Source organism: Podarcis pityusensis (assembly GCF_964106645.2).
Source record: "Podarcis pityusensis genome assembly, chromosome: 6".
Classification (NCBI taxonomy): Eukaryota; Metazoa; Chordata; class Lepidosauria; order Squamata; family Lacertidae; genus Podarcis; species Podarcis pityusensis.
The window spans coordinates 89,985,795-90,274,152 of record NC_138030.1 but is presented as its reverse complement, the minus strand read 5'-3'; the positions used below and the strand labels follow the sequence as shown (position 1 = coordinate 90,274,152).

At 42.0% G+C, this 288,358-nt stretch overlaps 5 protein-coding genes and 1 long non-coding RNA gene across 8 annotated transcripts; 4 read left to right on the top strand and 2 right to left on the bottom strand.

Annotated features, from left to right (window-relative positions):
• Positions 1–105,542: 105,542 nt before the first annotated feature.
• Positions 105,543–218,125, bottom strand: CDC73 (cell division cycle 73). The gene is made up of 17 exons (XM_081012230.1): positions 217,746–218,125; positions 210,872–210,977; positions 207,098–207,167; positions 206,306–206,368; positions 206,166–206,218; positions 204,207–204,295; positions 200,159–200,375; positions 187,669–187,767; positions 184,966–185,044; positions 171,686–171,750; positions 120,862–120,919; positions 117,714–117,749; positions 117,426–117,513; positions 114,000–114,161; positions 112,377–112,477; positions 108,313–108,454; positions 105,543–107,039 (listed from the first exon to the last, which is right to left on the bottom strand). The coding sequence occupies exons 1-17, from the start codon at positions 217,874–217,876 to the stop codon at positions 107,003–107,005; spliced, it is 1,596 nt and encodes a 531-aa protein (XP_080868356.1). The 5' UTR covers positions 217,877–218,125; the 3' UTR covers positions 105,543–107,002.
• On the top strand, positions 135,160–137,984 carry LOC308480689. Its single transcript, XR_013988232.1, has 2 exons — positions 135,160–137,593; positions 137,729–137,984. It is a non-coding gene; the product is annotated as an uncharacterized lncRNA (long non-coding RNA).
• B3GALT2 (beta-1,3-galactosyltransferase 2) lies at positions 145,118–151,871 on the top strand. The gene is made up of 2 exons (XM_081012271.1): positions 145,118–145,862; positions 150,430–151,871. Exon 2 carries the CDS (start codon positions 150,551–150,553, stop codon positions 151,817–151,819), a length of 1,269 nt encoding a protein of 422 aa, XP_080868397.1. The 5' UTR covers positions 145,118–145,862; positions 150,430–150,550; the 3' UTR covers positions 151,820–151,871.
• A 217-nt stretch (positions 218,126–218,342) lies between the features above and the next one.
• On the top strand, positions 218,343–229,497 carry GLRX2 (glutaredoxin 2). Its single transcript, XM_081012370.1, has 4 exons — positions 218,343–218,496; positions 222,459–222,522; positions 224,004–224,180; positions 225,973–229,497. Exons 1-4 carry the CDS (start codon positions 218,447–218,449, stop codon positions 226,117–226,119), a joined length of 438 nt encoding a protein of 145 aa, XP_080868496.1. The 5' UTR covers positions 218,343–218,446; the 3' UTR covers positions 226,120–229,497.
• A 3,671-nt stretch (positions 229,498–233,168) lies between these two features.
• On the bottom strand, positions 233,169–252,725 carry RO60 (Ro60, Y RNA binding protein). 2 transcript variants are annotated; one of them, XM_081012211.1, is made up of 9 exons: positions 252,605–252,725; positions 248,707–249,309; positions 247,881–248,101; positions 247,589–247,735; positions 246,069–246,206; positions 245,033–245,149; positions 244,183–244,296; positions 243,041–243,187; positions 233,169–242,368 (listed from the first exon to the last, which is right to left on the bottom strand). In XM_081012211.1, exons 2-9 carry the CDS (start codon positions 249,284–249,286, stop codon positions 242,216–242,218), a joined length of 1,617 nt encoding a protein of 538 aa, XP_080868337.1. In that variant the 5' UTR covers positions 249,287–249,309; positions 252,605–252,725; the 3' UTR covers positions 233,169–242,215. The 2 variants fall into 2 exon arrangements, with proteins under 2 accessions (XP_080868337.1, XP_080868336.1); XM_081012210.1 differs by lacking the exon at positions 252,605–252,725 and adding an exon at positions 251,622–251,839.
• Positions 252,726–252,775: 50 nt separating this feature from the next.
• On the top strand, positions 252,776–270,971 carry UCHL5 (ubiquitin C-terminal hydrolase L5). Of its 2 annotated transcripts, XM_081012292.1 has the most exons (12): positions 252,776–252,918; positions 256,059–256,122; positions 256,920–257,025; positions 261,768–261,893; positions 261,988–262,049; positions 262,137–262,267; positions 263,568–263,631; positions 263,986–264,088; positions 264,777–264,890; positions 266,269–266,298; positions 269,122–269,220; positions 269,974–270,971. In XM_081012292.1, exons 1-12 carry the CDS (start codon positions 252,837–252,839, stop codon positions 270,016–270,018), a joined length of 1,026 nt encoding a protein of 341 aa, XP_080868418.1. In that variant the 5' UTR covers positions 252,776–252,836; the 3' UTR covers positions 270,019–270,971. The 2 variants fall into 2 exon arrangements, with proteins under 2 accessions (XP_080868418.1, XP_080868419.1); XM_081012293.1 differs by lacking the exon at positions 266,269–266,298.
• Positions 270,972–288,358: the final 17,387 nt, after the last annotated feature.

Here is a 288,358-nt window from a genome sequence, read left to right as displayed (position 1 = left end):
ACCTGAGACTTGGTTTGATGATGATGATGATGGTTTATTATTTATACCCCGCCCACATCTGGCTGGGTTTCCCCAGCCACTCTGGGCGGCTTCCAACAGAATATTAAAAACAATACAGCATCAAACATTAAAAACTTCCCTAAACAGGGCTGCCTTCAGTTGTCTTTTAAAAGTAGAATACCAGAAGGAAGTACAAACCAGAAGGAAGAACATTTCTTATGGAAGAGACCCATAAGGACTGAGGACCCCATTGTGGTCAATTCTGTGATGCTACTGAATCTCAGAAAGAAACATTAATTTCTTTTGTTATATTCTTAGAATTGGATTGAATTGGATTGGATTGGATTGTAGGTTGGCTGATATATTTTTCATAGCCAATGATAAATTTATTGAAACTTATGCTGAATATAGTATCACCATTTATTCATTACATCTGTATTCTATCTTTCTTCCAAAGAGCTCATACATGGTATGTGTAGAAATGTAATATTTCCAGCCTCTTAAAATCACAAGGGGAGAGAATTGTGTTTTTTATTTAATGGAATATTTCTTAACATAGGAAGTTGCAACCTAATGAGTCAGAATAAGGTCGATCTAGTTCAGTGTTTTCTGTTTGTTTATTATTATTTTCATTAGATTTTTCAAAGGTTTAAACAAATTTACTTCACATACAATATATCAGGCATCCCCAAACTTGGCCCTCCAGATGTTTTGGGACTACAACTCCCATCATCCCTAGCTAACAGGACCAGTGGTCAGAGATGATGGGAATTGTAGTCCCAAAACATCTGGATGGCCAAGTTTGGGGGTGCCTGCAAAGTATCGTTTATTTTTATTGAATTTTTATTTTTGACTTCCCACCCCTCCCATCATGTTTTCATTCTTATCCTTAACTGCTGCATTCTACTTGTTGCTAAACCCCTAACTCCATCTTGTCATATTTTAAAAATACGCCACTTATATCAGTATTTTCTGTTTGTTTATTATATTCATGAGTCACTTTTTTCAGCAAAACAAAGATGGGAGTCTTGATGCCAAAAAGATTATAAAGTGGGTGGCAGGTATAATGTCTGAGCAGATCCTTGATCCAGCTCAGTCCACCCCAGGACCTCTGGGAATTTTGGGAGCAAGAACTCTGCTCCATATGTAACTATGATGTGAGCAAAGGAAGGACTCTGCTATAAAGCTCTTCATTTAGCAAACACAGTGTTCTATGTCCCAGGCCTCTACGCTAAACACGTGGTGCACCTCCCTGGGGACAGAATTCCCCAAATGGGAAGCCACAAGGATGTCTCTTGTCACCAGGGAGGCCTGTCCCATTTCACCATCTGAGGTGAAACATCAAGGTGCCACCCTGCACATCACCACATGCCCACCTTGCTGCCCCCGCCAAAGCCTCGCTTACCGGTGTCGTGAAACTGCAGCTTCCTGGTTGCAGTGGCTGGTCCATGAGGCTTCCACACAGAGGCTTCCACACAATTTTGGGGGGCTCTCGTGATATCTCATTGGAAGCCAGAAGCCTCTGCAGATGCTTTTCCTCTCTTTTCTGGTGGTGGTGGCCATGGAGGTGCCCCATGAATGCTCAGAGTTCCCCAAACTTGGGTCTCTAGCTGGTTTTGGACTACAATTCCCACCATCCCTGACCACTGGTCCTGCCAGCTGGGTATGATGGGAGTTTTGGTCCAAAACAGCTGGAAACCCTCGTTTGGGGAACTCTGGCCTACTTCATGGATGGATCAGCTCTGCTTGTCACCACCATGTGAATTTCAGTAGTAGTAGGCACTCTGAGCACGGCCTTCAGTGATTACCTTATGGTCTGAGGAAGTTCATATGAAGGAAAGGCATTCCTTCAGATGCTGGTGTCCCAAGCTGCACAAACCTCTATAAGTTCAAAACCAGAACCCCGAACTAGGCCTGGCATCACACTGGCAACCCACTCAGTACCAGCATAAACATATATAGGATTGTGCTGTAAATAGTGATTTGCTCCCCTTTTGAGACATCCTGAAACGGCTACCTCAGTCTGCCCAGCAATAGGGCCAGTCCATACCCCTGCTTTTCCTCAGGAAAAAATAGTGGCAGCAAGGCTATTTTTCCCCTCCTAGAACAGATTCCAAGCAGCTCTGAGTAACAAGATTTTTTTTTTAAATGTCAACACACATCTCCCTCCTGAATGAACCCTCCCACGAAACATTCATTTCTGCACCAGTCAACCAATATTTTATGGGGGAACTGGCCCGAGGCCTTAAATTTAAAGAGTGAAGAGAAACTTCCAGGCAATAAAAGTTCTCAATATTAAAATAAAATAAATTCCAACAATAAATAACTCATGGCATGAATAACAGATGGCAGATATATATGCAATGATGGGTTTTAAAAATGGATAGAATAAAAAAAAAAAATACAAGTTGGGTTCTTAAAAATAATAATCTAAAGAGTAGTTGGTTCAGAAAGCAGAATTTCTATTTTGAGTCAACCATATGGGTTTAGACAAATCAACATAAAAATAGTTTATTTACAGCCCAATCTCAAACATCTTTACTCAGAGCTCCATGAATTCAAAAGGACTTACTTTCATGTAATTATGTTTATGATTGCAATGTTATTTTTTTTTTAATGATATTTATTAAAGTTTCACAAAAATACAGAAAACAAAGAAAAAAGTATAAATTACAGCAAAAAAGTAAAAAGTAAGAAAAAACATACAAAATAAAACAGTTAAGAACACAATAATGTTCCATAACCTATCTTTCTTACTCTTATTTCCCCAGACCTCCTCATACCTCCCTTCTTTGTATTCCAATTCAATTTGTTGGTTCAGCAAATCCTTACCATTAATCTTTTACCCAATTGTTAACCTTTTTTTTCCATGTCTCTTAAAGCATTACAGCTAAAAACCTCTTAGTTTCTATCCAACATCCTTCTAAAGTTCCTTAATTTTACAATATTTCTGTAAATAGTCCTTAAATTTTTTCCAGTCTTCTTTCACCGACTCTTCTCCCTGGTCTCGGATTCTGCCAGTCATTTCCGCCAATTCCATGTAGTCAATCACCTTCATCTGCCATTCTTCCAAAGTGGGTAGATCTTGTGTCTTCCAATACTTTGCGATAAGTATTCTTGCTGCTGTTGTAGCATACATGAAAAAGGTTCTGTCCTTCTTTGGCACCAGTTGGCCGACAATGCCCAAGAGAAAGGCCTCTGGTTTCTTCAGAAAGGTATATTTAAATACCTTTTTCAGTTCATTATATATCATTTCCCAGAAAGCCTTAATCTTTGGGCACGTCCACCAAAGGTGAAAGAATGTACCTTCAGTTTCTTTACATTTCCAACATTTATTATCGGGCAAATGATAAATTTTTGCAAGCTTGACTGGGGTCATGTACCACCTGTATATCATTTTCATAATATTCTCTCTTAAGGCATTACATGCCGTAAACTTCATACCTGTGGTCCATAACTGTTCCCAGTCAGCGAACATAATATGGGTCCAACATCTTGTGCCCATTTAATCATAGCAGATTTCACCGTTTCATCCTGAGTATTCCATTTCAACAGCAAGTTATACATTCTTGACAAATTTTTAGTTTTGGGTTCTAACAATTCTGTTTCTAATTTTGACTTTTCCACTTGGAAGCCTATTTTCTTTATGATTGCAATGTTAACCCTTAAGTCTTAATATATAATTTCAGTCTATATTTTTTGTCAATTAAAAAATGACACTAAACTGCAGTCCTGTGCATGTTTACTCATAGAGACGGAAGGATCTGTCTATTTCAGTCCCCCGCATTTCTCATTTTTCCATTCTTCAATTCAGTTCTCAACATTTCTGTTGCAAAGTTTTAAAGAAAAATCCTCATGAAGATTCATCAGCATTTTGGAACAAATTTCTCCAATTAAACACATTTTCATATGCAGTTTTGACTAATGTACACATTTTTGCAAGCAATTTTTTCCTACTATAATGCATTTTGGTATGTTATTTTCACTACTATACTCATTTCATCCACACTTTACCCTCATATATGCATTTTTGTAAATATTGGTTGCTTGGAGAACTGAATCACAAAATTCAGATAAGTGTGAATTCCGAATGACGGCTGTATTGCAATTTTCATATTGTTCCAGAAAAGTGTGAATAGGATATATTTCCATTTAAATAAAAACTAAATTGAATTTCTTCCTGCTCAGATGTAATAACCATTGTGTGTAGCTGGGTTTATTAAAACAAACAAACAAACAAAAAGTTTAAATAGATTATAGTGGAAGACTCTGCATTCTTATTCCATTGTAAATAATTATTTACTTATTTTACTTTTGTCAGGGCTGGAGTCAGATGCAGGTCTCCATTGTCAGTGAAGTTAACTCTTTATTCAATGAAACGGCATCCAACTCAGCAACACTTCCCAGCAAGTCTTGCCCTTACGGAGCAGTTGCCAGCACTGAAGGTCCCTGCCTTCCACACTTTCCAAGACTCCTTGTCTCCCATATGTTTCCCAAGCAGTCTCAGACTGTTCCTGTGCACCTCTGTTTCTGTTCTGCTCTCCTCATTATTCTGCATGCTATTGGAGGCTGGGAGTGAGATGTTTGTCACAGCAGGAGAGGGAGATGCCATGGATTCTTCCAGAGCCTCTTGAGCCCCTTCCTCTGCTTCAGCCTCAGTCTAAACTTCTCCCTGTCACCGGCTCTTCCTGCTCACTAAACCCTGTTGCCCCTTCAGCATCCAGCCCCTCCTCCCAAGACTTCTCCTTCTGACCTCTCTTCAGTGTCCCACCACCAATCCCTGGGTTCTGAGCCTTCCTCATCTGGGGGTTCCCTTGGGGGGTTCCCCAACTAGTGCCTCCCACTACTTCTCTTCACCCAGCCATATCCTGACATTCTTATATTTCTTTTCTCTCCTTTACCAAACTGTCCTGGGGTGGGTTATAACAATCAAACATGCAATTATAAAACAAATAAACAGCAACAAGAAACAAGGAAAGTGTAAAAGCAATGTAAAAAAGCCGCTCTGAGCCCGGCCTTGGCTGGGGAGGGGGGGGTATAAATTAAAAATTATTATTATTATTATTATTATTATTATTATTATTACAATTATATATTGTTTTATTATTATTATTCTACTGGTTTTCAGTCTCTCTTGGCAAACAACATTTGTTCAATATGTTCACAATATGTTGGGAATTTGGGAGCCAGCTTGGAATCAATGGATAATATCCAGCATTTAGTTACACTTAAATAAATGGATTTACAGTGGTACCTTGGGTTACAGACACTTCAGGTTACAGACGCTTTAGGTTACAGACTCCGCTAACCCAGAAATAGTACCTCGGGTTAAGAACTTTGCTTCAAGATGAGAACAGAAATCGTGCAGTGGCAGCGGGAGGCCCCATTAGCTAAAGTGATACCTCAGGTTAAGAGCAGTTTCAGGTTAAGAATGGACCTACAGAATGAATTAAGTTCTTAACCTGAGGTACCACTGTTCCATTTCAATGGGTCTAGTCTAGGATTTAGTTAGATAACACCCATAGCAGGAATCCCTGACAGAGGCTTACATACGAAACCTTTAAAGCACATTTGAAGCGTATATTTCCCCTCAAAGGATTGCTGGGAATTGTAACTCTGTGAGGGGTAAAGTACAGAGCCCAGAATTCTTTGAGTGGAACAATTTGCTTTAAATGTGCTTTAAAGTTAATAGCATGTACACACCTCTATGCTACTTAAATACCTGCATAGGAGAACAGCTCTCGAGGTTCTCTGTTCCACTTCTGAAAGAATGTTATCATTCACTTAATGTTTAACTGAAATCTGATGCCCTGCAATACCCACCCATTTTGATTCTATTCCTGCTTTATGGAGCAACAGAAAACAAGTATTCTCCATTTTCTGAGTGGCAATCCTTCAGATATTCCTAGACCACTATCATGTTCCTCCTGAATCTTCTCCATGTCCAACTTGCAACCCTTCCTCATAAGACTCTTACCATCCTGATCCTCTGCCACCTTACATTTTACACACATAAGAGGTTGTCTTACAAGCATTACATTTTGATCATCCAGAAGTGATCATCTGTTCTAGCTCCTTCATACCTCCCTTGTCCTGCAAACAGATTTGGTTTCCATAGCTAAAATTCAGCTTGTGAAAGAAGCTCCAAATATACAGATAATGGATGCACTCAGCAGACAATCCAACATGCTAGCTTCTAAAAAGAGGGTGAGTTGTTTAGTTTATTGTTTATCCAGTGAAGAGTAAATTGGAAACCGTTCAACCCTCTGTAAATAGAGTTATAATTTCTAAGAAATTACTAAGTAATCAGTAATGGTTAATGACTTGTTTGATGGTTAAATGTCAAGAGGAAAAGGCCACTGAATTTCATTAATGTGCTAACAAATATGTTGCTAACTACATTAGCAACAGTGGTGTTTTTTTCCTGTTGAAAACTATAATTAACAGCATATTAGTAAGTATTAGGCTGCTTTGCAAAGGAAGGGTTGCAGCAGAACTGGTTGAACGAGCTAGTGCGTTTTGCTCTGCACATCAATTAGAGAGCAAAGAGAGAATGTTACTTTGGCATTTTGCCTGGCATGCAGTACCGTTCTTCTTCCCGCCACAACTGATAAGGATTTTTAAAAGCCTGGGCTTCCCATTATGGTGCTAGAGAAAATGTAATATACTGGCACCTCAGTCTTTAAACACACTTGTCCATATCCTGGAAGGGAAGGTGGCTTCCAGACACAGCTACTTTGATATAATGAGCTTGAATGCAGAAACGTTTCGGTGGGGGAACGATTTAATTTTGACATCCAGCAGCTGCCCCTTGTCCTATCAGGGATGTACTCTGAATGGTTGCATGTCAAGACCCCACAACCACCCCCTCATAAGACACCAGGACACAGATATTATGTTAATGTTATTGGGCAAATTTTGGCCACAACTTTATTGATTCCATAGATCATATTTTGTTACATTGTGCGAAGTATGAGCAGGCCAGGGCTGAACTGATACTACCCTTGCTGGTGCCTTTCCCGGGAAAGTCAGAGGCTCACTATGTCAGGTTCCTACTGGAAGACCGGACAAAAGCTAGAACGTTGGCAGTGGCAAAGTTTTTATCGGTGGTTGCAAGAACAAACGAGCCCTATATTCCAAACAAAGTGCTTGATTAACCTGGAGGTAGACTGTATGAACTCTGTATTAATTTGTAATGTTTTGTTGGGTCTCTGGACCGTAATAAAGATTGATGATGATGATTACAGACTGTGAGCAGTATTGGCTTAGGCATTGAATGGACCCGACTGTATCTGACTCCTGCCCATTGTGCAGGAAGTCCGATAAGGGTAAACCACCAGAATGGGGAGCCCCGTCGATGCAGACCAACTCGAGCTCCCCCAGATGTTCCCGTTGGGGTTGTCATAGCCCTAGCCCTGACCTGGGCTTTGGACAAGATCCACACCCCCAGATTCCTTTCAAGATTTTAAGCCACAGCTTAAAATGGTCCCGGCCACACACCCCAGCCACCAGATTGGCCGGCTGGCGATGACGTGGCCAGGATCCCCCAGGCAATGCGGGACTTCGTTCCCCGCCTCCGGAGGAGAGGGGGTGGCCATGGGGTCCACCGCAACTCCTCCCCACAGGGAAGTGGAGCGGACTTCTCAACCTTTGGACGGTTTGGGAATATTCTGCACCACTGCTAGCCTTCCAAGGCTGGGGATGGGCAGTCCCTGATGATGAGTGGAAGAGTACCTCACGGGAATCATGCACAGATCATACATGCATTAAATACATGCATTTAATCCACATTGGATGTGAGCCACCCACATGGATCCTCACTGAGCATGGATATACAGTGGTACCTCAGGTTACATATGCTTCAGGTTACATACGCTTCAGGTTACAGATTCTGCTAACCCAGAACTAGTACCTTGGGTTAAGAACTTTGCTTCAAGATGAGAACAGAAATCGTGCTCCAGCAGCTTGGCAGCAGCAGGAGGCCCCATTAGCTAAAGTGGTGCTTCAGGTTAAGAACAGTTTCAGGTTAAGAACGGGCCTCCGGAACGAATTAAATACTTAACCCGAGGTACCATTGTATATAACCACCTCATTACGCTGATAGTATGATGGACATTACCATCCATTGTCTCTGGTTACTAGCGCCTTGTGGCACACCAGTTAAATACGGATCAGGGCCATTTATTTTTCAGCACAATCTTTTTCTTCTTCTTCTTTTACTTTTTAGAAGACATGCAGAAAATTACATTCCTCCCCAAGCCTTTCTGCTGAAAAGGGAGTTCATAAAAGTCAACAGTCATTGCAAATGTTTGCCATTTTGTTATATGTACATTATATTAATTCTGACATTTGCATTGTTATTTTTTAATTGCTTGCTTTTGAATGAAGAGTGTATTTTATATTTTTAAAAAGAGAATGGGTGGCCCTTCTTAGGCAGGAAACAAACCATATAAATTGAATAAATATAAATTCCAAAAGCCTCTCTTCGTCTTTGGTACAATCCTACTCTCACTGGATTCAGTGGAACCTAGCATAGTTCTTGGTCCTTCTGATATATATATATATATATATATATATATATATATATATATATAGTGTGTGTGTGGATTACTTTATATAGCACAAATACTAAGTACGAGTTCATCATAGCATTCCTCTTTCACGGTCTCCCTCCTGTACAACAGACAAAGTAAATCGGAAGGAAAAAACACAACCCTTCCTTTCTTCTCTCACGAGCTGTTAAGGTGAGGAGACTTTTTATCGAGGTGTGCAAATTATAATTGTAGCTCAGAGCCATTACAAAATGAGGGTGTTTCGACGTGGCAAGACTGCCCAAGATAAAATGGCAGATATCTCCCAGATAAATTTCACAGAAATCTTAATAATATGGAATAAATGTCATTTGTTCTGAACATCACCTGCAGTGATTCCATCTAATTCTCAAGTTATTAAAGTCTAAAGCAGCAGTGAAATTCTATTCACATTTGCAGCTTTTTCTTCTTCCTTTTTTTCTTTTTGCTACCAAAAGGCAGAATCCCCTTTTTGCTTGTACATGCAATTTCTCTTTCAGGAGGTTACATGCTAAGCATAACAATCGAATGTCATTCCGCTGGTCTTTATTCATTTAATCTGCTTTATGCACCAAGATCATCAATATATAAAGCAGCAAGACAGCTAAGTACCAGCTCTTCTCTCAGCCCTATATTATCAATGCTTCTATTGAGCAAAGGAGTGCATCTTTCTACTCACAATGTTGGTCCTCTCTTTTCAAGAGGTAGTAGTCTGCTAATATTAATTTTGAGTACTGAATGTGCATCCAATAAATTTTATTGAAAAAATGAATTGTGCCCAAAGTATCCACATCCCTATGAAATTTGCTTCTTTATCAATGTGTAAAGAGGAACAAGAGGAAGGTGGGGGAGCCAAATTAGGGATCATGCTATACAGTTATACTTAAAGTGAGCCCTACTGAGTTTAAGTGACTTTTTTTCAAGTGTGCATACGATTGCATATTTTGCTTGCCTGTGAGTTAGCGCCACTGAATTCATAGAAAAACATGATTGCCTTTGGGGGGGGGGACTGTCCTCTGGACTTTAAATCAGACCCCCTTTTCATGTATTTGAGCTCATCCTCATCCTAAAAACTGTGTGGGTAGAGGGTGGGTCTGGTGGAAGGAGGATAGTGAGAGCCTGAGCAGGAGTTTGTGCGGGCAGAGGGTGGGTCCATGAAGGGGGGAAGATGAGGGGGGTACGCAGGTTGAGACCCTACCTGCCCGTGGACTGCCTTGTCAGAGTGGTGCATGCTCTAGTTATCTCTCGCTTGGACTACTGCAATGCGCTCTACGTGGGGCTACCTTTGAAGGTGACCCGTAAACTACAACTAATCCAGAATGCGGCAGCTAGACTGGTGACTGGGAGCGGCCACCAAGACCACATAACACCAGTCTTGAAAGACCTACACTGGCTCCCAGTACGTTTCTGAGCACAATTCAAAGTGTTGGTGCTGACCTTTAAAGCCCTAAATGGCCTCGGTCCAGTATACCTGAAGGTATACCCCCATCTTTCTGCCCGGACACTGAGGTCCAGTGCTAAGGGCCTTCTGGTGGTTTCCCCACTACAAGAAGCCAAGTTACAGGGAACCAGGCAGAGAGCCTTCTCGGTGGCGGCACCCGCCCTGTGGAATGCCCTCCCACCAGATGTCAGGGAAATAAACAACTACCAGACTTTTATAAGACATCTGAAGGCAGCCCTGTTTAGGGAAGCTTTTAAATGTTTAATAGGTTATTGCATTTTAATATTCTGTTGGAAGCTGCCCAGAGTGGCTGGGTATAAATTATAAATTATTATATTATATTATTATTATGAGAGCAAGAATGAGTGTTATCGCAGGATGTGTGCTGGGGGGGTGGAGCCAGGAGGAGGAGCTTGAGAGAGAGAGAAAGTTTTTGTGTGGGCAAAGGGTGGGTTGTGGAGAGCAAGAGAAGGGATTTGCATGGCCCTGGTGGAGAGGGAGAGGGAGAGGGAGAGGGAGAGGGAGAGGGAGAGGGAGTTTTTGTGCAGGCAGAGACAGGTGGGTCAGAGATGAAGACTTGGAGTCAGAGACTGAGAGAAAGTAATGGATTGTTTTGAAGTCATTTCTGCACCAGGTAAAGTACTTTTCAGCCCACCTAATTCCTCCCTGATCTGTCCCATATTTTGCCTGACCAAACATGGCAACCCTATGCAAACCCCAAGGTCATGACACAGAGATCTGCTCCACTGGCCCAGAAAAAGAGAGGGACTCCAGGTTATTTATTGCATCGTGCACAATGTCTTCAAAGGATGGTGCAGATATAAAAGTTCCATTGGCATAATACTCAGGGTATATCCCTTCTCAGTGGGGAGGATATCACTGCCCTCCCCCCAGCAACTATAACCCCTTTGAAAGAAAGCACATGGTGACCTTTTCCGGAAGGCTTGCCAACAAGAAACTGTGAAAAGTTTCCCTAAGTTCCTAGAAGTACCTAGAACTTGCTTCCTTTTGGCACCGTGATCTTGATCATTATCCGCTAATTGGAATTTTTTTTGCTATAACTTATTCTTCCTTGACAGTCTCTCATTATTTCAGGCAATTAGTTGCAACACCTGGTAAAAGCCATCCCACCTTTAAAGAAAAACAGATTTCTTTCATGAATTTTTCGTTTCTTATCTCCAAGAAGGCCAAAACTTTGTAAAGGCTTGGCTGGCAAGCAGGCCGACAGTGACTAACGAAACAGAAAGATGGGTGGAGAAAGGCAGATGAGAAGCTATACTTTTAGAAGCAGACTTGATAAGCCATGGCTGGCGTCACTACTGACGTGGTGCAGGGTCTGTTCCCCTTGAGTCTGATAGAGCATCTGTTTTGCCCTCTCCCATTTAAGTGGAAGGTTGAATTCACTTACGAGATGCAAACATTTAAAAACTGATTGAATACATCGTTGCATTCAGTTGTAATCAAGAAAACCTGTCTTTTGCCCCTCATATCATATGACCTGGACTACGTCACCAACGGCAATAGTGTGAGGATGGAGAAGGTTGAAAGTGTGTGTGTGTGTGTGTGTGTGTGTGTGTGTACATACACATGACAATAAACACATATGCACAGTGGTTATTTCAATAAATAAGCCGTCCCCAGTGCCAGATTTAGGGTGGTGCAAGGTGATTCCTTGGCAAAATTAAGAAGATCCATTTGTGGGTGCCAAATTTTGACCTGGCACAAGGTGCCATATTACAGAAGATTACCAAATTCCACTGCTACCCTCCCTTCCAACACACCCTATCATTATGAAGGACCTTCAGATGTCTTCTAAAAGTCAGATAGTTGTTTATTTCCTTGACATCTGATGGGAGGGCGTTCCACAGGGCAGGCACCACTACTAAGAAGACCCTCTGTCTGGTTCCCTGTAACTTTGTGACTCACACTGAGGGAACCGCCAGAAGGCCCTCGGAGCTGGACCTCAGTGTCCGGGCGAAACAATTTTGCTACTGACAAAGATAATAAACTATGCATACACAAGTTACGTTATCATTCTTTGCTCCCCAGAGGGGGGGTGGGGAGTGGCACAAGAGAATGTGTGTCACACAATTGTCAATTTTCTGCATTCTTCTATGGAGGCAATGTATGAAGGAAAACGTTAACAGCATGACAAGCTGCAGTGGCATATTCAGCGTCGAGACCTTTCAGCAGAGCTTCCTGTGTTATGGGTGCTCCTGACTGGCACCCATGGTGAAAGGCTCTGACAGGGAGGTCAGCTTCTCTGCCAAGGATGGGAAGGCATGTAATTAGAACTACATTTACACTGGCAGCCTCTGCCTTGCGGACTCTTCAGCTCATACTCATTTAAATCATTTCAAAACATGAGAAGCCATTATCAGGTGTACGTCTTCTTTCTGCTCACCTTAACGACAGACAAACGCCGGGAAACTTTAATCAAAGGATGCTTTATTAAACTGCTGGCCTGCGCCTGCTTGGGTTGTGAGAATGGAAACATAGACGCCATCAGCCCAAAAAGAAAAAGAACAAAAAAGCATGGTTTTAATTTCTCCAGTCTTTTTTAACCACAGCTAAATCTGAATTTGCTGAATTTAATAGCAGAGGATGGATGAGGAAATTCTCTCTCATATACACACATAGTGTTGCAAAAACAAAAGAATCTAAACCTTGGGTTGTCACTTTTTGTTGCCTCCATCGCCACCTACCAACCACACTTGTAATAATAATAATAATTAGTAGTAGTAGTAGTAATTATTTATTATTTATACCCCTCCCCAGCCACTCTGGGCGGCTTCCCACAAAATAATAAAATACAGTAATGCATCAAACCTTAAAAACGTCTTTAAACAGGGCTGCCTTCAGATGTCTTCTAAATGTCAGGTAGTTGTTTATCTCTTTGACATCTGAAGGGAGGGCATTCCACAGTGCGGGCACCACTACTGAGAAGGCCCTCTGCCTGGTTGCCTGTAGCTTTGCTTCTCGCAGTGAGGGAACCGCCAGAAGGCCCTCAGCACTAGACCTCAGTGTCCGGGTAGAACAATGGGGGTGGAGACGCTCCTTCAGATATACTGGACCAAGGCCGTTTAGGGCTTTAAAGGTCAGCACCAACACTTTGAATTGTGCTCGGAAACATACTGAGAGCCAATGTAGGTCTTTCTGGACCAGTGTTATGTTGTCTCGGTGACCACTCCCAGTCACCATTCTAGCTGCCGCATTCTAGATTTGTTGTCGTTTCTGAGTCACCTTCAAAGGTAGCCCCACATAGAGTCTATTGCAGTAGTCCAAGCGAGAGATAACTAGAGCATGCACCACTCTGGCGAGACAGTTAGTTGGCAAGTAGGGTCTCAGCCTGCATACCAGATGGAGCTGGTAAACAGCTGCCCTGGACACAGAATTAACCTGCGCCTCCATGGACAGCTGTGAGTCCAAAATGACTCCCAGGCTACACACCTGGTCCTTCAGGGGCACAATTACCCCATTCAGGACCAGGGAGTCCTCCACACCAGCCCTCCTCCTGTCTCCCCAAAACAGTACTTCTGTCTTGTCAGGATTCAACCTCAATCTGTTAGCCACCATCCATCCTCCAACCACCTCCAGACACTCACACAGGACCTTCACCGCCTTCATGGATTCAGGACCCAAACAGGGCACATCAGTGGTGATGTCTCATCTGACTTCCCACCTATACCCTATGGGCTGCCCTTGCTGAGCAGCAGCAGCAAGCAGCTTGGAAATTGCATTTTTTGAGCTGCTCCATTAAAGTATTCTGGGTATTAGCAGGTGGCTTGCAGCTTCCCAGTGCAGACTGTAGTACTGCTGCCACAGGTAAGCTTGCTGTAGGTGGGTGAATGCTGGTGATGGTGTTAGATGAGACTTCTCCTCTGGAGCAAGCCCTGAATGAAACATCCAAGGAATTTCAAGGGGAACAAAAAGAATTTTGCTAAGATTAGAGAAGGTTTGGTCAATGTTAGTGTTGGTGGACAACTGCCTGCAGCCACAGCCATCACAGCCAATGGACAAGGTGATCAGATCAGTACTTCACCAACATTTGGAAAGCATCATGTTGGCTGAAGCAGCTTCAAAATATTTCCTCACGACATCTCTGAATCCTGCACCAACATGAGATTGACAGCTTTTCTCCTGGCAGTGATTCTGTACCATTAATAATTATGCCCCCATTAATGTATTGGCTCCTCTAGGAAGTAAATCCAGGGGGTCCCTGTGGAAGGCTGCCCTTCACTAGAGATGGGGAGAAATTCAGTGCAAATCACTTTTAAAGGTGAACCTACCCAATTCACCCTTCCTGAAACAATATGCAAACTGAATTATACCCATCCTTCAAAATTCACACTTTCCTGAATTTTGTGATACAGTTCTCTAGCCACGCTATGTGTACAAAAATGCACATACTGGGATAGTGTGCAAATAAATGCATATATTAGGTTGGGGTGTTTTTTTTAAGAAGACAAAAATGCATATTTGGGAAATTGCTTTGAAAAAATTGCATATAGTCACATGTATAAGGATAAATTCTTGGTAAAATGCTGCTGAATTTTCAGGAGGACTTTGAAAAACTGATGTGGAAATGTGGAGAGCTGAAGAATGGGGAAACCGGAAGAAAACAAAATAGTCAAATATGCAAATCCCTACCTTTCCCCCATGTCTTTCTAACAAACCACCTGAACTTATGAAAGAACCACTACAAATGATCTTAAAATAGACTTTCCTTTTCTTGACGTTCAGCTTTTAAAATCTCCTGGAGCTGGTCCTGGACCACGGATGTGACTCTCCTAACTCCACCATAATTTGAAATGGCACTCTTGCATGGCTCCTGCTGGGTGATGCCACCAGTCATCAGAGTGAAGACTACCCGCTTTTCTGCTCACTCTCACGCCACCTGCCCCGCCGCTGCCACATTCTCTCATCTCTCAAGTTGCCTACCTTGAAAATGCTATCTGTCCCCCTTCCTTCTCTAGGCTATTTATCTCCACGGTCTGCTACAGTGGGTTGCAGAATTCAAGCAGCAGGCCTCCATCCACCCTGCTGTTTCCCAGCCCTTGAAGAAAGCAGACGACAAAAGCCTGGACAACCCCAAAATGAATAAATCTCCTCCCAGACATCGTTGCTATATGTTTGACATTCATTCTTGTTGGAAGTGGTGTGTAACCGGGTCCAAAGGAAATCAGGCATTTTTGTCGTTACTCCTCTGCCTTTAACAATAGCTCGACAAACAAAAACTTAGCAGGTGAATCTTTTTGCCAATGTTTCTCTCCACACCAGGAACTACTGGGTGGGCCAGGTTCCTTCATATCATACTGATGTTCCAGGTAAAGAAATATGCTGATTTGGGGGGGGGGGGTTAAGGAAATATTTTTATTGACGTTTTCACAATACAATTAAAAGAACTAATCAAAAGAAATAAAGAAGAGAAAGAAACTGAAGAAAGAAGAAACGGAAAAAGAAACTACAAAATCTTCCCTCACCACTATATTTTAACTTTCATCCCCTACAGAGGATTTTGGGGGTTTTAAAGTGGAAAATAAAGACTAGGGACGTTGGATAATTCTGATGAAAATGGACATGGGATGGAAATTCCTGTTGTTTGCTTATAAATTCCATGTCTAGAGAAGAAATAAACCCAGTGAATGCAATCAGCCTTTGCTGCTGCTGTTGCTTTCAATCTGCAAACAATATGTCTGATTTCCCCACAACTTCATAAATACCTAGGGTGCACAGGGCAATTCTATAACTCCTTGCTACTCTCAGATACCAATCCTGCTACAACATACAATGTTGCTAGATTCTGCACAGCAGCACTCAAAATTCGTCAGAGGATGACCTGTGCCACAGACCAGATTTAATGAACATATCAGAGTGCTCTGTAGATTGATAAAGTCTTTTATATATCAACCGCTTATGCTCTTCCACACCCGCCCAGTGCTCCTATCCCTTATTTCAGATTCTTTTAGCTCCTTTTAAATTCTTATATACTTTTATATTCACCTTCTGTTTTAATCCCTTTTAGCTTTCCAAACTGCTTTTCAGATTTTTAATGACTGTACCCCACCCTTTTATGCTGGGCTATGACTGTCATAAAGATTTGTATTGTATAACTAATGTCTGAACCTAGACAAACTCTGGTTATTCGAGTATGATTTACAGAAGGTACAGAAGCAAACAATGTAGAATTGATTATATTCTCCCCCAACCCCACCCTGCAAAATATATATATATTATTTGTTGTGTTTCCTTTGCATTGAAATGAATGGAGTGAAAGAACTGGTTGCATCAGTTAACATACGTTTCATTGTATGTTCACAACTTAAGTTGTGAAATTTTGCCATGGTGGCTAGGAAGACAATTGATGTGGTTTCTGGTGGAAGACAAGCTGCAAGAGAATAGAAACAAAACTACATGCGACAAATGCAGGATGGAATGGTAACCCTCCTACAGATACAGTAGTACCTCAGGTTACAGACGCTTCAGGTTACAGACACTTCAGGTTACAGACTCCACTAACCCAGAAATAGTACCTCAGGGTAAGAACTTTGCTTCAGGATGAGAACAGAAATCACGCGGTGGTGGCGGCGCAGCAGCAGTGGGAGGCCCCATTAGCTAAAGTGGTACCTCAGGTTAAGAACAGTTTCAGGTTAAGAACAGACCTCTGGAATGAATTAAGTTCTTAACCCGAGGTACCACTGTAGTGTTATTGCTCCTCTGGTGAGGGCATAAGAAGAAGAAGGAATTCCAGCAGTTACAATATATATTAAATTGTTCCATAGTAAAGCTGCATCTGCCACAATTCCTTCTTCTACTCACCTTATTTATTTGGAGTATTTATACCCTGTCTGCTTGCCTAAGTTCTCAGGGCATCTAACAACATATTAAATGCACAGTAAAATAGGCAAGAGTAGGCAAACAAATAGGCAAAGAGCATAGGTGTTAATAAGCTGGGCCAGCCCTACTGTTAGGCAAAAAGAGACAGCCGCCTCAGGCAAGGACAAGAAATTGTTATTTGTTTAATGCACTGGTTTATTTTTACTACCAGGAAGGGGAGAGGCACTATTTGCTGGGTACTATTTACCTTGGCCTGGGGAGAAGGGCACCATTTGCTGTCCCATCTCTGGCGGTAAAATGTTTTACCAACCCTAAGTCTCTCCTACTGAAATGCTGCTGAAATTCTGGACCAAAGGAAGTCTTGGAGGATATAACCCCAGCCCAGAAATGGCTGCAAAATCAGGTCAGCCCCTTATAGGTGAGGGTATCCTCAGTGGGCTGCTACTGTTGTCTTTCAAAGCTTTCCGTTTCCGGTGGTAGATTCAAGAGGCACTGGAGGAAATTCGCGAGGTGGCGGCATAAAAATGTGCCTCTAAGCTGACCCCACTCAGACCTCAGATGTTCCAAGATGAGCATCCCTTAGAGCAGGTGTGGGAAGCCTCTAGACCAGCCTTTCTCAACCTGTGGGTCCCCAGATGTTGTTGAACTACAACTCCCATCACCCCTAGCTAGCAAGGCCAGAGCTCAGGGATGATGGGAGTTGTAGTCTAACAACATCTGGGGACCCACAGGTTGAGAACCGCTGCTCTAGACATTGCTGAACTACAACTCCCATCATCCCTGACCACTGCTTATGCTGGCTGGGGCTGTTGGGAGTTGGAATCCAACCACAACCTTTGGAGAGCCAGTCTTCCCCACCTTCCTAAGAGGTGCACAAATCCTATCCTCATGTGCATGTTGTGAATTTCCTAGTAACTATATTATTACATTCAGTGGCAGGGGTGCCATCCTGAATGAAATATTGGGGCAGATAAGCCCCACCTGGCATAATCGATCACATGATGCAGCACTCTCACACCATTTTAATGGCAATAACCATCAATTGGGGGGGGGCTTCAAATATTTTGTTGGGGGGGTGAAGGGACCTCAGCCCCTAAGAGTTGGCTCCTATGTTCAGTGGAGTAAGGTCAAATCTTTATTCTGAACCAGAAGCTAGCTATTGTGTTTTATTCCAGTTCAGACTCAACAGAGGGTTTTAAATCATGGTCCATATTCTGTTCTGGTTTGAGGAGAGGGGGTTAAATCCTGGTTTTTTAGTTTGTTAAGTCTATGAAGGGTAAATTTTGTAAGGTGAATGAGATGGGGGGTATAGTGTCCATCACCATGGTTACCAAATTCAGTAAGGTAATTAAAGAATGCGTTCTGTCTCAAATGTCATTTTTCCCCATTTTTTGTTTTTACCAAAGTTAACAGAGAGAGACCAACCTGTTCCTGGCATTCTTAAAGTGTAAGCAGCTAAGGAAACATCAAGGACAGCTACATTTCTCTCTCATCTCTAAAGGAAAGCACAAGTTCAAAAAACTGTTTTTATTTTTCTAAAATCCCTTTTAATTAGGTGCCATTTTTTATGTCAACTACATGAGAGAGAGACAACTGCCATGCCGCAGCTAGGATGACACTCTCTCTCTCTCTCTCTCTCTCTCTCTATATATATATATATATATACACACACACAAACACAGACACACACACAAACCCAGACATCTGAAAAACAAATGCTACCTGCTAAACTTCATAGTAGTTACCTCACAGTGATTGCAGATGGCGCAGAAAGGAAAGCATCCAGAAAGTTGCAGCTAGATAATATACATACAGATACAGATAATATAGATACAGATATACCCAAACACAATTTACTTTTACACTGCAGAGTTTTTATGAGCTTTTTTTTTTTCTAGCAAGGTTTATGTTTGTGAATATGGAATCAGCCCTCCATACCTAAGGTCACTTAACAGCTTTACAACCTAATCACACACTCATTTACTTGGAAGTAAGCCCTAATGGGTTGTATGTCATCGTGATGTCATGTGACTGACAAGTGGTCACCTCTCAAATTTGACTCATGAGGCACATCCTGATAAGGATCAGGCCTGTGGTGCCAAAAAGTTTCCCCACTCCTGATTTGTAGTCAGAGAAGGAGGGGGGGAAAGCCATGTTGTCTTTTGCCATACTGGTTCTCACTTCCAGAAGTGTCTCCAGCTATTGAGTTTCTATGGTGGTACATTGCCTCTCACAAACATAATACACAAGATTCTTAACAGAACTGGTCAGATTTATTTACCAAATGGGGGGGGGGGCGGGTCTGGTTTTGCCATTTTAGTAGTCCTCCTCTCCAGATTCCAGACTCACAAGTACAGAATCACAGGGTTGGAAGAGGATACGAGCCCTACATCAAAAAGTATATAGAGAATGGATATTGTTCAAGGAGTATATAAGATCACATTGTAAAAAGGAAACTGTCCTGGCAGAATTGAATGATACTTGTGTATAATAAATTATTGGAAAAATATCTTAGAAAAATATGCAGAAAAAGCTATAAAATAAACTGTGCGATAAAATCATGATATTAGAAAAAGTACAACGATAATGGTTGGAAGTTTTTGTTCTAGAAGACTTTATTGGTCAAGAAATGATAATACAACCGATATTCTTTTATTTTAATGTTAATTCTTCTTTGTTTTTTATTTTTATTTTTGTTATTCCTTTTTCATTTTCGTGTGAAATTCTGTTGTAACTATTTGTAATGTATTTGTATGATAGTATTTTAAATCAATAAAGATATATTCTAAAAAGAGAGAGAGAAAAAAAATATCTAACACAACTATTACACTGCAGTATGTGATATTACCTTCTCTACATTGATTTACTGAACTCTTGAGCACAAGCTTTTCAAATATGCAATACATGAAAATGTCATCTAAATCCAATTGTATATATTCCCTAGGGAACCCTGCCTGAAGCTTTTCCATTTTCTGCTTTGAACTTATGTAACCACAGAAGATGCAACTCAGTTCCAGCGAGTCATTTTTTTAAATAATTCACTAATGGAGGTGTAATTATCTCTATGGTTCTTATTATAAAAGACAATAATAATCTGGCACTGTTTCTCTTTGCCCCCCCCCCCGCCCTCTCCACCATCTTCACTCCTCCTTGCTTTTAACAAAAGACTTGACCTTGCATAACATTGACCAACCCAATAAATGAAATGAGAATTAAATGAAATATAGTTTAGCAGACTGAAGCCAAATTAATGGGCTATTGATTGACAACTGTGTTAGAAGCTCATCATCTTGATTTGAGGATTAAGACAAGGGAGAGCCGCTGGAATCATATTTTGCTCAAAGACTGATAATAAATGCTGAGATCATGGGTTGGAACAGTGAAGTCTTCTGTTGAAATTAGCAGGATTTCCATTCAAGCCAAGGTCCTCTCTTGGTTGTTTAGGTTATACAGTGGTACCTCAGGTTAAGTACTTAATTCGTTCCGGAGGTCCGTTCTTAACCTGAAACTGTTCTTAACCTGAAGCACCACTTTAGCTAATGGGGCCTCCTGCTGCCGCCGCGCCGTTGGAGCACAATTTCTGTTCTCATCCTGAAGCAAAGTTCTTAACCTGAAGCACTATTTCTGGGTTAGCGGAGTCTGTAACCTGAAGCGTATGTAACCCGAAGTACTACTATAAACATGTGCCTCATGCTTTCTGAGTAAAGAATAGATTATTCACATTACGCTTTCCATCAGAAAGTTCTTTTTCTTTATACATAAAGTAATGGATAGATAAAGTACAGTGAGGTTAAATGGAAGTCAGTTTTAAATTTCTTCTCTATAAAATTTATAATTGTGTTCAGTATCAGGAGTATATATGATGATAACTATATTAATCTTCTTGTATCTTATAGTGTGGTGGTTTTCTGTTATTTGTTTGTTTGATTGTATGTTTGTATACTTGTATGTACGTCTATTTTCTCATAAATGTATTTTACATCTATCTATCTATCTATCTATCATCTATCTATCTATCTATATCTATATGTTGTTTTTCACATCTTTCTAGTTGTAGGATTCTAGGGTTGATTCACATAAGATAGGTTTGACCAACACAAAACCTCCTAGTCACTTCCCCTTTCTTTTCTATAATCTAGCTCCTAGGAGGAAGAGAATGAACTGCAGAAGGAACAATGGTCTTAAATAATTTGACGCCTGAAATGTCATGGGCAGATCACTTCCTCTTGAGATTTAGGCTTTCAACAACTATTCCCCTCTGCAGTGGTGGGGAACCTATTAGGGTAGTCCTGGAGCCTTCCTTACATATATTTAGGTGCCATAATGTTTCTCTTTAACCAAGCCTTTGGCTGATTAACATTCTATGTATTATAAAATGTGTTTGTGGGAGGGAAGTATTGGTTTGTTCTTGTTTTTATTCTGTATTTTGTGTTCTCATTTTGTATTTTCCGGTTGTGAACCACCCCGATCTTTGGATAAAGGATAGCATACAAATTTAATTGATGATGACGATGATTCAGAAAATATGCATGTGTGTGCTCACACACATTTTAAAAGCAATTGCTATTACTCAGGCACTTACACTATGACTACATACAATAACGCTACCAATAAGTACATTTTCAGCCTTATTACAGAGCCGTCAAAGAGAGCATAGCATTTTAAAAGAGTGTTATATGAGTTAGCCGAGGCATAATTCAGTTTGGGAACAGCACATAAAAATTTGTTGCATCATAAATAAGGCCAGGTTCGGAGTACACAAATTGACAGTATTACTCTTCTTATACATCTCAAAAGCAAAATGGGTGAAAGCTACAGTCTCAGTAACTCTCGGCTCATAATTATGGGAGCAAATTTTTTAATGGGTTTCTGACTACCTACCTGAGCTTGAAAAGGTATTGGCTTTGGTTTGGTCTAGACCACAACCTTTTAATGAGGGTGAAAGAGGAGAGCACAAAATATGGTTTGAAGCTCAACATAAAAAAACCGAAGATCATGGCCCCTGGTCCCATCACCTCCTGGCAAATAGAAGGGGAAGAAATGGAGGCAGTGAGAGATTTTACTTTCTTGAGCTTCATGATCATTGCAGATGGTGACAGCAGCCACGAAATTAAAAGACGCCTGCTTCTTGGGAGAAAAGCAATGACAAACCTAGACAGCATCTTAAAAAGCAGAGACATCACCTTGCCAACAAAGGTCCGTATAGTTAAAGCTATGGTTTTCCCAGTAGTGATGTATGGAAGTGAGAGCTGGACCATAAAGGAGGCTGATCGCCGAAGAATTGATACTTTTGAATTATGGTGCTGGAGGAGACTCTTGAGAGTCCCATGGACTGCAAGAAGATCAAACCTGTCCATTCTTAAGGAAATCAGCCCTGAGTGCTCACTGGAAGGACAGATCCTGAAGCTAAGACTCCAATATTTTGGCCACCTCATGAGAAGAGACAACTCCCTGGAAAAGACCCTGATGTTGGGGAAGATGGAGGGCACAAGGAGAAGGGGACGACAGAGGACGAGATGGGTGGATAGTGTTCTCGAAGCTACCAGCATGAGTTTGACCAAACTGCGGGAGGCAGTGGAAGACAGGAGTGCCTGTCGTGCTCTGGTCCATGAGGTCACGAAGAGTCGGACACGACTAAACAACAACAACAGACCACAATCGTTGTCAGTATAAGGGCAGATTCAGACAAACTTCATGGCACATACAGATCACATATTTCCCACTCACTCATCAAACATGCCTGTCATGGTTTTGTGTGTGCAATGTTTCTGAACTGTGATTCCCATTAGCTCCAGGCAACATGGCCAATGGTCAAGAGTAGGGGGAGTTGAAGTCCAGCAATACCAGAACACCAGGCTAAACACCCCAATCAAGTAGTTGGAACAGGCCTGCCCCAACTGGATTTTACAGAGATAGATATACGGCTCCATGTTTGAAGGTCTCCCTGGCAAAATCATTGCAGGTGGGCCTTCATGGGCCTGAGGCAGGCTAAGACGTGCTACAACCAGCACCAGGAATCTGAGACTAGCTGCATGTTAATTTTCCACAGTTCTCCAGAGTTGTAATGTCATGTCAGTTGGCAATTAATATGGCAGCTAGACCCAGCACTACTCAGTAACCCTGTCTGGGATTCTTTTAATTGAGTGGCCCAAGGTAAGCATCATCAGAAGACTCTGCTGGGGCTCCAACAGCTACCCAAGGGCGCTATGTTCTGTCACTGGTCCTACATAGGTTCTACACACTGTGAAGTTCATCTCACTTGGCTTTGGATACAACTAAAATCAAATACACTGATCTAACAAGGACTCTTTTTGAAAAAGACAAGCATGCTGCAAATGGCCATTGAGCTTTGCTTTTCTTTATCATAAAAACACTGGTGAACCACCAGTGTCATGCTACGAATTTATGCAGTTGTTAGGCTGCACACATGTGAAGCTCCAGAGGCTAAATTTCAGTATTTGTAGCATCATGTACCTGCATAGGCAGCACGGGGGTGTGTGTGTCAAGAACCCCCAAATTAAGGAGCTTACCCGCACTTGCCCTTGCAATTTCTGCATTAACATATGCTGCCATTTTTTTCCTCATCCACCCAAAAATATGCTTTGTCCCTTCTGTGCCCCCTCCCCAGAATTTTTTTCCTGGTGCTACCACTGTGCTCCTGCCCCAGAGCCACAGGGGCATATGGCATTTTCCACAATCTGTCCTTCTCATGCCTTAATCATGGCCTGGCTTAGTATCCATCCCCATTCCGTAACACAGGGCATCAACTTTGGTTTCAGTAAAAGCTGAATTCTGCAAGCCAAAAAAACCAGCAACATTTCTTCAGCTTTTTGCTGTGTTGCACCAGTTGTTCTCCTTTGGCAGACAGCAGTCGCCTCCAGACTGTCAGCATTTTGTAGGAGGAACTGAATCACATACTAGAAATATAGGTTTGTACAAATAAAGTGGATTGAAGTGCTCTGACACACACACAAAATCAACTAAAAGAGAAACTTTTTAGTGGTTAAGACTGTGACATCAAAATGCACTAAAAAGTGTTCAATAAGCAATTGATGGGAAGATATATAAATCCCATGCAAGCAAATTATGATGATGAAATAAACAACAACAACGGCATCCATCTGACTGCCTTCCCCCAGCCACTCTGGGCAGCTCCTGATAAATCCTCAGTGTTATATAAACTCCCTGTGGACAAATCAGAATGTATTTTCAATAATAGTGGACATCATATACAAGCCACATAGGCTTTGTGGAAGCAAATCAGGTTGAATACTCAATTAAAAGGTTATCTGGAGGAACCCAGAGACAAGACCACATTGCTTCCCTAAGGAAAACTTCCCATTTCTATAATTACTATTTAGATTTTCCTTCACCCGAGAAAGAAAGAAAAAGGAGAGCAATCAAACAAGAAGAGGAATCTTGTATAAATGTTCCAACAGTGCTGTATTCGTTGACTTTGTATATGTGTTAATGAAAGACAGAGAATAAAGAAAAACAGAACGTAGAAAAACCTTTTGATTCTTAATGATTAGAACTGACTTCAGAAAAGAGTCTGTTATGTGTGGAACATAGTAGTTGGGAAATGATGCTTGGTGACTTGCACAATGGTTAGGGAAAGAGACGGAGAATAAGAGGCTGGGAAATGAAAATCATGTTAATGATCTACCTGAAAAGAGGTTTTTTAATAACACAAAATTGGAACTTTTATAGAGAAATAATGGAATATTGCTTTTTGATAAGTCGCTTCAGAGCAGGGATCGGAGTGCAAATTACTGTTATTTGCTGTAAGTGGTTTTCCATTAAGATGGCATTAATATGAAACATTCTCTTTTCCTTTTCATCAAGACATTTCACAGTATTTCTACCATTTTAAGACACAGTATATTAATTTAATAAAATTATATATAATCTCACATGCTTTTTATGCACTTCATTAGCTTCTCCCCTCCCCTGCCTGCTACTGTCAAGTTCATTGTATTGCCAGCACCCCATATTTATACATGTCAACTAATAAATCTTTCTTCCAGAACAGGATGCAGATCAAAAGATGGCATAATTAAAACATCCTATTTATTTATTCGTCATTAAACAATCACACAAAGCAATGTGTTCACGGGAAAAGTAGAAGCTGCATTACATCAAGTAAAACTATTGTCTACTCTAGAGGCAGGACTGGTTCATTTTATTTTTTATTTTGCTTTTTTAATATTTTGTGTTCTCATTTTGTATGTTTATGCTCTGAACCACCCTGTGATCTTCGGGTGAAGGGTCGTATACAAATTTAAATAACAGCAGCAACAACAACAACCACCTCTGCCCTCAAGGACCTAATTGGGATCCCTCAGAATGGTCCTCAAGGCCATTTTAGGTAAATAATCCCCAACTGTTCTACAAAGCGTGTTCTCCCTCATGGAGAGCATGTGTTGCGGTGGGAGATGACAAGACACCTCACTGTTGTTGGGCAAAAGAGTTTGGCCATCTTTAAGCAGGGGCGGGCTGTTACTGGGGAGATTTATATGTTGCCATTTATTGATTGACAGCCCTGTTTGTTAAATACACTGCACGCAGTGACGAGCTTCCTCTTTCGCTGCATGCTTCAGATCACCCTCCCTCCCTAATGTTAGGCTGATTGCTTGACCTTGCTATTCCTGTCATGGGGTTGTCTACTTTGGGGCAGGGGCCTGGTAGGAATTTTGTCCATTTGGCTGATTGGCTGGGGCCATTTGGTTTTTGCCTACTGCATAGCAAATCGTCACAACTTGTAAGGTTGCAGTTAGGCATTGGTTTGGGAATTGATTGGTGGAGGGGTATGGATTTGGCTGTGCCTGCCCCTCCAAAATGCTGCTGCTGCTTCAAGGGTTTTCTGTTGAAGGAGCCCAGCGGCTCGCCATGCTTTTGTCCGAAACCCCCTGGCAAGGGGCTAGGGCCATGCAAGAGCCCCTGGGAGCATTCTGTGGAGAGGTGAGGCATGGTTCCCAGTCCCGTCTCTCTCCCCAGGTGTCTTACCCTTTTCTGACTTCGCGGGGGGTGCGAATGTCAGAGCTGTCCCCGTGCGGGGTCAGTTAGTCGCTACCAATGCCTAAGCAACCACTCACATTGCTGTATTTTTAATAAAGTTGTGGCCAAAATTATGCCAAAAACCTTAAACAAAAATCAAGTGTCATTGTGTTCTTATTTGGGGTGTCTTGGGGACCTCGACGCGCAACTGAAACATGGCTTGGGTTTTGAAGGCCATCCACAGAGTTGTGTGTGGTACTTTGAATCAGATGGTCATCACTGCTTGCATAACATCTGGTGGTTAGGGTTTAAAAGAGGCTGCACACAGTATACTTGCACCCACACAATTCAGTCTCAATGTGCAAGGGGAAAAAGCTGGTCGCTTGATGTCCTTGTGACAAGTGGCCCATGGAAAGTGTGGGAGAGAGTGGACCACTGCCTGGACCCAGTTCCTCACCTCTGGTCTACTGTGTCAGCAGCTCTTCAGGGTCTCTAATAGGGAAGGGTCTTTAACATCCCCTGTTCCTGATCCATTTTTCTTCTTTTAATTGAGGCTGTTAGTGATTGGACTTAAGAACTTCTGCTTGCAAAGCATGCAGCCTACCATTGAACTATGGGCATTTCCTCAAAGGAAAGGAAAGGAAAGGAAAGGAAAGGAAAGGAAAGGAAAGGAAAGGAAAGGAAAGGAAAGGACAGGAAAGGAAAGGAAAGGAAAGGAAAGGCCTTTCTGCTGAACCCATAATCCTCTTTTGTCTCTCGCACACACATTTACACTATCTGCCATTTGGGAGGTGTTTGAGAATAAAGCATGATTTTCTCTAATCAAGCAAAAGTTTTCAAAACAACAAGGCTTTCTCCTTCCACCTGAAACATGGCCCTAAGTCAGCAAGTATTTTTCAGCAAGGAAACATGCCAAAAAGTAGAGGCAGAGAAGGTCAGTTATCCGTAATGAAAGAAAGAGCCACAGACATGTCTTTATGTGTAATTATCTAATCACGGGCCCAGATGCAGTGAACCCGTGCCTGGTAGGGCCCATGATTGTAGGAAGACACACAGGACAAACATCTTGGGTTCAAACAGGCCACAGCTTTATTGATTGCAGATGCAAGTAGGTTTTGACATAGGAATTGGGCACGTATCTCAAATCAACCAGCTGGTTGATTATTTTGCAGGGTCATAGAAATGTAAGGTGCCAAATGTAATCATTGTCCAGTGCAAGAAAGGCTGAGATCATATAATCACTTATTTGGTAAAGGTAAAGGTAAAGGGACCCCTGACCATTAGGTCCAGTCCTGGACGACTCTGGGATTGCGGCGCTCATCTCGCTTTACTGGCCGAGGGAGCCGACATTTGTCCGCAGACAGTTTTTCCGGGTCATGTGGCCAGCATGACTAAGCCGCTTCTGGCGAAACCAGAGCAGTGCATGGAAACGCCATTTACCTTCCCACCGGAGCGGTACCTATTTGTCTACTTGCACTCTGACGTACTTTCAAACTGCTAGGTTGGCAGGAGCTGGGATCGAGCAATGGCAGCTCCTCCGACCTTCTTATTGGCAAGCCCTAGGCTCTGTGGCTTAGACCACAGCGCCACCAGCGTCTCCTTTGGCAGAGTAAAACCCATTAAACTCAGTGTGGCTTATATCTGAGCAGTCACGTGTGGAATTGCATTGTCAGAGGCACTTACTTCCTTTACTTAAACTTGCTCCACCTGGTAATTTTATCCACAAAGGAGGATGGATCTAACCTACAGCATTGAGGCTTCCTAACCTCATTGCTGATCTTGTGGTTTTAAGTAATTGAGGCCTCCCAGGAGTCACTCTAGGTGTTGCAGTACCTCAGCAATTTGCTTTTTGTTTGTCTCTCATTGCTACTCATTAGGCTGCTTCTAATAATGATAATTGTACATAAGTATTCCTTTCATTTGGCATTCCTCTGTGCAAATTTCACTTATAATGAGAGATAAGCAAATTCATTCCAATTATCTCCATCAGATTAACCACGGGGAGATGCCCTCAGATGCTGGGATCCAGGATAAATTCTGGAGTATCTAATTGCCTACACTAATCTACCTGGGACTGGGAAAAGGGGAGAGAAAGGGATGTAATGAAGCCAGATATCCAGATTGGTTGGCGGTTAGCAATTCCTAGAGAACAACTGGCTTCATTGTTCACTGGAATGTTCACTGGAACATTAAAAAGTATATTTATTCAAGGTTTCATGACAAACATCAGGCAAGGAATTAAGCAGAAATACAGAAATAAACAGCTAGGTTTTCTTTCTCTCTCCCACTTTCCATCTCTTCCTAACTCAGCTGATTGTCAGGGCATGTGCAGGTGGGGTGTGGGACAGGGCACAAAACTCCAGGATGGGATAAGATGTTGAAAGAGATTCAACCTGCCTCTTCCCAACAATCCAAAGCTGGGTGAGTTGAACGTCCTCTGACAAACAGCTCTGGCAAAGAACCATAAGATTTATGCTTAAGTAAAATTTATGCTTAAGCGGGCGGTGCTGTTGTCTAAACCACTGAGCCTTGGGCTTGCTGATAAGAAGGTTGGTGGTTCAAATCCCTGCGATGGGGTGAGCTCCCGTTGTTCGGTCCCAGCTCCTGCCAACCTAGCAGTTCAAAAGCACGTCAAAGTGCAAGTAAATAAATAGGTACCACTCCGGCGGGAAGGTAAGCAGCATTTCCATGTGCTGCTCTGGTTTCGCCAGAAGTGGCTTAGTCATGCTGGCCACATGACCTAAAAAAACTGTCTGCAGAGTGGACAAACGCTGGCTCCCTCGGCCTGTAAAGCGATATGAACGCCGCAACCCCAGAGTCATCCGCAACTGGACTTAACGGTCAGGGGTCCCTTTACCTTTAAACTACTATTAATTACCATATTTTTCACTCTATAGGACGCACTTTTTCCCCTCCAAAAATTGAGGGGAAATGTGTGTGCGTCCTATGGAGCGAATGCAGGCTCCTTGGCTTCAGCGATAGCAACGCGAAGCCTCCGAAGTGCAGAGGGAGCGCTCTCTCCGCGCTCCGGAGGCTTCACATTGCTTTCGCTGAAGCCTGGAGAGTGAGAGGCATCGGTGTGCACCGACCCCTCTCGCTCTCCATGCTTCAGGGATAGCCGTGTACAGCCCCTCCGGTAGGGAGAGGCTGCATGTGGCTATGGCTTCTTTAGCCCCACGCAGCCTCTCCCGGCAGGAGAGAGGAGGTGGGGCTAAAGAGGAAGCCAAAACAGTGAGCAGGATCCAACCCGCTTGCTGCCTTGGCTTGTGCCATAGCCCCGCGCAACTCCTCCGGAAGGGAGAGGTTGCACAGCCTGTATGCTGCTCTTTGGGGCTGGGGGGGGGGGAATAAGATTTTTTTTCTTGATTCCCCCCCCCTAAAAACTAGGTGCACCCTATGGTCCGGTGCGCCCTATGGAGCGAAAAATACGGTACTCTTTTGCATCAAGTGTTTTTCTTGGAATGCATGCCGCTGCAAAGGTCTGCTACTCTGCTAAACAATCATCGAGTTGGAGGTACCCCAGGACTTGGGGCTCAAATCTCGACAGTAGACATCACACACAAGACTTTGAAGTGGTGCATGCTCTGGTTATCTCCCTCTTGGGCTACTGCAATGTGCTCTACGTGGGGCTACCTTTGAAGTTGGCCCTGGAAACCACAACTAATCCAGAATGCGGCAGCTGGACTGGTGACTGGGAATGGCTGCCAAGACCACATAACACCGGTCCTGAAGGACCTACATTGGCTCCCAGTACATTTCCGGGCACAATTCAAAGTGTTGGTGCTGACCTTTAAAGCCCTAAACAGCCTCGGCCCAGCATACCTAAAAGAGCACCTCCACCCCCATCGTTCTGCCCAGACACTGAGATCCAGCACAGAGGGCCTTCTGGTGGTTCCCTCACTGCAAGAAGCCAAGTTACAGGGAACCAGGCAGAGGGCCTTCTCAGTAGTGGCACCCTCTCACCCTCCCACCAGATGTCAAAGAGAACAACAACTACCGGGCTTTTAGAAGACATCTGAAGACAGCCCTGTTTAGGGAAGCTTTTAATGTTTGATGGATTACTGTATTTTAATATGTTGTTGAAAACCCAGCCGGATGGGCGGGGTATAATAATATGTTGTTGTTGTTGTTGTTGTTGTTGTTACTCTTTACTTGCAACTATTAAAAGAAGTATTACTTATTCATATCAAGTCCAAAACAATGCATTTCTCTCCCTTGAGCCCAAGAGAGGGTCTTCTTCTTTCTAAAACTCCTTTGTAGCAGTCCATAAATTATAGTTTATCTGTCCTCACCAACTCCTTTGGCATACTCAGCAAAACAACCAGTCAAGCTCCAACTCCCATGTGTCCTATCACTAACTAAGACGCACACATGCTCCCTTTTAAAGGGAGTTAACAAATTGACAAGGCAATGATTCAGCACTTCTGTGACCTTAATTGGAGTCACAAGATTTTGCAGCTGTTACATTACATTACAAAGGTGTGTCCCCCCCAAATACAATTCATTCTTTGTAAAATACATTTCCCAACAAATACAGTACAAACACTAACATCATCTAATACTGCAGACTAGAATGTGGAATATACATCTTGTCTTTCCTTTTCTAAACATAAGTGGGAACTGGTTGCAGTGGCAAGCTGATGACCAGTGTCTCATTTAGTTCCTCCCCAATGCTGAAATATCAGTGGTTGACGGTAGCAGATATCTCACTGCACGCCTACACTAGTTGCTCAGGATCAATCAGAGTCAAATTGAGGAATCTCTAACGCTTATTGCTCACGCTGACTGAATTGCAACCTGCAGAGTTAGCTATGTCAACACAGAGCAACTAGTGCTGGCAGGGTGTAACTAAGGTTTAAAACTGAACCAATTTGGTGAGGCACAAATTGCACTTGCTGCAGCTTACCAGAGTGAGATGTTATATTTGTAAAATCACAGGAGCCATTCCAGTTCTTTACGAACATATAGTGAAATTTCAGTTGATAGAAGAGTATGATTCACCATAGATGCACAGAGCTTGGAAGCTTGGATACCACGGATGCTCGAGTCTGAACAAGCAAAGCTCCTGCATTTTTAGGATGTTGGAATAAGGTCCTGGCTACACTCACCCTGCCTCAGATTTGGTACAGTGTTTCTTCACATCACTTACATTTGGAGCACATCCACCTTGGCAACTTCCCACACAATGAGTTCAGTACTTTCATTCTGTAGCTTTCTAAGCCTCCTACAGTGTATGACAGAAATGGGATTTAAGGGTTTTCATGACAAGTATGATACAGAAGGGAAGAATGTTTTGGAAGTCAGGGTTTGATTCCCTTTATAAGGTAATGTAGGGACGCAGGTGGCGCTGTGGTCTAAACCAATGAGCCTCTTGGGCTTGCTGATCAGAAGGTTGGCGGTTCGAATCCCCACGATGGGATGAGCTCCCGTTGCTCGGTCCCTGCTCCTGCCCACCTAGCAGTTCGAAAGCACGCCAAAGTACAAGTAGATAAATAAGTACAGCTCCGGTGGGAAGGTAAACGGTGTTTCCGTGTGCTGCTCTGGTTTTGGTGTTCCGTTGCGCCAGAAGTGGCTTAGTCATGCTGACCACATGACCGGGAAAAACTGTCTGCGGACAAACGCCGGCTCCCTCAGCCTATAAAGCGACATGAGCGCCGCAACCCCAGAGTCGGCCGCGACTGGACCTAACAGTCAGGGGTCCCTTTACCTCTACCTTTTTTATAAGGTAATGTAACACAATGGAGGCCAGAAGTGGACTAGACTGAAATATTCGTTTATTCATACTAATGAGAAAGAGTGTGTGGTAAAAAATAGCTAACTGGTTTTTCTGTAAGGTTATTCACAGTTGTTACTTTTGCGGTTTAAGAGCCAATTCTAAGATTCAGGAAGGCACTTGGTATAATCTGCATGATACTATACCACGGGGTGGGGTAGGGTGGGGACTGCTCTTGAGGTAGTAGCCCTACTTCAAAATCTCCTTGCATGCGGACAATATATATAGCAAAGACTTTCTCCAGTAATTTTAAATTTCCACATAGGACTGGCTCCAGATTTGAGGAAGCCCTGGGAAAATGTCCTTTGGTGGTCCTCTTCTGCTGCTGGTGGGCTCTGACAGACAAACCTGAAGGCAGTTATAGTGGGCAGTAACACTGTTCCAAGGTGTGCTATTTTAATTTCCCACAATGTCCCAGAGTGGTGCTATCTTGGGAGCACTTCGTGGCATTAAAATAGACTCTAGACCTTCGGGGGGGGGGCACATGAAAGTGATGTGGGGGGAGATAGAGGCAAAAGCGAGCAGAACAATGGATGTGGTTCTTACTTTTGTACAGTAGACATTCCAGTCAGAGGATTCTATGCACAGCACACTTCTCCACCCTTCACCCTGGAAGTAAACAGCATTACCATAGTTCAAGACACACTCCATTCAGGCCAAACCACCTGAGAAGGACATGGAGAAGGGCTGGTGTGGCTTGGGGTGAGACAGTCCTGAGAAGTCTGGAGGGCTGGATTCAGCACTCAAGTTTCCCATCTCTGTTGTTGTTGCTGATGACGACAACAACAACAACAACAACAACAACAACAACAACAACTCCTAAAGGACAATGAAAAACAAAAACATATGTTAAATAGTTAGGGTGCCTCCCTATGATCACTGTTTTGCAAGAGGAATCCAGACGCATACCAAAACTTTGGGTTTGCAACAGTTTAAGTGGTTTGAAGTGCATTGTGGCACTAGCACAAGGAATCCACTTTGGAAACTGAACTTTTTGCAGCTTGGAAAGTGAGGAGGAAATGCATAAAAAAAGCGTGGGATGAAAGAATAACTAATAGGACAAGCAAATCAGCATAAATGAAGGATTAATTCTCGTTGTCATAGAACCACTGGTGGAGGAAGATCCCGGGGGGTGTCCCCCCCCCGAGCTGGGCACCACGCCCCTGCAGGCAGCGCACCACGCCCTCAGGACACACACCAGACACACCCCCGCCTGCTCTCCACCCCCGGTGCCGGAACATGAAGCTCCGTCACTGCATAGAACAGTGCCACATACAAATTGAAATGAATGCTCAATAAAGATTGGCTATAATCTAACCTCCACATGAGCTTTGTGCCAGCAAATCAGGATGAATGCTCAAAAAACTAGCTGTCTGGAGAAATATTTAAAATTATGTATTTATATCTAATCTTTGCAGAACACATGTACTGAGAAATTCTGTACCAACTATGCCATTTCTTTGTATGTGAGAGGAAAGTTTGGTTCCATCATCCTTTTAGTTCTCACCCTTTTTTAAAAAAAAGCATTACTTTTATTTTCTATTATTTTTAATCTTTTATAATAAGTACAAAGAGAAAGAAACACACAGAACTTACAAGCCAATAAAATGTTTTAAGTAACATGGTTTGAATAAGCTAACAGATGTGAACTTCATCTCATCCCTTTGAGTTCCCTGTAAAGATCACCAGGATTGATTTTTCACCGCTGCAAAGCTTATAAATAAAGTCAACAAAACCTGAACCCAAAACTTAGCCCTCTAAATGAGATAGAATGGGTCAGGAGGCCTGGTGGACTGTTCAGCATTTTCCGGTGAGCAGAGAAAGGTCTCTAAAACTTAGCCCAGCAACAGTGTTAGGTCCAATGCTCATCTTTTCAAATACCCATAATCATGGAGTCATAGAATTGTAGAGTTGGAAGGGATCCTAAGGATCATCTAGTCCTACCCCCTGCAACGCAGGAATCTCAACTAGATCATGCATGACAGATGGCCATCCAACCTGTTTAAAAACCTCTATGGATGGAGAGTCCACTACTTCTCAAGGGAGTATTCAGAAGCTCTTTTTACTCATTGAACTAAATTTATCAACAGTATATGAATCAAATCTTGGTTTCTGGAATATGGTTCAATGTATATCAATCAAATCTGGGACTTTGAAGCTCCCCTCCTCCATCTTTATAATATATATTAAAAAACTTACCCTCCTCCTTGATGGCCGATTTACACTGCCATTATTTTAGACAAGAGGGTTTTAACAAACCAGGATTTCAAAAATGGCCATCTTTTGGATAAGGAAACACAGAAAATAATGGCACGTCCTCATTTGTTCCTCTGCAAATGGACTGTTGGCCAAATATTGAAATGCATTTGTTGACAGGAGCAGAAAGTCTTCCCCCCCCCCCCGCCATAATATTGGCAGGATGCCAGTAACAGATCTGTAGTCACACACCTCAGTTAGACATGTACTCTGTTCCATGACCATTTTCACATTTCTCCCAATAACAAATTGTTTCTTTTCCTTCCCTCGAGACAGGAATAGATCTATGAAGGTAAGTTAAATGTTTTATAATTGGGTGCAATGGGTTAGATTTACTTGAATGCAATAATTGTTCAATTAGTGCCTTGGCTTACTTGATTGGGTGTTTGAACCAAGCTCACAAATGATGAATAGGGAAAGATGAATGGCTGAGAAAGAGCAACATGCAACAGGTGCGAGCATTTCCGCCATATGCCAGATTCGCACATGCATACCCCAACATCTTTCTATGGTTACAGACCACAGATCAGCTTCAGTGCAAGGCTCTACTTCTAGCAGGTCAAGTCAGGCTTCAATTGTTTGTAACCAAAAGCCTTTGCAAAAATTCAAACAGGCCCACAAGTATACACCAATTTGCAATTGCAAACCCAGATACTGAAAATACTATGGATTGTATCCATACTTGTCCGTCTTACTCAGATTAAGCTCATTGAAAACAATGTACATGACTAACTGAGGACCACTAATTCCCCTGGGTCTACTCTAAACAGAACTAAGTTGGATACAACCCTCTGATTTGTCTGTCTTCTTGGCAGTTGTAAGTTGCTTTGGGTTGCCCTGGGCAAGTGACTAACAAATTTAGTAAGACAGAATAATGCTGATGATAATTTGAGCCATCATACAGTGAGTTTCCCCATCTTCTGCCCCATTCCACATCACCAGCAAGTGGCAGAGATTGGGCAGTTCATCAACAAAGACTGGATTCACAAGGTGAACTTTGCTAAAGGTTAAACCTGGAAGAGAAAACCTTTGAACAATGGTGCAGACTAGGCCAGGGATTGCCAACCTAAGGCCCACGGGCCGCCCCCGAACCGAGCCGCTTGCTCGGTGAGTCCCCATGCACTGCATTAAACCAGCACAGTGTGGTGTGAGGACTTGCTTCTGTGGCGCCGGAAATCGCGTCTGTGCAGACGCCAGAAATCGCGGGTGCACGCACGATCTGGCCCACAGAGGGATCTCTGCTGGAGTGAACCAGCCCAGGCCTGGACTAGGCCAAACCAGTTTCAGTTGCTGTGTGGCAGGTTTGTGCAATTCAAGTTGCATCCCTGATGCTTTGAACAAAGACTGCCCATTGGTGTCCATTGTTTCTCCATCATTAAAGCCTAAGCGCAGAGTCACTTTGCATAACAAGTCTACATCCCTCAGGCAGATTTGTGGGGCAGGTCATTTTTGCATCTACAATCACTAGTTCTGCGCCCAGTTATCATGACCGGCAGAAATTTTTATTCCTTTCCTCTCCACCTTGTTACTGTCAGGAGAGGAGTGTACCTTCCAGACACAACTAACTAATCACGGCCAGTGCTCACACATCTGTGGTTAGAGGGCAAGGTGTCCCACTGAGAGACAGGCTTGTCAACTCTCATTTTACAAATCAAGCGTTGATAGAGACTCGCTTCAACAAAGAGGAGATTTCATAAATTTTGCAGTTATAAAGGGGGGGGAAACAATTCCCCAAACATTTACAGCTCTGAAATTCTGCAGTAGCTGAAATTTGGCTATAATGTGCCACTTAACACCATCACCTTCGCATCTCCTTTCTTGCTTTAATCTTGTATCTGAGCGCACAACGGCACATCTTCCAATTTTCCATCAGATTCACAAAGCAGTACCCTGTGAAGTCCATCTATCAGAGTCACAAAGTAGAAAATACAGACATGAACTAACTCAGTTTATAATAATACAGCACCCTTTCCTTTTGATGTAGCTTTGTTTTGCAGGTCAAGAAAAAATTGCCTTATTATTTGGCAGTCAAGGGAAAATAAAATGAGTTCCCACAACTGAAGTGTTTCTCCAGTTAAAATACTATTGAAGGAACAAATAACCTCGCATTTCTCTACATTCAAGTGCGCTAGCAGAGTAGCAAAGAATGCCCTCTTTACATACCCATATTGGCTCACTTAGCGAAATATTATGAGCAGCTTTGGAGGTGATTAAGGGCCCCTGAAGAATCTTGAAGGAAGCGATCCCAATCCACAGAGACACCTAGAGAAACTGCAGAGCCCAGCTAATTTTCACTTCTCAGCACAGCAACATGGGATACAGCATAATAATAATAATAATAATAATAATAATAATAATAAATTTTATTTATATCCCGCCCTCCCCAGCCGAAGCCGGGCTCAGGGCGCCTAACAACAATAAAACAGTACAAAAGTACAGCATAAACAACATTCTAAAATCATTCATTATAAAATTAATTGATTCAAGCCACTGGCAAGCATTGGGCCAGAGCTCCGCGAAGATTGCCAATGAGGGAGTCAGGCTGTGCCCTGGCCAAAGGCCTGGTGGAACAGCTCTGTCTTGCAGGCCCTGCGGAAAGTTGTCAAGTCCCGCAGGGCCCTGGTCTCTTGTGACAGAGTGTTCCACCAGATCGGAGCCACAGCCGAAAAAACCCTGGCTCTAGTTGAGGCCAGCCTAACTTCTCTGTGGCCTGGGACCTTCAAGATGTTTTTATTTGAAGACCGTAAGTTTCTCTGTGGGGCATACCAGGAGAGGCGGTCCCGTAGGTGAGTTTCCCTGCTCTCAACACCAACAACCATTGGTAAAGAGCAGCTGGGGCACAGGTACAGTACTATGAATAAACTAGGCAATCAGGGAAGTAATTCAACAGCAACTGCTATGATCAAAGTGACTTAAGTGAGGTATCCTGCTGTGGTCTGTATAATAATTGCCTGGTTCATTTCACCAGAGCGCAAAACTATTCATTGGGACAGAGTGGAGAGAGAAATATTGTGGGAACAATATGAGAACCTAACTCTGGAAAGCTTACAAGTCCGAAGAATTACTGACGAAAGAAGAATGGCGGATGAAATTGATGGACTATGCAGAACTGGATAAATTAACAGGAAGGATTCAAAACCTGCGGGACCATAGATTCTTAGAAGACTGGAGTAAATATACGAACTATTTGAAAAGTAATAGTAATGAACAGATTACACTAGTAGGACTGCAAGAAGTTTTGTAAGGAGGACTATTTGAAATATTACAAGAAAGACTATGAGGAGAACTATTAGTTAATGATAATTAAGAGTAATAGAGAAATTAAGAAATGCAACATAAGTGATAAAGAACGGAAAATCATCAGAGGTGTTGACGGAAGTCTAAAACATTGTATAAATTAAGAAGTTGTTGGAAGTGATATGTTTTAAAAAAACACAATAAAAATGTATATATATAAAAAAGGAAAGCTTACAAGTCCATACCCTCCAACATTTCTCCAATGAAAATACGGACATTCTACAATACCCTCCAACATTTCTCCAGTGAAAATAGGAACATCCTAAGGGGAAGCAGGGCATTTTGTGATCAAATCAGAAACTGGGATGGCTTCTGTAAATCCAGGTCTGTTCCTGGAAAACAGGGACACATTGAGGGTATGGATTTCAATCAAATGATGCAAAACTCTGGGTGGGTATACTTATACTGGTTGAATGTGGTGATTCAAATGTCTTGCACAGTATTTTCTGGGGGGTTTTTTGAAGGAAATCCTAATTTATCCAAGGGTACTTCCCATGTAAGCAGCTCAGGCTGACCCAGGTGGCAACACATTTACGAAAGCAAGCTGTGCTGTTATGCCCTACAGAAGGCATCCCCAAACTCGGCCCTCCAGATGTTTTGGGACTACAACTCCCATCATCCCTGACCACTGACCCTGTTAGCTAGGGATGATGGGAGTTGTAGTCCCAAAACATATAGAGGGCTGAGTTTGGGAATGCCTGCCTTACAGCATCAGCAGACCCAGGCCAAGGGCTTCATGACGCGAGTTATGCACAGGGAGGGGCATGAAATGTTGAGATAGGAAAGTGGGGTGTCAGTTAAAGGGAGACTGTTGGACCAGGGACTGCAACAAAACAAAGCCTTAGAGAGGAGAGGAGGGAAGCAGCAGAGTGAGGATGCTGAAGAGAGGGACCCAGGGAAGGAGGGAAAGAAGTGAAGGGAAGGTGATGTGAATTTTGATCATAACTATGGCGTCCAACTTAGATGGCTTCTAAAGGGGCTTAGAAAGATTTGTGGAGGATAAGATGGGCAGTGGCACAGGCTGCTGGTCATTATGGCTTTATTAGCTCCGGGATCAGAGAGGCCTGTGACTGCCACCTGCCAGGAATGAGAAGCAGAAGAGTTCTCATAGGCATCTGATTGGACATTGTTGAAATAGATAGGTTGTTGGTCTGATTCATAAGGGGGTAGGGGTCTCTTGCATTCTTAATGCTGATTTCTTACTGCTTCCCTCTTCTAACCAAAGATGAGAAGATTTAAATGGGAGGAAGGGGCCTTCCAAAGAAGAATGTATTTTCTTGTAGCACAGATGATAAAGATCTGGAAACCAACCCTTATGAAGAATGGTTGAGGGATTTGGGTATGTTTAACCTGGAAAGGGGATGCAGGTAGCGCTGTGGTCTAAACCACAGAGCCTAGGACTTGCCGATCAGAAGGTCGGCGGTTCGAATCCCAGTGACGGGGTGAGCTCCCATTGCTCGGTCCCTGCTCCTGCCAACCTAGCAGTTCAAAAGCATGTCAAAAGTGCAAGTAGATGAACAGGTACCGCTCCGGCGGGAAGGTAAACGGTGTTTCCGTGCGCTGCTCTGGTTCGCCAGAAGCGACTTAGTCATGCTGGCAACATGACCCGGAAGCTGTACGCCGGCTCCCTCAGCCAATAAAGCGAGATGAGCACCGCAACCCCAGCGTCGGCCACAACTGGACCTAATGGTCAGGAGTCCCTTTACCTTTACCTTTAACCTGGAAAAGGGACACGGGTGGCGCTGTAGTCTAAACCACAGAGCCTAGGGCTTTCCGATCGGAAGGTCGGCGGTTCGAATTCCCATGACGGGGTGAGCTCCCGTTGCTCGGTCCCTGCTCCTGCCCACCTAGCAGTTCGAAAGCACACCAAAGTACAAGTTCTGGTTCGCCAGAAGCGTCTTAGTCATGCTGGCCACATGACCCAGAAGCTGTATGCTGGCTCCCTCGGCCAATAAAGCGAGATGAGTGCAACAACCCCAGAGTCGTCTGCGACTGGACCTAATGGTCGGGGGTCCCTTTACCTTTACTTTAACCTGGAAAAGAGGAGACAGAGGTGATAGCCATCTTCAAAAGGGTTAATAGCAACAGGTGTTGGGTTGTTTTTTTAAGGTATCATGTTTTTCTCAGAAAGGGTAAATCCCAATGAAAGGGAGTAAAATAGTGACTGGCATTTTAATGCCATCAATTTCATGTGGGTGCCACACACAAAATATATGCACACATGAGAAGCACTGGTTCCACAATAAAACCTGTCTAGAAGCATGCTTAGATTCTAGCCAAACCAAATGACAAAAGCTGAAATATAAACAGTTAACAAGTACTTAGGCACTCACCTCCCAGAACAGGTACATTTAGCATCTTGTCTAGAGGCCTCAAAACACTGCATTAATATTAAAGACCTAATTTCAGCATCAATTAAATTTTCGAGTGGGAAAAAGACATATGAGATCCACCAATATCATTTTAATTACAGTTGCAAACACAAGATGACTGCATTACAACTACAATGCAATTAAAAGTGAGCAGAAGCAAAATGTAATAATGAGAATAATTTAATGGGGCGTTCTTAGGTGGTTACAGTGGTCTATAAACCTTGCAGCCTTAGAGTGCTCTCAAAGGGAACTGGAAAAAATTAAAATAACACCCAAGTAAAGACTGCAGGATGAAAACTATAGACCATGGGTGTAGCCAGGATTTAGGGGTGAGCAGGATTTATGGGGGTCAGAACCAAGCTGTCTGCAATGTGATCAGTCAGATAGCGAAATATTTTTATTTATTTACTTGATTTAGTGGTGGAAGCTGCATCCCCCAGCCCCCTCTGGATTTGTCCATGACAGTACCCAGTGCTTTTTTCGGGGGGGGGCGCAGGGGTACACCCCCCCTAAACATTTTGTGAATCTAACGGGAGAAGAAACTACCGTATTTTTTGCACCATAACACTCACTTTTTCCTCCTAAAAAATAAGGGGAAATGTCTGTGCGTGTTATGGAGGGAATGCCTACGGGTGGCATGCCTACAGATTTTCCTCCTCTAAAAACTACGTGCGTGTTATGGTCGGGTGCATGTTATAGAGCGAAAAATACGGTAATTTTTTTAAAAAATTGTTTTTTCTCTAGCACGGTGAATGTAATATGAGATAATGCATGTTCTTTGTACTTTTGTCCATTTACTGTATTTCTTTTTCCCGATTTGTACCCCTAAACATTTTTTTTTGGGGGGGGGGAGCACTGACAGTACCCATTTTGTTTGTACAGTGGTACCTCAGGTTACATAAGCTTCAGGTTACAGACTCCGCTAACCCAGAAATAGTACCACGGGTTAAGAACTTTGCTTCAGGATGAGAACAGAAATCGTGCTCCGGTGGCACGGCGGCAGCAGGAGGCCCCATTAGCTAAAGTGGTGCTTCAGGTTAAGAACAGTTTCAGGTTAAGAACAGACCTCCAGAACAAATTATGTTCTTAACCCGAGGTACCACTGTATATGTTCTTAACATATAATGTTTACAAATGGCTGAAATGACCCCATGGAAAATAGCCAAATAGATTTCTCAACTAAATAACTTGTGGAGGCACCTGAACCTGTGATATTTAAAATTAATATGTCTGAAATGTGTGTGTATGCCTCCATTTTGTTATCTCTGGGTGAGTGCTTGATAATTATGTATTTTTGTTGTTTGAACTACTATCAGCTGCCTGGGATAATTTAAGGGGCCAATAATGGCATTGACTGAGAGTGCCATTCCAGCTTCAATTGGTGTGTTGTTTCCTGGAGGGGGGGAGGCCTGGCCACAATTGGGCATAATCATTCATTTACAATCAATCCTTCTCACTTTTCAGGTTCACATCTAGAACTGGAACAAGAGAAGTTTTTAGGATTTTGGAAAACCTAAAGCTAGGATAACGGAAACAGTCAGAATTTAACAGCCATGCCCATCTCTCTCGCCAAATCAATGCAAATGCATCCCCTATACCAGAATTACTTGCATATTATTTCAGACATTCACTGAAAAGGTGAGTGTGTGAAAGCCAAGGTAAGATACTGGCAATTATAGCCTCATATAGACAATGTCAGCTCCTGCCTATTATACTTCACTCTTTTCCATTAGAAAAAAACAAGCAGTGGGAAAATAGGGAAGGGGAATAAAGATTAGAAAGTAAACTAATAGAAAGGATTTAGCTATACAAGATCTAGGTTTCAAACAGAAGTGATTGAAGGGAAAGTGAAATTACTGAAGGCCGCATGCAGCATACTATTAGAATGGGAGGCGAAAGATGAAGAGGTAAAATCAGTTATGATTAAATGGGCACAAGATGTAGGTCACAACATTATGATGGAAGATTGGGGGAAATTATGGAAAACTGATATAAAATTTACAGATTGTTCCCTATTGAAGGAGAATTACATGAAGATGATGTATAGATGGTACACAACACCAGTGCAGTTACGGAAAATGTACAAAACTAGTTCAAATATATGTTGGAAGTGTAAGGAAAAGGAGGGGACATTTTATCATATGTGGTGGGATTGTAAGGTAATTAAAAAAAAATTGGGGAATGATATACAACGAATTGAAGAAAATGTTCCATTTAACATTTGTTAAAAAACCAGAAGCATTTTTATTAGGGATTGTAGGCAAAGATTTGCCAAAAAGCTGAAAAACATCTTCATGTATGCGACAACGGTTGCGAGAGTTTTAATAGCACAAGGATGGAAGTCTGAAGAAACCCCAACTAAAGAATCATGGCAAGAAAAATTGATGGACTATGCAGAACTGGCAAAACTGACATACAAGCTACGGGACAAGGATAACTGTGACTTTAAAGATGAATGGGAACCCTTTACAAAGTATTTGAAGACACAACAAAGCAAACTGGACTCACTGGCTGGTTTTGAATAAACATTCTCAAACTTTTCATTGATAATAATCAGCTAAATAGTTTGCGGATCTATACAACTGTGTAACATGCAGAAAACAGCATTTTTAGAGAAATCAAAGACTGGAACTGAGGGAAGTCGGGGGGTGGGAGGTTCTGTGGGGGGAGGGAAGGGGAGGGAGGAAAAATGGGGGGAATGACCGCTCCCCGCTTATAACGGGGGGCGCCCTTTGCGTGGACGCGCGCAGCCCTAGATCTGGAGTGGCCCCATCAGCATAGGCTTGGCTTTGCCTTCCCTGTTTCTGGATAATACGTTTTGTTTTAATTTTGAATTTAAAAAAAGAAAGTAAACTAGTAAAGTTTAGAAATTATTCTTACCAAATTTTGGCTTTTAAATAGCATTTTTCTTAAATTCTCAAAGCACTTCATATTATTGCAGTAACCCTTACAAAAACTCTGCACAGTAGTTTACTATATTATTGTTGTGCTGCGGGACATGAGAAGCATAGGAACAGTGGCTTGACTAAGATTGAAGGATAAATTCATGCAACGTCAAGCATTTATACCAGAGACTTATAGCTTAGGCTCTTAGCAACAATAGACTGCTGATTACCAGGGGTTGGAGACACATTTAGGTTGCAATTCTACAGCCAATTCCCCGGGTGCAAGCCCAATGGAACTCAATGGGACGTACTTTCACACAGAAATGTTTAAGATTGCAGGCTAAGTTAGTTGAATTTAGGCTGCAATCTGGTACATTTCTACACAAAAGTACGTCTCATTGAGTTAGGTGAACATAGGTCCTATTGAAATCAATCAGGCAAAATAATAATGACTTAAGTCTCATGGATATCAATAGGAATAGAGTGGTACTGACAGGCTGGATGCAACCCAAAATTGCCGTGTCCTTGGATTGTGAGATTTCCATATGAATTTTTCCTTCCTTTTAGAACTGCACCAAACTGAATTGCAACTACTGTACTTCTAATTACGTTTCAAAAGGTTTAAAAACCCTGCTTTATATTTATGAGTTTCTGTTCCCCAACTTTATGATTTTGATAAGAATGCCTATCACATTTAACAATTATTATTTTTTTATGTTAGCCGTATGTTTTGTAAAAAGAAAAGAAAAAACATTATACAGTTCAGTTTATTAGTCCTGAATGGATGGAGAAAAGAAAGATATTTTTTTTAAGCGCACTTTCATTTTAACTTGTTTCCCAGGATACTGGTTTGCTTGGAGTTAGCCTTGCACTTACAAGGAAAAATGTCTTTTAGAACACATAAAGTTGAAAGACTGAGAGTAAAGTTGGTTTTGACCAGTCTACGTTTTGAAATAATAAAAAAATCAAAACATATCATTCTCTCAGAAGGTCATATATTGCTTGAAGGCCAGCCAGCTCACAAACATAACATCAGAACTGCTTTTGTTTTACAAATCTGTGCTTCGTTCCCACCCACCCTGTAAAAAGAAGGAAGGAAGGGAGGAAAGGTATGCCATTGTTATGTTTAGATTAAAAGGCAGGTCAATATTGAAACTCTTATCTGTAAACAAAACAGCATTCGACCATTATTCTCCTGTACTAGTACTGCAAAGGGGCAGAACTGTGTTCACTCAGAAAAGCACTACAAAATAGCAAACTTTTATACCGTGTACACATCATAAGAATTCTGAGCACTGTAGTTTTTTAAGAGTTGATGTGAGGTTTAACTCTTGTTAGGGGTAAACAGCAGTGCCCATAATTTTTGGGTAGAAAAAAAATGGGATTCAAATGGCTTTGGATGTATTGTGCATATACAGCCTTATTCCCATCACAGCACATGGCAGGCAGCACAATAATATTGTGTTTTAGAGGCTAGGCAGGTGAAGTGGTCTCCTCAGACATTTCTCCCGTACCCTTCAGCCATTTCACCTTGTGTTGAAAGGGAGAGAGACGTTGAGCGCCACAAAGCCTAATCCCCTAAAACACCCCTTCCGTTCTCAGACAGAAACCACAGTCCCCTTGTCAATGCTGCAGTAAGATTCAGCAGTCAGCCCAGCATGAAGAGAGGGTACCATCTTGCCCTTTGCCTCAAGAACTAAAATGTCTTGGGATGGCCTTGCAATGTGTCCCAAGCCTGCTATACAAGGCCTCCTGGATGTATAACCATAGGGTAATCATTCCCTTCGTCCCACTTTTTATACAAGTTCAGATATATGTGCTTTTTTCATTTTTATATTCCAGTGTCCATGGCACTCCCTGCCACCATAACGCAAGTGATTCTTCATGTGACTGGCAGCCATTCCCTTGGAATACTTTTAAAAATCTTCTTTTAGCTTAGACATGAGATAGATGCCAACACTGGAGACAGAATAAACTATTAACTAAGATTGTTTATTAAAGGGACATTTTGTACATAAGTGAATACTGGTAATGATTTTTGGGTCTTCATTTTTTCCCTAAAAACTCAGGAGATGTTTCAGCTGCTGCTAAAAGGCTTTTACCTCAGTCCAAATTTTCCAAATTTCCACCCCAGCCACATTCCTTCACAATCGACCTTAAATTGTGCTATCAGTCAGTATGTCAGTATGTGATTGAATCCCACCCCCAAATAAAGAAAGTCTCGAAGTGCCCCCACCATTATATGTGCTTAATAATAATAATAATAATAATAATAATTTGTTATTTATATCCCACCCATCTGGCTGGGCTTCCCCAGCCACTCTGGGTGGCTTCCAACAAAATATTAAAATACAGTAATGCATGAAACATTAAAAGCTTCCCTAAACAGGGCTGCCTTCAGATGTCTTCTAAAAGTCTGGTAGTTGTTGTTCTCTTTGACATCTGGTGGGAGGGCACAATTTAATGTCGATTTGGCATTGTGCAACAAACCCACTTCCAGAAATGTTCCCAGGCAATTTTGCAATAAGGAAAAATGTCAAGGAATGCAATGGAGAGTGCAGGCCAGCAATTATTTGATGTGATGCTATGTAAACTCTCCACAAAGAAATCAGTGTGAATGCTCAGCAGATAGCCCAACAAACTTTGTGCAACAAAATCAAGGTGAACGCTTAACAAATAGGTCATCTGGAAGCAACCCGGTTCTCTATTAACCTCTGTTAGGAGAGTGGGACAGAGATGCAGGACAGAAGATGCCGGTGAATTTTCCCTTCTGTTGTGTGGGCAGGGTGGTTCCTTCCCCTTACCTGGCCGATCCCCTGGCAACGCTTCCCCAGGCAGGATTGGGCAATTGGCTGAGGTAGGCGGAGACCTCCAGGTATCCAGCCTGGGGAGGGCGGAGCCAGCCCGTACTACCGGGAGCTGCACTGGGATCCGGGGGGCTGCGCGTGACCACACAAAAGGTGCCCCCCATTTGATGTGGGGAGTGGTCATTCTGAAGGGAAGGTGCTTGCGAAGAAGTGCCACACAAGACTGACACTCCCTCTTGGTTGGAGAGGAAGTGATGCAACATCTCCCTGCTTCTAACCATACATCTAATTAGGTGTTTTTTTTTAAAAAAAAAATCCTGTAAAGTCCCATCTGAAGTCTGCAGATATGTGTAAATAACACTTTATACCACACAAACTCCACCTTTGTTCTAAGGAAGCCATTCCCAAGATACTTGCCGGGAACTGCAGGTACCTCTCACGCTTAAGAAATTTGTGGTGTACCTAAAGATGTTTTCAAGAAACGTAGCAGTTTTTCTTTGGTTTTAGTAAATTCTAGAGGGTTTTTTTAAAATGTGGGAAAAGGAAGACATTTCAGAAGAAGAAAAATAAGAGAGAGATCTTTAGCCAAATATGCTTTCTAGCAGTTTGAACTAGCAGTTTAAAGCAGGATGTTCTGGGAATGGAATGACCTTAAAAATCAATTTTACTTAAGTAAGCCAGCATTAGCTAGGGGCTAATTTTTCTATTCAGGTTAGCATGAAGGCCAGACCTTAGACTGACAAAAATTAAACCCCAGGTGAGATAATCGAAACCTCAAGGACCAGTCTTTATAGGTCAGCTAAGGATAATATTGGAATGCCAACAAAATGCTGTTTACATTAAGATGAGAACAAAGTTATCAGGATGTCAGAAGTAGCCCACTGAGATTATTAACTCTTGTTCTGATGAATTAAGGAGATGTTGCCAATGGAAAGTAAGTACATATTCAAGGAAATGGTTGGCTGCAAGGTACTATTGCTCTGACTGTGACAAATATTCTGCCCACATTATCATGAACTAGTCTGAGTCAGTGAAACAAATGAGCAGGGTTAAGAAGGGAAATTACATATGAGCCTCCTGTGCAATTTGGTTCTCCTGGAACAATTCCACTGCCTGGGCTATTATCAAAGATGCATACATTGTTCATTAATTGTTCACTAATGAATTATGAACCTGCTTGGCTCAACAAGGATGCTGGATTTTCACACTCAAATCTGTTGCACGTTGTTCATGGATAAATTGGGTATGGGAATAAACTTCATGGACAAATCAAGAAATAATACATCTTTCCTTTCTTCCTAGAAAAATGATGAGAGCAAAGATGATCATTTTCATAGGGAGAGAGCAAATATTATCATTTTTCTTGATTTGCCCGTGAACAATATTATCTGACATGATCTGCCCATGAACAATATGTGACAGCTTTGAGAGTAGAGACAGTAAACTTTTTGAGCTAAGCAGGTCTGGGTTTAGTCCAGGGGTCAGCAAACTTTTTCAGCAGGGGGCCGGTCCACTATCCCTCAGACCTTGGGGGGGGGGAGCCGGGCTATATTTTTTTTGGGGGGGGGGAATGAATGGATTCCTATGCCCCACAAATAACCCAGAGATGCATTTTAAATAAAAGGACACATTCTACTCATGTAAAAACACACTGATTCTCGGACTGTCCACAGGCCGGATTTAGAGGGAGATTGGGCCGGATCCATGGGCCTTAGTTTGCCTACCCATGGTTTAGTCAATGCTGGGATGAGACATCACCTTGGAACCTTGTGTCCGGTGCCTTTCCCATGGGAAAAAAGATGGGGTATAAAACAAATAAATAAGAGAAATAGCTTGGAGAAGATGAATGTCTAGGACAGAATCTGTAGGATAAAGTTCTGTTCACAAAAAACTGTCTCAATCTGACCCCTTAATCATAGAATCAAGCCATATTCATGTGTTCGGTACCTGGGAAAACTAATGGTAAGCTGTGCCCTGATTTCATTGGCCCCGCTGGCTGGAACTGATGGGATCTGGACTCCATTGTCATCAGGAATGCCACAGGTTCCCAATCTCTGCCTTAGGGCACAGCCAAGAGCATGAGAAGCAGTAGCAGGGCAATGGTACCACTTTTATTTATTTTTTATAAATAATTTTTATTAAGTTTTCCATTTAACAATCCAATCATGTCACATTAATTAATCCAAATTATACCAATACGTATCATAAAATCCAAACATTTTTCCGATTTTTTAAAAAAAATTGTTGGGGGTACCCATGCTTCGAGCTCCGTAAGTGTCCAATCATCTCATATTTCTGCTGCTTTGATGTTCACAAGTCCCATCTTCCAATCTTCTTGTTGTTATCATTTTTCTTGTTAATAACCTCTGAGTTGTTTCCACAAGCGAGTTGAAGCAAACATTATTATATTCCTGTGTGGATTTTCATGCTGATCCAAAAGTCCTATTCGGGCGGCAGGCGCCATTTCGGCAGTTCCGATGAAATACAGTCTAAGCGTCTGCTCATTAATTTTCCCAGACCAGTTGCTCCATAAATCAGCCTTTCCACTGGAGTTCTTGCCAGATCAAATGTAGAATTCAGACATGATAACAGAACAGTGGCTCTCCTCCCCCTTTGACTGTAAATCTCGCAACAAAGTCTGTCTCATAATGGCGGATCCTGATTAGAACTGCGTCACCCAAAAGCCTTTCATTTCCTTTCCAGATCTTCCGCAAAACAAAGCCTTTAGTTAATATTTTTATTTCCACACAGTTTATTTTACAGTCTCACTTGCTATCAATCATGTGGCGATTCTTCTAGGGGAGGGGTTGTTAGGTAAATCATATTGAAGAAGAGAAAAGTCCCCCCCCCCCCGGGCAATGGTACCACTTATAAGGATAAGGTGATCTTTTTCCCACATAGTCCCCACCGCCCTCAGCCCTCCGCAGTTTCCCAGTTGCGCCACATAGAATATGGGAGAGAATGAGTGAAAGGTCAAAATGGATTGCAAGGATCAGGTGCCCAGTGTGGGAAGACAGCCATAGAAGCATAGAATTGCAGAGTTGAAAAGGGTCATCTGGTCTAACCAAAGCATCCATGACAGATGGCCATCCGACCTGTGCTTAAGAACCTCCAAGGAGCGAGAGTCCACAACCTCCCACATCACTGTTATACAGCTCTTACTGTCAGAAAGTCCTTCCTTATCTCCTTTCTTGTTGATTTGGTTTGTTACTGTAACTTTCTATAAAGCTGAAATTTAAAGGTCTTCAGAGTTAAAGGGGAAAGAGATTTAATCAGCTGCCACACAGAGGCACCTATTGCAAAACTGGATGTGGGGTAAACACGGCAGGAATTGGGGAAACAGGTGTTTCTCAAAAAGAGAAAATGCAGCTTTCTGTAGTCAAACAGACAATAGAGAAATTCCAGGTGCAAAGATCCAGGACTCCCCATGAGGATTCATGACTAGGGAACTTGTAAAAGGACCTTCTCCATAGCAGGACCTCAATTCTGGAACAAACCTACCCTTCCTTGTTGGAATTTTGACATCAGCTAAAGGATTTGTGGATTGGATTGCTGTTATTTTATGAATATTTAAATTCTGTATTTGTTTTCATCATCAATGTAATTTTGTTGCCTATCATTTGCCGTGCATTGTCCTGGGCTCTGTGGCAGGGTGAGTGATTTATAATTATTAATTATTATTACTGGGAGAAGGAGAAAAATCATATTGTGGGTTTGCTTCATTAAAAGGGACACTTTATAAAGGCCCCAGAGAAACATATGGCGTTCTCAATTACTCAACAACTATATTATGCATATTGCAGTTGGACTTCTGCAACACTATTCTGTTCATAAGCGATTTTCCTTGAAGAAGTTCAAAACTGCATTCCACAAGTACACAAGTACACAAAAAGATATATGCATGAACTATTTCTTAGAGCGGAATCGGGTGGGGTGGGGGGAATTAAAGAGGAATACCTGCAATGTATCGAGGAGTTATCAAAAAGATTTTCCTTCCCCTATTTAATATCACTGTTAACAAATTACACATCTATATTCTGTTCTTTGCTAGATAAAAGGAGGGGGAATATCCAAATGCAATCCCTAGAATCAACCAGCTTAGCAAAAGACCATTGTGCCATGCCAATGAGATTTAGAAGGCTTAGATCGGCTTTTCAAAAATAATCCTGTGCATGTTAAAATTCTGTATCACAGAGCTAGGTCGATGCAGACTTCTGTTGAAACCTTCAGCCCCACTATAGACAAAGTTCATTGGAACCTGTCCCAGAAAAGAAATGGAAGTTTTTGTAGAGGAGCACAGCTTTAAACATCTGGTGGCTCCTTAGATGAGAAGGACAGATGAATTATGTCCACAAAGATTAAAAAATTAAAATCATTTTCTTTGTTTTCATTTATATGCCACACTTTGGGGGGGGGGGTTACACAGGTAACTGCAATTTCAGAATTTATATAATGGACTTAAGTAGGGATGGAGAAATTTGATTCAGTATGCATTTAATGCTGAATTGATCAAATTTGCCCTTTTCGAAACAATATGTGAACCAAAGCACAGCTGCCCTTCAAAATTCGCATCCATCCACATTTTCCAAGGCAGTTCTCTAGCCAGACAATGTTTTTAAAAATGCATATATTAGTGGAAAGTGTGCATAAAAAAAGAAGATATTAGTGGAAAATAACATAGACAAATGCATTATATTAGGGGAAAATGTCTGCATTTAAAAACGCATATAGAAATGTTTGTTGGGAGAAATTCACACTAAAATTCTGGTGAATTTTCATGAGGAACTTTGCAGGGGGAGGAAGTGCAGATCACCGAGTGCATGTTCTGGAAGCTGGGCAATAGGGGCAGTACAGGATTCCTTTTGGTGTACCGACCTCCCCGCTGCACTAAGGATTCCCTGCCCGAGCTGCTTCAGGTCATGGTGGATGTTCTCCTGGAGACACCTAGTTTGGTCGTCCTAGGGGATTTTAACATCCATGCCGACACGACCTTACAAGGGGCCGCTTGGGACTTCGTGGAAAGCATGGCCTCCATGGGGCTGTCCCTGAATAAGTCTGGCCCAACCCATAGCCGCAGACATGCCTTGGACCTGGTGTTTACCTCTATGGATGTTGGTGATCTGACACTAAGTAAAAGCGAAACGAAAGAAGTGCCATGGTCAGATCACTTCCTGGTGCAACTGGACTTCTCTGCGACCCATCCCCTCTGCAGGGAGGTGGGACCAATTCGGATGGTCCGCCCCTGCCACTTAATGGATCCAAATGGTTTCCAGAGAGTGGTAGGGGATGCTTTATCCCATGTTGATGGCCTTTCAGCTGATTCCCTGGTGGCCGGCTGGAATGTGGAGTTAACCAGGGCTATTGACTGTTTGGCTCCAAAGCGCCCTCTCCGATTGCATGGAACCCGGACAGCCCTGTGGTTTTCCACAGATCTGAGGGCAATGAAACAATCGTTGAGGCGGCTAGAGCGCCGGTGGTGGATAACTCATTCCAAATCTGACCGGACACAGGTTAGAGCTCAACGTCGAGCCTACCAAGTGGCGATAGCGACGGCGAAGAAGAATTTCTTCACCGTCTCTATTGCATCTGCAGAAAACAGCAGCAGGAGACTTTTTCAGGTGGTTCACAATTTAGCGGAACCACCTGCAACATCAGGGCCCAGTACGGGCCACATGTTCTCCTGCAATGATTTTGCAAAGTTTTTTGCAGATAAAATCGCTCAGATTCGGGAAGAAGTAGACTCCACCGTGGGAGCAGGGCCGGGGTGGGAGAGTGCTAGAGACCTGTCTATTCAAGTTGCATGGGATAAATTCCAATCTGTTACCTCCGAGGATGTGGACAGGCTGCTTGGACGAGTGAAGCCAACCACCTGTCTCCTGGATCCTTGCCCATCCTGGCTTATAAAAGCTAGCCAGGAAGGACTGGGCGATGGGCTTCGTGGGGTGGTGAATGCTTCCCTCCGTGAGGGAGCCTTCCCAGACCCACTGAAAGAGGCGGTTATTAAACCGCTTCTTAAAAAACCATCTTTAGATGCGGCCACGATGGCCAACTATTGCCCAGTCTCAAATCTTCCATTCTTGGGCAAGGTGATTGAGCGAGTGGTTGCTGAACAACTCCAGGCACGCCTGGAAGAAGCGGACCATTTGGATCCCTTCCAGTCAGGATTCAGGCCTCATCATGGGACTGAAACTGCCTTGGTCACACTGGTTGATGATCTCCGGCGGGCTAGGGACAAAGGTGAGAGCTGTTTCCTAGTTCTGCTGGATCTCTCAGCGGCGTTTGATACCATTGACCATAACATCCTTCTGGACCGTCTTGAGGGGCTGGGAGCTGGGGGCACTGTCATACAGTGGTTCCGCTCCTTCCTCCTGGGCCGTGTTCAGAAAGTGGTAGTGGGGGGTGAGTGTTCAGACCCCTGGGGTGCCTCAGGGTCCTGTCCTCTCCCCCATGCTTTTCAACATTTACATGCAGCCACTGGGAGAGATCATCAGGAGGTTTGGGCTGGGTGTTCATCAGTATGCAGATGATACCCAGCTCTACCTCTCTTTTAAATCAGAACTAGTGAAGGCGGTGAAGGTCCTGTGTGAGTGTCTGGAGGCGGTTGGAGGATGGATGGCGGCTAACAGATTGAGGTTGAATCCTGACAAGACAGAAGTACTGTTTTTGGGGGACAGGAGGCGGGCAGGTGTGGAGGATTCCCTGGTCCTGAATGGGGTAACTGTGCCCCTGAAGGACCAGGTGCGCAGCCTGGGAGTCATTTTGGACTCACAGCTTTCCATAGAGGCACAGGTCAAATCTGTGTCCAGGGCAGCTGTTTACCAGCTCCATCTGGTACGTAGGCTGAGACCCTATCTGCCTGCGGACTGTCTCACCAGAGTGGTGCATGCTCTGGTTATCTCCCGCTTGGACTACTGCAATGCGCTCTATGTGGGGCTACCTTTGAAGGTGACTCGGAAACTACAACTAATCCAGAATGCGGCAGCTAGACTGGTGACTGGGGGCGGCCGCCGAGACCATATAACACTGGTCCAGAAAGACCTACATTGGCTTCCAGTACATTTCCGAGCACAATTCAAAGTGTTGGTGCTGACCTTTAAAGCCCTAAACGGCCTCGGTCCAGTATACCTGAAGGAGTGTCTCCACCCCCATCGTTCTGCCCGGACGCTGAGGTCCAGCACCGAGGGCCTTCTGGCGGTTCCCTCATTGCGAGAAGCAAAGCTACAGGGAACCAGGCAGAGGGCCTTCTCGGTAGTGGCGCCCGCCCTGTGGAACACCCTCCCACAAGATGTCAAAGTGATAAACAACTACCTGACATTCAGAAGACATCTTAAGGCAGCCCTGTTCAGGGAAGTTTTTAACGTGTGATATTTTAGTGTATTTTTGGTTTCTATGGAAGCCGCCCAGAGTGGCTGGGGAGGCCCAGCCAGATGGGCGGGGTATAAATAATAAATTATTATTATTATTATTATTATTATTATCACTGCAAAATTTAGACAACTGATTTTTTGATTGTAAAAAATAAGAGTGTGAGAAAACCAAAATTGGCAGATGGCGCCATTGCCATTATAAGAGAACAAGGGAACTGTTCATGTTGGGTCCAGCACCTCTTTTTCTATAAAAATAGCACTGAGAAGAACAGATTCTTATGACTACAGAAGTGTCTGTGTCATTGACTGGCTGGATACAGAGGAGTGGGAACCCCCCAGGGAAAGAAGGCTCAGAGCCAGGGGGTTGGTGGTCAGACGATGAAAGAGAAGGGGGAGCAGGCTGAGAGGAGGAGGTGTTGAAACCTGAAGAGGCAACAGGGTTTAGTGAGGCTGTGGCAGAGATCAGTCTAGATTCAGAAGCATGAGAGGAGGGGAGCCAAGAGGCAGTGGTGAGGCAGGCTGCTGAAGAATCCAGGGGGTCCCCCCTCCTGCTGTGACCAGCTCCCCTTCCCTCCCCCCGGGTCTCCCAGTACACACATAGAATTGAGAGGGTGGAGCAAAGGGAGACAAGTTGAAGGACCCTTAGGCTGCTGGGGAAGGGATGTGGGGAGGAGCCTTAGAGAGCAGTGGGAAGGTGTGGTCTTCAGTCCTCACGACTGCCTCATTGGGGCAAGACTTACTGGGAAGAGTTGTTGGGATCACTCAGGGCCAGATTTAGGTTTGATGAGGCCCTAAGCTACTGAAGGTAATGGGGCCCTTTATATGTCCAGCTGTCCTTTGTCAACAACCAGTCCATGCAGAACATAGGCACCCTATATATAGAAATGAGCAAACCAGTGATATTTTAGGGAGCAGGCTAGCAGGTGGGGCCCATTACTTACATCATAGGAGCCTACACAACACAAAACACCGTTGCTGTACAGTGGTGCCCCGCAAGACGAATGCCTCGCAAGACGGAAAACCCGCTAGACGAAAGGGTTTTCCGTTTTTGAGTTGCTTCGCAGGACGAATTTCCCTATGGGCTTGCTTCGCAAGACGAAAATGTCTTGCGAGTCTTGAGATTTTTTTCCCGCTTCCCCCCCCTTTTTCTAAGCCGCTAAGCCGCTAATAGCCTTTTAGCAGCTAAGCCGATAAGCCTTTAATAGCCGCTAAACCGCTAATAGCGCTAATCCGCTAAGCCGCTAATAGGGTTGCTTCGCAAGATGAAAAAACCGCTAGACGAAGACACTCGCGGAACGGATTAATTTCGTCTTGCGAGGCACCACTGTATGTAGGTTTTATTTTATTTGTTTTTTATCTTATATTTTGGAAATGTACGTCCAGTTTTTTCCCTTTAATTTTTTTTGGGGGGGGCAAGAGAATGGGGCCCTAAGCTATAGCTTGTTTAGCTTATACCTAATTCTGGCACTCGGATCACTAGGCCTGCACTGTTTCGGTTCCTTTCAATAAAAAGTTAACTTCACTGACACTAGTGTTTTTTATTGTTGACCTCCTGACAGCAAGGGAGTTTAGTCTGGCCAGTGTGTGATTGGGGCAGGTTATTTGCTGCAGCCATCAACCAGTGTTCCATTTATAACAGAGTTACTTCACTGCCCACATTCCTGGCTCCTAGGCAAACAAGAAACACAGCAGGGTGGGACTTGACCCTAGTTCCAAACTCAACAAGAAGTATTATCAAACGCTGATCAATCAAATAATCTCAACCCCTCTGAGGTAGGTCATCATTATTCCCACTCTGCAGAGGAGGAATGATTATTGGTCGCCTTTAAACCATAATGAGTTGATACAATTGAAATCCTGAACACAATTTAAGTGGTGGTTTCTGTACACATTTCTTCTTCTAGGTGAAGAATATATTCTCGTAATGACCGAAAATTGTACTTTCCCCCCAGTCTTACAGTCAGAACAAGTTCAAATGCATTAGCACTTAACAACAGAAGTTCCACAACCACCAGATGTCAATGTTAATTATGTTTTCCAACATACCACTTCGTCTCTCAAGTTGCAAGGGGAGAAGTTAAAGTTCCATTTATGCACTTACGGAGACTTGAAGATTTCCTTCCATAGGCTCCTAGCAGCCCACATGTCATGAGAGTTTTTGATTTTCAGAGCCTACTGGTTGAGATGTGCAGGAACAGGGGGATATATTGGACAAGAAGCAAAGGTGCTAAAATAATGAAAAATGCTTCTTTTGGGACAAGTCCCTGGCAGAATCTGAGAGAAGTTAAAATCAGAATGGTAGGATTGGACAAATCCATTAATTGCTGTTTCTCTCCATTCTTCTGTTCCTTTATTTTTCACAATCTTAAAAAAATGCACCAAAATTCATATGCATTTCAGTGCACCCTTTTGCCCAATATCCATATTTTGTCAGCAATTTCTCATCATATACTTCATTTTTTGTATGCTATTTTCACTAATATATGCATTGCTGTGCCCACTTTCCTCTAATGAGAGCCAGTGTGGTGTAGTGGTTAAGAGCGGTAGTCTCGTAATCTGGGGAACCGGGTTCGCATCTCCGCTCCTCCACATGCAGCTGCTGGGTGACCTTGGGCCAGTCACACTTCTTTGAAGTCTCTCAGCCCCACTCACCTCACAGAGTGTTTGTTGTGGGGGAGGAAGGGAAAGGAGAATGTGAAAGGCGGGATATCAAATCCAAACTCCTCTAATAATAATAATAATAATAATAATAATAATAATAATACGGTCTTTTTGCTGGCTGCACATAATCGGCGTTGAACTGGAGTGGGTGGTAGCAGGCATGAATCAGTACACCCACTTAATTGACAGTTTCATCACAGTCAATGACCACTTGTGAGTGCATTTGGGCCCAGAGAAGTCCAGGGAGCCAACAATGATGCTCGTTTTCTTTGGGATAAAGCTGGACACAAGGCTTATGGACAATAAAACCATAACACTAAGAGGCCTACCCTTCAACAATTACAGGAGTTAATCTAATATTTGGGCTTTACTTCAAAGGTAATCTCCCTGGGTAGGGCATTTTTTAGACACTTCTGTGATGTCACGAAGGGTCCCATACCAGTGAGATACCATAAGCAGTATGATCCTAGAATTGTAGAGTTGGGAGTGACCATAAGGATAATCTAGTCCTCTGAAATGCAGGAATCTTTCACCCAATGTGGGGCTTGAACACAGAACCCTGAAGTTAAGAGTTTCATTCTGAGAGCCAGTGTGGTGTAGTGGTTAAGAGCAGTAGAATCGTAATTTGGTGAACCGGGTTCACGTCTCCGCTCCTCCACATGCAGCTGCTGGGTGACCTTGGGCTAGTCACACTTCTTTGAAGTCTCTCAGCCCCACTCACCTCACAGTGTTTCTTGTGGGGGAGGAAGGGAAAAGGAGATTGTTAGCGCTTTGAGACTCCTTGGGGTAGTGATAAAGTAGGAAATCAAATCCAAACTACTCTTCTTCTTCTTCTTCTTCTTCTTCTTCTTCTTCTTCTTCTTCTTCTTCTTCTTCTTCTCCTCCTCCTCCTCCTCCTCCTCCTCCTCCCAACTGAGGTATCCTTCAGGCAACACAGTTGTGAGCTTTCGTAAAAGCTGCAATTGCTGCAGCAAGCTTTATAGATCTACTTTAAGGTAACAAGGCGGCAATCAAAATCAAAACTTTAGAGGCAGAATCTTTTAGTGGGTTCAAAGATGGCAGATAAGAAGCAGGAAAAAGAGGGAAGTATTTTAACTGAAAGAATTTCTCTCATTACTACAGTGGGGGGAAACCCTGTCATAGTTCATTCTGCAAACATTTATGGGCAGCTTTTAGACATGACAAAAAGCTGGACCAGAAACATCAGGGTGATTTCTGCATGTTTGATTTTTGCCTTAATCCTTCACCTGTGTTATTCTCCTCTCCCAAATCTTTGACTGATAAAAGAAATGAATGCTCTTGAATATAAAGTAAAGAAAGCTAGATAGCATGAACCTCAAAATGAGTGTAGTGGCATCACTCCCAGAAATGTCTATTATCTAAGAGAGAGACACTCGCCTGGGAGCCCTCCAAGGCATCCTTTTTACTGTGTGTTCCTGGCGATGTATGCTCACAATTGTATTGGGGCACTTATATGGGATACCACTTTCAATTCCATTTGCACCTGCGGAAGATTTAAGACATTCATACAGCTTCATTTCTAGTCAGTGCATGTCCTGTAGTTAGAATCATAGAATCATAGAGTTGGAAGAGACCACAAGGGCCATCGAGTCGACCCCCTGCCAAGCAGGAAACACCATCAGAGCACTCCTGACATATGGTTGTCAAGCCTCTGCTTAAAGACCTCCAAAGAAGGAGACTCCACCACACTCCTTGGCAGCAAATTCCACTGTCGAACAGCTCTTACTGTCAGGAAGTTCTTCCTAATGTTTAGGTGGAATCTTCTTTCTTGTAGTTTGGATCCATTGCTCCGTATCTGCTTCTCTGGAGCAGCAGAAAACAACCTTTCTCCCTCCTCTATGTGACATCCTTTTATATATTTGAACATGGCTATCATATCACCCCTTAACCTCCTCTTCTCCAGGCTAAACATGCCCAGCTCCCTTAGCCGTTCCTCATAAGGCATCGTTTCCAGGCCTTTGACCATTTTGGTTGCCCTCCTCTGGACACGTTCCAGTTTGTCAGTGTCCTTCTTGAACTGTGGTGCCCAGAACTGGACACAGTACTCCTGGTGAGGTCTGACCAGAGCAGAATAAGTTTCCTGCTGAAATCCTGTAACTTCACATACCTCAAATTTCCCAGAGTGGCTGCTTTGTGGTCCTGCTTTCATGCCCTTCCAGACAGCAAGAATGCAGTAACTTTGAGTAAGCACCACAAAAGATGAATGATTGGTGGATCGTCTGTTGTTAATGCACTATTAAAAGGTAAAAATGGTAAAGGACCTAAGTCCAGTCAAAAGTGACTATGGGGTTGCAGCGCTCACCTCGCTTTCAGGCTGAGGGAGCCAGTGTTTGTCCACAGACAGTTTTCCAGGTCATGCGGTCAGCGTGACTAAACCGTTTCTGGCGCAATGGAACACTGTGACAGAAGCCAGAGCGCACAGAAACACTTTTTACCTTCCCACAACAGCAGTACCTATTTATCTACTTGCACTGGCATGCTTTCAAACTGCTAGGTAGGCAGGAGCTGGGAAAGAGCAACGGGAGCTCACCCTGTCACAGGGATTCGAACCGCCGACCTTCCAATCGGCAAGCCCAAGAGGTTCAGTGGTTTAGACCAGGGGTCGGCAACCTAAGGCCCATGGGCCACATGCAGCCCACGGGGGATGTTTAACCGGCCCACAAGCCACCCCCGAACCGAGTCGCCCGCTCAGTGAGTCCCAGTGCGCTGTGCTAAACTGGTGCAGCATGGCACGGGGACTCGCTTCCGCGACACCAGAAATCACGGACATGAGCACTCATGCACACGCAATTTCTGGCCCACAAAGAAATTTCCGCTGGAGTGAACCAGCCCAGGGGAGGTAAACCTTGCCTGGTTTACACCACAGCATCACCCATGTCCTATTATTGCATCAGTGACATGTTGCAGAATATATGTGCAAAAAAACCCCACCAGTCTGGAAAGGCTCTGGGACAAAGATCCTTTCTGCATGGTGGAAGGGTAAGATCAAACAGATCTTCTATCTTAAAATGGGTGATACATTAAATGTAGTGGCAGGATCACAGATTTTCTCACACTATGGGAGATGCACAGGCATCTTGGCTCCATCACCACACAGACAAAGCCCTCAGACGTAGCCATAAATGATGCGGGGCCCAAATACCTGAAAGTCCTTTCTTATGGGCCCCTTCAGGTCTTAAGATTGCCAGAGAGGGCCCCAGTGGTGGACCTACATTATTGGGCCTCTGAAGCTTGAACTGTCAAGCTTGGGGGCCCCTTTGCAACCAGCAATAAGGTGTTTTCTTAAACAGGGGTTTTCCACAACAGATCACCACACCTTTACAACATCTGTGTTACTGACTGTCAAACTTTGGGATTGTTGAAATATATACAGTGGCACCTTGGGTTACATATGCTTCAGGTTGCATACACTTCAGGTTACAGACTCCACTAACCCAGAAATAGTATCTCGGGTTAAGAACTTTGCTTCAGGATGAGAACAGAAATCGTGCAGCGGTGGCGCAGCGGCAGCAGGAGGCCCCATTAGCTAAAGTGGTGCTTCAGGTTAAGAACAGTTTCAGGTTAAGAACAGACCTCCAGAACAAATTAAGTTCTTAACCTGAGGTACCACTGTACAACAAAAAAATAAATCAATTTGGGTCATGCCACTCAAATGGAGTCTACTAGATGCAACTTTTTAAAGCTATGTGGGCTAAAGTTGATTCTGTGGCCCCTCCAGGATTACGGGCCCTGAAGCTTAAGCTTCAATAGTTACACGGTGTTGGGTGTTCCACCTTCTCAAAAGCTTAGAGGTGGCGGCCTGCGGAAGGGCATTCTCTGTGGCAGCTCCCAAGTTGTCTCTCTCCCTCCCCACAGATATGGTAGAAGAACACTTCTGACCATTTCCCCGTGTTTCATATTTATGACTGTTTTATGACATTTTTGTACTTTAAATGTTTTTGGATAGCACTTTTTGTAAAGAAGTCCTGGACCATTTTAATTGATAAGAAAGAAATAACTTTGGAGCTCTGATGGAGCTCTTGTGAAAGAGGATTGAACAAGTTCTCTTTTCAGACACAACAAAATGCAGGGTGGACCAAACGAATTAAGGAGAGCGGTGATATCATTATAGCCGATAGGCATTCCAGATTGACTGGAAGCAAAGACTGAGGAGAAAAAGAGAACCATTAAAAGGTAAAAGGACCCCTGACCATTAGGTCCAGTCGTAGCCGACTCAGGGGTTGCGGTGCTCATCTCGCTTTATTGGCTGAGGGAGCCGGCGTACAGCTTCCGGGTCATGTAGCCAGCATGACTAAGCCACTTCTGGCGAACCAGAGCAGCGCACGGAAACGCCGTTTACCTTCCCACCAGAGCGGTACCTATTTATCTACTTGCACTTTGATGTGCTTTCGAACTGCTAGGTTGGCAGGAGCAGGGACCGAGCAATGGGAGCTCACCCCATCACGGGGATTCGAACCGCCGACCTTCTGATTGGCAAGTACTAGGCTCTGTGGTTTGACCCACAGCGCCCCCCACATCCCTGATGTCACCATTATTCAGCTAGTATTCTGAAATAATGTACCACAAAAAAATCCAGCTTTTGTGAAAGATCCTTACAGTAGAAAGACATCACCTGACGTGCCTCTGTAAGGAGAGAGATCTACAGTTTGCCAGCCATTACAGAGAAGACTTTACCCCCGAAGGAAAGAGCATAAGACAAGCCTCTCCTGAAGATCATGTTGTCCTGAATAGCAGATAGGCACTCTCAACACTCCCTTGCTTCCTTTCACAGCTGTCTGACCAGGTATGGAAGTATGGGCAAATTCTCCTCGCCGTTTGGCAGGATGACGCTGATAACCATCTTGTCCAAGTTACCACGTGGTAAATGCCCAACTTTATTCCTCCTACACTCCGATTTGTTGGCTCATGTGCAGAGAGGCATCTTGTGCTGCTTCTTGCCTGGTTTTCTAATGCTAAATTCCTATGCAGAGCTCTTTGGCAATGGCAGACTTTGGCTTCTCCAGTTCTTTGTTGGCCACATGCTGTAACAGATTAATCTTCTCTTCGTTTGGTTTTAAGAACGTTGGGATGCTGCCAGAGTGGCACTTAATGGCACGACAGCTGTAGATTAGATGATCCCCAAAATGTCTGACCTTGGGGATCTGTATTATTTATCTTTCCACACACCCATGTGTGCTCTTTCTGTTCCACTGTATTACCCTGGCTAATGCGGGTTTGCATAACAATTGCTGCTGTTCACAGCTCAGATTCCACAAGGTTGCTAGGAGCTGCGGCTTCCCATGTTATGTTTTTAGGAAAAATGCAGGAGCCATGACCATGACTGCTTTAGGAGGCGGGGGGATTATAAGGTGCAAATGATTGTTTTCTTCTTCAGTTATTAAATGAATTAAGCCATTATAGGGAGGTGGGGGAAGAGATGTGCAATGCTTTAGTCCTATTGCAGCCTAAGACCCACGTACCTATGGGACCGCCTCTCCTTGTATGCCCCACGGAGGACCTTAAGGTCTACAAATGACAACACTTTGGAGGTCCCAAGTCGCAAGCTGGTTAGATTGGTCTCAACTAGGGCCAGGGCCTTTTCAGTACTGGTGGAACGACTTGGTGGAACGCTCTGTCACACGAGACTAGGGCCCTGCAGGACTTGACATCTTTCTGCAGGGCCTGCAAGACAGAGCTGTTCCGCCTGGCCTTTGGTTCGGACTTAGTCTGACCCTTATGTTTCCCTCCCCTTATGGTTTTGATCTATGGGCTACTATTAAAATGAGGCTACATTTTAAATTGTATTTTAACCTGTATTTAAAATTGGTTCCCCCCCCCCCCCATTATGTTTTTATTGTAATTTTACTGGTGTTAGCCTCCCTGAGCCCGGCTCTGGCCAGGGAGGGTGGGGTATAATTTTATTGTTGTTGTTGTTGACTGATGGATTGCATTTATGGCAACATACACACTATATCTTTAAGGTACATTTGGAGCACATTTTCCCTTTCAAATAATTTTGGGCACTGTAGTTTGCCCCACACAGAGCTACAATTCCCAGTAATGCTTTAAAAACAAAACCCTACAGTGTCCATATTTGGGGTAGTGGTGGGAGAATGTGCAGCGAAATATGCCCTTCTTGCCCCCAGGGCCCAGTCTATATAAATAATAATATTGCCAGCTTCCACCATTACATCATGCTTCCACCTCTTATTTGTCTGTTTTTTATGTGAAAAGTTCACAGAAAAGTGACCCACCCTCAATTTTGGTTAGTTGCGAAGTAGCCTATAAAAAAACATCCCCATCTGGAAAGACAGCAAGATGTAGCAGCTGGTTTCTCGGCTGTAATATTTTGCCAGAACCACCTTAGTGTGGAAAATCCCTAGAAATTACCCCTGAGTCCTAGGGAGGAAAGGCCACTAAACTCAGCGGGGTTTACTTCTGAGTAGACATGCATAAAAAAGTAGAGACATCACCTTGCCAACAAAGGTTCGTATAGTAAAAGCTATGGTTTTCCCAGTAAGTGATGTATGGAAGTGAAAGCTGGACCACAAAGAAGGCTGATCGCCGAAGAATTGATACTTTTGAATTATGGTGCTGGAGGATACTCTTGAGAGACCCATGGACTGCAAGAATATCAAACCTATCCATTCTGAAGGAAATCAGCCCTGAGTGCTCACTGGAAGGACAGATCCTAAAGCCAAGGCTCCAAGACTTTGGCCACCTCATAAGAAGAGAAGACTCCCTGGAAAAGACCCTGATGTTGGGAAAGATGGAGGGTACAAGGAGAAGGGGACGACAGAGGGCGAGATGGTTGGATAGTGTTCTTGAAGCTACCAGCATGAGTTTGACCAAACTGTGGGAGGCAGTGGAAGACAGGAGTGCCTGGCGTGCTCTGGTCCATGGGGTCATGAAGAGTCGGACATGACTAAATGACTAAACAACAACAAAGACATGCATAGGATTGCTCTGTAAGACATTTTCAAGGGGAGGTCTGCTGATTAATATTTCGTTGCAGCCGTTTATATACATCTTATATACAAAAGCATTTTCCAGCCCTAGAGGCAAACACCCAGTGGCGTTATGCTATGTTCGTGGCACTTAAAATATGTCTTCCCCGAGGCCCTTTTAGCAAAATTAGCCTTATTTGAGATTCCCTAATGTTTGAGGCACTGTATTCTTAATAAACCCTCTCAGCGACAAAAGCCGGCGGTCTGCTGTGAAACTAGAATCAAGCAGGCTGCAGAATGTTTGTATTTTTTTTTAAAAAAAAAACCCACAGAGATCGGAAGATTCAGCATCTCATAAATAAAACCACCAACCTGCATATTTGCTTCCTCAAAACAGTCAAAGGTGGCAAATGTTTGGAAGGCAATTCTGCCAACCAACCTCCCCACCCCTTCAAGAATGAAAACCCTGAGTAACTGGGAAATTACATGTGCAAAACAAGACTGCTGTTCTTTTGCTCGAACTATCTGTAATAGGTAGTACTCACAGCCAAGCTGTCTTCCTAACCTGACATTACAGATAGAGCTGGCAGGCAATGGAAGATAACTCGGTATAGGATATAACAAGGGCATTTGGAAAGAAAGGAAAAGTAAAACCGTTAGCAGCTCTCCAAAAAGAAAACAGCTAGATAAATTCATTCTCGCTTCATGAACCATAATTTCACATCCTCTGGCAAAGTGTTTTGTTTTTAAAGAGAGAGTGAATGGGGAAGGGATGACCAATTGGAGCAAATCTCATATTGAAAAGATACAAAGGTTTTACGACTGCAAGAAACAGAGATACCCCAGAGTTTAATATTACATTTCCTATGGTGACATAAGGGACACGGGTGTCACTGTGGGTTAAACCACAGAGCCTAGGACTTGTTGATCAGAAGGTCGGCGGTTCGAATTCCCATGACGGGGTGAGCTCCCGTTGCTCGGCCCCTGCTCCTGCCCACCTAGCAGTTTGAAAGCACACCACTGCAAGTAGACAAATAGGTACCGCTCCAGCAGGAAGATAAACAGCGTTTCCATGCGCTGCTCTGGTTTGTCAGAAGCGGCTTAGTCATGCTGGCCACATGACCCAGAAGCTGTACACCGGCTCCCTCGGCCAATAAAGCGAGATGAGCGCCACAACCCCAAAGTCGGCCACGACTGGACCTAATGGTCAGGGGTCCCTTTACCTTTTTATGGCGACATAGAGTATAGGGCTCATTTGTTCTTGCAACCACCGATAAAAACTTTGCCACTGCTAACGTTCTAGCATTTGTCCGGTCTTCCAGTAGGAACCTGACATAGTGAGCCTCTGATTTTCCCGGGAAAGGCACCAGCAAGGGTAGTATCAGTTCAGCCCTGGCCTGCTCATACTTTGCACAATGCAACAAAATATGATTTATGGAATCGATGTCTTGAGCACACGAGCAAAGTCTGTCCTGGTAGGGAACTCCTCTCAACCTACCATCCAGCACTGCAGAGGGGAAGACATTTAGTCTGGCTTTGGTGAGAAGCCTTCGATAGTCAGGTTTTTGATGTAAGATGTTAACTCAAAGACATACCCATATTGAACTCCTGCTGCCAGCGGACTACAGACTGCGTGTGATCGAGATCGCAAGTCACTGTGTGCATTATCCCATACTTCAGTTGTTTTTTTATTTCCTTTTTTTATTTCCTTTTTAAAAGGCGATTCCCCAAACTGGACACAGCACTCCAGATGCTGCCTGGCCATGATTTGTTCTCAATAACCCCTTATTAGTTTCTTGAAATCAAATCACTGATCCATGCACTTTTCCCACAAACTACATAAGAATCTGCTGTAGAATTATGCTTGCTATCAATGTCACACGGATCAATTTCTTATTTCTAAATCAAGTAGGCAAATAAATATTGGGCAAGGAAAATGTCACTTAAGAGAAAGATCCAAAATATTTTCCTTGAAGCTTGAATTTGTTTTATTTGATGTTTTAATGTCTCGTCCACTGCTTTGAGATTTTTTCTTTAAAATATTAATTAATAATAATAATAATAATAATATCTGCTTTCTTCTCCTTTTTGAAGAGAGGAACAAATGGCCCATCTCCAAACTTCTAGCATCTCACCTGTTATCCAAACATTCTCAGTTCAATTTTGTTTTCTAAGCCATGGGGGAAGTAGAGAGGGGGGATTTTGTCTGGATCACGACTGTGAACATTGTACTGTGACTTCAGCCAGCACCAGGGTTTATACCTGTAATTAAGAAGAAAGCAGAAACTGAGGGCTATGTTAAGCATAACATGTGCTCTCTCTCTCAAGTGAGGTGGCAGCCATGCTTGCTTTGAATGTGTGTGTGGAGACATGTTTGGTACAGTAGCTTTGTTTTAATTTTTGCAAACAAGGCCAAGTCTTCAGGATCTGATCATGTCATCCAAGCCAACAGACATGGCAGGCAAAACATTGAACAAAGTGTGAATGAAAAACTTGCACATACTGCCGTCGCATACTTATTTGACACTTGCTGTGAAGTTTTGAGCAGCTGTTTATATATATAAAGAAAGATTCATAGCATAACGACGAGGCTTAGGGATAGTGGGAGGTAAGATATGGATGAGACCATGTGTGTGGGGGGGTGGAAATTAGCACAGCATCCCATTTTGAAGGCAAACATTTCTTTTTTCCCTTGTTTATAGCATTACATATTTCCATAAGTAGTGAAAGATCAAGCAGCTTAGCTTCCTTTGGCTGACAGAACACTGGAAACTTAGGGTATCTTTGTAATATTTGTTTAATTCATGTACATAAGCTATAGGTCTCTCCTACAACCTCCGTTCTGCCTGCACACCCTCAAAATCTGCTCTAGAGGGTCAGAGCAGATTTTGGAGGTATGCAAGGGAAGGAGAAGGAAAGAAAGTCTCATTGTATGAGTGGAGCTCCATACACACAGCATTGGACACAGCATTGTATTTGTTTAATTTAGTCTGCGTTTCTGTTTGTGGATACCGAAAAATGCACAAGGAGGGCATGGAGGAAGCAAACAGGCAGTCCTGCAAAATACTGCAATAATAATAATAATAATAATAATAATAATAATAATAATAATAAATTTTATTTATATCCCGCCCTCCCCAGCCGAAGCCGGGCTCAGAGCGGCTAACATCAAATGTATAACAAATAATAATAATAATAATAATAATAATAATAATAACAACAATAATTTATTATTTATACCCCGCCCATCTGGCTGAGTCTCCCCAGCCACTCTGGGCGCCTCCCAATCAAATGTTAAAAACAGTACAGCATTAAATATTAAAAACTTCCCTAAACAGAAGTTTAATTTCCATTAGATTCCCAAGAATCCATTAGATTCCCAAGAGATCCTTTGTACCTTGGTGTACTTTACCTCTCTCCCAACCCCAAACTCTCTCAGGGCTGTACCAATTGTCAGTCCTACTCAAAGCAGACCCATCTAACATGAATGGGTGTGACTAACTTAGGTTCATTAATTTCAATGGGTCTACTGTCGAGGATTCTTTAGCTATGATTCCTGTGACTTTTGGTTGCCCCTTTTGGTCTTTCCAGCTCTATGAGTAGAATGTAGTTGGATAAATCCCTTTGTCTGATTTCATCAGTCCTACAGACTTCAGAAGCGGCTGTAAATGGTTTCACTGGTGCCCACCATGAGCTTAGGGATGCCTTACACTGGAAAAAGAACACAAGTCAATGAGGAAACAAAAACTGATTGTCTTAATCCGTTAGCAAGCCATCGGTCAAATCAACAATAGCTTCCCAGCTTTTGTAACAATATATGTCCGTGTGACAAGTTACATAGGCACTGTATCTACCTTCTCCATAGATGCAAAAATAACTTGAGTGTTTCCAATCAGAAGCAGATGTTCTAAAACTGTGATCTTCAACCCTGGGTCCCCAACTGTGGCTGGACTACAACTTCCATCACTTTTGACCATTGGGCTAGATGTTAGTTTCTGTTTTGCCACTGAGCAGCTGCTTGGAGTCACAGGACTCTGTTTACATTCCAGAGACCTTCCAGGCTGTTGAAAGTCTCACAGGAGATGGGAGACGGGATGTGACGTTAGTGGTTTCCTGTTTCCTTTGTTCCTTTGTTTCAGTTGCTCTCTGTTTTCATAGAGAGAGGATGTCTTTTCTGTCTGCGTAGCTTAGAAATAAAGCATAGCATGTAACCATAAATCTCATCACTTCTGCTGCTTTGGAAACTCTGCTGAAGAATGTGCCTGAGGCCTCATCAAAGGCTCAGGTCGTTAAACACATCAGGAGGCGATTCCGAAGGACTCGGGGGAAGAAAATGAGCTTTATCAGCTTGGCCAAGCGGAGATCCCGACACTAAGGTGGCTGGGAATGATGGCAATTGTAGTCCAACAACACCTGAAGACCTAAGGTTGAAGAACCTTCATCTAGAGCAGGGTTTCCCAAACTTGAGTCTCCAGCTGTTTTTGGACTACAACACTTGATCTTAGCCAAAAGGCCGAGAAGCGATGGACTACAACTCCCACCATCCCTAGCCAGCAGGGAGAGTGGCCAGGGATGATGGGAATGGTAGTCCAAAAACAACTGGAGACCCAAGTTTGGGAAATACTGCTGTAGGGCATAGATGGGTAACATGTGACCATCCAAATGTTGTTACCATCATCCCTGAGCTGGGGGACTGATAGGAATTAGAGTTAGCAACATCTGGAGGGCCATAGGTTGCCCATCTCTGCTCTGTATGGATCTGCCAGTTTTCTTTTTTCTCTTTCTTGCTTCATAGATAGATCATCAAACATCCTGTTCTCCAGGTCCCATCCACCCTTACATCTTTCTGCTCCACACATTACTTTGATTTAGGTAGGCAGCATGCACCCAGATATAACAATCAGATACCTAGGGAGGGAAAATCATGCACCATAGACGAAGATTTGGCAGTGGATTCCTATGATGCGTAACATTTGGTGGCAAACCTGGGTTTGCTGAGATACTGTGAAAAATGGGATTTTGTGTACAGGACACCTGCTCCCAACATGGGCTGCATGAAAGGGAAATCAATGAAATTTGGAGTAATCACAGTAGATGAAAGGGGGGAAATGATATAGTTACATCATTCATTGCCATGGGAGTTGTAATTATTGTGAAGGTTGAAATTCTAGCAGATGGGCAGGCTGCCGGCACATCAGCCCAACTTTTTATAAGCTAAACAGCCTCTGTGTGTGTGTTTTAAAAACATCCTTGCAACAGGAGTTCATGTTGTTTTCATTACTTGCCAACTGCTGTGTGAATTGTCAGCTGTGTGCTTGTCATCCTTTGCAGTTTCAACTTCAACACTTGGTGCGTCTTTCCCTGACTCAGAAAATAGTCCCATTATCAATGCCTTGCGGATAAAAATCAAACCACTTATCAACAAAAGGGTCCATTTGTTCTCTTTTGATAGCTGCAGTTCCAGGCTTACAGCAGGATGGGCATCCTGCGGTTTCTCTTGCCCACCCTTGTGCCCTATTCCTATGTTTGTAAAGGTAGAATACAGAACTGACAAGCCATACAGAGGGATCTTAACTTGTGGCATCCTCTGGGCAACATGCTGGGCCACTACAGGTTATCTACATAAAGTTATCTGTGTATCCATTTACACAGTCCAGCTCACTCGGCAGCCTTTAAACCCATCACTGCATACTGAAAAGCCTCCAGGTGATTGTAGTAGCAGCCTTCAGAAGCAACAGCTACAGGCATTTGTGGAGAACCGCCATTTTGTTCTTCCATTGCCACTTACTTGCTCACTCACCCTCTGCAGGCACTTGACTTCCAACAAGAGAGAGGAGGGAGGTGGTCCCTGAAACTTTCTTCTTGATAATAATAAGAATGGTAATAATAAATGTGTGCAGCACCTGCGCTGACTGAAGCCCATAGGTGACTTACAACATACAAAATGAGAAATATGAAGATCAGGCACCCATTCCTCCATTATACAAAGCTATGCACACAAAAATCTTCCCCATATGAACCAATACAAATAACTCCGATAAGAACATCAAAAACTGTCATCCAAGAACCAAAGTGTAAGGTACTCTCAAGGATGTATAACTTGCTGTTAAAATGGAATACACAAGATGAAATGGTTAAATCGGCTATGATAAGGTGGGCGCAGGACATTGGGTACAATATCATGTTTGAGGACTGGGAAAGGTTGTGGAGTATTGGGTTAAACTTTACTGCATGCAATGCTTTGAAAGAAAATGTAATGAAAATGATATATAGATGGTATATGACCCCAGTCAAACTTGCAAAAATATACCACCTGTCTGATAATAAGTGTTGGAAATGTAAAGAGAGTGAAGGAACATTCTTCCACCTCTGGTGGACCTGCCCTAAAGTGAAGGCGTTCTGGGAAATGATTTATAATGAACTGAAAAAGGTATTTAAGTATACCTTTACAAAGAAACCAGAGGCCTTTCTTTTGGGTATTGTCGGCCAAGGGGTGGTAAAGAAGGACTTGACATTCTTTATGTATGCAACAACAGCAGCAAGGATACTTCTTGCAAAACACTGGAAAGCTCAAGATCTACCCACACTGGAAGAATGGCAGATGCAACTGATAGACTATATGGAACTGGCCGAGATGACCGGCAGAATTCGTCACCTGGGAGAAGAGAAGATGGAGGAGGACTGGAAGAAATTTAAGAATTATCTACAAAAACATTGTAATTTGAGTGAATGCTAAGCAGGATGCTAGATCATAAATAATTGAGCACCACTAAATTAGACGATTTAAGATAATAAGTGAAATTGAGAAAATATAATTTTTTTTGAGAATTATAAGATTATAAATATACAGATGGGACATAAGAATGCAAATAAGATAATAAATTGCTGGCAAAATGTTATAACGATGAAAGTGGGAGCGGGAGATGTGAGGAAGTCCAAAGAAAATGTGAAATTACGTTAAGATATATGTTACACTGTTAATTATATTTGTTTTTATTGTAAACCCCAATAAATATTTTAAAAAACAAAAAAACAAAAACTGTCATCCAGAGGAAGAGGTTAACTCGAAAACCCTAAAAGCTGTGCCACTATTAAATCTAATAAAATTTCGTATAAAATCCTCGTTCTAATTTGCTGTTAGGCAAAAGTCAGGTGCTGAAGGGTGATGTGAATGAAAAAGTCTCAGATATTTGCAGAAGCACACCAGCTTATGTGCTTTGCGATATTGTCCCTCTGATTTAGGGAGTGAGCAGTGAGGGTTAAATAAGCTGCTTCCATGAGACTTTTCTTTACAGGACCTGAGTTGACTCTTCCTTAGCAAAGCTTGCTTATCCAGCTAGTCTGCCGACCAGTTTTTTTCACCAGAAGATCATGATAATAACAATGTTTACAAAGTTTTTAGAGATATAAATCCCTTCTGGCCAAAGGAACTTTGCACAATCCAATATCAGCTTTGGCATTCATTATGATGCATTTAGTTGTGCAGCAAGAGAAAACAGTATTCCCTTTACCCTGAGGCCTAACTGGTGCGGCGGAGCCATAGCTCTGTGGCAGATCATCTGCTTTGCATGAAGAAGGTCCCAGGTTTCAACTCTGGAATTTCTTAGGTGGGGTGAGAGAGGCCCCTGCCTGAAATCTTGGAAGGCTGCTGCCATCAGTGTTGATTATATTGAGCTAGGTGGATCAACCATCTGACTCAATATAAGGAAGCTTTCCTATGTTCCTAACTGGGTTGAGGTGACACACAACCCAACAACAATCTCCCCCATAGATGCAAGGCAAAATCCTCACGCACACAGCTGTTTGCAGTAGGATGAAGTGGCTTTGGAGACTGAAATATACTCAAGAGTCGAGAGTGGATTTCATGCTCTTTATTCAGCTCGTAGTGGTGAGAAGGAATGGAAGTTTCCCCAAAGTATCTGCTTTATATACATTATTTACACAGTGGGCTGCACGTGATTGGCTAATTCCGGAATTCTCCTGTAGGCCAATCAGGTTGTGGATTCACTTCCATCTGGAGCTGGATTGGGTGGCTCCTGCAGACCAATCATACTGCTGCATTGTTCTAGGACCAATCAGACTGCTGCATTCTGAATCCTATTGTTCTAGGACCAATCAGACTGCTGCATTTTGGATCCTATTCAACTCAGTACATAACAGAGACATACACCTCAGAGCACATGTTCTGAAGCAGGTAGCAGCCTCACCTGCTAGCATGACAGTGGATACTTGAAGTGATGTGATATTTGTTTGTACATGTGTGATGTCTGTTGATCAACTAGGTAGACAGACGTAGATGTAGAAGAAGTCTCAGAAATGTAGGAAGAACAGCTTCGCCTAGGCTCACTTTTGTTGTCTGGTGCCAGAACTGAGGTGGGGAAGCATAGGAGCCAATTCCTAGGGGCTGAGGTCCCTTCGCCCCCCCATAAGATATTTGAGGGGGTCGCATGCACCCCCAAGTTGGTGGACACTGTCATTCAAATTATGTGTGTTGCGTCTTGTGATCGATTATGCAGGGTGGGGGCTTACCTGCCCCAATATTTTATTCAAATTGGCCACCCCTCTGGGAAAGAGACCTTCGGAGCAGAAAAATAACAAATATTCACCAGTCAGAAAAACCACTTCTGCCAACACCTGGCAATTAAACTGCACATTAAAATAAGGCAGCAATCCAGTGCATGCTTGCATGAAAGCTAATTCCATCAAAAGCAATAGGACTTAACAGAAAATACATTTTTGGCTAGGAGGCACTAATATGAAACATACAATTACCTCTCATTCAGAAAATCTAACATGCAGTGCAGAATTCTCTCCCTGAAGTGGGAGAAAAGATGGAAAGAAGAAAAAACACAATATCTCTTTATTCTTTTCTTTCCTGCTCTGTAAAAGGTTTCCATTGGTCCAGGTACTTTGGCTACTGGAGAGAATAAGGGTTTTCCTTATTGCGTGCCGGCGTGTCATTTATACAACAGGTTATGTACACATTATCATGTACACTCACTCCCATTGCTGGCGTTTGAAGCCAAACCAGGAGAAATTCTCCTGTTTGATATGTTTTGCTTCAAACCACCTTCTGTCCAATCTGAAAGCATAAGCCACAGTTCAGCTGAGGTATGTACATTTCAGACATCCATAGCACACGTGCAGATGACAGACTCATTGCATAGGGCAGGGGTCGGCAAACTAAGGCCCGGGGGCCGGATCAGGCCCAATTGCCTTCAGGATCCAGCCCGCAGACTGTCTGTGGATCAGCGTGGGGATTCTGTTCATTCAGATTTCGCTTTTCCCCCCAGTGCCATTCCACACACACCCCCTCCCTCCTCCTGGCTTCTCCCCGCCCTGCCTAGAGGAGGAAGGGGCTGGACTGAGCTGGCTGAGCGCCATTTTAAGCAGCCCCTCTCCGGAGCCAGCCCTTTCATGCCACTCATCTTCCCTCCACCACTGCTGCCACCGCCCTAGTGCTCCTGTGGGCCAGAGAGCGGAGCGGATGAGCTTGCTCTGCCTACCCACAAGAAGCAGAAGTGGTGGTGGCGGTGGCAGCGGCAGCCCCTGAGAAAGTAAGTGCAGTGGCTGGGGCTGGAGCTGGGGCTGGCGGGTGGGGAGGAGGACTATTTGCCCCCCTAGTCTCTTCTTCCAGCCCCCCCCCGGTGCTACTTCTCCAGCCCGCCACAAGGTTTGAGGGACAATGAAGAAGAAGAGTTTGGATTTGATATCCCACTTTATCACTACCCTAAGGAGTCTCAAAGCAGCTAACAATCTCCTTTTCCCTTCCTCCCCCACAACAAACACTCTGTGAGGTGAGTGAGGCTGAGAGACTTCAGAGAAGTGTGACTAGCCCAAGGTCACCCAGCAGCTGCATGTGGAGGAGCAGGGAAGGGAACCCGGTTCACCAGATTACGAGTCCACCGCTCTTAACCATTACACCAAGCCCACGGCTAAAAACTTTTGACGACCCCTGGTTTGGGGTGGTGGTGCAGATGCAGGAGAGGGAATCAGCTAATGTGCCTCAAGTGGAGACTTCACTGGCCCCTCTCTGGCACATACAGCAGTGTAAAAATGTGACTTGGAACAAAACTGGGGGAACAACTTTGCCATGTGTTAAGCTACAGATGTGTACATAGTCTCCATCCCAACAGTTATTCTCTCAAGGACTTATTCTTCTTTCCATCTCTAGGCCAGTAGCATCTGATAAAAGTCCCGACCAGAGACGAATGGCTGATGAAGATGGATTATGCCAAAATGGCGAAAATGGGGGGGGGGACTTCCGGGGTGGCGCCATTGGTAATGGCGGATTCCCTCTGATTCGGAGGGACCAGCTCCACGGAAAACGGGTCTTTCCCGCTACGGCGAAGCGGGGACCCTTTCAAAAATCACAGGCGGATGAAGCCTGTGACCATGGGACTCGGCGGGCACCTTTAGCGCCCCCCCAACCCGTAAAGGAACCCACTTACGAGCTCCGGAGCGAAGAGGGGGAAGTGGCGCGGTGCTGAGAGTCAACTGCTTCTTCCGTGGAGCGAAGCCGCACAGCCGTTGCCGGAGAGCGCTGCCTTTTTCCTGGGACAATTTGGCTTTTAAAACAATCACCCGTGAGTACTTTAATTTCAGACAATTGGACTATAAATAATGACCTGCGAGTAGAAAGGAAAATTGGACTAAGAAATTCATCTCAATTTGGCACTGAAACGGGAAGGTCTAAACAGGAAGTCAGCCTTCTGTTTCTTGTAGATAGATTAAAGCAAAGACATGGCAAACTAGAGTTCAGAAAATCGCTTGTAAAGGATTAACTTTCATCATTTAAAATTGTTGAACCCCCTTCGGAAGCAGGAGAAGAGGGGGGATTTTTTCTGGACTGTTTAAACCTGCAGAAGAGAGTGTAAAACAAAGTAATTTTCCACCGTCTTGATCCTGGGAGCGGGGTGTCAGGACTGACGTTCATTGGGAAGCTCATTGACCAGAGACAAACGTCTTTGACAGATAGTTAAAAGAAGAGAAACATAGTGATTCCATTGTTCTCCTTCGCATTTTAAAGGAACAAATATTGACAAAATATCTGAAAAAGGAAACTTTGTTGCTAGATCTGCCTTTAAAAGAAAAGAACAAATAGAAGTTCTTCCCCTAGAGGGAGCCTGTGAAACTGTTACTAAATCTGAATCGGGGAGCTCTGCAGCTGCAACAGATTACAATCGTGGGAATAGACTTCTGACCTTGTAGAACAATGTATCCAGAAGCTCTGGTGTGTGCTTTCTACAAAACAAGTGCCCTACTGGAACAGCTACATGAGAAGACGGACTTGATGACTGCTGCGATCAGAAATTTTGGACAAGTAGTGGGAAACTATATAGAGCCTACCCAGGAATCAAATCAGGATTGTGCTCTGACAGATCAGATGAGGGAAGAGGATGTTGCTGAACCTCGGGCGCCAGAGATGGAGGGAGATGTGGCCCAGCAGGAACATGAGCTCTTGGATCTGACAAATGAACTTGGAAAAAGCCAGATTTGGAAAGATAAAGTTTGGTTTGGTTTGGAAATGGGGGGTTGGATAGACCACCCTATGCAGGGATGTTTGGACTTTTCAAGTCTGGCAATGGGCCGTGAGATGTTTGGGTTTGTGGGGGCTCTTAATTCTGGAGGGACTTTGAAACATGTTTTTAAATACCACATGGAATTTAGTGTGGAATATGGAAAAGGGACTGATTTGTTGAGAAGGGTCAAAAACACTGTCAAGTTGGAGTTCCCACGAGTGAAAGGAGCAGGAGACAAAGTAAAGTACAGCTATAAATATGAAGAAGAGCCGCAGAAGGGACATGGAAGAGACTTAAGGGCCTCGGACATAAGATTACCAGGTTAATGCGCTAGATTGATGGGATAGAAAGGACTGACAAAACCCGGGACCAGGAGGAAGAGACGCTGGATGAAGATTGGAAGAAAATTTTTTTTATTAGGATTGCTTTATAAAATTGATGAATGTTAGAAAAATGTTGGAACGAAATCATCTGGCTTTAGCAAAAATGTTAAAAGAATTATGTAAGAATATGTTATGGTTATGAGAAATTGGTATAAATAAGATCTAAGTTTCAAGTTTTAGGGTCTTTTATAGTAAGATAAGGTTAAAATAGATTAAGGTAATGTAATGACAGAATATTATGAAAAATGGAAAGGATTTGCTGTGACAATTAACAACTAGGATACAAAAAAAGGGAGGAGTGAGGAGGTCAAAGAAAGAAGGTAATGACAGTTAAGGATTTGAGAATATTGGACTTGTTTTTTAAATGTTTGTGGTTTATTTTTGTTTTTTGATTGTGTTGTGTTACGTGCTTTGTTCTTATTTTTTTGATTTTGATTTTTATCAATTTGTATTGTTTGATTGTGGTTTGTTTTTCTTCTGTTTTTTCTTTTTCTTTTTCTTTTTTGTTTTTTCTGTAACTTTAAAATTCTTAATAAATATCATTTTAAAAAAAATAAATGGCGAAAATGGCCAGGGATATCAGAAACCAGGAAGATAGGAACTTTAACAAGGAATGGGATGAATTTATAAATTATCTAAGACAACACTGTAAACAACTAAAAACTCTGGCAGGATTATAGCAACACTTGTAATGTATGAAAAACTAAGGTAAACATGGATTTTTAAGATAAATGGAGAAACTATAAGATGCAGTAGAAAAAGTTTGACAGTGGAAACCATAGAGGGGTGGAGGGAATTCTAAGGGTTCAGAGTATCCTATATGTTTATGATTATGATTAATGTTTAAACTGATTTATTTTAAAGTAGCTATTCTTACCAGTGTTAACTAGAACTCGGTTCTGGTCAACCCCACCAGTCTGCTTCCCTCTTGGAGGGTGATAGGAAGTCCATTAACCAGGAAAGTGACTGCTTTTTTCTGATAGCATTATTTCCCATGAAACTTTGATTGTGCTTTGCTGCTATCAGTTGTACAGGGGATGTGTTTTAAATCATGGTTGTAAATGGCATTTGGCACTGTCAATTCCCCACTGGAAGTTTTATTTTCATATTGTTGTATCAAATAATTGAAACAATATATATTTATTCTATTATCCCAGGCTGACAGCCACACAGGACCAAGAGGAAACCTTTGGCCCCTATGCTTGGCCTTTCCCCAGAGTTGGCTCATCCTGTTTAATCAATCAAACTTTTATATTTCCTTTTTTCTAGAAGCAAGTCCCAAACTCCCCTTGCTTCCCCCTACTTTTGTTCCTTTTTGCTGTTGCTGCTTTTCACAACCTATCCACAGCCATGAGCAACTGCTGCCTTGGTGCCATTTTTGTGAAACTTCTCGTGTTTGTTACTGGAGATGTATGCGATCCCCACCAATCAGAGATCGTCATAGCTGTAAACTTACAGATTTGAAAATAAGGGACCAGCAGCCTCGAAAATAAGGGATCAGCAGCCAAAATAAGGGATCAAGAATTACTTTGATAAAATACATATTTTGTTGCATGCAAATGGCTTTAGATACCTATTAGGTCCATAAATTACCATATAGCATGTATTCAACACAAAAAAGCAACAATTTGTTGTTGACAAAGCACAGCTAGACATAGAAAGGGCCCCATTACCTTCAGTAGCTTATTTAAGGGACATCATCAATAAGGGACAGCAGCGGGACATGGCTCTGGGATAAGGGACTGTCCCGCCAAATAAGGGACGCTTGACAGCCATGGAGATTGTGCAGTCAGCAAGATGGTTCCATGAAACAATATAACCAATCAAATTTGGCTAGAGGATGACTGCATGAGGCCAATTCAGAGTGACAGCAAGAAGCAGCACTCTCACTCTGAGTAAGTCTTGGAGCAGTTGTGCTTTGAATATTATTATTTTTTTACCCTGTTCTTACAAAAATAAGAAAAGCTCTGAAAGGAAAGGCAAAAACATTCATTAAAATGACTTTTCCATTTCAGTTCAGCTCTTTTGAAAACTACTGGACTAAGTGCAAACAGACAGAAGGATCATTCTTTCGTATGTGGTGGACATGTAAAAAGGGGCAACAGCAGATAGAATATTATATGCACAGAAATGGAAGGAAGAGAAGGCTCCAGTGAAGGAGGAATGGCTTTTAAAAGTAATGGACTATGCAGAAATGGCAAAGTTGACAACAAAATTAAGAGACCAAAACGATGAACTTTTTATAGAGGCGTGCAGGCCTTTCGTGGACTATTTGGAAAAGTATTATAGTCAAATGAAATTGCAAGCAGGTTTCAAGATATAAGCAGAGAAAGAAAAACAAGAAAATAATTGTATTAGAGGGATTTTTGTAACAGAGTTTGATATGCAATGCAGTAGAATAAAAACACGAGTTGTGGGTGGGAAGTTAATCTATGAAACAAAAATGTTATGTAATTATTTGAATCGAAGTTAATATGTGAAATTCTGGAAATTTAATTTAAAACTTATATCTAGAAAGGAAGGAAGGAAGGAAGGAAAACTACTGGACTAGTTGGCTATTGGCTTGACCAAAACTAGTTGAGTTTTATTCTTGGAGCAGAAATCAAACTTCTCTGTGTTATTCAGAACCATGTTTTGATCCTCACACATATGAAAGGGCTTAAAATGGAGACATGAATTGAAGCTGACACACTATGCAAAGGATCTAAGTGGCCTGTCATTTTTATTCCTGGATATATAAAAAGAATCTCTCTTTGTATTAGCAACATTCTGATTAGACAGCTTGTGTGATGCCCCAAATATTCTTAAGGTCAGTGAACAGTGTTGCCTCACTGCCTCCGTGGAGGGATAATTTGGCAATCTTAAGCATTTTAAAGGAAAATGGAGAGGGCGTCACCTCAGAGAAGCACAATTTCAACACATCTGGGAGAATGATACAATATGACAACAAAACAAGGCCTAGCCCTTTTACAGCTTCCTTTGGAAGGGCTCCCATAAATGCCCAGCAAGCAGCTTTATAATGAGCCTGCAAAATCTGACCCCCATTTCCAGAGTTCAGAGTTCAGGAGCTTGTTGCTCAGCCAGCCACAGTGAAGTTCACCAGCCAAGCCATGCAGTCCCAGAACAATCAAGTTTACAGATGAAACTGAGCTAAATACAATAGAGCAGAAGCAAGTAAGCAAAATCCAGTTCTCAGCTGGATTGCGCTCCTTCTGCAATAGTTTCAAGGGGCCTCATGGTACCCATAGTAGCTAAGAGACCTGCAAATCCACAAAAATTAATAGTCCACCACCAATACTTATCTCAGACCCTCCAAGTGTCCCCATTTTCCAGGGACAGCCCCAGATTTACAGAAGCCGCCCCAGTTTCTGATTTGATCCTGGAATGTCCCACTTCTCCATAGGACGTCCCTATTTTCATCAAATAAATATTGGAGGGTATGGTAGGATGTTCCTATCAGCAGTGGAAAAATGTTGGAGGATGTGGAGTTATGTGACCGCCCCCACCCCCAAGCCAAGGAGATAAGTAACTGTACAACCTTTAGAAGGCGTGAAGTTGTATAGTGAATGTTATTATGTTTTTATATATGTTGGAAGCCACCCAGAGTGGCTGGGGCAACCCAGTCAAATGGGCAGGGTATAAAATCTACATCATCATCATCATTGAATAGGTAAAGGTATAGGTACCCCTGACGGTTAGGTCCAGCGCAGACGACTCTAGGGTTGTGGCGCTCAGCTCGCTCTATAGGCTTAGGGAGCCGGCGTTTGTCCACAGACAGCTTCCGGGTCATGTGGCCAGCATGACTAAGCCGCTTCTGGTGAACCAGAGCAGTGCACGCAAACGCCGTTTACCTTCTCGCCGGAGTGGTACCTATTTATCTACTTGCACTTTGACGTGCTTTTGAACTACTAGGTGGGCAGGAGCAGGGACCGAGCAACAGGAGCTCACCTGTTGCGGGGATTCGAACCGCCGACCTTCTGATTGGCAAGCCCTAGGCTCAGTGGTTTAGACCACAACGCCACCCTTGAATAAGACATCCCTATTTTCATCAGAGAAATGTTAGATCATATGTTGCCTTGTTTGCATGCATTACTCATTTTTTTTTGCACCCACAGGCTAAGAAGGGGTGGTTGGAGATGCCAATCCTTTTCCCATTACTAAAAGCACTCCTGCATTGTTGAAATATACTCAGAGTCGAGTGTGAATTTCATGCTCTTTATTTAGCTCATAGTGGCGATGAATGAAACTTTCCCCAAACCGACTAGCTATATATACATTATTTACACAATGGACCCCACATGATTGGCTAATTCCGGGCTGTTCCTGTAGGCCAATCAGGTTGTGGATTCACCTCCTCCAGAAGCCTGATTGGCTGCTCCTACAGGCCAATCAGGTTGCTGATTCACTTCCACCTGGAGCTGGGTTGGGTGGCTCCTGCGGACCAGTCAGACTGCTGCATTCTAGATCCTATTGTTCTAGGATTCAGCTCTGTACATAACAATTGTCATCTGATGACAGAAACTGCATGCTACGGTTGAAATTGGTTCCAAACTCCACTGGTTCCATCACTCAACTTCAACGGGGTTTTTTTGACTCATTTTGCCCCACAGGAGTTGGAAGCAGAAGAAAGGCAAGAGGACTGAGGACAGAGCAGGCCAGAAACGAGAAATTGTGTGGCTGAATCCTCATTTGCCACAGAAGATTTTGAAGGACACCCACACTTACAACCCCACCACAACCACAAGACCTTGCTACTCAACACAGCAAGGCTACAAAGGGAAGGGATGGTGCTCACAGCCCCCCACACCCTGCCCCACATTTACACTTGAAGAGTGTTCATGCCAGGTGTTTAAAAGACGAGATCCCATATATGTATGCTCCAAATTCTTCCATGGTACATTCAGATGCCAAACCTACACTGGTTGCAGTATGCAACTTTCTCTGCAACTCCAAGGAATGGTCTTGCACAGTTCAAAACTATTCAGTCTTGCTTAATTCCTAATACTTTATCTTCACTATCTCACCCTCACCTCTTGGGACAATTGTCTTTCTGCAGAGGCAGAACCACCTTCTTGAGAAAGGAGGAGATGGCAGTTCTCTGAGAACAACGTATATATATATATTCTCCTTCACAATATTTCTTCAGAATGCTAAGAGTTCCTGGCTGCCAAAAGTCACAGTTGCCGGCACTCCAGATGGTTCCATTTTTCAAAGACGCGGCAACAAGCACCACAGTATTTAGAAGCATATCAAAATTTGCCCTGCCTGGATGGATTATCCAGAAGGCTGAGAATAAAAGCTCGATTTTGCCACAGCTGTCACAGATTCTGTGGCCGTCATGCTGCTCTTGGTGCTGGCAATATTTTAGGGATATTCTTTTATCACGTGGGGGCGGGCGGGCACTATGGGAAGCAGCTGAACCAAGGCGGGTGAGGAAATCTCAAATTAAATCTGGCTTTTTGCAAAGCCTACAGTGCTCGTCTCGCCAGGTCACTTGGCAGCTCCCTCCTTCTTCTGCTCCTTCTCTCCCCGCGTGTACATTTGTTATGTCTCCGGTTCCAATGTGTCAGACAGTTGGACTTTGCTGCTGAGTTTTCACCACAGGCACACTTGCCAGCAGAGAGGAGATTCGCTAAAACAGACTTCTCACTTCTTTTGCAGCCGGCCAAAGCAACTGAGCACTCTGGCAAAAATTCAAAGCCTGTCCATTCCATGGTTTCTTAGGGCATGGGACCTCCTTGTGTTTAACTGCAGGCTGAAGAAAGGGCTTGGCCTCCGAACATATGCCATGGGCCGTTAAATGAAGCCATTCTGATGTCTCCAGCAGAGGACTGCCAGCTCCTTTCCCAGAAACCCTTGATCCTGTTCTACAAGGACATAATGGAATAAATAATATCCTTGAGCCATTTCACTCTCAAATGATAGTGAGCATGCAGAATATGCCTTACTTATGGCTTAGTTCTCTCCAGTTTAAGCAATAATTATTTCAGTGGCAGCCATTTAACATGCTCTTTGTTATATGGAATGAAACCTTCCAATGAGAACGTAAGATCAGACCAAAGATCAATATGGATCATCACCTAGTCCTCGTGGAAATCAGGCAAGTACCCAGACAGAGATTCCTAGGTCACATCCACACCATCCATTCAAAGCACTTTACATACCCTCCAACATTTCTCCAATGAAAATAGGGACATCCTATTCCATAATAATCATAATTTTACTATTTATACCCCACCCAAAGTGGCTGGGGCTCATTGCCCCAGCCACTCTGGGTGGCTTCCAATGTCTATAAATAATAATAATAAAATATTAAGCATTAAGAAACTTCTCTATACAGGACTACCTTCAGATGCCTTCTAAAGGTTGTATCATTACTTATCACCTTGGCTTGGGGATTGAATAACTCCAATGAAAATAGGAATGTCCTAAGAGAAAGCGGGCCATTCTGGGATAAAATAAAAAACCAGGATGGCTTCTGTAAATCCAGGAAAATTTACAGTCCCTGGAAAACAGGGACACCTAGAGGGTCTGACTTTATCAGAGTCCTGGTCTCATTGTGAATTATTAGAATATGGCAACAGGTTGTGTTTCCATACATCTGGTCAGTGGGTTGTTAGCCACTGTTGATTAAGGACTCCCATGTTGTTCTAAATGCACAGTGATTTTTCATATTTAAAAGATGTAATGCAGGTACAAATAAACAGCTGAATCATTTCCTAGCATGGAGACACAACAGTGGGAAAACCTTTACTTTGATTGCTGCCTGTTACGTAGTTGTAGAAAGCCAGCAATATGATTATATTTTGGCTATGAGTTCTGGAAGACCTACTCACTGCCTTGCAGGCCCTTCTCCCTCTGGCTTGGGAAGCAGGGCCCTGACTGACTCCAGCTACAAAAGCTGAAGCTGCTGAAGATGTCAGAGATGATCTTGGCTGTCTCTTAGTGCAGACCCAAGACATCAAGCCTCAGTTTCCACAGGAAATGGTAGCAACAGCAGCAGATATGTTCTATGCTTGTGATAATTTTGTTCTCTTGCTAATTATGCTGGTTTAAATATGCATTTTATATGTGACTTCCTTTAGTAACTTATTTGAAATGGTTAAGATAATTTTGTTTGTTAACTTTGCTGCGTTAAATGTGCATTCCGTAGCTGACCTTCTTTGTAATGTTTAATTTTGAAATCTTTAACATTTTAGTTTCCTGTTAATTATCTTGCTTTCAATGTATACTTCATATTTGACTTTCTTCAGTATTGCTTTATTCTGGATTGTTTTATTTGATGTTTTAATGTGTTATAAAGAGATATAGAAATGAAATGAAATTATTAACAACAACAACAACATCACTTTAACAGCCATAGCTTTTCCCAAAGAAGCCTGGAAACCATAGTTGATTAAGGATGCCGCTAGAATTTGATGGGATTCAGATACCAAATCAAAGCTACAAGGAAAAAAAAATGTTCCACACATATTATCCAAAATATCAGCCATGGTGGGGTGTGGATAGCTATATTGAGGGAGCCGGCATTTGTCCACAGACAGCTTTGCGGGTCATGTGGTCAGCATGACTAAACTGTTTCTGGCGCAATGGAACACTGTGGTGGAAACCAGAGCGCATGGAAATGCCGTTTACCTTCCCGCTGCAGCAGTACCTATTTATCTACTTGCACTGGCGTGCTTTTGAACTGTTAGGTTGGCAGAAGCTGGGACAGAGCAACGGGAGCTCACCCCATTGTGGGGATTTGAACCGCCAACCTTCTGATCAGCAAGCCCAAGAGTTTGGACCACAGCGCCACTCATGTCCCCACAGTGATATATACTATGCTATCGTACTATATACAGTGCAGAGTATATCATATCATAAAAAACAGCCTTCCCCAGTCTGGACCACAACTCCCACCAGACCCAGCAAGCACATGTGTGCCCTTGAGAATGAATTTTGATTTAAATGTGCCTCTTTCCTGGTGAATTGGCTTCAATCTTATGCCCACTCACCTGGGAATAAACTGTACTGTGCCCCATGTGACTTGGGCTGCATATACACCAAACATTTAAAGCACATTCCCTCTCCACCAAAAAAGAAAAGAAAATCATGGGAACTGTAGTTTGCCCCTCACAGAATTACAATTCCCAGGACAGTCATACCTTGATTGACGAACACCTTAGCATTCGAATATTTTGGCTCCCTAACACCACAAACCCGGAAGTGAGTATTCCAGTTTGTGAACATTCTTTGGAACCTGAACGTCCACCAGGGCTTCCACGGCTTTTGATTGGCTGCAGGAGCTTCCTGCAGCCAATTGGAAGCCGCACTTTGGTTTCCGAACGTTTTGGAAGTCAAACAGACTTCCGGAATGGATTCCGTTCAACTTTCAAGGTACAACTGTATCCTTAAACTACAGTTCCTGCAATGGGAGGAGGAGAATGAGCTTTAAATGTATGGTATGGTAGGTGCACAGCTTTACTTTTGAGCAGCCCTGTACAGAAGGACACCCTTAGTCACTTTCTCTCTCTAAAACGAAGTGCTGGGAATCCTTTGATGATTTATACTGAAAACATACATAACCACTTCAGGGTAAGTGCCTCATGAGAAGACTCCCACATGTCCATTATCTCGAAAATTGTCTCTGGCCTCCTATTTGTTACAGAAAATTGCATCAACAAGCCTGATACAATACTCCCTTGACCCAAGTAATTAACTACAAAGCCAACCTCCATGCAAAACAGAAATTGCCTGCAATACTCCTCTCCATGCCCACTACAAAGTCATCTCGTGCTGAAAACAAACCAGAAATTGGTGTTAATGGCTGCAAATAGCTTGCAGCTCCCATGACATCCCTGAACTCTGAAGCAGTCCAAACCTGCTCTTGATCCTCCCTCAGCACTCGTGAGCACAAATTATTACAAATGATGTTTTACGTTGCTCAGTGCTGGCTGTGTACATGCCTGATTTAAATATTTTCTGGATGCTGCAGCTGCTCTGCTGCCTGCCTGATGTGGTTAAAGTGGGCTGCACAATTAACGCCTGTGGCACTTTCTTAGAGAATGTGTGGTACCCCTAATCTGACAGGGTAGAAGCAGAGAGGGACAAGCAATATAGCCGGGGTGCTAAACTAACTCCCCTACAAGGAAAGGATAAGATGTTTGGGGCTTTTTAGCTTAGTAGAAAGGTGAGTAAGAGAAGACGTGATTGTGGTGTAAAAGTATGTGCGGTGCAGTTGTTCCTCTTTCATGACATTAACCCTGTGTCTTCTTCACAAAATGTGTAAACTACAGAATTTGCTTGTAGAAGATATTGATGGCCACCAACATGGAGGTCATCAAAAGGGGAGTGGACAACTTGATGGAAAATGAGTCTATCAGTGGCCTATCAGAGTCTATCAGAGAACCAGTGTGGTGTAGTGGTTAAGAGCGGTAGACTCTTAATCTGGTGAACCGGGTTCGAGTCCCTGCTCTTCCACATGCAGCTGCTGGGTGACCTTGGGCTAGTCAAACTTCTCTGAAGTCTCTCAGCCTCACTCACCTCACAGAGTGTTTGTTGTGGGAGAGGAAGGGAAAGGAGAATGTTAGCCGCTTTGAGACTCCTTAGGGTAGTGATAAAGTGGGATATCAAATCCAAACTCTTATTAGCCACAATGGCTGTGCTTGACCTCCAGGTGAGGAGAGTGTGTTGACCTCCAGGTGAGGAGAGTGTGTTGTGCTTGACCTCCAGGTGAGGAGAGTGTGTTGTTGTTTTCATGGGTATCTGGTAAAAAGGTAAAGGACGCCTAGATGGTTAAGTCCAGTCAAAAGCAACTATGGGGTTGTGGTGCTCATCTCTCTTTCAGGCCGAGGGAGTCGGTGTTTGTCCACAGACAGCTTTCCGGGTCATGTGGCCAGCAGGACTAAACCACTTCTGGCACAACGGAACACCGTGATGGAAACCAGAGCGCATGGAAACGCTGTTTACCTTCCCACCACAGCAGTATCTATTTATCTACTTGCACTGGCATGCTTTTGAACTGCTATGTTGGCAGGAGCTGGGACACAGCAACAGGATCTCACACCATTGCAGGGATTCGAACCGCCAACCTTCTGATCGGCAAGCCCAAGATGCACAGTGGTTTAGGTCACCATGAGAACAGCATGCAGAGTTCAATAGGCCTTTGGTCCACCCAGCAGGACTCATATATAAAGCCCTTCCTCTTTACTTAAGGGCAAATCCAGCGCTACAGAACTAAGACTGAAATTATGTTTTCTTTAAAAAAGAAAAAGAAGGGGAAGGAGGAGAAGGAGAAGGAGGAGGAGGAGGAGGAGGAGGAGGAGGAGGAGGAGGAGAAGGAGAAGGAGAAGGAGAAGGAGAAGGAGAAGGAGAAGGAGAAGGAGAAGGAGAAGGAGAAGGAGAAGGAGAAGGAGAAGGAGAAGGAGGAGAAGAAGTCCATTGTTGATTAACCATGAAAGCACACTAGCTTTCTAGCTTGGCAACAGAAAACAACGGGAATGTATTACACAGCTAGCCACCCGCTAAGCGGAGGGCATCCATGTTGCCCATTGTTGCCAACACACACCCTGAACTAGGAACACATCAGCTGTTGTGGAACACTCAGCCCTTTTCAAATGTGCACATGGAGTGGAAAAGGAAAACGGGCACAGGAAAGTGATTTACCAATTTTCAATAGTTGCTAGGTAACTACATCTTACTCACGGGATATAAACAGTGGGGCATTTTCCCAGTATTATTTTGCTTCAGTTTCCCTTGATACTTCTGTGGTTTTGTCCCGTCCGGCGCTGGACAGCGTGACTTACCTCAGCCAGAAACAGAAGAGCACAATAACAGCCTCTTGGGTCAGAACACTGGTCCATCAAGTCCAGCATCCTGTTATGGCAGTGACCAACCAGACAAGAGCACTCTCCCCTCTTGTGGTTTCCAGCAACTGGTATTTCAAAGCATTGCTCCCTCCAGCTGTGTAGGCAAAGCATCAGCATCATGGCTAGTAGCCATTGATAGCCTTCTCCTCATTAATTTGTCCAATCCTGGACAAAGCAAAGAAAGGTTGGCTGCTCAAATGCCCTTTTAAAATGTGTTGGGGAGATGAGGATTATTGGGTTGTTCTTGTGTTGGGGAGATGAGGATTATTGGGTTGTTCTTGTTTTTTATTATTATTATTATTATTATTATTATTATTATTATTATATTTTATTTTTTACCAACCACCAAAACACAAACAGTGAAACCCCCCAGGCGGCTGATACATTGGGTATACAATATTCAATAATATACATATTCAATCATAACATATTCAAATCAACCATATGTAGACTTCTATATACCTTAACACTCCTCCTTCCACAAGGTTTATTTAACTTTTAGCATTTTAATTGCCCCAAATTGTTCAAACCTACTCAAATAATTCAATATCTTCTCAGACCAATCCTCCTCTTTCTCACTGACCTTAAACCCTTTCATTCTATGTATCTTCACAGTTAGGTATTCTAAAATTATGTAATAATAATAATAATAATAATAATAATAATAATAATTTTATTTATATCCCGCCCTCCCCAGCCGAAGCCGGGCTCAGAGTGGCTAACAACAATAAAAATAACACAATTTAAATAAAATCACAATCAATTAATTGAAAAACATTCTAAAATCAATTCATTCTAAAATCAGTTCAGAGTCAAATTAATGGCAACCATTGGGCTAGAATGCTATGAGAATTACAGAATTATTATTATTTTATTATTATTATTATTATTATTATTATTATTATTATTATTATCTATGCTTTCATATTGTGATTTTATCTTGTGAAATTCAGAACGTGTCCACCAGTCCAAAAAACTTGGCAACCACTGATCCAGATGATTATGTCATGCCATTTAACCTGGATTCCCCAAAGGACAGTTATTTCTGTGGGGCTAATAATATTGCTTCCCTTTTGGTTTATTATCTGCCGCTGTACTTCTGCCTCCGGTTTTATGTCTGGATGTGTTTGTAATTTTGTTATGGCCCGTGGCTGAAACCAACCAACCTAATTAACCGATCTTGTGAACTTTCCTCAGACCTGCAGGTGTAGGGCGGTATACAAATGTAATCATCATCATCAATGCATCATTAACTGAAGGGTTTAAAACTGCTCATTCACTCTTACGGTGCTTCTGTATTGCAAACTGTACTTTGGTTGTGTAGCTCTCAGGATAATGGAGGCTGAGTGATAATTAGTGCTAATTTTCTAGAAAAAGAGGTACTGGAAATGAGCTCCGGTGAGCTCCAGCTGGGGAAAAATTAAAACCCTGGTGATAATAATGTTTTACTTGCACACAGGGCATGTTCGTGATTATTTTGGTGAGGGGCTGCAGTTTAAACTCCACCCCTGACGCCATGCCATGCACGTCCCAATCAGATGAAGCCCTTACACAGAAGTAAGCACTCACATGTTCGGCTTTCATTTCAAACAACAACAGGTGAACCCCTACACATGAGTAACATTTGGCTGAAATCCAGGCTGGGCTAAGTAGGGATTTGATTCCTGCTTTCCAACTTTTAGACCAGGGGTAGGCAATTTAACCTGGGTGGCAAGGAAGGAAAAAGTCCTGGGAGAGAAAGAGAATGAATGGAGCAGCGGAAATAAAAGAGAAAAGAAAAGAAACCAGATTTGGTTGTGGCCTCACCAGCCCCTGAAATGCAACCCCCCAACATATTACTCCAACAAAATGGGGTTCACAACAGGAAAAAAAGATTATCCAGACCCAGTGCTTTTTTTCTCGGGGGATGCAAGGGTTTGCATACCCCTAAACATTTTGTGCTAGACAGCATCTTAAAAAGCAGAGATATCACCTTGACAACAAAGGTCCGTATAGTAAAAGCCATGGTTTTCCCAGTAGTGATGTATGGAAGTGAGAGCTGGACCATAAAGAAGGCTGATTGCCAAAGAATCGATGCTTTTGAATTATGGTGCTGGAGGAGACTCTGGAGAGTCCCATGGACTGCAAGAAGATCAAACCTATCCATTCTGAAGGAAATCAGCCCTGAGTGCTCACTGGAAGGACAGATCGTGAAGCTGAGGCTCCAATACTTTGGCCACCTCATGAGATGAGAAGACTCCCTGGAAAAGACCCTGATGTTGGGAAAGATGGAGGGCACAAGGAGAAGGGGACAACAGAGGACAAGAGGGTTGGATAGTGTTCTCGAAGCTACCAGCATGAGTTTGACCAAACTGCGGGAGACAGTGGGAGACAGGAGTGCCTGGTGTGCTCTGGTCCATGGGGCATGAAGAGTCAGACACGACTAAACGACTAAAAGACTAAACAACAACAACAGCAAACAAACATTTTGTGAATCTAATGGGAGAAGAAACTTTTTTTTTTAAAAAAAAAAAACTTTCTTATTTAGCACGGTGAATAGTCAGTTCCGTTGCTACCCCCAATGGTGGCCTCATTTCCTGTCATGGTGTTTCCTGAGTCTCAGATGGAAGCGAGTGTTTAATGTGTGAAGTAGGAATTGGAATCTAGTACAAAGATTGGTCAGTTTTGTTGTTACCACGTCTGATGGTGGCTTCATTTCCTTTCCTGGTGATTTTCTTGAGTCAAAATGAGAGTACCCCTAAACATTTTATTTTATTTCTAGAGGGGAAAAAGCACTGCCCAGACCTGTTCTAGATTAACATCAAAACACTTCCCCTCCTTAGCTCCTTTTAAACATTCTACCTAAGATGATTATTGGCCGCCTTTAAATGAGTTGCTACATTTGGCTCATTTCTGTTTTGCTGCTCAAGAAGCAGTTTGCTAATTTAATGCACACAAGAATCTGCAGAGTTGTTTTGAACTTGGAACCTAACATCTGGACTGTGATATTTAAGATTTCCAGTGGTTTAAGGATTGCAAAACAGCTCCTAACCACTTTAGAAACCAAAATGAGTGGCTATTCTCAAAGGAGGCGAACAGATGGGAGAGTCTGAAAATCTGTACCTCCTTTCAGTCATTTAGGATAGAAGGAAAGGAATAAATGAATTTTGTTTTAATCCTTAGTGTTTGTGCAAACAGTAATCCCTAAACCCAGTTGCTAGGATGCTGGGAAATTCTGCCTTTGCACATGAGTCTGAGAATGTTCAGTTCATATTGAGTTCATGAAACATCACACCCTGACCTGTTCTTAACGCATTGTTGACCACATCTACGGAATGCGATGGTCATATTCTTTCAAGTCATGCAATATCAATCATTAGTAATTGTTTATTATCAATCACTAGTAATAGTTTAACAAGGAGGATTTCACGCCTGTCCAATTCTGTGTTCCTTTTCCCAACCTTTAATCTATTGATGATTAATGCCTATATTCAACCTTTGCATTGTATTCGTGTTAACCAATCAGCAACAAGCACATATGTGGCAATGCTGTAATATTCAATAAAAGAGACTCCCCGAGACTTGCTCGGGAGATGCCTCCCATATGACACTTGCCGCTCGTCTGTCGTTTATTTCAACCCAAGACTAGAAGACAGCCTGTTTACCCCTTGATACAGGGAGGGATCATTCCATCTGCTGGATATACTAATACATACTGGTCTTATATAATCCAGGCTTGCCTATAGTCATCCAGGCCCCATTTAAGGTGTTGATGTTAACATTTAACTTGAACATTTAACTTGAACAAATATCCGTGCAGCATTTACTTTGGAGCCACAGTCAACTTACAAAGCTGAATTATAATGTACAACTGATTTATTGAAAAGTAACTATGGAATGCCCCCTAGACCAAAATGGGATTTCAATTAGATTGCCCTTGAGTAAATAGTTTGTGGAATACTGTCTTAATATATTCCAATTTCAGGGGGTGGGGGAGGGTGGGAGAGAGAAAATATGCTCCCAACAGAAGTAGGATGATTATTACCAGATGCGCAACCATTACTTTCATTAATTGGTTCAATAGAAGAATTAACAGACATCAACCAAACTCAGCAGAAGGCAATGACTAGAAAGAGACTGATATTCCAAATAACACTGTGTTATCAATTAAGCACTTTATGAGTTCCACTATTGCACAAGTAAGGCAATTACGACAAATGCTATTTAAGAAATGCTGCATTAATCCACTTTTCCCTTGAAAGGGCTATTCTGTGGGACAACTCTTGCTTTTTGAAATTAATTTTTAAAAAACGATAATTTCGCAAAGACGTTGGGGAAGATATTAAAAACATTCCCTTCAAGATTGTTTTTGCTGTTTAATCATAGATCTGTACGACTTTGCTAAATGGCAATTAGCAAGAGACAGGCGGCTAAGAAACGTGATTGCTGGTTGCTGGCAGAGACTATTGGTTTGTCCATAACTGGAGTTATGCCGTTAAACAAAGCAATGCTAAACTGTGGGAATAGGGTTGAATCTGGAATGTTGCGTAAGAAGAAAACTTGCAAAACAGCTGGCCATAAAAGTAACAAAAGATTTAAATAAACTGTGGCATGCTAAGCAAGGATGACTAGCCCCTGCCTCGCCCCACAAGTAGCAGGACACTACCACTAGGGGTGGGGGCTCTGTGGCCAGATGGTATTGGACTCCAACTCCCATCAGCCTCAGCCAGCATAGCCATTGATCAGTGATGATGGGATATGTAGTCAAACACCTGAGGGGTCTGCCAACTCCTGGTCTACCCAGACAACAGACTTCCCCCAGCTTCTCAGGCAGGGACATTTTCCAGGCCCACTGACTGAAACCTTTTTACCTAGAGAGGCCTTCTGTGGGCTACGGACCCTCCCAATAAGAGAGTTCGGCAGTGCAGCCACAGCACTGTCACAACATAAGAATGTATCTCACGCAAATCGGATTTTTCTATCCCAGAGGACACAGTTATGACCAAAGTTACATACGATCGAAAGGAGGGCAGACATAAAAAAATTTCACAGAAAGCAGCAAATATTTATACTCAAAAAGTCTTATTTTTCAAATTTCAACTGAAGAAGTCATGTCAAATGATTGTTTTTTATATATATAAAAATCAGAAAACAAACCTATAAATAAAAGTACACACCACAGGAATTAACACAAAGCATCTGAACCTCAACAGGAAACCATACTAATTTGTTTGAAGGCAAAATGCAAAATGCACCCTTCTGGGGTGTATGGCAATGGTTTTGATGGATCCAAAATTTATTCATAATCACACAAGGGTCTTGTTACTTACTCAGTGGGAATTCTGACTGACTTTCTTTGAAAAGCAGACCTTCCCACTCTACCACGCAGCCCCCTATCACAAACTGCTTTTGAAAGTGCTGCCTTTCAACAGTTTCTAAGGTAGCCTCACTGGGTGCTGTTAGAGCAAGTCTGAGGAACATGTCACCCTCCAGATGTTCTGGATGACAACTTCCATTGCCCCTGCCATTGGGCATGCTGGCTGGGGCTGATGGGCTCCAGAGTCTGGTCGATTTCCCCACCCCTTCTCCTGTGCTAGAGAAAAGCAGGCCCTGAGCCCAACTAGGCTTCAAACTAGGCCTGCCACTGGTCCTTGGAATCCAGAGCAAATACTATATTCCATGCCCTGAACCCCTGTCCTACCTGGCAGCAAGTCAGCAGGCCAAGTCTGAAGTTCAAAGTCTGACGGTTGATCCACACAAGCAAAGTCCAAAGGTCAGGAAACAAGGTTCAGGGTCAACCCAAGCGGCCAAGTCCAAAGATAAGCAGTCAGGATACAATACGGAGTCAAACCTGAAGCCCGGTCCTGGGGAGCTCCAGTAGCATTCAAGTCAAGCCCCATGGGCACGTGAGCAGACACAGCACCTCAGCTCTGCTTCCCAGCTCTGTATGCTGATTGCAGCATCTGAGCTTGATGAGGAAAATGACCCTCACCTGTTCCAGCCTACTCCAGGTGAGGATTCACACCCCTCCTCCCAGAGCTAGCGAGCTCCACCTGGCCAGCCAAGGAGCTGGGCTGTGGGCCCAAGCCTGCCTCAGCCTCCTAATATGCCACTCCTGCTGCTACCTAAACCTCAGAGCCCATGTTTGTGGAAACAGGGGACCTCTGGCTGTTGTGGAGGGTGGGGTTCTCCTCTCTCTCTCCCAGATTTTTTTGATGAGCTTGTGAAGTTGTTGTGCAATGATTCTTCAACATCATCTTCGTTGGACTGGTCATGTTGTGCAGATGCCTGATTATCGTCTTCCAAAGCAACTACTCTACTTAATTCGTTCTGGAGGTCCGTTCTTAACTTGAAGCTGTTCTTAACCTGAAGCACCACTTTAGCTAATGGGGCCTCCTGGTCCTGCCGCTGCTGCTGTGCTGCCGCGCGATTTCTGTTCTCATCCTGAAGCAAAGTTCTTAACTCGAGGTACTATTTCTGGGTTAGCAGAGTCTGTAACCTGAAGCTTCTGTAACCTGAGGTACCACTGTATTCCCAACTTGAAAATGGAAAGCGTAATGCTGGTGGTCAACAAAAGAGGTTTAAAGACTCTCTGAAGGCAAATCTAAAAAAATGTAGCATAAACACCGAGAACTGGGAAACACTGGCCTGCGGGCACTCCAGTTGGAGTATCCTCCACCAGGGCCAGGGCCTTTTCAGTGATGGCTCCGACCTGGTGGAATGCTCTGTCCCATGAGACTAGGGCCCTACAGGATTTAACCTCCTTCCGCCGGGCCTGTAAGACAGAGCTATTCCGCCTGGCCTTTAATTTGAATTCAGCCCGATCTTTTATTTCTCTTCTCTTTCTCCCCCTCCCCTTTTATGAAGAGGGAGACCCGACAGCTAATTCTCCCCTCCTCGCTGGCCCAAGTAGGACTAATTCAGCCAGCTAGCCCTGGTGACTATCTAATGTTTATTGGATGGATTTCACCCAAATTGATTTTTGAACTTTGAATTTTATTGTTATTCATGCTTTTATACTGTATTTTATGCTGCTTCTATGTTGTATTACAATTAAGTGTTTTAAATTTGTTGTTAGCCGCCCTGAGCCCGGTTTTCTGAACCGGGAAGGGCGGGGTATAAATACAAATTTATTTATTGTTTATTTATAAATCATGCACAGGATTTGCAAGATTCGTGCTTTCCATGCAGGAGAAGAGTTCTGATTACCTTTAACATTCGGTGATCCATACACCGTAGTTACCTACTTAATATTGTGTTGCTTATATACTTCAGACCAGTGCTTTGCAAGCAGATGGTCCCAATGTTTCAGCTTTGGCATCTCCAGTTAAAAGGATCGGGCAGCAGGTGATATGAAGAAATCCTGGAAAGCCACTTCCAGAAACGGTAGAAAGAAACTGGGCCAGATGAACCAAAGTCTGACCTGGCCTAAGGCAGCTCCCTGATGCTCAGAACGGACTTTAATGAGGCTCAAAGTTTCACGGAAACTTTAAAACAGAAATGGCAAATGTCTTCAACCTGCTGTGGCTCTACTCTTCACATCCCAGCTATTCAGGGGCCAGGTCATGGACAATGATGAGACACCCTTAGGCCCTGTTCACATAGAATAGATTTCCTGCTGTTTGACTCACTGCCAAAATGTGCAACCAGACTCATTTGAAAAACACAGATACATGGAGATTTTAGGTGCTATTTTATGAGCGGTGGTTTGCTGTTCTACTCATCAAAAGAGGAATATGTGTGTGTGTGTGTGTGAGAGAGAGAGAGAGAGAGAGAGTGAGAGAGAGAGAGAGAGCTGGCTGTTACAGCTCAATTGGAGGCATGTTTACTCAGATGTAAGTCACAAAGCAGAGACATCACCTTGCCAACAAAGGTCCGTATAGTTAAAGCCATGGTTTTCCCAGTAGTGATGTATGGAAGTGAGAGCTGGACCATAAAGAAGGCTGATCGCCGAAGAATTGATGCTTTTGAATGATGCTGGAGGAGACACGGGAGGCAGTGTAAGACAGGAATGCCTGGCGTGCTCTGGTCCTTGGGATCATGAAGAGTCGGACATGACTAAACGACTAAACAACAACAACAAGTCACAATTACTCCATGAGGCTCTCTTGCAAGGAAGAGTGGGTAAGACTGCAGCCAAGAGTTTGGGCATAAGAAGGCACTGGTCAAGACCCCTCACCACTTTCTGAAATGGCGACTATCATTGTGGTATAGTGCATGGTGTGTGAAGATGCATCTTTTTCCTACTCAGCCTTGACTTTGTTGCCATTTATCCTCACTGTGGGCCCTCAGCTGTAGGACTCTGGAAGAGAAAGTTCCCCTCTCTCCATACTAGTTCCCTACTAAACTTTTTTCTTCAACTGCCCCAAGCAAGTTATCCCTTCCTTGCAGTTAAGGTGGTCAGGTTCCTTAATTGTTTTTGTTGACCTTTTTCTCTGTAGCTTCTTCAGCTGTTACCATATCCATTTTGAACTTGGGTGATCAGAGAGGAGCATGGGCCAAATAGTCACAGGTAGGGTTCAGCTATGTAGTTGCTCAGATGCCTCTGGTTCTCTTGAATCAACATGACCATTGTCATACTGATTCATCACTGGAACGTTGGGACACCTTAGCACGTTCTTATTCGGTTCCTGTATGAGTTTTTTTCAAAGTATTTGATCTTCTACGGCACGTTATAAGCTGCGTAAAAAGCTTCCCTACTTGCCTTGAACCCCTGATCCAATCTAAGTTGACTGCCATAAGTGGGGTCTCAGTCTCCTTGTAACACATTACAACCCATTTAGAAGGCATCAGTGGAAAATTAGCCAAATCAGCTTAGATCTACGGGGCATTTAGAGTGACAGCAGGATTTGTATTTTAGTCCACAGCTCTGGTAATGCAGGTTAATCGTCTGCTTGAAAAGCCACTTATTGTTTTAGAATAACAGAAGTCAAATGGGAGAGGGAGCAATTGTCCTCCTTAAAATCCCATGTGACAGACCTAAACTAATCCAATATAATTTCATTGTGTCTCATGGAATCACAAGTTTCCCCCAGGATTTGCTAAGGTTACTAATTTAGGGCTTATGCTAGTATTGCACTGGAACAAACTGGACTCTTACAACTGAGGTTTAAGCCTTGCATCAGTTGCTATGATCGATTCATGCCTAAAATTCAGATTGAAATTTTAGGTGTTTTTTAAATTAAAAATAAAGACAAAGAAGTAATTTTATTGCATTACTTATTTTAATGTATTTGTATTCAACACATATCCCACCTGTTAATCATAGGGATTCACAAAACAACTAACAAAATTAATCGCCATATTGTTGTATCAGGTGGGCTCTACCCAGAATACAATTATGCCATAATAAAACATGTGAGTCTTCAAGATGCAAATAGACTCATTTGAACAAAACTGTGCGATGATAACATAACTGATTTCTAGGAGAATGGAGATTGCCGTTTTGTTTTTGCACCGCAATTTTTTTTGTACTAATTAGCGCATGAATTGAGGACTCGTAAAATTTATCCACCACAGTGAGTTAACTTGGGATGTAAATTGAAATATAACTGAAGCTTCCATCAGAACAAGTGCTGGATTTGGAATGGGGAGAACTCAGCTCAAATCTCTGATTGGGCAGGGACCTTTTTTTAATCACAGTATCTGTGTGTAGCTGGCTTGTGCTGTTAGCTGCTCAGCTGAGACACCAGCTCATAAGATCTATGGCAGGGTTCTCCATTGTACTGTGGAGATCTAACCTACAACAAATGACCCTTCAGCACCAGAATCTCAGCTTCTCTTCAGCTGCAATATGGTGTGGTCAAGACACAACTTTCAGGGGCATCTTGCAAGTCCCCGTGTGAATCAGTCCTAAAAGGTAATTCACACAACCCAACTGGCTGTCAAGGAGCTGTCAAGCAAGCCCAGTTCAACCACAGGGAATGGAAGCACGGGAGGCATGGAATGCAATTAGCCTTTTATTAGCAGAACAACACAGCAGAGTCCTCTAGTTTGCCTTAATCCAGCTGAGATGTTGCTGAAACTGACCTTCCCCCTCTAGCCTTTCACTCTGGATCCCTTCCAAGCAGACAAAGACTGCGTTGAAGGGGTGGGCTCCTCCTCTGGGCTTGTCTGGCGCATTGCTCAGCAATGTGCAGGACTCTCCTCGATCGGGGTGTCAGACAGGGAGGAGAGCAGAATTGGGACTCTCCTGCTGCTGTGTAGCACGGCCAACCTTTGACTCTTCTCTGCCCGAGTCTGCGCTCACACTGTGATTTTCAGGCTCTAACTCTGTCCTGGAAGGCCCTTCTTCTCCTGACCCACCCACCCCCGCCTTGATGGCTTATACCTTCTGCTTCTAGCAGCTCCCAGCTCAACCCTTGCCCAGAACAGTGTCCCAGGATCCGGGATCTAAGTTGTCATCTTCTGTGTTCTCCTTGCGGGGTTCTTGGGTGAGCGGCTCCCACCACTCTTCCTCATCCAGCCAGTCCCTGACATTGGCATGCTCAGAGTGAGGCTCAACTAGACTATGGTAGAGATAAGCCCATGACACACCCACCCTCCCCAAGCTTGGCTAGCTACCAGTTGGGTGACTCTTTGGGCACCCTGTTGTGGCACAGCCAAAGTATGCTACAATAAGTTTGGCAGATGAGTGCATGTTCTGTTATCGCAACCAAAATGCTTGTTTACAAAGCTATTGTACTATGAACCTTACTACATGCTTGTGAAACAGGAAGCACTTATAAACGCCATCTCCAACTCCTTGAAAGATTCCATCAACAGTGTCTCCAAAAATTTTACACATCACTTGGGAAGCGTAACTAATGCCAGTGTACTGGAAGAAGCAAAGATCACCAGTGTCGAAGCAATGATTCTTCAACATCAACTTCGTTGGACTGGTCATGTTGTGTGGATGCCTGATGATCGTCTTCCAAAGCAACTACTCTATTCCAAACTTAAAAATGGAAAGCGTAATGCTGGTGGTCAGCAAAAGAGGTTTAAAGACTCTCTCAAGGCAAATCTTAAAAAATGTAGTATAAACACTGACAACTGGGAAACACTGGCCTGCAAGCGCTCCAGTTGGAGAACAGCCTTTACCAAAGGTGTCATGGGCTTTGAAGACACTCAAACTCAGGACGCAAGGGAGAAACGTGCTAAGAGGAAGGCACGCTTGGCAAAACCACACCGTGATCAACTCCCGCCCGGAAACCAATGTGGAAGGATGTGTGGATCCAGAATTGGCCTTCACAGTCACTTACGGACTCATTGTTAAAACCGTGTTTATGGAAGACAATCTTACTCAGCTACGAATGATCGCCAGAGAAGAAGATTGCAAGACTCTGCTGGCACACTGAAGAAATATGGACAATTGTGCAGTTCAACTAATGGCAACCTTTGACACATGCATGCATTCATTAGGAAGCATTGACAGGAAGAAAAAATTCCCTCTGTTTTTGATGTTCATGCTGTGAGAGTGTCATTGCTTAGGTAGCCAAAACAGCAGCACCCACACACAAGAGGAGGTGTCAGCAGGCTTGGGGAAACTTGTCTGCAGAAGTTAAAAAAAAGAAACCTTTTAAAGGAGAGAACGTTTTCACTCAAACTTACTTGGCCTACTGTAGTATTGCCCTAAACAGACCAATGAGCGCCAGGGAAAAAATAAAATAAAAGACAGGGAAGAAAGAATGGAGTGACTGGAATTCTGAGCACCAGCACTCTGCCTTTTCGTTGTAGGTCCCAAAGGTTTTTAAAGCTGCACACAGAAGTACGCATGAACTGTGGCTGATGCTTGCAATGAACGAAAGAGAAAAGGGCTACTTTCATCCCACTGTTCCCTGTTAATTACATGTGCATAACATCCCGTAAAATAGTAATATTAAACACAGAACTCAAGAGTCTGAAAGTAGTCTCTCTTGGCATTTCAGATAACGGGGAAACTTGCCTACCCATTCCATAACCTTCAGTCCCAAAGCACTGTGAAATAACTACAAAGTTAGCTAAAATAAAGCCGTTGCCTCGAGCTACTGTGAACATACATAGCTTCTTTGATGCTCCCAGCACCCCCTTATTCCATTTTTCTTTTTATAGCTCAGTGGGAACCTGCATCTCAGCTTCTTGCTCCTTTGTGTTGCTGCAGATTTTGAAATGCATCTTTAGGGTTTGGGGATAAACTAATCTCTGAGTTGTGCTGAAAATTCCAGCAGATTATCAAAGATGGGACTAAAGGATGCTGGCAAGTGATTGATCAGCCATTGTCTCAGGCACAACGCAGTCCCAATAAAACATTATGTAAGCGCCACTGGTGTCCTCTCATTGAAATTATGTGGATTTTACTCCAAATTCTTTGGCCCACTTTTTATAAAAACTTTCAAGTGCCATTGTGAAATTAGAATTACACTGTGAGCGGAGTCTTTTGGTGTATCACACAAAACCACACTCATACCCCTGTCCAAAAAGCACGTAAAACAAACATAATATGGGCTGACCAACTTTGTGTTTTCATTCACTGTTCTATGCTTTCTTAATGCTCTGGCTTCTTGACTAATTTCTATTGGCTCTCTAGCTGCCTTGAGTGCCATGGGCAAAAAGGTTGGAGATAAATTGTAATTGTTTTTGGCCCCGATACATACATTGGATTCCCAGCCTCCTAGTTGTTGTTGTTTAGTCGTTTAGTCGTGTCCAACTCTTTGTGACCCCATGGACCAGAGCACGCCAGGCACTCCTGTCTTCCACTGCCTCCCGCAGTTTGGTCAGACTCATGTTTGTAGCTTCGAGAGCAGTGTCCAACCATCTCGTCCTCTGTCGTCCCCTTCTCCTTGTGCCCTCCATCTTTCCCAACATCAGGGTCTTTTCCAGGGAGTCTTCTCATCTCATGAGGTGGCCAAAGTATTGGAGCCTCAGCTTCACGATCTGTCCTTCCAGTGAGCACTCAGGGCTGATTTCCTTCAGAATGGACAGGTTTGATCTTCTTGCAGTCCATGGGACTCTCAAGAGCCTCCTCCAGCACCATAATTCAAAAGCATCAATTCTTCAGCGATCAGCCTTCTTTATGGTCCAGCTCTCACTTCCATACATTACTACTGGGAAAACCATGGCTTTTACTATACGGACCTTTGTTGGCAAGGTGATGTCTCTGCTTTTTAAGATGTTGTCTAGGTTTGCCATCGCCTTTCTCCCAAGGAGCAGGCGTCTTTTAATTTTGTGACTGCTGTCACCATCTGCAGTGATCATGGAGCCCAAGAAAGTAAAATCTCTCACTGCCTCCATTTCTTCCCCTTCTATTTGCCAGGAGGTGATGGGCCCAGTGGCCATGATCTTCGTTTTTTTGATGTTGAGCTTCAGACCATATTTTGCGCTCTCCTCTTTCACCCTCATTAAAAGGTTCTTTAATTCCCCCTCACTTTCTGCCATCAAGGTTGTGTCATCTGCATATCTGAGGTTGTTGATATTTCTTCCGGCGATCTTAATTCCGTCTTGGGATTCATCCAGCCCAGCCTTTCGCATGATGAATTCTGCATATAAGTTAAATAAGCAGGGAGACAATATACAGCCTTGCCATACTCCTTTCCCAATTTTGAACCAATCAGTTGTTCCATATCCAGTTCTAACTGTAGCTTCTTGTCCCACATAGAGATTTCTCAGGAGACAGATGAGGTGATCAGGCACTCCCATTTCTTTAAGAACTTGCCATAGTTTGCTGTGGTCGACACAAAGGCTTTTGCATAGTCAATGAAGCAGAAGTAGATGTCTTTCTGGAACTCTCTAGCTTTCTCCATAATCCAGCGCATGCTTGCAATTTGGTCTCTGGTTCCTCTGCCCCTTCGAAATCCAGCTTGCACTTCTGGGAGTTCTCGGTCCACATACTGCTTAAGCCTGCCTTGTAGAATTTTAAGCATAACCTTGCTAGCGTGTAAAATGAGTGCAATTGTGCAGTAGTTTGAGCATTCTTTGGCACTGCCCTTCTTTGGGATTGGGATGTAGACTGATCTTCTCCAATCCTCTGGCCACTGCTGAGTTTTCCAAATTTGCTGGCATATTGAGTGTAGCACCTTAACAGCATCATCTTTTAAAATTTTAAATAGTTAGCTGGAATATCATCACTTCCACTGGCCTTATTAGCAGTGCTTTCTAAGGCCCATTTGACTTCACTCTCCAGGATATCTGGCCTCCTAGTACACAATATCAAATCACAACAGTATTTCCATTATTTATGTCTCCCCTACATGAATACTAAAAGCAACAACATAAATCAGTCTTTTGACGTTCCCACAGTTCCACCTTAAATGCGTCTTTACATGTATTCAGCCATCTTGCTGAATCCATTATTTCTATCTGCATCCATCACATGTTCTTTCTCTCCTTTCACTTTTCTGCTCTACTGATTCATAGCTACTATGTCCTCTACTCTTCAGCCAATCCTTAAGGATTGTCAAAAGTGGTAGCAGGCCTGGCTGGTCCCATGTGAAACATGACCGCATGAACTTTCCTTTCATTTTGATGAAAGGAAAACAAACCTGCATGTTAGAAACCAGTTTCTCACTTGGATCTGACACACAATTCAAAAGATGGTTCTGGATGTTCATCTGATGTGCAAGAAATGAAATTAAATGAATGAAACTTTATTTGCATCGGCCATAGCAGCAAAAGAACATTGTGATATACACAGAACAAAATAAAAAATCGATTGTATAAAACACAGTTTAGGGTCCTGAATCAGCAGTCAAATAGTGGACCTTATTCTGATTGCCCCACCTAGAAACCTTGCAACCTTTGCTGTCGTCTGCTCCTCTTGATCTGCCAGGAGGAAAGACACTGTGGCAGTGGTTGGGCAACCCGGAATGGACAATAAAAGAGGGGGGATAATCTTGTTCCTCAGGTCTTTGTAAAGAGTGCACGCGAGGAGGGCATGAGCCACTGATGCGGAGCTGCCGCCTCTGCAGGGACATAAGCTTTTTTTGTGTGGAATCTGTTGGAATCATCCCTCAAGTACAGCTGAGAGCAATACATTCAATCTTGCGAGTGTAAAAGCGCGTCTATATTTTGGAATTGCTAGGTTATACAGATAGGGTGCCAGAGAATCAAAGTGGGAAGATGGAAAATGGTCATACCATGGGCAAAAATTCCTTATTGTGGCCAAGTTATTGATGCTCAGTATCATTTAGGCGTTGATAAAATAGACTGTTTGCTTTACTATAACCCATGGTAAGTAGCTGTTGTGGGGATAAACCACAAGAGTGGAGTTTTTGATAGATGTGCAAGGATTTATTCATTCCTGAGAAAACCATAGGGTGGTTTTTTTAAATAAAAATATCCAGTTTCCTTCCCTGAAGCATGTTAGTAAAATTTATGTCAAGCCTATTAAAATTTTGATTATTATATGCTGTAGCAGCTTGGGGTGAGCCAAAACCGTAATGTGAAATTCCCCCTTGCTTTCAGCAGATTCTCAAGGAATTGCAAAAACAGGCTTAAAGACGGATAAGCAATAATCAGAAACAAGGCACATTTTAATGTTTGAACACATAATATTTATGTCTATTTCCCATTCTGCTCCCCCCAAAAGGCAGAGTTACATTTGAGAATTAAAATATATTAAGGATGCTGATCACAGTCTAGCCAAATTTAAGCACTTTTAAGTTGGCTTGGTGCAAATTTATAGGTAAAAGTACACTTTTCATTTGAGATCGAGCGTTAAATGTGGACCCATCATGCGCAATGGTCTCAACTATAGCTGTTGAATGGTAGTCATTGCTGTAACATTGATATGTAAATTTAAGACTTTCCGGCTTAAGGTTGGTTTCCACTGTTGAAAATGCTGCTTGTATATTATGATTCCAGTCTTGTGACCATTATGTCATGGGCAAGATCCATCACAATCACTGAAACAAGTTCACCATGACTGACAAGTAGACAATAGTAGCCATCCTAGACATAGGGATTGGTCCAGGCACATAACACATCCGCCTGTTGAATCTATACACATTTGGGTGGGGTTAGTGCCTAGATGGCAGATCACCCAGGAACCCTATGCACGTTGCCTTGAGTTCCATAAGAGGAGAAAAGCAGAATATAAATGTACTAAATAAAATATCTGGATAAACAGGTCATCATTAGAAAGGGCTAACCTTCTCTTGGATGACTGGTCCAAGATGGAACACCATATTGTAGGGAAGAGGCAAAGTTCAGTGGTAGAGCATATCCTTTGCTCACAGAAGATTCCAAGTTCAACGCCCAAAATCTAGAATTAAATTATCACCCTGAGACTTTAGAGAGCTTCTCCCTGTCAAAGTGGACAGTACTTGGGTCAGGTGAACCCATAACCAACTCTGTAGAAGGCAGATCCATATTTTTATCTTATTTTCCAGCTCCGAAAGAAGCACGCTGGGGGGGAAATTACGAGATGAAAATTAAATGTAGGAGTAGCAATATCCTGCATGGAAATTTATATATTACTCCATCATTCATTCGTGGATTAAAATACCTTCCAGTAGTTAAGATTATTGTTTGGGTATGTGCTCATTTGTAAGCATTATTATAATGGCTTGCGCTTTATGAAGGATGAATCCAAGTTAACTTGGAATCACTGCTTGCCAGGAGATGATTTGTACCAGCATGGGTTCTGCTTCACTAAGCACATCCCATTTCATAGGAGTTTATATTGCTCATCAGAGAGGAGCAAGCTACATGGGAGGCCTGCATTATGGAGACGACAAATGCCATGTGAAATTACCAGGATCATGCTGGTGAAATTCCGCCCCGTATTTCCAGGTGATCTCCCTGCGTTCCTTGAGTGATCTAGAAACATTGACAAGGTCTTCGGGCAAGAGGAAGACTGTAACAGAGCTCAGTGGCTTAGGCAAAATTCTAATAATCAAGGATGCCGGTATTATAACGACCCTGCAATGTTCATTATAAGGCTCTTCGAACAGCCAGAATTTGACATCCACAGAATCAGATTTACATGGTATATTGCACCATTGACAATTGCCGGCAGCATGCCGGGCGAACTTTAACCTGCTAGGCCAACAATTCCTCCAGGCGGGAGTGTTTAATTTTTCATGAACACATTGCTTTAATAAAGTGCTTGGCATTAGTTATAGCTCCTGAATGAAAATGAGCACAGCTCTGCAACATTAAATTTTAAAATCACCATCTAAGCCATTAATTTTGGCCAGCTTCTGTTTTGTATATAGAGTGTTCGCAAGCACTACCAAGTGAAGGCATATTTCACTGGGCAGGAGACTGAGAAGCTGTACCAATAAAATTGTTTCACAGCCTCCACGGAGAACAAGTGGCATGTTTTATGCATCAACTGAAAACAAACGTCAAAAACAAAGCGGACATAAACCATCTACCTGGTGTCAATTGCATCATCCTTGATCCCATGTTAAACAGTCCTTCTGGACTTATAGCACTCTACAACCCTAGTTAAGAAATGAAAAGAGGTGTGTTGTCCTAAAACTTCTTTGGTTTTGAGATCTCCCCTTGCTTGTTTCTTTGAAATGTAGCATTTGAACAGACTCAGAAAAAACAGTAAATCCTTATCAAGGTAGGATCTTCCGTGCCCCCACATTTTGAAGATTTGGATTCATACGTACAGAAAGCAAAGTTTACCTTCATTCAAGATGATGTGGACTTGTGACCCTCTTCTGACTCTTTCATGGGGCAACTGGAGCCTGAAGATGTTCTGGCACTGTCCTCCCAAACTGGACTAAGGAAATACACATGCTTGAAATGTCTATACATGTATTAGAAATGTAAGGATGTCATCACACTGCAGTTTGCTTGTCAACATACAGGTGGCGCTGTGAACAACATACAGCATGGCAACAAACTGGGCTCCAAAGAGTTTCTGTAATAACAGATGTGCCAGAGGGTCAGTAGGTGGATGGGCTAGTGCAGTGATGGCCAACTGTTTCGGGCCTACAATTCCCATCTTCCCAGACCACTGGTCCTGTTAGCTAGGGATGATGGGAGTTGTAGTCCCAAAACAGCTGGAGGGCCAAGTTTAGCCATCACTGAGCTAGTGGGTCAGGCAAGTAAGTAGACAGCAGCCCAAATGAGGTCTAAGGGGAGGGAGTAGGGACATGGAGTAAGGGGAGGCAGTGGCTTTTGGTGACCAGTGGTGGCGAGTCAAGTGAGCAGGGGCATAGCCCCTAGTACTACATACATACGTGTGTGTGTGTGTGTGTGTGTGTGTGTGTACACAATGTATACATATATATTTGTTGTTGTTTAGTCGTTTAGTCGTGTCCGACTCTTCATGACCCCATGGACCAGAGCACGCCAGGCACTTCTGTCTTCCACTGCCTCCCGCAGTTTGGTCAGACTCATGTTTGTAGCTTCGAAGACACTATCCAACCATCTCGTCCTCTGTCATCCCCTTCTCCTTGTGCCCTCCATCTTTCCCAACATCATGGTCTTTTCCAGGGAGTCTTCTCTTCTCATGAGGTGGCCAAAGTATTGGAGCCTCATCTTCACAATCTGTCCTTCCAGTGAGCACTCAGGGCTGATTTCCTTAAGAATGGATACGTTTGATCTTCTTGCAGTCCATGGGACTCTCAAGAGTCTCCTCCAGCACCATAATTCAAAAGCATCAATTCTTCGGCGATCAGCCTTCTTTATGGTCCAGCTCTCACTTCCATACATCACTACTGGGAAAACCATAGCTTTTACTATACGGACCTTTGTTGGCAAGGTGATGTCTCTACTTTTTAAGATGCTGTCTAGGTTTGTCATTGCTTTCCTCCCAAGGAGCAGGCGTCTCTTAATTTCGTGGCTGCTGTCACCATCTGCAGTGATCATGGAGCCCAAGAAATAATACATATATATACGTACACCCTAATCAGTATGGACCTGTATGTCCCCGATTTTATATCCTGCAACTGAGGTTGTGTTTCGTTATATTCTTTAAGGAACATACAGGGAAGTTCAAACCAGCTTTTCTCATTTTAAAGTTGTGTTCTACAACAGCTGGAAACTGTTAGGAATATCCTAGTACAGAAGCTGTGATCTCCTGTACTATAATCACCACAAGCAAAGAGGTAAGGTCAATTCTGTGTCTAACCCCCGCAGAGTTCTCCTGTTCTGCTAGTTAACCTATGCTTGATGACTTCACAATTATTTTGCATAACCTATTCTGCATTTTCACATTTTGTAGGTTATTTCTTCTGTTCTGCTTCTCAAGGAGAAGGGCAAGGAATTATACAAAGCACCAATAGCCTAGTGGAAACATCTTTAAGCAACTCCTCTGTCTTCAGATATAGTATCAGGCATTGACCACACACAATCAAACACAACTCTGTAACCATATGCGTTAGAAACATGCTTTTTTTTAAAAAAAAGGTTGAGACTTCTAAACTTCTGTAGAATTGTGGCACACATAAAGCATTGAATAAGGGCACATTGCACTCCACCAGAGGTACCACAGGTTAAGTTGACTAAAACCAGATCCAGAAATTTCTAGTTCAAACCGAACAGGGATTCAAAAGATAGTAAGGAGTCAAAGACTGGGTTGAGATAGACTCATTGAGCTTGCTGCCTTCTTAAGTGTTCAACCAGTTGTTATAGCGCTACACACTAAGGCTGTATACACACAATATTTTTATCACACATTCGAAGCAGCTTAATCTGGGATAGCTCAGTCGGTAGTTTGTTCAGAGTTGCTTGGTATAATAACTGTGAGGGATAAACTACAGTGCTCAGAATTCTTAGAGGGGGGGAAATGTTGGCAGGAAGTATAATTGGAGGGGATTGTCTCACTCCCCAGGATAAATTCTCTAATAGATTTTACTTGCTGCCAGTGAAGAGATGGGCACAGACAACCCATAACATGGAACACATTCACCCCTACAGGAGAACAATGTGATCTAAAGACAGCAGAGACCCAGGTTCAAATCTCTGCTGAGCCAGGAAGCTCACTGGGAGACCTTGGGCAAGTCTAAGCCCAACTTACCATATAGGGTTGTGGTAAATTTAAAATGGGGGTGGGGGGGAGAGCTACACACTCTCATGATCATGTGATTTTTACATTGCATTGGCTTTCCAATGAAGTTTCTATTTCAAGGTAATCTGTGTTCCAAAAATGTGACAGTGTTACAATCACAATTCTACAAACTTATAAAATCTCCAAATTGTATGGTTCTTTTTTCATACGTAAAAAAAAAGAAAAAAGAAAAATACAGAGTGTTCAAACAACAGTTTTAATTGCACCCCATCATTTAGGTTTAAGAGCAGCTCTGGCTCTTCATAGTGCTGAATAAAAGTGCTGGAAAAGTCAGTGTTATGAGTGATTTCTGAAACCCCATTTTATTTTAAAAACACATTCCATTCCTGATTTAGTTCATCTAGTTCTATTGTGATATTCTTTCAAAAATACTACCATTGCGAATTCTTAACATCACTAAAAAAAGCACTGAAAGGCTGAAAAATTGATACTTGCTCTAACTACAACAAAATAGAAGTCACAGTCTCCGTATATTAGAAATAAATATGAAAAGTATTCAGAAAGTCATTTAGATCTCAACTGCATCTTAAGAAGGAGATAGTAAGAAAAGCCTTAATAGTTCATTAGGAAACAATATACAAAGAACCAGTCGGAAAATGAAATAAAAGCAAAACTAAGGAAGAATATGGAGAATATTTTACTTCTGTCAGACCTCAGACACTCAGCATAAAAACATGGTTCTGGATTTGAAAAACAGAAATACGTAGTTTCTTCATCTCAAAAAATCCACATGAAACTGAATGTTGAAGGATCATTTTTCATGTCCACTGGTATGCAGCATTCAGCAACTATATTATAAAATACAGACTCACAGAAATATCAGTATTTTCTTGCCTCTCCTTTGCTCATTCCTGATCAAGCAAACAGGTTCTTTGGTTACTGAAAAGTTTCTATCTCATGCGAATGCTGAAAAACTGGTTTAACCAGCTATAATTGGAACTTGGGTGACTTTGAACTTCTTATGGCACTGAGACTGGGTTCCTACATTACTCCGGCAGAGTGGGATGCCATTCCTTTGCACATCCCTATGATATTGAGAAAAGCCCTGGACCCGTGGGAAGAATCTGCACTGCATCTCCTCGCTTACGCCAGCACTGAACTTTGAAAAACGGGTTCCCCCCGCATGGCTTGCTATGCTTCCCATACTGCCAAGGTAATTTAAGAACAAATTCTAAGGAAGAAATGGTCTACACGTATTGGAATTCAAAGAACTGGTTCTATTATTCTATTTTGCCAACTCAGATTTTAAAAATCCCAGACGCCCTGAATCTCTTGACAATATTCTTGTGTGTGTAGAGTTTTATATACACCTCCATGTGAGGATTATGCACATGCAGTTTTAAATTAGGGAATTTGCAAGGAGGGTGTTTAAAATTCAAATGTATTCGTAATTACTCTTTTTACAGTTTTGGTAAACTATCATCATAACAAAAGAAGCCAGTTTGGATTTATTCATCCCTTTTCCAAAGTCTGAAAGAATATACAGTACATATACAGAATGACAATTTGATTCATCTAAAGCAGTCTTCACTTTGCTCAGTTCCTAGAGTTCTTTAGACTAGAAGATAATACCAATCAAATCAAAAGGTTTTCCACAAGTGAAACGATAAAGCAAAGAACCAAGAACTATGCTCAGAAGCGAAGTGGTTTAGAACATCTACCTCTATATCTATATATACATACACACACAAGTTCGTAACCTTTCATGAAAATCACCCTATATCCTATTGATGAACAGAAACGTTATTGTAAAAATGTTGCTAGTTTAACAAAATGGAGAAGAAATGGCTTGCTATCAAAATATACATTTGAATTGCAGGCTAGAAGGTTTATGCTATTAAAAAATAGTTTTAAGCAAAATCCCTTGCTTGTAATGACGACTGGCTGCGGGCTTGTCATTGCAACATGATGATCCAACAAGGTCTTATAAAAAGATTGAACAATGACTCCCTTCTTTATCTGCATAATGTTCTTGACAAATGCGGGCAAGGAGAACTCCTTCCTCTCTGTAGACCAGAGCAGTTTTCAAAGTTCTCAATCCAAAGTTTGAGAAAACAAAATGGCAGTCAAGAATTCAGAATCTCAAGTGGGATTTGTGTTTTACCATGTACCTGCAATGTAAAGAAAAATCACCATTGTAGAATCTTGCAGCAGCTGCATAAATATGTAAATATAGGCATGCATTCTCTTTCTGGCAAAAGTGAGGTTAGCAACCCAAGATGTAAGAAACTAAGTTAAGGAAAATGGTAAAGCAATAAATCCCCCCCCCCTTTTGCATTTGTAACTAGCTATCATCTGTTCCAACTGCCCCCCCCCCAATCATCTGAATGACACAGATGTGGTGTGTCAACAGAATACAACAACTAATTCTCCATCAATAGATTTGTAAAGTAAATCTTTCACTACTCTGATTGACAGACTGAAAATGGACTTCAGTGATAAATCGGAGAAGGGCAGATGACATAAACTGAAATAGTACTTGCAGAGTATTTATTTATTTAAAATGTTATCATCAGAAGCTCTTCAGTCAAAGCTCTGAGTGGCTTACAAAATAATATACAATACAATCCAGCAACGACAGATTTAGCAGGCAGTTAAAAATCTAGAGTAAAATGGAAACAAAACTAAAAAGCCTGGGCTTTTAAAAAAATGTTTGCCTGCCACAGAAAGGAAATACAGATGGAATTCAACAAAATTCTATAGAAAGGGAGTTCCATAAACAGGTTGCTACAATGGAAAAGACCTTGTATCTAATCACCACCCGCATTACTTTAGATGATGGGGGACCCTGAGCAATGCCCTCTTAATGACAGGGCAAGTTCATTCAATAGTCCTTCAGGTATTCTGGTCCCAAGCCATTTAAGGTTAAAAGGTGCTATGAAATGGTTTGGTACCTGCGTGTCTTTTCCAAACTGGTGTAATCTACTCCATATGACCAATTCCAGATAATCAAACTGCTGTATCTTTGCTCTAAATGTTTTACATGTCTGGATAAAATGCTAAAAATATTTAGCTTTGCATTTGTTACCTTAAGTTTGGATGTAAATAATTGGGAGGGGGGAGAGGTAAGAGCTCACTTTGAGCCAGATCTCTAAAAATGGAGGATATAGTGCAAGGGGAGACATTTGTTAAGCTGTAGAAACTCTTTATGAGATGCTATTGGTACAGGTTGGAGAGCAGAGTATTAGAGAAGTGAGCAGGAATCCCAATCAGTATAGATGTTCTTGCGTATAGCTAATTAATATGTAATTTGCAACAGTGCAGCAAACTGGCCTTATGTGGTGGGTATTTGACTATTGTTTTTAATAGCTTGCCAGTTTCAACAGATGGCTTTTATTTAAAAATATAAATGCATTCTCCCCCCCCCCCCAAGACTGATTTTACCTGTCCAATGTTTCCCAGAAACGCAGGAACACTGGTCTGTCCAAGTGCCGTTTGTGGTAACTGAGCTCTAACAGTGTCACGTCCCATTTCTGGACATTTGGATCTAGACGGACTTCATCGTATTTAAGATGGAAAGCTTTAACTATGAAAGAAAGGAACGAGAAAAAAAGATGTCGCAATTAAAATAACTCTTAACACCCAAACTCATTTTGGATGACTGCGATTCTGAAACAGAAGACACAACAAGACCAGTGTGTAGGGATATCGCTGTAGGCTTCATTTCTGTGATCTACCTAGGAGCTTAAGATGGCAACTATGGTGCCCTTGTGAACTAGCCCTAATGCCCAACTTCCGTGTCACGAGTTTTTAGAAGAATACTCTGATTTCTGTCCTTATTAAATCATAGAATCATAGAGTTGGAAGAGACCACAAGGGCCATCGAGTCCAACCCCCTGCCAAGCAGGAAACACCATCAGAACACTCCTGACATATGGTTGTCAAGCCTCTGCTTAAAGACCTCCAAAGAAGGAGACTCCACCACACTCCTTGGCAGCAAATTCCACTGTCGAACAGCTCTTACTGTCAGGAAGTTCTTCCTAATGTTTAGGTGGAATCTTCTTTCTTGTAGTTTGGATCCATTGCTCCGTGTCCGCTTCTCTGGAGCAGCAGAAAACAACGTTTCTCCCTCCTCTATGTGACATCCTTTTATATATTTGAACATGGCTATTCTAAGGAGTTGTTCCAATATAATGGCTTGCATTTTTGTTAGGCCCACAATCCAATCAAATAAAGGTTAACTGAAACACATTTTAATGAATATTTTAATGAATAAATATCAAATATGAAAAAATAGTATTTCTGAAGCTGGACACACAGTTTCTTGGTTTTTGGATACATATATGTGTGGAACCAGGCATCATCTTAGAAGCAGCATTCCCTCCTATGTGACGTAAAAGGGAAATGAAACTTTTAAAAGGCTACTGGCTACATGCAGTTTTTATAAGGGCTTGTAATAAAAATGACATAGATTTAGCTGACCAATTAATTGGAGGCCCCCTTTTAGTCCATTGTAATTTTTTTTTTTTTACTGATTAATTCAACCGATTCAGAATCAGTTTACAATTCTTCCTATTTGCTGTTGGTCAATCACAAATTTTTGGATAAAAGCTATGGCTTGAGTCCACACTGCGGTTGCCCGTTGAAGCGGGGACACATTGCCTGATTCCCACTTCTCCTTGCATCCTCTGAATATCTGCTGGGGGGGGGAGGGCATTCTGGAATAGTAAGGGGGAGATGCAGGGGATAAGCAAAAATATTCTCCTCTACTACATGAAAAGTTGGATGGTAACATTTGGAGCTAGCCCATAACTTTGGTGTTTCAGAGTACTTTGACAGAAGTGTGTGTCCCCCATCACCAAAAAATGAAAACAAAACAAAACACATCAGCCCCGGAGACTACCAATTTGGAAATATTTTTAAAAGTGTATTTAGCTTCCATGTTACATAAAGTTTTGTTGTTTTTCCTCAGGCTAAAGGAATTTGCTTCATGAGTATTGCTGTGGGGTATGTGTGCCAGATAAGTTATAGAAATGATATGCTGTTGTCAGCGGTCTCTGAGGCAGAAGTACAGCAAGGTGAATGGGACAATTATCCTGGATAAGAAGTCAGTGTGCTCATGTTTTGTTTCCAAAGAGGCTGTTTCAGTCATCCAGGTCCACTTTAAAAAAATGGAAGCACTGCATTAAAACATGCCCTCTGAAGATCTCAACAAAGTCTCGATTTCAGATGTCACAACACTACATTAGAGTGGCACTTAAATATATTACCTCTGTAATGTGAGTCGTAACCACATGGCAGAGTTTGTAAAGTGATAGCCCCACCATAGCAAATCACCCACGAACTTAATCTTAAGATCACCATATCGAACCATGGAAATCTTTATCTAATTGCTTCTATATTTTACACACAACCCACACACAAAATGCATAGGACTTGCAACCAGTATTACAAATTGCCTGAAGGTGGAATTTCTTCCATTAAAACTTTTTTGGTATCAACAAAAAATCCTTTAAGTACATCAACTTTATGTATCTAGGACATCTTCTAGAATTTATAATAAAAATATTATTATCATACTATGTTATACCAACCTTTCCTTTTAAAAGAAGTACACGAAGTATATCAAGGATATATGCATTTACAAAGAAATCTATGAATGTAAAACAGATCCTTTGAGTTAGGAGCAAAATGTATTGAACAAGAATCAATCCACTAAAAGTGACCTTCAAGTTCAATAGACTTGCATTAACATGTGATTGCAAGTAGACCTTTAAAATGACATTCAGATAAAATATTCATATTGGTTGAAATGCCAAAATACGGAACTCTGCACTGAAAATATCTACTTCCATACAGACATCTCTGAAATGAAAGGATAAAAGAAATTATTCTCGACAAAAGCAATTGGTATATGGTCCAAAAATAAACAAATTATTTCACAAGAGGTCAAGCGCTGTAGCCTGGAAAACATAGGATAAAGAGAGTACTATTTTAAGCTTTGTCCAAGTGACACTTTATAGGATTTCAGCCAGCATAAAGTGTTGTTATTGTGAGATACTGAGAAATAGTCTGATGTGCTCTATCTAGATGGGAGTCTAATCCCGGATTTGCATGATACATTTAGACTTTTTCTTGGATTTTACAGCAATCAGCTTTCAATTTATTTATTTATCCGAACTTTCAATCTACAGCAAACAATTCTAAATCTCTGTTAATCTTCCTTGTGGAAGAAAGCCAGTTTCCTCGTGGAAGAACTTTGAGCTTCTCTGCATGTATGAAAGTCAGGAGCGATGAGCTTCATTTAAATCCTAATGCTTCCCAGAGTACCATTTTGTCCCAGCAATTTTGATTTTCGCAACAACTTGAGTGTATATGATGGAAGATGGAAGTTCGGCAGAACTGGATTGTTGCATTGTTTTTCAATGATGCAAGTGTGCTGGCTAAGGGGCATAGTTCTAATCTAAAATAACGGATGGGAAACTGCAATACTAAGAAGTTCAGCTGCAAGTGATTAATGGAATATATGCCTGACTATTCTATGTCAGGAGGTTTTAGTAGGCAGGGTTGCAAACATTTCTCCCTGGCAACATCCCTCCTCCCTGGCAATATAGATGAAAATGGATCCTTGGATGCTCATGCTTAGGTCCAGATTTTTCAGTTTGTGTATGTGCACACTGTTGCAGGCGAGATGAACAGTTCTGAAGATTAAAGAGAGATTTAAGCTGTTCTGTGGGAGAAGCAATTGTTTGTATTGAGTTACAGATGAGAAAAGAAGCTCAAAAGTCTACCATTCCCATGCAGAGCTAAGGAGCAGAAATCTGGAGCAGTTTGCAGAAGAGGAGGCACACCTGCTATCATGATACTGAGACGCTTCTCAACCGTAAATTCCATCAAAACAATATAAAAATATTAGAAGTCCACAGCCCAAGGTAATTCAAATCAATATGTGAATTTCAGCTCCCATCCCATCCTGCAGCTGCCTTCAGACCCCATTGTCTCCTTTGACTTGCAAAGTCAGAATGCCACAGTGACACTAGAAGCAACAAATTGTCAAGATCTATCCATCACTTCATTAAGCCCTTCCTTGCCTCAATTCCTCCTCCTTGGTACTTTTCCAAAAGCCCTTCTCAACAACTTTGGCTCATCCTCTGAGTTTTTTTTATAGTGGGAGTAGATCGCAGTCTTTTGGAAGTTGGATGTGCCTGGCCTATACTATTCCTTCTTCCCTTGTCTCTAGGATCCCTGTCATTTTGCTTCCCTACACTCTGGTCCTCTTTCTATATTTCAGTCTGACCTTATGTGAATCCCAGCAAAAATGACAATTCATCATTCCCTCAGGGAAGCTTGACAGCAAATTAGTTCCCTCAGCAAATGATGCTCTGTGCTACCAAACCAGCCTTGCTGATCGGTGTCGGCTTAGTTAACGCCTCCATCAAAATACAATGTTGATAATTCATAATTAAAACACGTGGCAGAGAATTAGCTGGCTGAAAATGAAGGCTTACTTTTTGCAAAAATATCAACAGGTGATCCATCTGGTAGCAACCATGGCCAGCCTTTGAACTGCCAAGCAGGACCTTGTACAAACACAGCCACAACACGATCCCTAAAAAGAGAAATATGAGAACAATGAATACCACAGTGTTCAGCTTAAAATGTCTTTTACTTCCTGCAATGTTCCAAAAGCTAAGAATTTATTCACATAAAGTTTTCTCCACTGCATAAGAACTTTGAACTGTTCACGTCTTGTGGATATCTGATCCCAGTCTTATTAAATGTACTTAGACATTAAACTAATGCCTGGAAATCTTCAACAACAAAGCTAACCAGGAATACGGACTGCACATGTAATCTCTCTCTCTCTCTCTCTCTCTCTCTCTCTCTCTCTCTCTCTCTCTCTCTTTTAGTTGGAAAGAGTTTATTGTTGTTCCTTAAGATAGGAAATAGTTCCAGGGGAGAATTATTTGAATTTATTTATGCATTTTCACAGACTTAATATACACATATTACAGTTTCTTTTGTTAATCTCATATCAAAAGACTTCCACCCTGCCATGGTTCCTTATTTATTCATTTTTTTGCTGCATATCCTTTTAATACAGTGGTACCTCGGTTGTCGAACATAATCTGTTCTGGAAGACTTCCGAAACTTTCGACAACAGAGGCGCAAAGGGTAGTTGGCAAAGTCAATGAAGAAAAAAAGAATAAAATGCAGCAGAAGCCGTTCAACTTCCGAGGCGCGTTCGAAAACAGAAGCAATTACTTCTGGGTTTTCTGCTTTCAGCTTCCGAAACGCTTGAAAACCGAGGTACCACTGTACCACCCAAATCATTATAGACTTTTATCATACTGTTTTTAACTGCTGCTTATATTTCTAACCCTACTTGGAAATTTATTTGCTTGTTGTATCTCTTTAAATACTCGCCAAAAAGCTCCCACTCTTCCTGTATCATGTAATCTTAATCCATACTGAGCCATGACCTGGACAGGTCACCATGAGCACAGAAAAAGGAGAATTTGGAAGCAGGGAGGAAAAGGTCATGAGAATCTCTCTTTTGCATTCCCCCAAGAGAGCTGATAGTTTTGTTTGCAGTTTGGGAAAAAGAAACATACTTTCTGCTAATCACATTAGAAGTGACCCACTGTCATTATGCTCTTTTCATGGAAAAAACAATGGCCATTGTGGATTTTGTAGACCCAGACAACTATGGAACTTTGCAGTTTAAGAGGACCTATAACTCAGTGCTCTCTTTATGAGTGTCCTGAAGGAACACTCTTAGTAACAAATCATCATCATCATCATCATCATCATTACCCCACCCATCAAACACTAAAAACTTCCTAAACAGGGTTGCCTTCAGATGTCTTCTAAAAGCCAGATACTTGTTTATTTCCTTGATATCTGATGGGAGGGCATTCCACAGGGCGAGTGCCACTACTGAAAAGACCCTCTGCCTGGTTCCCTGTAACCTCCCTTCTCGCAGGGAGGGAACCGGCAGAAGGCCCTCGGAACTGGACTACAGTGTCCGGACTGAACGATGGGGGTGGAGGCTTCAAGGGGGCTGTATCCTAGCTCTATTGTCAGCAGTAGGGAAACAGCAACAGCAGCAAAATTTCACCCTCCCTTACCAATCTTGAGGCATAAGTTTTAGGGGCTGATCAACCACACGATACGGTACTGTAACACTGACTGTAGTTCCACCAGGCTGCATCTGGTCTTTCCTTCTCTGTATTAAAGTTTCATTTTCTCGCTGGCAACCTTGCTTTTTCTTTTCATCAGATGGCACAAACCTTAAATATAAGCACGGCGAGAAAATAAACAGACTGGGACTAATTGATTTGGTGCAGTCAAGGTAAAGCAGACATTACGTAGTCAAGAGATTAATCAGAAATTGGACAGAATCACGGGGAATCACTGAACAATACAAGCTAACAGAGCCTCTAAATCGATCAAAATAATTTCAGAATCTCTAGACTACTCCAAAAAATAGAGACATGCATGCTATTTAAATGGATATTTTACACCACAAAGGGTGTCACTAGAAATGAATTCCAGATGGATAGGTGTGTTAGTCTATGCCTGAAAAGTAACAAAAAGTCCTATGGCACCTTATATACCAACAAATTTATCGCAGTATAAGCTTTTGTGAGCCAGATCTCGCTTTGTCAGATGTAGGTAGGCTGTGGTCCACAAAGATTTATGCCACAATAAATTTGTTAGTTTGTAACATTTCACAGGATTCAGTTTTTATTAAAGGCAAGGATGACTTGGCAGTCTTGCAAAAAAGCCTACATGCCTAGGAGCCTAATCTTACAGTTCATTTTGGCTGCAAGGCTCTACCGTATCAACTGCTAGATGTCTCTCAGAAGAGAAGAAATCAAACTCTGTTAATTGACATGCATCAAATAATTTACATATATTCAAATTCATTAACCCCACAGCCACCAAAGTAGCAACAATGGAACAAGAAGGAACTTTCTCCCAGTTATTTGAACATTTCATGACATGTTTAGATGCATGGAAGATGATGTTCACTAGTGCCATGGAAGGTAAACTCGAGTAAAAGAAGGAATCTGAATTAGACGAATCCAGAGAGGTTTTCATGACAGCAACTCATTAGGAGCATAAATATGGTGAAAAAGAAATGGTTAGACAGCTCACTGCCAAATCCCAATACGTACATTTTAGGTTCTAGCAATATAAACAACTGAACACAAACATCATATCTAAACAATGCATTTATTGAATTTCCTTGCTTTCAGACGCAATAAATAGTTTCTTCTTAGAAATGGTCAATAGCAGTACAATTAGTGACCAATTACTTCCTTTTTGAGCTAGCGATCAAGACAATCTCTCCCTTTTAAATCGAACACAGAAAGTGCACTATTAATATTCACATACTGATCTCCTTTGCATTATGGGGGGAAAAGTTTATTGAAGGTTAACACTTATGATGCCTTAAACCTGGCTCTTTGATGAGATACCTGGAGAAACATGATGAATTAAGGAAAATATGAACTCCAGACCTGCCATTTATGAGTACCTTTTCAATAAGAAGCAAACAAAATAACTTACCTTTATCATCTCAAGAAAATAAATCCATAAATAATGGCAATTTTGCCTGTCTATTTATCTGTCCGTCCATCCATCCATCTCTCCCCCTCCCACCTTCCTTCATCATAAGATCTTAGGGCAGTTTACAGAATAAAGATGAGAGTGAGCTAAGCGTGTGTGTTTTTTCTAAACCCCAATCAAATTAGTTTTGTCCGCCTACAAAGTCTAGTAACTCTTATTATCGCTGGAATTAAGTTTCTAGGAGGACAAATACAATAAAATGCAAATCAGAAATAGTTTCTGAAAAATAATAACAATAACAATAATTTTATTTTATTAATAAAGGTGCCAAAGCACAATTTCAACATTTTTGTGTGTGCACACTATAAAATATGGCATCTGAACGTTAGCTGACCCATGTCCCTCATTTTTAATTACTTTCAACTTAGCAGCATTTCCTTGAAAATGCATTTTAAAGCCTTCCATATTCTTTTCTTCAGTTCAGCACTGTCTCAGTAACACTTCCTGCAATAAGTGGAGAACTATGACATTTTCCCAAAATGGGTAACATGCCACTGGGTGAAGGCAGCCAATTACAAAACTTGAGAACATAACGATGGGAAAGCGTTATGCTCCAGGAATTCCTAACTAAGAAGCCAACCTCCTTTCTTGGTTTGGGACTCACAAGAGAAGAAATTGAAGAGGAAAACCACCAATAGACTTGGAGTGACGTGGTTCAGTATTGTTAGGAGATGACTTATTTTTTCATCCACACCGGGTCAAAGTATAATTCACAAATTTTAGATAAGCAAAATATGGAAGGACACTGAGATGTTGGCAATTTCCCAGACTTCTTAAGTAGTATCATAATAAAAACCATGTGCTATAAGAATTGCTCTTTTTTAACATACCTGTCACTTAGATCTTTATTAATTAGTTGCTCCACAGATGCTCTTACCAAAAAACAAAGCAAGGCACATTGTCCACACCATTTATGAGAATATGCACGACAACTTGGATAATGCTTGCTGTTCTCATCATTGTATCTCACAGAGATAAAACCCACTGTGACACACAGAAGAGAGAACAGGAAACACAGTTGGATGTACAAACAAATTTAAATGGAAGGTGAGATTTTCCTTCTCTAATTTGGGGGTTTAAAATATACAGACAGAGGATGAAAATTAGACTGCCAGTCATGACAGTCACACACTGATTTGCCAGACTACAAAGAAATGCTCCTCAAGGTCACAAATCTTTAGTGGCAAAACACTGCATTCATGGGATGATAAAGGGATAGGACTAATAGAAGTACAGAAACAGTTGCAGCCTCCTGAGGACCATAAAAGACGTGTAGAAAGAAGGGCAGAACTTCAAATACAAAACCTGCAAATGTCTGATTCGCTCGCATTCCAGCTACCAAGTCTAGGAGAGAGATTCTTCTTGCCACACATTTTTTATTTATAATCTTATTATTTTGATGTTGAAAACTAAAACCTAAAGTTTAAGCACAATGTAAAGGAAAACATTACAAATATAAATCAAATTAAAATTCATACAATATACAAAAGCAGAGCCTATGCACACAGGGTTCAACCACTGTACTGATTTGTGAATCAATACATCAACCAACCTACAATACAACACGAAGTGTGCCTCAAAAGGCAAAAGGAAAGGCTGAAAACCTAAACTAAACTTTTCTTTTTAAAAAAAGGCTTTTAATAAGCAAATCCATATTTTTGTTCAGATCTGAGTGTACCTCTGGTGTCCATATGCTTTCTGCATGGAAGTTAAGAGGTTCTGTAGAACTCACAATCATAGTGTTGTTGTGTTTCTTTTGTTTCTGCTAAGGAACCTATGCTGTAGTCACCAATTTTGTCATAAAAAATTAAAATGCCGCTGATATAAAATAACATGCACTGTTTCTACAATAACTTATAACTTCAGCTACTTTTTTTTACACCTGACTTTTATGAAACATATTTTACTCAGCTACTTACTTTAGATCCTGCAGAAGATCTTTTGCATTGAGCATAGTTATTAAAGAGGTGGTAGCTGCTGGAATAATGATGATGGGTGTTCGAGATCCTGTAGAGAGATAATTAAAAAAACAAAACAAACAGATGTAATTTTAACAAAATGCCATTCTCATCATCATTATTATCCCTTGCTCTGCAGCTTAAAAATTATGAAGGAATGCAGAACTAACTGTAAATCCTTACTTCGTATTTGCCACAAACTATAGGCTGTTTATGATTAAAGGGCTTACAAAATTAGAAGTAACTCACCTTTTTTCTGGTTTGGAGGTGGTCTTGCTTGAGAGACTGTGCAGAGGAAAAAGAAACACAAAATCATTGATTATATAACAAATTTTGATTCTGGATAAGATTAGTCAATTTATTAGTCTGGAATAATAAATCCTTAATTCACTTTCACATGGTGTCACTTGGTTACTATTTGCATTAATGCTGCAGTAGAAATGTGAGTTCTAAGAAGCACTCACAACTCTTGTGATCCTGGCATGAGATACCGGAACAGGCAACTAACAAGGGGGAAGACTCTATTTTCTGCATATTTTCAGATCCATTCTCTGAGAAACACTGGACAATATTTTCCTCTTCTGAATCACAGTAGCATAGCACATGCCATGACATTTTGTTCCTACAGTGTGATGAGATTACATCCTTAAGAACTTGTTCATAATTTCCTCCAGCAGGGGAACATTTGTGTCTGCACCAAGAGTTACCAGAAACGTGGATTTTATTCTAACCCAGGAAATTTAAGACTGGGTTTGAAGTTGGTTACAAATTCTGATTAGCAGTGAACACAATCGGCATACAGTACAATGAAAGAAATTGCCCAATTCAGCAAATGTTCAGACTCAAATGTTGTACTTTGAGGAAGCAAATGAAAGCTCATCAAATGAACACTCAACAAGTAACTTTTCAGGTTTTACAAAAATGGAGTGCAACTCACAACTTCCCAGCACTGCGGGGTGGTGCACTGAGGGTGACTACTCTTGACCGAGGGCTGAGGAAATCTCTTCCCAGTCCCAGCACCATCACTGGGAGAAGAGGAGCAACTGGGAAAGGCAACTGCCCAATCCTAAGTATGCCTGAGGGGCTGGGGTGGCGCTGTGGTCTAAACCACTGAACCTCTGGGCTTGCCGATCAGAAGGTTGGCAGTTCAAATCCCCGCGATGGGATGAGCTTCCGTTGCTCTGTCCCAGCTCCTGCCCACCTAGCAGTTTGAAAGCAAGTAGTAAGTGCAAGTATATAAATAGGTAGCACTCTGGCGGGAAGGTAAGTGGCGTTTCCGTGCACTGCTCTGGTTTCGCCAGAAGCGGCTAGTCATGCTGGCCACATGACCCGGAAAAACTGTCTGTGGACAAATGCCAGCTCCCTCGGCCAGTGAAACGAGATGAGCGCCGCAACCCCAGAGTCGTATGCAACTTGACTTAACTGTCAGGGGTCCTTCACCTTTACCTGTTTAAGTATGCCTGAGGTTTGAAGGGACATGCAGTGTTGCAATGTAAAGGGCAACTGTTGGCATAACCCATCACACTTTAAGAGGACAGCTGCAGCTATATAATTACTTACTTTACTAAGTGCTTTCAGGATTGCATCAACGCTGACTTCAAATTTCATAGTACACTGCCTATGAAACTCTGTTAAGATCCCATGATCACTGGTGGTACTGTATAAATATATAAGACTACTAAAGAAATTAAACCATTTTGTAGTGAAATCCTGAGGGAATGCTTTCTTCAGATGCTTCATGGTACTTTGCTTATTTCTTTGTACTCTTGCAGGATGGAAGGTCAGTCGTGATATTGGCCACCCTTTGTACTGACGAAGGCCTGTACAGGCCTTTCAGTTAATATGTGTGAAATTGCATCTGGCAGTGTGACCCCCATGTGCAACGGCTTATCCAGATGTATTTCTGCTCTTGCTATTTCTACCCTTTTCATATCATTGCCTGTCAGTTCCAAACACATTCTTATTCTCAACAGCCTGGTGAGATAAATATGACAGGCAGTATGACCTTTCTAAGCATAGGCACATAGCTGCAAAGATAACATAACCAGTAAAAAATTCCAATACCATGCCAGTCTAACTACATTAGCATTCCATCTTAAAATATCTTTTAGATGATGCTCATTTTAAAGCAAAGGCAAAACCAAACAAAAACACCTATTCCTGAGAATTTTGCATCTGGAAAAGTTGAAAAGTGTATAGTCATTTCCATTAGGAGGGCACAAGAAGCTGTTGCAATGAAGATGCCTAACAAATTGATCCAATTCACATTGAATCCCCCCCCCCCCATTTTATTCTCCTAACTTCTCTTTATTCTATAGCTACTTAGCACCTATTTAACAGCATTATTCTTTCCCCAGCCTATCATCACGATCCAGTCACCATTTGGTGCTAAAAATACTCGCATGGCCTTGCAGTATTTACATGGCATCCATTCTTAGCATCAGTTCAAGAGATAGTTGCTGTTAATTGTCAGCATAAACTGAGTATTTCTCAAGGGTTTTGACATCCACTATAGCTGGAATTTAAACAGCCAGACACTTGTTTTGCGCAGTGACCTTGGGAGCGGTAGTTCTGCATAGGGGTCTAGGGGACTCTAACAACAGTTTTGGAATCCTCACCAAACTACAACAACCATAATTCTTTGCGCTTCAGCAAACCAAACACTATAGTACTGACATGCCCTGACTCAGGTTCAATCACCATTCACCACTGGAAATATTTGTATGTCCCAGAGGTGCTTAGTGCAAGACATAATGGTTGTTAAAAACCCCTGTCTAACTATTTAAAGCCAGAGACCAAGTATTTTCTACAACTAATGCATACTAAAATCAGTGCGGATTTAAAGCCAGGTCATGCATTTTGTGCTCTATTGCTTCCTGCAGACAAGACATAAGAGCTTCTTGCTGTGAGTGCTTATGGGTAAGGATACATACCACTCAGGTTAAGAGCCTGGATGGGTTAAAGAGTGAGGAAGAAAGGTCTTAAGATGCTCAAATGCCACAGAGTAAGAGCCTGTTGTGTATGAGAGAAAAAGAGTGAATAGGCTGCCTTGGTGGAAAATGGGATGGGAATTATTCCTAGTCCATTGCTGTCTTAATTTGTTTGAATGTCTTGCATTGCTGGCATTTTTACTTAAGATATCTGGCTAAAGCAGAAATTTTTATTTTTGTCACTTTAGGTTTTGCTTGTTTATCTTATGTCAGAATTGTTAATTTGTTGTTTATTAGCTTTTTTTATATGATTTTGCAATTTTTACACATTGTTTTTCTCTTTTTATTTTATTACTTTGTTACCTTCTCTGAGTTTGAAAATATTTAATGAAGAGCAGGATATAAACACTGCAAATGAATTAATAAACACATACACATGAAATACTGATTTTAAAAGGTAGATTTACCTGGTCTTGGCACAGGCTGGGCTGCTGGGGTTTGGGTCTTCCGTGCCGAAGCGCCTTCCTTTAGAAAGAGGAAAGTCAGCCTTTAATATAATAAAACTTTTATTCATGCACACGTAAACACTCTCTCTTTCTCTCCAGGAAAATGATTCAAGCAAATATAATAATAATAATAATAATAATAATAATAATAATAATAATAATTTATTATTTCTACCCCGCCCATCTGGCTGGGTTTCCCCAGCCACTCTTGGCGGCTTCCATAGAAACCAAAAATACACTAAAATATCACAGATTAAAAACTTCCCTGAACAGGGCTGCCTTAAGATGTCTTCTGAATGTCAGGTAGTTGTTTATCACTTTGACATCTGATGGGAGGGCGTTCCACAGGGCGGGCGCCACTACCGAGAAGGCCCTCTGCCTGGTTCCCTGTAGCTTTGCTTCTTGCAATGAGGGAACCGCCAGAAGGCCCTCGGCGCTGGACCTCAGTGTCCGGGCAGAACGATGGGGGTGGAGACGCTCCTTCAGGTATACTGGGCCGAGGCTGTTTAGGGCTTTAAAGGTCAACACCAGCACTTTGAATTGTGCTCGGAAACGTACTGGGAACCAAATAATAATACCAGCATCATCTTCCAGCATCTTTTTACACAACCAATGTAATATATGCTTTATAAAGCCTGAAAGTTTTGTTTAGACAAAAAATCAAAGGCAGAGAAAAAGTTTAAATATAGCAACATTTTGACTCTTTATCTGAAGATGGGTGATGTCCACAGTACATAAGTAAAAAATAGTGACTCCACAAAAAATATGTTCCTACCCACTTTTACAGTTGGGACCCCAGAGGGCTGACTATGGGTCAATAAAGCCATGGACATGAAACATAAGTTGGCCATCCCTGATTTAATGTCAACCATGGAACGTGGTGATGGCCACCAGGTTAGACAGCCTGTAAAGGGAATCATACAAATTCATGGAGGATAAGTTATCAACAATGACTATAGGCTACCTCAAGGACCAGAAGGAGCATCTATTTTTTAAAAAAAATATTTTATTAAGGATTTTCTTGTTTTACAGAAGTAAGTGTAATGCCTCGTATATTTTTTTTTTCCATGTAACATTTTTACAAATCCGTTTCATTTGTTGAGGCATTAGGGGGAGAAGAAAAAAAAGGAAAAAAGAAAGGGGGGGTGGAGAGAGGGAAGATGGATGGGGGTGGGGGTCGGGTGGCGGTGTTTCTATTATGTTAATGTATGTAAAGTTTGGTGTCAGCGTTGCTTGTGTTGTTCACTTGTGTTCCTTTGGTGGTGAGAGAGGTTGGGGTTGGCCTAGGGTGTGATTGTTTGCTTGTGATTGGCTGTGGTGATCTTTGTTTTCGTGTGTGAGTGAGGTGGGTGGGTGTTTTGGAACAGGTTAGCCATATTGATTTGTATGCTGTTGGTGGATTATTGTCATTGTCCTGTTGGGCTGTGTATGTGATAAAGGGGAGCCATACCGGGGTGAAGGCGTCTTCTTCTGTTTGTTCCCATGTCAGTTTCAGTTTATTGGTTAATTTTTCTAGTAGGGCTGTTTCCCATACCATTTGGTACCACTGGTCCATGCTTACTCCTGACAGGTCTCTCCAGTGTCTGGTTATGGTGTTTCTGGCTGCTAAAAGTAGGTGGGTTATGAGTTCTTTGTGGTGTAAATGGGCATTGTTGTCTTGGAAGATGTTTAGTAGGGCCAATTCTGGGGTGATATCTAATACTTGCTTAGTTATTTTACATATTTCTCGTATGGCTGTTGTCCAGAATAGTTGGATTTTGGGACACTCCCACCACATGTGGATGTATGTGCCTGTGGAGGTGCACCCTCTCCAGCATTTTGGTGAGGTTCCTGGGCGTATTAGCACTAGTTTCCTTGGTGTTAGGTACCACCTGTAGGTGAGTTTCAGTGTGAGTTCTTTTCTTTTCGTTGGATTTAAAGGAGGGTTTAGACCACATTCTGGTCCATTGAGTGGGGTTAATCTCATAGCCTATGTCATTCTCCCATTGTTTTTTGATTGCGTCTAGGGGGTTTGTGGGATTTTGGAGTAGTATTTTGTATATTGCGGATACCGTCCCTTTACCGTTTCCCTTTGTTGTTAGGAGGAGGTTTTCGAAGGTTGTCAGGGGCCTAGTTGCTGCTAATTTTACTGTTGGGTTGTTTAAGAGGGCATGTAGTTGGTGTTGTGTTAACCAGGGCATTTGGGTGTCTTCTAGTTTGTCTTGTATTTCTTGTGTTGACAAAGGTTTGTTATTTTTATAAAAGTCTATTAGGCAATATAAGCCTTTGGTTTGCCAGGTTTTTATCTGGAGGTTTTGTGCTGCATGGTGGAATAATGGGAGCATCTATCTGAATACTAGTACCTAGGGTACAACAGCAGAAAATGGCTATTTTTCTCATATCCTGTTTGTGGATTTCTCATAGGTATCTGGGCTGGTCATTGTGAGAAAAAGAATGCTGGACAAGATAGCTAGATGTTAACTACTGCTATGTTCCTGCTTTCATTCACCTGTGAAATGCCACTGGACAACTGCTGCTGATGTCAATTCAACTATTTGTTCTCAAGTAGTAGTAGTTTGCTAACAATCATAATAACTTTTCATCACATGGGCAATGGGCAGATTATTTTAAAATTAATTAGTTGAAATAATTAATAAGCCATTTGTTACAAACTGCAGTCAAAAACTAAATGGTAGGCTACATCATGAACTGCCTGGTAGGTAGCCGCTTCCCCCAATTACCAGTGAATGCCTTCACATGTGAAAGTCTTTCAACTAAACATATAATCGCAATTACACATATCCAAAAACCTCAAAGCAGAATGCTCTCAAATGAATGCATTCATGACAAATGAGAGGAAAGCTTACACAACATAAAAATTATTTCCATTTTGGGAAACGATCAGCTGTAAATGGGCCCTTAGATTCTAATATACAGATCTAAATAGGAAAACATTCAGAAGAATGTCAAATGAAGTCATTGCTTGTCAAATTGTGTGTCTGCAAGCAGATTACATCACTAGCAACTATGCTACAAGTACTACTGCTACACAGTTTCTGTTCATTTTAATACAACCTGAATGGAATACAGGAAGGCAGCAAGTCCCACTGAACTGAATACAATTTGAATAGCAGCAGCATCTGGCGGATTACATCCTTGATTGAATTTGTATCCTTTTTTTACAACAGGTACTGTTATATGAAATCTGAATTAAATGTTCTCTCATGAGAATTAAAACCCAATATGGCTCTTTGAAACAATCGTCTATGAGTCAAAGATACACAGTGGGCCATCTCTCATTCGTCCGGCTGATAAAGACTAGAATTTAGTTAAATATCTCCCTACAGAACTTCAATAAAACATGCCTGATTAATTACATATGGTGAACAAATCATTGCTTGGCATACAACCACCAGCTTTTGCAATGTGCGAAGCACAGTACCCAGTCTCCTTCTCTTTCACAATGATATCACCCAGGATTTACGCCTCTTTAAAGCAAACAATTTATTCCCAAATATCTAAAACCTGCCAGTCATGAAATGACATTTTGCATAGGAAGCTGCAATGCTAGATGTGACAAATCATTACTTCACTCACACAACGTGCATCTATGCTCTACAGAAAAGGCATTTTACCACTGTTCACTCGGCTTAACTGGACAGTGCATACAGAATGCCTTGATTTTAATCAGTAAGGAGAAATGAATGAGCCAGGCGGAAGGAAAATTCACCACCACTCCCTTTCTGAAGGCAAGATAGATAAGATAGATATTTTATTATGGTCAAAGACCAGCTAGCATAACACAATAAAAACAGTGTCCATAAAGATAAAATATACAATTAGAGCAGATTGCAGCAATAGCTTATGAGTTAAAATTGAGATATATACATACACCCATACAACTGAGATTTGGGCTACCATAAAAACTGACCCTGAGGCGCTCCAAAGGGCGGCTTCAGCTTTTCCCTAGTAAGCTATTTTATTCTAGAGGATGATCTGTGCCTACAAATCTGGGCGCAGAATCTGGCTACCAGCCAGGTCGTCTTGTGATCTTTGCCTAAGAGGAGAGAATTAAGTTTAGACTTCTCTGAAAGATCGGTGAGCCTCTTCAGCAAAGGGTCAATGGTGTCTCTACAAATCTCAGCAAAAAAAAGACATCTAAAAAATATATGCTCGGGGCTTCCTAGTTCCCCTAGGTGCAAAGTCTCTGTGCATATGGGACTCTTCTATAGGAGCCTTCCAGAACTGGTGAGGGCAAGGCCGAGCTTCTAGCAAGAGTGAAAGCCCTTCTTGCATTTCTGGATGCGAGGGAATAGAGATATGTTGCTGGAGCGGCTACGTATCTCCCATTTTCTATGATTTTATAATCGGGGACCCTTGTACAGTCCTGTTGTATCTCTATGTCCATGATTCTTTGCCTAACCACGGATCTAGATTGGCCCAGGCTCATAGTTATGAGGCTTTGGGGAGCAAGGCCCAGTTTCTGAAGTGTGTTTAAGACTGCTGTCTGCCAGCCAGACTGAAACTGGTCACTCAGAATCAATGGGGGCTATTCCTCGGGGGAGCAGTTTCAGAGTTAGCCACTTATATATTGATGTTAGACTAACATGAGCTTCGACTTTCATCATCCCTGTTTCTAGTCTGACCCATGCATTTGAAACGCATCTAGGAACTTGTAGAAGGCCTCTGAGGAGTTTGGATTGCACTCTTTCAAGGGGAATGAACAAGGAGGCGGGCCCAGAAAGGATCCGTAAAGGAGCTGTGCCAACCTTTTTGCTTTATATAATTTTAGTGCCACGGGGACATAAAAACCCCCTTGAGTTCTAAAAAATTTAAGGATAACATTTGCAGATCTTTCTCTGGCACACCCATTTGAGTTAGTATGAATTTTGTTGGATCCTGATGCCTGAACCGCCATTTCTAAATATTTATAGTTCGAGACTTGTTCTAAATTTTGGGCTTGTTGTTTCCAGTTTCTGAGCTTTGGTTTTTTACCAAAAGCAAGAATTTTGGTCTTCTAATAATTTATTTTGAGGCATTCTGTCTCACAATAGGCAGCTATTTTTCTTAGTGCTCTTCTAAGCCCTACGGGGGTTCTGGATAGTTTTACTGCGTCGTCTGCGTAAAGCAGAGCCGTGATGTATCGGTTTGCTAACTTCGGAGGGTGGAAGTCGAGGTTATGGAGAGTGGTTACCAGGTTATTTAAATAGAAATTAAATAATAAAGCGGCCAAAAGGCATCCTTACCTAACACCCTTAAATGTTTTGATGGGATCTGTTAAGTGCCCTAGCTGAAAGAAAGATACAAAAGTCTGTCTTTGGAAGGGAAAGACTTAGTGAATATTAAAAAGAAGATGTAATACTAGAAGTTACATGTAGAACAGCTACATGTACACAGAGCAATTCAGGAAACCAAAGCCTTTTGCCCCAGCAGCATACAAAATACAGGGTTGCATGCAATGCTAGCTAGCCATGCTCAGAGCAGACCCACTGAAGGTAATGGACATGACTAACATAGTTCTAGTTGCTATACTCTCAGCATAACTTAGCTGCATGCAACCTGAAAAATGTACTGTCCTTATAGCTGGTCTGACATATACACCACAAACCACCAAACCATCAAGATAGAATAGGAGAGCAGAGGAAAAGAAAGACAATTCTACTGTTCTTGGACAATGTGGTGCCTGAAGTGTACTCAAGGTGCAAAACTGCTACCAGCTATATATTGCAATTATAACTTATATGAAATCAGATCACCTGGGAGAGCTACACTCATACTGCCCAGAAAGGAAGCCGTCATATACAAAGTCAAACTTTGTCTACAGTGACTGGCAACTGCTGTCCAGGGTTTCAGACAGCAGCCTTGCCTAGCTCTACCTGGAGATGCTGGGGATTGAAATCTTAGATTTTCTGGGTGGTGGCAGGGGGGTTACAGGTGACTGCAATAGGAGGAGGAATAGAAATGTTTATTGGCTTTATTTTTTAAAGATGTGCATCTCGCCTACTTTTAGAGGAACTCAAGGCAGCTAACAAGTCATGGCGTGTCCAGACTTTGTCCTCATCAAGCTGCTTGTATTCCAGGCTGTTTGTTTTCACCTTGGTTATTTCCCCACTAGATGGGTGGCAATATTTCTGTAACACACAACTGCAGCACTAGCTTGCTTAGTGTACACAAGCAAACCACTGCCGAGGTTTTTAAAGAGCTCCTTGCCTTTAAGCAAACACTTTCTGTTTGCAGGTTTAGATTGTTTTATTACTTCTCAAGAGAGCGGAATCTATAATGAGGCAAACTGAGCATTGCTCCTCATCAAGAGGGGAAAGAAAGAAAGCAAATTGCTTTAGGTAGCAAATGAAGGGCACACCTTTCTCCCCCCCTGCTTCCACACACAACCACGACTACAGCTGCTGCTGGCCGCTGGCTATTGTTTCTTTGAGAAGGCTTTTGGGCACTTGGATGAAACAGCTCTCTCGATTCCTGGGTGGAGTAAGCTACCACTCTATGAAAAAAAGAATGGAGGGTGAAAGAGCACCAAGCTGCTTTATGAGTTCCTTGAGCTATTTGCTTTCCTTGTACTGCTTCTCCCTCTCCATTCTTCCAATCGACTGGAAGGAGAAAGGGAGAGGACAGAGCATCATGGTGGTGGCAAAGCCAGCAAGGAGACTGTTTCACTGTGGCTGTGGCAGTGGTGGGGACACGGTGCTACTTACCACCTTGCACAGTGAGATGCCTAGACATGGCAGCTGCAACAGAAATGGTTTGCCTGTTGCTGCTAGCAGAATCTGCATGTTCTGGGCTGGCCAGTAGCAGCATGTCATCTGCCTGCCCCCAGCAGAACCAGCCTTGTAGATTGAATGAGGTGTGTGTGCGCGTGCTCTTTCCCATTCAAGAAAGCTAATGCACAAAGCACCAGCATTCCCACCGGGTTGCAGTTTAATTGCTCACTGTTGTCATTCAGTTTGCTTTACTTCTTCCCCCTCTTGATGAGGAGCGGGTTCAGGATTCTGGGTTTCCCTTCTCATTCCGCTTTACGGAGTCCCTTCAAGTTGCACTTTCTAATTCCATCTCTCCAACAACCCTCCACATCCTAGCTGCTGTCTTGGCATTTTTCCAATATAAAGAAACAAGTAAGAGAACATTCCCCAAGGGTCCCCCGCCTTTCCCAAATTTACTGCCCCCCCTCCACCAATTGCTCTGAATAGCAGCTTGCCTGCTTTTCTGGAGAGCTGAGCAGTGAAATACAAAAGAACAACACAACTTCCTTCTCCTTTCATTTCACTTGGCTTTCTCCCTCTACACAGCATTCAAGTTTGCTAAAAAAAAAACCAAGTGCTACTATGTTGGGGTGTGGGGGAGGAAGGGTGTGAGTTGAGAGGGGAGGGATATGACATGATGACACCATGGGGAAAGTGTGCATGCAAATGAGGTCATAGCCAATAATTACAATTGCCACACACAACTGCCATGGGGAAGCGGCCCTTCCAAAAATATGAATGAGTACTTTGACAATGCTGTTCAGAAAACCCCACACTTAAGACAAGAAAGGCATGTCCTGCATAATTACTCCTCTTGTTGTACTACATTCATTTTTCTACTCAAACAACTTTCCATATTTCCAGTGATCAACCATCAGTTGCATACCCCTTGCTTGTTTTCCATTGCATTTTCCAACTTTAAGCCTCCCTGCAGCTGCAGCTACACACAGGAATGATGACAATGTGCTGCTACCAACTCAGATGTCATGCTGGCCTGCACATGGGAACAGCTGCATGTGACTGGCAGAAACAAATTGATGCCACCACAGCCCTCATTTATGTTCATCGGCCCTGAATTACAAGGTGTAGGAGAACAGAACACGGAGAGGAAAATATTGACTGGGATCTTTGGAAAGGGGCTCTAAATTGTCACTGTGTGCTAGCCACTAGGATCCCCACTCAGATTTTTACTGTCTTCTGTGTTTCCAGCAAAAAGTGATCACAAACTTCCAGGGTTTTCTCTGAAGCCACAAAGACTAGCAATTTTCTTTAAAACAAATAATGAAGGAAACAGATTAAGATTCTGCTTGGTTTGCCAAGTGCATTATTCCACATGCCATCAAGCAGATGCAGCCAAGAAGGTTTCTAAAGCCCATGGCTGATCACCCAGTACAGTCACAGATATCAATAAGCTGTTCCCAGATCCTTTTCATATTTAGATATTGGATGAACAAACACATTTTGAATCCTCCCTTTTCTTTGTCTTAAATGCATGCAATCAACTCAACTTAGTGGAAGTGTTTTGTTTTTAAAGCCTACATAGTGCCATTCATGAAACACCAATAAAGGCATTTGGACAACACTGTCTCATTTCGTGTGTACAGGTTCAGATGCAGAACAAGCCACAAAAACTGCATCCACGCCGTTTCCTGCTGCCATTAGACATTCAGTGTCAGTTCTTGGCATTGCTCACAGCAGTCTAGCTCGATCTTCCTCGTCCTTTCCTGGCACCAGCAGAGCTATGGGAATGGAGGGTGAAAGGAAGGACAGAGAGAACGGAGCCTGAGGCTGTTCTCTCGGCCAGGACCACATGAGCTGAATGAGGTGACAACTGAGCGCTTCTAAGCTAGACAGAAGCTTATGCCAGCAGCAAGGAAGAGAGCCACTGTCATGAAGGCAGAGGGATGGGGATTAAATGCAGAACTTCAAGGCAAGGCAGAGGAGAGTTGGAGAGGAGAATTACTTCTGTCCTTTGTTGCGTGCACCCAAGCGACAAGAAACCCCAGGGGTTCCAGCGCTTACCCCAGGGTTCCGTTTCCTGGGAATGTAGGTCAGTGGAGACCGTGCTGTCTTTAGGATTCAGTTTTATTTATACATATAAACAGTCTGATGGAAGGGTTCACAGTGTTAACATTCCAGCAGATCTTGTCTCCCCATTAAGTTTTCAAGATCCCCAAACCATTACTTTACCTTCTGAGTCTAGTTTCCAGTACCAACTCACCCCCCCCCCCCATTGGCCTATTGCTCTCCATCCTAGGATGATGTGGCATCTAGCCAAGCAGGGGTACGAAAAGGTCCCGCCATTTGTCTCCATGGCAACAGAGCTCACTATGTAAGATGTTGTTGATGGGTACCTAGCTGAGCAGCAAAGGTTTGGCCGGTTCAGCTGTTTTCTCTTTCTTTTCCAATCAAGAGCCACACAAATTTTATCAAATAAATAAACTCGATAGATAACAACACCATGACAAAGCATGGCGGACATTAAGAAACTGCATTAGAATTCTTCTGAGGTAAAAACTGGACAGGTCTGTGTCTCTGTCAACCCTCCCAGTCTCTGCTGCTAAGGTTTTAGGTAGAACGGAACCTTTATTCTTTGTGCATGCTGGTAAGTACGGTAGTATTTCATGCAATACTTATTACTTTGCCTAAGGGTCTGTTTATTTCTTGTTTGAATGCATGTGCAAGGAGAGGCTTGTGGGCTTTGAAAAGCCAGACAAGATTCAAATCCCAGAAGGGCAGTAAACATCCTACAAGAGCATGATTTTTTGTTTTTGTTTCGTTCAAAGACTTGTGGGACAAAGCAGTAAAAGGCATGTAGGGATTTCTAATTTTGGAGCTTGCCAGAGGAGTGTCATCACTCTGTTTTCCTTGGCTGTTTTTTCCAAGGTTCTAAAGGCAGGTGAGGTGTGAGGTTGATCTGCGAAAACAGTGTGACTGGGGGACGGATAGGGAGGAAAGCACAGAAGGACAGGTTAATACACAGTTTTAGTTCTCTGATAATAGGCCAGAGAGAAGGCAAAGGGATTGGGGAGGGGCAAGTAGAACAGGCTGGGAGAGAATGAGGTATTTGGAGGAATAAGAGGGAGGGAGGCGTGCATGAGAGAGTATTCAGCCTTCAGTGATAGCGGGAGGAGAAAGCTATAGAGAGGACAGGGAGTTGGAGGAGGCTGAGGTGGACGTTTATGGGGTTAAAGGGCATGTAAGTGGCTGGGATATTTGCAGAGGTGCAGAGGAGGTAAAGAAAGAAAGAAAGAAAGAAAGAAAGAAAGAAAGGAAAGATATGAATGGGAGGGATGTTCAGTGTGCGTCTGTAGTAAATGTCTGAGTGAGATTTAAAGGAAGGGACACTTTAAATCTCACTCAGTGTGGGACACTTTTAGGTCCCTGCAGCGGAGATATGTCACTTGGGGCCCTCAAAGAATTCTGTGCCCCCTCTGTCTTTCACATTGTTTCCATGCTTCTAATTTCAGTTACACAGAAGCATTGCTCTCCATCTAGTTTCTATCAGTCTTCTCAAATCAGTCAATCCACTCTTTTAAACACATATCTGATAGCAAATTAGTACTGGGGTCGAGGCTGTATCCTCTGTTCTCAGGGAATAAAAGCAAGCAGGTAAGCACAATATGTGATATATCAGCACATGTTTACTAGGGTGTCTTGCTTCTCAGAACTAGCCGTTTTGCCTCACCCTCCCTTTACAAAACCAAGACCATAAAATGTTTATAGAGGAGGAGGGTATGGATGACTTGTGGCCAATCATAATGCACAAGGCTGTGAGCATGAGTAGTGTCCCCCCCCCCCCCGGGCTGAAAGGTCCCAGAACAAGACAGGCACCCAACTGGTTGCAGTCCGAGCTATCTGCAGTGTTTTTGCATATTACTTTATTTTGAGAACTATCCCCATCTGAGAAAGAGAGAGAGAGATACAATTGGAGAATGTAGTATGTAGTCTGAACCACAGCTGACAGGGTAAGTATTTTCATGCTTTAAAACAAAAATCATTGGTTTGGACAGAGGGGGTGGGGAGAATGGTGGCCTCAGTGGTGGTCAAAATACTCATGCTTTGACTGGGCTCCCCCATCCCCAGTACACTACCCCCCAACCCTGTGGATAAGGCAGGAAAAATATGACTGCACATCCTGGGTCCTCTCTTTATGGTTGCTGCCTGCCCTGAACCCCTGCTGAGCATATAATATTTACATACATATATACATACATACATGGGGAGGGTGGCAGGTGGGCCACCTCTCATGTGGCATTTTAAAGTGCAATCCTAAACATGGGCACTCAGAAGTAACTTTCTATGGGGTTCCACAGAGCTTACTCCTGAGAAAATTAAACTAGGACTGCAGCCCTTAATTGTGAAGAGTTGCTAGATGGGAAGTGGGTAAATTGGGAGACTGGATTTTTAAGAGTGGGAACTTTAGGTTAAAATCATTTAATCCTTTCACCTACCTGCTTTGAATATTATTGACTGCCTCTATCTGGAAGAATACAAATATGTAAGAACATGTGAAAGAAATCATGCCCAATCACACTGTTCTATCACAACAGCCTAAGCCCATTCATGCCTTTAGTACCTTGGAAAACAGCCAATTAAAAGAGTGATGGTGCTTCTATTATATAGTAAGATAATGTTCAGCAAAGGTATGCACCAAGGCTCCCATAACAGACAGGTGGCCAGCCCATCCGAACAAATGTTGTTGTGACTGGGACTGCTAGGTTGACCTCTGTGGAGACTCTGAAGTCAACCTAAACAGGATGACTTTATACTGGAAGCAGGAGTGTGTGGTAAGCAAGCTGGACCTGATGGGAATGTGAAAGCAAGCTTTCGACAGATCCATTAGGATCCAAGAAGTCCTGGTCTGATATTGCTCCTACAATGAATATGAGAGTCTCCATTTTGAAGTGCTGCTCTAGAAGGGATGTGTTGAGCCATTTCAAATCTAGAATGGCCTTCATGCTCCCATTACTGTGGGGCACTCAGAAAATAATGCAATGCACCTCTTAGTACCCTCTGTGGGACAGTTCTCTCTTGGATCTCCATATATGTTGAAGGACTCCTAAAACTGTCTGATGCTTCACAGGCTTATTTACCGTATTTTTCTCTCTATAACACGCAGATTTTTTCTCCTAAAAAGGAAGGGGAAATGTCTGTGCGTGTTATTGAGCGAATGTGTGGTCCCTGGAGCCGACTAGGGCGAGCGCAGGAACAAAAATCAGGCAAAAATCAAATCGCATGTCGGAGAAGGGAAACCTGAAAAGAGGAAGTTGCTGCTTTCCTGCATTCTGCCTCAGGGTCTTACTGCCCACCCGCTTGTGTTTCGTTGCTGTGTTTGCTCAAACGGAACAAAGAGCAGGCAAATCCCCTCCCCTCCAGGCAAGCAGAGGGGAAAGCAGAGCGTCCTTCCTTCTAATTCCTCTCCCTGCTCCTCGCAGGCAGCCAGAAAACATGCAGGTAGGAGAGAGGGAGAGAGAGAGGGAGAGAGAGGGCTGGCTTGGGTGGGTGGGGGGGAACTTTTGCCTTTCTTTCCTCCCTCCCGTTAAATCCCTCTCCTGCATTCTTAGCCAGCTGCTTCTCTGCACACCCCTCTCATGCTCCTTGTCCTTTCTGTGTTTTTCCTTTTTTTTTATAAATAATCTTTATTAAAGTTTCAAAAGGTTACAAAAAACAAAACAAAAACACACAAAAAAATAACACAAAACACAACATAAAAAATTCCACCTTTTAAGTCTCATTTTCAATAACTTCTTTTCATGACTTCCCCACGCCTCCCCTTATTGTATTCCAACTCCGATTGTTTATTCAAGCAAGTTTTTATCCTTAATGTCCTAATCATAATTTATTAATTTACTTAACCATAAATTATTAATATGATTCTTTATAATAATTTTAAACCTTAATTCATTATTATCCATTAATTTAGATTATTTAGCAATTTTTAGAATATATACCTTAATCATACATAAAAAGAGAAAAAAAAAAGAGATATAAAAACAAATAATAAAATACCTTCCCTAAGATTGTCCCTAATTCCCATCCACAGATTCCCCATTCTTATAATAATAAAGAGCATATAGTTTTACACTGCAAAATAAAAATCAGGCCCCCTTTGGACTTCTAAACCCCACCCTTCTCTTCCCGGTTTCAATCCCAAACCAAAGTCCAATTAGTCCATCTTTTTAGCCTGGTGACCTTACGTCCGAGGCTCTCGAATCTCTCTCAGTCCCTTTCCGCCGGCTTCTTCGAAAATCTTTCATATTGAACACCCCAGGTCGGGGAAGTACCTTCTCCATGTTAACCATATTTCTTCCAGCAAGGCCTACTTGTTTAGAGGTGGAGCTCCAACTCTGTTTCTTAAGTCTATATGTCCCAAATAATCCAGTTTTCATCTTAGTCGAATTGGAATTCTTCTTGGCAGGTCTCCGGCTCTCTTTTATCTTCTGTAACTTTTCAGCCACCCCTTCTTTCTGCTCCTCCTGTTCAGCTGATGTCTTAATCTTTGGTTTCTTTTCTTGTCCAGCTGCCTGTGTTTTGAGCATCAAGTCCCTTTCCAACTCAGTAGGTATATTTTCTGTTGACTTCGGTTTCGTAGGACTTGTAGACAAAACATGGCCTTGCTCGATCCTCTCTTGCAGCTTTCCCATGAGAAAAATAAGCTCTTGCAAGTCAGCTCGTATTTCCCGACCTAGTTCCATTCTTGTAATATCCAAGAATCCCCTCTAGAGGGATTCTAGTTACTTAGTATTCTTTTCCCTTCCGATCCAAAAGTCAGGTTTATTTGTATCAGTCTTTCTTTACTTTCAATATTTTGTAGCAGTATAGCCGGTTAGAATTTAAGCTTTGATTTTTCCGGCTTTGACAGCTAATTTGACAGCTGTCAAAAGTTTTCTATAAATCCTCTGCAGGCTCTTTTCACGGGTTACTCCCGGGCTTGAGAAAGGTGGTACTTAGTCCAAATAATTAAACTTTTGTCCTCCGGCACATTAGCTTAGTCCTTTAAATCTGTGGAATTTATATCTTTTATCGAATTACCCCAATTCTTCACGCAACCTTAGTTGACAGCTCCTTGCTTCAAACTGTTTACAATAAGGGGGGGGCGGACTTCCCTTTTTTTCACCTCCCCCGCTCGTGCCAAATTCATAATCAAATTATTTGTAATCCAATTTCCCAATTACTCACGGGTTGTTGTTCTTGATTTTAAGTCCAAATTTTAATAGGAAGAAGTCAGCGCTCTCCGACAAATGGCATGCGGCTTCGCTCGGCAGGGGAAGCAGAAGACTCACAGCACCACGCCACTCCCCGGCACCCGTTCCGTAGCCTTTAAAAAGGCTCCTTCGCGAGTCGGGAGGGCGCTAACGATGCCCGCCGAGTCACCATGTCCACGGGCTCCTATGCCCATGGTTTTTGAGGGTCCCCGTGTCGCCGGCACGGCAAGACCCAGCCCCTGTCAAGCCGATTCCCTCCGGAGCTCGGAGGGAATCCGCCATTAGCCGATCGCGCTAACCCGGAAGTTTTTTCTTTCTGTGTTTTTCCTTCCCTCCCCACTTAAAATGTAGTTACAAAGCATGGATCCACATGGATCCTCAGGATCTCTGCATTGGGTCACCCCAAATTCACCATCAGATCACATAGCATGTCCATGGCTACAGCCTGCCCCCAAAAAATCACGCACCCACTGTTGCTTGGGGCTGCAATGGTGTAAAAATGTGGTTACAAAGCATGGATCCACATGGATCCTCAGGATCTTTGCATTGGGTCACCCCAAATTCACCATCAGATCACATAGCATGTCCATGGCTACAGCCTGCCCCCCAAAAATCACGCACCCACTGTTGCCTGGGGCTGCAATGGTGCAAAAACGTGGTTAAAAAGCATGGATCCTCAGGATCTTTGCATTGGGTCACCCCAAATTCACCATCAGATCACATAGCATGTCCATGGCTACAGCCTGCCCCCCAAAAATCACGCACCCACTGTTGCCTGGGGCCACAATGGTGCAAAAACGTGGTTACAAAGCATGAATCCACAGGGATTCTCAGGATTTTTGCATTGGGTCACCCCAAATTCACCATCAGATCACATGTCTGTGGCCACAGCATGAAGCACAAAAATGATACATCCACTGTTTCATTCAGAATTCCCCCCCCCCCGTTTTCCTCCTCTAAAAACGATGTGCGTGTTATGGTCAGGTGCGTGTTATAGAGGGAAAAATACGGTAATTTTGGTGAGGCAATGAAATGAGCTGACAAACCCCAGTCAATGGGGCACCGTCCTTTGAATCCAAACATTGAACATGGTCTGGTGCCAATTTGCACAAAGAAGAGAAATGTTTCACACCATTGGAGAAGATGGGAGGAGGGAGATGCACAAAACAATGCAGAGTGGGGGCTTCATATGGATCCTCTGGAATGGTTCCATTTGCATCCGACTCCTTCAATCCCTGGCTGTAGGTGCAAAAATCTGAACTGGCTGCTGGGATTTACATTTCTCCTCCCTCCTGTTATTTGATGAGAACTGGCTCAAGGGATGCACTAAACAGCACTGTCTAATTAGGCAGGGGTAGCTAGTTTGTCATCCGGGGGTCAACATCCTAGATTTTCACCCACAATTTCCTTCATGCCACCATGTTGCCAGCCACAACCAGTGACTCCAGCTGAACCACATCAAAAGATAAATTAGGGCTGCTGAGAGAACAATCTTCCATTGTCATCACGGTTTCAGTGTGTTTTCCATCTCCGCCAATTCTTTGGGCCACTGACATACCAGACTCGTGACTGAGACACAACAGATTGTAGCAGAGGCTTCAAAACCTCTACTCTGGTCACAGGAAAGCTACAGTGGATGTCAATGCCGCCATGGGAGGCCCCACCCACAGCAACCTAAGACTTTTTGTGACCTCTTCTGGCAGAGAATAAAGCTTGTTCATCACTAGAAGGAATTCTTCTCTTTAGCTGGCCTTGTCCATTCTGTTTTGCACATCCTGTCAGTGATATGTGCTCAGGGAAGGGTACTCTTAGGTGGCCTTGTGTAATGACTGCCTTGGCTCATTTGGGCATAACTTTAAAAATATATATCTTAAAATCATTTACTTCCAGCCAGTTCCACCTGCCCCTCTCCAATTCCTTCTCTTTTCTTCCTGTCCATCACCAGAGTACTAAAACTGCCATATTAACCAGCCCTCAATCTCTATCTCCCCACACACTATCACACCATTTTATCAGTGCATGTTAAGGAGGTTATAAAGGGAATAATCAAGCTTAGAGAGAATTCCTGTTCTCCTACTAATGGTTTTTAAAGATGGGGGGGGGAAATGCTTAATCTGAATTGGACATATGAGGAATTTCATTTCGGACCTAGGCTCTGGTTGCCCTTCTGTGATGTTGCATTTTTGTTTGTTTGATATTGTTGTTGTTTTACAGTTGATAATGCAACAAGGAGGCACACCAATTTGGAAGTGCAAAATAATGCAACCCTCACACCACTGTTGAAATAATATAACTGGGGCTAATGGCACCCAGAGACAAACAAAGGATCGATTCATTCACTGGCTGCAAATACAGAAGACTCAAAGGGAAGACCAAAAGTTTATTCAGTCACTGGCACTTTCTAGTTTTATAATGGGCACACAGAAAACTGCCATTTGAATGACATTCAAGTACATTTTAAACAAACCCAATGCAAATATTAGAAACAGCAGGAAAAAGCAAGCAGTCAGGACCAAAGGAAGGTAGAAATTGGTCTGAGGAGATTTAAGTATTAATCATCTAGAGAGAATATTAGACAATAGAGAGAAGAACAATAGCAAAAGGAACCATAATGACCCATAAAAAAACCCAGTGTAAATATATACAAGGAAACCACTATCCTGCCTTTATAGGTTTTTATGCAGTTTGGCACATACATGATGCTGTCACTATAATTAATATCTCCACAGATCAAAGCCCACTTTGATGTTTCTGGTCAGTGCTTTTTTCTCCCCTTTAAAAACATTTCTTCTATCCTCTTATATTATTAAGCAATGCATGCAAGTGTGGCATATCAACCACTATACTGCTGAATAAGAGTTTAATTTTCTCTCTCTTTGAAATGTTCAGTGCTGCTGCAGGTTAGCCTGCTTTCTCCTGCTGTGCTGAATGAAAGCTTCATAAAAGTCACAGTTCCTTACAGAATGTTAGAGAAGTATTTGTGACAAGCATGAAGCACCACCAAGGACTGTTGGAGTTAGTTTGGTGGGGAAGGATTGTACAAATCACAAGGTTGCGCTGTGTGAGGAGAAGCGCCCCTTCCATACACCCATGGGGCAATTTCTTGACATTCACAAGAATAAAAATATGAGACTAGAGTTCAAAATTCATTAAATCATGTGATGATTCAGGAGGAACCTGCCACAAGGAGAGGATAATGCCAACAAAATCTGGAGGGGTCTGGGGTGGGTGGAGGTACGAACCACACCCAAACATTTGTGCCTTTTATTGAAGAAAAAAGTACATGATGCATAAAGTGTCGTGCGTTGGGTGGGGAGTTACACCGTTTTAAAAATTATTTGGGGTGCCCCGAAAGTGAAGGTTTAAACACCATCTCCACATTTTGGTGGTGCAAGGCAAAAAAAGGTAGCCAGAATAGCTTTGCAAGTAATGCTGAACCTTGAAATAAGTCCATAAAGGGAACTAGCCTACATATATGTAAATTAGCACTCAATGGCCTAAAAGAGAATTGTTGTGGAGAGAACCTAAACCAGGGGTAGGCAACTTAAGGCCCGGGGCCGGATGCGGCCCAATCGCCTTCTCAATCTGGCTCACAGACGGTCTGGGCATCAGCGTGTTTTTACATGAGTAGAATGTGTCCTTTTATTTAAAATGTATCTGTGGGTTATTTGTGGGGCCTGCCTGGTGTTTTTACATGAGTAGAATGTGTCCTTTTATTTAAAATGCATCTCTGGGTTATTTGTGGGGCATAGGAATTCGTTCATATTTTTTTTCAAAATACAGTCCAGCCCCCCACATGGTCTGAGGGACGGTGGACCGGCCCATGGCTGAAAAAGGTTGCTGACCCCTACCTAAACCAACAGGATACTTCACTTTCTCTAGAAGGGTTGGACAGGCATTACTTAATGATGCTGAACTGTCTCAGTTGCTCAGTGCTAGGATAATGTAACAGCACAAAAACCAAACCTACATGGAGTAACTCTTAAAAACATCATGAAAGATAACTATTTGATGCATTCTTCACTTTGACCTCCCATTTACAGAAACTTGGTTTATTTACTTACAATACTGATAATAGACAAGAAAATTATTTACTATACTGCTAACAGGAGAAAATGCTCAGCTAAGAATAATAAAAAAAACTTGACAATCTCAAAGCAAACTGCTCAGTTGATCTTTTATCCATTATTGCTCAACGCCACAGCGTGAATCCTCATAGTAAATACCACTGTGCCTTTGTTTACTGTTTATCAACAAATGAGAAAGTGAACAATACGTTTAAGTGATACAACTTGCTGGGAAGGAAAATAAGGAAGGCAACAGTGACACTTGTGGCCATCCCTAGATTGTCATTGTGGATAGGGGTAATTTGTTTTTACATTCAGTTCAGGCAAACCTTACGATAAGAAAACAAATGCCACTCACTTGCCGTCATTAACTACCATGTACACATGGCACACCTACAGCTCAGACAAATTGGCACAGCAATAGAACTAAAAAAGAGAGAAGTAAACAGTAGTAAAGGCTACTGTTAAAAGAGTTTTTAAACTTGTACAAAAAACACCAGCCCGTAAAAGACAGAGATCACCATTGCCTGTGAATGGTTTGCATGCTTTTATATGACTGGGCTTCAATGCAATAAACACAGAGGCAAAATTTCAATCCTTCCTCAACTGCTTGTTTCATGTTTTCTGTGGACAAACCTGGCAACTTAACTTTGTATATACATGCCATTTGCACTCAACAGTGTCGGGCATGTATTTTGCTATTTAAACACAGGTACTGGACCAGAATTTTTAAAATACAAATCTATTCTGCCTTGGAAAATGATTCTTTGACTTGGTTACAGAGTAACCAAGGGCAATGTTAAAATATGAATACAAGAATCAGTTTTGAAATGTCTCTGTGTGGCCAAGATACTATCATTTTGCTTATTGAGAAAGTAGGAATCTAATCAGATTTTATCGTTCTATGAATAGCAGAAACAAAGACTCCGTTCAGACATGCTCCCCCTCCTGTTCTGCACTTAACAAAGAGGAGATAAGAAGCTGCAGCTTCAATTTTAAACCAACCACAGTTCCCCATGACATGCAAACTCAATAGGCTGTTAGAACAAACCACATTTTCAGGTTTCAGATTCTGATCCACCATCACTAACCAGTTTAAATAAACCACAGTTTCCTGGTTTGGATGTCATGGGGAACTTGAAAATATTGAAAATAGATAGAATATTCACAGTAGCGTGCATAAAATAATAAGGGTGAATATTTCAGAATATGCTTCTTGCAACTTTGTAGCAATAGGTCCTCAATTTATTATCATCCCTTAGGAAGTACTACAGAGATTATTAACAAACAATTCCACCTGCAGGCTTAAAATTTAGATGAAAGACACAGTACAAAAGGAAAAAGGAATGGAGGGGGGGGGGGACAAGGAAAATAAGCACATTTGAGTCCCAATTTTTATAGTTATGTAATTGCCTTTCTGGTGACCAGTTGGAATAGCTGCTGAGGAAGTAGTTTAGAAACAAAATTACTGTATTTATGGTTTCAAATAACTAGGGATCTGCCAGACAGATATGCTCACCTCAACAAAAAGGTCACAAGTTCTATATAGTGGTACCTCTGGTTAAGAACTTAATTCGTTCCGGAGGTCCGTTCTTAACCTGAAACTGTTCTTAACCTGAGACACCACTTTAGCTAATGAGGCCTCCAGCTGCCACCACGCTGCTGGAGCACAATTTCTGTTCTTATCCTGAAGCAAAGTTCTTAACCCGAGGTACTATTTCTGGGTTAGCAGAGTCTGTAACCTGAAGCGTCTGTAACCCGAGGTACCACTGTACTAATGAAACCATTTTTTCATACTTCAACAAAATCGTTTAATGGTGCTATATAAACAAAGACTGTAAAACACAAGGTACTTTAAGCAGGATGAGGCACAAGCAAGTGGTCCCTCACACTTCCTATCCAAATTATAATCTCCCTTGGTTTGTCACAACTGTCCCTTAAAATCTAAAGCCATTCTCTTGCATTCAAGTCCCACACTATAACGTTTTTTCCTTGAGAGGCTAGGGTGCTCACTGCAGCTCTCTAGTCACACAGCTGTTTCCCTAGAAGAAATGTGTTGGACAAGCTTACTCTGCTAGCCTGCGCACCCTAACTGGGCTAAAGTTGGATGAGGAAAAACAACTATTTTTGTTGTTCCATTGTCATCATTACCGGATTCCCTCAAGAAGAGCACTAGCCAACACTTGAAAAATGAGAATCTTATTGGATTAAAGTCTCTCCGCTAGAAGGATACCATCAGTTTGATGTACCTGCTGCTGCCCCAATGGATCACTGAAAAATACTTTCTGCTTTCAAAAGGAAGAAACAACAACGAACATTGCACTATATTAAATGTTTAGGAGGCTACACCTCTGCCTTGACAGTGAGAACAAAAGAGATGCAATTGTAAAAATTACATGAAGAACACTTTCGAACAGGCCCGGCCTAAGACCTTTTGATGCCTGAGGTGAAAGACAAGGAGGCACCTCTTCCCAAATTCATTCACAGAAGCTGACTGGACTGGCGGTTGAATCTCACTTCATCCTTTGTGGCTGGGTAACATTCTCCACCACACCTGAGGCAGCAGCCTAGAGATCAAGGAGCCCAGGAGAGGTCTTGGGCAACAGAGGGGACAGAGCTGGGGCCTCTGGAGGAATAGACAGAGTATCTGCCGCCTAAGGCGGGTGGCTCACTCTGCCCTGCTTTCCAAGAAGCAAAAATTTGGCTTACTGTTTTGTGATTTGTTTGGTTCAAATACACTTAGGATGCAATTTGGGGGGGGGGGATATTAAATTATTTCATAACATTTTCATAACAAGACAGAGCTGTTCCACCAGGCCTTTAGTCAGGGCACAGCCTGACTCCCTCCTTTGGCCATCTTCACAGAACTTTAGTCTAATGGTTGCCATCAATTTGATCTGAATTAATTTTATAGTGAAATGATTTTAGAATGTTGTACTATTATTTTATTGTTGTTAGCCGCCCTGAGCCCGGCTTCGGCTGGGGAGGGCGGGATATAAATAAATTTTATTATTATTATTATTATTATACACTGCTTGATTGGAAGAGAATCTTATGCCAGCAGAGCACAAGCGTTTTCTGTCTAGTTTCTTCTGCCATTGCAGCACCACACTATACAACCCACAATGTTTAGTAGGACACACACTAGGCAGAGGGTTTTTTTGGAGGGTACGCAGGGTTGCAAGGGGGATGAGGGAAAGGGAAAGACCCTCTTTGTAAGCTTGCCTTCCACTTGTGCAAAATTTGATACCACCAATAATTTCTAACACACAGCTGCAACTTGCAATAAAAATGCTATATACGAAAGTAGACTGTGGTCACTTTCACACAAATTATGACTTCAAGAAGCCCCAGAACTACTGTGGGATTTGAGGCAGTATATACTTTGACTATCACTTAAGTGCATTTGAATATTCCTAAAATAGAACAGTTGCACTCTGCAATAGTTATTAACAACAAGTGATCATCTGACCATGCCCTAAACTATCCCCAGGATATAATCTCTAGGAACAGCTCAACTGCAAATGGTCCATTTAGTAAAAATAAGCATTACAAATGTCATTCCTGAAAATTTAGGACAACGTTACATTTTCAGTGCACTGTCTAAATTCATGCAAGCTAAAGAAAACAATACTAACAGCCCATTTTCTTTTTAAAATAGGAAAGCAAACTATTCTATCTCTCTCTCTTGCTTTTCAGATAATCTGCTGGTGTGCTTGAGAGAGCTGTGCATTTCTCAGTATTAACAAAAAGCGTACCAGCAGATTATAATCAAAATACACAGCTTTGTTAAACATTGATTCTTATTTAGATATTGCCTGAAGGTTATATCACTGTTCTGCTACCAAAACTCACCTTAGTGAGCTCAATTATTTGAGGCAAAATAATATTCTCTTCCTGAAACATGCACATACATATTGTGTTGGATAACAAAACCATTCTTTAAAAAAGCAGCTCCCTTCAAAGGAACAGATTTATTGCAAATTAAACCCTCTCATACATTGGGGTCACAACTGAAATCAAAGGGTATGGAAACCATGAAAAACTTTCCGCTTCAACTCTGTTACTTCAGTCAGTATTCTTCTACATTTAAAGTTTATTGGGGTCAATCAGAGCCCAAGTACATTGAATGAAGGGAAAATGAAACACTATACATCCAAAGCATTAGAGTCTCAATGACCCCAACACAATGAAAACTTTAATGAACAAGACAATAGCTTCCTTGGGTTGACCGAAAAGATAAAGGCAGAGTTAATTTTCCCCTTTTTATTTATTTATAAAAACATCGAGGAGGTTTTCTGTTGAAGAAAAGGTACATGAATGCCAGTTTTACAAAGAGAAGTGGAAAGGCAGTGGCAAAGTAAGCATCTTCATTTATATTCATTCACTGCACCTGTCCCACCTATAACACAGGAAAGGGGTGGGCAGCAGACCCCCAATTCCTATATTCAGGAATTCACACCCTGACTTCTAGTTCCAATTAACCATGGGCTATCTCCACATCTGTGATAAGCTAGATGGGAATTCAGAAAGCTTTCATTATAAAAACAAAAAGGAAACAGCAGCTACAGATATCTGGCCCCTGTGATTCATGGGGGGATGGAAGATAATACACTATAGACAGAAATCTCAGAATTGTAGAATTGGAAGGGACCCCAAGGATAATCTAGCCCAATTCCCTGTATTGCAGGAATCTCAACTAAAGCATCCATGACAGACAGCCATCTAACCTCTGCTTAAAAACTTCCAAGGAAGGAGATTTAACAACATCCCAAGGGAGACCATTCCACTGTTGAACAGCTCTTACTGTCAGAATGCTTTTCCTGATGTTTAGTCAGAATCTCCTTTCTTTTAACTTGAAGCCATTGGTTTGAGTCCTACCCTCCAGGGCAGGAGAAAACAAGATTTTCCCCTCTTTGTGACAGCCCTTGAGATATTTGAAGGTGGCTATCAAATCTCCTCTCAGTCTCCTCTTTTCCGGGTTAAACATACCCAGTGCCTTCAACAGTTCCTCACAAGGCATGGTTTCCAAGCCTGGTCTTTGGGTAATTAAACCATCTATGGCCTTTTAAATGGGGGGGGGGGGGTGTTGTTTTTGGTTGTTAATATGTTGTGCATTTTTTGAGTTTTTATATTGTGAACCCCCCTTATGATCCTCGGATGAAGGGCTGTATAGAAATTCAATAAATAAATAAATAAATATCAATCAATCAATCAATCAATCAAGGAATAAAACTTGCTTTTGTGTGTGTGTGTGTGTGTGTGTGTGTGTGAGAGAGAGAGAGAGAGAGAATATGCTCCTAAAGTTTCTTCGTCAATATCAGATGATTAGAATTCCCTCCCCAGAGATGACTTTCATAGCTTCTTGTCAACTTTCTTTGATCTTGGGGAATCAGCTTTTACAGATCTATTTTACTCCTATAGTACTTTCCCATTTTAGTGGTCCTTCGCAACAAGTAACTTCTTTTTAAAAATTAAAAGCCAGCTAACAAAAAATTCCAAGTTTTGCTACTATTTCTTAGGTAAACCAATTTTGTAAAGCAATTTAAGCAAAGTCTGAAGCACATCTGAGGCATACAGTTCTCCAGCAACTACATATTCTGTCTTCAGCTTCTTAACCCCACATATGATGCACTGTACATACGTTTGATATGGAATTTACAAGCTTTGGCATAAAAAAAAGTGGTTGCTGAGCAGAGATCTGGACAAGGCAGCCTGCAAAAGAGCACCCAAGTAGAGTGGTGTGTATTAGGAGAGACAAGCATGGAAAATCTGATGGTTCTCCTTCCCTGATTTTGCAGTGCTGAATCAATGATTCTATACCTGATAAAATTACAATGTGATGGAGTAACAAATAGATTAAAAAGGCTGCTAACTAATCCATCATCACAAAGTTCCACTGAAGGGGTCAGAGAAAGTAGAGGCTTTTATTACTATTTTAAGTTGTGGAATACTATTCACTAAAAAACAACAGCAGCTAAGGAATGCTACACTATATTAAACAGCTTGTAGTTCTTAGGCAATGCAGCGATGCGCTTGAATTAAGATAAGCTAACACCCAACATTAAGAAACGTTTAGAGAGTGCTAAGATATAGTACAAAAGATAAAGGAGGGTAATTTGGGGGGGGGGATACACTCATCAACGAATGTGCATCACCATCATGACCACCTTCTTTCATTTTATTCATCCAGTGCTGCACTGGCACTAGATGTGTATCCTTTATCGAACAGAAGCAAAAGCACTAAGCTCTCTGCCTGCCTTCGGATTTAGTCCAAATGAATGCAAACCATCACGTGGGACCCAGCCAAGCAATGACGTGAAATTCTGCTCTGTCAGAAGACAGCATCTGTCAAAGCCCACATTTAAACTGCTGCTTGCCTGTGCAGCAGCTGAAGAACTATGGATTGGATTTTGCTGAACAAAACCTTAAGCTAAAAGCTTTCCCCCCACCCCTCGCTTCAAGTCATCCCTTTCGGTTACTGCCTAGCAACAATGAAGGAAGAGGGGTAAATCCCGTTATCAAATGCAAGCCAACAGTTCCAGCTTCTAGCTCATGCTGTTCTGCCTGGCATCGCCACTAGAAATATGGATACTGAAGAGAAAACAGAGCACTGCATTGTCCAGCAAGGGAAACACCAACTGTAAAAGCGTCAATGCTTCCATTGTCAGAAGCAGACAATACCAGTCGGAATGGAGGCAAGAAATGCTGCTTCTGTCTCTTGAAAGATGACCGGAGAAAAATCAAGACGAACACGCTGGTGAGCAGGGAAGGTAGCGGAGCAGGAAGCATACAGATGGACACACTGGATACCGTGAAAAGCAGTCGCAGGCAGCAGGCTGCTGGAGGAGAGATGTGCGCATGGCCGATAGCATCTTTTTGGCTGAAGGGATGGCGTGCCAAAACTACTTGCTGTGGGCATAATCCTCTCACCACAAATGGCTTGACAAAGGAAGGTATGTCAGATCATTCTATATTTCATTCAAATGCATGTGCTGTTAGTAGCATACCAAGTGCCGACTCCCACCGCCCCAAATTTACAGAAGCTGAGGCTGATGCTTCCATGGATGTTGGGTTTTGAAAAAATAAAAAAAATATCGGAAGAGCTATTCCTGCATTCAGCTTAGAAGGGTGTCATTGTCTTTACACTTATCTGTTAATAAATCTGTCACTTATACTCAAATGTGAAGGCTGGGGAGGGTTGGGAAAGGAGGGGGAGAAGGAGAGGGATTAAGAGGGATAATGTAGTTCTCTGTAGCGATTGTCTAGGTTTGAGAAATTTAACTTTACATCCCCTGGTTTTACAAAATGATCAGATAATCAAAATAGGTCAGATTTAATCCTTACCTACTGTAATCTAAGATCACCAGTGAAATAGCTATGATGTGACATACACTGAGAACCATCAAAACAGATGAGGCAGTGCAACTACCAGCTCAATACCTACTCCCTCAGCCCCTAACATGCAAGAAGAGTGCTATTTTATTAATATTATCAGTCACACCCCCCCCCCCAAAAAAAAGAAAGGCAGTGATTTGAGCTTCTGGCAAAAGCATCACAATCATTTGGATGCCATAAGTAATGCAGACATCCAACAGAATCTCACAAGGAAACCACAATATAGTAGTCTGTTTCCTTCAAAATGGGGTATATGCCCAAGTTCTTTGCAGCATGTGACATTTGGGTTGTTTAACGGTTACAAAGCAGCAAGCACAACCAAAATCCCATCATTTCCAAGATTGGTAGTTTTGTTTGGAATGCTTACTGAGAAAGAACTGACAGGAATCTCAAGTTACTTATCTGCAGTAAAAAATTAAGACCTGCATCTACAACTGCCTAATGGTCCTTTAGTGCCTGAGTGCTTCCCTTCCAAAATCTACCCAACAAACCATACTAAATATTTTAAGTGTTAAACATAATGGTTCTTGCTTTGCCCCAGGCAAAACTAACATGCAATAAAGCTAGCATAAGTATGCAGAAAGCTGATTTAAAAAGACTGCTTTAAAGAGAAAATGTGACACAATCAGATGTGAATTTTATAGCAATATGAAAAATAGAATGCTGATAGTTTGTTGAAACATTATAGAAAATATAATTATACAACAATCATACAATTCTAAACAAAGCTCACTCAAAAACTTACGAGTGTGCATGCCATGGGTTTTCACTAGAGCTGGTTAGGATTTTAAAATTACTACTGACCATTCTCTCCCCCCCCCCCCGCCCTTTCTGTAAAAGTATTAATGCAGATATGTCAAGACTGTTATCAGGCCCTGGATAATACAGTTATACTCACTTGCTCTGCACAGCCCACCAGATCTAAAGCTTCCCTTCTTATTTGTTCCTTCCAACTAAGAGTAGACTCCCCAAAACTAAAGAACATATGACCATCTAGAACATACAAGCCAATATGTTAGCAATTCACTGTGAGCACGAGGAACTGAAACTCAATGAAGAATCCAATATACAAGTTTTACTCTTCTAAATATAGGCTAGAATCCCAAGAGGCCCATTTGTGAGTGGAAGGCGTGTGCATGTGTGTGCAGTTGTGCACGTGTGCTTGGGGTGGGGAGAGCTTATACTACACTTCCACAGCTTTCATCCCCCACCTCATTTCTCCTGGCGCTCAGAAGTAGATATTAGGGGACACCAGGGGCTCTGAGAACAGTGACTGCATGATATGGTACACACAGTCTTTTGGTCCCCAGCCATGGACATTTTGTATTTTGCTAAGAACCCAAAATTTTAATCTATATGTATATATGACCTATATGATTTAGTGTAACATTCCAACATCCTGGTGAAAGTATAACATATTACGGGAGACTGAGCACCATTGCAAGTTATTAAATAACAGCATAACATAATCAAGTTAAAATAACTAAATTATAGTAGAACATCTCTTTTTACTAACAGAAATAAAGTTCTGCTTGGATAATTCTAAATGCTTTATGTAATTTGACTTAGAATTACACTACCAGAATTGTTTAAACATTTAATAAAGTCATCAGACTATAACAGGCTGACATGCTTAGAAAAATGGTGACTGCCAACAACAGAATATTAACTCTCTTTTTTAAAGTGCATTCCTAATAAAAGCTGTGGCTGTTCAAGCAGTGAAACACATCCTAAATATAGAAAAGCTTCACCAAACAGAATCCTTAAGGACACAATATGCTCTATTAAGAATTGCTAAGGACAGCTCTCTCATTTGTCCAACACACTTATTTCCATTTCCCTATTGCTCAGTACAACTGAACCAGTCAACAATTGTGGCTGAAGTGGCTAATCCATTTTTGGATCCAGCAAAGATTCACATATGGCGATGCATTCAATTTGTTTAAAATCTATCAAAATGTAGTATTTGCATGGTTGTACTGAGATCTGCTATTCATAATTATAACTGCATTGTTACAAATGTATTTTATCCAGTCTTACCCAGAGCCTCAGTTTTAAAGCTACATTTTGTCCTTTATATGCCCAGAGAATCCTTTTTAATAGTCATTCATAACATAGTTTTTGCTCCAAGGAAAATGGCTTGGAGGACCTTAACATGCAGCTCAGAAACTATGCAAGTTTTAGACGGATGCACTGCTACAATTCAAGGCTAAACCCCCCAATTGCTCCTCCTAGTGGTGGCTAATATGATGAGTTTTGCTCAGAAAGACAACTAGTACGTCCATCAAGACATTCAAATATTTGCAATGCATTCCATGCTGTACTGAGAGCTTCTTAATTTGGCTGACTGGAAATTAGAGGCACTAATTCCCTCTTTCATTTAAAATTATGCTATATCTGTTTTACTTTTATGTAATTGTACATTTAAATACACGCTTGTGCCAGCCACCCTCCTTTATAATTTAATGTCATTATCTATTTCAATGTCATTTTTTTTTTCCCAAATTGAAAGATTTACCCTAAAGATGTCTTTACACATGAATCACATCACTAAATTTTGAAAATAAATTAATCCAAAAACTGGCTGAGAGATAGCAAAGAAATTAAATAAATTACATATTTACATAAAAATGTTCTTTTCATATGAGCCTTCTATCACTGTTCAAAACCCTAAGATTTTGAAACAAATTAGAACTAATTGGGAAAAAACCCACAAATTAATTCATACCATGAAATGAGAGGCTCATTTGTAGGATAGTGTGATCAGGTTTTAATATGCAGTATCATGAAACTGCCATGTTGAATCTGCTCTTGAATATCAATAGGGAATAGCAGGGTGAAATGTATTATAAAGTTGGGGTTATAATCTGTAGCATGCAAAAAGTCTGCCAACCATCTTCTAAACTAACATGACTTTACAGTTTTGGGCTCATGAATGAAAGGATCTTGGGGGGGGGGAGATATTATCTTAACAGAGTTTATTGATTTCATACTAAGTAACTATTCTTTTCTTTTTCTTTCTTTCAGTGGGGTTAGAGAGAGGTTAGTTGGTTTTATATGCATCCACATACCCAATATCTTAAATGAACTGGAACAGCTATAAGTAACTAAATGGTCCCTTTAAGAACACAACTTCTTGACCACAACCAATCAGGTAAAGAAAATGGGAAAGGCTAGAGGGAAAGGCTAAAAGAGGAGTAAAGGTGAATCAGAGCGTTTGGTGTTGGTTGATGCTGAAAGATGCAGCAGTGAGGTAACTGGACCCTGAAAATTAATTTTGTCAGGTGCATTGGCACACTGACTTTCTGAACACAGCAGGGACCAATGGAAACAAGCCAAGTAATGTTCTGTAACTAACGGAACGCTGCTACAATCAACCTTGCACTGTCTGTCCCACGACCAGTCCACAAACATTTTGCATAAAGGACCTCCAACTGCGAGCCATACTACCAACCGCATACCAAATCAGTTTTAATTGCTAGCAATAAACCTTCCATCTGGTATCGAGACCTTTACACTTGACCCTTCCCTTGGAATCTCACAGTGGTTTTGCGTTTGATGTACGCTGGTCCAATCTGAGTCGCTCATCTACTTGACCAACTCAGGGCTTGCTTTTAAAATAAAAAATGCCCAGTAAAAGAACTTGTTTTTTAACAATAGGACACCCCCAGATTCTTTTAAGTACTTTATATATACATAAACAATAGCATATACACACATGTGTTTAATAGCATTCATTGGAGTGATTTCACAAAGAAATAAAGTTTGGAAACCAGAGGAATAGAAAACCACTTCACACTGAGGGCTTGCTCCGTACCCTTGCAACACTTTTTTTCACATGTAGACAAGCACCAGAACGGCAAACTGGGTAAGATGTTGGGATATGGATTCGAAAAGCTGCAATCATGTGGTTTGGTGCAAGTCTCTTCCTAAAACTTGCCCTCCTATGAAATGGGAGTAAGTAATCAAGACAACTTGGATGCTATGACTTGTGATGCCCCAAGAACATTAAAGGTGTTATGGCGATTACTAATATTCAGATTTGCCTCTTGTTTTGCAGTTTTTCTGACAATGGGAAGGGCAAACTTTGAAAGCATGTCTGCTAACCTTCTTTCACTTTTGCAGAGCTGGTGATTCGCTAACAAGCTTTCCACAACGGAAGATGAACACCAAGAAATAGCAGTGGATCCGAAAACAAAGCATTTCCTTCAATCATTCTCACATCCCATTTCTGGATATTTACAACATGCTTCAGTGGAGAAGGAGGCATTGCTGCTTTGCCAAGATGACCTGGAATACCAAGCGGTCCCTGTTTCGAACCCATTTCATTGGCTTACTTTCCCTCGTGTTCCTTTTTGCTATTTTCCTGTTTTTTAATCACCATGACTGGCTGCCTGGCCGAGGTGGATTCAAAGAAAACCCTGTGGCTTACACTACACGGGGATTTAGATCGATGAGAGGCGAAACAAACCACAGCTCTTTGAGGACCATTTGGAAGGATGCAGTTCCTCAGACCCTCAGGCCGCAGGCGATGGCTAATTCCAACAATACGGAGCTGTCGCCTCAAGGAGTTACTGGTTTAGAGAACACACTGAGTGCCAATGGGAGCATTTACAATGTGCGAGGCACTGGACATCCGACGTCATATCACTTTAAGTATATTATCAACGAGCCTGGGAAATGCCAGGAGAAAAGCCCCTTTCTAATACTGCTCATAGCTGCAGAACCAGGGCAGGTGGAAGCTCGACAAGCTATAAGACAAACCTGGGGAAATGAGAGCTTGGCGCCTGGGATCCAAATTGTTCGGATTTTTTTGCTGGGTTTAAGTGTTAAGCTGAATGGATACCTTCAGAGAGCCATCCTGGAGGAAAGCAGGCAATACCACGATATTATCCAACAAGAATACTTAGATACTTACTACAACTTAACCATCAAAACACTGATGGGGATGAACTGGGTGGCAACCTACTGCCCCAATGTCCCCTACGTTATGAAAACGGACAGTGACATGTTTGTCAATACAGAGTATTTAATACATAAGCTTCTGAAGCCAGAATTTCCTCTCCGGCACAAATACTTTACGGGCTATCTAATGAGGGGGTATGCGCCCAATCGGAACAAGGATAGCAAGTGGTATATGCCGCCTGATCTATATCCGAGTGAACGGTACCCTGTATTCTGCTCTGGGACTGGCTATGTGTTTTCTGGAGATTTAGCGGAAAAAATATTTAAGGTCTCACTGAGTATCAGACGTTTGCACTTAGAGGATGTATATGTGGGCATCTGCCTTGCCAAGCTGCGAATTGACCCCATGCCCCCACCTAACGAGTTTGTCTTCAATCACTGGCGGGTTTCTTATTCCAGCTGTAAATACAGTCACCTAATTACCTCCCATCAGTTCCAGCCTAGTGAACTGATCAAATACTGGAATCATTTACAACAGAATAAGCACAATGCCTGTGCCAACTCAGCAAAAGAAAAAGCGGGCAAGTATCGGCATCGTAAACTTCACTAGAAGACACCCTCCTCCTAAAAATATTCCATGTGCAATTTGTAAAAAAAATAAAGGGAAAAGGCTGAAAGCATGTATAGTGGAAAAAAAATGTGCTTGAGAGGGACAATATTTAAGACCAAGCACTTAATGATGTTTGAAAATTATTTTTTTAATTTAAAAGGGAAAAAAAACTAACTCTTGGAAATAATATTATGATGGAAGTATTAATCAAGAAGTTTTCAAAATCTGGGAGATTAGAGAAAGGTGGTCTCAAGATATTTGTGTTAATGTGCAATAATAAGCATGCACAGTTTGGTGGTACAATTGCTATTTTATGTGCCAATAAAATTAACTGCGCAAATATTACACACTATTTTTCTTTTTTAAGAGGGATTTACTCCCAATTTTTGCCGTTAATGACTTCTCATTTTGGTATTCAGAATTGTAATGAAAAACATACATGGCAATTTGAAGAAATCATGTGTCAATGAAATGAAATTCCTTCCACTAGCCTAAGAGTCATTTAACAGAGTACACAGATTTTTCATGTGTAATTTTCTGGGATCAGTAATGCTAACACCAGTTTTAAAGAGCCTCTGTGTTTCATATAAATTAATAGTCTTGCTATAAGAAAACTGGCAAAGTGGGATGCAAAATTTAGTAACTTGGTCAAAACTTGGCTCAAATATTTTAGGAAAGAATTACATTTGAGACAAAACCTGTCACTACTAAGAAAACACTGGTACTTTGTCATGTGGCAACATTTGTGTCATCTTGGCACTTCATACATAATTTTTGTCTAATGTTTTAACGGACTGACAAAACAAGGACGACCAATTTGTACAGACAATAAGAGGAAAATGTCTTGAGCTTAAGGACTATATATACAGATTTAATATGCAAAATACACAACTATTGGCATAAGGTTAAAAATGTTGGGGCCTGACATGTCTCTTCTATGATACCATCCTTTTATGCCATTTTCAGTGAAAACAAGGCTCACTCGCCAGTGATTAGCCCTGCTAGTTAAAATTGTGTAGGAGACTCCGTTATGTAAACTCATTTTATTAGTATCAGCCAAAAGGGTCTATGCTGATGATCCAACTGGAACCTATAGCATGGAAACAGCCATTAGTGTTCCTACTACTGTGCTTCTGTTTCCAGACATGAGAAACACGTGTCCAAGACATGAATTAGGGGGATATCCCCTCACATGACCCCTTACACAGTATCTGGAGGGCAGGGAGACTTCTGAGCACGACAGTATTACCCTGAGGCTTGCCTGAAGTTGACACTCAATGCCTCAGCTACATTTGAAGACACTATGATTTTTACAGACTTCATGATTAACCAAGTATTCCTATTTAAAAAAAACCTACCATTGCCAAGCCAACTTTGACATTCCAATGAATTCTACAAATATGGTATTTGGTGCCATATTTGGCTGACGTCCCCCAGACTCATTGCAAATATCCCCCAAATTGTTTACACTGCGCTGTAATTAATTACACATGCTATAGAATGAGGACAAAATACAAGCCATTTAAAAATAAAATCAACATCATCTACCACAGTCCTAGGTTAATATGAATAACTCTCAAAGGCACAAAGCCGTTCATTGTGGGGCGAGGGAGTTAAGATAAAAGCCATAAACTTTCAGTCTAGGATAAGGCTTGAATACAAGCGGTTACCTAGCATTATATATAATTCTAAGTCTTAGTTCTGACCCAGGAAAGTACCTACATAAAATGGTAGTGTGTACACAAACTGCATATTGTGTTATTATCCAATCTGAGTTATGTGTCCTTGCTAGACTGTAGGTAGAAAGGCTCCGCTAGTTTGTAGAATGCTAGGATTGGACTACATTGTACATGCATTTACAGTTTTCTGGATCTTCCTCTTCCCCACTGTAATATAGGCTCTAAATAAGGTTCTGCCCACAGAAACCAGGTGTTCCTTCCAGTCACAGAAGGGGCTCCAATGAAGTGGAGACTTCTGCTGAAGGAACAGGAAGTGATTTTTATTTATTCTCTATAGCCTCATGTCATCTCCAACAGTGTTCCGAAGTGTTTCCCAACTTTCTGGAGATTTTGAGGCAGTACAGGGGATTCCCAAAGGAAGGGAAATCCAGTGGAGGTGTCTGAGGTGTAAAACTCCACTCAGAGAAAGTCTGGATGCAACCCTCCTAGAAGACTGCTGTCACAACAGGACAAAAGAGGGCAGAAAGGATTGAAAAAGTTGCACTTATTGTATCATAGCTCTTCTGATTAATTAAAATATGCTCATTGCTTTTCTCAGGGGACTCTCATATGGTTCAATAGTGTCTCTCTGCCCACTATCAATCTAGCTACATATGGCTGTATAATTCTTATTACCTGGCACATACAAATTAAAAATCACAATTCTGTGCTTGGCCTGAGAGAAAATTGCTTCATTGGTACTTACTGAACACTTGTGGCAGCTGAATGATGAGCTCGCTATAAGAAAAATGAGCTGCAGAGATTTTGAAAACAAAATCTGAAAATGGAGGCATTGATAGTCACTATACCAATGTAGATCCGGATTTTGAGGGGAGCAAAGTTTGGTAGTACAATTGATTTCTTCACTGACACTCCTCCCCTCCACAACAACACCCAGTCCAAATTCACCTTCTTCACAATCCACGGAAGGTGAGAAGGCGGATTTCTAGGTGATCTGCAGGAGATCAGCAAGGGTTTCCAAGTTTCAACTGCCTGACAATAGTAAGGATTTAAAAGCTTCCCTCTCCTTCTAAACAGCTTAAAAAAGAACACTGGTGAGGTGGTGGTTGTGGTGGAAAGAGAAACCAGGAGTGGATGGAAGGAACCGGAGAGCTCAATTCTGGTACAAATCATTTAGGTTTGGGCTGAGCATGTGCTCAAAGGTGTTCTGGTCCTTAATTCTTAGCAGAGGTTGTACTAGATGATTCTCGTGGTCCCTTCCAACTCTACAATTCTGTCTGCCTACACCTTGGCTTCAGTTGTTGAAACTCAGAGTTCTAGTTAAAACCTAAAGTAGATCCTATAGGCTGGAATAATTTAAGGTATTATTTAATGTGTACAAGTGTGATATGGCTTAAGTTTCTCAGACAAGAGAACCTAATGTGCTAGAAGACAGAAGGGGAAAAAGAAGCATGTGGACAGTTTTTGTTTAAAACGGTTTTTGTTTAAATATGTTGGCCATTGCGATCAAATCGCAACGAACCAATTTCCGCAGTGAGCAAAGCTACATTTTGCTATTTTCTGAAAGCAAAGCTAATTGTACAAAATGAAAATAGTGTACTTAATAAAACATAGTGAAAAACCAAATGAATATACTTGTTGCAACAATCAAAGCTGATTAAACCCAAAATAGTTCTTTCAACAAAACAATCACAACTAAGTCACAACTAAGTTGAAATCTTGTGAAACGATGCAATGGGAAAATTTAAGAGGAAATGGAGAAGGGATAAGACCTTTGGGATATTTACAAACATAAAGAAAAAGTATAAAATCATTCTTCTCAGTTACTGGAAATTTCCTCTTCTGTTTTCAGTGGGTTTGACTCAGTTTAAGTTGCATTTAGGTCCCACTGAATTTCCATCTTAATTTGATCAGGAACTAGACTCCATTAACTTAATCTGAATCCAAGCCAATGCCTTTACACAGATGTTGCCTTCACATGCCATATTTTTAACAGCTAGGAGAATGTTTTTTAAAACGTGAACTTAAATTTGCAGTGCAATTGCAGTTTCAAAATTAACAAAACCTGTGCATCCCTTACAATAAATCAATGGCTTGAACAGCTACTAATCTTTATCTCTTTTGTGAACAGCAGGCCTAGTGGAAAAAGCAGCACATAGGCAAGTATGAGGTCATCTGGTCATCTTTTCTCCCCACCCCAAAGAAATTGGTATGCCATTCCTGTATTTTTGGGTGAGGCATCAAACTTCAGTTCTCTCTCTACGCATGCGCTCACAAACACACAGTTTCTACTTCTTTGTCTTTTCTTCCACCTTCCTTTGTTCTCCAGATTTTGCTGTCCAAAAAGCAAGAGATAGGCTGGATCAGGCCAAAGGCTCATCTAGTCTAGCATCCTGTTCTCACAGTGGCCAATCAGATGCCTAGGGAAGCTTAAAAGCAGGAGAGGAGCACTCTACTCACTTGTGCTGTAACTGGCATTCAGAGGCGTAGGACGGCCGATACCGGAGGGCAGTACACAACAATCATGGTTAATAGCCACTGAATAGCCTTACCCTCCATGAATTTGTATAACCCCCTTTTAAAGACATCCACTGTTGTATTTTCAACTTGTTTGTAAACTGGAGGAGCAAACCTCTTTTAAAAAAACAATAAAAAAACACATTGTTGTGTGAATCAGTTCAGTGAATGGACTTTTCACTCATTCATGTCACCATTTTAAGCATGGATTCTTCCAATGCACTCTATTCAGGCTGTATTTTATTTACAATGTCTATACGCTAAGCCAAACGATCTGAACTTCTATTCTGCCTTGCTGCTGGACACCATTTCAAGATAATTCAGTTGCCCTTATTAGGCACAGCAATCCATGACATATGACAACTGGCTATTCTATCTATGAGAAATGAACTTGGCATTTGTTTGGAACATGCTTACAGTCAACCAGAATCTGGAACCCTTCAAGAGGTTACACAATCCCATCTGGCATGTTCACTGAAAGGAACACACATGACTATGTTTGAGGAGGCCTGTTGTTTTTTTAATATAAAAAACTGGGTTAGTATATGCCATATGCCATTTGAAATAAGAAATAAGTAAAGTGCATTTTTGAAGTTTTCCACAGTTTTACATTAAACTTTAATATTTCAGCATCTACAAAATTCTTCTTCTTTCAACAAAAAGGCTTGCATTATAAACCTTAAATTTAGGGGGTGTCTTATACACGGATACATCTCCCCCCATTTTCTTAAATCTGAGTCCCCCAAAATAGGGGGTGTCTTATACACGAAAAAATTGATTCACGCTTGCTACAAAAAAATGAACAAGACTTTTCTATGTACTAGATCATAGTTTTTCTATTTTCAGCCACTTCTGATTACCTCTCACTATTCTTCATTTCATTAGAGCATTATGCTCTCAGGAGAAAGCGAAGACAAAAACAAAGTTAATATTCACAAATTAATTGGAATGTGCTGTTACAACATGTTATTTTAACATAACCTATTATATATGATTGGCCATAAGAGGTGCTAATGTTCAACTCAACCCAGTCTGGTTTACTGCAGCTCAATTAAAAAAAACCAAATACATATACTGTAATCAGTGAATTATTATTCCAATTTGGGCATCCCAACACTTCTCTCTACATGGAGGCAAGATGTTTTAGGCTAAGAGACATTACACAAATTTATGGGATTGGGCTACCAGAATGCCAATGACATAGTTGTTCTTGTCTTTTTCATCCAAGCCATTACCAACTTAGAGGACATGATAGCTATCTAGAGGTGGGTGAGCTCACTGAAACTGAATCCACAGAAAACAGAAGTAACAAAGAACAGCAGGCCATGTGACTCTGGGATGGGTATTCTGGGATGCCCATTATAGAGGAGTATCTAATATCAATGTGTGCTTTACTGTAAGTCAGCTAAGGATATCCTCCACATGGCACCAAGTTCAAATAGCAAGCTAGCTTCAATTTATTATTTATTCTTATTCTTATTATTTATTCTTCTTGAATTTTACTGCCCACACAAAAGAGGCTTCAAAAGACCCTAGATGGGATGAGAGATAAATCTTAATAAACAAACTTAAGTCTAATAAAATATGCACACACAATATTATTACACCCACAGAGAGAGAGAGAAGTAAAATGGATTGGTAGACTTAGTCCATTGCACTCCTTTTTTATTGGATACACTAGGATAATTTTGATCACTGTATTTTGGATGCGGTCAAGCTCTGACCTGCTGCCCCCCAAAGAAATCTTCCCCACTGTCCTGGCTGTTCTGAATGGCTGCCAACCATCACACATTCACAGTATTATAAGGAAAGATGGCATCCAACAGGAATAACAAGCAACAGAGAGATTTGGGGAAATAGTAATGGTTAAGAGAAGAGGCAGAGATAGAAAAATTTGGCAGGATTTAAAACAGAGGCACCAACAGTCAACAAGGAGCTAAAACAAACGCAGAGGTTGAACATAGGACAAAAGGTTGGTAAATAGGCAGCAGAGACAAAAGGTAGGCACCAGGAAAAGAAATGAGGTCACCGGCCAGAGTGGATGAAGAACAAAGAACCAAATCTTCACAGAATATACTCCCACCACCTAATGTAAAATACTTGATGCTTATTTAAAATTACATAATCCAAGGTATATCTGCTGAAGCTCTATTATGGCCAGAACCAAGGCTTCTTTATATAATATAGGCCATACTTTACTTGGCATGCATTAATGCCCCAACATAAACAATTATTCAAGGAAGATCTCCAAAATCTACGATGTTCTAGCCCATAGTTTCAAACCACCTAGCTAAACTTATCAAGTTAGCTAACTAACACAAGCAGTAAAACAAGTACACGCATAAGTTGGAGGATTGTGATAGCTTTCCTGAATACGTCAAATCTAGAATGTCTCTTATCCATACTTCAGTCTTGCACACAGACAATTGCAATCACAAGTATAATCACAAAAATAAATAAATCAGGAAATAAGTACCAGGGCTGGGAAAGACTTCTGTCTGAAACCTTGAAGAGGCACTGTCAGCATTAATGGACCATACTGGGTAAAGACAGACCAATCCACTTAAGGCAGCATCCTACATCTGTCTATTTTTTCTGGGGTGTTTTTCACAGGACTATGGGTTAAGTCTGTAATAATATTACAGAAACGCTGCCCAAATTTAGAATGGATGTTGGGAGACGGCACATAAAAGCCAATGTCACATGTATTTTTAAACCAATTATTAAACTATGAAAACCAGTGAAGCAGAGCACTCCAAGTGCAACCTCATCCATATGTTCACTGTAAAAAGGGGAATGATGCTCTGATTCACTGGTGTTGTGAACGTAACTATAAAGTTAGTGAAGCACTCTGTCTAAGGAGATTAACGGGCTATAGAACTGTGGTCTATGATGGGTTAAATAGCAGGGTAAAACTAACAGGGTAAAATAGCATGATTTCTTGACATTTATAATATATTTTAATAGGTCTGTGTGTTTGCCCAATCAGGTAAGGGGGCATAAAGAAGCATAGAAAGGGGTGGAAGTCCATTTCCATGTCAAAGTCTCAAATCGCTTTGCAATTTCCCTGATTGCAGGCACACTTAGCAATACCCTGAGCAGAGGTAATACTAGAGAAGGAAACCTACATGAAAGCATAATAGCAGGTGAATGGATAATTCCAAAGCAAATCTACATAGAAAATCAGTCAATGAATACCAAACTAAAAGAGAGGCAAGAACACACTAGACTCAATATACCTAATGTTGAAGTACATTTTCATTTGCAGGGGGTAATGTTAATTGCTGCCCCAATTTATCGTGGCGCAGCTTAAAGAGATGTAACCTGACTGCAGAATGGTACCATCCTTTCACAGCTAAATGACTATAAAAGGATCTGGCTAAACACGGATATAGATGAAACTACCATGTTGCCTTCATGCTATCACCATGGCAACAGTTATAAGAGCTCTCTCCTAAGTATTTAAAATCTGACAGCTTTACGATAACACTATCTGAATGATGGTAGGGCCATAGTTGTCTTTAGGAGTTAACTGATCTGTAACTCAAAATTGCTGCATATTAACCATTCCCCTCAGGCTACTGGGGAAGTTAAGTCTTATCAACTTAGCAACTATGCAACCTTTAAAATAGAAACCCATTAAACTCAGAAAAGGAAAAGGCTCACAGCTTATAGCTTCAGTTGGCTCCTAAAGCCTTTCAATTAAAGGCACCACAAAATAAGGGAAATTCAAGAGCAACACTTTCCCAGATCTTTCAAAGAGCTTCTTGGTAACAAGAAACGTCTTGGCTAGAGCGATGAATGGAAAAAGTGTTCATGCGTTGATCCTCAAAATGTAAACTGTAAAAATGTACAGGAACTCCTACACCAGATAGGCAAATGCAACGTTTCTTAAAGGAAGAAGCACAGAAACGAACATCCAGGCATGAATGAAATGAGCATGGTATCACCAATCATGCTGGATAATTAGAAAAAAGCCTACCCCTACCCCATTTTCTAGAATATATGTTTAACTGGCAGCTGATCAATTAACAAAGGCCAATTTTAATGGGATTTCAGTAATTGCCAGCAATATGTTGGTGACATACAGCTCTCCTTCTCTTTTACATCTGCAGGTGTGGCAGTGGATGTGCTGGATCACTGTCTAGCCTTGGCAATGGACTGGATGAGAGCCAATAAACTGTAGCTAAATCCAGATAAGAATGAAGTACTGTTAGTGGGTGGTTCCCTAGACCAGGGGGATAGGAGGTGGCTTGTTCTTTAGCTGTCACTTGAGGCTCAGGTGGCCTCAGTGGTGCGGAATGCCTTCCATCAGCTTTGGCTGGTAGCCCAGCTCTGCCTGTATCTGGACAGGGATAGCCTAATATCTGTTGTTTATGCTCCGATAATCTCTAGGTTAGATTACTGCAACACATTGTGCATAGGGCTGTCTCTGAAGTCAGTTTGGAAACTTCAGCTGATTCACAATTTGGCAGCCAAGTTGCTCACTGGGACAAGACTGTTAGAAAATTTTACACCAGGGATGTCCAACCAGTAGATCCCTGGTTGATCCTGGTAGATCCTTATCGTGTACAGAAAGTTATGGGGGGAAAGCTAAAAAACTTTGTGCAACCCTCCCTCAAAAAAGCTCAACAACTCTGGGCAATCCATCCACCCCATGCACACTCCTTCTCCCTCCAATGACAATGGGTAGATCACTGCCAGTTTTATATATATATATACTGGGAGTAGATCACAGTCTCTTGGGAGTTGGACATGCCTGTTTTCCACCAATCCTGGCCCAACTGCACTGGCTGCCAATTAGTTTTGGGGCCCAATTCGAAGTGCTGGTTTTGACCTATAAAGTCTTTAATGGCTCAGGACCACAATGCCTATTACTATTGTGAATTTTACATTACTATATATTATTGCTTATATTGCTTTTGTTGTATGCTTTCTTTCTGGACACCACTTTGAACTCTTTAAAAATATACAGCAGTATAGAATTTTCAACATACTTATTTAAATAATCCACCATTATCTCAGTAGGAATCCATCAATATGCATCTTCAAAAGCCTACAGCTCAATCCAAAACTTCTGCATTTATTGCAGTTTAAAAGGCAAAGTAGTAACAGTGTAGTTATTATAACTACTTTTTTTAAGAATCCAGGCACTTCAGTAAACGGTGAACCACCTTTCACAATCTGCTTTCAAATATGCATAGAGGTCTAGCATTATTTTCAGTCATGATTTAATTGTGGGGGCTGTTGTTACAAACAAAACTGGTGTCTCTGAATTCCATTAAAGTCAGGAATCACAATCAAGGTAAGAGAAAGCTTAAATATAACTAGGGGTTTATAAATTGGCTTATAGGAAGTGTTTTCTCAATAGGTAGGAACAATACACATAAAACCATCACATTTTCCATTCTTATTTGTTCCTTAAAACCTGTTCTGTCATTCATACTGAAATGACTGCAGTGGTTTATTTTCTGAATCCATCGCTGCAGCAGAAATGGGGGAGGGGGAAGAATGCATAAATCTGAAATCAAAACACTTTTTACGAACCTTGGCCGTTACAGACACAATACATGAATTCACAGTTCCCCAGCAAGAATGCAAAGCAGCTTTAGTATACAGGCTGCACACTACCTAGACAGAACCATAATGGATAAATGTTACCTAAATTTCAACATCTGGAGGAGAAAGGAGGTTTGCTTATAGTGTTACATGCTTTCCACTAAAATGGTTCAGCTTCTTTATTGTGCTTCTGTTCCCTGCCTAGAATTTTAATCAAAGTCATGTACATACCCCATTTCCAATATGAAATCTCTATCAGAGCCATGTTCACATCAAAAGAGCCATGGAACAAACTGAAAAGACAGCTTAAAAATTGCTCTGATTCAGTAACTCAGGGGCACCAGCAGTCCACTGCTGCAGAGCAACCCGTTAACGTGGGATTTAAATTGTTTAAAGCCTAGTAATATAAATCTTTGTGAGGTTTCATACGTTCTGGTGGGGCACTCTCTGCATGCCTTGTGTTGATAACTGATGTAGGGAGAACCTTGCTGTTATAAGTACCTGCAAGGCAGGCAAGCTGAACAGTTCTAGAATGGGGCATTGTGGCAGCAGACTGGGTATGACTGACCTGCTCCAAGCCCCAGCCAGTTAATAAATATTGTGTCTGCTCACTGAGCTGGACCACCAGCCTTGGGCTGTGAGATGCATATAGTGCACTGTCTGAGGTGTCAGGAGACCAGTAGCAAGAGGAGAGCATTTGAGGAAGGATGGATGAGCTACTTGCTTGTGCTACTTGGCTGCTAGGTGAGCTTGCCAGGGCTGCTACCTGAAGCAGAGCCAGTATGTGGCTTCTGCAAGAGCAAGTCCTGTTTCATGAACCTATTTGAGAGATACCTGAGTGTCAACAAGCATGTAAGACAGAAGTGATCCAGCTGACTTATTGTACCTGGGCTTTCAAAAACCTTTGAACAAGGTACCTCATAAAAGACTCCTCAGTAAGCTTAGAAGCCATGGAATAAAATGAGAAGTCCTCTTGCAGATCAGGAATTGGTTAAGTAGAAGAAACAGATGGTGAATAAATGAATAGTTCTCTGAAGAGAAAGATGTAAAAAGTCAACTCCCACAAAGATCCATGTTGGGACCTGTGCTTTTGAACATGTTCATGAATGAACTAGATTTCGGGGTGACCAGTGAGGTGGCCAAGTTGGCTGACAATACTATATTGCTCAGGGCCATTAAAACAAAGAGAGATTGTGAAGAGCTCCAAAAGAACCTCTCTAAACTAAATGAATGAGTAGCAAAGACCATGTAAACAACTGCAAAGTGATGAATGTCAGAGCAAAATGGGAGGGATGGAAGGAAGGAAGGAGTCAAATTCCTTCTCCATTCTTTCAGAAATTCCCTTTAAATGTTTCGGATTGTGGGACATTTCTGAAAGAAAGGGCAAACTATTTGCAGTACTGAGTGTGTATATCTAAACTCACACCTCAGCTTAAAGACATATACACTGGTTTTCTTTTGTCTACCAAGATGAGCACTCTTTTTAAAAAAGGAACAAGTTATGTGCTTCAGAAAAACAAGACTGCCATGAGCTGTATAAGAGTTACATAGTTACATATATTTTAAGTAGGAGAACAGTGAGGTATTGACCCAGATGTGCATAATCTTGCTGGTGAAGAGTAAATGGTTAACCACAGCAAACTTCCCATAGATACAATTGTTGTTCAAGCAAGGGGGAATTCATTGACCAGCAATGTCTGGGTTTGGTTTTCTTTGGATCAGCCTTTCTCAACCTTGGGTCCCCAGATGTTTTTGGCCTACAACTCCCATCATCCCTGACCACGGTCCTGTGAGCTAGGGATCACCCAAGGTTGAGAACCACTGCTTTGGATGAACACACATTGGAGACTTGTGTGAGTCTGTAATATACAACTAGAGAATAAGGAAAGGCGAAGAACAAGCACTCCTATAAACCTCCAGATCCTCCACATAAGATCCCCCAGAAGATGCCTTAAGTGAAGTTCTCTCTCTTCCAAGCAGCTGTGTTCTCTCCTTCTCATGCACACACCTTTCCTCTATCAGCTTTCCCAAACTTAGATATTTCATTCGCAAATATATTTTCAACTCTCTCCTAACCAGTAACTAGCTAAACCATTATCTGGCTAGTATGGATTATTAATTAAACAACAATGTAACACATGGTTTGGCATTGCACCTGAACGAAACCACAGTAATCAGGAAAAAGTTGAAAATGAAATTACCAGGCTTATAATATTGCAGGTGTAGCCAAATTTTCAATACTGAAACAATAGGGTTCAAGCGTTTTGGGACTTTCTAGGTTTTTTGTGGGGGGAGGAAGTAAGGAGGGGTGTGAAAAAACTTAATAAGATGACTAGAGTAGACTGAGTGAAAGACCCAGATTTTAGTACTCATAAATGAACGGAAATCAAGTATATATTAACACAGTACAGGGAACAATACTAGCTTCGGAGCCTTGACAAAAAATCTCATGCATCTGACATTAGTGCCATATAATTTTAGTTTGTCCAAAGGCTGGTGTTCCTTTTCCTGGGAATAACTACACCCATAAACTTTGAACTTCCTGATTAATTTTGTAACAGTCTGGTCAACACAGCATCACATAGTAATAACCTGTCCAACAAGTGACTGGTTAGTTAAGCCAAGTACTAATATAAGAATTAAAGACCCCGGGTGTATATTTTTATTATTTTAATAATGTTTCAATGTTTCACTGTAATTGTATTTAACCTTTTAGAATGTATTAAGCTTGATTTTTGCGAATGTTCCCCTCCTACGCTGCATTCCATCTCTCCTTATCTATCCCTGAAAGTGGTACAAATGGCAGAATGTTTTAGCACCAGAGTGTAAATCAGTTATCCTTGAAGCTATCTGAGACCCAAGAAGAGGATTTTATGATGTTCTTCCCTCACTGAAGGCTAGGTTGCCAGGGTAATGCCGGACATCCAAGGCCTAAAATGGTCAAATGGTCTGGGCACGTAGGGGCCACTCCAAGGTGATGCAGGGGTGAAGATACCAGTATGGATCCATGTGTGCTTTACTTCTTGTGACCTGTAACCTTTCCTGACATATGTGGAGATGTTTTATGACTCTTTGTTTGCTGTGTTTGAACTACTATATAAGCTTTTGGTCTGAAGTGCCTTGGGGCAGATCTTCTCAACGTTGAGTTGAGTGAGCTCTGTCCTACTGCAATAGCTTGGTTCTGTGGTTTATTCAAAAGGTGGTTGTTCCTCACCTGGGTAAGGAACAAGGTAGTGGTAGTACTACCAGGCTCAGAGCTCCACAAAATGGGATAACTTGAAGAAAACACACCAAGTGGCACGAACTAGTAAATTCTGCCCTTCCTTCCAAAGGAATTTAGCAAACAAAGCAGCAACGCACTTCAATAAAAACAAAAATGGATTTGAAATGTTCACAATATTAAGTACATCTAGCTGAATACCATCCAATAAGAATATCTTAAAATGGTTAAAACATTTAAAATGGCTTGGTGTTATATCTGGAACCTTTATATTTGTGCCACAGCACACTGTTGGTGTTTTCAACCCAGATATTTCTGAAAAGCAACTGGCTATTGACCACAACAATCTGCCCACAGTAACTTCGATCAGCTTACCTGCAAAATGTTTTTTTTGCAATTTAGTAGTACTGTGCTGCATGGCCCAATGGCATCAAAACAAAGAACGGTAACTAGACACCTTAAAGATTATTTTGCATTTTGAAACTCTGTAAAAGAGACCTTAAATTATGCACTGGAGTGAACTCTTCAGCATTTAGACTGAATAATAAATAACATCAAGTGCTGAGCATACAGGTTGGTGGCTTGAATAACTATTTCAAAACGGAGAGGTGGAAGCAATTTTAACAGGGTGCTCGCTTTTTCATTATCTGCTTGCTTCCTCGAGGAAAAAGGAGAAAAGACTGATTACGCAGGTTACACATGAAACTTGTACCCAGGTTTCAGCTACAGTCCTACACCTTTTCCAGACCATCACTTCAACTCAAAAGTAGGGCTGTTTTTTCTGTTTTTAGTTATGCAAAAGTGGAAGCCACAATAACATGTTACAGTGCACAGGGCTCATGTTCAATGTTCCAGCCTGCTAACTATGCCAGCTTTGAACAGGCTTTTTCCCTTGCCTTCTCCCTCCAGTTTTCCATTCTTTTCCCACCTGATACTCAGCATTCCTGGTTACTAAGCACCTTTGGTTCTCTTCAAACTATTTTTACTGCTTTCCACCCTTTGACTTATTTTTTAAAATTCACCTTCGGAAAATCTTGGGTTTCCCTAAATATGATAGTACTTCCCTCTTGTTTCTTGGCCCCTTTTGGCTATAATTCAGTCAGCCCTCACTACCTGAGTTCACTATTAGAGGGAATGGTTTATCTACAACAGTTTTATGCAGCTTAACAAAGAAGCAGGATATTTGCAGAGGACAAAAGATGCTGTAAAACTACAATAATGTCATCTCTGGAATTCACAAAATTCTGCCCATAAAAGGGGGTGAAAAGGGGGGAGTGGACCTATGTAACACACTCATGAAGAGAAGAAAGGATTGTTATGTCCAAAATCTGTCAGTTGTGTTTTGTTGTAGAGATAAATTGTCAGAAGGCTTTATTTAATGCCTTGCCTTCTTCAAAATAATTTATGGCAGCATATGTACCACTGATGTTAATAAAGCAGCTTAACTCTCTCTTTTTTAATTAAACATAAAATACATGCTAATTTTTCCCTGGGTTTATCAAAGCATGCTTTGCAAGTTCCCCCAGCTAGAATTTGTATGCTGCTGATAGGATGCCCAGATATATCAGCCTCAAACTCAACAAAGCCTATGGTCAATAAGTATTAATTGGTCCATATTTCTAATGACCTTGCTGTTGCATTACCACTTAGAGGGTGTCTGTGGCTGAAACACATTAATGCTCATCTTGTACTGAGTATCACCTCAGCATAGTTCTATCCTTCTTCTTGCAAAAGAACTTGGAAAAGATTGGAGAGTGTTCTGTAATCATATTTACCGTATTTTTCGCTCTATAACACGCACCCGACCATAACACACACATAGTTTTAAGAGGAGGAAAACAAGAAAAGAAATATTCTAGACGAAACAGTGGATGTATGATTTTTGTGGTTCATTCTGTGGCCACAGACATGTGATCTGACGGTGAGTTTGGGGTAGCCCAATGCAAAAATCCTGAGGATCCATGTGGATCCATGCTTTGTAACCACGTTTTTGCACCACTGCGGCCCCAGGCAACAGTGGGTGCGTGATTTTTTTGGTGCAAGCTGTAGCCATGGAAGTGCTATGTGATCTGCTGGTGAATTTGGGGTGACCCGTGTAAGCGGCTCCTCTCCCGCTTTGCTCCTTTAAAGCAAGCAGGCTCTCTGTCCCTCTCTCCTCCCCACTCAGCGGCTCTTCTCCCGCTTTGCTGTTTCAGAGCGAGCCACGGAGGAGGGAAGGAAGGGGAACCATGGATCCTCTGCTCACGACTGCAGCAGATCCCCCCGCCATCCGTAGGCATTCGCTCCATAACACGCACAGACATTTCCCCTTACTTTCTAGGAGGAAAAAAGTGAGTGTTATGGTGCAAAAAATACGGTACCTTCCCCCAGTTTACTCAAACTATGCATTGAGAGGAGATCTGAGTCAGCTGGCATCTGGATCAATTCTCTCACAAGATCTTAAGAAGAGCCCTGCTGGGTCAGATCAAAGGCCCAGGCAACTCCCCGTTTGCGCCGGGGTTGTGTTCCGGGTCAATGTGTGCGTCAGAAGTCACACATAAGCCTGTTCTGCCCCCTTCTGGGGCTGAAAATGATGTCTGCATCAGTGGTCGCACATCAATTGAACGCACACAAAATGGTCACCACCTGTAGTCTAATGCTCTCACATTAGCCAACCAGAAGACGCCCATGGGAAATCCGCAAACAGAGCCTGAGTGCAGCACTTTTGCCATCTGTGATTCCTGGCAACAGGTATTTCCAAAGCATCATTCTGCCCGGACACTGAGGTCCAGTGCTGAGGGCCTTCTGGCGGTTCCCTCGCTGCGAGAAGCCAAGTTACAGGGAACCAGGCAGAGGGCCTTCTCAGTAGTGGCGCCCGCCCTGTGGAACGCCCTCCCGCCAGATATCAAAGAGAACAACAACTGCCAGACTTTTAGAAGACATCTGAAGGCAGCCCTGTTTAGGGAGGCTTTTAATGTTTAACAGACTATTGTATTTTAATATTTTGTTGGAAGCCGCCCAGAGTGGCTGGGGAAACCCAGCCAGATGGGTGGGGTATAAATAATAAATTATTATTATGATATTATTATTAGAATGCCTCCAACAGTGGGGGTAGAAAAAAGCCTTATCCTCCATTAAATTGTCTAGTCCTCTTTTAAAGCCACTCTTGTGCAAATGAAATGCATAGCTTAACTATGTGCTGTATGAAGAAGCATGTTTTGTCTGTCCTGATTATTCCAGCATTAAACTTCACTTTCTCCACAGCATGTTCATGATCTTACATCATGTTTCCTCTTCCTCACCTTTTTGTCTAAACTGAAAAGCACCAAATTTTGCAACCTTCCATCACAGGGGAGTTGCTCCATCCCTTTGATCATTCTGGTTGCTCTTTTCTTAGCCTTTTAGAGTTCTACAATATCATTTTTTTGACATGAGGTGACCAGAATTGTCTGGCCACATTATCATTTTTTTTGTAATGGTATTATAATATTGGTAATTTTATTTTCAGTCCCTTTTCCTACTGATCACCAAAAGCATTTGCTTCCTGCTCTCCCCCAGCTGCTGCACACTGGGTCAACTTCTTCATTGAGCCATCCATTTCATCAAGCTGTTTGCACCCTAAAATCTAAATAATTTAAGGTAAGTGTATGCTATGGAGTTGTCACATCTTAAAATATTTACAATAAATGATGAAAAAATAATTTCCAAGTTAACATTTAAATTTGCTGTACTATATTTAAAATCCACTGACTGTTTTGTTGAATTGTTTTCAGTTCATCTATTTTTGGTCACTGGATAAACTGTTACAATATTTATACAGCATGTAAATCAGCTTACTAAATAAACATGGTAAATCAGACCATTTGAAAATTATCTGAATCTTTTTTAAAAAAAAATTCCTTTTAATTAAGGATTGTAAAGGTCAAGCAGTTAAGCTCAAGAAGCTCTTATTAAACTACAGCTAGAAGTCACTGGATGCCCCATCTTCGAACTTCTATCTTCAAGGCAACCCAATATAGTCACATGTCCCTCAGAGAGAGAGAGAGAGAGAGAGAGAGAGAGAGAGAGAGAGACGCTATTTGGAACACAAAATAGAAAGAATTTCAAATACATCAAATTGATTCCCTCATGTGCCAGAATGAGTCTCGGGAGACCCAGTTTCATGGTCCCAGAATTAGCCACACATTTACTACATGGTCCCTGAACTCGCTTATTTCACTTACTTACTTACATTCCTTATCTTTAAGAAAGCAAATATGTGTCCCTACCCAGGACACTTTTTGTAAGGATTAACTAGAAATAGAAATCAATGTCAAAAAGAAACCTTTCATTCCCATGCAGCGTGGAAAAAACCTATCTTCAAATTGTCTTCCATGTTCTGTGAAACATCATAGTTTTCTCAACTTTTTTTTTAAAAAAACACCACTCTAAAGCAAATGAACAGCTATTCTATATTTGAATCAATAGAAGTTAAAGCTACAAAAAGATGAGCTACGAGGAATAAGACATCACTTTAGACAGCATTAAAGAATAAAGATTGTACAAGATTACCTAGCATTTTGAAATGTACTGTGTTCTGCTACACAACCACAAATGACATTCTTCAGGAAATAAAGAAATAGAGGAAACTAAGATGACTCCTTACCAAACATGGAAGGAGAAATGCATGTCTAACAACTTCCACAAATAATGCAAGTTGCCATTCAGCAACAAAAAAGAATTTAAAATGCCCATTCATTCTGTATCAACTAAGGATGCCAATTAAGAACTATTCCAGCAACAAACAAGAAAATCCTCACTGACATTACTTCAGAAAAGCCCTTCACCATCTGTTCTGTCGAAGTTCTAAAGAGTTCTCCATGAGCTCACCATTGATAATAAGGCAGCAGATGAAATTCAGACACTTACTTTTATGAAAGAGTTAGAAAATTCCTCATTATAATGAATTTGAAGCTCGAGTTAATGATAACCCATCTTGCCTTCATCTTCCAACTGCCCAAACTAAGAGCATTCCAATTTTCACATAAACTTATAAAAAATTAAATCAGGAGTGGAACAACACAGTAAACTAAGGGAAGGAGGTACAAAGGAAAGTAAATTTTTTTTGCTGCTTTAAAGAGAGGAACACCAGAATACTGCAGCTATTGCTACCAATGGTAAATTGATATGCATTCCTTCACTGGTTCAGTTGTGTGCCAAACTGCTCTCCAGGGATGAACACAAAGCACCACAACCTTTTCTCCTAGTTGAGACAATTTGCTCCATTTAGGTTTGTGGTAGGAAAGCTGAAGTGGTCTCAACCTGTGGTCTTCCTTCATCCCTTTCCTGCACAAGGATAACATGTTCACACTGGGACACCCCTCTCCTTTAACAGAATCTGCGAGTTACAATTAGCAGTATCCTCATGGGATGCTTTTATGGCATTAAAGATTTAGGGAAGGGTAGCACTTAGGGAACACGAATTCAGTTTGTTGTGTGACTCAGATCACCACATTTGACTTTGGCTGCAAACACACCATATAAAATAGTTTGTAAATACGCCTTTGCTTAAAAAAAGAAAGAATTCCCTTGTGGCCAAACAGACAGAGAAGCTTTATAAAGTGTTTCTTTTTCTACTATATTTGACAAACAGAAGTATAACAGAGCCTTGCATGGATAGTTGGATTAGTAAATATATTGGAAGACCAGCAAGTTCCGGAGACTTATTTGCAGGGTGGTTAAGAAAACTGGAACTATCCAGATGACATATATAGCATGAAACAATGGTTAAGAAATGGAGTTCTATGACCTTTGCAGCAACCCATGGGCTCAATGATTATATGAATGCGTCAAAACAATCTACATCCCTAGAATGTTGCTGTTTCTTACTTGCAGAAGGGTCCTGAAAGTGCACCGACACCCTCATGAAAAATAGGCAACTTGGAGGGCGGCACAGGGGCAACTGCAGGAAATCTGAGAAAAGCACATCCCATCCTCTAATGTTAGTGCACACCTCTGGTGGATCAAAGGGCAGCAACGGCTGTCATAGTAAGCCTTCTGCTTATTAGTGACACCTATGCATGCTTCTATTGGTATTCCTTGCAATATGCAGATTTAGCCTCTAACCAAATACTTGCCTTCAAGCAAGTCTACAGATTGAACCAGAGACCAACACATTTAAAGACTGAAAAGTGATAGTAAAAACTTAAAGGAACAATTTTATTAGATAGGAGGAAAGTTTAAACAAGTTAGCTCTAATTGGCTTTGAGACGTTTACATTCCAGGCATTATTTTATGTTCAAATTAGGAGAGCAAACTAGAAGTAGGTGCACAGATTTTTGAGACAGTTTAGTGCCATCTATTCATCAGATTTATATAGGCATACAGATGGCAAAAGTCTTTAATGAGGCTTCTATACTAGTTCTGTAGCATCTGTCCTACTTGCAGGCAGATCAAAACAGCATTTGTTTGCGAGCGCTCAATCCACTTGCATAAAAGCAGACAATTTAAGACAAGCACAGGATGAAACTCCATTTTAAAGATGCTCCACATTCAGCTGTTTTGAGAAACTATCTGCATGAAAATATACTATCGAGACGCTTGGAAGGGGTGCTCTTCCTCCTCTTTTATACAAAACTGAAATTATTAAACTTTGACCTTTGAAGTAAGACAGAGTATATATCAAAATCATACTTCTGTTGGTGGGGTGGCATCTGAAATATCTACAGTCTTCACCTGCATCCAAGGAGGAGGCATTCAAAACAAACACAAACACACACACACACACACACACGTGATGCTACCTAGAAATAAGCTTTTTTTCCCCTGCCATGCAACATGGTCTCCTCTCAGGGAAGGAAGCTAATAGAGATGTCTTTATGATCTCTTCTGAACATTTCTACACACTATAAATAGATAAAATTTCAAACTTACTGTTACAGACTTCAAAGTCATTCCGTGGTAGGTGCCCATGGTGTCAATCTTGAAACCTTCCGTCTCTATGAAATAAGAACACTCTTGTAAGTCATTTCATATGCCAAATTTAGAGTAGTCAGGTGACAAAACAAAAGACGTTAGCTAAGTTTCATCAGTTATGAACCATTCCTAATGGGAAAAACTGGTTATGTAAACAAAATTCAGGAGATAGTAACGTTTTATGTGTAGTAGAACGGCCTTTCAAATGGTACAGTATCTCAGATTTCTTCACATTAAAGAACGCTGAACCACTTGGAATAACCAAAGTAATACTGGGTCCTTCTACTAATTTATTTGTATTTCTATTCCAGATTCAAAGACAGGAGTGCCTGTCGTGCTCTGGTCCATGGGGTCACGAAGAGTCTGACATGACTAAACAACAAATTCCAGATTAAATCAGGACTTTTTTTTGCTCAGTACTTAGGATGCTGTGGAAAGACCCCATAGATCTAAGGCTTAGACTCTAAGAGTTGCATTTAACTTTCCAATGCTATATGTAGATTTCAACTGAGCAGGGACTATAAGGTTAAGATAAGTTACCCTCAAACCCACAAATAATGGATTGATTTTTTTTTACTTGTCTTTTCATTCCGTTATCATTTTCCCTATCATTGTTCTACACAATGTCTTTCTAACCATGCAAGTTAGAAAGATATATATATACCCTTTGAATTCTAGCCAGCTCAGGAGCAACATGCAGCCTACAGCCATATGTAAAGAGATACTATGGATAGTAACTACAGCAGCTCAGGATGCCCTTTATTTAGACTGAGTCATTACACTTTGCAGCTGTACGGATGCTAGTGCATTTAACTTTGTTACTCTTCCTTAAATCCATGCATCAGTAACTGTTCAAAGCCATGCATTTATTGGATGAACATGTCTGCTTATGTAAACGCAAATTAAGAGGACAGAAAATTTCTCCCACATATCCAACAAGATACACCATACTGATGCCCATTGCTATTTTTACAGCTCAGTGAACATGGAAGAAAATTCAACTTAAGGTTTTGTCTGTGTTTCTTGAAGGCGCAGGTTTTAGATGGCTACCAGCTGTGACAAATAAAGGACATTTTGACCTTAACAGACTTTAACAGAACAATGCTAAAATAAACTAGCGCTTTAGTACAAGCATTCTGAGGTTGCAGGATGCAAATGAAGGATCTGTTTATCTTAATGTCTACACATCATGATTTGCAGGGAACCTGACTGGAGAGGAGAGGACATCAGCATAGCTTACTGACCTCTCCATTATGCAAGGTAAATAAACATGAAAGTTGCCTCATGAGCATAATTTATAAAAGGTTGCCAAACTGTTTGCTTTTCTTAGTAAAGAAACTGTTTTGCTTTTTAATCTCAATACAGTGGTACCTCGGGTTAAGTACTTAATTCGTTCTGGAGGTCTGTTCTTAACCTGAAACTGTTCTTAACCTGAAGCACCACTTTAGCTAATGGGGCCTCCTGCTGCCGCCGCGCCGCCGGAGCACGATTTCTGTTCTCATCCTGAAGCAAAGTTCTTAACCTGAAGCACTATTTCTGGGTTAGCGGAGTCTGTAACCTGAAGCATATGTAACCTGAAGCATATGTAACCCGAGGTACCACTGTATAAGAAAGTGCTAACAAAAAAAATCAGAATGGAGCATAATATGTGTCATTTACATATTGAAAGCATTACTGGGAGTTATGGTTTCAACATCTAAATATAGGTAAGGAACTAAAACAGTGACTTGCCAAAGAAACTTGATATAGGATTTGTGTGTGTACATGTGTTTGTAATTTATCTGAGACAATACACTTAGTGAAGGTGCAATAGGAAGCCTTGCATGCAAAAGATCTCTGATTCAATCCTTGATATCTCTGCAAAGCATTTCAAGTAGCAGGCCTGAGAAAGACCTCTCTGCCAGAGACCACAGAGCTTATGTCAGATTAGTAAGCGCAAGATGAACTGCTGGACTTACACAGTACAAAATAGATTCAAGTGCTCCTGTTTTCTGCTGGGTATATATTCTACAACTACCAGTAATTGCCTCCTAAAACCCCTTTATGCACAAATGCTGCTAATATACAGCTTCATTCAGTACACTGTAAGGTAGACAAAATCAGTCAGCCTTATAAACAAGCATGCATGAAGGCATACGCACAACAAATACAGACTTGCCTTAAAATAAAGATTAGGCGTTACCATGAATAAAACTCTAACTGCGGTCACATTAGCAAGCATTAAAATGTAAATGGAAAAGTCAATAGTGATACATAAGGGCAGGAACTGCTTATCAGTTATAAATCAGTAATAGGCTTGCACCTACTGGAGGAATTCTCTGGCGTTACTCATACAATTAACTTCAATAGCTGGGATACAATTTTCTGCTATACTGAAACAGATGCCCCCAATAATTGTTGTCTAGATGCCATTTGAGATAATCCACTAGACCATTGTGCCCGGAAGATTCAGACTACTCATCTTCCTTACAACTGAGGCAATCTTTGTACTCAGCTAACCATGGAAGGATTAAACCTATATTAAGGAAAGGAAAACTCACCACAAGTTAAGTTCTTCCTGGAAACTGGAGTTTATCAATAAATAAATACTCAAAGGCCTCTGTGGACCTAGCCATGCATAATGGAACTGAACATAGCTAAGGTGTTGCTTGACTTTCCTACAGGTTTCCTCTTCGGAATCAAAAAGTTACCCTACACTGTGAAGAAAAGGGAAATTACTAGCTACAGTAAAGGGAAATTCAGAACTAAAGTTCAATGAACAGGGAACCAGTCCATTAATTTTCAATCTTCTTCTGGGGCCCTGTTGTACCACCTATGAAAAGAGGGTAGGTTGGTGAGAACATGGAACATGCCTTTTTAGTCGCAGTAGCCTATTTATGGAACCCACTGTCTGGGATAGCTAGATTAGCCCCTTCATTACTCAGTTTTCAGCAGGTGGTAAAGTAATTTCTGCTCCGCATTTGATAGTTTACAACATTTGGGAGGGTATAACTGGTTTTTATTCTTTCTGAGTTATTATTGCTGAGCTGTTAATTTTATTTAACTTGTTCTTTTAACATTTGTCTTAATGCATCTTTATATACTAATGGCCAAGAGACAGTCTACACACATTTTAATTTAAAAAACCCCCAACATAGTTAAGGCTAATCAGGCTTTGAATATGTCTAGTAAGCCCTAACTTAGAAGGAACCTGGTCAGCCTAACCACATTTTAAGTCAATAATGAGGTTCCCCTTTATCGCAGCAAAAGTTCCATATTTGGAATAATGTGCTTCAGGAAAGGGGGAAGAGTTGCACACACACACACAGAGAGAGAGTCTATGATAAGGTTACCAGATTTTTTTCAATGAATCTGGGGACACTTTTCAACTTCCTACTAAAGAGATGGATTTTGTCAGGGGATTGATTTGTAGAAACAGGGATGTCTGGTAACCTTGGTCTATGACCCATTCCTAAGCTTTCAACCATAAGCTCCATTAAGTACTGAATGTAATTCCTCCTCTGCTGCTTTCCAATATTTTATCCAAGGCTTTAAGAATGCAAACAAACTGGGAAAGGGCAACTGGTATGCTTTTGTCTCCAACTACTAAGATGATCCCAGTGCAGCTGTGGTAGACCCACCCCAAGTGCATAATTCTTTTCCACCGTCTTCACAATACAGAAATAGCTATAAAATGAGCAATGTTGTAGAACACAGGTCATGAAGTTTTACAGGTTCTAAAATGTATGTTCTCTCTAGCTGAACTATCCACATAGCCTTTGGCAGCTGACTAAAAGCCATAATCATCAGAAATCATTCTGCAGACTTTCAGTTGCTTTAATTTTAGTTTTATTTCCCCTTGTACTTCTTTTTTTTTTTACCATGCTTTACTATTAGCAAAATTAAACCATGGCCAAATGCACAGAAAGACTGCAACTGGGCATATGCAGTCATCAAAAGCGGTCATGGTTTGTCGTGATGAGAATTTGCTGCCGTGAGCCTTGGGCTTGTGGGCTGCACCTCCCCTTCACGCGAGAGTAGGAAATTTAGAACTTTTGGTTATGGCTTGTAACAAATCAGCTTTGTGCAAATACAGGGAAATGGTTTGTAGAAAGCTCAGTTAGTTAAAAAAAACAACTATGGGTGGAACGTAAGATTGCATAGTTACAAACATTTCATGTGAATGAGCTTATCAGCTCGCTAGATGCGGCAAGTCCCCTCCCCTCCCTTTGCATGCTGTTCTGGGCATTCTCCCAAACCCATCAGAGCCAATTTCAGGGGCACAAGAGGGGGAGGAGAAGGAGGAAAAACTCATTGCACAAGTGGAAGGCAATGTGCAAGGCTTCCATTGATGTTGTTCATTAGAACCCTGCCCCAAATACCTAAATCACAAAAAAATGTCTTGTAGCAACATTAGAATAGGGTCAGAGTTCCTTTCTCTTTGCAACACCCAAGCAGATAGAAAGGAACAAAGCTATTGCTAAGCATGTAAGAAAAACATAGCATTGAAGCAAGGTGGATATTAAGGACCAAACCATGGTTTGGCCATGTTCTCCATCCTTGGCCTTTTCATCTACAGTCATATCTCGGGTTACAGACGCTTCAGGTTGCGTTTTTTTGGGTTATAGACTGCCGAAACCCAGAAGTACCGGAATGGGTTACTTCCAGGTTTCGGTGGTAGCACATGTGCAAAAGTGCTAAATTGCGCTTTGTGCAGAAGCGCCAAATTGCAACCCGCGCGTGCGCAGACGTGCCACTGCGGGTTGCGAATGCTGTGGGTCGCAAACATGCATCCTGCATGGATCATGTTTGCAACCCGAGCGTCCACTGTATATTAAAGTGCCCGTTAAGAAATACCATTGGTATAAAGATGCTATTGCTCTAGTAAAGCAAGACATGATCAGCAAGAGACTGTTTAGAATACACGTGTTATTTAACTGTCTTTTTTTAAAAAAACAAAAACACCACACACACAATTCAACACATATTAGCTCAGTTGTGCAGCAGAACACTATCCTAAGCAGTACATGTACTTAGGATAGTGTTCTGCTGCACAATTGAGCTAGTATTCATCAAGTATTTAAAAACAGAAGGAAGAAGGCTGGTGCTTTGCAGAAGGAAGTAAGGGAGATATATTGCATGCTTCTCAAATAGTTCATTTAGATAGAATGGTGAGTAACTATCTTACAAATACAGCTCCCAGATGGGGTGAATGGCCGGGGGGGGGGGAGCTGAATGAAAAGAAAGAACTGTCTCTTATGTTCCCTCTATAATGCAGTTTAAGTAGCAGAATAAAAGCCTAAAAGCCAGCAAACTGCAGGTACTCATTTCCTCTACCACAAAATCATTTGCGGCTATAGATGCCATATGCTTATTTGGACATTTTTTAATTACAGTGTTTAACAAGAAGTCAGTGGGCTGGTGAGTGGTCCATCAAATAATGACCACAGATTCTCAAAATATATTTACCTTCCCCTCTCTATTCCCTCCCCTTGATATTAAGCTAAACCTACCACAGAATGCTTTAATCTGGAATTGTGGCTTTCTGTAGCTCTGCTGCCACTGCTTTGTCCTATCAATACAGGTTGAGGCAAGTATGCAGTGCTCTGGAACAAGCAGGCATGCCACAATGATATATATCCCTCAACCTGCCAGCACAAAATGCCTTGGTATTCCTCTTTGCTAAAACCAGAGCTGCCCCATTTAAGAACAACGGACCAGGTTTGAAGGGTTTGCATGCAAGCCTTTTCAGAGTTAATGGAAATTACAGAACAGCACTGTTTCTGCCCCAAGTGAGAACAGCTTTTGGCCTACAAAAGGTATTCTCCATGCCCAGAGATGAGGCAAAGGGAAGAAAGCATTTGTTTTAAATGTGATTCGAAAGAGTTATCTGTTCAATATTGTAATATATTTAAAAAGAGCTTTTATCAATTTCATTAGAGCTCAGTCTATTTGTTTTTACAGTAATAAGATTACTGTGTGCATATATAATCAATGTGTTGCATATATCTGCAATTTGCTTTTTCATTTAGCTGTACTTTCCGGGTGCCTCTATGCATACAAATTAAGCAATGAGGCAGGCTAGTTTTGAGCTATGCTCATAAACAAAAATCAGAACCACACATTTCTACCGTCTCAAACCCATTTTTCTAATTTCTCATTTCTGGTATGGAGGAGACAAAGCTGTTCTTTATAAGTAAATCTCCACAACAGGGAAGCTTCTGATTCTGCCATTTCTTCACCCATCCTCCATGCCTCTTTTTCTGTCACCTTTCTGTCTTCCTCTAAATATCCTCCTTAGTGTTTCTGCCACTGGAGTAAGCATGGGAAATTTTCCCAGGCCAATCTTTAATTCCCCTTACAGAAGCTGCAATGTTTGCAATATTCTAATGCTCATGAACACCTACCATCGTATCATCACCAAGCAAAGCAATGCCAGAGGTTTTGCTGACTGCAACAAAATCTCTTAATGCATTATAATGTTAATTGGTGGCAGGTGCTAAGAGATTATATTGCCACTGAGTATTCCTGAAATGTGGCTAACTACAGCAAAAGTAGTATCTATTTCATGAGATGTTTCACTGCATCCAAAGTAATTCATATCACAATATCTACTGCATGTATCTACCTCCACTGTGCCCACATGACAAACAAGTTTTTAGATCCAACAAATAGAAACCTGTTTTCAAGACTGTGGACAATGCATGCTGTGTTTATCTAGATATTTGGGGGGAAAGGTTCATAAAAAGGACATAAAATTTCTATGAAAATGTCATCTTTTCACAGCCCTGCTGCTTGATACTAAACAAGAAGAACATCATGTGAAATTATACAAAAAAGAAGACCCAATTTAGGTTGATTATTCAATAGTAGAATGATCAACAACCCTGTAATACTGAGGAATGTCTATACAAACTATGGGACATTTTCATGATGCACTTTCAGAAAAAGCTCAATTCGAATGGCAAGGCGGATGGCCTTTGACAATAGTACCTGGATGATACAAGCTAATTTTAATTAACTTTACACCTAGAATGGATTATATGTACTTAGGAAAGTATGTAACTTTTTATTAGTTTTTATAGTGGAAGCATTATTATGAAAGAAGTAGTGGATGGGAAGGGAGAGAAAGAAAGGGAATAGATGTTTAGAAAACTATCCCTTTAAAGCAGGCATAGGCAAACTCCGGCCCTCCAGATGTTTGGGACTACAATTCCCATCATCCCTAGCTAACAGGACCAGTGGTCAGGGTTGATGGGAATTGTAGTCCCAAACATCTGGAGGGCTGGAGTTTGCCGATGCCTGCTTTAAAGTGTGTGCGTGTGTGCGCGCGTTTTATTAAAAAGAATCTGGCCACCATTACATTAGGATTTTAGCCTTTAAGAATTTGGGCACTTAAGATTTCTACTGCTATTCTGTTCACAAGGCCGCACTAAAAGACAGTTCAGAAGCTCAAGATACAGAGATACTCAGCTACAGTAGGAACATATTTAACTGGTAGTCCAGGTCATATCAGAGATGCTGGAAAACCCTTTGCAACCTTGGTACTGCATATAACTAAGCATGCCTCTATAACAACCCGTGTTGTTTAAAATGTACTAGAGAGACCCTGCTCAGTGTCCCTCATTTCATCTACTAAGATGTTGTGACCTTTATATGAAGGGAGCACCTGACCTAGTAAGGCTTGCTCAAGTCCATCTCTGCCATTAGAAACCTTGCTGTGAAGTTCCTTTCTGTCCAGCAGTTAGGAGAGCAGGCAGAAAAAACATTAGCTCCTCTTTAACCAGAAGACTAAAAAGGGAATGTGTCATCCATAGAGGAAAGCTCTTCAAGAAGTGACTTGAGTAGGATAAAATATTCAAACATCACAGAGCAGAAATCCATGCAAGGAAGAAAAAAAACCCAAACTGGCAGGGAAGATCAGGCTGGTCAACAGATGCACAGCAGGAATGGAGGGATTTTCACAAGTGCCTACTCTACATCGGAGCTTGCCATACTTTTGGGGTTTGTGGGCATATCTGCAAAACTGAGAAACTGCTCTGGGCAATCCATGCACTCCACAACCTAGTACATACTTTGTCTACTCACTACTATGGAATATTTCTTTCAAGCTTTATTTTGGTAGGGGGAAGAGATTCTGCAGGCGCCAGGGAAGTTCTCTGCAGGCACAGGTGTGAACACAGATGCATGTTGGTGACTCTGACCTAAAATGGCTGACCAACAGAGGCCTACACAAATTTAGGATTCACAGCCCCCCCCCCAACCCAATTAGTAACTGGGGTTCCTACCTGCTGCCTTACATGCTAAACAGAAAGGAACTTTCTGAAGACTACAGTGACCACCAGAAATACTGCTTATATTTTCCACCTATTACAAACTTAAGTTGGGCAAAAAGGCAATCAGTCTGGACACTTTCAGCATCCATTCTCTGTCACAAAAATAGAAAAAGTCAGCCTAACAAAGTTCTGGTGAGGAAAAAACATGGTAAAGACAACTTACAGTGTACACATTAAACACTATATTAATTGTTCGTGAATGTAAGCTGGTTTACAAAGTTCCATCAAGACCCCAGGTTGACCAAGAAATGCAATTCAGAATGAGGCAACGGAAAGAGCAGAAGGATTGAGTCTTAATAACTGAGTTAATGGGAGTAGGGAGAAAGGGAGTAAGGACATCCTAATGATATCCTTAATTGTGCTTATTTGCTTTACCTGTGTAATTCATTGATTTCTATGCACTTTCAACTTCTGAAACATACAAAAACCAAGGCAAAAAGGGCTGGCTGCAAGTTCAATTGGAAAAATTGAAAAACACGCAGAAGCCGTTCAACTTCCAAGGCACGTTCGAAAATGGAAGCAATTACTTCTGGGTTATCGGCATTCGAAAACCGAAAAATTCAGCTTCCGAGACGCTCGAAAACCAAGTTACCACTGTACCAACAGGCAAGAGCAATACATGAATCCTCCCTCTCCTTCATACACACCCACCCATCATAATGCTAGTTTATAACTATATACAGGCATGCCTTGGATAGTCTGGTTACAGGCCATCCCTCCAAAAACGAGGAACACAATAAAGCAAGTCACACTTTTTTGTTTGTTTCCCAGAGCATATAAAAGTTAAAGGTAAAGGGACCCCTGACCATTAGGTCCAGTCGCGGACAACTCTGGGGTTGCGGCGCTCGTCTTGCTTTATTAGCCGAGGGAGCCGGCATAATACTTCCGGGTCATGTGGCCAGCATGACTAAGCCGCTTCTGGCGAACCAGAGCAGCGCACAGAAACGCCGTTTACCTTCTCACCGGAGTGGTACCTATTTATCTACTTGCACTTTGATGTGCTTTCCAACTGCAAGGTTGGCAGGAATATAAAAGTTACGTTTACACTATACTGTAGTCTACTAAGCCACCCCCCATCCCCGGTTGCAGGGTTGTAAGGGGGGAACCCACCCCCAACCCTAGCCAGCTCTACTCCCCACACCACCAGAAGACAGGTGGCAATGCCAGGGGGCTTCCTTCCCCTGGAAACAGCTAAGCTGCCTGCTGCAATATCTGCATGCACACTACCTGCCTGCAATGTATATTTTTCAGTATAGTGCAACTATTCCAGTTAACACATGCAAATGCTCATCCAGTTGACATCAGGTTGACATTCAACTGCTGATTGAGAGCAATATGGAATTTCTTCTTTCTGTATCAGATTTTCTTCTTCACCCCATTCATTTTTGCATTCATTAAAATATTTAGTACTTTTGCTTCACCACACGACTTATGCCATAAAAATGAATAATTCAATACAAATATAAATGAATGCTCAAATCAGCTTTGAACATAAAAAAACAAATTTTAAAGCAGCTTAAAAAAATAAGCTATCAGAATTAATTTGTATGAAATGAGAGAATCATAGCAAAAAAAAATTAAGTATACAGCAATGCTACAAGACCTGGGTAACATTAAGGAGATTTTGAAGGTGTTTTTTTTTTTTTTTTTTTTTAAGGAAAGAAGGCTGAGGGCAATAGATATCTTGTGATGATAGTTAGAGGTCTTTACTGTTTTTGCAGCTTAATCACATTTTCCACTTGAATGTTTGGTGTGTCACAGAGACAGTTATTTTTATCAGACAGTAACCATTTCCAAAAAATTACTTGTACTTTGTCAAAGGCTGATGTATTCTGCTTAAAGGTTTGCCAGTGTTTATTACCATGCTCTGTTAAACCCATAGGGCTTTTTATTCACAAGATATGAAGCCGTGACTCTGTTCTTATAATCTTTGAGGACACAAAATCGCTTTAGAAAGGATGTGAATATTTCCTTTTTACAAAGCTATTACCAGCTGTGGGGGAAATACACTCTGCAATCCAATCTCCATTGTTTTCTTCAAACCAGAAAAACTGAACAACACAGTCTTAACAGAAAGCATGCCTGAAGAGCATGCAACAGACTAAGGGACGTGGCATTAACTAAACTGGATTGCCATTACAGAAGGCATGGGGAGTGATAGCATAGACAGACACACTGTGCAAAGGCAGCATGAGGTTTGCTGAAGAGGAGTTGCATACTGTATATGTTACAGGCGGCAAATTTTGAATTCCACCACCATCTTTGCCCAGTATACTGGAGCAATGGTAATTCTGCACTACAGTTTTGTGCAGTCTAAGGATATAGCATTGTTATATTAGCTAACATGGGGTATATGAGGGTAGTACCTCTGGTGGGGAACACATTGTGCTCCTTCTGGGGTAGTTTGCCCACCTTTGGTCCCCATGCTGCACGCAGCTCTCACCTGTGGCTCCTAGAAGCTGTCAGCATGCAATAGAAGCCACACCCAAGAAAAGGATTTGAGTGTCTGGCTAAACCAAATAAAGGTAGCTGATGGATCTCAAACGCTCAGTGAGTTTGGGACTTCTCTGGTGGATTGAGCGGATGAGACCAATAGTGGGACCAATGGTCAAGAGGCATTTTCTGCATGTGCTGTAGAGGGAAGTGAAGGACAGGTAGGGCCCATCAACCTAGGGCAGCCCATCTACAGTGTTAGAAACTGATATATAAAAGCTAGGAGCCATATGACACCTTAGACCTAGGTTACGGGCGCAAAAATGGAATGTCTGGGCATGCTATTTTTATAACAAGAATACAAAGCTGAAAATGAATGAACTGCAGCTAAAATATTATGTTCATTTTTCACATGGTCTAGTCCTTCCCCTGCCCACCCCCTAATATTCTTAAGAGGGTCTCTTTCTACTTCAGAGAGTAGCTGGAAGTGGGAAGGTAGAAAAAGGTCCTCCTTTCCTTCCACTCTGCAGTTTTAATCTGAAATCTTAGGGGCAATACTGCACACAAAGCTCATAAACAGCTCGTGCTAATGAAATTCCCTGTCGCAAAATGCGCCTAGAACAATGGGAGTTTTGAACACTGCATATCCAGGAGAAGGAAAACTCCAGTCCTAAACTTCTGCTGCCTTGCGGGGTATCTTCAGGAGGAGAAAAGACTAAGGAGTAAATGCTACACAAATCCAGAATGGAGTCCCTAAGATGATAGGATGGCACCTTGCACACTTCTTTCCAGCTACTCCTGCAGCCAAGCTGGTGCCAAATGAATTGCTTTGCTTTCCTTTGGACCATGTCAGTGAGGCTGAAAGGGGAGTCTTGTCATCTGGGCAGCCCAGGACCTCCATACACACTGCCCAGGTGTACATCCTGGGAAAGTCACTTAGGTGCTGCTAATGCAGCCATTAGACTTCACCCTCAGAGGCGTGCTCCATTGTCTCTTGAGACAGACAGATGCCAAGAACATTAACTAACATTGTCAAAGCGCATATAAAATGGGAAGGCAGTAATTATTCAACTAGAGCTGTAATAATTGTTCACATGAACAAGAACACGGCCACCTGTATGGCATGCCAATCATTTGGAAAGAAATTCTGAGTGTCTGATTCCATGTTTACCCAAGCTCAGCTAGCCTGTGGTTCCTTTCAGTACATTTATTAAATGTATAAGCTACCTTTATATTTAAAGCATCATTTCACAAGACATCAAGTCACAGAACATTAGATGAAAAAATAAAACACCCGGCAGCGAAATTTTGTGATAGCAGAAGAGCCACAGCCAATTAGGGCCTCTTCATTTGGGGCCAACACAATGCAGCTACAGTTAAGGGGCTTAGATTCTGCACTCCCTATCACCAGCAACCCCTCTACTCTTGAGCCTGAGTCCCTCCCAGCCTTTCTAAGGTTTGTTGATGATAATGCTAATCAGAGTTCACTCTTGACAAGTGGAAATTGCAGCCTAAAGTAGGTTAAAATCCTAATTTAAGAAGACAAGATCTGCAGTGCCAACTCAGAATCATCTTGATCCTTAATTTGTGGAGCTGGTGGCAATATGTTCAGAGGTTGTGCTGGGACCTTCCATCAGTGGAGGGCTCTCATATGGATACAACTCAGTGGCCACAATGTAGAATGACAAATTGTGGTGGCAACTGGTACACGTACGTACACACAGAGGTACGTACACACAGATGACAGAAAATGAGTGTCTGACATATTTTATTCTTACACCTCTCTGGAGAGAGGTGGAAAGAGAGACTCTTCCCAATAACATATTAATTAATGGAGACACTCTAGGGATATAATTTATCAGGAAACTAGGCTTTTGTTTAACAGGAAAGCAGAACTGAAATAATTACCTCAGCTTTTCTAGAGTTGATAAAGAAAAGATGATTATTTAAGTACCAAGTGTCAGAACTGTCTAGCTGATTGGTACTATCAGCAAAGAAACTATGAACGTGACATATCAGGAATTCGTAAAATTCAAATATAGGTATTTACTATTTTAAAAGTACCATTTGCTTCTTAATAGCTATGTCTTATTTCATTTTCCCCATTAATCTGCTACTTTTTCGGATACAGGTCAACACGGTCAACTCCAGGGATTTGAAAATAAGCATACAGTGGTACCTCGTGTTACGTACTTAATCCGTTCCGGAGGTCCGTTCGTAACAGGAAACCGCTCGTAACATGAGGTGCGCGTTCTCTAATGGTGCCCCCCGCTGCTGCTGCGCCGCCAGAGTGTGACTTCCACTCGCATCCCAGGGCAAAGGTTGCAACAAGGGGCATCTACTTCCAGGTTAGCGGAGCGCGTAACCCGCAGCATTCATAAGGGGGCCGGTACGTTACACGAGGTACCACTGTACTGTTTTACTTATCGTGTGTGCCCTCTCCCAATCAAAATTGCTGACACTGAAAACAGGTAACACAAGTAAACTTACCTTCCTTTCCTTTAAACCTTTCCTGATCATATCTGTTATAGGCCGCTGGAATTGGCTGCTTGTTGCGCAAAGTGGGATCCTGAAAACAAAAATGTAAAGTATGAGTTTTGTGGCATCCTAATGTACGTCATTAAAAAAAAAAAATTACACTTAGAATATTATTACGATATGTGAAATGATGATGCAGAATTTACTTTGGGTTATAGCCAATGGATTTGCTTAATGCAATCAATACACTTGCTTTTCGCCACTTCCTCCTAGCTCTGCAGGCTCCTGAACGCTTTGAAAAGCTGTTTTTGCATGTCAAGAAACCCTATTAAATATGAAGCAGAGGGTTGCAGCAAATTGGGGAAGTTGGGGAAAAACATGTTCCCCATCTAACGGAACATTAAATGTTCACTAGCACAAAACTGTATTTGGATTCAACTCTTACTATTTTAATATATTCAAAGGTATTTCATATTAAACCTGATTTGCTATTTAAGCTTATCCACTGACTTCTAAAACTAGTGGAAAGGTCTTCTAAACTTAGCACAATATCATCCTGTACTAAGTGAGGCTCAATTTAAAGAGTTAGCAAAGCAATGCAAGAGCTGCAAAAACTAATCGGACAGTTTTGAAGAGAGTGCATGTCGAATCTCGTCTTCAGTTTTCCTTTTTCTGGGATCCGTCCCTTGGAGCTCTCCGGGCCCCAAGCTGTTATCTGGCTCTGCTCAATGACCCACCCCTGCATCATGGTGTTCACCTTCTGGTGCCGAATATATCGGTCTTTATGCCTCTGTGCTTTTATGTTTGTACATACTTTATGGGCTAATAGCCGTAAATAAATAAATAAATAAATAAATAAATAAAATGCAAGAGCTGTTTTCCAGTTGCCTGATCCCAGTGCCATTGTAGCTTTCCTAAACCAAAACAAAAAACAAACAAACAAACAAAACCCCAAAACAGATTAGATGGATAAAAGTGGTTCCAACACCATTATTGAATTGATCCACATGGTTAATATTTAGAAATGTTATTGGCATGGCAAGGGTCAGTAGTTCTCAAACTAATCCAACAACTTATGAATTAAACCTAAGAGAAAGAATGGAATATATATACTAAGAACATTAAGAACACAGTAATCTTTATGTACCTTTTATTGATCTTTCAACCCTTAATAATCGAAACTGATTTGCCTTTTTTAACCAAAATTGCTAACACTGAGAACAGGTATACAGGTTCCACCAAGTCAGAGGGGTTTATTGCTAATTAAACGCCATTTGGAACTGAGATGCACAGATTAAGTACAAACTTGGGAGGAGTGGAAGCTTTTCCTAAGTGTAATTGAAATGCTGTCAGCCTAATGGGGCAGCAAATTCCAATTCATCCATCTTTTGCATAGGCCATTTACTAACACGGTTTCAATCATTCGGTACAGTGTACGTGAAACCAAGTCCCATCCATTTCAATGTTCAAGTGGCCATCGCAGTTCTGGACGTCATCTTATCATTACATGCAAGTTACGGCAAGAATGGAAAGAGTGCACCGGACTTTGGTACAACTAGAAATATGAATTTTGGAAAGTGGGAATTTGAGCCAACTCAACCACCAGGTATTGTGCCTCATCATCATTACTTTGTAACACCAGGCTGCCATTGGTTTTAAGTCCTGGTCACCTTGCTGATTCTAGATAAACAAGCTCTATCCTAACTAAGCGACACGGAAAACACAGAAAGGCATGGAAACAGCAGGGGGATAGAAGAAGAGCTGAGATATGCCAACGAAGGTCCACAGCAGAATGCCATCCAGAAAGTCTGGTAATTAAAGTACCCTCTGTAACAGATCCACTATTAATAAAACTAAACAGTATAATAGAATTTTAGGGAGCCTTGTTAGTAGAATCTACACCAATTTGAAATTTGGGGCAGTATACAATACAGGGACATTTGGTTGCACAGTATAATTTCTCCTCCTCCTCTTCTCCCAATCTGCACACTAAACCTGTTATGGGGGTTATTCCAGGCTTCTGGAGCAGATTTGGGGTGGGTGTAGGGCTTGCAGGGAGAGCAACCTCCGCTGCACAAACTGAAATCCTTGCATTAACCGAACTATTTTGTTGGATGCTGCCCTTGTTTTTGAATAAATCTGTTTTATTTCACACAAGTATACTGATTCAAACGCTTCCTACATTTATTCTGGATTCTTTTTTTTTTTTTTTAAAAATGTTGCTACAGTCAAACCTCAGATGTCGAACGTAATCCCTTCTGGAAGCCTATTCGGCTTCCGAAACATTCAGTAACCAAGGTGCAGCTTCCGCCTAGTTGCAAGAGCTTTGGATGTTCGGGTTCCAAAAAACGTTTGAAAACCAGAACACTTACTTCTGGGTTTTCAAACGTTTGGGAGCTGAAACATACGATAACCGAGGCATTCGGGAACTGAGGTTTGACTGTACTTGGAATTTTAAGGAAAGTACAAGTGCCAACATTGCGTAAGTCCTTTTAAAATTGGCAAGCATTCTGTTTCAATTGCCTACATAATTTCTTCCAGGGTGTAAATCTTCACATAAACCTCACTTCTGTAATTTGGACATTCAAACTTTTGGCATGACAAAAGACATGGGAAGCAGTATTAAAGATATCTGTTTTGCAATTAAATGCTCAGTATCTGAATCCTTTTGCTTTTTAATTAAACCCAAATCCCTTACTGAGGAATAAGTCTTACCACTGGTGCAGTATTTGGTGCTGGTCTTTGTTCAGGAGCACGGCCTTCTTCTCTTGCTTTGACGGACTGAAGAATTGCAAAAATGTTCTTGGCAAAGTTCTAGAACGCAAGAGATTGAGTGTTATACTATTTATCTGTTAACCAGTGTCTTCCAAAGCAGTGCATAACAGAAAAGTGTGGTATATAAATGTACATCTATACAGTGTACTACAAAGTATAGCTAGAAGTCACAATTTTGAGAAATGCAACTGACAAAACCACTGAACATTTTCTGCCACTCTTCTGTCTCTTACCGTTTGCACATTTTCAGACAGTAAGTGATAATAAGTAGCATGTGAAACAGCTTTTAATCAATTTGCACATGCACATGAGTTGTCACCTATTTCCAGTTTCTGTCTCTTTGCACAAATGTATTAAAGGAAGAGAGACTTTAATGCTTAGAAAATACAAAGTAGCTAGTGACAAATAACCTCCTCTTAACACTTGATGACAGTTTCCTTTCTTCAGCTTGGTACAAGTGGAGGAAAAGGCAGGTGCGAAGTTTAGTTAGTGACCTTTGTATGTAAATGACCCTTGCAACCCTGGGCTCATTTTGGAGGAAACATAGGATATAAATCTATTTGATAAAATGTGTGTCTACATGAGCACTAGCGCATACGTTCTAATTAATTACAATAATCTTTCTCTCCATGAAATGCGAAGAGGTTTTATGAACTCCACCCAATGCTCCTATGTGTTACAACATAAAGAATAATGAAGTCATCCCATATTTATCAATAAAATATCAATAAAACATCAGTAGATACTGATCGGTTAAAAAGAGTAATACAAATTGTGACAGACTGCCTACAGTACAGTTTTCAGAAGACATCAGAAAGAAGGCAAAAGTGGTCCCTATTGAACTTCTACTGGTATGGAATTCCAAAGGGCAGGGCTTCCCACACTGCATTACATGTAATACTCTCGTATACTCATTGATACAGGGACACAGGTGGCGCTGTGGTCTAAACCACTGAGGCTCTTGAGCTTGCCAATCAGAAGGTCAGCATTTTGAATCCATGCAATGGGGTGAGCTCCCGTTGCTCTGCCCCAGCTTCTGCCAACCTTGCAGATTGAAAGTATACCAGTGCAAGTAGATAAATAGGTACCACTGTGGCAGGAAGGTAAACGGAGTTTCTGTGCGCTCTGGTTTCTGTCACGCTGTTCCATTGCACCAGAAGCGGTTTAGTCATGCCTGCCATATGACCTGGAAAGCTGTCTGTGGACAAACGCCAACTCCCACAGCCTGAAAGCGAGATGAGCGCCGCAACCCCATAGTTGCCTTTGACTGGACTTAACTGTCCTGGAGTCTTTACCTTACCTATCCATTGATCAATGTATTACTATGAACCATATTATAAAAATATATCCTAGAACATTAAGAAAAATCCATATGTAGCCTTTATTGATCTTTCTGCGGGATTTGACTCTATTTATCAAAACAGATGGGAGAAATTTCAAATTGCCAATATCAAAGGCAGACTTCCGCTATTGATCCACGAAGTATACGGCTATGCAGAAATGAGGCTCAGAGTAGGTTTAAAGGGTGGTATGGTTGGTGATTTTAAAACGTCACTAGGAGTAAAGTGAGATTGCATTCTGGCTCCCACTCTTTTTAACTTTTATATTAATGATTTGGTGCCTATTTAGCCAATGCAAACTTCCCTTCTCCAGTAATTAGAGACAGAAAGATCTCAATCTTGATGTATGCAGATTATTTAGTACCCCTCTCTTTCCTCAAAAATCTCTTGGAGGTGTTTAGCACATACTGTAAACAGGAAAGCCTAGCTACAAATTACTCTTAAGACCAACATTATGATTTTTGGCAGACACAGACCTACGTAGAGATGATGCTTGGATCAGGAGGCCATAGAACAAACTCACTCATTTAGATATATGGGTGCACTCTTTAATGAAATCCTCTTGTGGAAGTGCCATATGGAGACAGTGAAAGTCAAAGCACAGAAAACCATAGGGGAACTGATGAAATCCTATTACCAAAAGGAAGATCAGCTGACTGAACTATCCCTAAAGATAGTTGGTACCAAAGGGCTTACTCAAATGCTCCATGGCTCTGAAATCTCGGGCTCTGATTCAAACTCCATTAAAGATTTGAAAATTGGACAGAATACAGTCATACCTCGGGTTGAAGTAGCTTCAGGTTAAGTATTTTCGGGTTGCGCTCCGCAGCGACCCAGAAGTAACGGAGCACGTTACTTCTGGGTTTCGCTGCTCGCACATGTGCAGACGCTCAAAATGACGTCACGCGCATGCGTGGAAGCGGCGAAACGCGACCTGTGCACGCACAGATGCGTGTTACGTTTACTTCAGGATGCGAACAGGGCTCCGGAGAGGTACCACTGTACATTTTTTTCTGGAAGCTTTACTCTCCACCATCAGGAATATCAACAGCTCTTTCTCGTACAGAGTCTGGGTGGCCAACAATTAAGGCAAGAGCGTCCAAAAAAGGGAGTTTCCACTAGAATATATATTTAAGAGATTTTAAAATTTAAATGTTCTGTAACTAAACTATATCCTGACCATCTGGCAGCATAAGAGGAGGGTAGAGAATATAGTAAGGCAACACTTGCAGCTAAATGATTGGTGCCCTTGCATTGTAAAGAAAACACTACAGCACTTGCACATAAACCAGGATGGAGGGCAAAAATACTAGTAATCTGGTAATCTAGTTGTAAATTACTTAGGTAAGTTGATTTCGATGGGTCTACTCCAAACATGACTAATATTGGATCTTGCCTTAAAGCATAAAAAGCTAGGTACACTAGACAAATGACAACTCGGGATGTGCACAAATGTGTAAGAAGCAAGAAAAACATAATATAGGCCTTTCAAACCAAGAAAATTACTATGTTAACCCCATTAAAAGGAGCTCAGCATGAGGCAGCATAAGTAAACCATATTAGGCTGTTTAAAAGCAGCATATAATGCTAATATCAGTCATATTTAAAAGGGCACATATTTAACAAATTTACATCAACTCTCAAGATGCACTTCATACTGAATGGCATATGTACACAACAGATGTCCTCCATTACCGATAATTCTAAGTAATAATGAATGTATTCAGTAGCAGAGCTCCCTGCAAAACATTTATAATGCAAAATGGTTCTCTCCTATTAAGTATGGAAACATTAAAGCATCAAAAACAGACACAAGCTGCAAAGTTCTAAGTGTGCTACATACTCAGTAATGTGCCTGTCTTGCACGTTGATGTGTGTTTTAAAACTACACGAGAGTAACCCAGGGCCCCTTGCGGTAGTAATTCCATTCCATTAAAAAAAACCCCCAAAAAAACCTGACCATCTCATTCAAGTCTGCTGCATAAAGTCATCTTCAGAAGCAGCTGGAATTAATGATATAGGAATGAACGGACAGTTCAAGTTTAAATGGACAGTTCAGTTTAAAAGACTGTAAGTGAACTGTATTTTTTTATAGAAGATCCAGTGCAGATATAATGCTAGCTCCCTTGCTTACTGCAGTTAGCAAACAAAGAGCCAGCCCTTGGGAATGCACACTCAGATTCCTCCCTGAAGAAGATTTGCTCTTCTACTTCAATCACGGGTAAGCAACTTTTGGCACCGACATTAACTGCAGTGGAGCTAATGAGATGGGCAAGAGAAATGGGGAAATGGTGTATTTTTTAGCCCTTTTTTGAAATTTTCTAGTGTTTTCTTTTAAAATGAGCAAAATGCTTTTTAACTCAAGGGTTTAGAGAATTATTTTATTTGTGCTTTGCCCCCTCAATACAGTGGTACCTCAGGTTAAGTACTTAATTCGTTCCGGAGGTCCGTTCTTAACCTGAAACTGTTCTTAACCCGAAGCACCACTTTAGCTAATGGGGCCTCCCGCTACCGCCACGCTGCCGGAGCACGATTTCTGTTCTCATCCTGAAGCAAAGTTCTTAACCCAAGGTACTATTTCTGGGTTAGCAGAGTCTGCAACCTGAAGCGTATGTAACCTGAAGCCTATGTAACCCGAGGTACCACTGTACCTGCTTAAGGCAACCTACTGTATTAGGATATTATTTCTGTACTGTAAACAGGTTCAACTAGAGGTGGAAATTACTTCAACAGAACTGGGAGCATGTGCTCATCCGTATGTAACCCTAAGCAATAGTTTAGCATGATTTGTATTAACTTTAGCAAAGTTGAGCACAGCATCCAGCTCCTCCTCCACTCCTTTCATATGACCAGGAGAATCACTCCTGCCCAGTTTATTTCCAAATAATCTGTTTAGCACTGCTTTAAAATGAAGTCTGATGAGTTGCTCATTGCGAGAAGTGAGGTTACAGGGAACCAAACAGAGGGCCTTCTCGGTAGTGGCGCCCACCCTGTGGAACACTCTCCCTTCAGATGTGAAGGAAATAAGCAGCTATCCTATCTTTAAAAGACATCTGAAGGCAGCCCTGTTCAGGGAAGTTTTTAATATTTAACGCTGTATTGTTTTTAACACTTGATTGGGAGCTGCCCATAGTGACGGGAGAGTCAGCCAGATGGGCGGGGTATAAATAATAAATTATTATTATTATTATTATTATTACTATTATTATTATTGCTAAACAAGTTCTCTTACCATGAACCTGCTTTAAGCTATATCGAATTTTATTTTTCCACCCACTTTCCCACAAACTGCAATTTCCAATACTTATGGCCTTACAGTCAGATGGCATCTTCAGCAACAACTAGTAACTGTGCAGGAGGGGGAAGATCTTTGGCTGAAGTCACAGAATATGTAAGTGGCTTGGAATAAGGAGGCTCAAGCTTTGCGTGGTTTGAGAGGTTCTTGGCAGGCCAACATGTGCTCCATTGCCTGTAGGCTGAGAAGCTCCTATTTGCATTTCTTCAGCTGAATACAGTATTGTAGTAGCATCACACACACACACACACACACACACACACACACCAAATGTCCATCTGTTATGCCTGGGCACATTTACGTGCAACAAATAAGCATCTGCTCCAGACAATTAGACCTAGAATGAAGTGATGCTCAGTAAGTACACACATACGTGGCAACAGATGGTGGCAGCGTAGCAACTCACACGAAATAGTTCAGTACACTGACTTCCAAACTGTGTGCAAGGGCACAATCGTGTGTTGCAAGGGAGAGGCTGAAGTGTATTTTCAACAGCTAGGCCACCAAAGCTGGACACTTCGGGCTCCCTATGCCACTTGAAGTGGGGAGGACAAGAGCAAGAGCTGCAATCTGTTACTCCCATCCAGGACACAGGTGGCGCTGTGGTCCAAACCACTGAGCCTCTTGGGCTTGCCGACTGCAAGGTCAGTGGTTTGAATCCCCGTGATGGAGTGAGCTCCCATTGCTCTGTCCCAGCTCCTGCCAACCTAACAGTTCAAAAGCACACCAGTGCAAGTAGATAAATAGGTAGTGCTGTAGCAGGAAGGTAAACAGGATTTCTGTGTGCTCTGTCACGGTGTCCCATTGTGCCAGAAGCAGTTTAGTCATGCTGGCCACATGACCCAGAAAGCTGTCTGTGGACAAGCGCCAGCTCCCCCGGCCTGAAAGCGAGATGAGCACCACAACCCCATAGTCGCCTTTGACTGGACTTAACCGTCCAGGGGTCCTTTACTTTATAACCCCATCCAGCACTTCTGCTGTTCCAGAATACCAACCAAATTTTGCCATACAAATCCCCCATTGGTCTTTATCACTTCTGCAATCAAGCCTATGGGCAAACTCATTTGCTAAACATGCACTGTACAGTTGAAAAATATATTTAACTTTCTAAAGCTCAGAATTCAGTCTTTTTTAAAAAAAACAAACCCAAACCTGATTTATTATGTTCAATGTGTTTTTAAAAATTGTTTAATGTTTTAATTATTTATTTTCCATACTAAACAGTATTGCAAAAGTATTATTGCTTAAGGTATAAATATAAACATAAATTACTCCCCTCCCTACATACAGGATTCAGATTATATTTCTTTAAAGTGTGACATATTCTACAAACAGGATTAAGAATTTTCTGTTCGTTACGTATTTGATCTACTACAATATATGACACCATTTTTTTCCTTTAAAATGTTCAGTCTTCAAGATGCCAAAAGGTTACTGCTTCTTAAAATCTTGATAAAGTCACTTCATGTACTCATAAATCTAATCAGGGATGGGTAATCTATGCCTGGGACATGGGTGGCGCTGTGGGTTAAACCACAGAGCCTAGGACTTGCCGATCAGAAGGTCGGCGGTTCGAATCCCCGCCACAGGGTTAGCTCCCGTTGCTCGGTCCCTGCTCCTGCCAACCTAGCAGTTCGAAAGCACGTCAAAGTGCAAGTAGATAAATAGGTACCGCTCCGGTGGGAAGGTAAAAGGCGTTTCCGTGCACTGCTCTGGTTCGCCAGAAGCGGCTTAGTCATGCTGGCCACATGACCCGGAAGCTGTAAGCCGGCTCCCTCGGCCAATAAAGCGAGATGAGCGCCGCAACCCTAGAGTCAGCCACGACTGGATCTAATGATCAGGGGTCCCTTTACCTTTACCTAATCTATGCCTCTCAAAATGATGTTGGCCTTCAATTCCCAGCATTCCCAATCAGCGTGGCCAATGGCAAGAAATGATGGGAGTTGTAGTCCAAAATTATCTGGGTTGGGCAAAGCCTCAAAACCCATGACCTAAATAAAGGTTGAGTTATTCATAGCCTGGTGAAACAGATACCTGTTTTGAAATGTAAATATTAAATTGCTTGAGGACCACAAGCTGGTTAGTACTAGTAGTCAGAATCCGTGGACTCCTAGGTGAAATAAAGACTATTTAGTGTCATACCAATATGCTTTCATTGCTTAAGCAACTAATTCATGTACTTTATTCAGGATATATACTGATTGGAAAACTTAATTTATAGCAATGATTTAAATTGAATTTTTTCCCCTGGTCGTCAGATTGCCTCGATCTAAACATGCATGAGACTCCTAACTCAAAATGTTGGACATGTTAACATTATTGAAATTTGTCACTGGAATGAGCTCACAGCAGGAAAAATCATTCTTAGAGCTCCAAGTGCACATTGATTCCTTTGGTTCCCAGACTCCATCAAGCGACTAATTTTATCATGTGTGGAACAAGACCACCATCTAGTGCTCATTCAGAAAACTGTCTGTGAGGAGAAGAAAGGGGATTCTTCTTTTGTATTCCTTAGAGCTTTGAGATGCAGACCTACAAAGTGGATTTGAAAAAAAAACCCTCAGCATCTTAAAAGGCAACCCAGCACCTTCACTATAAGGGCGGCCTTTTGAGAATTCAGAATTCTTGCATTATTAGCTACTACAGAGACTGCTTTGAGAATGAAGTTCTCTTTGATCAAACTAACTGACTGTCAGGCACTGCAGCGAAACAAGGTTAAGCTTACTGACACGAGAAAGAAAATGTTGCGAGTGCGTTAGAGGTCATCTGAAATGTTCCAGTTAACAAATGAAAAGAATGAAATCTAGTATTCAAGGGTAAGAATTTGGATAAAGCTACAATGATCAAATTCTAAAGGGAACTGCCCTAGAGAGCCATGAATAACGTGTGTATACCCCTACTAATACCTGAAGGCCCAAATATTCAATAATGGAATTAGGAGCAAAGGCTAGTAATAGAAAGAGGAAAAGCAACAATACAAAAAGAAAAGGAAAAGAGCAACACATAATACAGTGCTGATCATTTTTAATTTTTCTCTGCAAATATATTTCATACATTAGCAGCTTTATAGCTTCCAAATTCTAAGTAATTTGAGGGTGTAAACACACCTTGCTCAAATATCCCCACTTTTTGCTTGTTATGCCAGCTGAACCCAACTTACGGTTTGTCTTTCACTAAACCATGAGCAGCAACCACTGCCACTCACAATTGAGAAGTGATCACCAGCATGCAGTTCATTCGTGCTTAACATTAACTATGCCTATGGTTGCCCATATCATAATGTGATTCCTCACTTCACTGGCTTACCCACAAAAAACCTGTCCTGCTTTGCCCCTTCCTCAGGACTGCTTATGATATATTCCTGCTATAAGACGCCACCATAATATTTGTCAGAAATAATGTGGATATACTGACGCAAGCAGCGCCCAACACTTCCCAACTTGTAGTCCATCATTATAGCAGTATTTCAGTGCACATTCTCATCATTTGATGAGCCTGTCACTAGATGTTACCAAATAAGGGACACATGGCAGGCAACCTACCATGTACTGGTACATTTTGTGCAAAGCAATTTCAGCTTACTTTCAAAACCTTTGCCCCAAACATTTAAAACATCTTGTTCTACTAACAGTTTAAGTTAGGGGTGGGCAGACTTCAGCTTTATAGAATTTTCTTTTTACTGGAACAAGAGTCCACCAAGTAGAAAATAGGTGGCTCGGGGCAAAGTAGCACAGAATAACAACTAGCGGAGATGGTGAGGGAACTTACTTTCCAAATCAAAAACCATGGATCTTCCACAGGTCAAGTCTAAATTAAGAGGGAAGAGCATCCTTCTGTTGCTATCATGAAAAACCAGTTAAGAACAGTGTCCAATGATCTACAAACCAGACTGATTTATCAGTTGGTCCTGATCCAACTTCAACTCTCCCATGCTTTAAGTCTTAAAGGTAAAGGTAAAGGTAGCCCTGACCGTTCGGTCCAGTCACAGATGACTCTGGGGTTGCGGCGCTCATCTCGCTTTACTGGCCGAGGGAGCCAGCGTACAGCTTCTGGGCCATGTGGCCAGCATGACTAAGCCGCTTCTGGCGAACCAGAGCAGCGCAGGGAAACACTGTTTACCTTCCCACCGAAGCGGTACTTATTTTTCTACTTGCACTTTGACGTGCTTTCGAACTGCTAGGTTGCCAGGAGCTGGGACCGAGCAACAGAAGCTCACCCCGTCGTGGAGATTCGAACCGCTGACCTTCTGATCGGCAAGCCCTAGGCTCTGTGGTTTAGACCACAGCTGTCTTAGTTTAAGGTAAATTACACATCTACCAAAAACAGAATATTTAGGTAGCCAATACTGAGAATTATATCAAGGACCCTGCAACATTCCTTCTTCAGAACATGGTATTTAAATTGTAGACATTGCTGCCAGGATATCTGAACCAACATGTCAATATTTCAAACTCCTGTGGCCTGGCATGAGCAGCATAGCTTGCTCTTTGGCATACATTTTGTTTTCAATACAGTGATTAGAGTGGCAAGACTTCAATGTCATAGATCCTAGCAAAACCGCAGCTTCATATGTACTAATCTAAATATGTACTAAAAGATTCATTTTCTTTTATTATTGCAATTATATTCCACCTTTTCTTCAAGGAGCTCAACATAGCATACATGCCCCCCCCCCCACTTCCACATTTAATTCCCAGAGGTAGGTTAGGCTGAGAGGCAGTGACTGTCCCTAGGTCACCAAGTGAGCTTCATGGCTGTGTGCGGATTTGAACCCTGGTCTCTCTGTTCCTAAGCTGACACTCTAATCACTACAGCATACTGGCATTTAAATTCAAAGCCACATCTCACAGACACAGCACTAGTACCCCAGAGATTTCCCCAGTGTTCAGACTGGCTTTCAAACAGTGCAAATAGAATGACATTCTTTTTTAACAACAACACTGTTGTTCTTGTTGTTAAAAAAGAATATCACTCTGTTTGCACTGTTTGAAAGCCAATGCTGCATCACTGCAGGTAAAGGTAAATGGACCTCTGACCATTTGGTCCAGTCGTGACCGACTCTGGGGTTGCGGCGCTCATCTCGCTTTATTGGCCGAGGGAGCTGGCGTACAGCTTCCGGGTCATGTGGCCAGCATGACTTAGTCGCTTCTGGAGAACCAGAGCAGCGCACGGAAACGCCATTTACCTTCCCACCGGAGCGGTAGCTATTTATCTACTTGCACTTTGACGTGCTTTCGAACTGCTAGGTGGGAAGGAGCTGGGACCTAGCAACAGGAGCTCACCCCATTGCGGGGATTCGAACCGCTGACCTTCTGATTGGCAAGTCCTAGACTCTGTGGTTTAACCCACAGCGCTACCCGCGTCCCATCACTACAGGTAGTAGAGTCTTAATATTTACCTTCAAGAACATAGTCAGTTTAGAAGCTTTATTTTAAAATCAGAGGCAAACAAAACCAAACTCATACAATTCCCAACAAGGGAGAAATCACGCTCAAGATGAGACAAAGAAGCAAGCATCTGGAACTTCATGACCAAATCTATGAAATCCTGGTTCCAGTGTTACATAAAACCAACGTCCTGCTTTATTCTTTCTGCACCTACAATCATCAAAATTCAACATATGCATATTTGTTTGCACATTGAGACAAATGGGCAAGTCAAGTAACCACTCTTCTAAAACACTTGGCAGAGATTCTTCCTCTGCAACCTTTCCAACAGGTATGTGCCAGGCCTATGTCATGTCACCACACCTCCACTGAGTCACAGTTTGGAACAAGCATTTTCAGTTCAGATCACAGAGAAGGTATTGTTGTTGTCGTCAGGCTTTTGTAAAACACATCATACATTTTCTATGTAATTTTGAGACATGTACTGGCAAAAAAATGGCCAACTCTTGAAAACCGTGAACTCAGTGTAGTCTGAAATGTACTTTCAGGGACAGTGTGAAATTCGTTTTTCATAACATACTGTTAACAGGAATATAGATATAGACAAAAGAAATTGTCAGTAGTTAATGATACCTTGTAGAAAAGGTCCGTGAACATAAAATATAGTGCACATGCCATATAAATAAATAGCATGGCGTTTCTGCTGCTGGCTGTGAAGTCTGATCTTAATCATGTTTACGCCAGCATCTGAAACTTTGAAGTGTTAATCCCTTATTGATGAATTACCATATCTCTAAATTTCATGCACCTATGGGGGGGCAAAATATAGCCATTTTGGCTTTCCAATGCAAGTGAATGGAATTTCTGATTTTTTTCCCTCTTGCACTGTGATCGGGATTTGTGGGTCATCAACGGGCAATTGCTGGAAATGTAAGACAGCAGAGGGATCATTTTACCACGTGTGGTGGGCATGTAGTATAATTTAAAAATACTGGGAAATGATCCATAATGACCTAAAAAAAAGTGTTTAAAAAACCCTTCTCTAAAAATCCAGAAGCATAGCTGCTGGGGTTAATCACAACAGAAGTGTTCCTCTATGCGACAACAGCTGCATGTGTATTACTAGCCCCAAAATGGAAAACAGACAAGATCCCAACAAAGGTATGGCATGTTAAACTGTTAGAATATGCAGAGTTAGAAGGGATGACCACTAGAATAAGAAATCAAAATGACAAAAAATATAAGGAGGACTGGAATTTTTTTTTGAATATATGAAAAAGTATTATGAACAAACAATTAACCTAGCAGGATGGTAAGCTTTTCAGCATGGTAAGAAAAAAACGAATGTGTATGACTACAGTGGTACCTCGAGTTACAAACGTTTCAGGTTACAAACGCTTCAGGTTACAAACTCTGCTAACCTGGAAGAATTACCTCAAGTTGAGAACTTTGCCCCAGGATGAGAACGGAAATCATGTGCACGCATCTAGTTAAGAACAGTTTCAGGTTAAGAACGGACCTCCGGAACAAATTAAGTTCGTAACTAGAGGTACCACTGTAGTTGCGATAGATGGGGTGAACCAAAAAAATGCAAGAAAAAGAACAGAGAAAAGGAACCATGGAAGGAGAGGATGGGAAGTCGGAGGAGGAATACTTTTTGGTTTTCAGTTTATTTTTTGCAATCTTAAAATTTTTATTTCTTTTCTATTTCAGAGGTTTTTGTGATCTTTGTATTTCCCCCCATTTATTTCTTAGATATGGAATGGTATATGAAACACCAATTTTTCTTTTTTTCTTTTTTAAGGATTTGTGGGTTGTGCCCAGATCGTCCCAGTTCAGGGCTGATCCGAATCACTGAATCCAGTCCCAAATCAGACTGGAGGAGGAGGGGTTGTACTGGCCTAAGACTTACCATGCAAAACATTGGTACCTTACTGAACTAGAAGAGATAACAGCTGTAGGAGCAGGACAAGATAAAACATTTAGGGCTTTTCATACTTTATAGACTCTGGGTGTCATTTTATGACGTTAAGCAAGACCAAAAAGCTAAAAAAGCGTCTTCTGAAGAGTGTTAGGATATGAATAAATGCATACGATAATAACCAAATCACGGTTCAACTATGATTGAGACTGAGAAATGATTGAGAAACAAGCAATTTCCAGAGGTATATATTGACAGTTCTTACGCTGCAGCCATATGCATGTTTATGTGGAGAAAGTACAAGTGAACATACAGTAGTTGCACACGTCTGAGAAAACACGCATAGGACTGGTCTGCTATGTGTACACACACATGTATTTCCACTACTACGTTCAAACTCTAAAATGACCCTTGTTCTTCCTGAGCATCAAAGGCAGACATAGAATCATCTGTCAGTTGATGGGACACAAATATGCTAAGTCCTTACCTTGCCTGTGCTTTGTAAAATGGTCGTTCTAGTCCTCCATACCCTTTCCCTGCTGACAATGTCTCTAGTTACATCAACTTCCGCATCAACGAAACTTCGCTGTTTAAGAGCAGTTATGTCATCATCCAAATCAGTCTTAATTGTGGACCTCTTCTTGGCCATGATTTTGGCTTTGATAGCAGCGATTTTTTCCACAGACATGGCTTCGGACAAGGATCTAGAAAAGATTGAGCAGAGTTACAAACCAGCATTTTATACCAACAACGGTATAAAATGAATGTCCCAGTGATAAACCACATAAATCTTCAAGCTCAATAAATCATGGTCTTACGGTTTTACTGTAAAAATCTCAAAAGTATCAATATTGAGAGATTTGAGATAAAACTAATTTACAGCCCCAGGGCCAAGTTTGGCTTTCTTTCGTTCGTTCTTTCCTTCCTTCCAGACACTGTTATCTGATTCAGACATAACACTAAGCTACAGATTAGAACTATGTATGTGAGCATTAAGACTACAGTGGTACCTTGGGTTAAGAACTTAATTCGTTCTGGAGGTCCGTTCTTAACCCTGAAACTGTTCTTAACCTGAAGCACCACTTTAGCTAATGGGGCCTCCTGCTGTCGCCGTGCCACCAGAGCATGATTTCTGTTCTCATACTGAAGCAAAGTTCTTAACCCGAGGTACTATTTCTGGGTTAGCGGAGTCTGTAACCTGAAGCATCTGTAACCCGAGGTACCACTGTATGTGGATAATATGAGAGACCAGCATTTTTTGGGTCCTCTTCTCCTTAAAACTCTTTCCACTCCAGTTGATAGTTGTAACAAAAAATGAGTGCCTAAACTTCCTTTTTTACTTGTCTCTCCCAATCATCTTTCTTTTTATGCTGTGTCCTTAAGCTCATGGGGTGTGGGGTGTGTGGAGGAGACAGAGAGTGAGAACTTCCAGCAACTGGGCCAAATGAGGCCTCAGTTGAAGCCCAATTTGCCCACAAGGCCATTATCACCAAACCACACATTTGCCCCACACCTGACATCCCATGAGACATCAGTTGTGGGGCAGGTAAAATACAGCAGCAAAGGAACAATCAGAAGCCTAAAAGTGTGCTCCCAATTGTTGGAAAGTGATGCTTCCTGTCAACACAAGTCAGCTGACTGGTAGTGACATAAAGTCCCAGTGGGATTGGCTACACTCTGGAGTTCCTCATCTGTACAGCAGCCAATTCCTGCCCAAAGCAGGCTTGCTAGAAATGCTGATCAGCTGGTTGGTGCATTCAGCAAGCCCCACCAGGCTTGGTACTTACAGAAAGCTCACAAATATTACTTTGCATAGCTGGCTGTACCTCACACACCTCTCCACTGGCAAGCTCTTGTGAGGGTTTTTCTTTTCATGGACACAGGAACTTTTATCCATGCCTAAGCACTCTTTCTTATATTAGCAGAGGATCAGATGCGATTAGCACAGTGTGACCTAAAACCACCACCACTTGCCACTAAACTCTGTTTCTGCAACAGCTTCCTTTTAAGTCCTAAGGGTTCAAGTCATCGCTAATACAGTGGTATCTTGGTTTACCAACTTAATCTGTTCTGGAAGTCCGCTCTTAAACCAAAGAGTTCTTAAACCAAGGCGTGTTTTCCCATAGCAGCGGGGGACTCAATTTACAAATGGAACACACTCAACAGGAAGTGAAACATGTTCTGCTTCCAAGGCAAAGTTCACAAACCAAAACACCTACTTCCAGGTTTGCAGCATTCTTAATCCAAGTTGTTCATAAACTAAGCTGTTCTTAAACAAAGGTACCACTGTACCCATTATTGTGCTTGCGCCACGGTAAAATATTAGTACTGGGGAAAAGGTTTCTTATTTCAGGATTGGCCACAATAGGAAATACACTAGTTAAGGTAGACTGGAAGGAAATGATTAACAAAGTGGGCTAATAAGCCTACAAGGGAAAGAGGGAAGCAAGAAATACTGTAGGACTTTTTTTTTCTTAAAGTTGTGGCAAAAGTGACTGATACTCTTGGAGGAAAGCATTAGTGTTTCTTGCCAATGGTAATGGTGAAGCAATAATGCTTGGCAGTTCTGTGCACTGTGCAGATGACTTCACCATAGCAGCTGAGAGAGGCTGTGGGTAGCATGGGTTCGCGAGAGAGAGAAGACAGACAACAGGCCAACATTAGCTGAAACAGACTATGGTTTGTTTGAATGTCTGTGAGCTGAATCCTGGCTTGTTCAACAAACCATGGTTTAAATGACATGGCACTTATTGTTACATTCAAACACAGCCAATGTATGTATTTGCATGCAACAGTAAGCTCATGTTTCACATTATGTGTGGTTTCTCTGAGTTTCCCTTGTCAAGTGGAAAACTTGGGGGGGGGGGGGGTTCCCATACAATCCTAAGAAAAACCAGAAACACAGTACAAATAGTTGTCCTTTTCCACAGTCTTAAGACTGGTGCTGCTGCCTTAGGTAAAGGTAAAGGTAAAGGTAAAGGTACCCCTGCCCGTACGGGCCAGTCTTGCCAGACTCTAGCGTTGTGCGCTCATCTCACTCTATAGGCCGAGAGCCAGCGCTGTCCACAGACACTTCCGGGTCACGTGGCCAGCATGACAAGCTGCATCTGGCGAGCCAGCGCAGCACACGGAACGCCGTTTACCTTCCCGCTGGTAAGCGGTCCCTATTTATCTACTTGCACCCGGAGGTGCTTTCGAACTGCTAGGTTGGCAGGCGCTGGGACCAAACGACGGGAGCGCACCCCACCGCGGGGATTCGAACCGCCGACCATGCGATCGGCAAGTCCTAGGCGCTGAGGTTTTACCCACAGCGCCACCCGCGTCCTGTACTCTGCTGCCTTAGTGCTAGACAAAATGACCTTGACCTTTCTGGACTTTCACAGCTCTTGGATTTCAAATGACAGGTTCAATGATCTGATCCCTGACCTCAGAACAATTGCTAAACGAGTATTTTCTTCAATACAAATTGAATTGCAATTTAAAATTATACCTGAAGCAATGTTTAACTGTAAATAAGTCTCTCTCACACACAAATGTGAAAGAATACTTCCTCCTTTTTGCTGGAAAACTGTTGATTTCACCCAGCTCTGCATGCAACACTTCTCCCTCTGCCCGAGAAACAGGAAACAGCAATTTCTTAAGCAATTTTTATGAGCTTCTTATACAAAAAAGGCAGCGTACTTCTTACTACTATCATGTGTTTTGCAATTAATGTGTAGGTGAAGAATATAGCTTTAGGAAAAAAGATGTATGTTTGCAAATCTTCTGCCCTTAGCTCCATGTGCCCACATGCACATAGTATCACAGAATCCACTGAGACGGATTGGGAAATTTACCTCTCCTGTCTGGTGCTTTCCTATATGGGATACATGGACTCTTGGATAAGCTAAATTAAGTCCTTATACCTAAAAACTCTGTACTGTGGTCAAACTTTGAGTTACATGAATTAACTAGGAACCCATAGACTCTTTCTAATCTCAAAATACTGAGCTTTTCTTTCGTAAACAGCACAAACAATTCACCAGCTTTAAAATCCTAAATCTCCTTGGCTCCATTTTATAGGTGTAGGAATGAAGCCAAGAAGCCCAGAGGTGAGCAGCAATTCTCCAGTTTTCCAGGTGTCAGGCTGCAGCTCGACGTTATTTACTTAAAAATGAGTCCCACTGAATTCTGTGGGATTTACAACACTGGAGTAAACGTGATTAAGATCAGGCTGCATAGCCAGTAGCAGGAACACCAAGAATGATAGGCTCTCTCTTCATACGGAAGATGCACTACATTTTAAGTCCATGTGCCTTTTCTACAAGATACCATTAAACACTGACTACTTCTCTTGAATATTTCCATTTCCCAATTAACAATATTGGATGAAAAAGTTAGCAACAAATCTCACATTGTCCCTGCAATTACACCGCAGATAACGTTTTTTCAATGGTTGGCCACTTTTGCTGTGTCACATTTTAGAAAGGCCTACATGTCGAGAGCATTATCACAATTCTTGAATTAGCAGTTATCAGAAACAAAGCAAGACTTGCCTGATCTGCTCCGTCTGCACAATGCCTTCTTTGTGGCCCTCCAGTCGAGCTGCGAGTCGCTCTTTGTCAAGCCGCACACACTCCTCATCCTAGGAATAAGAGCAGTGTTTTTAAGAATATTTTTTTGCTTCCTACAAGGATAAGCCAAGTGTCAGAGAAACTACAGCACAGGCACCCAAAGCTACCCCTTAGCAAACTGAAACGTTTAGTCAGCCCCAAAAGCCACAAGGAGTCCAAGTCCACAAACCACTGAAATCAGGGAGTTTAGATAAAGCCTGTACAGTTGCACTGGTTGTCCGTGGCATGTCTGTTCACTGCTGTTCCTCAGTAGGGCTGGGGTATATATCAATGTATCATCCAAAACTGGTTTGAAGTCCATATCGCGATATCAGTTTCATAATTTTTGACCTGACAATATATTACGAATGATTTTGTATGTGTGTTTGTGCATGCGTGCGTGCGTGCAATGCAAAAATCACAATGTAGGGGAACTGTGAAGCCAGGTAATGCTTCCCTCAATTCCAGCAGCCGCTGTTAACTCTGCCAGCTCAGCTGTCCTCTGCCTCGTGCAGGGGGGCAGCAAATCACAAGAGCAGGTACTGGCAAAAATCCCAATGCAGGAAAAACCGTGAAGCCAGCCAACAGCCATAGCTCCATCCTTATTTCAGAAATTGCAATATATGAGTATATTGCGATGTTTAGCTGGTGGCAAAGCCCACTGTTGAAAGCAAGGTATTGTCCAGCCCTATTCCCCAACAGTATAGATTTGCCAGCCAGTTTTATGTTACCTATTCAATTATTTTTTAAAAAATCAGTTTAATGTCCAAGCTATAACCCTACACACCAAAAAAAACCTGTTTGGAATGGTGTTTACCAATTATTTCTTCCATAACATGGCTTATAGTTCATGCTTCACCTTTCACAAACTACCGGAGAGAGTTCTCCACTGAGCTCTCCCAAATACTAAATATGATCACAAAGAGTATTGTGAAACAAGTCCTGTAAGTTTATGTGAGCTTTGAGCTTGCTTTTTCTTTAAATCAGTAGTTCCTCTTCACCCCAATGCTGTGTGGTAAAAACTGCAGTGGTACCTCGCAAGACGAATGCCTCGCAAGACAAAAAACTCGCAAGACGATTTTCCCTATGGGCTTGCTTCGCAAGACGGAAACGTCTTGCAAGTTTGTTTCCTTTTTCTTAACACCGTTAATACAGTTGCGACTTGACTTCGAGGAGCAACTCATAGAACGCGGTGTGGTAGCCTTTTTTGAGGTTTTTAAAGACTTTGGTGATTTTTGAAGCTTTTCCAAAACTTTCCCGACACCATGTTTCGCAAGACGAAAAAAATCGCAAGACGACAAAACTCGCGGAACGAATTAATTTTGTCTTGCGAGGCACCACTGTGCTTTCAAAAACTGAGGATAGTTCCAAAAGCAGCTTGTTTCTAATATAGGATGGGATCAGCCATCCATAAAAGCAAATCAAAAAGCTGAAAGTTAGCGCAAGCCATTTGCATTACCCTGAACAATTTTTTTACATTCTAAGTTTGGTTATTTAGAGTCCTTAACTCAGAGACCACAAGGACTCAGTCCTTCAAACTATCATAAATACCAGTGGGAAGCATTATGAGAATACAGTGGTACCTCGGGTTACATACGCTTCAGGTTACAGACTCCGCTAACCCAGAAATATTACCTCGGGTTAAGAACTTTGCTTCAGGATGAGAACAGAAATCGTGCTCCGGCGGCGCGGCAGCAGCAGGAGGCCACATTAGCTAAAGTGGTGCTTCAGGTTAAGAACAGTTTCAGGTTAAGTACAGACCTCCGGAACAAATTAAGTACTTAACCTGAGGTACCACTGTACAGTACAAGGACACAGGCTCTTCTCTGAATTGTTTTGAAGCCATATAAAGTAAACCCACTTTGTCCCACAAACCTTTCAGAAAAAATATTACTAGGTTACCTCTATTCTTGGTTTCTTTGCTTCTGCTAGTATTTCATCAGCTGCTCTTTTAACTACAAGAAAAAGAGGCAATTAACATACATGAATGAGGCAGCCCTTCAAAAAGTGTGCAGTTGTAATACTTGAGAACTAAATTATACCTTGAGTAGATCGTTGAAGACCTATTTCAAGCGGTGCACTCCTGTCTATGCTCGATGATGTTGCTAAAAATATACAATAAGATGAATAAATCATGAATGCTTTTAAGATATACAAACATAAAATAGACAAGCCCCAAAAGTAACCATGCCATGCTAAAATGGACAAGAAATGTCTTTGCTTGCTGCAACTTTGGTTGGTCAGAAAGTAACTAATGTGAGCAGCATCCCCCAATAAGAATTTCACTGACAGCTCCCTATTTGGTGATTTTGGTTGACACTCATGACAACAGTTTTATTCAGGTCTTTGTGCTGCTTATTTCCAAGAGAGTCAGGCAACCAATCATTCTCTTTTTGTAAACACACACACACACACACACACACACCCTATTTACAACATGATCTAGACTTCATTTTAGCTTATCTGGTTAACTAATTAAGCTCCAGATTCATTTTGGAAAGAGGTACCAGGCCTCCAAACATCTGATGAAATCCAAGATCATCACCCTTCACTTCCCAGAAATGGGCTGCATCCAATGTTGTGCAGAGTTCTCCTTATACAGTGGGACTTCTCCTTCCTTTCCTCCCCCGAAGCCCCTTCGTGCTCCCCAGATCTGCTCAAGAGGGTCCCCCAACCCTCTGGAGAAGATTTTGAGGGTGAACTAAGGAGAGCAGAGAAAGAGAAGTCCCATTACACAAACATCACAGCAGCAGTGGCTACAGCCTGTATTTTTAGACCAAGGAGGAAAAACAGATTAGTGAAAACATGAAACAGTTAAATAACTTTTAACTCACATGTTTCCCCATTTAGGTATGCAAGCAGATCCTTTCTGTCAGGTCTTCTTACGACAGGAATGTTTTCAGTCTAAAAGAATGAAAATACGGCCTTGAGACACAGCAACATACATGTGTTTGCTTCAAAACAAACCCGAAGTCGACAGATTGGTGTGAAGCCTATCTCAAATGTTAATTGGAACATCAAATACAGCTGCTTCTCAATAAAATGCCACACGGCAGGGTTTCCCCCAGGATTTGAAAATGCTAATAATAACCACACCTGAACAGAATATTAGCATGGTTGGTCGAGTGCAATCCGATCCACTAGGAGAGCACTGCTTCATAATTTATAATAGACTGAAAACAGATTAAAGCAACAGACCAATTGTTAATAAAACATTTGATTTGAAAAATAGAATCCACTAAAAGTCCAAGGAAGTACCAGCCATGCCTGCACCAAGCGCCTAGTTACTGCATAACTGTGACAAGTCAAAATAGCTTCAGCTGCTCCCAGTGAGGGAATAGGGCTTCATGGGATTACAAATTGTTCTGCTTCCACCAGTTGCAGAAGTATCAACAATTATTGCACTGCAGCTGGACTGTGTCTTCCGCCAGCGCTATTAACACAGTAGCGTTCAGTGTTACATGGCAAACAGTGGTGGCTTGGGTGCTATGTTATTAAATGTATCTGCTTCTTCCAAGGAAAGCAACTTTTGGAAAAAGGCAAATTGAAGTGTATTGGGGGGGGGGAGCGGGGACTGCTTAACCCGCCTCTTTTGAATATGCACCTGCAAATGCTCAGGTAGGGAAGGAAGAGCTGCTGGTTCAGAGGCAAAGCTGGAGAGGAAAAGTGGCAAGAGATAATTCACTTCTAAATGCCACCCACTTTCTTCTTTGTACGGAAGTAGCTGCTGGTGGAGCTTTATTATACAAATATGCGTGCAATATATACTTTGATCAGAGCCATGCAAGGAAAGCTATTATGACACTTGTTTGGAACCTGCTGTCATTTTAGCATGGTTAGATAGACTGCAATGTTAGCACTTCACGTGGGGAAAGATGCCCTCAGGCCCTTTCCCTCATAAATTATTTTATCTCGCTCTACTTAAAGGCCTTTTCATTTAATCTGCCACACACGGGAAGGATCTGATTACTAATTTTATCAATATTTATACTTTTCTGTAAAGTAGGGGATGGAGCAACAGCTACATGGCCAGTTAAAGCTTTTCATAGTACACGGCAGGAGGGGAGGAAGCTTACAAGTGTTAAATTCAGAAGTAGTAGATCGCAGCAATGACTAGAACATTATGGCTAATGATTTAACATTAGCCAGTGACTCAAAAACTGGGGGGCTGGTTTCAAAACCCAGATCAGCCACAAACTTGCAGAATGTCTTAGTATAACTCACTCGCTGATCAACTTCCTATCTGTAAAATGTGAACAGTAACCTACCACATAACAAAAATAACATTATGATCAATCACCATCCTTCAAATTCAGATTAGGATTCATCTGGATTTCTAGTCTTTGCCTGTCAAATGCCTTGGGGCAGGTAATAATAAATGCAGAATTATTTATTACCAATAATACTAGCACATTAAAATCTGTTACCGATCACGATAAGGCACGCTCCAGCAATCCACTCTTTCAAATGAATGCTTAAGACTATTTCCTCAAGCCTTTTAATTACTGTCTGCTGATCATACTGTAGAAGTTAATTGCTATTTTACCTGTTATAGGGTGAGCAGTCTATAAAGTTTTAAATAAATACAATATTAGAATTAATATTAAGTCACTGTAGAATGATGTGGTTTCTTCTGCTAAGGCTGAAAACCTACATTTAATTCCAACTAGATCTCACTGAGCTCAGTGACATTTCCTTTCAAGTAAGTAGGACTGGGATGTAATTAAGATATAAGAAGCTTAGTAATAGTTCTGAAACAAGACTTTAAAGATATTCCATTAGCTTCAGCTGTCAATACCAAAATATACATGAAGTCACAAAGTCTATGTGCACTTTCCCTCACTATTTTAGTGATGCTGATACTCAGGTGGGGTTGTTGTTTTTTTGGTCATCAGTAGTTGATAGCTCTGCACATTTCTCTGAACTTGTAGAGAAAAGTTATAGTTTCTAAGAGATGTTTTGCCACAAGTGTGAAGAACTTGGGAGTGTATCTGTGCACACTTATTCTGAAGCAATCTTTCTTTAAAAAAAAAAAAAAAAAAAAAAAGCATAAGGCAACAAAAGCACAGGTCAAGCAGGAAAATAGTCAAATGTAAGACACCAGTATGTAAGATTACAGCCCATAAGGCTAAAATAGCTATTATGGCAGGGAAGTGCAAGCAGCATCACAATACAAAGTGATTGGCTTTTGTTCCACGGAATAGGGGCAGCTCAATTATACTTGCCATTATCTAAAATTACAACTACAAAGAGTGATGATCAGGTTGCTTCCACTCCTGTAAGTAAGGCCAAAATAGCAGGTATATCTAATGCTAGTTTATATATATATATATATATATATATATATATATATATATATGCAGCACAGTCTAGTTTCCTAGGTTCCTGAAAATAGAAATTTGAAATATTTTCAATTCTGGATTGGGGTGGTGGTGTTCAAGTTTGCATTTTAATGTGGGTCTACTTAAATCACACTTGAAAAAGGCATATATTAGGAGAAATGAACATGAAAACACCTATGGGTTTTTAAAAAATAAATAAAATAAAATTGCCAACTAATGCAGAAGTCAGGTGAAGTGAATTTGGGATTGGAAAAAAGAGAAACCAAAATTGACAGACTCATCCATCCCTAGCTCTGGATCAAAGGTTTGTGCCAAAACCACATGGCACTCTTAACGACACTGATGAAATCAGCTTCTTGAGAAATGCACCGTGTTTGAAAGGAGAGAACACAATAAAAAAGGCAAGCAGCAAATGAAACAGCAACATGGGTGTGCTTTACAAACATAATGTTGTTACTCTGAAGAAATAATGCTGGCTTCCTTCTAGACACCATTAGCAATTTATGAACAGGTAGGTCATAGCTCTTCCTCAGAGGAAATGCTCACTGCAATTAAGACCTACCAGGATTTCATTTAACACGGGATCTCAATTTCGCAGGATCTCAACTTTCAGGTCCTCAGTTAAGGGAAATCCTAGTTAACCTCAAGCATGGTTAACATAGTTCTGACAAACTGTTCAAGAAGGGAGCTTTATTATCATTGTCATCATTACTATTGTGAAGATTTCTATACTGCGCTTCCTACAAAGATCACAGGGTAGTTTACAATATAAAAACACAAAAATACATACCATAATGACAAACACACCCACACCCAAACACACACAGTTTACTCTAGGAAAGGGCAGGGTGAGTGCATTTCTGAAACTGAAGCAGCAAGACACTGCAATATAATTTAGCAACACAAAAAGTTATTTTTAAAGGCATAAATATGTGAAACAATACTATTACAGAACCTCTGGTCGGGGGACTGAATTACACTTATCACAGCTACTACTGCCTCTACCTGTAAAATTTTGGTTTTTTCCAGTTGCAATTTTGTTACGTTTTTTAGTTCCTGCCAAAAAAATTAAGGGCATTGATTAAAATGTACCCCATTTAAATAAGGCATTGCAAGATTATGATTTCCGATTGCTGAATTATTATTATTATTATTATTAGCACAGCAGTTCATACCCTCCTATTCTACAAATGTTCAGTTGACCAACAGGCAGGTTAGAAACAACATCAACCAACATTAGGCTCCTATTCTGAGGGATCTACTTACCGCAGCACGGCGGACATAAACAGGATGTGAAAGATGCACATTATTCAACAGGAATAAAATGGAATCCAAAGTGTAGTACTCTCTTGGCTGGCCTTCCTTTCCCGTCCTGTAATGGATAGAAAGCAAGGATGGTTTAGGAAATATTTGGAGAGAATATATCCCACCAATGGTTCTCTTCATAAAAAGCTGGAAGCATGACAAAACAACAAACTTGTACAGTATATCAAAACTGTCTGGCAAATAACTCATGCAAATGCCACCGATCAGCTTGGCTTACTGCTTCCTCACTCTGCCTTCCCCCACCCTGCTCACTTAAGCCAAGTTTGACAAATTCGAAGGGAAAGGCACCATAATATTTGAATTGTTCTCTTCCCACCTTTCAAAAGACACACGGCATACAGACCTTTTCAGTCAGGTTGTTTCTATTAAGGGCAATCGTCCCAAAGAGGTTAACATAAAATTGGGTATTTATATAATTCATGATGGCACACTATGAAGGGGCAAGCACAGCTGCCAAATCAAGCAGTGGCAGCTTGAAGGGAAATATATTAAAAAATAAATGCTCAACTAACAAGGAATACTTTAACAGGTTCCATTAAAAAAAAAAAAGATGGAAGGGTCAGCAACAATGTCTTCACCCACTGACTTACTCCTGCATAAGCCAAGGCACAACCAAAGGGCTCTTCTGTAGCTTAATGTATATTTTGTACTTGGGCCAAAATACAGGAAAATACAGAAACTGTGGCGCTTAAGATAATTTTGATAGATACACTTGTTCACAGTAGGAAGTAAAAGTTCAAAATCCCTTTGCCCGTGCCATGGAAAGACAGTGAAACTACATAGCACAATAATGACTTTGCCAAACCCTTTGTATCACCCACAAGTGTGAACAGAGAGAGATTAAAGGTTTTTTGCTTGGGTTGGCCTGTATAGAAGGTCGAGGTGCATATCTGAGGACCAGATGGAAAGCCCTTAAAAGGTAGGTTTGAGCAGCAGGGCCACCAGTTGTACATTGCTACTGCAAGCTATCTGCTCACCACTGTTGCTATGCTACAACCAGAATTGTTCCTATTAAGGTATCATATTACACTGGCAGAGGTCTGAGTACTTTGCTGTGCAGAAATGGGTTCCTGACATTTTTTAAAGATGTACCTGAAGACAATGGTCTTATTAAATTTATTTTTGTTTCCCTATACAGGGTATCAAGTAAAGTCAATGTAACTAATTACTCTAGTGAGAAAATATAAATTTGGACCAGATACGACTCTGTCACAAAGCAGTTTCAGCACTGCAGCTGATGTCCACAAAACAGATTAGGTGTGATCAATTTAGCAAAAGTGCATGTATAGGTCAGAACTCTCTCACACCCACACACCCCACCCAGGAAGGAAGGAAGGAAATGAAAAGGGGAAAACAGAGTTCTAAGATAAAATTAATAGGAGAGAGGCAACTTCTTAAGATGTCCCACACAGATCTTTTAACCACCTTTAATAATGAAAAGTGCTACATAAAGATTTGATAGCCTGGACAAGACATGAACATTGCAGGTGTGTCAGAAAACTGTTTTTATTTTATTTAACAACTTTCCTTCTGCTGAAGTATGTACTTGATGAATTCTAGCAACAACTGCAAAAGTACTGGAAGTGAAAAAATTTTTACATTTCTCATTAATATTAAGACTTTTTAAAAGCTGACTCAAACCACAGAAAAATATGTTAGAATAAGTGTAGCATTTCACAGACAAATTCTGCATATTTGGTGCCTATAAATATGCAAAGTGATAATTAAAGGTAAAGGTAAAGGTACCCCTGCCCGTACGGGCCAGTCGTGTCCGACTCTAGGGTTGTGCGCCCATCTCACTTAAGAGGCCGGGGGCCAGCGCTGTCCGCAGACACTTCCGGGTCACGTGGCTAGCGTGACGAAGCTGCTCTGGCGAGCCAGCACCAGCGCAGCACACGGAAACGCCGTTTACCTTCCCGCTATAAAGCGGTACCTATTTATCTACTTGCACTTAGGGGTGCTTTCGAACGGCTAGGTGGGCAGGAGCTGGGACCGAAAGACGGGAGCTCACCCCGCCACGGGGATTCGAACCACCGACCATACGATCGGCAAGTCCTAGGCACTGCGGTTTTACCCACAGCGCCACCTGCGTCCCCTACCTTAAACTAAAAGATGGTAATAGGGGTCAAATCATATGTTATAAAGCAGACATAAGTAATGTTAGACCAATGAGAGCTTCTCCAGTGCAAGGCATCCTCAGAAATGCAAGATGCACAATAAAATATGGTGTAAGAAAGAAGCTTGTGCCTAACTCCTTTATCAACTGGCTATTCCCACTGAAATATTTCCTCCAGTAACTCTTCCCAACACCAAAAGGGCTGCAAGGTAAACATAGGTCTGAAATTCCAGTAGGGATAAATGCAGCTGTGACAGAGGGCAGGGAAGCGGAAAAGTAGAAGGCTAGGGAAGGGTTAACTCACCCCCCTATTGTCTCTTCTAATTCATCCCATTATTTTTAAATGTCAAGACTAAAGATTACACTGTAGCATGCAGTCTGACTCCAAGCATTGCCAAATATTTCTTCTATGTGGCCCTCAAGTTTGCCATCCTAACACTTTTCATTCGTTCGTTTTCTGGACACCTGGAACACATGCATTTTTATTTTTATTTTAAAGATTCCTTGCCTGAAGGGCAACCAAACTGGAGAGGAGCAATCAATATGCCCTAAACTAGATAACCTTCAGAATAAAAGCAAAGAACACAAAAGTAGTCACACTTTTTAAAAACTCACCAAAAATGTTGTAAATTGACGGGCTTATAATCTACTGTTGTACGTAGTGAGTTTAACTTGAAGACAGGTATCCTTGTGTGCTTGCCTTTTGTGGCACACCATAGAAACTCGGCTGCTATATTTGTTCAGTATAGTTGTAATCCAACACATCTGGCACATGGGAATACCATGTACATAATCAAGGTTTGCTTTGCTTTTCCTCCCCCATGCAGCCTTGAACAGCACCCAGAAAGTGCTGTTGTTTGCCTCTCAGCATAAAGCAAGGACTTCAAAGTTTCCTCTGGATCTCCGACTGAATATGCAAACACCAATTAGAAAATGGGTCCTTGGACAGTAATCAGAAAATCTGGGTTTACCACAGAATGTGAGGTGAACAGTGATATGACATCAATCATGTATCCCTCGAGTCTGTATCTGTACAATACTGTTACACCCCCCAAAAAAACCTAGGTTCACCTGCACATATCCCAAACCTAAGTGTCTATTTTGACTCTGCTCTGAGCAGTGAGTGCAGAGAATTTGAGCTTCCCCTCCTGCTGCACTTATGCCCCAACTGTAACTTGCCTAGTTCTTTAGTACCCATCCTCACTCCATAGAGGCAAACTCTCCACCCTCACTATATTTCCATCTCTGGTTCAGGCAACATGGTCTGGGGAGCCTGTGCAGTGTATAACTTGCTATCTTGTAAATTTGTATTTCTGTATAGGTGCTTCATCACCATTTTGTGCAAGTGTTTTAATTATAACAACATTGATGGCTCTTACTATTTTCCCCAAGTAAGAAAGGCAGTATTGGCATTTTAAAATTGATAGCAGCTCTAAACCCTCTGGTGTGCAATCATCTCCTAGTCAGTTCACAGCCAAGTCAAAAACTGGGCCAGTTTTAGTTAACAGGTTTAGCTACACCAGACTGTGGAATCAACTTTAACTGTTAGCAATACAAGCTACAACATGCCAATTATTAAAAGTGAACTACGGTCCAATTTGTTAAAGCTGTTTTAAAAACTCCGTAGTATACCCTCCAAAATGTGCACAACATAACTAGGCATGCATTGCCAGGCAATATACAGCTATAAAACTTGCATTAGAGGAAAGAATTTTCCTTCTTGAACTGCACAGCCATGCACAGTTCTTGATGGAACATGCATCTCCAGCAGCCAGGTGACAAGTCCTGGTGCCAATCAGATAAAGAACTTTTGAAAAGAACACCACAAGTAACCAATCAAAGTTAGCCAGGAGAGAGGGTTAGATAAACATGAATCTCTGAACAAACTTCAGCAAGACACAACTACCACTATCTCTCAAAACCTCCTCAGATAAGCTGGGCAAGGGATGAACAGGTGCATAATCTTTAGCTCTACGGTTCAAAGACAGCAAATCACACTCCGGCAGGAAGCTCTGTAACCCAGGGAAAATCCTAATCAGTGCATCCCAATCTCCTCTCAGCAAAGTCATGTTTGGAAACTCCACATTTGGCTCCTGGATCCAACTTTGCAACTAGATTGCATTAGGATTCCATAGTGAACCCCATTTGGCATTGAGAAAGGTAAGAAAAATGGGGGGGGGGATCCTTCTGTTGTCCTTACCCTTTCCCTCTCCCACGGAGGATGGAAAAAGAAGTGAAAACATGCACACTACATGGCAAAGAAAACGGTGTCATTTTTCCACACAGGCTGTGAGGCATTCTCTTTGCCCCTCCCAACAGATACAGGTCAAAAGAAACTAGTAAGAATTATCCTCAAAAAGGATTATCAGCCCTGGAATAATTGGAACAAACCTAACCATGTCTACTCAGAAATCAGCCTTACTGAATTAAATGGAACTTACTCCTAAGTAGGTAGGTTTAGGACTGCAGGCTGTTACTACTTCTATACAAATCTTGGTATCCAGAAACAGGATGGTTTATTCAAGCTTGCATACTTTACATACTTTCCTTAAAAATTAAGCTTCTACACTCTAGTAGTATTGAAAGAAAAACCCAGACTGTGAGGACTCCTTTTTCACTTGCACTCATCTGGAGTAGGTGTACAAAAAAAGTGGAAGAGAAATTCTTACAGCTTTGTCTTAACTATGCTTACTCAGATGCCAGTCCAAATGGTAACAGCAGTTACTCTCATTCCCAGGTAAGCATGCATCTGGACTTAATGGGACTGACCCTCATATATGTATGTGTTTACAGTTCCCCAACTAGTTGTCATTCTTTTCTTTTCATGTGGTCCACTTCTTGTTTCTCTAGTAGTAGCCCTCAGGCAGAAATTAAGCAGGTGAATCTTCAGACATGGAGATTAAACAAAAGAAAGAGCCTTTCCAACTTTAGCTCTTGCTTGCAATTTGGCTCCTTCTTCCATGTTTGATTCCTGCTACAGGCGCAGAAGCAGGGCCAAATTATAAAACCTTTAACCCGACTCTTAACTCTTCCTTCAACAAAAAGAACATTACTATTTGCACAGGAGTCACAGGGCATCCCCATCCTGAGCTCTTTCTCTCAACTTTTCAAGGATTGCCTCCTTTCGTCCTTGCCGTCCTCTCTTTCTTAAAACCCAATTAAGTGAGAGAGAGTGCAATTCAATAACAAGACCCACTGACTTCTGCAATTCTTTATTCCCAGGTATAAACAAATATTACTTCACCTTAATACTGCCCCTAAGCATGTGATGCCATGGATGGGGGACCTGTGGCCCTCCAACTGTTGCCAGACTACAACTCCCATCAGCCCCAACCAGCAAGGACTGTGGAAGCTGTAGGCCTGCACCACCTGAAGCACCACACTGAAGCACCAATGCACTGCAGAGTTTAGCGAGACTTACTTCCCAGAAAGTACATACAAGACTCCAGCCTGACTCTCCTAACTCTTCCTAGGGACCCTATACTCCTCCTTCTTGCAGGAGGTCAGAAAGACACACCTCTCCACCTGCTTCCCCCACAAATTCATGACTTGAATACAGCACGCAGCACTCCCTCCCCGGCAAGCACGCACAAAGCTACAGTGCTGACACCCCCAGTTTACAGAACTTGTTCCTGCATGATGTGGTGACACAGGCTCTGGCCTAAATGGCTTTTTTAAAAAAAGAATTAGGCAAATGCATTGAAACACACTATACGAGAGCCCTGTGTGCAAAGGCAACCTACCCCAGTCACTGGGGGTGGAATCAGAGAATCACAGAGTTGGAAGGCACCCTAAGGGCAATCTAGTCCAACCCCCTGCAACACAATAATCTTTTTGCCCAACATGGGGCTGGAGATTAAGACTATGATTCTAAATCTGTGGATATTTTATTCCTCCTTTGCATATTTTTTCTTAGAAAATATTAATCCCCTCCCCTGAATACCATATTTTTCTGTGTATAAGACTAGGTTTTTTTAACCAAAAAATTAGGTTTAAAATTGGCGCGCGTCTTATACACGAGTAGTGCTGAGGGGTGTTTTCTTAATTTGGAATCCCCAAAAGTAGGGGGTGTCTTATATATGGGGCCATCTTATGCACAGAAAAATATGGTATTTATCGTACAGTTCTTGTCGCTTGGGTGCAGTTCCAAGGGAAATAATAATAATAATAATAATAATAATAATTTATTTATACCCCGCCCATCTGGCTGGGTTTCCCCAGCCACAGCAAAATATTAAAATACAATAAATTATTGCCACAGAAATATTAAACCCCTATGCAATGTAAGCATTTCTATACAGCACAGGGCGAGCCCAGTTCCCAACGGAAACTATTGCCACGGAAATATTAAACCCCTATGCAATGTAAAGCATTTCTATACAGGAGGAGCTCAATTTTCCAAAGGCAACTACCGCCACAGAAACGTTAAGCCCTATGTGCAGCGTTTAAAGTATCTTTACGCAGCCCCAGCAGAACTTTTCTGTGCATGCTGGAAACGAAGCTTGGGAAGGTAGGCGGGTGCAGTGGGCAGGGGATCAACCAAACCCCACAGAACCAACACGCTTAAGAATCATGAGGCAGCCCGTTCCGCCGGCCCGGCAGCTGGAGTCGTCCAGCTTTACAGAGCTTTGAAAAGGCGCCTCTCCTTCCTCCTCCTCCTCCTCCTCCTCCTCCTCCTCCTCGCGACCTGGGACTCACCCCCAGATGACATAGTTGGTCTTGACGTTCTTGGGCCAGGAGAACTCGCCGAAGATCACCTCGTCCCCCTTCACCACGATCTCCTTCTTCTGCGTGTTGTACTGGCGCAGCACGCTCAGGACGTCCGCCATCGCCTCAGCCTCAAAGCTCCCTCAGAAAAGCCTCGCTCGCTCCCTTCGCCGGCCTCGCGGACCCGGGGCGCGCGCTCGCTCCCACGGCTCGGCTCTCCTCAAGTCCGCCGCCGCCGCCGCCGCCCTCCTCCGCCTCACTCGCTGACAGGAAAACAAACCGAACGAACCACCGAGCGAGCGACTCGCTGACTGACTGGCCCAGCCGCCGCCGCCGCCGCGAGAAAGAGAAGAAGGACCCCACGCTGGCCTGACCTGGCTGGCGCCTGCGCACGCAAGGAGAACGGACGCCTCCCTGGAGCCCCGCCTCCTCCTGCTCCTAGCGTTCTGAGGCGAGGCCCCGCCCCCCCCCCCCGCGCGTGATGGGCAGCGGAGGAAGCCCGTCAGAGGCCCGCGCTGGGAAGGGAAGGGTGGAGAGAAAAAATTAATCACCAAGCAGGCACTCGGATAGCCAGCCTCAAGCGGTGAGGGTCCTCGAGGGAGGAGCGGGGCCGAAAGAGGACGGGGCCAAGGGGCGGGGCCTGAGCAAAACCCCGCCCTCTGTTTCCTCTTCTGCTGTTGCTGTTGTTGCCTATGGCTTTGAAGGCGCTGCCCAGGCTGAGTCTGCTGCGGGGCTGGCGAAGGTCAGTACTGGCGGGGGGGGGGACGCGGGGGGGGGGAGCGCTGTCCGCATTGCAAGGGTTTTCTTCCCTAGCAGGCGCTTTGCAAGGTTTTCCCCAAGCAGGGTTGCCTTGATCATGCAAGATTGCCCCTTATTTCAAGGTAAAATGCCATTGATCATACAAGATTTAGCCCTTGTTTCAATGTAAAATGCCCTTGGTCATACAAGATTGCCCTTTATTTCAATGTAAAATGCCATTGATCATACAAGATTGCCCCTTGTTTCAATGTGAAATGCCCTTGATCATACAAAATTGCCCTTTATTTCAATGTAAAATGCCACTGATCATGCAAGATTGCCCCTTATTTCAAGGTAAAATGCCATTGATCATACAAGATTTAGCCCTTGTTTCAATGTAAAATGCCCTTGGTCATACAAGATTGCCCTTTATTTCAATGTAAAATGCCATTGATCATACAAGATTGCCCCTTGTTTCAATGTGAAATGCCCTTGATCATACAAAATTGCCCTTTATTTCAATGTAAAATGCCACTGATCATGCAAGATTGCCCCTTATTTCAAGGTAAAATGCCATTGATCATACAAGATTTAGCCCTTGTTTCAATGTAAAATGCCCTTGGTCATACAAGATTGCCCTTTATTTCAACGTAAAATGCCATTGATCATACAAGACTGTCCCTTGTTTCAGTGTAAAATGCCATTGGTCATACAAGAGTGTGCTTTGTTCCAATGTAAAATGCCGTTGGTCATACAAGATTGCCTCTTGTTTTGATATAAAATGCCATTGGTCATACAAGATTGCCCCTATTTTCCAGTAAAATGCTATGTCTTGCATTGATTCAGTTTGTCTTGCATTTCCCTTTTTTCCATGCTGCTGCTTTCTCTCTGCTCCCAACCTCTTGCAGCCTCCCTTCCCTCTTTTCTCTCCACGCTCCTTCCCTTGGCAACTGGACAGCTCAATTGGTATTCCAGCATGGTGCTGACAACACCAAGCTCGCAGGTTCGATCCCCACATGGGGACAGTTGCATCAGGGCTGGATTTAGGTTTGATGAGGCCCTAAGTTACTGAAGGTAATGGGGCCCTTTATATGTCCAGCTGTCCTTTGCCAACAACAAATTGTCGCTGTTTTTTTGTGTTGAATATATGCTATATGGTAATTTATGGACCTAATAGGTATCTAAAGCCATTTGCACATAACAAAATATGTATTTTATCAAAGTAATTGTTGAACTGACATGCAATTAAGAAGTATATTAATAGAGAAATACAATTAAGAAGTAGTATATTTGGGGGGGGCAAGAGAGTGGGGCCCTAAACTATAGCTTGTTTAGCTTATACGTAAATCCGGCACTGAGTTGCATATTCCTGCATGGCCAGGGGGTTGGACTAGATGATCCTGGGTTCCCTTCCAGCTCTATGCTTCCTCATCTCACTCCAAAGAAGGAGCAAACCAGGGCAAGGCTTTCATGTTGTCCCTTCCAGTTCCCTGCAGCTTAGGTTATAAGGTGTCCATCAGCAAAGCTGGGCCCTTTCCCTCAGACAGCAACAGGTTCAGAGTCTCTAGAAACAAGCAGATTTGTGTCAAGAGTCTGATGCTTTCAGGTTTTGCGGGAGGAGTTCCAGGGAGGTACAGACCACAGCATCTCCAAGTTGCTTCAATATTCAGTATTTTTATTTTAAAAGCCTGGTACAGGTCAGGGTGTCAACGTTTGAGAAAAGAAGATCTCAAACCCTTGAAAATTTGTTTTGTGTCACGCATTTGCTTCTGTATTAAAATGGATCCCATGCTTTCTTTGTATTAGTGCTAGGATCAGTCACTGGGATTCCTTCGTCACAAAACTGTAGAGTTGGAAGGGACCACCAGGGTCGTCTAGTCCAGCCTCCTGCAATGCAGGAATCTTTTGCCCAACGTGGGGCTGGAACCCACAATGCTGAGATTTAAACCTATTTATTGTGTATTTAATTAAATATATTGAATCAAATATATTAATTGTGTATACTAAATAATATTAAGTATATTGCAAACACTTTAATTTACGATGTGGAAATTTAATTCACTGTGTGGCCTGCGGGTTCTGTGTCAAAGTATTCGCACTTGGTATGAAAAGTTGGACTGCCTGGTATAGGCTATACTGTGGTTGTTGTTGTTGTTGTTGTTGTTGTTGTTGTTGTTGTTGTTGTTGTTTAGTCGTGTCCGACTCTTTGTGACCCCCTGGACCAGAGCACGCCAGGCACTTCTGTCTTCCGCTGCCTTCCGCAGTTTGGTCAAACTCATGCTGGTAGCTTCGACAAAACTATCCAACCATCTCATCCTCTGTCGTCCCCTTCTCCTTGTGCCCTCCATCTTTCCCAGCATCAGGGTCTTTTCCAGGGAGTTTTCTCTTCTCATGAGGTGGCCAAAGTATTGAAGCCTCAGCTTCAGGATCTGTCCTTCCAGTGAGCACTCAGGGCTGATTTCCTTAAGAATGGAGAGGTTTGATCTTTTTGCAGTCCATGGGACTCACAAGAGTCTCCTCCAGCACCATAATTCAAAAGCATCAATTCTTCAGCGATCAGCCTGGTCCTGCTCTCACTTCCATACATCACTACTGGGAAAACCATAGCTTTAACTATACGGACCTTTGTTGGCATAGTCTCTGCTTTTTAAGATGCTGTCTAGGTTTGTCATTGCTTTTCTCCCAAGAAGGCTATACTGTTACATTGTGCCAAATGAAGAAACAGTCCTCTGTGTGGAGCTCTGCAAAGTTTACTAGTTGATGGTGTGAAAAGTAAGCACTTCCAGATCCCATAGATTTAAAAATGGGGGGAGGGATTAAGCATATCCTGGATTCTCCCACCAGGAGTGACACGTATTTGTATATAAACACATATTACAGATCTCCAGTAGTCTTTCCTCACGAGGGAAACAACCCATAAATTCTCTGGAAAGAGGTTGCACAAAATATTGTACCTGGCATGCATGAAAACCACCTGCCTGTATAAGAACTTGCATAAATGTAGTAAATAGCATGCACACTATAGTCTATAACAGTTTGCATGTTATTTACAGAAAGGACATTATGAAGCATCAAAACATGTGAAGCAATTAGGCTGTACTAGTTGTATGGCAGGTTTGTAAACAGGTTATTGCCTAGTTGCCTGTGGCAAACAAGGGCTACCTCCAGGTGACCAGGCCAGGATGCTTTTGCAAATTGGCAGAATTGGGTGTTCTCTCTCTCTATTCCTGTGAGGTTATCAGTATGCTACAAATGCAGGTAATGTTTGTTGACAATGGCTTTTTCCTGGCTACTCTCTGCTGGCAGAAAAGTTCTTTAACACCATCCGGACTTCCTCAGAGTCAGGAGTGCTCATTAGGTAGTAAGCTTATATAGTGGTACCTCGGGTTACATACGCTTCAGGTTACAGATGCTTCAGGTTACAGACTCTGTTAACCCAGAAATAGTACCTCAGGTTAAGAACTTTGCTTCAGGATGAGAACAGAAATTGTGCTGCGGCGGCAGCGGGACGCCCCATTAGCTAAAGTGGTGCTTCAGGTTAAGAACAGTTTCAGGTTAAGAACGGACCTCCAGAACAAATTAAGTACTTAATCCGAGGTACCACTGTAATTATAATAATTTATCTTCTGCACTTATACAATATTATACATTCTGATCTCAATGGGACATATTTCTGAGTAGAGACGTATAGGCTATTTTTATTCAAAATTTTATAGACCACTTCAAAAATAAACTCAAATCTAGTTACAAAAAATAGTAATACCATATATAATAATAAAAAGATAGATCTTAGTAAACAGTTCAGTTCTGCTGAAGTCTTAATGAGGTGCAAAATGTTAAAACACAGTTGCCAACTCCCTTTCTTGTTTCATTTTGCTTAGATGTTATTTGCTCTGTAAACATTGACTGAGCTCTGCAAAATAACATTAATATATTCATTTGGCTCCATTTATGATTTTATTTCAGAATGGGGAACAGTACATCTGCTACCACAGACTTATCTAACACTGCCACTGCTAACCAGATAGAGGTGAGTGGAAATGGCTTTTACCTTAAACGTACTCCACTGCCAGTTTTTTGTATGAAATTTATTCATTTATACTCTTGCCCCTTAACCAAAGAAGCTCCTGGAGTGTCTTAGAGAAATTAGTATTAAGCCCTCGGGTTCACAAAATATGTGACACATGAGGAAGTAGAGAAAATACTTTTAAATTATTGTTTATAAATTTTCAGGTTTTTAAATAATAATAATACCGTTATTGTCATTGTACAACCTGTCATTTTTAAATGACACATTATTATTATTTGTTGAATCTGTTTCCTGCCCTTCCTTTCGATAGAGCCCAGGGTAGAAAACACATCCCCAAATCAGAAATATAAACATAGCCAATAATGAAACATGTTTTTAATTGTTGTTTGGATTAGAGAAAATTCATGAAAATTATTAATAGATAGCACCTTTCACATGGCACATATTCATACTCCGAGAATATGTCCTGTTGGTGGAACTGTGGAGCCATAAAGACTTTATGCCCATTTTCCCCAGACTCCCTGGACTGTTGTTATGGTTGAAAACAGCACCACTGTTAGAAATAGTCTAAACAGATTGGGCTTGTGTGCCTTCTTTCTTATTTTAAAGGCAGTAACTCCCAAGTTAAATAAAAACCACTTGTCTTATCTTATGGTGGCAGCCCACCTCCTATAGCCCAAGGGGGAAAGATGGTCCAAATTTTAGATTTGATATTTGGCTCAAAAAAGGCTGTGCATATTTTAATCATGGGAAAACTCGCTCATAATTCTGAGTGCTGTGCGGAACTGTGGAGCCTGAGGATTAAGTGTGCATTTGACTGACCTTGATGGCGTATCTTAGTTACTGTACCCATCTGAATATAGTCCATGTAAAGTATGAATTCATTTGGAATGTAACTAGTCCTTTTCCAATTTGTTTTCCCCATTTATGTCTTTGCTTGCTTGCCTGTATTTCCCCTTTATTCTTTCCCTTACAATTAGATGTTAATGCTCATTTATTGGTTCTTCTATAAACCCATTCTGTAAATATACTCAGTATTGTAAAAATGTATTTATGCTATTTTTCTTTTGCATATTTAGCATGCCCATGAAGCGTATGTTTGTTTTGTCTTTTAGTTTCCTTTTTCTCTTTCTACTTAAAGATTTTTTTTAAAGTACTCAGATTATATTCAAGCACATTCTGTGAAGAACGTTGGCAAAAGCATGTCTTGCTTGATGCAAACAGCGAGATGTCTAAGATGACAAATGTGAACCCAAGGTTTTATTTTTGCAGTTTAAAGAGGTAATTCGCTTCTAGATTATAGTTAAATATTTTGATTATTTTTTGAGGGCCAAGACTTGAGCAGACTTTGCCTTCCCCAGTCTTTGTAGGCAATTCTGGGATGGGAAAATCTAAATGCAAGAACCTTGATATTGTTAAAAACTTAAAAGCTTACATTACGTATAGAAACTGCTCACGCAAGCTTTTCTTAAAACACTTAGCAAACTATCTCAGACAACTGTGTAGTGATCTTCTCGAAAACCACATGCTCCTACTGCAACATGGCAAAGAAACTATTTGAAGATATGAATGTGAACTACACAGCCATCGAACTGGACATGTACGAAAACGGAAGCCAGTTTCAAGATATTCTTCATCAAATGACTGGCGGCAGGACAGTGAGTACTTTCCAAGTTTGGTCACCTATAGCAGAAACTTCGGGGGTGGGAATTCTCTCTCCAATCCCCTCCCCCAGTAGATGCATTTCTTCCTACAGCAAATAATTGACCTGTGGAACTCGTAGCCACAAGATGTGGTGATGGGATGACATAGACCTCTCTCTCTGTGAATTAATCAGTGACCACCAATCATGACAACATGTGCCTATGAACCTCTGAATAAAAGTTACAGGAGACTGGTTACAACCCTAACAATAGGAGTGGGAGCTATTGCTTTGTGCCCTGTTATGGCCTTCCTGGATGTTACATCATTAAGATATTCATATCCATCAGATGGGGCTACCTGTTGTTGTTGTTTTTAAGTTTGCTTTCCGTGTTTGATTTCATGGTAAAACTTTCAGAGCATAGAATTTAGACAATCTAGCATGACCTCCTGCCTGCAGAATATATTGTATACATACGACTGTATATCGTCTGACCCGTCTACCACAATTATTAAGTTTGCAGATGACACCACCATAATGGGTTTAATAACAGGTGGAGACAAATCAGTGTATAGAGGGGAGGTCAAAAAAATATCTACATGGTGCCTAGGGAACAACTTGCACCTTAATATCAGCAAGACAAAGGAGATGGTGTTGGACTTTCGGAGGAAGAGAGGAGAAGTAGCCCCGCTGTACATCGGGGAGGGCTGTGTGGAGAGAGTCTCTTCCTTTAAATTCCTAGGAGTTTATCTCAGTGAAGACCTTACTTGGAAAATAAATACAACCCAGGTGGTTAAGAAAGTCCAACAGAGACTCCATCTCCTCAGAGTATTGCGAAAGAACGATGTAAATCAACATTTGATGATCTCCTTCTACTGGTCAACAATAGAAAGTGTCCTTTCATCCTGCATCACAGTGTGGTACGCTGGTTTGACATCATCTGATCGGAAATGCCTACAAAGGGTGGTGAATACAGCACAAGATATTATGGGCTGTCCTGTGAATCCACTGGATGAAATAGCGGAAGAACGTTGCCTCAGGAGCGTGAGGAAAATTCTCAGGGATGATTCACACCCTGGCCGGCACTTTCTTGATCTCCTGCCCTCGGGCAGAAGATATAGAAGCATGATTAGTTGCACCAACAGGGTAAAGAACAGCTTCTATCCGTGGGCTGTTAGGCTGTTGAATGAAAAGATAACAACAGGGCAACTTTCGGGTTTGGTGGGTGTGCGTCAGTAAACGAGGGGAATTAAGACAAAGAGAGCTGAGTGGGGGGTGCTCGTGTAATCTCACTGTATACAAGTTGTACAGTGACAATAAAGTATTTCAGTTTCAATTTCAATATTGAAGAGTTGGGCATTGCTTGCCATTTATGCATGCCATTTGTCCAGCTCCATAGCTATTTCTGCTACAGCCCAGAAATACTATACTGCAGGCATGTCCACCAAGTAGATCACTGGACGTCTGCAGTAGATCACTGGCAGATCATTGGCTCCCCCCAAAGAAACTGAACAACTGTGGCTCCCCTAAAAGTAGCTCAACATTTTACCTCCTCCCTGAAAAAACTCAACAACTTTGACCCGAACCCTGCAAAAATGGGCCTTCCTCCTTCCTAAAAAAAAAAAGCTCCTAAAAAAACTCTTTTGACCTGCCAGTTTTTAACTCTGTGAGTAGATCGCAGTCTCTTGGGAGTTGGCCACCCCTGCCATACCGGGACATAAGTGGTAACATTATAGAATATACAGCATGTGTGTTTTAAGCTTATATGCAAGAAATAAGATTCATTTGTTAATTTTTATACTCAACAGGTTCCAAGAATATTTATCAATGGAACATTTGTTGGAGGTGCTACAGACACACAGAGACTTCATCGGGACGGCAAACTGCTCCCATTAGTTCACCAGTGTCTCTTGAGAAGAGGGCGAAACTCAGAACAGCCATGTAGTCTTCCTTGATTCCCTTGCTTCTGACACAGTTGTGTTGCTGGAGTTTATTAGACTGCGTATACTTAGTTATGAATTCTTACACCCCGGTACTCTGGTTTCAGTACTATTTATGTGTTCAAAATATGCATGGAAGGTTTTCAACAGCCAGATAATTTATCATGAGCCAGTTCATCCTAAATACACAAAGCACTCTTGTACATTCTCAATACAAAATAAGCGCTGTTGAAGGAGTAAAAATGCATAGGAGTGCACTGCTTGTTTTCAATTTAACCACAAATTCTATTGAAATACTTAAATTTCATTTAGGTCCACCCCAATGCAAATAGCTGACAACACAGTCCTAACCACGTCTACGCAGAAGTAAACCCTACTGAATTCATTGGGGTTTGCTCCGAGGTCACAGTATTATTGCAGCTTAAATTAAGGTAGGTAGCCGCGTTGGCCTGACGCAGTCGAAATAATAATAATAATAATAATGTCCAGTAGCACCTTAGAGACCAACCAAGTTTGTTCTGGGTATAAGCTTTCGTGTGCATGCACTTCTTCAGGTATCTGGTATCTGAAGAAGTCTGCATGCACACAAAAGCTTATACCCAGAACAAACTTAGTTGGTCTCTAAGGTGCTACTGGACATTTTTTTATTTCTAGCTTAAATTAAATTGCACTTTGGCATCATTGAAATAAATGTGGGAAGTTAATAGTGACTTAGTTTCCCCTGAAGTGTGGTAACTAACCTCAGCTTCATCTAGAATCAGTTCAAGATTCAGCTAGTATATTCTGCAGCAAAGAATTACCGTATTTTTCGCCCTATAGGACGCACTTTTTCCCCTCCAAAAATGAAGGGGAAATGTGTGTGTGTTCTATGGGGCGAATGCAGGCTTTCGCTGAAGCCTGGAGAGCGAGAGGGGTCGGTGCGCACCGACCCCTCTCACTCACCAGGCTTCAGGAGAGCCCCACCACCAGCCCCACAAGCTCGGGGGACAGCGGGGAGGCGGAACGCCGCCATCCCGCTGTCCCCCAACCTGGTTTGGAGGCTGGCGGCGGACTTCCCCCTCCCCTACCCCTGCATGCTCCCAGAGCGGGCTTCGCGCAGCTCTCCGCAAGCTGTGGGAGCCCGGTGCGACCGGGGGGGGGGAATAAATTTTTTTCCCTTTATTTCCCCCCAAAAATCTAGGTGCGTCCTATGGGCCGGTGCATCCTATAGGGCGAGAAATACGGTACTACATGTGTCAAATGTAAAGAGAGCAGTGTTTGGTAACCAAACTCTAAGCGGATGCTTGCGCATTAATTCTGTGGCTGTATTAGCTATCAGAACCGTGGGATGAAAAGCCAGCTGGCTTGGCCCCAGCCGGAGCGTCTCCCGTCCCAGCCTTGCTGCTGTAGAGATCCATCAGTCATCCTCCTCCGACATGCATCTGAGACTCGTGCAGCTGTGCATGAGCACACATTACTCAGCAGTGTAAACACACAACAGAGCTGGCTCGAGGCGTGGATACTAGGCTATGTTTATTGAACATAAATCAGGACAAAGAAAAACATGGCTTCTCTCCTTGTCGTTCTTCTCAGAGAGAGAGAAAACAAAAGCAATACAGAGTGGATGTTCCGCTCACGGGACTCCAGCAATCTGCGCTGGAATGCAAACAGACATGTGACATGTAACAATCCCACATATCTGCAGCAAGGGTGGAATGGATTTCCCAACATTAGCTACCTTGTAGTACGCTAGGTTTATCCTAGCATAGATGTCTCCTTTTTTCAAATTAGAGCAGCGTCTCTGGCCTCTTAGACAAAAGCTGCAGTTGGAATTAAATGGAGCAGTCCTCATACTCCACCCTTTCCATTGAGATTAAACTACAGTACAAGAAATGCATGTTGCATGCATTAATTGTGCTGGCAGTTGGAACACTGCCAAGGATACACAAATAAAACACCTCCGATCTATGTGAAATATGTGTGTGTATGCCAGCTTCCAAATCGGGTTGATGCTGTTAGCTTGTTTCAAAAACCAAAGATGAATCCCAAGGTATACGCATAATGCTGAGCTGTGGTTAATGGAAACCAGAAGCAAGCATTTTGAACTCCTTGTTGTGACCATGCCCAAGGGGGTGGGAGGAGCGTACAAGCAAAGAGTCTAGCTGGCACTCTTTCCCTTCCCGACCTCATTGCCAGACCTTGAAAGCAATGGCAGAGGATTAGCTTGTCACAGTTCGAATCAAGCAGGTGGAGAGGTGAGAGGAGGAAAGATATTAAAGAAGTGTGGTATTGCGATCTGAAGTGACAGGCTAAAGCTACAGGTAAAGTAGAACGGACTGTTTTTAAAACACATCTCCAAGCTTCCCTGGTGCAGAACACCGAAGTTTCTCTAGCCCACTGCTGCAACAGTGCTTATTTTTATTTTTATGCTCATAAATTACAAGCGACATTTTATACTATGAGTAGCCAACTTGTGGCTCTACAGTTCCTACCAGCCATGGGGTGATAGGTATAGTTCATCAACATCTGGAAGTGGCGCGATCCTGTTTTTCAGTTGTATTTTCTACAAAAGTTTTCCCTGTTGCTGAATACTTGAGCAAAGTAAGATACTTCAATATTTGCCATTAAGTGTGTGCAATTATATAATGTACATTTGGTGGCGCTGTGGGTTACACCGCAGAGCCCAGGACTTGCTGATCAGAAGTTCGGCAGTTCGAATCCCCATTGCTCAGTCCCTGCTCCTGCCAACCTAGCAGTTCAAAAGCACGTCAAAGTGCAAGTAGATAAATAGGTACCGCTCTGGCGGGAAGGTAAATGCGTTTCCGTGCGCTGCTCTGGTTCGCCACATGACCTGGAAGCTGTACGCCGGCTCCCGCGGCCAATAAAGCGAGATGAGCGCTGCAACCCCAGAGTCGGCCACGACTGGACCTAATGGTCAGGGGTCCCTTTACCTTTACCTTATATCTAGCTTTAATCATTATTGCTATACCGCTTTTCAAGCGAATACTGTCAACCAAAAGACCTTTCCCTCAATACTTTCACATGCTTGTACCAGAATGCCATGCTTTGACAGGGCAGAGCAGCCAACCTCTTTACAAGGTACAGTTGTGCAACAAGAAGCACCACACTCAATGTGGAAACCCAGAATTACATAACTTTGTGCTTTTATCACTGTGCTTCAAATGAATATGGGAAACTTGCATTTGCTGGAGTAGCTCAGAGAGCAGCAAAAATCGTCTGAAGTGTAGATTTCAATTCAATGAACTGTGAGACTGCTAACATGGTTTGTGCCCAAAGTACGTTGTTTCTAATCTGTGATTGATGAAGCCACACAAAACACAAAAGGAAATCCATTGTCTGTGAATACCTTTATTGTGACCAAGAATAAAATGTCACAAAATCGTTATCGAGCTAGTATGACGTGTGAGGAGTGGATCATTATACCGTCATGGAATCATGTGCAATGAAGGACATATTAGAAATATTTTAATTTGAAATGGCTAGCCAGTGAACTTTTAGTCCCTACAACACTTTCTAAGGGAGAGAGACAATAAAAGGAGTACACTACTAATGCCTTCTCAAAGTTCAGTTTAGTTCAGTGGGTCTTACTACCAGGTAAGTGAGTATAGGAATGTAGCCTTAAAAGTGCTAGAGCAGGGATACTGAATATTGTTCGACTCCCAGCCATACTAGGAAGCACAGCCAGTGGTCTGGGATGGTGGGAGTTGTCAAAAAGCATCCGAAGGGACGCAGGGTTCACCATACTGCTCTAGAAAGTGGATGTTACAATTCATAACCTTCATGCTAGTGCATTTGTCCGTGTTCAAATCAATTTTATCTCCAAACACATACTTGTTTTTCTCCTGCACAAAAATGACGCAACAAGTATATGCATTTGGTTGAAATGGTTGGCCTTCCTATGGAGGCATCACCACAATAACCACGGGAAAACCAGAGCAAATTCCTTCCATTCATTTCTGCACCAAAAAGCCGCCACACCACCTAGAGCCCCCTTAATTGTAAAGCCAATCTTGAAACATATTCTCTCGATTTTGAAATGTGAAGTCGGTGATCCTACAAGATACCACAGCTCTGGAACAGTCTTTCTCCTAAATAACTATGTCAGTACGGAGGGGAGCGGGGCACACATGGTCGAGAAAGCTTACAGGAAGGGTAAGTGCATTGTGAGAATTCGTACGGAAACACATAATGGTTGTGAGAGCCACCAGAAGCTTAACAGCCAAGGACAAAGAAGAGGAGGAGGAGGAGGAGGAGTTTGGATTTGATATCCCACTTTATCACTACCCTAAGGAGTCTCAAAGTGACTAACAATCTCCTTTCCTTTCCTCCCCCACCACAAGCACTCTGTGAGACGAGTGAGGCTGAGAGACTTCAGAGAAGTAGACTTCCGGGGTGGCGCCATTAGCAATGGCGGATTCCCTCTGAACTGGAGGGACCAGCTCCACGGGAAACGGGTCTTTTCCGCTACGGCGAAGCGGGGACCCATTCAAAAATCACAGGCGGATGAAGCCTGTGACCATGGGACTCGGCGGGCACCTTTAGCGCCCCCCCAACCCGCAAAGGAACCCACTAACGGGCTCCGGAGCGAAGAGGGGGAAGTGGCACGGTGCTGAGAGTCAACTGCTTCTTCCATGGAGCGAAAGCCGCACAGCCGTTGCCGGAGAGCGCTGCCTTTTTCCTGGGACAATTTGGCTTTTAAAACAACCACCCGTGAGTACTTAAGTTTTGGACAATTGGACTCTAAATAAGGATTTGCGAGCAGAAAGGAAAACCGGACTTAAAAGTTTAATTTAATTTGGCACTGAAACGGGAAGGTCTAAACAGGAAGTCAGCCTTCTGTTTCTTTGTAGATAGATTAAAGCAAAGACACGGCAAACTAGAGTTCTGAAAATCGTTTCTAAAGGATTAACTTTCATCATTTAAAATTGTTGAACCCCCTTCGGAAGCAGGAGAAGAGGGGGGATTTTTTCCGGACTGTTTAAACCTGCAGAAGTGAGTGTAAAGTAAAGTAACTTTCCACCGTCTTGATCCTGGAGCGGGGTGTCAGGACTGATGTTTTTTGAAGCTCATTGACCAGAGACAAACGTTTCTGACAGATAGCTAAAGGAAGAGATACATAGTGATTCCATTTTTCCCCTTCGCATTTTAAAGGAACAAATATTGACAAAATATCTGAAAAAGGAAACTTTGTTGTTAGATCTGTTTTTAAAAGAAAAGAACAAACAGAAGTTCTTCCCCTAGAGGGAGCCTGTGAAACTGTAACCAAATTTGAATCGGGGAGCTCGCAGCTGTTACAGATTACGATCGTGGGAATAGACTTCTGACCTTGCAGGACAATGTATTCAGAAGCTCTGTTGAGTGCTTTCTGTAAAACAAGTGCCCTATTGGAACAGCTACATGAGAAGACGGATTTTATGACTGATGCGATTAGAAATTTTGGACAGGCAGTGGGAAATTATATAGAGCCCACCCAGGAATCAGATCAAGAGTGTGCCCTGACAGAACAGATGAGGGAAGAGGATGTTGCTGAATCTTGGGCGCCAGAGATGGAGGGAGCTGCGGCCCAGCAGGAACATGAATTTTTGGACTTGACAAATGAACTTGGAAAAAGCCAGATTTGGAAAGATAAAGTTTGGTTTGGCTTGGAAATGGGGGGTTGGATAGACCCCCCTATGCAGGGAGGTTTGGACTTTTCGAGTCTGGCAATGGGCCGTGAGATGTTTGGGGTTGTGGGGGCTCTCAATTTTGGAGGGACTTTGAAACATGTTCTTAAATACCACATGGAGCTTAGTGTGGACTATGGAAAAGAGGCTGATTTGTCGAGAAGGGTCAAAAGCATTCTCAAGCTGGAGTTCCCAAGAGTGAAAGAAGTAGGAGACAAAGGAAAATACAGCTATAAATATGAAGAAGAGCTGCGGAAGGGACATGGAAGGGACTTAAGGGCCTCGGACATAAGGTTACCAGGTTAATGCGCTAGATTGATGGGATAGAAAGGACTGACAAAACCCGGGTCCAGGAGGAAGAGACGCTGGATGAAGATTGGATTGTTATTTCTTTTATTATGATTGTTTTATAAAATTGATGAATGTTAGAAAGATGAAACGAAATTATTTGGCTTTAGTAAAAATGTTTAAAGAATTATGTAAGAATATTATGGTTATCAGAAATTGGTAAAAATAAGATTTAAGTTTTAAGGTTTTCATAGTAAGATAAGATTAAAATAGATTAAGGTAAAGTAATGACAGAATATTATGAAATATGGAAAGGATTTGCTGCGACAATTAACAACTAGGATACAAAAAAGGGAGGAGGAAGAGGTCAAAGAAAGAAGGTAATGACAGTTAAAGAGTTGAGAATATTGGATTTGTTTTTAAATGTGATATATTTTTGTTTTTTAATTGTGTTGTGTCATTTTTTGATCTTGATTTTTATTAATCTGTATTGTTTGATTGTGGTTTGTCTTTTCTCTGTTTTTTCTTTCTTTTTTTCTTCTTTGTTTTTTTTTTTTGTAATTCTAAAATTTTCAATAAATATCATTTTAAAAAAAAGAGAGAGAGAGAGACTTCAGAGAAGTGTGACCAGCCCAAGGTCACCCAGCAGCTGCATGTGGAGGAGCGGGGAAGCGAACCCAGTTCCCCAGATTACGAGTCCACTGCTCTTAACCACTACACCACACTGGCTCTCACCACAAAGGCCAACTTACATCAGAGGCCTGGAAACAAAGGGTCACATCTAATGAAGCCCACCCACCTGGGCAATAAAAATTCTCTTCTGCTCCAAGTCTGCCATGGAATATCCCCCAACCCTCAGGAACAGGCTTTGAGCGTGCATGGGAGGCTGAAAGGGGGTGGCAGGGAGAAGTCCCATTGCATGAGGGAATGCCAATTTGTGCTACACTGGACCTCACCCAAAGAGGCAGAATGTAGGCATGCAGAGGTAAACAGCATTCAGCACCTGCCCAACATCTGTTCCAGCTGATCTTTATGGCCTCATTTTCCATACATATGCCTACCATTTAGTGAGCCTCAGTACATGCATATTGATTGTGAAGCCATTGAAGAGAATGATATGCATAGAATTTATTTTGTACTTGTCGTGTTCTACAAATCATAATGTAGATTAGGAACAATTCATTTGCAGCGTCAAAAACCGTTCATATAATTATTTAAGGATTAGGGTTATGAGTAAGATCAAAAACCACATTGTCTGGCAATGTTCACCTTTCTTATTAAGAAAGTGATCATGTCACAGTTAAAGATGCACTATTTGATTTTTGATTATTATTTTTTAAAAAAGAGATATTAAGGCTGATTTTCCAGCATGTTTTAAAATAGAAGTCAGATACCAACACAAACCTCTTAAGGCCTTTGTGTTATACTCAAATTATTTCATGAAGCTGTGACAGCTGTTTTCATTTTAAAATTAAACCTTCAAGAGGAGATTTTGATTTCGACTTTACACATCCCCGATCCTCTATTCAAAATAGCCCTCTCCATAAGCTGTGTATATAGGTAGTGATTATCAGGGCTTCATTACTCACATTCACAAGTAATGTATTTTGCTCCAATAGAAGGCAGTTTTTAATTCTAAAAAACTGAGCAGCAAATTCAGTCAAAATACAAGCAAACAACAAAATGTATAAACTTCAATTGTAAAAGTTTAAATGGATAAATTTTGTAATTCATAGGCAGTCTTCCTTCTTGTTTTGAATGACATAGTGCACCTTTAACATATATAAAGCAAAAATCACAACATAGAGACCTGAATAACAGCATTTTTCCTGCCGTTGCAAGAGTTAAAAGTTTTGATAAGTTCTTTATGACCCTGTTAAGTAATATTTATCTACCAATTAGACAAACACATACATTTCACACTAAACATACCATTAAAAAAACATTTTGCACAGATGCTGGTAAATATCTCTATCTCAATGTTTCTTAAAGAACTGAAACTGAACCCTCAAGTGAAAACTGATCTTCCCACAATATTAATAAAATAAATTAATCTGGTCTATGGATTACCAATTTGTATTGAACAGCTTTTTGTATATAGGGTTTTCCCACAGTACAATATAGCTCCATCAAATAAATGCAAAAACAAAAACATGCAAAATGCCGGTATGTCTAGGTTGCCTTTATAATGCTACATTAACATGTAAAAGGAATCATTTCTAAGACATTTACACTTTTTATCCTTTTACCACAAAGACCTATTCCCACCCCACCCATTTCCTATTTTAATGCTAGCCTGTTCAATTGTACACTCTCAGATCTCAGGGTGGCGTGGCTTAAGGCAGAACTCAATTATTTAGGGGAAAAGCTGCATACCTACAGATTCAAATGAGTGCCCATTTCATATGATACATATCTTAAGGCATTCTAAACAATAACACCACTGTTTACCCAATTAAGGCTCTTTTTCATTCTGTAGAAAAAGCTAACACCAAAACCCTATTTACCAGTCTATTAAAACAGTGTCGCCACATCCTATGTTAACCTTATTTAGATCTAAAGAAAATTAAGCAGCACTGCAGTTGTAGCAATAAAGTTAACTTTGTTGTACAATTACACATACAAATTGGTAACCTTTTAATCCAAAGCACACAATGCAAATAATGTGGTCACATTTGCTTATAGAGGGACTATATTGCTCCAAATATGTAAGTGTGGTTTTAACAAACTATTAGTCTGGGAACAGTTGCTCAAATTAGAATGTATTGAATACAAGGTTGAGTTCTCTCCAAGATGATCAACATACACTTAAGACTATGTGGGGACTCAGATGGTTGAAAGCTCCTCCATGAAAAATATTTTCTTCACATGGAAACCCAGATGTTACAAGCACCATGTTCTAGCCAGAATGCAGGTATGTAGTGTGAACAAGGTCTTAAAGGGGCTGCTTGTTACCTATTGTGCTCATAGTTAAGTTTATACTGTGCCACACTAAAGTGCACTCGTCTCGTGTGTTTCCTATACTCCAAATTCAGGGTACATGAAAATAAAAGAAAAAACGGCAGAGCCACATGCATATACAGTACATTCATACTTCCACAATAGTCATTAACTTCTCACTCACTTTGCGAGTCCAAGAACACATTTCTAATACCACGAAAATTAATTCTGGCCTTCCCCATGTATGTCTGATTTTCAGGGCATTTTAACTGTAAAGCACTTTTTTTCTCCTCCGCAAGGAAACCAGCGGCAACTAAAGCATTTCCTTCAAGCGAATGGGTCCTGCTGTGTGATAGAATTATTGCTTTTGCTCAGATTCTACAAACAGAACTTTGGAAACACCAAAAGAACAAAGCACAAAAAAATCAGGTTTTGTTTTTTGTTTTTTTAAGAACTTCATTGTTCTATGCTCATTTTTATATTTCGATTGTACTCAACAAGTACCATGATTCTTCAACTTGTGTCCCACAGCTTTCTGCCTAACTGGGCCCTCAATTTCTCAAACTTGTTACTAATCTTCTCTAGTGAAACCATCTCAACTGGAGTCCTTTTGTGCCATTCAAATACATGCGATCCCACTCCAGTATGAGGGTGGGAGTACACAAAACTGCTCTGTGAAACCATCAGAGGCTATGGCCATAAGAGGTCATTGCACCATAGGCCTAAGCAGCTGCAATACTTTATGATCCCCTAGCCATGGCTAAAAACTTGGGAGCCTGTTATTTGGTTGCTCACTGCCACCCACCTAGCTTGAATTTCCCACAAAAGCTTCAACCCAATTGAGGGGTATGTTGGCATAGATGTTAATCATGGTTAGCACTAACCAGAAAAAAAGTCAGAAGCTGATTAAAAATCCCAATGAAGTGTGAATCGTAGTTAGCATTAACCAGTAGTGATGTAACACTTAGCCATTGTTGAGGCTCAACTCAAATTTAAGGCCCTCTCAACCAGTTTAATGAATTTGTTGTGTTTGCCTCAGTCTATAGGCTCCGTCTACTACTCGACAGAAAAGAACACCTTTACAAAAGTGTAAAGAAACAGCAAATATATTTATCTATCATTAAAAAAAGAACAAAGGTGAGACTAGCAGCACAAATCATACCTGGAACAGACAAACCTCAGAAAAGAAAGTGGCCCAAAGGAGAAAGGGGAATTAAGATGACCTCTATAACTACTGAAAGGGAAAAGATACCCAATTAGAGCACTATTCATTCAGCCCTTCCCATGTACTTCCGTAAATCAAGTAATGAGAAAAATGAATGGCGGCTAAACAGCAGCTGGGTTGTGAAAGAGTCGCAAGGTAAGACAGTAGCATTTATGTAGCGAGAGATGTGGCAGTATTAAAATATATTCAGAATTAGTGTATGTAAAAACAATAACGTCATGGTGTATTCCATAGACCCTCAACGATTTACGACTTGTGAGCCAGAAGATGTGACACACACCAGGGATTTCATGTACTCTTCCATGAGCTCAGGAGTATTCTGCACATGTAACAGGAAATTCTCATAAGCACATGGACTCCACAGAAACACACACAAGGCACCAGTGCCTGCCTGGCCTTGGATTACACTCATAGTCTAGCTTTATGGACTGTCTACTTATCAGCATTAATCAGCTCATGCTTTACAACAGCTTGCATCCACATTTTCATGAGCAGGAGGCTGCCCACGTAACAAGGTTTTCCTGCCCTATTTCTTCCCACCTATACCTTATGCCACATCTTCTTGGGGTTTCAAATTGCCAGGAGAAGCTTTGATTCGGGGAGGGGGGGAAACAGGGGAGAGGATGGGCAGGAAAAATAAGGCCTTGTATCCTCCTATGTAAAATGCAGGTTTGAAACAGCATACAGAAGCAGAAAGAACAATTTCAGTTAAATTTTAATTTGTGTTCCCAAAATCTCATAAAGTGCTAATTGCATCCCTTTTCAAAGAGATCAATTTTTTGCTCATCTCTGTGCGTTCATCCAGTCCTGCTAGTCTTCATTTTTCTGATTATTAATTTAGACCATTTTTTTAATTATGTGTCTTACCATTTGAAGAAAGACATGCACTTGAAGGAATCAACACACTTTCCAGGAAATACAGATTTCTTCTCAATACTTCTTTTAGCATTAGGGCCTTAATTTTTTATTCTTCCACCCCCAAGTACCCATGTATGCTATTCCTACAATCATTTCTCAGTATTAGTTTTGCACTTCTGAATCCTCTTTTCTAGAGACTCCTCAAGCAGCAGCTCCACAATGACATTTATAGGACTTTCCCAGAGTTAATAACTTAGTTCCATTATAATGAGCATATGAAAAACTTTTAACTCAGAATTAACTGTTTGTTTGCCCAAATGCTTACCATTTTTCTTTTTCTTTTTGCAGAAGCATTCATTCAATTTCTTCAAGCACTCAATCGCTCATAGCTTCTTAGCAACCTGTCCTATATCAACACTTTAATGCTACCTACCTAGTAACCAACTGAAGTCTGGCCTGTTCTGCCCACCTATTTTATTATGTCCCATTGAGATCTGTACAATTTGTTTGCAATACAGGGGTGCCCAGAATAGAGGACACAACAGAGATAACTAGCACATAGAAGAATGATTAAGAGCCTTTAACCATCTTGGATGCAGGACCAATTATGATACCTCACCTTCTACTCTGAATTTGCTGCTCCCTTCCTCCTTACCTGCTACACTCTGCTGCTTCTGCAACACAGGCAGAAAAAGGCAGGATTGAATTTCATAGCATATTGACATCAAAATCAGAATAGCTAGCCATATCCCTGAGAAACATTTGTATACTGTAGACAAACCTCTGTGAAACGGGGCTTAACTCCTACATTTTTTCATAAAATATTGGCACAAAGTCCATGAATTGATCTAAAAGGATCACTAATATTGTTTGGGGCAGGCATGGCCAAACGTGGCCCTCCAGATGTTCTGGGACTACAACTCCCATCACCCCTAGCTAACAGGACCAGTGGTTAGGGATGATGGGAACTGTAGTCCCAAAACATCTGGAGGGCCAAGTTTGGCCATGCCTGGAAAGGCAATTCAGATCATTTGCTTGAAAAAATGAATTCTGAATGCCATCTGGCAGGCAGGTCACAAATGACATCTGGCTTTTTCCATGCTTTTTTACATTCCTAGAGTGTGTCAAACAATAAGCATTTTTCAACTAAGTCGACCCAGGAGTTCTGGAGAATAAAAACAGCTAGCCTAATCAAAATAACAGACCTAGAACCAATACTTTGCATATCATAGATTAGTGTCTGCAAAAAATATCAAAGGGGGGGGGAAACAATAGGGCTTTGCTGAAAGAGGCATCAAAACTGCACAACCAATAATGCAATATGCTCTTAGAAGACTTTGACTAGCATTTCCTCAACAGCCAACCCACTCTATAGCCATATAGAAAATCTCTTCTGAGGCCAAGGGAAATCTCAAAAGCAATGTATTATGTGGGTGGAGTGGAGTTACTACCTTTTAATGGGGTAGGAAGCAAAATTCTACAGGACATAGCAACATAATCTGGCACACGTGGCTTTGGCCCTGTATACCTGAAGGAGTGTCTTCACCTCCATCATTCTGCCCGGACGCTGAGGTCCACCTCTGAGGGCCTTCTGGCAGTTCCCTCACTGCGAGAAGTGAAGCTACAGGGAACCAGGCAGAAGGCCTTTTTGGTGGTGGAGCCCACCCTGCGGGAATGCCCTCCCATCAAATGTCAAGGAAATAAACAACTAATTGACTTTTAGAAGATATCTGAAGGCAGCCCTGTTTAGGGAAGGTTTTAATGTTTGATGTTTTATTGTGTTTTTAATATTCTGTTGGGAACCGCCCAGAGTGGCTGGGGCAACCCAATCAGATGGGCGGCATACAAATAATAACATTATTAGTGTTAGTACTATTAACTCTTCAGAATCTCACCAATGTTTATGACAGGGGAGTGGCCAACCAGTGGACCTTCAGACACTGCTGTATTACAACTCCCATCATCACTGGATATGCTGACAAGGTCTGATGGGTGTTAAGAGTCCAGCAACATCTGGAAGCCACCAATCAGCCACCCCGGTTTAGGCTCTTCTTTCCTGCAAATCCACTGGCATTCCTCTACAAAGGAACTGGCCCTAAATCTCAGCCTGCAAAACAACTGGAAACGGGCAACTCTCAAACTTACGTGGGAGTTACATTCCAGGGATAACGCATGAAGTCAAAATTACATATAGTCAAAACATACTGGATGCAATGATGGATGGAATTGCAAAAGTTAGGGGGTTTTTTTTAGGTCTGCCCCCTTGTTTGTTTGTTTTTAATTTACCAAGTGCATAAAACTGAATACACACAAGCGAAATGTGTATAACACAAGTTAACTGTACTTAATTTTGAAAGTGTAAAAATATGGTAGTTACAGCTATTCCTTTTAGTTTTCAATGAATTAAATTTGTGCTAAAGCCACACAAAGTCATGTCAGCTTCTTTCTACTTGATCAATTAGCTTATTCTGACTCACCTAACGTTTACACCAAACTTTTACCAATGCTGTACAAAGCATACTTTATGTTAGTAACGTTGTATGTGTAGCAACTATTTTCACACTTAGCAGCAATTTCCTATTCTATCATTTACCATTTTCTATGCTTTTGATATTCTCATACTTTGGGAGAGGGCAGTAGTTCTGTTCATTTGGTCAGTAACTGTCATTAGTATTTGTTGATCAATCATGCATCTAATCCATGTAGGGCATCTCTCTACAGGAAGAGGCATAATACTCATAACAGAATTATTATCTTTTAACAAGAAGGAAACAATGCCTGCTATGTACACAAGAGCTAATCTAAAACAAATATCACCCAAGATATTAGAAAAGCAGCACAGTGTTATTGTAACATTTTTATACACTTGCCTCTTTTAATAAAAAAAATTAGACAAGAGATTGCAGCCACAAGTACTTCATACGGCAATATTTTAAATATAGCTGCTTCTGATGGATGGCTGCTTCTGTGAAGGGCAGAAAAGTAAATATGCATCTTGGCATTTACAGAAACAATCTCCTTCTAAATAACTGTACCAAATTATTAATTATCTTGAATATATTAATCTTGGACTTTTCTAAGACAATGCCTGGAATTTCCAGGTGAAGTACTTACATTACTATTATTGAAAATGTGTTACTCTATTAATCTTTTTGATCAAAAATTTTAATGAATTATTCTACACTTAGTCAAACTTTGCAGTCCTGTATGCCACTACTTACATAACTACTAATGTCTTAAGATGCGCATCCTTCAACAATTGCAAATTGTGATTTCCTGGATTCTCTAGCCATTTTAAGAATTAAAAAGAAAAAAAATAGCATTTGCAAGTAACATTCTGAAGTTGTGAAAAAATGCAAGTACCTATAGTAGGTACTTTATACAAAATGCAGTGCAAACACTTTTGACTGGATAAGATGCAGGCAGTTGCTGCATCCCTGCTCATTACAATTTAATCAAATGTTTACTAGGCTGAGGCTCATACAAATTGTGGACTATAAAATGTTTGCAGAATGCACTGTGTAATTACTTTGCTATAATTACACTGGATTTTGACAATAGATTAGTGTTTGCATTGAGAAGTGTTTTCAAAAGAACACTTGAAAGAAATTTATCAACCTAGGACTAAAACATCAGAAAGGAAGGGTGTGGTTGGTATTTTTTGTATTATATGGCATATTTCAGGACTCCAATATACATGCATAAGTATCAATTTTGCTCTACCAGTTGCACTGATTAACACTAGTGCCCTGTAAAGAAGAACTCAATATATTAAAACTTTCTGTAGAAGCTGGTGGAAGGAGATGGGTTTTGAACAAAGTGAACAAGGCATAAAGAAGGGCAGTTTGTTACCTATAATGCTCATAGATAAGGTAATGGTAGTAGTATGTACCAATACATTCAGCTCCGGAAAAGACCAAAAAAATCCATTATAATTTAATTAAAACTCCCTGGTTCAGTTTAAAATATATGTAGCTTTTGTACCCCTATCACAGTTGTGTGGTCTAGTGCATTCCATAAGTATTTCCCTATTGTACACAGCTGAGCTGAAAACTACAAGGTTGGTCCATGGGCTTTGCCTGCACTAATAGTATACCACAAATCACTGTTGACTAGAATTTAGCTTCTCACTGGCATCAACTGCACTCAAAATACCTGGAAACCTGTACAGGTTCAGTGCTGTCACACTTAAAAGACTGTTTCAGGGCATATTCCCTACACCATTTACTAGCATGAAATTACTTGTCACAATTTTTATCCTTGCCAACAATCCTCTCTACTTCTTTGTCCCTGTGCTTCAAATGGTGAGGTTTGTAATTTCATTTGCCTTTGATTAAAATGTGCAAAAAGACAAACTTGCTTGGTGATCCTTCTTCATATCAGCAAACGTATAAAATTTAAAATATGCTTATTCGTGAATTAGTGTGATGAGAATGCATGACTACGAAATCATGCAATTCTTGCAAGACTTGTTTTGAAACAAGGAATGATGAAGGAAGAGGCTGAAGACCAAACACCACCCACATATCCCTTGGGACAATCCAGTTGTCCAAAAAATATCCCAACACTTATAGAAACAGAATCCCCTACAAATAAAAGGAGCACTGAAAGCAGCAAGTTGCCAAAAGTAGGTGTGGTGTACACAATGTGAACCAACACACATTAAAAAAAGTGAGTTAACCTGTAGTGCAGACTTGGTCTCATTTTTCCTTTTCAATACAATGAGTAACAGCTACTCAAGCAAACAGTTATTAACCCAACACAATGTAAAATGTTAAAATCACTTCCCATCCTGGAAGTAACAGAATAAAATTATTCTCAGAAAATAATGTATAAATTGATGGAATACCTTGCTATTGGTAAGCTATTAATAAAATTAAACACATATGGTGTTCCATAGGTATTTCTATAAGGCTTTCCACTGCTATTTTAAAACTATATGCAACAGAAGTAAACAATCTCCCCAGAAAGTGGATTCTGCCTCTACTTGTCTGTACATCCCCTTTAAAAAAGTTCAACTTTCCAATTGATGAGTCAAACTCAGTCATAAGTTAGTACAGTCAGTCAATCCGACTGGTAAGTCCCAGGTCAAAGTCTTCAGCAAGTAACAGATTCAGTAAAGCAGGTGCTCACAGATTTAAAACAAATCCAAAGTGAAGTTTCGAATGACATCTGGTGCTCCTGTGTCAAAGCCACATATGTCCAGCATGCCTCTGTCATCTGGGTCTGCAATGGTAAAACTGTTGGATGTCAACCCACAAACCATCAGCTTGGATGGAATACCCATTCTCTGAAGGAAGAAGAAAAAGAAACACATTTTTTCCAGTGTGCAGTTGCACAACCAAGTATGAACTCTTTACAAAAGCCAAGTCTTTTACACTTTACTGTGACAGATACAGGAAACCCGGCTGACCTGCCCCACCTCTTTGCATGCAAGACAGTATTCATTGACAATTTCCCTGGGTTTCCAATTCCATCTGTTTTCCACTACAATAACACCCCCCCCCCCCCCGCTGCACATTAGGAGAAAAGAGAGGTTGTGCTGGCTCTCCTACTGCCATTGCCTCTCTGCCCTACCTATGGAAATCATTTTCTTATTGGCCCGGCTTGGCTTCTGGAGAGCTTTTATAGCCACACATGCACAAATCTGTTTGACCATGATGCAGACCCACTGAAGAGCCACAAAGTACAGCACCTTACACTGATACTGACCAGAGTAAATGTGAAGTGAGCAAAATGTTTGAAGGAAATTATTTTTGAGTGCTGCTGTTGCAAACTGGAATATTTTTAACAGTGTGCCAGCCACTAGTATTGTAGTTTCAACTGCCACGCATAAATGATTCTAAAGAGTTATTATTTCTGCAACACTGCAGTCATCCTTTTAAAAGGTGGGAACTATTTAAAAATCAGCTATTTCCTACAGAAGCAACTTCATGGCAAAGTTGTACAAAGGGCATTTTACCTCTCTATACGTCCTCAAGGCTGTGGCAGGATGAGTATCTCCAGCAAATGTCTCATTATCTGTTAACACAATAAAGACATCAACAGCTACACCTGTCTTCTGAGCCCATAGCATTGGAAGAGAACAATCTGTGGCACCCATTGGAATCTAGGAAAAATAAGAAACCATTATTAACAAAACAAGTCAGCAAAACAAGACGTTTTAGATGGGAACTGTACTTTGGTTCAAAACTCTACTCATCTCTCACACTGGTGCACTCTGAGAAGCCCTCCACAAATCCCTGACGACTTCCTATACTCTTCAGCATCCAGGATAAACTTTTTGTTTTACCCATATAGCTCTCCAAGGTTCTGCCCTAGCATCTCTCTGTGCTCTTATTTCCTTTTACATCCCTGTCCACAACATTTACTCAAACTCTATTGCCAGCAATTGACCCAAAGACTCCTATTCTTACAGCAGTGTTGGCCACATTCTCTTTCTGTCCCTTATCCTTAGAACTCCTATATAATGTCTCTTTCTTTCTCCCTCCGCCTTCCAATATCACTTCAAATCTATGCTCAGCCTCAACTGCGACAAATCTTAAATACAGGCAACTGCCCTTGGTCTTCCATCTACCTGTTACTCCTCCTTTTGAAATTTACGGTGTAAACTCTTAACACCTGGGTTTTGTTTTTCTTCGAATTTGGCATGCAACTATGTAAAGTGCCATGTACATATAATGATGTTCAATAGCAAAAATGAATTTTAGTTTTATATTTTTGTTGAGTCTATTGATGTTTGATGAAGTTCTCGATTCCATCTTTTCAAACAAACTAATCACAGATTTTAAGATCTTAAATATACTTACTAGACGGAAAATCCCATTGAACACAAGTGGATTTACATCCAAGTCCATATGTATAGGATTATATATAGATTGGAGAACAGTGAAAATTGAATGAAAATATTATCAAAAGTAGCTTCAGTTTAATTTAAAGGTAAAAAATAATCTGAAAGTGAACAAGATACTTCAAAGTATTATTTATAAAATATTTTGTTCAAAATGAGGGAGAAAGTTTACCAGTAGTTCCTTTTTGAAATTCAGGACAATTAGCTGAACTTCCACATATAAAATCAGAGACAAATATAAAAGCTTTAGATACCTCAGACATCTTATGTAACACTTGAGGTAATGTCATGTCCTCAGTCACCGAGCAAGGGACCATTTCATGGGAAAAGGCAACAATATGAGAATCTTTTTCAGTTCGTGCAACAGCCTGGTAAGGGTGTTAAACAAAACAGAAAATGAAGCCATGTTATTTTCATTTTGTGTTCTATGTTCTGAAGGGAGACCTAAGGGTACCACTGTCTGTCTCAGGATTTTCAGAGTGTCCATTGCTATAGCCACATTTCCTCTTCAGCTCCTCTCCTCTTGTACTTCTCAATCAAACTTATCACTCTCTAACAGATCCCTCCATCCTCTTGTATCTCTTTTACTGCTCCAGGTGGCTCCTTCATGCCTTCCCAGAGATGTGAAGGCCTGGGGAGAAAATGGAAAAATTGGGAGGAAACCCATTTTCCCCCAATTTTCCTGTACCTCCCCCCGGCCTTCACATCTCTATGCATTGCTCTAAATGTGCTAATGTGAGACATTTGGGAGTAGAAAGGAGGACATTGCTCCCTCACTAAGTTGTTTGTTTGTCTTCCATAACCACCCCAAATACATGCATGATTATCTGCATCATACTTTTAGATGATAAAAAGTTAGATAGGGGTTATTATGTTTGTTTGCAAGCATGCTTTTATCTTTTAAAGTAACCCTTTTTAAAAAATGAGGAAAGACGCTCTAAGGCATCACAAGCTACTCTCTTACCCTACCCCCCACTTAGGTTTTTAGGTTTCTCTTGATTAGGTCTGTAGGCAGAGTGCATGTCTGGGCATGAAAGAAAACAGAAAGCTACTTCAGCATTCAAATTTGGGTTGAAATAATTTGGTGAAACAAACGTAACTTACCATACACATTGCTGCAGCAACTGTACTAGCATTCAGCACACTACCCAAAACCTTTTGGAACATAGAGTCACTGACATCAATTGCAAGCATGAAACGCTTCCCTGTTGGCTCCATTGTCTAAAGAAAGAGTGTGAGAAGTAAATTGGGAGAGTGGTTATTATTATTATGCTTTCATAGCATAAGCATACATTGAGAACAAGCAATTGCTACCTTGAAGAAAAAGAGGGTGATGTCCAAACTATGGTCATCTGCTAATAATGATGATGATAATAAATAATTTTATTATTTATACCCCATCCATCTGGCTGGGTTTCCCCAGCCACTCTGGGAAGCATATTTAAAAACACAGTAAAGTATCAAGGATTAAAAACTTCCCAATACAGGGCTGCCTTCAGATGTCTTCTAAAAGTTGTGTTCTTTATCTTCTTGACATCTGAAGGGAGGGTGTTCCACACGGAGGGCAGCACTACCAAGAAGGCCCTATGCCTAGTTCCCTGTAACTTCGCTTCTCACAGTAAAGGAAGCAGCTTGTGCAAACTGGTTGTCGTCGTCCCATCCCCCGTCCCCCTGTTCCCCACAAGTCTCCAAGTCTGTTTGAGGGACCCTCGAGCAAAGGAAGTCACGCTACAGGCACAACATTGGCTGTTGCCCAGAACTAGAAGACCACACAGTATGAGAAGGATGCACAAGATGTTGTTCTTTATAATCTCTCTCTCCCCCAAATACAAGGCCTCAGGGAACTCAGTAGGAGGAAGTGGCTGAAGCAGCATAAGCTGCAGAATGGGTCTCCATGGGACTTAGCCAGGACAAGAAAGGAGGTAGAGAAGCAAAAGATTTCTGTTTTTCAGAGACCTTAAGCCACTCTGATCATCCTGTCCTTAAACCTTTATTATAAAAATTGAATACTTTCTTAAATGAAGATTGCTCATCTGGAGGCTTATACTATATGTGTATGTATGGATAGATTCAAAATAAAGGTTAAATCAACATGCTGTTAAAACAGGTGTGAATGTCTGCAGCTACAACTGACAATTACCTTGAAGGTCTTGTAAAATGAGGCATCAAGTGCTTCCAAAATGTCATTATCAGGTTGCCAGCGAAGTTTCCCCCGATAACCACGTTCTCCTTTGTAGTTTTCTAGTGCAACCAAAACATGGAATGGATGTATACGATCCTAGAAAAAGAGGGCTGCATTCTCAAAGACATATAATTGACAAAACAATATTCTAAATACAAAAAAAAAAAGTGTTGTCATCTTAAGTTGCCTTCCGATCATCCTAGCTTACATTACTTTTTCTGAACTTTTGTGTAATCTTCACTTTACACCAAATGGGATATTTCAAGATGTCCACAAAATATACAGTTGTACCTTGGATTTCAAACGCCTTGGCTCCCTAACAATCGAAACCCAGAAGTGAGTTTCCGGGTTTCGAAAGATTTTTGGAAGTCGAACGTCTGGTGTGGCTTTTGCGGCTTCCAATTGACTGCAGGCCTCTCCTTGGTTTTCGAACGGTTCCAGGAGTAGAACCGACTCCCAGAATGCATTCTGTTCGAGAACCAATGTACGACTGTATGCTGAGATATCCAGGTTTTTAATTTGTTTTGGGGTTGCTGTTTTTAGCAACTTCTCTCTGATGCCCTCACATCAGATCTAAGATGTTGAAACATCAATACCCTCTGCCTCCAATTAATGTGTTTCTACTCTTTCCATCATACTTTACTCTAGAACCCTCATTGGGGGATTAACCCTCTTCCCAATTGAGTAAAAGAAATATTTATTTCCCATTTGAGTAAAAGGTTTCTGTTCTTCCTACAAAATGATGGTCCTTTAAAATGGTACTCAGAATGGTGGAGATAGTAATAATGTGCTGTTGTTTTGTCAATTCCACAATACTTCGTCCTTTTCTGAGAAAATGCTTCCCAACATTTTCCTTGATCAATCAATTTCCTGAACATATGGCAATGTGCAGGAGAAAGACCACATAAGATTCTTGTTTTTATAACCTTATCCACAACACCCGCAATTCCTTAAACTAGAAATAGTGGCCAACTTTCTTCCATCTCTATGCTGTTTGCAGGTTCAATATATTTCAATCAAAATTTGCAATTCTAAAACTCTTAAGTGTGAAATTGCTGTTTTTAGTTGCAAGTGTTCATTCTTAAGGAAATCAGCCCTGAGTGCTCACTGGAAGGACGGATCGTGAAGCTGCAATACTTTGGCCACCTCATGAGAAGAGAAGACTCCCTGGAAAAGACCCTGATGTTGGGAAAGATTGAGGGCACAAGGAGAAGGGGATGACAGAGGACGAGATGGTTGGACAGTGTTCTCGAAGCTACCAGCATGAGTCTGACCAAACTGTGGGAGGCAGTGGAAGACAGAAGTGCCTGGAGTGCTCTGGTCCATGGGGTCACGAAGAGTCAGACACGACTAAACGACTAAACAACAACAACAAGTTGCAAGTGTAGCTACACTTTCAACACCAATTTCTATTATCGGAATGATCTACTTCAACTGCAAAGAGCTGCATTAGCATAATACAAACATGATAGTCTCACCTTTTTAAGAAGTTTTTCGTTTCTTAGTCTTTCACAAACTGCTGCTACTTCTGGGCTTCCCGGTTCAAGAACAGAATTTGCTGTCATCTTTCCTAGATTCCTCAACATTGCTGTTAACGGCATCTCCTGTAACAATGCTTTCCACACCTTGTATAGATTGAGATAGAAAGACCAGGATATGGTGTTTTAAAATGAGGATATATTACATTTAACCATTTAAGAATCAACAGGCAATTATACATCATCACGTTAACTACACGGTTAGTGCACATAACAAATTTAATGCACTCACCTCTTTAGATTTCAAATGATTTGTCAGAAGGTGTTCCCTAACTAAACTATATTCTTCTATCAAATGAATCACTTCCAATTCATCCTTTGTATGCTTGACCCTCTCCACTGCCTCCAAATATTTTATCAGTTTTTCAGTCTCAGGAGAAAGCTTGCTGTCTTTATATGCTTCTTGGACTTCCTTCCACCCTTTCATTACATACTTAGTGACTACGGCAAGGCCTGTTGAAATAGAAAAAAGCTATACTCAGTAACTCTTGCATAACAGCTTATTAACAGGATGGTTAATAAGAAGTTTTCTCCCAACTGTCAAGGAAGTGACCGGGTTTTTATCTACAGCAGAATATGCAAACGCACATCAAACGTACTGTACATTTACAGCTTGCAGAAAAATATCGAAACTATGATCAGAGATAATTCAGTTATAATGTAAAAAACCAGTAATTTATTAGCTATTTAAGACACATTTTCCCTTCATTTCACTGTATAGAATGAAACGGACCATTCATAAGTATAAAGTAAAAAAGTGATTTTTTAAAGTGAGATTTTTGTCATTCTACTTAACATAGTACTAACAGACTAAGGACCGTTTCTCCCATTACGATGAAAGCCATGAGTAAAACCACATAGTTACACTTCTGTCTAAGTATCTGATTTCAAAATGCGTGGTCACTCATTTCTGCAACGTCTAAATGAGCCTGGGCAACAACAGCTCCCCAGTTTTATGGAGGCTTCATTCCTCATTCCTTCATTTCTTACAAACTCAAACAGACAGTTCTTACTCCAGACAATTATAGCTGTAATGGAAAATTCCCAGTTGTTGTTACCTTCATTTGCAGGCTTTAGATGGGATAACCTGAGAAGATCTTTATGACACCAGCCATTTCTTTTCTTATATTTTGTCACCGCTAAAGCAATAGCCATGTCATTCTTCCCATTGTACCACTCCGCAACAGCTTTTCTTAGGGCACGGCCCCACATGCCACATTTCATGCCCTCCTTCAGATCCTTTTTAAACTGAATGAAAGTGAAGAGATGGGTTGGTATACGACAAACTTCAGGGACAGCCTTATAAGCTGCTTGTTTTGTTTTGGAATCAGAACACTGTGAACAAACGGCAAGCGCAAACAATGCTGGCTCCTGTTTTGCTGCCCTCCCTTCTTGACTGAACGTCTTTATTTCCTGTACCACGTCACAGCCTCTGCCATCTTCAATAAGCCTCAGCAGAGCATCTGCATTTTCAAAGCCCAACTTTTGTTCCTTGATGTAGTAAGTACCTCCCTCAGAACCAAAACACAGGAAACGGCGCAGTCGATTCATGTCGGTAACCTGCCACACGTATCCACCTTCAGAATTTGGCAGCTGCTTTTCATTGCAAGGTTGCGTTTGACTTGTTGCTACTTCCATTGCTTCTCAATGTTAGGAGGCTCCTGAAAAATAGGGGGGGGGGGGAAATGCTTCAAATAGATATATGATTTCTATGGTTTACCTCATCTATAGTGAGATCTATTAATCTGCGTGGATATAGTTACGCTGCACAAAAAGTACTGTGAGATAATTCTGAGATTCTGCTACTGTCCAGAAGTTATATCTAAATGTTACAGCCTCATAAGTTCTTAAAATAAAAAACTTGAAAATAAACAGTAGCAAAATCCAATGCTCACTTAAAACAGGACACATTCATAAAACCAGTTTAAATATGAAGTTGTAACCATTTCTGGATTATTATCTATGGGCACAATCCCCAGAGAGCCAGGCAAGTTAAGTCCTATAAACCTATTTGTGCTAACATGAAACATTTGATGCTGGCACCTGAATACTGATAAAATATATCTGAGCACACCTATGGAATGAGTTGGCCAACCATGCACACAAAGTCACTTTTTTACTCTTTAAGAAAGAAGGACTCATGAAAGTTATTTATGTACGCTATGCTATCATATGACATTAGGAGTCTTTTTGTCGGCTTAAACCATAATTATTGTACACACTTCCCTATATCATAGTACTTTACAACTGTACAACTCATCACATTTCCCATGCAACTCTTCTGATTTAATGTTTGAGATATGGGAATTGCTGTTGGCACTCACAGAATACCATTCATTTCTCGACTTACTGTTGCAGCAAGCATACAAGGCTGCTTTATACTGAATCAGACTATTGTGCATCTAACTCAGTACTGTCAGCTTTGACTGGCAAAGGCTCTCCAAAAGTTTCAGGCAGAGGCCATGCCTAAACCTACCTTAGAGACACCTGGGATTGAACCTGAGAGTTCTGTGTGCAAAGCAGATGCTCTACAACTGAACCGCGGCCCTTTCCCCAAAACCATTCAAATCCTTCTTAATACAGGACAAGCATATCGGAGGAGGAATACTTATTTAAGTTAAGGAACGAGTTTATACTATCATAGCAAAAGAAACAAAACGTGCTAGCTGCTTTAGGGGTATAATACTATGCTCTACTAGAGATGCACCATATATTTCTAAACAACATGTGGGTTTTTTGCTGCTGTTCTTAAAAACGATAAGATTCCAATGATATGATGCAATTATTTGTGCTAGACAAGTTCCAGTTATAAGGGGCACAGTGATATTACACAAAATAAAACGTTGGTCATATTTTTGAACAGAAATTGAGATCATTTCACTACCCAAATTCTAACATAGTTTTGAGTCCCAATCTTGCCTACCAGACAGGTAGATACAATCCTTTCTTCCTTGACAAATTATCCAAGTACAGGGTGCAATCTCAAGTAACAGGCAAATCAAACCACCAAACCAGGATGCAGCAAAAAACAACAACCCCACTCTACTTGATAAACACATGCTTTGGCGGGTGAAAACTGTTTAGCAGAAGAATCACTGCCAACTTATTTAAGCTGGAAGGATGTTACACAAATGGGGCGCCACTGAAAAGGCCCTCAGAGGGATGAACCTATTCAGCTGCAGAACAACCTCCCTCCGTCCCTGATTTTAACCCAGACAGGGGCAGGTCTCTGCAGGAGGAGCCACTGAATTTGTAGTCTGCATTATGTTTACACTATAAATGCGCATTCAGCTGTCAGATGTACAAAACACACTCTTCCAAAACTTCCTGTGCAGTTTCGTATTTTGACCAGGCAACAACAGATCGACACCTTTTCAGGCTGCTGTACCACTGTGCATAAATTCTCTCTCACACACACAGCCCAATGACGTCCATTTATTTTATTAAATCGGTATACCACCTTTCAAGACCCGAAGATCTTGGGGGCTGGCTCACAGCCTGAAAATACGAAATAAAACTACAGGCGAAACGAAGTAATAAAAACAAAACAAACCCAACAACATGCACGGTGCTGTCCCCTGCTTATGCGCACAGTCTTCCACTGAACCCGTGCTAAAGGGACACCGCAAAGGAGTTTGAAGGCTATGGGGGGGGGGGTTGAGGCGTGGGGGGGGATGCAATACCGCCTGTCTGGGAAAGCAACACAAACCCGCGCAAAAACACAACTGCCGCCGGTTTACACTGCCTAGGCAACTGCTATCGGTTCGCGGCGCTCGTGTGAGCGTGAGAACGCGTGTGTGGAGTAAGCGCGCTCGGGGCGGCGAGAGAAGGCTGGGCGCCGCCGCCAGGCCTTCAGGGCGAGTAGAGGCGAGGGGAGGATTCCCTACATCGACTCGCCCGAGCCGCTGAGGGAGGCGGACAGGGCGGGTCCTCCGGCGTCCCGGCCCTTCGCCGCCCGAGAAAGAAGCCGTACCTGAGCGGCCTTCGGCGGGGGGCGGGGTGGGGAGGTCCCGGCGGGCAGCTCGGAGGCTTCTCGTTCTCCGCCTCAGGACCCCTCGCGCCTCCTGACAACTTCCCTCACGACAGAAGGACCCGGATGCAGCGGCTCAGGGAGGCCATCCCCCAGGACCCGGATGTCGGCGCCCGACCCCGCCTTCCCGGCCGGCGCTTCCCTCACGCCGCGAAAACAAAGGCCCGGATGGAGCGAGAATCAGTTCTCTAGTCATCCTCACCTCTCAGCCAACCGCCGCTTGGCCTATGACTCACCCAGAAACCTTATAAATTTAATAAATTTATTAATAAATAAGATTCCCTTATGGAGGATTGAGAGGAGGCGTCGACCATGCATCCCTTTTCATACGGGAAAGAAGCCTCCATCCTGTCAAGGATTGGGCCTCCGCACCTCAAAAGTGAGGCCCGGGTGAGCTTAGCGGCGCTTTCTCCTCTTAGCTAGGCCCTTTTTAAGTGTGTGGAGACTTAATAGCCCGCAGGAACATGCGGAACTACGACTCCCAGCATCCCCTGGCCATTTGGCGTGTTTGCAGGGGTTGATGGGAGCTGTAGTCCTGCAAGCATTTTGTTAAATCTGTTGTCCGCCTTGAGTCCCGTAAGGGAATAACAGTATAGAATCATAATCGAATAATGATGTTTCCACAAGGAAAGGGAGACTGGATGCCTGGCGGAGAGGCGCCACCATTCCACGAACTGGCGACCACCCCTATTCAGTAAGTGGCAGATTCCTACGCACGCGCAGAGGGACTTCGGGTCGCTAATCGACCGCGAAACCCAAATGCATGGACACGGTTCCGTGGGGACGATAGAGACTCGAGGCTAGAACGAACGGGTTCCCCTTTTCACGTGACTCTCCCTGCGCGTGCGCACCAGCGGTCTTCTACCATCTCGGTGGTTGGCTTTCCTCCCTTCCCCTTTCACCATAGAGACGAAGGAGACACTTGCCTGGGCGACGGACGTCGAAGCGGCCCTTGCCGCAGAGGTTGCCGGGAAGGGAGCGGCGCGTGCGCTGCTTCGCGGGCGCTCGAGGGCGGCGTGAGGAGAGAGAATTTTGTTTAATAACAACAATAACAATAATAATAGTAGGAACGGGTTGTCGCGTCAGGCGGACGGAGCGAGAGAGAACGCGAGCGAACGGGGCCCGCCCGGGGGAGGCAGTTGCGGCCGCTCCAGCGCCATGGCGGGAGGAGGCAGCGCCGGCGAGTGGTGCCTCATGGAGAGCGACCCGGGCGTCTTCACGGAGCTCATCAAGGGCTTCGGTGAGGCTTGGCGGCGGCCCACTTCGCGGGGAGGCGGGTGGGCGAGGCGGGGCCTTGCCAGCGGGGAGAGGAGGAGGGCCAGGATTTCCCCAGCTGCCTTTTATTCGCTGGAGGGAACGTAGTCTCTTGCCATGTGCAGAGCGCCTTAGTTGGGAAAGCCAGCTTCCTCTCTTGGTGTGTAGAAGTCCTCACTACGGTGCTTCCGAGGTGTGTGCAGAGCGCCTCTCCCATCCCGTGGAAAGCAGGGTTTTCGTTTAGCTGGCACGAGGCAGGCAATGAAGTTGGTGCCGGATTTACGTCTAAGCTCAACAAGCTGTAGCTGAGGGCCCCACTCTCTTGGGGGCTCCCCAAAAAAATTCATAGGGAGGGGAAACCTGTGTGCGTTTCCAAAATAAAAGGGAAAAAACCAAATAAAACCTACATACAGCAACAGTGTTTTGTGTTGTGTAGGCTCTTATGATGTAAGCCTGCTAGCATAGCTGCCAACGTTTTTTAAAGGGAAATTCCCTTATTCCGAATAGGATTCCTCGCAAGAAAAGGGAACAGTTGACAGCTATGCCTGCTAGCCTGCTCCCTAAAAACAGTGATAAAGGTCCTTGACAAAGGACAGCTGGACATATAAAGGGCCCCATTACCTTTAATAGCTTAGGGCCTCATCAAACCTAAATCTGGCCTTGAATGAAGTACGTGAAAGGCTCGCATCCTTTTGCGTTGTCATTCTGCCCGGCTATTTTATAGACTCGTGGAAAGGAAGCATCATCTCCTGGTAGCCCCTACAATGCAGGAATCTCAACTGTAGGCACCAACTCCTAGGGGCTGAGGTCCCTTAAGCCCCCTCCCCTCCTATAAAATATTTGAGGGGTCCAGGTCCCCCCTTTAAAGATGCCGGGCTTTGCCATACAAAGTTGTGCATGTGCTGCGTCTTGTGGTCGCTTACCTGGGGCTCCCCAGTGTTTTATTCAAGTTGGCACCCCCGATCTTAGCTAAAGCATCCATGACAGGTGGCCATCCAACCTCTACTTTAAAACCTCCAATAAAGGAGGGGTCCACAACTTCCCGAGGGCGTCCGTTACAGCCATAAAGTTCTCTCTTGTAACTTGAAGTCTTTGGTTCAGGTCGTACCCCTCCAGAGCAGGAGAGAACAAACTCAGTTCCCAGACTAGATCATGCCCTGGTTACGATAGCATGGCTGGTTGGAAATCCTAGCAAAGTCACACCCTGATGTACTTGCAGTTGACCCTATTCATATGTCTATATGCTAATGGATATCTTCCATGGTATTGGACTTGGGCTGAGCCTGGGTTCAAGGGCTTGTGTAGAACTGCTTCATAGCATTATTCTGGTTTCTGGTTTTGTGTGTGGCTATGGGCCATTTTTTTTTGCACCACAGAAGGTTTGCCATCAAGCTTTGTTTTTGAAAGAGTTGTAGCCAGCCACTGCCCTGTATGTGTCCCTGTATTTGCAGACTCAGGTCAATTGTGTTGGTGGCTTGTGTGTGCATTTAACACAATTTAGACATAGGTCTAAGCCTCCTTTTGACCCAGGTACATATTTCTCTGCCCCAAACATGATATTGTGTATGATGTCAGTTGTAGGGCAGGGGAGTATGGCTTGGCCAAATGGAGACATTGTGGGCCTAGTTGACCCACAAGCCAGAGATTTCTCACTACTGATCTCAAGTGGGCATTTACAAACATGTTTCATAGGAATGTGCTTGATAGGGAGCTGGAGTTGGTTGTGTCTCCTTATTGAATTTACATTTTGTTGCATCTTTTGCAATTTGATGAGTGAAGTGGTCGTGGATGGACCACTTTAGACAAGTTACTGTCAATCTGTCTAATCTTAATCTGTCTTTATGATATGCTTTAATTTGAGGCTAAAGCATCTGTCTCAGATCCTTGAAAGAAAGGAGCTATTCAGATTAACAAATAATGATAATAAAATTTCTGGCAGATGACTTTGCTATCATCCTATGTGGTAGATGTAATGTAGCTTGCTATTCATTTTTTTGCTCTAGGGAAGCTGAGTCATTAAACATTCTGACAGGTACACAAGGTCTCATCTCTGATTTCTGCACACATTCATTAAAAATAATTTCTGCTTCAGAGCATTCCTAATGCACGTTGTTCACCTTTGCCAGTTCTTTCATTGCACATTTTCTTCCTGAATCATATACAGTGGTGCCTCGCAAGACGAAATTAATCCGTTCCGCGAGTGTCTTCGTCTAGCGGTTTTTTCGTCTTGCGAAGCAACCCTATTAGCGGCTTAACGGATTAGCGCTATTAGCGGTTTAGCGGCTATTAAAGGCTTAAAGGCTTAGCGGATTAGCTGCTAAAAGGCTATTAAAGGCTTAGCAGCTTAGATAAAGGGGGGGGAAGTGAAAAAAAAATCTCAAGACTCGCAAGACATTTTCGTCTTGCGAAGCAAGCCCATAGGGGAATTCGTCCTGCGAAGCAACTCCAAAACGGAAAACCCTTTCGTCTAGCGGTTTTTCCGTCTTGCGAGGCATTCGTCTTGCGGGGCACCACTGTATATTGGAATACCTTTCTAAGCCTAAATTAAACCATGGTTTAGGATTGTGAATTAATAAAAAACATTGCTTCAGTAAGTAAGGCACAACTTTCACTTGTTTAATAATTAAGTGCCTGAAGTAAAAGAAATATCCCTTGTAACTACTACTACTAAACCTTTTTTGTCATCAAACTATTGGCTATTTTAGCACCATGGTTGGTAACTTACCCCACCAGGTAGGTGTTTACAATTTAAACAGATATTTGCAATATTAGTGTCTGTCAAGAGTATTCTTTATCCAAATTCTCAGACGCCACATTTTTTAGTATCCCACATATTTGTGGCACTGTGGACATTCTGAGACATCCATTTTTAGCAACTCATTTTTTATTATAAGGTTTGTAAATATGTAAATTTCGCATGATTTTCATGCCATCATGATTTACATATACGATAGACCAATTTATTATAAAATGCAATAGAAGGGGTGAAAGTTATTTCTGTATGTTGAAACAAAATTAAGTTGTTTAGAAAGAGGTGTCAGGTTTTAGTTTCAGTTTTTCCTGTAAAGCAAACTTTCTAAGCAGGAATAATCACAATAATTACAATAATTATCTCTGCTACTACAGGTTGTAGAGGCGCGCAAGTAGAGGAAATATGGAGTTTGGAGCCAGAGAACTTTGAGAAATTAAAGTAAGTTTTATTCCAAATAATTTACTTCTCTTTCCCCCATCCCCAATTCTTATTGCTAAAGAAATCCGTCAGGTATAATAGTGCACACTTACAGAGTTGTGTGTTCCATTCATACATTAAAGTGAACAATGGAGGGAGCTGGGAGCAGCATCCTGCAAATTTTTTTGGAAAGGCATGCATTTCTTTTCCTGCTGACCCTGGGCAGTTCCTGTCCTAAGCTTTTAAGTGTTGGTTGGGTTAAGTAATAATTTTCTATGTTCATATTCGGTACTAAGCCACATCTGGTTTAGCAAAGTATACTGTTCACACAGCAGAAACACTTGCTTCTTGCAAGCAAGGAAAGCACAACAGGGATATGTAGAAGTGATGTAGGAGCCCAGGGTAGTGGTTGGATTTTTACCCTTGGTTGTTAAACCATCAACCAGTTACGGCTTAAGCCTGGGTAGAGATTGTGGCTTGTTACAACAAAACAAACCTCTGCCTCGAGTTCAGACATCATGCTAAGCTATCTCTGTCATGCTTTATTCACATGTTTGATTGAAGGGAAGAGTTACATGTCAACACTCGGACTGCATTCACCAGCACATACCTCAGGCACAGTAGGGCTTACTAAACAAGATTTTACACCTTATTGTTCAGGTGTAGCCATTAAAAAAACTATGTGTGTGTTCATTTAGGTTTATTGAATTTGTTTAGTGATGTTTAGTGGATTTTTAGTGTTTTAACTTTTGACATGTTGTGATAATGCTTTACTGGGTTTTCTTGCTTGTTTTCTTTTTGTGCTCCTTTTTATGTAGGCCAGTTCATGGATTAATTTTTCTGTTCAAGTGGCAACCAGGAGAAGAACCAGCTGGCTCTGTCGTTCAGGACTCCAGATTAGATACTATATTTTTTGCTAAACAGGTATAGTAAGTTAAAAGATTATCTGTGACACCTCCTAATTAGATGCAGCAAGTGAAAATAATACAACTTTGAAACATTGTGACATAGTCTAAATAGTAAGGCAGTCTGGCAGAACAGGTTGTTCAGTGAATAATAAAAATTATCATGGGCAAAACAACTTTGTTTTATGTGCATTCAAATTTAATATTTCCGAAGATGCAACACTTGCCTTTTATGAGTCAAGAATAATTCATGGGCTGCAAACTTTGCAGATTTTCTCGGAAGTAAATCTCATATATCTCTGGCAGTTCTGAGTAAGCATGCAAAGGATTCTGCTTTAAGGGAATTTTCACAAACATTGGGAAACTTAGTCTCCACTTTGAGGATATTTCTCACAAAGCAGCTTACAGCATTTCAAAATGCAGATCCACATTCATAAAACGTTTAAACAACAATCAGCAGCACTGATAAGATCAGCATAAAACAACAGTAGCTCAACAATATTCCAGTTTACTATTACAACTGATTATCCCACATTAAATACGGGGGGCTGCCTGATCCCTGTCAGGATTGTGTTCCATAATTTCAGGGCCATTGCAGAGAAGGCTCTAATTTGTGTGTTCACCAGCCTGATTGCCTTTGGTGGTGGACACTGAAGCATGCCTTCTACCGTATCTTAAATTGCAGATAGGACAATATCATCATTATAAACATTTGTTACACAAAAGGGCAGTAAACAAACATACACGTATGCATGTATATATGATGAAAGATAAATGAATTCACATTTTTTAAAAAATCTTTCAACCAAAGTAAATAATGAGCATGGCTTTAGATCATATCCTACTTTCTCATTCCAAAATAAGATATAACTCGCCCATTTTCCACTAAACTTTTTTTTTATAAATTTCTTTCTGGTGCTGTGATAAGTTTAGTGAGTTCATACATTGTGGTTAGGTCTCAAATCCTGAAAAACCACTCTGATGGGGAGGGGCAGTTCTTTTCCCCCAGAAAGTTGAGATTGACCTTTCGATGGCTATTAACACATTATTACAGTAGGGACGACCTTGCACAGGGGTTGTATTCTGAGAGTAGTGCATAAAGCCAAAATGGCATATTGTCAAAACAGCCCCCTGGAATCACTTCCACACAGGGAATCTTACCTTCCAGAGCTGGCGCGAGATCTTGTGAAGGCCTCCAGAGCCCACAAAAGGGTTTCAGTAAAAGGGAGCTTGAAAGCTCTTGTTATGCAGGGTTCTATTGGCATGGAAATAGCTTTTAAGTTCTCTGCCTTGCTTACAGGGATATTGGACGGCAATGTGAGATCTTGCCTCCAGAGCCCACACAAGATATTCCCAGAGCCCCATAAGCAAGGTGGAGAGCTTGAAAGCTGTTCCCATGATGGGAAAATCCAATTTTCCCTGGGAGATATACATTTATTTTAAAAGTCCAAAGTAAAGTGATGTATAAGAAAGTAGTGTTCTATCCTGGAGTATTTTATGGTAGAATGGAATTCTGATAGGTAAAAGCATTGGTACCCTCCACCAGCAACCCTATCATCTATCTTAGGACCATCTCCCTCCTATTCTGTTGTTCTTGTCTGCATGTGTACAAGCACAGTATCATAGTGGCTCAGGAATGGGGAACCCATAGCCCTCCAGATGTTGTTTGACTGCAGCTCCTAACATTCCTTAACATTAACCAGCCTGTCTGGGACTGATCAGAGTCCAACAACATCTTGGTGGGGTGGGGTGTAGAGTTCACAGGATTCTTACCCTTGTACAAATAGTTGGTGGAATAGCAAAAAAAGAAACCATTGTTGCTCCTTTCCAGTTTCATTGTGTGACTGGTAAAATTGCATCATATAAAACTATAGCAAGCATAGTTTGAGGCAGATTTATTTAGAAATTTGAGGGTTGAGCAAGGAATGCCACTTGGCAGTAGAACTTCCCATTCCTTTCCTTTTGCTCTGCAGCCCCTGCTGCAATTCTGGTCCAGTGGTGGGGACCCCTAGAAAATATTTTTTTGGAGAAGAGGACTTCAGAGCCAAGTGGAAGTCCTTGCATGAAGTCAATTCTATGCAAATGTCTTTTGGGAGGGGAAGTGTAAGAAAAGTTTAAGTTCAGTTTCCAAAAACCTGGCATTGTGGTGAGAGTTCATCAAAGAAAATGTGTATTGATATGTTCTATGGCACTGTGGTCTAAACCGCTGAGCCTAGGGCTTGCCAATCGGAAGGTCAGTGGTTTGAATCCCCTCGACGGGGTGAGCGCCTGTTGCTCGGTCCCAGCTCCTGCCAACCTAGCAGTTTGAAAGCACGTCAAAGTGCAAGTAGATAAATAGGTACCGCTCCGGCAGGAAGGTAAACAGCGTTTACCACATGACCCGGAAAAACTGTCTGCGGACAAATGCCGGCTCCCTCAGCCAGTAAAGCGAGATGAGCGCTGTAACCCCACAGTCATTCCTGACTGTACTTAACTGTCAGGAGTCATTTACCTTTTTATTTAGTCATACTTAAATAAATCTCAGCTTCTGACCATACTTCATCTTCTGACCACTTGCACTCCAGTTCCCCTCCTTTTTTTATTCCTAGTATGTTGAGTTTAGCCCTGATTTAACAAATCTCATTACTGAGAGAGAAAAGCCAGTTCATATATGAAATTTAGGAATGAAAAATGCAGACTCAAAAGTGACTTTCAGATTAGAGCTAACTTTATTTAATAGGGATTTTGCATTTGCTGGGTCTTGAAGATAAAATGGTAGGCATTATTCTTGGAAGGCTGTGCCTTCCAGTGAACTACTATGTCAATTCTTGTATTTTGAAGGATGTTGTGGGGAAATACTCTTAGGCTAGCAGTTCAGAGAACTGACACTTGATGGCACCAAAATAATGTTGTAAAAGGGATTTCTACAGGAGTAGGTACCCATGCAGTACTTTTTGCATTCCTACTGCTTGATCTCATCTAAATTTTAAAACCAATCAATCAAGCTTTACAGACAATTTTATATATATATATATATATATATATATATATATATATCTTAATATGATAACCAAGTAATTTCTGAAATAACATCCAGATTGGCGATGAAACAAATGAAATAAAATTGATGGCCTGTTAATAGAGATTGTAGCTCTTGAGCATTTCTTGGATAATCACACGATAAAGTTGTCTGCATGTTTGTCAATGTGGCCAGCTTCATATGCACACTTGTAAAATTTGGCCTCCTTGTTATGCCTAGATATGATACGGTCCTGTATTTTGGGGCCTCAGAACTCTGGATCACCCTATATGAGCTAGGATACCTAGGCACAATAAGGTGAGGTAAGGGTGCAATTTCTGCCTTAACTCTAAATTCCTAGCTTTGCTATTGTGTCAGAGTAGATTAATAGTGGTTTTTTTCCGTGTACTGTTAATCATAAAACAACAGTACAATGGGTTGGGGTGGGGGCTAATCGCATGAATCAAAATTGCTTATTTTATTTTTTAAACTTGGCTATTTTTAACTTTGTTTGAATAGCTTCTTATATTAATTTGCTAGTGTACATGAGAAAGCTTTTTAAATAGAAAAACTCAGGTGTTCTAAGTGTGACAGATATCTGACCAGAAAGTTACTTTATGGAAAGCCAACCTCTTAGTGTGCGTCAGCTTCTCAACTATGAACCTTCTCAGATCTGACTTGCTGTCACTCAGCTTGTCCTCTTTCTTTCGTAATTATGAGTATGTCAGTCTCATCTCTGTATGTTGAAAATGTTCGTATCATTTAGGCATCAGTATTTTAAGTTCTTTATTTTTATTTGTAGGGTTTTTTTAAAAAAAGGACTACAGGTATTTTCTCATGGTTGTTCCATTGATGACCATTCAGATGGTACCTTGGTTACTTGGTCCATTTTAAACTTCACTGCTGCTGCTTTTGATTATACTACTTTCTCCTTACGGTTTCAATCATAGACCCATTTGCTTGGGAGTAAAGTCCAAGTTAGCTCGATACTGCTTATTTCTGAGTTAACATATACATGATTCTGCTATAAGTTACTTTTTGTGTAAAAAGTGGGAAAGACCTCCATTATTCCTTCACTGCTGTTAATCTCCAAAAAGCATTAGTCATTATTAAACAAAATGTAAGAGGAAAGTTCAACCTAGGAATTCCTATCTAGATGCTCGCTGTCTTTTTGTATATTTGTGGAGTATGTCTAAAGTAGCTCTGTGCATTCTGGCCCATTCTAGTAAAAAGGAAGTTATTAATTTCTTTCATTTATAAAAATGGAGTACCTCGTTAAAAAAAAACTCCCACCCAATTTAACTAACTCCTATTGTCCAAGAGTCTGTAACTCACATATTTCAGTGTCAGGGCAATAAAACAGGTTTAATTTGTTTCTCTAAACAAAGCTGCAAAATAAGTCATTAGGTGTCAAAGGCAGTTTACCTTCCTGCAGTGGATATGGGGTTGGGAGCATACTGATGTAGAAGAAGGGGCTCTTACTTTAAACTTAAAACATAGTCCAGTCTTGCCCACCTTCCACATTGTTCCAGAGAGTTCACTGACTTGCCAGAGAAGCTTTTCAGGAAACTTCAGGAGGAATTGATGAAAATCACTTCCCACTCTTCCTCCAACAGATTGTTCCATAAGCTGAGTTTCACCCCAAGTAGCCTGGATCCAACCCAATGGCCATAGTGGGTAAACTTGAGGCTACTATAACTCATTTTATAATTTGTCTTGTATTCAATTATTTCTGAATTTTCACTTTGTTTCTTTTTTAACAGGTAATAAATAACGCCTGTGCAACTCAGGCTATAGTAAGTGTGCTATTAAACTGCACCCATCAAGACGTCCATTTAGGAGAAACGCTGTCGGAATTTAAAGAATTTTCACAAAGCTTTGATGCAGCAGTATGTCCAATTATTCTATTCTCTCTCTCTCTCTTTTTAAAAAGCATCTTAAGCCTGAGTCGTTAGTTGAACAAATGTCTCATTTTAATTTTAGATGAAGGGCCTGGCATTAAGTAACTCTGAAGTGATTCGACAAGTCCACAACAGTTTTGCCAGGTAACAAGAACTTTGAAGCCTTTCGGATACAGTTTCCAGAGATGCTTTTGGTTTAACATCCATGCTTGTCTCTATTTTAACCTCTAGACAACAAATGTTTGAGTTTGATGCAAAGTCGACGGCAAAAGAAGAAGATGCTTTTCACTTTGTCAGCTATGTTCCTGTGCATGGAAGATTATATGAACTGGATGGTCTAAGAGAAGGCCCAATAGATTTAGGTAACTCTCACATTTCACCTGTATAATTTCTTGCCTGAATGTCATTCAAAGTATACCTGGTGTATACAAAATACATAGGGTAGCAAGGGTAGAAGACAGGACCAGCTGGTGGGCTTCAGCCTGAATTACCTGTCAAACTGGGTGTTGGAGGGAAAAAAGCTAAGATAGCTAAGTAGACACTTTTAATGCCATTCAGGGTGTACATGAGGTGGGGTGGTAGCCTGTAAAACTTTTTATTAGAGAGCCAAAGGTAAAGGGACCCCTGAACATTAGGTCCAGTCGTGGCCGACTCTGGGGTTGCAGCACTCATCTCACTTTATTGGCCGAGGGAGCCGGCGTACAGCTTCCGGGTCATGTGGCCAGCATGACTAAGCCGCTTCTGGCGAACCAGAGCAGCGCACGGAAACACCGTTTACCTTCCCGCCGGAGCGGTACCTATTTATCTACTTGCACTTTGAGGTGCTTTCGAACTGCTAGGTTGGCAGGAGCTGGGATCGAGCAACAGGAGCTCACTCCGTCGCAGGGATTCGAACCGCTGACCTTCTGATCATCAAGCCCTAGGCTCTGTGGTTTAACCCACAGTGCTGCCTGCATGCTATTAGAGAGCCTTACCTTCCTTTAAATACATCACTACCAAATTTACAATATCAAACCAATGTATTTCCAATGTTAGAACCACATTGCTAATCTCAGTAGTATTTATAATTTAAATGCAGTTATCTTACTCTATTAATTCTTTAATCCTCGGCCAGTAAAGCGAGATGAGCACCGTAGCCTCAGAGTCATCCGCTACTGGACCTAACGGTCAGGGGTCCCTTTGCCTTTAAAAACGTGATTTTATTGTTTTAGAAATGATATACGTGATTATACAGCATCCCTGGAATCTAAATATTAGTTTAAAATCAGTATACTTTCCCTAAGATTTATAGGAGCTGCCTATGATCAAGAAATGTGTTAATGCACCAAAACAACCTCAGCATACTATTTATTTATTTATTATTATTTATTTATTGAATTTATATACCACCCTATACCCAGAGGTCTCAGGGCGGTTCACAGAATAAAATCAAAATATAAAACCACAAAATACATAATCAAAATAAAAAACAACAACCCAATAGCCAACTCTTGAGCTGCAACAAGTCTGGCTACTCTCTTTGTAACAAATGTATCTTGGCTAGATAGTAAAAAAAATAAGTTTGACTTCATCAGCAGGTATTGTGTATCTGAAGCTTACAGTCCTATAAACTTGTAACTTGCAAGAAAATTAACTTGTACTTCTTGTTTATTTCCCATTTAGGAGTATGCAATCAAGATGACTGGATCAGTGCTGTAAGGCCCGTCATAGAAAAACGAATACAAAAGTAAACATTTAATTAACTGTTTGCATTAGATTGTCCTGTAGAGAAACCAAAATACCAGGTTGTAAATTTGGCAAAATTTGCTTACAAACATTCTTAAGCTGTGTTCGCAAGGTAACTGGAATCATCTTGCGATATTCTTAACTTGACACATATGTTAAAATCAGCGCATAATGAGAGAACAGAGTGTTATCACTCTCCACTTCTGTTGCTGGTCGCTGCATTTGCCATTGTTAATTGGTGGGCAATGTTTAGTTGGCTTTGTTCTTAATGCAGAAGTGTCCGAAGCTTATCAATAGCTATGAGACTCCTGATGCAGTGATGGCAGTATGTGACAACTCTGTTTTTATTTTGTAGGTACAGTGAAGGCGAAATAAGGTTTAACTTGATGGCAATTGTATCTGACAGAAAAATGATATATGAACAGAAAATTGCAGAGTTGCAGAGACAACTTGCTGAGGTATTCTGCTAATTGAATAGGTTGTTTCGATAACTTGGTTGCATCGTAAGCCTTAGTTAGTAAATTGCCCTGGGAGCACCTGGTGTTGCAGCATTCCTGAAGCTAAGCAGCTAATAAATCACAACAGGAATCAACTCAGAGTATCATGTAAGAGTGGGATACAAGTGTATTTTTTTTATTTCAAAGAGAAAAAGTTGGGCAATATGAATTGGTTCTCTTTCACTACCACTTTCTTTTCCTTTCTGAACAACTGTATAGCACCTAGACTTCTGTACATAGCCTGAAAACCCCAGCTCTCTTCTCTAACTTTTTTTAAGCCAATATGCTTGGTTGTTGTAGAGGTAGGCACAAAAGCAATTGTAGGAAATGCAGACACACGGAGGTGGGGGCGACAGAAACGAAGCAAACTTCAATTATTCCGCATTTCTTCCAGCTTTTTATTATTTCTGATCTCCTTTATCAAGAGGCAAGCAAATGGTACTAGCAAATAAAAGTACTTTAGCAACCACTTTTAATCACTACAGGACAGAATAGAGCATTGCATGATAATTTGCACAATACATGCAAATGAGACTAGTGAGGCAAGCTTTGGTTCTTTGCTGTATGATATTTTATCTCTGTGAATCTTGACTGGATGACATTGTGCTAGAAACGCTAACATGCAAGTATAAATTGTTTTTCCCAATAGGAAGAGCCCATGGATACAGACCAGAGCAGTAATATACTAAGTTCTATTCAGTCAGAAGTTGCAAAATATCAGATGTTAATTGATGAAGAAAACCAAAAATTGAAAAGATACAAGGTATGTGCTGTGCATGCTCAGAATGGTTTTTTAAAAGTGGGGTGCTAACCATGTGGTTTCTGAGCTGAAAGAAATGGAGAAACATTATGCTCCATGGCTGTGTTGGTCCCACAGAATGTGAGACGAGCTGGTGAAGAAATGTCAATACACTATGCCTTTTCAAATAATTGATTCTTCATCTGGTGCTCAGAGCAAAAAACTAATGAGCTTTTGTGTGCAGGATGGAGGGCTGGCTAGCTGTCTCTGGAAACAGAAGAGTAGAAAACAGCTTATTCTAAATAAATGTGTGTTGCCCCAAGGAGTGGTTTCAGACTTGCTTCTTATGGGAATCCCTTTGCACACTGACTTTTCCATTAAGGAAGCCCTGATAGTTCCTGAGGTGACAAGAAGCATAATCAGTTTACTTGGGCTGCTGGCCCCAGTCCTGTTAGTTCTCACATATCTAAAAGTATACTGTGGCTGCATTATGGGGGCAGATGGGTAGTGATAGGCACGCTTTCTTTCAGGGATGTTTTCCCATCATCACTTACTTTCACCTTGAGGAGCTTGCGGTCAACTTCTGAGGACCTGCAGGGTTCCCCAGTTTTGAAAATCACTGTGGGGTAGACGGGAAGAGAGACGGCTTGTGATCTCAGATGTCAAACATTTCAGAAGTAATCAGTAGTTTCTGGTGCCCACTGGGACTGAGAGGGCAGAAGGCAGGAAGACCAATAGTAGTAGGTGGAACCAGAGATGATGACAGCCAGAGCCATGGACGAATAGAGCCTATCAAATGACTGGCTGTAAGAAGGCAAGCAGGAGGAGAAGAAGAAAAACAATGCATCTTGGAGAACTGAATTAATAATCCACATTTTGTAAAGGAGAGGCTTTTCATTTATGCTTTCACATTTCAAAGCAGTTGCACAGTCCTCTTACACAAAGCCCAGGCATTTTTAAGCAAAGGTTGGATGGTCATCTGTCATGGATGCTTTAGTTGAGATTCCTGCATTGGACTAAATGATTCTTGAGGGTCCATTCCAACTCTACAATTCTATGATTCAGTACAAAAAAAAAAAAAATATGATGTGAACCGTAAAGTGTGAGCATTCCTTTTGAAAGCAAGAGAGGTTCTGAGGGAACGTGATACCAAAGCCTTGGGATACTGTTCAGTGCCGCAGTGTCTGACCTGAACTGACCCTTCCCAAATTTACCTCCAGTTATTGAATGGCAAGTTTGGTCTGCGTCGCCAGTGTCCTGCCCTCGAAGGGACCTATGGGGTCTGATGATACTGGAGATGGAAAGAGGCCTTTCACTCTTAAGTTCTTTATAATTTCATGGCTGGTTTTTATCCCCGCCACCCCCATGCCTTGTTGAAATTTCTTTTCTACCTTGATTCTAGGGGGCTGTGCAACCTGATCCCTCCAACAAGGTCAGATGGCTTGTAATCCTAATTCTAGTTCCTGTTTAAAACTCCTCCTTTGTTTCAGATCACTTCGTAATTTTTAACATTTGATCTTTCTAATAAAAGACACCCCTCCCCCTGCAACTTGCTCTGTGGTCTCTGTTCTGTGGCTTGTTGCATAAACTGGCACAGACATTAGTGCAGCCATTTGGCTCCCACAGATAACTGGACACTTTAAGAGGTACTCATGTTGGAAGATGTGTAGCTCTTGTTCCATTAATTGGAACATAATTTCCCGTCTGTTCATGGAATGGAAGGGGCAAGCTTCGTAATCCGACATTAACACTGCTCGTGCAGAGGACTACTTGCAGGAACAATTATTTGCAGGTTAAACTGGTTACAGCGGGATCTGTACCTGCTGCAACTCTGATCTAACTTTTTTATGTGTTGCTTCCGTTACAGTTTGCTTCTTAGTGTGATTGTAATGTTACATAGCATAGTGTGTGGATTTCTGAGATCAGGGCGGCCACGGGAATACTTCAACACGGAACCTGCAAGCCTCACACTCCCTTGGCACGCGCAGAGGCCAAAATTTGACACACGCAAACACACAGCTCTTGTGCTGCCTTCCCAAACCCTGATAAGCAAGGCAGTGAGCATTAAGGAGGCAGAAGGCTCTGGCAAGGTCCTAGAGCCCTCAGGCCTCCTTCCCAAAGCCCAGTGCCTCGCTTACCCAGCTGCGGGAAGGCAACACGACGGCTGGGACGGGGAGGTGTCAGATGTTACTGAGGGCTGCCAAAAAGACCTTGAGGACCACATATCTTCTGCTCTGTTCAGATACATTTTTACCATAGTGATGCATCAAAGGCTTTTCTTACTCTGCACAGACTTCTTTCACTGCCCAAAGCACTACAGGTTGCAGGCTTTTATACAGACTAATGATAATTGACTTAATTTGCCAGCTAGATTACCTTAAGAGCCTTGTCGGAATGATTGAAGTAAATCCCATTATGATGTTTGAAACATGTGGCAGAAAACTCTTAATTTACCCATGGGCTTCTCAACTTGTTGAATGCAGTACCATCACCCCATCAAACATACCTGCACAGCTATTTATTATTTAAAAGGACAAAAACGGTTAATATTCTTTCGCTGATGATATTGTCTATCCCTGGTTCGGATCTGTTCTGACATCAGACGCTGTGGTTTTCTGCAGGCTAACTAACATCCTACGAGGGCACATCAGGCCAGTGTGGTTGTCTATACAGTGGTACCTCAGGTTACATATGCTTCAGGTTACATACGCTTCAGGTTACAGACTCCGCTAACCCAGAAATATTACCTCGGGTTAAGAACTTTGCTTCAGGACGAGAACAGAAATCGTGCAGCGGTGGCGCAATGGCAGCGGGAGGCCCCATTAGCTAAAGTGGTGCTTCACGTTAAGAACAATTTCAGGTTAAGAATGGACCTCCGGAACAAATTAAGTACTTAACCCGAGGTACCACTGTATATAACAACTGAAGCTGCAGTCCTTTACATGGGCATAGCATGGGCATAAGCTCCACTGAACTCATTCAGACTTATTTCTCAGTAGACATATACAAGATTGCAGTAGGGCTTTCTGTTCGGCTGTTCTAAACTTTGGTCTGACATAAGTCCTATTCAGAATTTAATGAGCCTAAGTTGGCCATGCATATTAACATTGGTGAATCTACTCCGAGTAGGGCTAACATTGAACACACACACAGCCCCCCGATATTTTGTTTTTCTTATACTGAGACCATAATCTGAACCTAATACGTTTTCCCCAAATTAGCTATTGGCTACTTGCAAAAAGGTTGATACAATTAAAATAATTCTAAAAATCTGTAAATCTTCATTTTGTTTGGGTTGAAACTCAAGATTTTCATAAAAGCAGAGTTTTTTAATGCATGCTTCCTATCTTCTGTTAGGATAATGTTTTAGCAATTGTGTTGTTCCAATTTTTATTGTGGCTCTTTTGTACTAAGAGAATAATGCTGTGAGCTATAGGCCATAACAGCAAATACTTAATGACTTGGCATGCACATTGAGCTTCCCATTATTATCCATGAAGTTAGACTATCTAAAGTTAGCTCCTGTCTGCTTTTTGCAGACAGCTAATGACTGCATAATTTCAATAGTGACTTCCTTCTGAAGAAAGGAAAACTACAGAATTTGGAGAACTGGTGAACTATAGAAACCTTTATCTTGCCTCTTGAAACACTTACATTCCAAACCTTGTCCACACAAGTTTTATTCAGGCTGGAAGCCTCAAAAAGCTTCTACTCTCCAGCAACTGGCAAATTTTACTCTTGCACAACCCAAGGGGGTTAAGAGGGCAAAGTGTTAGAGAAACTGATTTTGCTTTTAAAACATTTCTAACTTGCTTTTCATCTCAGGATGAAGTTACATTTCAGAGCACAACAGTAATAACTAAGCAGCTTTTTTTTAATGCCATCAAGTTTTTTAAAACTACAGGGAGGCTGCATAAATCAACCCTCAACTGAACAACTGATGACCCCCCAAATGCTTGAGAAAACAATCACACTTAAGCTGGCACAGAAAATAAAAAGCAGTCTGCACCAGTCATCCCATAATCAGCACCAGCAGTATGTTGCATCCCCCAGCCAAAATTTCTCTCTTGTCTCTCTCCCCTCTCCAAAATATAATAAAACTTGCACAAGGGTGATAGTGATTTTGCTCAAATCCTTATTGACAAAGTTTATTGTATGTATTTGCTAATGCAATGAGGTGGAAACCTGGCTTTGCGGTGTGTGCACATGATGGGATTTAATGCTAATTTCTTTAATGTCTCACCTATGCTTGTAGATTGAAAACATTAGAAGAAAACATAACTACCTGCCATTCATTATGGAATTGTTAAAGACTTTAGCAGAACACCAGCAGCTAATCCCACTTGTAGAAAAGGTAAGTGTTGTGCTCTCAGCCTCAAATAACTTAATAGGCAGGCTGTTTGTGTGTATGTGTTGTGCAGCACACACCTGAACATTAGTGGAAAATGTCAGAGTAATCAGTAGAAGCAGAATCATGAAACTTGTAGACTTTTTTGTTTAGAGAAGAGAGTATCTGAAGCACATACACCTAGATGGCACTCTTTCTCTTGTATTTCTCACTAAACCCCTAGCAAACTGTAAGCTTCGGCTTCTGTAGCATCTATTCTGATTATATTGACTTCATGGCATTTTGCCATTTCCTCAGTGCTCTGGTTCCAGTTGTAGCATAGATTTGCCAGGGTGGCCTAATTCCAAGTACGTTTAATCAATAAAGTAACACTCAGCCTGTCCCCTGCAGGGCTATTAAACTGTTCGGTGATTCAGCTGACCCAATTTAGATTATTGTTCTGAAATTGCCTTGCACATGTTCTTCCCATGTGCTCTAGATGTACAATGAGTACAATGATAGATACTGAATTTTAGTCCTATGTACATCTACTTGAGAGTAAATGTTGTAAGCTCTTCTGGACTGATTTGTGATTATATATCGGTTTCCAAAGTTCTGTCTGTATCAAACTGCATCTGTTGTAGAATGCAGTTGCTTGTATATTCAGTGATTGAAGAGATAATGCAGAGTTTTGTATATTTTGAGTTACAGAACGGGAAAAAAATACCTGGCCTGTTATAACAGTGCAGCCTGCTTTCTCTGTCTGACTTTACCTTCTAGGCAAAAGAAAAACAGAATGCCAAGAAAGCTCAAGAGGCCAAATGAAGACTGGTGTCCTTTTCTTTCGTTCATTTTGTGGGTGGTCAGGGTTTTTGTTTGTTTTGTTTTGAGAGGGGAATGTGCTTCTGAATTTCTTCGTCTTCATGAAAGTAACCCTGCAAGACTTCTTGTAAAGTTTAAAATTGTCCGACGCACGTTTACTGACCGTAACAGTTTGTCCTGTCCCATTTGCACGGAGTCTATAAATCTTCCCCTTTTTCCTTGCATCATGTGCATGTACTACCGCTCGGTAATGTTTTTAGAGTCTCCGTCAAATTCCAGTATTTAACAGTTATATCTGACTTGATTCTTCATACCTTAATCAGGAAATACTGCTGCAATTTGTACAGACCCAAATTTGTGAAAGTAATGTAGATCTTTTTACCATAATGAATATATTTAAATATCTTGTCTCACAGTGAAGCATTGGATATATAGTTATGTGAAGAAAGCTTGACTTGTTTTTTTTAAAAAAATAAGTTGGCCTCTCTTTGTTTATCACCACTAACTGTCCTCGTCTCTGAATCTTTCAGTGGCTCGCCCTGTGTTCTTGTTTATATGGAGTTGTGTCTAAATTTTTTACAGAGTTGAAAGTACAGATTGAACGGTAGAATCATTTACAATGACCAATGGATAAGCTTGAGAGTTTATTGCTTTAGTAGAAAAAAATAATAATAAATTCCCATTTTTATTTTGGCACATGTTTGTACCTTGTAGTATTGCTGTCCATGGGTAATATGATTTTTGCAAGGAAAGCAGTCTTGCCTTGTCTTGAGCCATTTATGTAACACCAAAGTTGCAAAAGATTTTTGCAGAGATGTTTTCTCATAGGATAAGGTTGTATCTAGTACGGTTTCAGGGAGAATTTTTAACTTGCCCTGCTCTGGTGTACATCACTACATGTATAGATTTTGTCTTGATATTCCCAATTAAACAAATGCTCTATTTTCATCCTTCAAGATTTTAGAAGAAAAAAAGTATGTTTATGTTTAGCGAAGTATTTAATGGGTGAAAAATTCATGCTTTATCACGAGCACACATTGACATTTCAGCTGAATCAACCACTCCAAAAGGCAAAAAAATGAACAATAGGTATCCAAAATATTTCTGTGTTGCCTTTCTGTCTCATAATTTAGGAAGCTCTATGTAACTGTCACCAATATTTTGGAAACAGTCCTATGGTATGGCAGGGAGGACAGGCAACGGCAGCACCTGGTTTCCCATTTTTATCCTGTGTTGTATAAAAAGTGACTAGCAGGACAAATGCCACTTAAGACACAGAGACTGAGAACCTTCGTCTGGTGTTAGAACACTACTGGGCAGAAACGTAGGTGGCAGGGAGGTTCATAAGCTGCGTGCTTACACCACAAATACCCTTTGCCTTTTTCTTACACATACACACACACACACACACACACACACACCCCAGGCTAAATCCTTTCTAGAGGTGGGATAACAGAACATAGTCTCCCTAAAAGACCTGATTTAGTGGGTTTATCTGTGAGAAGGTGATCCTTTTAAGTATCCTGGACATAAACCATTCAAGCATTAAAGGCGATGATCAGCAGTTTGAACTGCAAACGAAGAGTATGTTGGGGTTTGCATGATAAAAAATCAAAGCACCAGCCATAGCTTTGGCTTCTCTGCTTTGCACCAGGCATAACCTCTGAACAAGGCAATCCCACAGAGATCATGTTACAGCAATCCAGCCTTCATGTATTCATTAATTCCTGTGACCAGAGCTAATCTACCTTTGCCAGGAATGGAGGCAATTGCTGTGCACATCTAAGCTGCATAAAAGCACTCAGCTCTCTGATGAACTCTTTGAGTACTTCCCCCACTCTTTGAGAGATGTGCCACCCTGCTCCAAATGGGTTGAGCCCCAGTCCTGCTGATTAGCAGTACTTCGCCTGGATTAAGCCTGGATTTTGTTAGCCTGCCTCCATATCCAGCTCAATATTGTCTCTGTTGACTGACAGCAGCTCTCCCGCATTTCAGACAAGGACCTGGAACTTCTTGCATGTGAAACAGATGCTGCACCACTCAGCTATGGCTCTTCCTGATTTATGATGGAAAAAAGAGATAGCGACACTGTATACAGGCTGGTGACACTGAACCTGAAGTCTCTGATCCCTGTCCCCTTTGCACCCATTTCATATTGATGATAAAAAAGCATCTATATGCCAATTCCTTTGGTGTCAAATAGAAGTCTCCCAGTGCCACATCCAAAGCCTGTGCCCCAGCAAGGACTGCGGAACAGTGTGCCTATCCTAGGCTTATGGTCTAGAAGCATTCTAGAACAGCTCCAGGTTAGTGCTGCTGAGAGTTACAGCACCAGCAGGACTAATGGGTGCACTCACTCTGTCTGGCTTCTGAGTACCGTATTTTTCGCTCCATAAGACGCACCAGACCATAAGGCGCACCTAGGTTTGGGAGGAGAGAAATAAGAAAAAATTATTCTGAATCCCAGAAGCCAGAACAGCAAGAGCGATCTGGCTTCTGGGATACCGTGTGGCTGTTCTGGCTTCTGGGATAACCGTGCCAAGCCTCTTCAGGGCAGCAGGATGAAGGCTCCCCCTGCCAGAAGAGGCTGCACGCAGCTAAGGCAGAAGCCAGGACGGGCGTCGCTGAAGGGGCACTGCACAGAGAGGCAGAACTGCGCAGCGCCCCTTCAGCAAAGCGGGAGGAGGAACAGAAGGGTCTCCTTCTGTTCCTCCTGCTTCGCTGAACGGGCGTTGCGCAGCTCTCCCTCTCTGTGCAGCGTCATTCGCTCCATAAGACGCACTCACATTTCCCCTTACCTTTTAGGAGGAAAAAAGTGCATCTTATGGAGCGAAAAATATGGTAAATAACCCATCAGAGCAACCCATACTCTCTCCGTCCCAGAACAGCTGAAACAGATCTATGTAAATGTTCTTGTTCCTAGAGTCCAGTTGCTACTTCACACTAAAACTCCTTGCCCAGAAATTAGATGTTTTGAGGCTTGTCTGCCCACTATGCGCCTGTGATTTTGATGTGTGTTAATTCTCCCTTCTCTTTTCCCACATCTTATTTTATGGCCGCTGCAGGAGAGGTGCTTCCTGGTGGTGCATTTTTGCAGGTGTGTATGACTATCGTAAACGTGTGAGGTGTGCCAGAGTGGCTATGGAAAGCTCACGCAAGTGTGCCCAGCTGCATGCTGATCTGGTAGGAAAGACCTGTTCAGTTGGCACTACCCACACAGTTGCTGTATCCATGCACCCCTCGCTTGGATTGACACCACGGAAAAATGGTAGTTGGATTACTGGATGTGAAAGGTGACCATTATGCCTTTCTGCACAGCTGTTGCTACAAGTGGCGTAAGTCTGCCCTGTGCAGGGTCATTAAGATGAAGTTCTGATAAAAAGGAGAATAAAATACATTATCCAATACTTGTTGCTTGGGAGCGTTTAACAAAACGGGTTTGGTTTTTTTAAAGTATTCCAAGCTGTTTCATTTTTCATTATATCTTACGTAATCTAACCTTTTTTTTCTTCATTAGGAATGTTGTTTGCACTTTCTTGTTGTTATTTAAGCTACTTATTAAGTCATTCCCTTCTCCCTCCCCGGTCAGGGTAGGTTTAGCTTTTTAATTACATACCAGGTACAGTTGTAAAAGCCAAATCCTGCAACTTGCACTATGGGGCATTACTTCAGAAAACAGCTCTGTGTTACGTGTTAACAATACTGAAGCTGGTGTAAATGTGATTGTCTAATATCTGTTCTTCCCTGTGCTGCTTTTTTAAAAAACAAAAATTGTGAAGTAAAGGCTGGGAATGTTAGATGGAGGAGCAGGCACCCATTTCTCCTCCTTCTGCATCCATGGCAACGTTTGGCATGAGTGATACTGCATACATTTGATCTGCAACCCATTTCCCTTGGCAGAGGGCAGGGAAAGGTCATGTAGATTGGGTGTATGCATAAAGCAGCTATATACATGTATCCCCCCCCCCCCGGGACCCACACCTCTGCTTCCTTATCATATATACGGCATCCCTTGTAAGCAGGTGTGTCACCATCAGGCAAACTGCGAGGACAAGTATGCTCTTTCCTGCCATAAACATTCTCTAATGCAGGGGGTCTCCAATTCAGCACGAGCCGACGCCAGTGTGCCTGCCAGTATGTGCCCATAAAAAGTCCTGTTCAAATCCACAAAAGCCACTCAAAAATTCTCATTGTACAAGAGGTTGTCTGCTCTTCCCACTCAGTTCTGGTTTATGCTGCCTTCAGCATTGGACACACACACACACACAAACATGCCAATATTTCAGTGAATTCTATAACTGGATACCTACCCTTCTGTGATAGACAGGAAAGAGGTGTTTTCTGTGAGCCAGTGTGCTCGTGGTTGCCGTAGGTGATGTTTTCCCCCCTCATGCCCATTCCATTTTGTGGTTCTGTCTTTTTTCTCCTTTTTTAGATAAGGCAGCCACTTTGGCCAGTGTGGTGTAGTGGTTAAAAGCGGTAGTCTCGTAATCTGGTGAACCAGGTTCACTTCCCTGCTCCTCCACATGCAGCTGCTGGGTGACCTTGGGCTAATCATACTTCTTTGAAGTCTCTCAGCCCCACTCACCTCACAGAGTGTTTGTTGTGGGGGAGGAAGGGAAAGGAGAATGTTAGCCACTTTGAGACTCCTTAAAGGGAGTGAAAGGCGGGATATCAAATCCAAACTCTTCTTCTGCTGCTTTGTGTTACTCCATGCCCCTCCCCTCCAGCAGCCATGCGGGGGGGATTCCAAATTTGCCCACTGGTCCAAAAGGTTTGGTGACTCTTCCTCTAATCAATAGCTGCCCCAGCACTGGAGGTATTGGGGGGGGGGGGCTTATTGTTTGTTTACTAAGAAGCACTTCCTTACCAGCGGCTGAACAATCAAAACTGGGTATGTATGAATAGGAAAATTACTTTGCCCAATGCATCATTGAGCATATGTCAACAGGATATTTCCAGAAATGGCAAACAGGGAAGAATAGTTGTTTCATTGAATCATAGAATTGGCTGTGGTCTAAACCACTGAGTCTCTTGGGCTTGCCGATCAGGTCGGTGGTTTGAATCTGCACAACGGGGTGAGCTCCCGTTGCTCTGTCCCACTTTCTGCCAACCTAGCAGTTCGAAAGCACACCAGTGCAAGTAGATAAATAGGCAGGAAGGTAAATGGCATTTCTGTGCACTCTGGCACTTGTCACAGTGTCCCGTTATGCCAGAAGCAGTTTAGTCCTCCTGGCCACATGACCCAGAAAGCTGTCTGTGGACAAACGCTGGTTCCCTCGGCCTGAAACGCGAGATGAGCGCCACAACCCCAGAGTCACCTTTGTCTGGACTTAACCATCCAGGGGACTTTCGCCTTTTTTACCTTTAGAATTGTAGAGCTGGAAAGGATCTAGTCCACCCCACTGCAATGCAGGAATCTTGGCTAAAGCATCCATGACAGATGGCCATCCAACCCTTGTTTGTTATGGTTTAGGTGAAGAAAGAAATCCCAGTGGCAGGGACCTCCAGGCTTGAGGAAAGGTTGGGCAAATGTATGTATGCTTTCTGCGTAAGTACTGCTGTCTGTTCCCAATTTAAAACCACAAGTCCCTAAGGCAAGAATAAAACTACTTGTTACAAATAGATTAGCATCCCCCTGATTAGCATCCAGTCATATTTTGAGAAGGAACAGAAGTTCCACCCACCACAGGGATGCTCCTAAAAATGGCAAATAGTCCTCCTCCTACAACATTTTGGTATTTTCTCATTGTGAGTTTCCCTGCACTGGTTGGTGGGGTAACAAAAGTCACAGTGTGGTGAAGCAGAGACAGAGAGCGTGTTGCAGGGGTGTCATTTCTGCTGAATTTCGCTTCATGCGCCCTGTACTGTAGGTTACTTTGTGCATTCCCAGGTTTGCCGTTATGATAAGAAAACAAGAATTTGCTCTGCGGTAGCAGAAATATTTCTCATTCTTTGGAGGCTGGCCTCTGTAAAGTTGTAAAAATAGTTCAAGTTCCTAAGGCACTAGTTTTGCTGCTTTAAGACACCCAACGTGATATTTTGATCCTGATGTTACAGAAGACCCCTTATTTTCACCAGGGGAACACAGAAAGCTGCCTTATACTGTTGGTCACACTGTTGGTATTCCATCTAATATTGTCTACACTGACTGGCAGGGGCTGTGCAGGGTTTCAGGCAGTGTTCACCTGGACACGCCAGGACTTGAACCTGGGCTTTCTGCATTCATAACAGATGCTCTACCAAAAAGCCAAAGCCCTTCCTCATAGGATCTTCCTATGAAACGAGAAGAAAACTGTTTACGTGAGATAATGGTGGCTTTCACGTGGCAGCAGCCTTTTGTCTCTGGACATATCGCCTCCCGGCCTCGCGGGAATCTCATTTTCCATTACTTCATCTCCAAACACGAGGCCTGAAGACAGGCAGGAGCCCGAGCATTCCTACAGGGGCTTTTGAGTAAATGTGGAAAGGGAAAAAAATAATTAATTCATTTTCCAACAAGAGAAGGATCGGTGTCCTCCAAGGAGAAGAAGGACTCCGAGGCAACAGAGACTGGCAAAAGCGCACCAGGGCCATTGTTTGAGATGTTTGCAATCTTAGGTTTACAATAGCCCTGCCAGTCTGCAAGAAGATGCCCTACCACAAAGCAGCTGAACTTGCCGCCTCTTTACTTTTTTAGATCTCTGCACAAATAGCTACAGCTGAGTTCATGTGGTTGCATATCCAAGGAGCGTTGCTGAGGGTGTTTTCTTAATAACATAAGAGCCTCATGGATTAGGCCAGCGGTCCATCTAAAGTCCAGCACCCATTGGAAGCCTATAATAAGGATCTGAGTGTAACAGCACTCTTCCCTCCTGAGGTTTCTTGCTTTCTCCTTGAGCAGGATTTATCTGTAGTTTCTGAGATCCAGGAGGTTAATAATAATAATTTATTATTATTTATACCCCGCCCATCTGGCTGAGTTTCCCCAGCCACTCTGGGCGGCTTCCAATCGAGTGTTGAAAACAATACAGCATTAAATATTAAAAACTTCCCTAAACAGGGCTGCCTTCAGATGTCTTTTAAAGAGAAGATAGCTGCTTATTTCCTTCACATCTGAAGGGAGGGTTTTCTACAGCGTGGGCACCACTACCGAGAAGGCCTTCTGTCTGGTTCCCTGTAACCTCACTTCTTGCAATGCGGGAACCGCCAGAAGGCCCTCAGCGCTGGATCTCAGTGTCCGGGCTGAACGATGGGGGTGGAGACGCTCCTTCAGGTATACAGGACCGAGGCCGTTTAGGGCTTTAAAGGTCAGCTCCAAGACTTTGAATTGCGCTCAGAAACGTACTGGGAGCCAATGAAGATCTCTCAGGACCGGTGTTAAGTGGTCGCGCCGGCCACTCCCAGTCACCAGTCTAGCTGCCGCATTCTGGACTAATTGCATTTTCCGGGTCATCTTCAAAGGTAGCCCCACGTACAGCGCATTGCAGTAGTCCAAGTGGGAGATAACTGGAACATGCACCACTCTGGCAAGACAGTCTGCGGGCAGGTAGCGTCTCAGCCTGCGTACCAGATGGAGCTAGTAGACAGCTGCCCTGGACACAGAATTGACCTGTGCCTCCATGGACAGCTGTGAGTCCAAAATGACTCCCAGGCTGCGCACCTTGTCCTTCAGGGGCACAGTTACCCCATTCAGGACCAGGGAGTCCCCCACACCCGCCCGCCCCCTGTTCCCCCAAAACAGTACTTCTGTCTTGTCAGGATTCAACCTCAATCTGTTAGCCGCCATCCATCCTCCAACCGCCTCCAGGCACTCACACGGGACCTTCACCGCCTTCACTGGTTCTGATTTAAAAGAGAGGTAGAGCTGGGTGTCATCTGCATACTGATGTTGGGAAAGGCCCTGAAGGGTGATCACAAAGGACACTACAAATACAAAAAATTAATAATCAAACAATTTAGTAAAATGGAGCTTGCAAAATTTCAAAGCAGCAGTATTTCCACGACACCTTTAAAATGAAGGACCTGAACCCCAAAGACATTCTTTCCCTTGCCTAAAATCAAACTCAAAGGCAGAAATGTAAAACAAACAAACAAACAAACAAACAAAAACACCAAAAAAATATGCAAGAGGTCAACCCATCATTTTGGCTCCCACTAAGTTTTATGGAGCAAAGTTAATAGGCTGTAATGTTAAATTTACTTAAGGGCTGACAAAGCTTGTTCCTTTCACACTGGGACTTGGTCAAGAAATGATCTTACTTTGTCCATCACTTGTTATGGGGCACCTACAAGATGTATATAAAACATTCTGCTCTTGTGTCTTCACTGTCCGACTTTAGGATCTCCCCCCCCCCCCCCGAGTTTGAAATATCTGGCTTTTATTTTTAACCTGATGGAATAGCTGTGCCATTTCCCAGGTGTACTCCTGTTGCTCTGCTCTTCTGATTGTGCCAACCATTTCCTTCGCTATGGTCTGTCTTTCCATTAGGATCCAATTCAAACCATTTCCTTTACAAATAGTGTTGCCTTTATTTCTGTAGGTTTTTTTTCTTTCCCTGTGAAATATACTCATAGTCCTGCAGTGATTTCATCCTCTTTATTGCAGCTTGTAAAACAGTGATTGAATTTCCCCCCAAACCTCAGGCTTTTATATACATTATTTACACAATGTCTGATTGGCTGCTTCTGCGTCCCTCCTGGCTGGTACTGCAGGCCAATCAGTTGTTACATTCTACGATCCTACCAGCCTAATAGGTTGATTAACTTCTTCCTGGGATCTGTTTAGGCCAGTTTCAAGTTTCAAGTTTTATTGCGGCCAAAGCCAGTGACACTAAACACCACAAGATCAGACAACAAGAAATCAGCAACAACTTCAGAAAAGAAAAAAGGTTACACAAGGGAACTTCGCAGTGTACCATTCAACAGAAGAGATTTACGCTTCTTAATTACTAAAGTGCAAAATTTAGCCACCTCATATGATATTGAGCTTGAGGAATCTTCCAGGAGGTATTTTCGAAGAATTTCAGGGGAGGATTCCAAATAATATTGAAGGGGTATAAATTTTGATAGGAGCGGTAAAATAAGTTGAGCTCGTTCTTCACTATAAAATTCGCAAGATAGAAGAATGTGTGTGACAGATTCTACCTTATTAGACATACAAGGGCAGAGACGCGCATGCATTGGAACCCGCGTGAATTTGCCGTACAGGACTGCTGAGGGCATTGTCTCAAAGCGGGCTCTAGAGAAAGCCCATCTATAGGCTTCGTTAGTGATGTTAGTTAAGTAAGGGGCAGCTGCAAAATTAGGCCAAGCTTTTAAACATCTATACGTCTCCGGGAGTAGGGCGCCTTCTTGTTGTAATTCGATATCATAAAGTCTCCGAGTGATAGTAGCTTTTGCCTTGTTCAGAGTTCCAATAAAAAGATTTTCAGGGTTTAGGCCAATTTGTTTGATCTTGTTAGTTATTTGCATAAGCCAAGGAGGATAGGGAACTGCGGCCAGGAAGCAAGATAATAGACCCTTAGGATTGTAATGGATTTTCAGCCAGAGGGATATTGCTTGTTCCCAGACTTTTAATTCCACTCTGGGCAGTCCTGCCTCTTGCCTTAAGACTGCATTAGGTGTACACTTAGGGGTAGCAAATAATGATCTTAAGAATTTAGATTGTACTGTTTCAAGGGTCTTAAGGTTGGCAGAGGGGCTAATTTGAGAGCCATATAGAAGTTGGGCTAAAGATTTTGCCTGAAAGACTGTTAGGGCCATCGGGAGGAAGCCAGCTCCTTTCCTTCTGAATAATCTAAGGATAGCATTTGCACTTCTTTTTGCTGATATAGCTGATGTGGTCAAGTGTGTTGACAATTTGGCATTATAAGAGAAAGTAATGCCTAAGTATTGGAAGGTCTTAGTCTGTTCAATGGCGTCTCCCTTTACGCTCCAATTATCTTTCCTGAAGGAGCGGTTAAAATGTACAATTTTGGTTTTGGCAAAGTTAATTGTTAACAGTTCAGTGTTACATTGGTCGCTAAACTTTCCTAAGGCACGTTTCAGACCCACTTTGGTTTGAGAGAGAAGAACAGCGTCATCCGCATACATTAAAACTGGTACTTTTCTGCCGTTAGGCCAGTTTGAACCGGTCCAAGCCGATTGGAACCGGTTTAGGCTAGCTTGAAGAGGTTTAGGTTAGTTTGAAGCGGTTTAGGCCAGTTTGAACCACTCAAAGCAGGTTGGAACCAGTTCACACCGGTTTAGGCCACTTTGAACCGGTTTAAGCAAGTTTGAACCACTCGAAGCCGGTTTGAACCAGTTTAGGCCAGTTTGAACCACTCAAAGCCGGTTGGAAGCAGTTCAGACCGGTTTGAACCGGTTAATGCTACTTTGAACCGGTTTAAGCAGTTTGAACTGGTCCAAGCCGGTTGGATTTGGTTCAAACCGGTTTGAACCGGTTTAGGCCAGTTTGAACCGGTCCAAGTCGGTTTGAACTGGTCCAAGCCGGTTGGATTCGGTTCAGACCGGTTTGAACCGGTTTAGGGCAGTTTGAACCGGTTTAAGCCACTTTGAACTGTTCCAAGCCGGTTGGATTCGGTTCAGACCGGTTTGAACAGGTTTAGGCTGGTTTGAACCGGTTTAAGCCAGTTTGAACCAGTCCAAGCCGGTTTGAACCGGTCCAAGCCGGTTGGAACCGGTTCAGACAGGTTTGAACAGGTTTAGGCTGGTTTGAACCGGTTTAAGCCAGTTTGAACCGCTCCAAGCCGGTTGGATTCGTTTCAGACCGGTTTGAACCGGTTTAGGCCAGTTTGAACCAGTCCAAGCCGGTTGGATTCGGTTCAGAGCAGTTTGAACCGGTTCAGACTGGTTTGAACTGGTTTAGGCTAGTTTAAAGCGGTTTAGGCCAGTTTGAACCACTCAAAGCCGGTTGGAACCAGTTCAGACCGGTTTGAACCGGTTAAGGCTACTTTGAACTGGTTTAAGCCAGTTTGAACTGGTCCAAGCCGGTTGGATTCGGTTCAGACCGGTTTGAACCGGTTTAGGCCAGTTTGAAACGGTCCAAGTCGGTTCGAACTGGTCCAAACCGGTTGGAACCGGTTCAGACCGGTTTGAACCAGTTTAGGCTAGTTTGAAGCGGTTTAGGCCAGTTTGAACCACTCAAAGCCGGTTGGAACCAGTTCAGACCGCTTTGAACCGGTTAAGGCTACTTTGAACCGGTTTAAGCCAGTTTGAACTGGCCCAAGCCGGTTGGATTCGGTTCAGACCGGTTTGAACCGGTTTAGGCTAGTTTGAACCGGTCCAAGTCGGTTGGAACTGGTCCAAACCGGTTGGATTCGGTTGAGACCGGTTTGAACCGGTTTAGGCCAGTTTGAACCGGTCCAAGTCGGTTTGAACTGGTCCAAACCGGTTGGAACCAGTTCAGACCGCATTGAACCGGTTTATGGCAATTTGAACCGGTCCAAGCCAGTTTGAACTGGTCCAGACCGGTTTGAACCGGTTTAGTCTAATTGAAGCGGTTTAAGCTGGAACCGGTAAAATTCGGTTTGAACCGGTTCAGACCGGTTTGAACCGGTTTGGGCCAGTTTGAAGCAGTTTAGGACAGTTTGAATCGGTCCTAGCTAGTTGAAACCAGTTCAGACCGGTTTGAAAAGTTTAGGCCAGTTTGAACCACTCAAAGCCGGTTGGCACCAGTTCAGACCGGTTTGAACCGGTTAAGGCTACTTTGAACCGGTTCAAGGCAGTTTGAACCGGTCCAGACCGGTTTGAACCGGTTTAGGCTAGTTTGAAGCGGTTTAGGCCAGTTTGAACCACTCAAAGCCGGTTGGAACCAGTTCAGACCGCTTTGAACCGGTCAAGGCTACTTTGAACCGGTTTAAGCCAGTTTGAAGTGGTCCATGCCGGTTGGATTCGGTTCAGACCGGTTTGAACCAGTTTAGGCCAGTTTGAACTGGTCCAAGTCGGTTTGAACCGGTCCAAGCCGGTTTGAAACGGTCCGAGCCGGTTGGAACCGGTTCAGACTGGTTTGAACCGGTTTAGGCTAGTTGAAGCGGTTTAAGCTGGAATAGGTCCAATTCGGTTGGAACCGGTTCAGACCGGATTGAACCGGTTTGGGCCAGTTTGAAGCAGTTTAGGACAGTTTGAATCGGTCCTAGCCGGTTGAAACCAGTTCTGACCGGTTGGAACCAGTTTAGGCCAGTTTAAACCGGTTTAAGCCAGTTTGAACAGTTCAAAGCTGGTTAGCCAGTTGTAACGGGTCAAATTCGGTTGAAACTGGTTCAGACCGGTTGGGCCAGTTTGAAGCGGTTTAGGACAGTTTGAATCGGTCGTAGCCGGTTGGAACCATTTCAGACCGGTTTGAACAGGTTTAGGCTAGTTTGAAGCAGTTTAGGCCAGTTTGAACCACTCAAAGCCGGTTGGAACCAGTTCAGACCGGTTTGAACTGGTTTAGGCCACGTTGAACCGGTTTAAGCCAGTTTGAACCAGTCCAAGCCGGTTTGAACCGGTCCAATCTGGTTGGATCCAGTTCAGAGCAGTTTGAACCGGTATAGGCCAGTTTGAACCACTCAAAGCTGGTTGGAACCAATTCAGATTGGTATGAACCGGTTAAGGCCACTTTTAACCGCTTTAGGCCAGTTTGCACCGGTCCAAGCCGGTTGGAACCGGTTCAGACCGGTTTGAACAGGTTTAGGCCACTTTGAACTGGTTCAAGCCAGTTTGAACCGTTCCAAAACGGTTGGATCTTGTTCAGACCGCTTTTAACCGGTTTAGGCCAGTTTGAACCGGTCCAAGCCGGTTTGAACCGGTCTGAACCGGTTGGAACCGATTCAGACCGGTTTGAACCGGTTCAGACCGGTTTGAACAGGTTTAGGCCACTTTGAACTGGTTTAAGCCAGTTTGAACTGGTCCAAGCCGTTTGGATCTAGTTCAGACCGGTTTGAACCGGTTCAGAGCAGTTTGAACCGGTCCAAGCCGGTTGGAACCGGTCCAAGCTGGTTGGAACCAGTTTAGGCTAGTTTGAAGCGGTTTTGGACAGTTTGAATCGGTCCTAGCTGGTTGAAACCAGTTCAGACAGGTTTGAACCAGTTTTGGCCAGTTTAAACCGGTCCAAGCAAATTGAAACCAGTTAAGACCGGTTTTAATCGGTTTAGGCCAGTTTGAACCGGTTTAAGCCAGTTAGAACCATTCCGAAACGGTTGAATCCGGTTCAGACTGGTTTGAACCGGTTTAGGCCAGTTTGAACCGGTCCAAGCCGGTTGGATCCGGTTCAGACTGGTTTGAACCGGTTTAGGCCAGTTTGAACCAGTCCAAGCCGTTTGGAACCAGTTTAGGCTAGTTTGAAGCGGTTTAGGACAGTTTGAATCGGTCGTAGATGGTTGAAACCAGTTCAGACCGGTTTGAAACAGTTTAGGCCAGTTTAAACCGGTCCAAGCAAGTTGAAACCGGTTCAGACCGGTTTGAACCGGTTTAGGCCAGTTTGAACCGGTCCAAGCCAGTTGGATTTGGTTCAGATTGGTTTGAACCGGTTTAGGCCAGTTTGAACCGGTACAAGCTGGTTGGATCCGGTTCAGACCGGTTTGAACCGGTTCAGACCGGTTTGAACCGGTTTAGGGCAGTTTGAACCACTCAAAGCCGGCTTGAACCAGTTCAGACCGGTTTGAACCAGTTAAGGCCACTTTGAACCGTTTTAAGCCAGTTTGAACCTGTCCAAGCCGGTTTGAACTGGTCCAACCAGTTGGATCCAGTTCAGAGCAGTTTGAACCGGTTTAGGCCAGTTTGAAGCACTCAAAGACGGTTGGAACCAGTTCAGACTGGTTTGAACCGGTTAAGGCCACTTTGAACCGGTTTAAGCCAGTTTGAACTGGTCCAAGCCGGTTGGAACCGGTTCAGACCGGTTGGAACCGGTTTAGACTAGTTTGAAGCGGTTTAGGCCAGTTTGAACAACTCAAAGCCGGTTGGATCCGGTTCAGACCGGTTTGAACCGGTTGTGGCCAGTTTGAACCCGTCCAAGCCAGTTGGAACCGGTCTAAACCAGTTGGAACCGGTTCAAACCGGTTTGAACCGGTTTAGGCCAGTTTGAACCGGTTTTAAGCCAGTTGGAACCAGTCCAAGCCGGTTTTAACCGGTCCAAGCCGGTTGGAACCGGTCAGACTGGTTTGAACCGGTTTAGGCTAATTTGAAGCGGTTAAGGACAGTTTGAATCGGTCCTAGCTGGTTGAAACCAGTTCAGACCGGTTTGCACAGGTTTAGGCCAGTTTGAACTACTAAAAGCCGGTTGGAACCAGTTCAGACCGGTTTGAACTGTTTAAGACTACTTTGAACCGGTTTAAGCCAGTTTGAACTGGTCCAAGCTGGTTGGATCCGGTTCAGACTGGTTTGAACCAGTTTAGGCCAGTTTGAACTGGTCCAAGCCGGTTGGAACTGGTTTAGGCTAGTTTGAAGCAGTTTTGGTCAGTTTGAATCGGTCTTAGCTGGTTGAAACCAGTTCAGACAGGTTTGAACTGGTCCAAGCCGGTTTGAACTGGTCCAACCGGTTGGATCCAGTTCAGAGCAGTTTGTACAGGTTTAGGCCAGTTTGAACCACTCAAAGCCGGTTGGAACCACTTCAGACCGGTTTGAACCAGTTAAGGCTACTTGGAACCGGTTTAAGCCAGTTTGAACTGGTCCAAGCCGGTTGGATCCGGTTCAGACCGGTTTGAACCGGTTTTGGCCAGTTTGAACCGGTCCAAGCCAGTTGGAACCGGTCTAAACCAGTTGGATCCGGTTCAGACCGGTTTGAACCGGTTTAGGCCAGTTTGAACCACTCAAAGCCGGCTTGAACCAGTTCAGACCGGTTTGAACCAGTTAAGGCCACTTTGAACCGTTTTAAGCCAGTTTGAACCTGTCCAAGCCGGTTTGAACTGGTCCAACCAGTTGGATCCGGTTCCGAGCAGTTTGAACCGGTTTAGGCCAGTTTGAAGCACTCAAAGACGGTTGGAACCAGTTCAGACCGGTTTGAACCGGTTAAGGCCACTTTGAACCGGTTTAAGCCAGTTTGAACTGGTCCAAGCCGGTTGGAACCGGTTCAGACCGGTTGGAACCGGTTTAGACTAGTTTGAAGCGGTTTAGGCCAGTTTGAACCACTCAAAGCCGGTTGGATCCGGTTCAGACCGGTTTGAACCGGTCCAAGCCAGTTGGAACCGGTCCAAGCCAGTTGGAACCGGTCTAAACCAGTTGGAACCGGTTCAAAGCGGTTTGAACCGGTTTAGGCCAGTTTGAACCACTCAAAGCCGGTTGGAACCACTTCAGACCGGTTTGAACCAGTTAAGGCTACTTGGAACCGGTTTAAGCCAGTTTGAACTGGTCCAAGCCGGTTGGATCCGGTTCAGACCGGTTTGAACCGGTTTTGGCCAGTTTAAACAGGTCCAAGCAAATTGAAACCGGTTCAGACCGGTTTGAACTGGTTTAGGCCAGTTTGAACCACTCAAAGCCGGTTGGAACCAGTTCAGACCGGTTTGAACTGATTAAGGCTACTTTGAACCGGTTTAAGCCAGTTTGAACCGGTCCAAGCCGGTTGGATTTGGTTCAGACTGGTTTGAACCGCTTTAGGCCAGTTTGAACCGGTACAAGCTGTTTGGATCCAGTTCAGACCGGTTTGAACTGGTTTAGGCCAGTTTGAACCACTCAAAGCCGGTTTGAACCAGTTAAGGCCACTTTGAACCGGTTTAAGCCAGTTTGAACGGGTCCAAGCCGGTTTGAACCAGTCCAAGCCAGTTGGAACCGGTTCAGACCGGTTTGAACCAGCTTAGGCTAGTTTGAAGCGGTTTAGGACAGTTTGAATTGGTCCTAGCCGGTGGAAACCAGTTCAGACCGGTTTGAACAGGTTTAGGCCAGTTTGAACCGGTCCAAGCCAGTTGGATAAGGTTCAGACCGCTTTGAACCGGTTTAGGCTAATTTGAAGCGGTTTAGGCCAGTTTTAACCACTCAAAGCTGGTTGGAACCAGTTCAGACTGGTTTGAACCGGTTAAAGCCACTTTGAACCGGTTTAAGCCAGTTTGAACCAGTCCAAGCCGGTTGGATCAGATTCAGACCGGTTTAAACCGGTTTAGGCCAGTTTGAACCGGTCCAAGCCGGTTGGAACCGGTTCAGACTGGTTAGAACCGGTTTAGGCTAGTTTGAAGCGGTTTAGGACAGTTTGAATCGGTCCTAACTGGTTGAAACCAGTTCAGACCGGGTTAAACCAGTTTAGCCCAGTTTAAACCAGTCCAAGCCAGTTTAAACAGGTTCAAACCGGTTTGAACCGGTTTAGGCCAGTTTAAAGCACTCAAAGCCTGTTAGAACCTGTTCAGACCTTGTGCAATTCACTCAAAGGTATTGCCAAGCTGTTGCAAATGCTCCCCTGAAAGGTTTTTGGTGGAAACAGAAGTCTTTTTACCATTGGAAAAAGAATTAGCCCTCTACCTCTGAAATTGCGGGAAAAACTTTTTTTAAAAAAAGATCCCTAAGCCATGCAGTCACAATTTCATCAAAAATCTGACGTTCTCCAATTCACTAAAAAATGGTGCCAAACGGTAGCAAATGCTCCCCTGAAAGGTTTGGCGGTCGAAACAGAAGGCTTTTTATCACAGGACAAGAAATCAGCCCTCGACAACTTAAACGGCAGAAAAAGATTTCTTTGAAAAAATCACTAAGCCCCAGGGTCACAATTTCATCAAAAATCTGACTTTCGGCAATTCACTCAAAAATGGTGCCAAACAGTTGCAAATGCTCCACTGAAAGTTTTGGCGGTCGAAACACAAAGCTTTCTATCACAGGAAAAGAAATCAGCCCTCGACAACTTAACCGGCAGAAAAAGATTTCTTTGAAAAAATCCCTAAGCCCCGGGGTCACAATTTCATCAAAAATCTGACTTTCGGCAATTCACTCAAAAATGGGGCCAAACGGTTGCAAATGCTCCCCTGAAAGATTTGGCGGTCGAAACAGAAGGCTTTTTATCAGAGGAAAAGAAATCAGCCCTCGACAACTTAACCGGCAGAAAAAGATTTTTTTGAAAAAATCCCTAAGCCCCGGAGTCACAATTTCATCAAAAATCTGACGTTTTCCAATTCACTCAAAAATGGTGCCAAACGGTTGCAAATGCTCCCCTGAGAGGTTTGGCGGTAGAAACAGTAGGCTTTTTATCACAGGACAAGAAATCAGCCCTCGACAACTTAACCGGCAGAAAAAGATTTTTTTGAAAAAATCCCTAAGCCCCGGGGTCACAATTTCATCAAAAATCTGACTTTCGGCAACTCACTCAAAAATGGTGACAAACGGTAGCAAATGCTCCCCTGAAAGCTTTGGCTGTGGAAACAGAAGGCTTTCTATCACAGGACAGGAAATCAGCCCTCGACAACTTCAACGGCAGAGAAAGATTTTTTTGAAAAAATCCATAAGCCCCGGGGTCACAATTTCATAAAAAAATTTACTTTCGGCAATTCACTCAAAAATGGTGCAAAACGGTTGGAAATGCTCCCCTGAAAGGTTCGGCGGTCGAAACAGAAGGCTTTTTATCACAGGTCAAGAAATCAGCCCTCAACAACTTAACCAGCAGAAAAAGATTTGTTTTTCAAAATCCCTAAGCCTCGGGGTAACAATTTCATCAAAAATCTGACGTTTTCCAATTCACTCAAAAATGGTACCAAACGGTTGCAAATGCTCCCCTGAAAGTTTTGGCCATCGAAACAGAAGGCTTTCTATCACAGGAAAAAAAATCAGCCCTCGACAACTTAACCGGCAGAAAAAGATTTCTTTGAAAAAATCCCTAAGCCCCGGGGTCAAAATTTCATCAAAAAACTGACGTTTTCCAATTCACTCAAAAATGGTACCAAATGGTTTGAAATGCTGCCCTGAAAGTTTTGGCGGTCAAAACAGAAGGCTTTCTATCACAGAAAAAGAAATCAGCCCTCGACAACTTAACCGGCAGAAAAAGATTTCTTTGAAAAAATCCCTAAGCCCCAGGGTCACAATTTCATCAAAAATCTGATGTTCTCCAATTCACTCAAAAATGGTAGGAAACGGTTGCAAATGCTCCCCTGAAAGTTTTGGCGGTCGAAACAGAAGGCTTTCTATCACAGGGAAAAAAATCAGCCCTCGACAACTTAACCGGCAGAAAAAGATTTCTTTGAAAAAATCCCTAAGCCCCAGGGTCACAATTTCATCAAAAATCTGACTTTTGGCAACTCACTTAAAAAGGGTGACAAACGGTAGCAAATACTCCCCTGAAAGCTTTGGCTGTGGAAACAGAAGGCTTTCTGTCACAGGACAGGAAATCAGCCCTCGACAACTTTACTGGCAGAAAAAGATTTTTTTGAAAAAATCCCTAAACCTCAGGGTAACAATTTCATCAAAAATCTGACGT

Coding starts and splice junctions, on each gene's coding strand:
- B3GALT2 (XM_081012271.1), top strand. CDS start 150,551: ATGCTTCAGTGGAGAAGGAGGCATTGCTGCTTTGCCAAGATGACCTGG.
- CDC73 (XM_081012230.1), bottom strand. CDS start 217,876: ATGGCGGACGTCCTGAGCGTGCTGCGCCAGTACAACACGCAGAAGAAG. Junction 207,168..210,871: donor TTTATGTCCGCCGTGCTGCG/GTAAGTAGATCC, acceptor TCATTCTTTTAG/ACTGAAAACATTCCTGTCGT. Junction 171,751..184,965: donor AAGGTTTAAAGGAAAGGAAG/GTAAGTTTACTT, acceptor CTTATTTCATAG/AGACGGAAGGTTTCAAGATT.
- UCHL5 (XM_081012292.1), top strand. CDS start 252,837: ATGGCGGGAGGAGGCAGCGCCGGCGAGTGGTGCCTCATGGAGAGCGAC. Junction 263,632..263,985: donor ATAGAAAAACGAATACAAAA/GTAAACATTTAA, acceptor TTTATTTTGTAG/GTACAGTGAAGGCGAAATAA. Junction 264,089..264,776: donor TGCAGAGACAACTTGCTGAG/GTATTCTGCTAA, acceptor TTTTCCCAATAG/GAAGAGCCCATGGATACAGA.
- RO60 (XM_081012211.1), bottom strand. CDS start 249,286: ATGGAAGTAGCAACAAGTCAAACGCAACCTTGCAATGAAAAGCAGCTG. Junction 248,102..248,706: donor TCTAAAGCCTGCAAATGAAG/GTAACAACAACT, acceptor CTATTTCAACAG/GCCTTGCCGTAGTCACTAAG. Junction 243,188..244,182: donor TGTTACATAAGATGTCTGAG/GTATCTAAAGCT, acceptor TATTTTTCCTAG/ATTCCAATGGGTGCCACAGA.
- GLRX2 (XM_081012370.1), top strand. CDS start 218,447: ATGGCTTTGAAGGCGCTGCCCAGGCTGAGTCTGCTGCGGGGCTGGCGA. Junction 218,497..222,458: donor CTGCTGCGGGGCTGGCGAAG/GTCAGTACTGGC, acceptor ATTTTATTTCAG/AATGGGGAACAGTACATCTG. Junction 222,523..224,003: donor CCACTGCTAACCAGATAGAG/GTGAGTGGAAAT, acceptor TAAAACACTTAG/CAAACTATCTCAGACAACTG.